Source organism: Meriones unguiculatus (genome assembly GCF_030254825.1).
Source record: "Meriones unguiculatus strain TT.TT164.6M chromosome 13 unlocalized genomic scaffold, Bangor_MerUng_6.1 Chr13_unordered_Scaffold_45, whole genome shotgun sequence".
Classification (NCBI taxonomy): Eukaryota; Metazoa; Chordata; class Mammalia; order Rodentia; family Muridae; genus Meriones; species Meriones unguiculatus.
Window position 1 is genome coordinate 1,990,001 of NW_026843652.1, and position 288,358 is coordinate 2,278,358.

The 288,358-nt window shown below is 39.8% G+C and overlaps 5 protein-coding genes across 8 annotated transcripts in view; 2 read left to right on the plus strand and 3 right to left on the minus strand.

Moving 5' to 3' along the window:
* Positions 1-21,167: 21,167 nt before the first annotated feature.
* LOC132651314 (zinc finger protein 120-like) lies at positions 21,168-23,180 on the minus strand. The gene has a single exon (XM_060376539.1). It carries the CDS (start codon positions 22,323-22,325, stop codon positions 21,708-21,710), a length of 618 nt encoding a protein of 205 aa, XP_060232522.1. The 5' UTR covers positions 22,326-23,180; the 3' UTR covers positions 21,168-21,707.
* A 422-nt stretch (positions 23,181-23,602) lies between these two features.
* On the minus strand, positions 23,603-75,053 carry LOC110543186 (zinc finger protein 560-like). Of its 2 annotated transcripts, none has more exons than XM_060376541.1 (7): positions 74,942-75,053; positions 73,328-73,482; positions 45,456-45,582; positions 45,192-45,252; positions 43,575-43,680; positions 23,927-24,053; positions 23,603-23,739 (listed from the first exon to the last, which is right to left on the minus strand). In XM_060376541.1, exons 2-7 carry the CDS (start codon positions 73,373-73,375, stop codon positions 23,675-23,677), a joined length of 534 nt encoding a protein of 177 aa, XP_060232524.1. In that variant the 5' UTR covers positions 73,376-73,482; positions 74,942-75,053; the 3' UTR covers positions 23,603-23,674. The 2 variants fall into 2 exon arrangements, with proteins under 2 accessions (XP_060232524.1, XP_060232523.1); XM_060376540.1 differs by having other exon boundaries at positions 74,767-75,033.
* A 313-nt stretch (positions 75,054-75,366) lies between these two features.
* On the plus strand, positions 75,367-89,087 carry LOC110543837 (zinc finger protein 394-like). The gene is made up of 7 exons (XM_060376526.1): positions 75,367-75,821; positions 76,228-76,353; positions 76,639-76,738; positions 79,359-79,445; positions 81,474-81,521; positions 84,454-84,500; positions 88,817-89,087. The coding sequence occupies exons 1-3, from the start codon at positions 75,486-75,488 to the stop codon at positions 76,672-76,674; spliced, it is 498 nt and encodes a 165-aa protein (XP_060232509.1). The 5' UTR covers positions 75,367-75,485; the 3' UTR covers positions 76,675-76,738; positions 79,359-79,445; positions 81,474-81,521; positions 84,454-84,500; positions 88,817-89,087.
* Positions 77,284-213,151, plus strand: LOC132651298 (zinc finger protein 79-like; the record flags this gene model as incomplete). The annotated part of the gene is made up of 3 exons (XM_060376528.1): positions 77,284-77,483; positions 77,724-77,831; positions 212,515-213,151. Coding segments are annotated over exons 1-3 (945 nt in total), but the record flags the coding sequence as incomplete, so codon positions are not given.
* Positions 213,152-270,876: 57,725 nt separating this feature from the next.
* Positions 270,877-288,358, minus strand: part of LOC132651317 (zinc finger protein 431-like) — an 18,048-nt gene continuing 566 nt past the window's right edge. Inside the window, exons 1-5 of one of the 3 annotated variants that reach the window (XM_060376543.1) lie at positions 288,277-288,299; positions 287,079-287,290; positions 276,288-276,414; positions 276,035-276,095; positions 270,877-274,432 (exon numbers count right to left, since the gene is read on the minus strand). In XM_060376543.1, coding sequence (XP_060232526.1) covers positions 272,755-274,432; positions 276,035-276,095; positions 276,288-276,414; positions 287,079-287,174 — 1,962 coding nt within the window. In that variant the 5' untranslated portion in view covers positions 287,175-287,290; positions 288,277-288,299 and the 3' untranslated portion in view covers positions 270,877-272,754. Of the gene's footprint in view, positions 274,433-276,034; positions 276,096-276,287; positions 276,415-287,078; positions 287,291-288,276; positions 288,300-288,358 lie in introns of those variants that run through there. The other 2 variants (XM_060376542.1, XM_060376544.1) reach the window with 2 other exon arrangements.

Here is a 288,358-nt window from a genome sequence, read left to right on the forward strand (position 1 = left end):
CTGTCTGTGTCTTGTTTAACTGTTTTGACTTTCACTGCCATTTCTTTTTGTCTCTGTGACTGAATCAGGACATGGGACAGAATCCTTCAATACCCCTAGATCTGATTCTTTCACATTTCAGGGAGGCTTGAGCCATGCTTCACAGGCTCCAGTGAGAGTGGCAAGGAGGTGCCAAAGGATGGATACAGTATGTGGAGCCCAAGGCTTGGAACCTCTGCCAATGTTCTCTGGTCTCTGGTCTGGCAGAGCTTATCCACTACTCTGGGCTCAGGTCTGGCAGAGCTTTCCACTGCTCTGGACTCTAATCTGTCAGAGATTAGCTGCTGCTGTGTTCTCTCATCTGGCAGAGTTTGGCTGGTGCTTTGGCCTCTAGTCTGGTAGATATCAACAGATAGTTTACTTCTCCATTCTCTGGTCTGGCTGAATGCAAGCCACCGTTCCAAACTCTGGTGTAGTTGGGCGGAGCCTGATTTGGGAGTAGGACAACACTAATGGAACAGGATAGAGGGCCCATAGAGAGACAGGCCATTGTTTTGAGTTTTGGTATTTTCTTCTTCTTCCATTCTCTTTGCACGCATTGTACCCAGTACATTTTTTGTCTTCTGTTTTTCTTTTGTTGTTTTGTTTGCTTGTGATGGTCTCAGTGGGCCAGTAACCAAACAGCTGTGCTCCATGGTTACTTTCCTGCCCCATGCTCCCAGTGCTACAAGCTGGGGCACCTCTGGTCTCCAGTGGGAACACGCATTTCCACAAGGTTGGCTGTGAAGGCTCAGTTGGAGAGGGGTCTGTGTGCAGAAAATCCTGCTGGGCTGGACCTCACTGCCTCCTTGCTTCCTCCCTGAGGAAAGTTGGTGACCTGAGGTTAGCTCTGGCTTGGAACAATGATCACCAAGTATGCTTTTAGCCGAAATATATTTTGGTTATTCCTATTATTATTATAATAATAGGAATAGGTTAGGGTCCCCTGCAGCCAAGCCTGGTCTGAAACTAAACAGCTATAAGATGACCTTGAATTTATGATCCTTCTACTCTACCTATTATCAACTGAGCTACACCCCTAATCCCTCAAACTTCATGTTTGTTTTTTTCCCAGTTCTTACATAAAATTCCATTCACTCTACCCAACAGTTGCCCATCACACTCAGCATCTGCTTACAAACTTCATGTTTTTAACCATAGATGCTTTCAACAAGGAAGTGGACCGAATCCATTGGCTTCACTGAGCTCCTGGGTATCTTCCAGTGTACTGGCATTGTGCTAAGAATACCCACCTGAGAACCTTGGCACATGACTTATTAGACTGGCTGCACTTACAAAATTGTCATTTGAGAACTAAATCAATTCTTTTTCTTGTTTTATTTTTTATGATTTATTTTTTTATTCATACAATGTTCTGCCTGCATGTGTGACAGCACGCCAGAAGAGGGCACCGAATTTCATTATAGATAGCCATGAGCCACTATGTGGTTGTTGGGAATTTAACTCAGGACCTTTGGAAGAGCATTCATGCTCCTTAACCTCGGAGCCATCTCTCCAAACCAGCCAATTCTTTTTTTAGGCAAGGTCTCAGACTGGCAAGTAAAAGAATTTTGTTAGAAAAATCTTAGAAAGCACATGTATGCTTGTGCTTTTCTTGGGTGGGGACACTCTGTCAATATGCTCTCTGAAGGGCTAAAGGATGTAAGGGGGGATAGATGAAGATTTCACCATGTCTGAGAATCTACCCCTCCCCCCCTAGAAAATGAGTTGCTTTACTTAATCACCAGTGCAAGAAAAAATATAGCTACAATGGATTTTGGGTTCAAGGTCTAGAAGTGAGGCAGCAGAGGTCGTTTTAGCAATGCATTCTCAGAATTGTATCCATTCAAGTGTAATGTTTGTAAATTCACACTGAACAAGGAAGGAATGGAATGGGAGGGAAGGAAAGGGGAGGGGAGGGACATGTTCAAAATTTTCCTGGCAAGGAAACAGAAAGTAAAAAAATCCTGCTTAATGAAGTTCCACCTTTTGTGTGTGTGCCCAAGAATTCTTAACTAGCATTTATGTGTACATCCTTTTATCATATTTACATATATATGTATATATACACATGTATTCACAAACATACACACACAGATACACACACACACACACACACACACATATATATATATATATACTCTAAAAGCTTGCTGAATAATGGTATTTCAATGTCTTCCTCACATTTAAACTGCATTATTTTTGGGCCCTAAAATTAAAACCAATTCTTATCAATATTTGGAGGTTTTGCTTGGTTTGAACGTGTGGTTTTTTTTTTGTTTTTTTTTTCTTAGTTAACAGTGTGTACACAGTCCTTTATACCAGGTTTATCATACTTGGGTCTCTAGAAAAGTAATGAAAAACAATAAATAGTACTAATAATATTAATGACTAAAATGAAAGTAACTGAGTGCATTGCACAATGATCTCAGATGTTCTTTTCAGACAGGACATTTTATGATGAACGTTTTTTCATGAGGTGCCTGTTAAGCTTAGGGCTTGTTTACAACATTCTCTTGAAAACAAGGTTCAAGATGCATCCTGAAGTCATAACACCAATGATGTACAGAGAGGACATAATCAGCTTTGCAGATATGCTCTCCTAGGGATAAGCATGGCAGGATGCAAAACCCAGGACATTTTCTGAGAATATCACCTCTCATAAAATGTAATGAAAACATAGAATCTTCCCAGAAAATGAACATGCACATAAAAGAAAGTATGTATAAAGCAGGTATACAGTGAATGTCAGGAAAGGGACCAGGTTAAAAACTAACACCAAATAAGTATTACTGTTGCTGTATCTGTAATTTCTACATTATTTGGAAGGCAGTGACAGGACAACTGTTAACCCCTGTATTTAAGGCAAAGCATCTCTATAAAGAAAAGCAATGCTTTGCTTCTCCTGTTCCTTTTCTTTCTCCTCTTTCTCCTTCTTCTTTACCTTGTATATGTGAAGAAAATGTTCTACCTCTGAGCTGTATTCCTAGCTCCTAAACAAAACAGGTAGATACAGATATTCTTTGCATATGATAAAGCTAGATGCTAAACCTCATTAAAGCTTAAAGGAATTAACTTGTTATGGGATAAATGAAAGAGAACACAGAGAAAGCAACAGGCATAGAGGAGGCTGTCCTAGTAACAGCAGTAACAGAACAAGATAAAAAGACTCAAGGAGAAGTTTATTACAGATTGCACAATGGCTGGCATTAACAAATAAAATGGGCTCCCATCCTCTAGGTGGAAATTCTGTTTTACTATCAGATTATGAAGACTTTGTTAAAGGAATTTGCTGTTTAAAAGGTTATTTGTCCTTCCCCAGATAGTTACTGTTTGTGAATTAGGTACCCAATATGGTGCTATGTCCTAAACACACAAAAATGATTAATGCAAACATCATTCTCTATGAGCTTACAATCTTATGGGGTTATCTATCACAAACAAACCCATAGACCATGCATACAAATGTATACATCACTCTAAATTCCACTATGAAACCTAAAGGAAAGCAAGAGGGACCAAAAACCCCAGAAGGGATAAGGAACGTATATATTCAAAGGCTGAGAGGTGAGAACATTTTAGTTCAGTAGGGGAAATGAAAGAAGGTGAATTTGTTTGGAATATACTAGGCAAGAAGAAAGGAATGATAATAATAATAATAAAAGATTAAAGAGGAAGAGAGAGGAGATGAAGAGATGACTCAGTGATGGAAAAATACCTCCTGTGGGGCTGGAGAAATGGCTCAACTTCTCTTCCAGAGGTCATGAGTTCATTCTCAGCAACCACATGGTGTTTCACAACCATCTATAATGAAATCTGTTGTCCTCTTCTGGCCTGCATTCACACATGCAAGCAGAAAACTGTATAACAAATGAATAAATAAATAAATAAATCTTAAAACAAAACAAATCATTCTTTTTTTGTTCAGAGTTCCTAGAATGTCCATGGTGGTTGACAATCTTCTGTAGTTCCTGATTCAGGGAATTTGAAGCCATATACCTACTGAGATATAAGGCACACATTGTGGTACACTTATATACATGCAAGTAAAATACTCTTATCACTCATCTGCACAAAAGATAAAAATACTCCCTTCAAAAAAAAAAGGGTCAGCGGGTGTAGTGGCACACATTGGATCTCTGAGTTCAAGGCCATCCTGGTCTACAGAGTGAGTCTAGTCCAGACAAAGCTACAAACCCTGTCTTGAAAAGCAAAACAACAACAACAACAACAACACAAACAAAAACTAAACCAACCAAACAAAAAAGATCATAAAGCAAGTGTGCTGACACATTCTTGTAAATGGATCATTAGGAAAGTCAGGAATGAAGGTCAACCTGGACTATACGCGAAACTCTGTCTCAAAAACAAAACAGCAGCAACAACAAAACCACACAAGAATCGGAGTGCCTGGGATGCTTTGGGACATTGACATTTTTTAATCTTAATTCTTGGCTACATAGGAAGCAATGTTGAGGAGTGTGGTTGTTTGACCCCTATAGACTCATAAGTTTGAAAATCTGGTTCCCCATTGGTGGAACTGTTTTGGAAAAATTAGGAAGTGTGATCTTGTTGAAGAGGTGTTCCACTGTGTGTGGGATTTGAGGTTTTAAAATCCCACACCATTCTCAGTTGGCTCTTTGCTTCATACTTGTAGATCAGGACGTAAGCGTTCAGCCAATGTTCTCTCTGGTGCCTGCCATTCCTGTCTGCCACCATGGTCCCTGCCATGATGGTCATGGACTTACCTTCTGAAACTCTATGTACCCAACCAACTGTTTCTTCTATAAGCTGTCTTGGTCATGATATCGTGGCACAGTGATAAAAAAGTAACTAAGACAAGGGGTTTGAAAACAGGACATAAATGATTTGGTATACGCTTATCTCAAAGATTCTTTAGTCCTCTAAAATTAATAATAAGATTTCAGAAATTTAACACACACACACACACACACACACACACACACTTTTCTGTGCTTCCCAGAGACAGATCCATATGGCACTGTTCTTGATTTCTGGCATAACTTAAAGGGGAAAGTTACGCAATGTCCTGGGCCCTTTATTTCTGGCAGATGAGGGATGAGGATGTCCGCAAATTCCTCACCACAGAAACCCAATTAGGTGGCACCAACCTTGATTTTCAGATGGAGTAATACATCTACAAAAGGAACAGTGATGATATCTACATCATAAATCTGAAGAGGACCTGGGAGAAGCTGTTGCTTGCAGCTCAGGCTACTGTTGATATTGAGAAACTTGCTGATGTCAGAATCATCTCCTCCAGGAACACTGGCCAGCGAGCTGTGGTGAAGTTTGCCACTGCCACTTGGAGCAACTCCCGGGATCTTCACTAAACAGATCCAAGCAGCTGATGACTGAACTCAGAGCTGACCACCAGCCCCTCACAGAGGCTGCTTAGGTCAACCTGCCCACCATTGCTCTGTGCAAGACAGATTCTCCTCTGAACTATGTAACATTGCTATCCATGCAACAACAAGGGAGCTCACTCAGTGGGTGGATGCTAGCCCAGGATGTATTCCACATGCGTGGCACTATCTGCTGTATTCATCCATGGCAGTTTATGCCTGATCTTTATTTCTATATAGACCCAGAGGAGACGGAGAAGGAGGAGCAGGCTGCTGCTGAGAAGGCCATGACCAAAGAGGAATTCCAGGGTGAATGGACTGTGCCAGTTCCTGAGTTCACTGCCACTCAGCCATAGGTGGCAGATTGGTCTGAGCATATGCAGGTGCCCTCAGAACCCATCCAGGTGTTCCCAACTGAAGACTGGAGTGGCCAGCCAGACACTGAATACTGGTCATCAACTCCCACAGCATAGGCTACTGAGTGGGTTGGAGCCACCACTAAGTGGTCCTGAGCTCCTCTGAAGAAACCTGTGCAAAGAGAAAAGGTAGAAGAAAAATAAAGTGCCTAAAAGCTGAAAATATGCACACACACACACACACACACACACACACACACACATTTTGCAAACAATAGTTTTGAGTGTTGGGCGTAATGATATACTTCTGTAATATGGCTCTCAGGAGGTTGGAGCAGAAGGATGGTGAGCTTGGGCTATGTAGTGAGATCATCTCAACAATAATGACAAGACTACAACAACCAGAGATTGTTTTGAGGCTGGGGCATGTAGCTCAGTGGTAAATCATGTGCTAAGCATGAACAAGATGGCTCTAGGTTCCATTGTCATCTCCAAAATACCAAACAACAAAAGCAGAATATTGTGGCTGGAGAGATGGCTTGGAGGTTAATAGAACTGGCTGTCCTTCCAGAGGACCTCAGTTCAATTCCTGGCAACCACATGATGGTTCACAACCATCTATACTGGTATCTGATGCTCTCTACTGGCATGCAGGTGTATATGCCATGTAGAGAACTCATAGACATAAAAAAACAAAATCAATAAAAAGAAAAAAAATACAGGCTGAAGAGATGGCTCAGAGGTTAAAAACACTAGCTACTTTTCTAAAGGTCCTGAGTTCAATTCCCAGCAACCACACCCCCTTCTCCACTCCAGCATGCACACACACTGCACCAACAGAGTCAGCTTTGTGGAAACACACCATATTCAGGAGCTAGGGATCTGCACTCAGAGGAGCCCTCCTTTGTTCTAATGCTCTGCTAAAGCTTTTGAAATCTTTAACTTTTGAACAAGGGATCTTTCACTTTTGTTTTGCACTGGACTCTGCAAATTATGTAGCCAAGGCCTGTGTACCAAACTTTCAATCTATATAAGAACAGCCTGCAAAGCCTCTCAGTACCACTGTGACCACTGAGGCCCCAGGTACTTCGAAAAAAATGTCAAGACACAATGGCCTAAGACACAGTCTGTCAGCCATCTCTGGATTTCTCTTTCCTGCACCCCAAACATAGTTCAAACTGAAAATGTGTGCTTGGCACACAAACTTTTTTTTCTCAAAACAGGGCTTTTCTGTGTAGACCAGGCTGGCCCTGAATTCAGAGCGACCCACCTGCCTCTGCTTCTCTGAGTGCTGGGCTCACAGGTGTGTGCCACTGCTCCAGTCCAGGCTTACAGACTTAATTTTAAGACTGGGTCAATATCTTCCTTTTTGTCTTTAGGTTTTTTATATAAGGGCTTGGAATATAGCTCAGTTGGTAAAGTGCTTGCCTTGCATCCATGAAACCTCATGTTTTGTACACACCTGTAATCCCAATAAGGAGGTGCAGTCAGGGGCATCAGAAGTTCAACATCATCTTAATGTGTTGGAATTTTTGAGGCTAGCCTGAGATACGTAAAACCTGATCTTAAAAAATAAGTTTTACATGTAAAAAGCCATTTTTTTACATACATGGAACCAATGAACAGGGAAAAGGGTAAGGAAGATATTATAAACTATCAAGATGGTAGATGACAATGATGTGAGTGTGAAGTGGACATGTGGGAAGTAGGAGCAACAGGACTGAATGACAAATGTGGGGTTGAGAGAAAGGCCAGTATTAAGGGTGGCAGTCATTAAGATTCTTGCTTAGGCAACTGAGTGGTCTGAGATGTGGTGATGTAACAGGGAAATTTCCAACACATCTCTCAGTCTCCTTTGTTATGGGTCGTGAGAAGGTATAATTGGGGGGCATCCCACAATAATAATTTTAAAAGTCACACACAGTCATGTGGTGTCCCTCCCCTTCTGGTAGCTTCAGAGAACATGAGGGCAGTTACAGTGGGCCAACTCTGACTTCATAAAGGACTTTCTTAGAGGGCTGGCTGTTAAGCTGTGGAACAGGCTGTCTCTGGAGGAAGTGAGATTACTCTTTACTGAAAAAAGTGAAGAGCTCCCAGGGACATGACTGGGAAAATGTCTACAGGAGGTGTGGTGGGAGGTTTTGTTTGCTTTAATTATTTTGAAAAACAATCTACTCTTCATCACTTATGCTGACTCCTCCATCCGACTAGGAACCATTTACAAAGGAGGTCCTGAGTTAAAGGACCCCCTCAGTTTCAGTTCTTCTAGCATGGCCAGGCCTAAACCCGCTCAGACCCCTGCTGAAAAAGTCTGCCCTGTCACTGGGAATATAGCTTAATGTTAGAAGGCTTTCCTAGCATGTATGAGACCATAAATCCAATTACTGGCACAGAGTCGGGAAGGGAAACAATGGCCCATAAAAGAGACCTAGTCGACCAAAGCAGCTGAGCTTATGACTGAGTTCACAGCCCTAGTCACGAGCTTTCTGCTAGTCATTGGCAGAGGGTGTATGTGTTGCACTAAGCACATTGGCAGCTACTATATACAACATGTTAAGGATCAAACCCCTCAGGGAATGATGTCCTCACAAAGATAATTTCTAAACCACTGGTTCTGAAAACTTCAGTCTTAATTTGGGTACATATTCAACTACTAAAACTTCATGGTCATTAAGAAGTGACAAAGTAAACTCATCCAAGTGTTGTGCCAGCCAAATCTGAAAACATCAGTAGTGGATATTTTGACAACAGTGACTGTCTCTGTCATGAACTGATTGGCCTGCTCTTTGATCACCTCCCCTTGACAGGGGAGCGGCCTTACCAGGCCACAGAGGAAGACAATGCAGCCAGTCCTTATGAGACCTGATAGACTAGGATCAGAATGAAGGGGAGGAAAACCAGCCCTATCAGTGGACTGGCAGAGGGCCATGGATGGAGAAGGGGGAGGGTGGGTTGGATTGGGAGAGGAGGAGGGAGGGAGCTACAGGGGGGATACAAAGTGAATAAATTGTAACTAATGAAAATTTTAAAAATTAAAATAAAGAAATAAAAAGATAAACTCAATCGACTAGGATAATCTCTAGACTGGACAAAGAGCCCCAGGAATTTATCTGACTGCCCTTTTGCAATAGTGCAACTTGGAAGTTAATACCTGCTTCAGCTACCAGAACTTTGAGACAAAAAAAAAAAAAAAAAACCAGTGAAATTCAGGTGGGCAGGTCTCCCTGGGGAGAGACAGGACCATTTCAGGAGGATCCCTGGGATGCCCTGTTTCTAGGAGGAACCCAACTCTCTTGGGCACTCAGAGGAAAGCCCAAGCTGACCGCCCCCAGCCCAGGCAGCCCAGAAACCATAGGCGCCTCTGAAGATTGCACAAGTCTTTTCCACCCCCGCCAGCTCGGTGGCTTGTTTCTAAAATTCCCATCTGCACAACATAAACAAAAAACGTGCAGCCAGAAAGCCTTGGCGATGCAAATTCCAAGCTTCCAGCCGAGGGCGAGAGAATCTCCTCCCTGTTGCCAGTGGCAAGCAGGCAGCAGAAAAGAGCAAACTTTCCACTGACCCCGAACCCCTCCATGCTCTTCTCCCCGCACTGCAAAAAGGAGAGAAGGCGGAAGGAAAGACCCTACTCCAGGAAAATAAAGATTAGGGGAGGGGGGTGTTGAAGCAGATGCCCGGCCTCTAAGAGCTCCGCCTCCGTGGTGAGAATGCGCCCAGCCGCCCACTTTCTGAGCCGCGGGTCGGAGCAGCCTCCGAGGAACCCTAAGGCCTGAGCCCTCTCGGGTGGGTGGGGGAGGAGCTTTCGCTAAGCACAGCGCAGGCGCAGTGCGCGCCTCCATTGTCAAGCGTGACGGAAGCGCCGTTGCTATGGCTACAGACGCTGAAGAGAAAACGCTGAGCTCCTCCCGGGCCTCGAAGGCAATGGCGGGGGCGAGGGCGGCTATGGGAACCCGCTTCCCGGGCGCGGTGGCAGCGGTCATGGCTCGGCTACTACTTCAACGTAGTAGGCTGAGACCGGGAGAAGCCAAGTAAGCTTGTGGGGCGGGTGCTGGCTCCGGACTCCTCTCTGCCCCCGGGCTCCGCCTCCGTCTCCCCGGGCTCCGCCTCCACCTCCGAGGGATCCGCCTCCCTCTGCCTTGGGCTCGGCCTCCCCCACCCCGCCGAGCTACTCCTCCATCCTCGGGCTCCGCCTCCACCCCGGGCTCCACCCCTGCTCCCCCTGGGCTCGTCCCTCCGTTCCAGGGCTCTGCCCCCTCCCGGATCCGGGTTCTGCCTCCATCTCCCGGGTGCCGCCTCCGCCTCAGGTTCCGCCTCTGTCCCCAGGGCTGTGCCCCCCCCCCCCCGCCTGCAGACTCCTCCCCCGTCTCCACCTCTGGGCTCCGCCTCCGCCCCCAGCAGCCGTCCAGTGGGCTAAGTGGTGCTGGGCCTGGCATCGTGGCTGGGAGGTGCGGAGGAGAGAGGGTTGGGTCCGGCGGTGGAGGAGCCGTCAGTCCACGGGTGTCGGCCACAGCGGAGCAGCTGAGCCTGGCTGGCTGTGGGCGTGTGTAAGGGAACCGCAGGACGGCGGTCGCGGGGCGATGGCCACAGCATCGCATCCAGGGACTGGTGGGCTGGACAGGTCCGGAGAGCCTGCCTGAGTTCTGCCGAGAGCTTTTGTGGAGGCTGCTGGTACCTGGGACTGCGAGATCTCCCTTCCTCTGCCTCCCAAGTGCTTCGGTTAAAGACCACGCCCAGCTACCCCACAACAATTTTGAAACAATAAAAAACTTGAAAAATTTTCCAAGTATGGTACACAGTTAATGCTGCCAGGGTTGGGAGGGCGGGAGTACACTCTAAGGATTTTCTAGGATACCCTTGTGCTCTGCATCCTGAGGAAGAGTGATGCTGGGGCCAGTCCTCCAGGAAAGGAAGTGCAGAGAGTCCGGTGCTGCCTCCTGCCTGCCCTGGGGCTTGTGGGGTGGGGGAGCTTGGACATCCAGGTCGAAAGAAAGCAGGGTACTTGGAAAGGGCACAGGATCCGTGCACATTTCTAGGAACATTGTTTGAGGACCTATGTGCAGGCATTCCAGAATGAAATGACTCTTTTTGAGTAAAGGCAGCCACTACAGGTGGTCTCTCTCACTTAGCTTTCACATGATTTAATTATTCTCTTTATTACTCAGAGAATTCTTCATAAGGAACAGTTTGGTAGATACACTGCTGTTTATTATACTTTGATGGACTTGCACAACCAGGAGTATACAGGGTTCGTGCGGGCTTATTTTCCTATTTGTATTTCTTTGGGTTGCTATGTGTAGATAATCAGGATATAATAACAAGGTTACTGTAGAGCTGGGAAAGCTCTTTTATTTCAGGTTTATTCCAGTTTTACGCGTGCAAGGAATTTTAGCTACCAGCCCAGCAAAACCATGTCTCAGGAGGTGCTTAGGTTGTGTTTGGATGATTGTTAGTCGTTGGTAGCACTAGTGTACTAATGTTCTACTCTTCTCTTTTTTATTATTTATTCATCCCTAAGAAATTGCTTAAGAGAAGGGACCCTTCACCTTTTTTTTTCTCATTATTACCTAATTGAGGTCATTTAAGAGAATTGCTTGCAGGTCGGTAGGATGGCTTAGCAGATAAAGGCTCTTGCTGGGCAAGCCTGGAAACCTGAGTTTGATCCCTGTTTATACTTTGATGGACTTGCACAACCAGGAGCATACAGTGTTCATGCAGGCTTATTTTCCTATTTGTATTTCTATGTATTGCTATGTGTATATAATCAGGATTTAATAACAAGGTTATTGAAGAGCTGGGAAAGCTCTTTTATTTCAGGTTTATTTCAGTTTTACACTTGCAAGGAATTTTAGTTACCAGCCCATCAGCCCCTTGTCTCAGGAAGTGCTTAGGTTGTGTTTGGATGATTGTTAGTCATTGGTAGCACTAGTGTACTAATGTTCTACTCATCTCTTTATTACTTATTCATCCCTAAGAAATTGTTTAAGAGAAGGGACACTTCACATTTTTTTTCTCACTATTACCTAATTGAGGTCATTTAAGAGAATCGCTTGCAAGTCGGTAGGATGGCTTAGCAGATAAAGGCTCTTGCTGGGCAAGCTTGGAGACCTGAGTTTGATCCCTGAATTCCTGAAAAGGTGGAAGGCAAAAATGATTGCACAGAGTTGTCATCTGACCTTCCCATGTGTTCACTACTATTCATCCTTTACCCACATCATGAACACCCCCCCCCACACACACATACACAATAAAAAAAGAAGACTGTGGGCTGTATTTAGAGAATCTTCTTGCTGTTCCAAAATGTCATGCCATTTCATTTTTCATTCTCTTACAGACATGGTCTTACCCAGACTGCCAGTGTGGAAAATCAGCTTTGTTTTTAATCTTGTTCAGTTTTCAATTACATTGTTCTTCTTACAACAATTTTATTAAATTTTTTTACAAACTTGAAGATGGTTCCAAGTGTGTACAATTAATTGTTGTTTTAATTTGCACATTTTGAGAGGAAGCTGCTGACCTTATGCCCTTATGACCATTCTGACCTTAAGCACTCAGAATGGCTTAGTGTTGATTTTATACAAACAAGAACTTTGTCTTACATAATGACAGTGCAGTTATCAAATTTGGTAATTCATGCTGACACAGTATTGCATTTAATTTGGGGTTTTGTTGACAATGTCATTACTCACATAATTGTCGAGGAAGTTGGTACATTTAAGTTTTGTATTGTTTCCTTATCTCTTTAGTCTCTTTCAATATGGAATAGTTCCATCATCTTTTTCATGATCCTGTCACTTTTGATGACGGTGGGTCAATTGTATTTTGTCTTCATTAATTCATTTATTTGTTCATTTTACATCCCACTCACAACCCCACTCCCTCCTCTCCTCCCAGTTTCGCCCTCATCACACTCACCCATTTTCCCCAGATAGTCCCCAACCAATCCACCCTGGAACATCAAGTTACATCAGTATTAAGTACCTCCTCTTTCACTGAGGCAAGACAAGGCAGCCCTGCTAGGAAAAGGGGATCCAGAGGGAGCAACAGAGATAGGAGCCCAAGTCAGAGACAGATCCTGATCTAGTTGTTAGGGGACCCACTTGAGGACAAACAGCCCTTCAATTTCATATATGGAGGGGTCCTAGGACTAGTCCAGGCATGTTGTTTTGTTGGTGGTTCAGTCTCTATGAGGCCCCATGGTCCCAGGTGAGCTGGCTATGTAAGTCTTGTGGTGTACTACCACTCTACCAGCTCCCTAAATCTATCCTCTAACTCTTCCACGAGACTCTCCAAATTCTGACTAATGTTTGTTTGGCTGTGGGTCTCTGCAACTGTTTCCATTATCTGTTGGATGAAGCCTCTGAGATGATAGTTATGATAGTCCCCTGTCTATAAGCATATCAGAGTATTATTAACAGTGTCAGAAGTTGAGTCTTTCCCATGGGTTAGGTCTCAAGTTGTGCCAGTCATTGGTTGGCCATTTCCTCGATCTCTGTTCCATCTTTTATTCCTACATGTCTTGTAGGTGACAAATTTGGGTGGAGGGTTTTGTGAGTTGATTGGTGTCCCCCTCCCTCCACTGGCTACAAGATGGGTCCACTTCAGTCTCAATATCCCTGCTGCTGGGCATCTCAGCCAGGCTCACAACCCCATATTTTCCCAGGTACCTCCAGAATTCCAGGTCTTCATCTTATCACAGATATGTGGCAACAACAATTTCCCTTCTCTCCTAGCCCTCTCACCCCCATCTGCACTTTTTCCACACCCGATCCCCTGTCCTGTACCTCTCTTCACCCCCTCTCACACCCATTTCCTCTCTCCCTCCACTTCCCATGTCTGTCCCCTCCTTAGTGGGATTCAAGTATCCTTTCTTCTACCTCCATGTTATTTAGTTTATTTAGGTCTGTGGGTTGTAACATGGTTATCCTGTACTATATGGCTAATATCCCAGGTTAGTTATTTTTATAGACTCTCTCTAAGCTCTCTGTGTTCTCATGGATCAATACATAAACTAGGACAAGGGTATCACAAAAGTGCAACACATTGTGTCCTATCAGGTTGGACATACTTTCACTTTGATTACTTGTAATCAGTGTTTTCCAGCATTTTCTGCTACACAGTTAATACCCTGCACCCCCATGAGTACCGTGACATTCTGTGTCTTGGTCCTCATCAGAATGTTAATGCATTTGCCATACACTTACATCAATATGGATTCATGATTTATGTGCTTTCTGTAGTGGACTGGACTGTTACTGTTTGTTTTAGTCTGCTGGGGCTAAATGACAAATGATTTATAAACAAAGGTTTTACTTTTCACAGTCATGAACTCTGGAAAGTCTAAAGTTAAATTATAAGATCTAGTTGGTGGCATGCTTGTCTACAGTCCTGTTCTCACTTTAAACTCAGTGTTCTAAAGCGCCACATGATTTTATATGATCTCATCAATAAGGTTATGAACCTATTTATAAGGGCTTCACCACCCAGACCTGAGTACCTCCCAAAGATCTCCTGCAGTTCTGTTACTTTGGGTCTCAGGACTTCAACATAGGAATTTTGGGAGGACATAGATATGCAGATCATTTTGATGTTTAAATTGTTTTGTCATTTGACCAATGAGAGTTTATAAATCTGGTTTCTTTCCATTTTTAATCTTAATTTTTATTAATTACACTTTATTCACTTTGAATCTTCTGTGCCCCCTCCCCCTCCTCTCCCAATCCCATCCTCCCTCCCCCTTCTCCACACATGTGCCTCCCCAAGTCCACTGATAAGAGAGGTCCTCCTTTTCCTCCCTATGATCATTGTCTATCAGGGCTCATCACGAATAGCTTCACTGTCTTCCTCTGTGGCCTGGTAATGTTGCTTCCCCTTCCAGGGGAGGTGATCAAAGAGCAGGCCAATCAGTTCATGTCAGAGACAGTCCCATTACAATGGAACCCACTTGGACACTGAACTGCCATGGGCAACATCTGTTCAGGGTTCTAGTTTATCTCCATCAATGGTCCTTGGTTGGAGTTATCCATCTCAGAAAAGAACCCTGTGCCCAGATGTTTTTGGTTCTGTTGCTCTCCTTGTGGAGTACATATCCTCTCCAGGTTTTATTATTTCCTACTTCTTTCATGAAGTTCTTTGCACTCTGCCCAAAATTTGGTACAAGTCGCACCATCTTCTCTGATATCCTGCAGGGTAGAGCCTTTCAGATTCCCTCCGTGGTAGGCTCCTGTCCTGTTCCCTGATTTCTCCCTCTTCTGATGTCTGTCCTCTTTGCCTTTATGAATGAGGATTCAGCATCTTAGCCAGAGTTCTCCTCATTCATAAATTTCTGTAGTTGTATAGATTTTAGTATGTTTATCCTATATTATATGTCTAATAATCACTTGTGAGTAGTATATACCCTATGTGTATTTCTGATTCTGGGCTACCTCACTCAGGATGATCTTTCCCAGTTTCCACCATTTGCCTGCAATTTTCATAATTTCCTTGTTTTTTTTATTGCTGAGTAATATTCCATCAAGTAGATGTACCACATTTTCTGTGCCCAATCCTCAGTTGAGGGGCATCTGGGTTGTTTCCAAATTCTATTACAAATAAAGCTGCTACAAATATGGTTGAGCAAATGACCTTGTTGTATACTTCAGCATCTTTTGGATATATGCTTAGGAGTGATACAGCTGAATCTTGAGGAAGCACTATTCCTAATTGTCTGAGAAAGTGCAAGATTGATTTCCAACATGATGTACAAGTTTACATTCCCACCAGGAGTGGAGGAGGGTTCCTCTTTCTCGATATCCTCTTCATCATGTATTGTCACTTGAGCTTTAGATCTTAGCTCTTCTGATGGGTGTAAGGTGAAATCTCAGGGTTGTTTTGATTTGCATTTCCCTGATGACTAAGGGCATTGAGCATTTAAGTGTTTCTCTGCCATTCCTCTATTGAGAATTCTGTTTAGCTCTGTACCCCATTTTTTTAAATAATTGGATTACTTGATTTATTGCTGTTTAACTACTTGAGTTCTCTATATATTCTGGATATTAGCCCTCTGTCAGATATAGGGTTAGTGAACATCCTTTCCCAATATGTAGACAGTATCTTTTGCTTTACAGAAGCTTTTCAGTTTCATGAAGCCCCTTTCATTGATTGTAGCACTTAGAGCCTGTGATTTTGGTGTTTTGTTACACCAGCAAAGACACAAGACCTGAGAAAGAGATTTTCCTGGCACAGGCAAGAAGAGCATAAGAGTCCTTACCAAAGCAATGGTTTTCTTCAACAAAGCAAGCACCGGAATTTAACTTATGGCATATGGATAAGTTAAAATGTGGGTTTGTCTACTCAGAGACATTCTGAATTAAGTCTTATTCTGAATATGATAATAATGTAAAAATAAGAGATAAAAAGGCACTCTTGGCTCAAAGTCATGGAGAAATAGATGTAAAATTTTTAAAATTATGGACAGAAATGCCTCTGGAATATTTACTTTTGACCACAGTTCTTAGCTGAAAATGAAGTAAATGAGGCAATGAAAGTAGATTGCTCAGGGAGCAATGCCATCTGGTAATAATGTCTGATCTATGAGAGGGATATTACAATGCTACAGTTCTCACAAAAAGGACAGAGAGCCCAATTTCAGAAAACTTCTAACATCCCTGTGTACACTACCCCTCAGGAAAAAAAAAATCTATGACTTGAAAGATAGTTTGCATTTTGAAATCATTTTGATACATGATATTCCTACATAGCCATGTGTGTTTTAGAAGTGTCCGTGGAGTTAGGCATGGTGGCATACACCTGTAATCCCGGCACTCAAGGAGGAAGAGGCAGACAGATTTATGTAATTTTGAGGATGGCTGGGTCTACAAAGTGAGTCCAGAACAATCAAAGCTACACAAGAAAATTGTGTCTCAAAAACAAAGCAAAACAGAGAATACAGTCTGTGGAACAATCTGGCCTCAGTCTCAGAGAGATCAGCCTGCCACTGAACCCTAGGTTTAGGGTGACAAGGATGCACTTGTGAGCCAAGCTATGATTTTTAAGTGGTCTATCCTTGAATCAATAAATTAAAGGATAAAATAAGATGTACAGAGGAACCATTATCCTTTTCAAGAACAACAATAAGTCTTCAAATTCTACAAATAATTTCTGTCATGTATAAGTGGCTCCATTGCTTTGTTAATTTGATCATTTATAACTGGATATAAGATATATAATACAGGATAATTATACTAAAGGCTGTACAGCTAAAGAAGCTAATCAAGAAGGAGGACCCTGGGTAAGATGCTCAATCTTCATTCAGAAAGGCAAACGGAATGGACATCAGAAGACAGAGAAAACAGGACACTGGACAGGAAACTACCACAGAGGGCCTCTGAAAGACTCTATCCAACAGGGTATCAAAACATATGCTGAGACTCATAACCAATCTTTGGGCACAGTACAGGTAATCCAATGAAAAAGGGTGGAGATAGAAAGACCTGGAGGGGACAGGAGCTCCACCAGGAGAGAAATAGAATGAAAAACTCTGCACACAGGGATATTTGGAGACTCATAATCCAAACAAGAACCACAAATGGAGATAATGTAATACCCGACAGATTTAGCCCATTGCAGCTTGGTGTCCAAGAGGGTACCCTAGTAATGGGAACAAGGACTGACTCTGACATGACTCAGGGCCTGGCTCTTTGATCACCTCTGCCTGCAGGGGGAACAGCCTTACCAGTCCACAGGGGAAGACAATGAATACAGTCCCCATGAAACCTGATATACTAGGTTCAGATGGAAGGAGAGAAGTACCTCCCCTATCCAGTGGCCTGGGGGAGGGGAATTGGAGAAGAAGAGGGAGAGAGGGTAGGATTGGGAGGGGATGAGGAGGGGTCTATAGCAGGGATATAAAGTGAATAAACTGTAATCAATAAAAATAAAAAGAATTAAATAATGCTGGAGTGTGTTTGTGTATACATACATGTTATTGTGTATATGTGATAGAGTACAACTTATTGCTATTTATTATCTACATCCCATACATAAGTTCTTGACATAGAACACAATGAGTCTTTTGGCCAGTGACCACACTGGCCCTTATTTAGCCTGAAAATATATTTACATATATGCTAGTGTGTGATTTTGCATATACAGCAGCCCAACTATAGAAACATTGGAAAAATCTGTAGCACTGATATGAACTACTCAGGGATTGAGCTCAAATCATCAGGCTTAGCAATAATTAAATTTACCCACTGAGACAATTCTCTGATCTTCACTTGCAGTTTTGAGAAATTCTTAAGAATAAGTCTTTACTCCTAAGAAAGAACTAACACATTCCAAAGCAAGACAGGAGTGTATAATTTTCATTTGCAAGTAGCATTTATTATTCAAATAATTTCATTTTCTTCCATCCTCAGGTGACAATATATTCATAATCAGAATAGAAGACAATATTGTACTGATGTAATTTTTCAAGTAAATTTTATGAGTCTCAATGAGCTTAGTGGGGAGTGTTTGTGGTATGCAAAAGAGACAACATACCTTGAAGATCATAGAACCATGATGAAAATAGATCCCACACTCTTCATAGATCTGTCATAGCCTAAGAATGAATAATCCATCACACACATAACATGTCTTTTTGAAATAAATCTTGTTGCTGTTACATTAACTATCACTTCTAGATAAATCTCTAAGAAGGCAATACTTCAAAATGATGTGCCATATAGTAAATATGGGAACATGTAGAAGCATGAAACTTCAAACAATATATACATTCCTGTGTACACACATACTATAAAGCATCAATTAATTATTGATATTTAAGAAAGGCTTAAAAACAAACATCTTAATTTGTGAAAACATAAAAAAGTACAAGTTCTCATAGACCCTTCCTTGAAAACTATGATCTCACACTGCCTGATATAAATAAGCAATGGACCACATAGAAGATGGGGATTCCATTCTATACATTGCAGCAGAAAAATAACTATCGCGAAGTGGAAATGCATTAGAAGATGAACAGCTGCCACAGAGGGAATATCAGAACAACCGAATAAACTTCTGTGAATGGATTTGCTACACACACAGCAAATTCAATAGCTACTCCACTGTTTCAAAATTCAGACCACAACCACAATTGGTGATCTCCTCCTTTATAATGAAGTGAACATGGTAAATAATTTCTTCCTCTGAGGCTCTGACAAAAACAGATTCCAAATAGTTTCTTTTCTTGGAAATGAATACATTTTTATGTCCAAAGTAATAACGCTTTTGCACAAATAAGATTGCTCTCTTCTATGAATTCTTTTCTACTTCCTGACATAAAGGTGATATATTAAGATTTAAGATATTTACAGTACTAGATACATGGCTTTGCCGTTAAGACAAATTCATTCCCAGGAACTATGTCAGGTTTTGGACAACTTTCTATAATTATTGGTATGAGAACATCAGTGGGTCTAGTCTACATGGAAACTAGAATGGACAGGCACATAAACACAAAAAGACAAACTATTATCACATAAGGGAAATTAAAACAAATTCTTAAATATATGTTTACTCATAAATGTTTTACTTAAATAATTCATTACTGAACTCAGGTGTTGAGACAACTACAGGCCTATCTACAAATATTTTCTTCATCATGAATTCTTTCATGAAACAGAAATCAAACATGTAGGTTTGAAGTCAGAGAAATTAATCCTTCTCAGATGGTGGTATCATTTGGGAATGTTTAAAAAATGTATCCCTGCTGGAGAAAGTATGTTACATGGGGTGAGTTTCATAGTTTTCAGCTGCATACCTTCTGTAGTTCCTACTCGCTGCTTCATGCTGCAGGTGGTGGTTGTGAGCTCCAAGCTTCCTACTTTAGCTGCCATGTAGGACACTTGTGTTACCAAATTTATAGTGATCCCATATCCTCTCAGGTCATAAGGCAAAGTAAACCCATTTGCAAGTTGCCTTAGACATTGTGTTTGGTCACAGAAAATGCACAAATATGCACACATAAATTTTACAACTGGATGATTTATTTCATGTAATTGAAGTGAATTGTGATTAAAAAAAATGATTATCTTATTGTTTGAATTCATATGCCTTTAGTCCTTATAAGATTTCAATTGGAAACAAAATAAGGATGGATGTCATAAATGCATGCATACACTGTTGACACTTGATAGAATTTTCCTCGAAAATAATCTAGTGTAATTGAATGCAAGCTGGTGGGTTAAAGATCTTAACAAAATATTTTATTCTAATAGATGTTCTTCCGAATGAGTTCTTTTGGGTTCTCAAAGACTACTGTGATAAGCAAAGGCTTTAAGATGTAGCCCACACAGTAAAGCTTTTACTCTTATACAATGGTAGCATGAAGTAGAAAACCTTACCATACTGCCTACATTCATGGAGTTTCTCTGCAGCGTGACTTTTTCTCATGATTTCAAAGAAAACCCTATGAAAAGGATATATCACATTGCTTAATCAGAGGGTTTCACTGCAGTGTGTGTTCTTTTATGTATTTGGAGGTAACTGTATTAAGAAGGGGCTTTATCACATTGAAGTCATGTATAAGGTTTCTCTCTACTATCTGACCATTTGTACACTTGAAGATGACTTTGATATGCAAAACATGTAAAAGCAAATTGTATGTGGGAACATGGAAAAGCAAGGTGTCCTAAGTATTTCCTTTTAGTTACCAGCCTTCATTGATTTATAGGGTGAACATAAGTTTAAGTTCATAGTCCCTAGGAAAGCTGTAGACTTCCCAATAGCTTATCGGCTTTAATCACTTAACTTTTTTTGCCCAAAACATGACTGTTCCATACCATGATTTCTGGTCCCCTAACATAATGACTGACCCAAACCACAGATTCTCTTTTCTAAAACATAATACCTTTTCCTAACCACAAAAGAACAAATGGATATGATTGTTTTGACTGTAAAACTTACATTTTGCATCAGGTGCCTTCCTCAATGATGTAAACAAATCCCATATCCCTAAACCATAACTGACGGTAATAATTCAGTTGTAAAACACTAAAGATGTTTACAATTTTCAAGCTCAGAACCTCTGTAACTTTCTGACTCATTGGATGGGGAGGGATAACAGTTCAACATTATGTGTCCTTCATCACACTGGATAACAATATTTTTTTCATCTGTATTGAACTGTTTGAGTTGTATTGGATTCAGTGGACAGAAGAACACAAAAGCCTTACCATATTGATTATATTCTCAGATTTTTTTCTCCATTTTGAAACTTTTATGATGATGTAGAATATAGATATGTGTAAAGGTCTCCCATTTTAACACATTCATAAATTTTCTCTTTATGAATTCTTTCATGATGATGAAGATTATACAAATGTGGAGTAGCTTCACCATGTAAACACACTCATAGTCTTTTGTTCCAGTATGAATTCTTTCAAGACGTTGAAGATGATTGTGAAGAGCAAATTTTTATTAGGAGATGACTATTATGTGAAAAGGCTTCGCCACATAGATTACATTATTAAGGTTTCTCTCAAGGGTGAGGTCTTTTGTATATTAGGAGATGACTGTTACATACAAAGGCTTTAACACATTGATTACATCCATGAGTTCTCTCCAGTGTGAGGTCTTTTTTTGTATTAGGAGACTACTGTTACATGCAATGGCTTTACCACCTTAGTAACATTCATAGGGTTTCTCTCTAGTATGCTTTCTTTATGTCATAGGAGATTACTATTATGTCAAAATGCTTTATCACATTGGTTGTTTTGATAAAGTTTCTATCCATTGTGCTTCTACATACATGAAAATTATTATGGCATGCAAAGTTTTTGACACATTGGTTATATTCATAGGGTTTCACTACAATGAATGTTCTTGTTCAAGATAATTCTTACATGAAAAGACTTCACAACATTAGTTATATTCATAAGAATTCTGTGCAACAAAGATTTTTATGTCTTAGGAGAACACTATTATCTACAAAGGCTTTACCACATTAGTTACATTCATAAGGTTTCCCTCCAGTGTGAGTTCTTTTATGTACTAGATTACTGTTATGTGCAAAGGCTTTACCACATTGGTTACATTCATAAGGTTTCTCTCCAGTGTGAGTTCTTTTATGTCTTAGGAGATGACTGTTACGTGCAAAGGCTTTGCCACATTGGTTACATTCATAAGGTTTCTCTCCAGTGTGAGTTCTTTTATGTACTAGGAGATTACTGTTAGATGCAAAGGCTTTATCACATTGGTTACATTCATAAGGTTTCTCTCCAGTGTGAGTTCGTTTATGTACTAAAAGTTTACTGTTACATGCAAAGGCTTCACCACATTGGTTACATTCATAAGGTTTCTCTCCAGTGTGAGTTCTTTTATGTATTAGGAGATGACTGTTACGTACAAAGGCTTTACCACATTGATTACATTCATAAGGTTTTTCTCCAGTGTGAGTTCCTGGTCTTAGGAGACCACTGTTAGATGCATAGGCTTTACCACATCGGTTACATTCATGAGGTTTCTCTCCTATATGTATCCTTTTATGTCTTAGGATATGACTTTTATGTGCAAAGGCATTAACATATTGGCTACATTCATAGTGATCCACACCAGTATGCATACTTTTACATGTGTGGGGCCTACTGTGATGTGCAAAGACTTCATATTGAGTATCTTCAGGGAGTTTTTCTGCACAATGATTGTTTTCATACCTGCAAAGATAATTGGCACATATGACAGCTTTTCCACATTCATTAAACTAATGGATGTTTTTGCCACATGACTTAATTTTGCAGTTTGAATTAAAGAAGAATTACATTTTGAGTTTTCATCATTATTTTTATATTCACGGTTTTCTCCTCTACTGGTTGTTTTGCTGAGCAAGCAATCAGCTAAGTACTGATGAAATCATAGTATTGTTAGTTCTATGCCTGATCACATGTCGTCTATGTTGTAAACATTTTTCCTTCCTTACTTATCTATTGTACATAATAAAGAGCTAACAAGTGATAGCAGGGCACAAAATGGAGGACAGAACTTTTGAGTGAGAGAGGATTGCTAGGAAGAAGAAAGCAAATGACACACCATTCACCAGCATGACAGTGAGGTTAACAGATGGACATGACCATGAACAAAGAAGTAGAGCTGGCCATGCATCCAGACACTGTGCTAGGTTTGTGTTAGTGAAAAAAAGGGTTCAGAATCTGCCCAGTAAATTGCCTAAGCTTTAAAATATTAAAAAGCCTCTGCATCATTATTTGTATTGCTGGAAGCTCTAAATAGCCCATATAAAGCATAATAGGTATCAATTTTTAAAGATCTACTCAAAATGGGGACTACTATACCTTTTAGTTGTTCTGGGTGGTACATTGTTTCTTTCAATATACACATATTAAAATGACTTGGACTCATTGTGATATATATCTATTAAAAGGATAATAATAAATGACATGGTTCCATGATGCATTCACACATTTGATTTTTGTTCATCACAGACATGTGCTATAGGGATTATGGTTTTTCCACAACATTCGTGACTCTAAAAAAACTGCTTTTCTCACAAAACTTAGGAACATTACTACAAGTATATGAGTAACCCCATTTTACTATGGATGAGTTGATTAGTATAATGTTTTGGATATACTTTCATCACCTATTTACTGTGAATACATTTGGCAATATCTGTGTTGTAGGAGACTAAAACAAATTGCAGTTTTACTTCAGCGCTAATGAGTAAACAATTGAAACATTGATCTTGCGTAAGTATGATTTCCTTGCATTCTTTCTTAGAGGAGTGCCTTGCAAACACACATCAAATACCTAACATGGAGGTACATGGTTTAGTAACAAGTTAGTCATCATCAATAAATACTCTTAAAACAGTTCATTTACACTGTCCCTTCTCTTTCAAACTTCCAGAACATATTAAAATTTTCTCAGAACCATATTCATATCAGCTGACATTGAAAATTACCTTGTATGTCTTCTAGAATTTTGACAATGCTCTTCTATATTATGACTTTCCCAATTGTAGCCTAAAATACAGTAACAGAAAATGTATGCTTTATTATTGGAAATAATACAAAGTTTAAGTCTTGATCTATGGTCAAAGATCCAGTCATCTCATTCTTCCTCATCCTCAAGAGAAATTACAGAAGCACATCAATAATGAATAAAGTGTTTCCCCATATTTTAAGAAGTAAAGAAAATTCACTGTCCTACCTATAGTAGTGAGGTTCCTGTAGGTCTCCAGCATTACATCTTTGTAGAGATTCCTCTGGGAAGGATCCAGCAAAGCCCACTCTTCTCGAGTGAAATTCATATGCACATCATTGTAGGTCAATATACTCTAAAATATCCACACACATGTACAAAAGAAAGCATGATACTTAGAATACTGGAAATGTATACTTCATTTACAATATTTTCAATGTATTCTGGTGGTTCTTCTACTTAGTTTCTGACACACAAGATGTAATGTAATCACCAACTCTTTTTAGGAGTAAACTCAGTAGTGAGGTTCACCTCTCTAATTTCTGCATCCTTTTAGTAGGATATAGCCTTGCAGGAGAAATGTCAAATAACAGATATATAGAGAGAGATAGAGTAAACAGTCAACAGTACTGAGCCCACATGATAGAAATTGTATACACGATTCCTGACTCTCATAAGAATGGGCTGGCTGGGTGTATTTTCTGATGACTTTAATTCCAAAATCACTCAGGAAACAGAGGCTGGTGTATTTTATAGAGCTGGATGGTAGACTGCTCTTTGAAATAAGTTCCAGGACACTCAGGGGTACATAATAAGATCCTGAATAATATGCAAAAATTAATCGAACAAGCAAGATAAAAAAACTTAAAGATCTTTCTCAAATTTCTACAAAGATTTATATATTCATTTGAGTTCTGCATAAATATCTAGAAACCTGAAGTTCCTCATTTTCACCTGTAATATTAATGTGATCTTTTAAAAATGAAATGTATGTTTGAACAAATACAAAAGGAGATTGAAAACGTTAGCAATTTAAATGTTGATCATAAATAGGCAACATGAGGGACAGAGGTATGCCTGAGTGGTTAAGAACACTATCTCTTCTTCCAGAAGACCTGGGTTAAATTCCCTGCACCCACATGACAGCTTATAGCTGTCTGTAAAACAAATATGTTCAATAAAATACCTAAGGAAACCCAACCAAGATAAAAAATGTGAAGTAGACTAATGTTACCTATGATTGTATACATATAAAAATTAAATGAACACAAATGTCACAACTAGACGAAAACAACTCAAAGTGACCTCCGACTTTTTCAAATTACCTTCTAGGTACTACTGACCTTTTTTTTTTTTTTTCAAACAGAGTCTACATGCCCTAGAATTCTCTGAGTAAATGGAGGTCAGCAGAAAGGTAGGCTATGGCACAGTAGCCCCTCATGGACCCCTAGTGATTGCAGGCAAACCCAGTCCCACTGATGCCCATAAACAAAACAGTGTTAAATAGTAATTTTATGTCTATTTACTACCACATCTATTACAGCACAAGATGTAAAATCTTCCCCATCTAACTACATAACACCATGTACACCTCAAACCTCTCTGCATCTCAGAAACTCCTTTTAACCCTGGAATTCAGTGCCTTAAGTCCCATCACTGTGGCTGCTATTAGTGGAAAGGTTAAAGCATGCTAATCAAATACTGCTGAAATTTGATCCACATTTTTCCTTGACACTAGTTTCCAAAATATTTGTAAAAATTATCACATAAAATTGAATTTATAAAACAATGTTAAAACTTCCAGAAATGAACTTCGTTTTTCCAAACTGTATTCCCACTGTACAAAAATAAACAGATAATTACATGACTCAAATAAGTAATTTTTAAAACTCTGCTGTGGTATTATAGCCTTTATCTTAAGAATTTAGCAAGGTCAATGCTCTGGGGAGCAATAGACTGGGATCAATGTGACCTAAGCCAACAAAGTTTGTCTCAGAAATATTTTTCTAAAATGTTGAAGATGCAGCTGTTCTAGATTTATTATCCATCCCCAGGAAGAAAGTACGGTAAACAAAATTAAATGGTTAAAGAAAAAAAATATGTGTAGCATGTATCTACTTCTAGTTAATGCTATAAGAGAAGAGAGGCTGAACAGATTTTGCATTCCATGCATGCAGTCTTCTTTAAGTCTCGTTTAAGTTTAGGATCCTGGCTATATAGTAAACAATTTCTGAACTAGAGATTTCAAGTCTAGCCACTGAGACAAATGGGAGATTTACACAGCAAAGGCATTTCTTGAATGATTTATGTACTACACTCCCTTAATGCAGCAGGTCATTATTCAGTGACAGAATATAAGTGAGAGGTCTCAGCGGTTTCAAATGTTAGGAAAAGTAGAAGGTAGAAAATGTAAAAGCTAGGGTGGATAGGTTTTGCACAAGCTATGTCTTATCCAAAGTAAGCTTCTTAAGAATAGCATATTGTATACTTCTTGGGGAGAAATGGAAGGAAACAGTAGACATCTATGAATTGATCAGAAACTCTCATCCAATGGGATAAAACTACGAGGAGTCTAATAAAACAACACTGCACAAGGGGAACACAGGATCTCAAGAACATTATTTACCAATACCACAGTGACTTTGGAACTGATGAGGGTGTCTCCATGTTTTGTAAAGGGTTGGGTTCTCATAATATGAAGTAAGTCTTCCTCAAATGCCCTAAGCATGCAGCTCACCCCTTTCCTAGTTTTAGGAAAGGATCACTGCTATATTTTAAAAACCTCAGATTCTTGGGGAAATCTCCCAAAGCCTACGCCACAAGTTGTACTGGCTTAAGCATATTGGAGGACTGTGAGAAGTTAGGTTTTTCTCCACACATGAGGACCTCAGGGAAAGCTTTATTTGAACAGAGCAGCCCTCAACACAACAGTGTTTTCTCTATTCAATTGGTTGCCATCAGATGTCTTCCCCATGTGACAGAGCTGTTTTGCTCAAGAAGAAAACTGAAACTTTATGACACACAAGTCTTTAATGTTGGCTGTGAGTCTGTAATGGCAATTAAGCAGCTTGTTAGATGTGTCTTCTTTGACATGGAGATGGGCCAATGGTTGGTATGAATCAGGGTTGTCTCCTTGGTTATGGCTGGAGACAAATTTGTTGACTATCCTCTTAAGCATACATGTGTTTCCTAGCATCCTAATCTCTAACAGGCCTGCTTGGCATGCTACTTAACTACTTAGCGCTTAGCTAAATTCTACTTGGTGTGTTTTTCTGCCACCTAAACATTGGTAAAACACTTACATCAACAATTCTATGCTTTTACAGCACAGCTTTATATTGAAGTGCTAAACGCATATGTCATTTCAACCTCCACAAATTAATTCCATATGAATCTCATATCTAAATGTTAAATGCCAAGGTCAGATCTTGGAGAAGATAGTAGAAACTAGGCTCCTCAGAGTTAGCATCCTACCAAGAATATTTCCATGTTCAAGCATCTTCTGCAAATACTTTGTGAACATGAAGCTCCATAATGAGCAGGCCTCAGACCATGTCAGTAACTGAAAGTTTTATTTACCATAATCAAGATGACAACAAGATCATCACACTGAGGAGCAACAGATTGGGATCAAGGTCAACTGAGTCAACATAGAAGAAGCTGACTCAGAAACAATTTTCTAGAAGCCTTGAACTGCAAATGTTCTAGAATTAACATTCATCACAGGAAGAAATCACTCCCTACATCTAAGAGTTTAATATAGAAAACCTCTTTAAAGATAGAATGCATTCAACTATGTATACTGCTCAAAGAGGAACTGACTACAACACATTTTGCATTCCACATATGCTGTCACCCTTAAATCTCTTTCAGGTTCAGGTTCCAAGTTAAACTTTGACTAATTCCTATAGGGACAGAAGACTGAAAGTACAGTCCTGAAAGTAGATAAAATTATACAGAGCAAATCTGTCTTCTAGAGCATAAGCTATAATCTAGAAGATAGATTTTAAGGATTTATGATTGTCAAAATTCCCACACATAAAAAGGAGAGAGAACACTCATGCAAAAAAACATCACAGAAAAGTTAACTATGAGCACTGTGTTTGCAGGTCTTTGATGAAAGCTATACTGAGCTAGTCTAACTTCAGAATATAGTGGCTTTTGTCTCTGAGGAGGCTGGCTCACAACAATACCACAACTGCTAATATGCAGGACCAAAATGAGTTCATTTCAACTAGCCTTAGCTGCAGTCTCTCTCAGGGCTATGACATCACTGCAGCAAATTCCATTTCATTAAGCTTTATTTTAATTTATATGGATCTTTTGCATGTGTCTTTGCACAGTACCTACAGATGCCAGAAGGGGCCATCAGTTTCCTTGGAAATGAAGATACAGATGGTCAGCTACTAGCTGGTTTCTAAAATATGACCTGTGTCCTCTGTAACAACACCCAGTGCTTTTAACTGCTATGCCACTTTTTCTTTAAAATTTATTATTTTACATGTTAATTAAAATATATTACATCAATTTCACCTTGCCATGTCCTTTCTTCATCTCTTCCCAAATTCTTCCATTCCAATATTTCTCTTTAAGTATGTGAGCAATTATGTGCAAATATATGAATTAAATCTGAGTCCATTTCTGTTGATTCTGTGTATATGGATTCAGGGCTGAAGTATTTCCATTGGATATGTAATTAAGGAGCTCATCCCCACCTAAGGCTAATTTTCCCACTTGCAGGAGAGTTCCATTTAAGGAGTCTGACCCTGAAGTGACCTAAGCTGTCTTCTAGAAGAAACATTAGAAAACACAAAGTGGTAAGTTAATACATTAGCAAAAAAATTGTTGGTGCCATGGCTCTGAGTTTCTGGAGCTGCAGGGAAGATCATGGATATTGGCCTGGGCCAATCAACACCTCTCTTTGTTCTAAGGGCCTCCCACCATACCACTGACCATTCTCTCCTTGGGTGACTTTCAAATCTTGAAATTCCTGCTTCCTTTTTGTAAGCACCATGATTACAGGCTTGTGTTGCCATACCTGGCTGAGGTGGCTTCAGCTCATTTAGTAATGTTATAGCAATTTGAGCAAGATGAGCAGTTACACATAAACTGTATTATAAAACCACTCATCTCTGTGAGCCTGAGTTTCACTCTGTAAAATAAGGATATAAATCTTCCCCAGTCTTTAGATGACTTATAACAGACTGGATGACAAAGGAAAACAACATTCCTCATAGATAAGGTTTTTTAATATATATACTTGATCTTGAAGAACTCAGAGCTACATGACACCGATTGCATTAATAGATGTTTTGTAGAGTGAGTCACATTACATTAGTAAACTAAACCAGGACAAATAGAAGAAATTCCACATTCCTAATACTTATTGGAATTTTGCACAGTGTAATACTGCAGATGTATTCCCAATGAATTTGGAAAAGTAATTATCTTAGTTTAATATTTATTTTAATATATTAGTAATTAGTTTAATGTATTTGTGATCTATTAGTTAGAATGGATTTTGATAATGTGATACAAGTTTACAATTAACTTATAAACAATTAATTATTTAGCTAAAAATGAAATATAGATTCACAGTGTTATCACTATCCAATTTTTCCTTACAAAGATGTGTTGAATATTTCAGAATATACTGACATATGGATGTTGTTTATCTGAACATCACTTGGAAGGAGTACGCTTTGCCAGATTTGCTCTAGAAAAGCTCTGCAAGCATGTGATGCTGGTGACCTACAAGATCCTCACTCGTATAGGATGACCAGTGATTATTTTACAATTTAACCATTGTTAACTAATTAATAATTAATAACAATGTATTTATCACAAATAGAAAGTGCACTCAGAGTAGTGAGTACTACATATCTTCTGCTTGTTCTCTGAGAAAGATTTATGTTGCTTCTTTTGGTATCCCTAGGCTCACATGGCTTATAAGTATTTTGACAAATTATATCCCTATTAAAAGAAAAATAACAAGTGAAACATTATCATATTCATATAGTTTGACATTTTGTTCCTTGTGGACATGTGGTATAAGGATTAAGGTTTCTCCACAACAACATTCTTGACTCTCATAAACTTCCCCTGTCTAAACAAGTATATGAATGAGTAACACGAGCTTTACTGTGGATTATTTGCTTATTAGAATGTTATTGAACATATATGTTGGTATAATGTTCCTTTGGAATGTATACGATTTATCCTTGTTCATTCAAAGGCTGATTTCTCTACCCCACTATCTGTTTTCAATCCAGACACTGCATTGTAATGCTTATTCTAAGTATCACCTGTCTCAAGTTTGTGTAAGTCTCAAGTTTGTGTAAACATGCCACCACTTGTCTATATTGTCAATTAAACAACCAGCCCCAGTGCTGTGCAATGGGGAGGATGAGGTGGAACATCCTGATTGGGAAAGGAGAGAAGGAAGTGAGGAGGAGAGATCAGCAGGAGAGAACTTGGAACCATGAGTAGAGATGAGCTGGACCCTAAAATATGACTGAAAGCAATAATGGGTGAAATCTGAATGGTTGGAAACTATGCGGGCTTGGAGGTTCAAGATGAAATAACTATTGCCCAGAATAGTGTGCTGGGTTAATTAAATAAATCTCAGTCTCTGCATCATAATTTGGGTATATAGTTGGTTTAGAATTAACCACCGTGGCAGCCAAAATGGAGTTGGTAGTCAAAAAGAGTGTGTATTGCTATTTGGTGCTGAGTTTGAGCAGTGGCTTCTGGTAATTGGAATTTCACCTCCTGGCCTTGGCAAACATGGGTATTATCTAAAGCTCAGTTTCTCACAGACTGACTTGGGCATTCCTTACAGCTGGGTGTTTTATCCCTGAGAACTATAGAATAAATTCCTTACAACCATGGAAACCAGATAAGTAAAATTTTTGTAACCTTGAGTAAATCCTCAGCTGCTTTGCTAAGTGATACTGTTACCTTGAGATAATTGCTTGTGACATCATAATTTATAAGCACTGTTTAAAGGCTCAATAAATGGCACCTTGATCAGAGTCTTGCTTTGGTGTCTTCCTTGTGTCACCCTGCTCTTTTTCCCCCAGCCCTCACTTAGGCAGATTCAACTGTTGCGGTAGGCAGTGAAAAACCACTACTTAACTAAAGGTAAATAATAGTAACCATTAAGAAACACAACAAATGGCACCCAACTAATCTAAATATCGACACCCTTTAAATCATACTTCAACATAATTTGGTGGAATAAGCTCCCAGTGATACAACCCAAATTTAAAACCTAAAATCTCCTGGGTCAATTACTGTCCCTTTAAGAGAGACTCTTAAACAGGCTCAGAAGCAAAAGGCAGCCTACAGTGGGAAGATCTGAGACTGAACATAATAAAACTGAAGGCTGTTACAGTCTAACAGGAGGGGGACACAAGCATGGCTTCCTTATACTGTGGCTGGCTCAGAGCAACAGCAGCAGCCATGGCTGGAAGGAAAAGGAACTGTAGGCAGACAGATCTCTAGACAGAGCTTGGCATAGAAGTGCGTCTAAAACAAACAAACAAAAAAATGCCATGGCAGAGGGGGTTTTAATCCCTTTGGCTTTGTTTTGGTTGTCATAGTCGTGGATCTGGTTGCAATATGTTTAAGGGTGATGGGTCTTCTCCATGCCTTCTAAGAGAAAGTTCAAGGAGAAAATGGGAGAAAACCCAAAGATTGGAATACTAAGTTACAGACAATAAAAAGGTTATTCCCCCTAATAAAAATTAGATTAATAACAACTAAAATCCAAAACTCTCTGGCTACAAGATACTTGTCAGCTCTTTCTGGTAAAGGTCCACCATTTAAATATAACAACGACTAAATCCAAAAAATAACCAACTTGCTTGTTACAGTCTAATTCACACAACTGACCCAAAATGTAATATTTTCATGTCTCTTTGCTTGATTTTCATTTAAAGGCTTTGCTTTACAATGATATGAATTTGAGACTATTTAAACAAGTTGGTGAAGGCACATTCCTTTAATCCCAACACAAAGTAAAAAGAATCAGGCATATCACAGAGTTGCTGATCAGTCTAATTTACATAATAAAAGGGTGGCATCTCCTGCTGTTATAGCCACTTGCAGAAATAAGATTCAAAATGACAACATTTTCCTTAAGGTTACCATGTAATTTCTTTTCTCTTAATAATAAATTCTATGTCTTTACTGTTCTAAAGATTGGATACATACCAATTTTAGGTTTATGTAGAGAGAAATTATATCACATTGACCTAAAAAGGCCAGCCAATCTCAAAAACTGGTACTTCCACAAAACTGGTATAAAAGGGTATTTTGGCTTAAGAAATATGTTCTGTAGGTCAATGTCAGTACTCAAAATTAGGCTGGGAGACAAACATGCAAACTGCATGTCTCCCATGTATAAAAACTTTTAAATGCTGACTAAATTAAGATGTCACACTGCTCTGGAAGCAGGCTTATCCTTTCAACTGTGAGACATGTTCACAGAAGACAAATGTTGATCATGCTTGATGTAAAAAAAGACACAGGAGGCTTACAGATGGAAAAGTACACACCAGCCTAGTTAAGTCCTAAAAGATCAAAATTTATAATTCATATGTTTAAAAGGCAGAACTGTCCATCCCATATCAAAGAAGGGGCAAGCCAAAGATAGACAAAACAAATGTCAAAACCCAGGTGCAAGATGCCTAGGATATGTTTAAATGCTAAAGGTAAAAGGGAGTTTATATAAAGTTTAGCTATAAAGGCTTAATTTCCCATTCTGTATAAAAAAGAGACAAGCCAAAGAATAGCCACAGCCAATGTAAAAATCTAGGTACAAGATGCCTAGGGTTTGCTTAAATACTAAAGGTAAAAGGGAGTTTTTATTAAGTTTGGTTATGAAGGGATAACTGCCCATACTATAGAGGATAGTACAAAAACAGCTGCAACTTATGTAAAAACCTAGGCATAAACCTCTAAACAGGTACAAGATGGCCAGGGTATGCTTAAAGTCTAAATTAAAAAAGGCGTTTATATAAAGTTTACTTAAAGCATGCCTTTTTAATTGCTCAAAGCAACCAATTTGTCACAGCAATGGGAGGCCTTCTCTCAGGAAATAGGTAGCAGCTTGGCCTAATAAAACAGGCACTCAAGAGCCCAAAAATGTAATTTTGATCTATACAACCTTGTTTTGATTTTAACATGATAATGATTGTATGTTCAATAATAATGGTAACTTATATTGCTGATCCCTTTACATGGGAAAAACTCTGAAACTGACTGACACATAAAATATGTCTCCAGTAAGAACTTCAACAATACACGGCCAAGAAATCCTTGGCTATAATACTCTCAAAATTTATTATGCCATTCTTTCAATTGGCATAGATAAAAATGGCTTACATTTTAGTTTTATCCTGCACATCTCATACATTTATAATTTTATAACTGCATAATGCTTGTGGAAAGTTGTATGTTTGCAGAACAAAAGGACTGGACACTAGAGACACTAGATGAAACCTGACAGAAATCATCCTTTGAACATGCTGAGACATTGACATATCTGTTCCAGCATTACAAGTTCCAGCATTCTGCTTGTTCCTTCCTCAACTGCTTCAATAGTGATTTTTCATCAAAGCATGCTCCCAAGAGAGTGTTGAAGAAAGCTACTAATTTCACTTTGTCCAGAATTTTAGACTGTTCCAAACAGGACTTTCATTAAGCCTGAAATTTCTCAACATTCAAGGACTAGACCACAGATGATAATGCTTGCTTAATTGGCGATTTTCCCAATTTCCTTTGGGACCCCTAAAAGGATTTCTGCATGTCCAAAATGTCAGCTAGAAGAAATCCATGAGAACAACAAGGAATGCTTGTTAAATTTTTAGTTAATCAAGTCATAGTTGTGTAAGACACTAATAATAATTTATCATAGGAGTATACATCCTAGGTTACACAGATAGATATAAATTTGTAGACAGATCGATTACATAAAGATAGGTAGTCTTCAAAAACTTCAGAAACCTACAGAATATGGCTTCAAAAAACTTAAGGCAAAAACCATGCAAATGTTTCATGGCCTGTTCTCTTGTTTCTACATTGTCTCATGCTCAGCTAGTTCTCTTATCCATCCCAGGGCCACTTGCTTAGGAATATTGCCACCATCAATGGAAGACCCTTCCACAGAAACCATCAATCAACAGAATCTCTCACATACACAGAAACCAGCCATTTTTCTCAATGGTTTATTTATTTATTTTTGCTTTACATCCTCCTTGCAGTTCCATACTTCCTCTACTCCTGATATGTACTCCTGATATCATCCTCCTACCCTCCTTGTCCCTGCGATTCCTTGTCCCATTCTTCTCAGAAAAGGGGACCCTCTCCATACTAACTCTCCTCAGCCCATCAAGCTACATACAAACTAAGTGCATCTGCTTCCACTCAGGCCAGAAAAGGCAGCCTAGTTAGGGGAAAGTGATCCAAAAGCAGTCAACTCTGTCCATGTCACAGACAGCCGCCTTCAACTGTTAGGCGAATGGCATGAAGACAAAGCTGCCCTATAGCAAGATATATGTCAGATGCTCAGGTCCAGTCCATGCATGCTTTATGGTTGGTGGGAACCAGCCATTTTATGATGGCATACTGTCAAATGAAATCACCATGTGAAAACAACTCAGAATTCTCATTATGATTGAGAAAGCATATTACACACATAGAAAAAAATGACTGCTGTATTTACTGTACAGCCACAGCAACGAGGATTGTGCACAATTATTTGTGAAAGAATAAAGCAAGGCAGAAAAAAATGCCAAGAACAAAAGTCCAACAAAATAGTTAAGTTTTCATCAAGGTATCTATGGGAACTCAGCCACAAAAAAATGTGAAGTAGTCCAATGTTACCTATGATTTTATACATGTAGAAATAAATACAAACATCAAAACTCTCACAAAAATAACTCAAGTAAACACTATCCTGTTCAAATAAACCTCTGATACAACTGATTTTTTTTGAACAGTTTCCATGTGCTAGAGCTCTTTGTAAATGGAGGTCATTAGAAATGTGGTCTATGGCACTACAGTCCCCCCACTCACCGTGCGATTTAAGACAAACTCACCCCCTCTCATTTCCATAAAGAAAACAAAATTAAAAAGTAATTTTATGTCTACTTCCTGCCACATCATAGATAGCACAAGATATGAAATCTGCCCTATCTAACTGCAACATAGCCTGCACACTTGAGACACCTTTGCAGCTCAAAAACTCCTTTTATATGTTGGAATTGAGTTCCTTAAATCACATCATTGTGGTTACTACTTGTGGAAAGTTTAAAGGATGTTAATCAAATATTGCTGAAGGTTGATCTACAGTCCTTCCTTGACAACAGTTTCTAACCGATGTGTAAATTAATTTTATTGCAAAAAATGAATTTACAAAGCAATGTTGAAAACGTCTAGAAATTTGACCATCATTTTTCCAAGCTGTCTTTCCACTGCATACAAAAATAGCTAGCTCATTACATGACTCACATGAGTAATTTTTAAAATTCTGCTGTGGTACAACCTTTACTTTAAGAATTTAGGAGTTTCAACTAAAAGGAAAGCCCTCACAAACAACAAAAAGACTGTGATCAATGTGACCTGAACCAATATATCTTATCTGAGAAATATTTTTCCAACAGTTTGAAGATGGACATATTCTATAATTAGTATGCATCCCCAGGGAGAAAGTAATGCAATTAAATTGTTAATAAAAAATTCTCCTTAATACTAGCATGCATCCAGCTCTAGTTAATGCTAAAAGAGAATACAGCTTTAAAATGATTTTGAATTCCCTATATGCAGTCATCCTTAAGTATCTTTTAAGCTCAGTCCCCATAGTAAACAATTTCAATATGGACTAGAGATTTCAAATATGGCCAGTGAGGCAGATGGGAGATTTGTACAGCAAAGATGTTACTAGAATTATTTAAGCACTCCTCTCCCCTGATACAGTGTCACGGTCATGTGTGGAATGGAACAGAGGTTGCAAATGATAGGAAAAGTTGAAGGGAGAAAGTATAAAAGCTGGTTTTAGAAGGTCTGACACAAGCTATGTCTTCTCCTAACTAAGCTTCTTAAGAAGAATGCCATCTTGTATCCTTCCAGAGAAGAAATGGAAGGAAAGAGGACACATCTATAAATTGATCAGAAACTCATATAATGGGAGAAAATCACGAGGAGTCTCGTGAAACAATGCTGCAAAAGGTGAACATTATTTACCAAGACCACAGTGGCCTTGAAACATAGTCCCATGTGTTGGAAAGAGTTGGCCTCTCCAAATGTGAAGCAAACCCTCTTCAAACACCCTGGCCCAAATCTCAACAGTCATATACCTGGCTTTAGAAAATGAGCTCTTTTTTATTATCAATACCTCAGAATCCTGGGGAAATTTCAATGCTTATTCCCTAGGCTATACTGACTTGGCTAAGTATATCTAAGAAGGGGGGTCAGAAGCACTTATGCCATTCTCCATATATCACCACCCCTAGGAGAGCTGTGTTTCATCAGGCCAGCCCTCAACACAGCAGTGTTTTTCCTGTTCAAATGGCTGTCCCCAGATATCTTGCCCATGTGACAAAACTATGCTTTTCTCAAGAAAAAAACTGCAACTTTTTGGCATACCAGGCTTTAATGTTGGCTGTGATTCTGTAATGCACCATTGAGCAGCTTGATAGATGTCTCTTCTCTGACATGGATATGAGCCAATAGTTGCTATGCAACCAGGCTGTCCCCTTGGTTATGGTTGGAAACAAATTTGTTGATAATCCTCCTGGGCAAGCATGTTTCCTAATCTCTAACCGGCCGCGTTCACATGATACTTATCTATGGGATGATTTAAAACATCCCTTAACTAAATTATACTTGGTGTGACTTGCAGCTTCTAAGCACTGGTAAATCTATTATATCAACAATTCTACTCATTTCCATAACAGGTTTCTACTGAACGTCTACTGAACTCAACATAGATGTTATTTACAACCTCCACAATTCTTAATGCATCTTACACCTACGTGTCCAATACCAAGGGCAAAACTTTCAGAAGATACTAAAGAAAGTAGGCCTCTCCAAGTTTGGCATCCTGCCACATATGTTTCTACATTCCTGCCCCTGTTACAAATACTTTGTGCATATGCAGCCCCAGAGCATATAATGAAGCAGCCTCCAGAGCACAGTCTACTCCAAGAAACTCTTACACTTTGCTACCTCATTTTGCTAGCAATGTGAAATAATTTCATATTCCCACACTTACAGAGCCATCTCCCAGTCAGCCTCTTGAAACATTTTCTTAATTATCTGTTACCTGGTTAAACTTGCTATTATTTTAACAAAGATGTCTAAATTGTTAAAATATATCACCTACAAAGCCCTCACTTACTAATGGATAGAGGACCCACTTCTTTGTTCCCTTATCACCGTGTACTCCAGAACAAACATCTAGGAATGTAAATTAAGGACCTTGGATTCCAGACCTGGGAGTAAAGTTTAAGGAATTGCAGACAGGTGTCCTGGATCAGTGCATACTCTAACAGAAACTCCCTTGCTTAACTAAACACAATTTTAAAATTTGATTGGATGATCCCAGCACGGATTTAACCCTTTAAATATACAATAAAGCTTACCCAGGGCACCGTTCATATCCTGAACTGGCCATCTCCCTGGTCTCAGAAAATAAAGCTTTCATTTTAACCTTCTGTTCCTGAAGTGAGTTTTCTCAGCTTCCACTCTAAACCAATATAGTGAAGATATTCAGATGTCCCCTCTGTGTTCATGGATAGGACAGGGATCTCTCCCATGACTGCTTCTGGCTGCAGGTTCCCACCCAGCCACAGGAAGAACCCTACACAGCAGCTCTCACTATTCAGATTAGGGGCAGAGGACATACACTCACCATGTTGCGACTTTGGAACCCTAAAATTCCCTCACAGCACACAGCAGCTACACTCAGACCACAGCATACCAACCATTAAAACCTGCTCAGCTACAGAGCGAACAGGAAGCATGATGTCCAGAAGAACCAGCCTCTTCCTCTGACTGGGGGGATGGCCTCAATGTCCTGAGTGGCCAGTGAGTCTTGATTGACATGAGCACCTCCCTTAGGATTAGAGTATACTGAAGGAACAAGGTTTAGTGATTCCTGTCTCAGGCTTCCATTTTGGGGCCAGACCTTTTCCAGATCTGCATATTTGTACTTCATCATCATTTGTGCCTGTCTTCCCCTAGCTTCCCCTCTGTCATCCAGCACTAAGTAGGCATGTTTCTTCTCTTCCTCCTGGAATTAAGGTGGATAGCTGCTCAGCCCATTATTCAACCTGTCGTAGAGTGAACAATATGTCCCACAGGTAGAAGGCTGCCAAGACTATTAATAATTAAAGAAAAATTTTAGAAAATGAAATGGGAATTTTTTTTCTATGAAATCAGAGGAAAAAATTGGCTGGTGTAGTGGCTCTGTTGGTACAGTGCTTTCCTTGCATTCATGAAACTGTGGGTTCAAGTCCAACACCACATAAAATTTGACATGGTGGCATTGTTTATAATCCAAGCACTTAGGAAATACACATGGGAGAATCAGAAGTTTAAGAATAGCCTTGGCTAGTGAGTTTATGACTATTCTCAGATCCTGTCTAAAAAGGAAAAGCAAAACAAAACATGGCTTTTTTGCAGCATTGAGCATGAAATCATTTCTCTCATACATTCCTCACATGCTTTCTACCATGGAGTTACATCCTCCAAGTCCCCAGATGTACTTATGTCAATTAAAATTAAAAAAAAAAAAACTGAGAGAACTGAAGGAATGGCTCAGTGGATAAAACACTTCCTGCTATTCCAAAAATAAACCTGAGGTTGATTCATAGTATCCACCTAGGGTGGCTCACAGCAGCTGATCCACTTCCACTGGATCCCATGACTTCTTCTGGCCTCCTCAGATGACCAACACAGGAACCAAACTAAAACAAACAAACAAACTAACTAACAAATAAATAAAGTCTTTAATGACAGCTGCAGCAGGCTGATACCTGTGAGTTCAAGTCCAGTCTGGTCTACAGAGTAATTCCAGGACATACAGGGTTACATAATGAGACCCTATTCTGAATAAATAAATAAATAAATATGAGAATTTAATTTTTTTTCAATTTAATTTTATTGCATTAAAGGCCAATAGAGGCATCAGATATCCTAAACTTGGAATTGCAGTTGGATATGAGCCATGAGATATGGGTGCTGGGAAACAAACTCTGGCCCTGTGCAAGAGCAAACTCCTTACCCACCTGGTCAGGTGCTCCTTCCGTTTTGAGGCATAGTTCCATGTAACTTAGGATGGCTGCAAACTCTATATAGCTGAGAATGACCTTGAACTTCTGTCTTTCTGCCTTCACCTCTCCTGTGCTAAAGACTACATATGTTTACTACCATCTCTCACTTACAGAAGTACTGAGGATAAAACCCAGGGCTTCATCCATGTTAGGTAGTCACTCTACCAACTGAGCTACAGCCTCAACAGGGGGCCCATTTCTTGTTAATGTTCAACAGAAGCCAGCATACAAAGTGGCTATAGAAGAACATATTTTTAATGGGGTAAAGAAATAGAGGAATATGGATGGCAGGAGAAGTTAATTGAATTTTTATCACATGAAATTTTAGTAATAGTTTAGATTTTCTTGACACCTTCAGTATTTTAGTAGGTACCATGTAGAGGGAAAGAGTATGTGTAAGCTCAGTAATACACTCCAGGATTCTCTGTACTCTGAAATATGAGGTAGGAAAATCCAGAGTTTGATGCCAGCCTAGGCTGTGCTGTGAGTTGGAGGTCAGCCTGGGCTGTGTTGAGACCCGATGTCAAACATAAATTGAAAAAAAGGCCACATGAATGTCAACTGTTATTCACAAAATGAAAGAGAACCCCTAACTATATAATAGACCTTGTTTTTTTTCCTGTCTCCCTATCTACAGCTACCGTACTGAGCTTTATTTTACCTAGAATGGTCTAGAACTCTTTCTGTGAATCAGGCTGCCCTCCAGCACTCAGAAGTCTCCCCTAGAGGGGAACCACCATGCCTGCTGTATCTATGATCTCACCTTTGCTTCTATTACACATCCCACCCTGCCCACACTGTCCAAGGCCCATCCCCACATCCTAGAATAATCTATTTTATGAGTCATGCTGGCTGTCACTGATGGCCCAAACATGGTCTTTTCCCTCACTTATTAAAGAATCTAGGGTCTGGCCATGATGGGGAAAGGGAGGTGAGGAGGGAGGATATGGAATTCAAAGTCACCCTCTGTTATATGGAAAAGTTTGAAGTCATCCTGATCTATAGGAGATCCTGTCTCAAAAACAAATAAATAAATAAATAAAAAGGAAAGGGAAAGAAAGAGGAAGGGGTGACAAAACTATCATGGGCCCATTCACTCTTTCTTCAAGTTTTTATAAGCAGCTTTCACATGTATGGCTCTTGACCTCAAAAGACCTGACACATGCACACACCTGCCCTCCCTACCCTACTCTGCCCCAAGACAGGTAACAGTTGGAACGGGTGGAAGATGCAGTCCGAATTTTGATGCCAGATTCACCCAACATGGAGGCTTAAGACCTACCTTAACCACCCTTCCCTTGATCCAGACCTGGGCTCTGAAGATGCTCTTTCTGGTCATACCCATTCTAAGACCCAAGCCAGAAGCCCCACCCTTGTCTGATCCCACCTATCCTTACACTGGAACATGCCCCTCCACTAGCTCCTCCTCCATTTCATTCAGACTCTGGCCTTAAGTCCCACTGCCCAGGACTCCAACCTCATTCCTATTCTCATGACTCCATTGGTCAAATACCACAAGAGCCCACCTTCGACCAGTATCACTGGCTGCTTAGATGACAATCTTCTTCACAGTACACCTTCTCCCATCTCAAAAGTTACCAGGGCTGAGACTGAAGTAGAAAATAATGGACATCTCAGGACCTCCCATTATTGGGTAGGGTAACCAGGGTCCAGCCTCATGGGTCATGTATCAAATGGCCATGTCTCTTATCAGTCTTCTGTGGTGGACCTAAGGGGGTGGCAAATTGATTGAATCTCCTTGGGATGGGGGAGGGCAGCTGCTCCCTTCAATGGATGAAATGGCACCTGCAGCCTTCAGAGACAGCCTGGTCTGCATGGGTTGCACAGATGTGATCACGGGCATTGGAGAAGCAGTAAAAGGACAGGGAAGCTCTGCTCTGTGATTGTGATGCTCTCGATGCAGGTAAACCTGCTCCAGATGGCCTCTTCTCCTGGAGGCATCAAGTGCTACTAGTCACTGCGGGGGAAGCCAAGCTTAGGGGATGACATGGGGTCACCTCACCTCCACAACCATCCTAGAAGCATGGACAAAGCATTCCCAGCTCTGGATGCTAGAACTCGATCCTCATCCCACCACGTTTGCAGTCTCCCTCCACATCCCTCTCAGGGCTTCTAGGACCTCATGTTTCCTCTTCACAATTCCCCACACAGATCAGGATCCCTAGACATCTTTCACAGGACCCTTCTCTCAGAACCTGTCCTTGGCTTCTCATACACCAATCTATAGAACTGCCCTTCACCATGTGTGTCCCTCACCAATCCACCAGCAGTGTCCCAGAAACCCTCCCATCTGTACTTCCATTTCCTTTATTTATGTCATCCTAAACCCCTCACTTGTGTTTGTCTTATGTGTCTGGCCTGTACCCAACATCAGAACCCTGTACCCTTTCCTTCTGACTCCTCAACATCCCATGCCTTGCCTCTTAAATGAGAAGTTTCCCAACTGAATACATAGACATCAGCTCAGCCTGATCATTTGGCATTCCTCCTTATCAGGGGCACCACCATAAAAATCATTTTTTGTCTTCTGAGAGGACTATACACTGTTGATGATTTTGACCCATCTAGACCCCAGCTTCCTGAAGAAATGAACATGCAGGACTTCCAAGAAGATAATGCTGAATCCCACTCCCCATAGGCGTACCATGGTGTACTGGCCTGAGAATTGTTGATCATCATAACATTGGTTACCTCACTACAAACAGCTAGTGCCAACTACTGTTAATGCAAAAAAGCTGTCCATCTCTTTCTCTTCCATCACTTTCTGTGCTGTGACTATACCAGTTTAAAATCTGGTCATAGAGGCCAATTCTTGCACAAGTCTTTCATTTGTAAGCCCAATAAGAGACAGAGAGACCGGAGGACACACATTCAGTAGCCTGTTTTTCATTTTCACTGATCAGTCAAGGTCCAGCCTGTAAGAAGTTTTAGAACTCTTTTCCCAGCACAGGGCAGCAGGGGTAGGATTGGGTTTTCAAAGAAATTCCCCATAACATGGCATGAAGTAAGCCTGGGATCTAGGAGACATTTCTCTATACAGAAATAAATAATCAACAGCATTTGAGAAAAATGGAAAGACATTCCCAATGATATAGAATCACTGGGGATAAGAAGAGATAAGGGCAGTGATACATTTAGAGACAATCAAATATAATAGAAATCAATAACTGACTTTTTAAAAAGATAAATATAATTTAAAAAGCAATAGACCATAGGTATAGTGACTTGGAAAAAGCTCAGGCAAATCCCTGGCAGAGGTAATAGCATTCATAACATACTGTGTGACCTTCCCTCAATTGTGATGTTGCTTAGTTCTGTAACCTGACACACACAGCTACAATGAACGGCCTTTGTCTCAACCCTCAGAACTGGCATAAATGCGTAAGTGGATTAGACATATCTGCAAACGACAGTCCTCCAGTTGGATATTCAATATACATTGGATCAAGCTAGTCTCCCCAAATTGTACACTCACCAATCTGGTTTGTCTTCATTTATCTGACATTAATTCATACATGCGGTGAAATAACAAAATCATGATCAGAACCTTTTTTAAAATGCTGACATCACAGTTGGCCTAATCTATTTCTGCCTGTGATGTGCATAATAAGCCAGTCCTCCTATTCTCAGCTGAAATCAGAAGCTGAGCTCTACATGCATATTTTTTCCTGTGATTGCAATGGAGAGTTGACTATATGACCCCAATAAGTAATTTTCAAACTCAGTGGTGGTACTGCCCTTTAACTGAAAGTTTTATTTACCTTAATCAAGATGACAAGGTCATTGTCCTGAGGAGTAACAGACTGGGATCAAGGTCATCTGAGTCAATGTAGAAGAACTTGACTCAGAAACATTTTTCTAGAAGCCTTGAGCTGCAGCCGTTCTAGAATTTACATCTTTCACAGGGAGAAATCACTTCCTACATCTAAAGTTTAATGAAGAAAAACTTCTTCAAAGATAGAATGCATTCAACTCTGTATACTGCTTAAAGAGGAACTGACCACAACAGATTTTACATTCCATGTATGTTGTCACCCTTAAATCTCTTTTTTAGGTTCAGGTTCCAGGTTAAACTTTGAAGAATTCCAATAGGGACAGAAGACTGAAAGTCTAGCCCCATAAGCACACAGAGTTTTAGAGAGCAAATCTATCTTCTAGACAATAATATATAATCTAAAAGGATTTATGATTGTGGAAGTTCTCACATATACAAAGGAGAGAGAACACTAATGTAGAAAACATCACAGAAAAGTTAATTATGAACACTGTGTTTGCAGTTCTTAGATGAAACCTAGACTGAGCTATTCTAACTTCAGAATACAGTGGCTTTTGCCCCTGACGAGTCTGGCTCAGAATAAAGCCACAACCACTTATATGCAGGACCAAAAAGATTCATTTCAACTAGCTCTAGCTACAGTCTCTCTCAGGAGAGTTCCATTCATTAATGACTAACAGGAATCTGACCCTATGCTGCCTTGGAAACAGAACATTGGAAAACACAAAGTAGTAAATACCTTAGCAAACAATTGCTGGTTCCATGGCTCTGAATTTCTGGAGCTACAGGGAAGACTATATATACTGGCCTGGGCCAGTTTCTCTCCACTATGTGTTCTTTCATGCCTGCAAAAACAATTGGTACATATGTAAGCTCTTCCATATTTAATAAAGTGATAAATGTTCTTATCTGTATGAGTTAATTTTATAATTTGTCTAATTGTAAAGAAAAATCAAATCTTATGGTTTTATCACTTTGTTCACATTCGTCGTTTTCCCCTTCATTATGGAATGTTTTGTTTCTTTGAAGATACCTGTGATGGTGAGAACATTAATTACATGGCTCACATTATAGTGTACTTTACTATGAGGATTTTACATATCTTTATTTGGAAGAACTCAGTGCTATATGATACTGATTTGCATTAATAGATTTTTCTATAGAGTGAGTCATATTACATTAGTAAAGTGAACCAGGACTAACAGAAGAAATTCCACATTCATAGTACTTCCAGGGATTTTCCACAGTGTAAGATCGTAGATGTATTCCCAATGAAGTTGAAAAGGTAGTTAATTATATTAGTTTAACAGAGTAGTAATCCCTCAGGTAGAACAGATTTTGTGAATGTGATACACATTTACAATTAACTTATTAACAATTAATTATTTAACTAAAATGAAATATAGATTCACAGTGTTCTCATTATCCAATTTTTTATTGTATAGATGTATTGGATATTTTAGAATGTAGTGACCTATGATGTTGCAAATGTGAACTTCACTTGGAAAGAGTATACTTTGCCAGATTTGCACTAAGAAAAGTCTCTACAAGCATGTGATGTTGGTGACCTACAAGAACCCCATGCCTACAGGTTGAAGAGTGATTTTTTTACTATTTAATAGTAATTTAACCATTATTAACTAATTATTAATTAATAATAAAGGAACTAATCTTGTATCACAGTCAGAAATTGTACTCAAAGTGGGGACTGCTACATATTTTTCAACTTTATTCAAAGAGAGAAATATGTTGCTTCATTTAGTATCCTTATGCCCATGTGGGTTGCAATTATTCTGACAAATGATATACCTATCAAAAGAAAAAAAGTAAGTGAAAGATTACCACATTCACACAGTTTGACATTCTGTTACTCATGGACATGTGCTTTAAGGATTAAGGTTTCTCCACAAGAATATTCTTCACTCTTACAAACTGCCTCCCTTACTAGCAAGTACATGAATGAGTATCACCAGCTTTACTGTGGACTATTTGCTTATTAGAAGATTATTGGACATATACTTATCACTTATTTAATGTGTATTCATTTTGCAATGTCTGAGTGTCATGAGATAATACATTTGGAGTTCTACAGCATAGCTCTGATGTACCTATGATTCTAATGGTTGATATCTGTTAATCCATTGTTCTCTTGTCTGCTTTCTTAGAGGAATGCCTTGCAAACACAATTCATCTGACATTAAGGATTTGGACTTGTGAGAATTTAATAATCATCAATACACTTAAAGTAGTGCTTTTTTACACTGTTGCTTTTATTTATAACTTCTGGGACACATTAACATTCCTTCAGAGGCACTGTGAAAATATATATTTGCATCTGTTTGCACATGAAGATTACCTTCCAAGTCCTCCAGAACTTTGACAAGGTTCTTCAATATTATGGTGTTCCCAACTGTAACCTAAAATGTGTAACAGAAAATGTATGATCTATTATAAGAAATCCCACAAATATAAAGTTACTATCTTCTGTGAACTGTAGAATGATGCCTGAGTTAATCAGCTTATTCTTCCTTCATTACAATTAAAATTACAGAAGAACCTCAAAAACAACAACAACAGTTGCCCCATTGTTTTAGAAAGTGAAGTAAATTAGCAGTCTTACCTATAGCAAACAGGTTCCAGTATGTCTCCAGCATCACATCTTTATAGAGACTCTTCTGGGAAGGATCCAGCAAAGCCCACTCTTCCCGAGTGAAGTTCACATGCACATCATCATAGGTCAATGCATCCTAAAATATTCCATACATGTGTACAACAGAAACCATGATAGTGGCATCACTGTAACTTGTATATATCATGGAAAATATATTCACAAAAGTCTCATGCTTCCTCAAGTTATTTCCTGACACAGAGGTACTAATGAAATTACTAAGTCATTTTAGAATGAAAATTAATAATAAGGTTCACCTCTATATTTTCCTCAGCTTTTGCATAGGATATGGCTGGCAAAAGAAATGCCAATTCACAGTCAGAAAAAGAGAGAGGCAACCAACAGAAGAAAAGTACTGAGCACACATCCAAAAACTTGTATGAACAATTACTAACTACAAAAATTGATGTGCAAGCTGTGAGTGTTGTCTCATGCATTTAATCCTATCACTTTGAAGGCAAAAACAGGTGTATCTCACTGAACTGGATTCCAGCCTGATTTATGGTTATTTGTCCTAGGACAGGCATACATACATATTAAGGCCCTAAATCCACTACAATAATCACTCTAATAAACAAAAAAGAATGTAAGAACTCCAGGGATTTTCCTGAATTCTCTACAAAGAAGTATAAATCCACACGAGCTCTGTATTGACCTTCTAAAAACCTGAAGGGTCCCAGTTTAAACGATAATATTAATAAGATCTTACTAAAAGAATATGCATGTTTAAACAGTTATAAATGGACAAATGAAATAGTAGCAATTCAGGTGTTGATCATACATAAGCAACACAAGGCAGAACAAATGGGTCAGCAGTGAAGAGCTCCTGATGGTCTGGAAAATAATTGAACACAATTGCCAGTATTTACATGGGGCTCACAAGTATCCATTATTCCAACTTCAGAAACTCTGAGGTCATCTCATGAATAACCTGAAGACTACTTCTAACTACCGTGAGGCACACAAGAGGTGGCATATTCATGCATACAGGTAAAATACTCATATTCATTCATTTAAAAACTTCAAAACAGATAGGTAGTAAGAATGTCATGCACCTGGAATGCAATATCTCTGAAGACTCAGATGTGGTAAACATATGACATCCTGAGAAACAGAATATACTCTGCCAAATTTAAAAATTCAGAGAGCTAATATTAAGAATATATGAAGAACCTAAGAAGTTAACCATCAACAAACCAAGTAATCCAATTAAAAAAAATGGTGTACAGAGCTAAACAGAGAATTCTCAACAGGAACACTGAATGGCAGAGAAACACATAAGAAATGCTCTCAAAATGAATAAAGTGTAATTAATAAAAGTTAAATAAAAAAATTTTAAAAAAAGAAATGCTCCACATCCTTAGTCATCAGAGAAATGCAAATCAAAACGGTCCTGAGCTTTCACCTTACACTCATTAGAATTGCTAAGATCAAAAACTCAAGTGACAACACACACTGGAGAAGATGTGCAGAAATGAAAACCTGCCTCCATTGCTGGTGGGAATGTAAACTATGAGATGTTTTAAAGCAGTCCTTAGCTAAAGTCAACATGGTGTATGACTTACTGTCACCTAAGCACTGGTAAATCCTTTACATCAAAAATGCTACCTATTTACAACACAGCTTTCTAATGAAGTGCTATGAACACATATGTATTTTCAACATGCACAAGATTAAGTCCAAATGAATCTTACACCTACATGTCAAATGCCAAGAGCAAAACATTGAGAGGATACTAAGGAAACTAGGCCTCTCCGAGTTTGTGTCCTGCCAAGGACATTTCTATGTTGAAGTCCCTGCTGCAAATGCTGTGAATATGCAGCCCCATGGTGTGTAAGGAGGCAGCCTCCAGAGCCCAGCCTTCTCCCCCATTTTGGTAGCAAAAATAAACTAACTTCACATTCCCAACCTTACAGAGCTATCTCCCGCCGGGCCCCTTGTAACATTTTCCTAAGTATGTGTTAACTCATTAAACTTGCTGTTACCTTAACTGAGGCACCTAAATTGTAAAACTATATCACCTGCAAAGAGCTCACTTACTATGGACAGAGGACCACCTTCTTTTTTCCCTGATCAACTTGAGCTTTAGACCAAATATCTACGGGGATGAATTAAGGCCATGGATTCCAGACCGAATGCCTTGGAAAACAGTTAAAGGTCTAGAGTTCAGGGGTTCTGGATCAGTGCAGCCTCTGACAGAAACGCCCTTGCTTAACCCATAATGTTAAAATTTAATTGGATGACCCCAACACTCACCAAGGGCACCTCAACTTGTGGATGTAATCCTTTAAATATACAATAAAGTTTACCTTTTAGGACTGTTCAGATCCAGAAATGGCTGCCTCGCTGAGCTTAGAAAAGAAAGCTTTCATTTTAACTTTCAGTTCCTGATGTGAGTTTTTTTACCCTTCACCGTGAACCCAAACATAGATATTCAGATGCCCTCACTGCGTTCATGGCTAGTACAAGGGATCTCTCTCGTGGCTGCTTCTTGATGACGGTTCCTACCCAGCCCCAGGAAGGACTCTACACGCAGGTCCTACTGTTCAGCCTCCGGCTCCATCAGGTTGGGGACACACACTCACCATGTTGTGACTTTGGAACCCAGCTGAAATCCCCTCACAGCACACAGCAGCTGCACACTCACATTAACCACTCAAGCCTGCTCTGCTAAACTGTGAGCAAGCAGGATGGCACCCGGAAGAACCCGCCTCTTCCTCTGACTATAGGGATGGCCTGAAGATCCTGATTGAGTGACATGAGTACCTCCCTTTGGGTTAGAGTGCACTGAATGAAAAAGGTACAGTGATTTCTAGCCCAGGCTTACATTTCAGGACCAGACATTTTCCAGATCTACAGAGATTTGTATTTCAGTATAATTTGTACCTTTCCTCCCCTAGCCTACCCTTTGTCTTCCAGCACACAGTAGGCACTGTCCCTCTTTCTCCTGGAATCAAAGTGGATAGCTGCACAGGCGATTATTCAACCTGCAGCAGAGTGAACAGTCTGTCTCACAGGTGACAGGATGCAAAGCATACTAGGCATTAAAGAGGGATTTTAGAAAATGCAATGAAAAAAAAAAGGAAGGGATTATGCTCAGTTGGTACAGTGCTTGCCTAGCATTCATGAAGCTGTGGTTCAAGCCCAACACCACATAAAACTTGACATGGTGGCATTGCCTGTAATCAAAGCACTTAGGAGGTACACGTGGGAGAATAGGAAGTTCAAGCACATCCTTGGCTAGTGTGTTTATGACTATAATCGGCTCCATGATGTCCTGTCTGAAAAGGAAAAGCAAAACTACACAAGCCTTTTTTTTTTTTTTTACAGCATTGAGGATGAAATCTTTGGCCTCATTCATGCTGAACATGCTTTCTACCATTGAGCTACATGGTCAAATTCACCAAATTTACTTATATCAATTAAAAGTAAAAAAAAAAAAAATGAGAGGGCTAAAGGAATGGATCATTGGAAAAGAACATTTCTTGCTATTTCAAAAGTAAAGCTAAGTTTGATTCATAGTAGCCACTTAGGGTGGCTCACAGCAGCTGATCCACCTCCACAGGACACCAAGAATTCTTTTGACCTCTTTAGATGACAAACACATCTAAAACAAAAAGTTTGTAACTAGAACAAACAAACAAAAATAAACAAACAAATAAATCTTTAATCCCAGAATTCGGGAGGCAGAATAAGGCACAGAGCTCAATTCTTGCAAAAGCCCTTCTTCATTTGTAAGCAGAATGAGAGCCAGAGAGACTGGAGGACACTCATTTACTGGCCTTTTTCTCTTCTTCACTGACTGGTCAAGGCCCAGCGTGGAAGGAGTTTTAGGACTGTTTCCCCAGCACTGTGCAGCAGAGGTGGGATAGGGTGTTCAAAGCAATTCTTGATAACATGGCATGAGGCAAGCCTGGGCTATAGAAAACATTGCTCTATACAGAAAAAAAAAAAAATCAACAGCACTTGAGAAAAATGGAAAGACATTCCCAATGACATGGAAACATCAGGGAAGAACAACACATGAGAGATTAGAGCAGTGACACACTGAGAGACAAACAAATTTAATAGAAATCAATAATTGACTTTGGAACTGATGAGTATATCTCCATGTGTTGGAAAGAGTTGGGTTCTCAGAATCTTAAAGCAAACCCTCCTCAAATGCCCTGGCCCCACAGCTTACCCTATTTCTGGTTTTAAAAAAGGGAACACTGATTTATCTTAAATACCGCAGAATTTTGGGGAAATCTCCCAAGGCCTAGGCCACAGGTTGTACTGGCTCTTTCAAACATATTTGAAGAGTGTGAGAAGTTAGGTCATTCTCCATACATGAGGACCTCAGGGAAAGCTTTGTTTGATCAAGGTAGCCCTTAACACAACAGTGTTTTCCCTGTTCAATTGGTTTTCGCCCATGTGACAGATCTATGCTTGTCTCAAGAAGTGCATCTTTATGGTCCACCAGGCTTTAGTCATGGCTGTGAATCTGCAATGTCAATTAAGCAGCTTGTTAGATGCTTCTTCTTTGACATGGAAATGAGCCAATGGTTGCTATGAATCAAGGCTGTCTCCTTGGTTATGACTGGAGACAAATTTGTTGACTATCCTCTTGACAAACATGTTTCCTAGCATCCTAATCTCTAACAGGCAAGATTGACATGCTACTCATCTATGAGGTGTTTTAAAACAGCCCTAAGCTAAATTCTGTCCTGTCACCTAAGCACCAATAAATCCCTTACATCAATAGTTCTATGCAATAATCACAGTTTTACACTGATGTGCTACTCAATACATAAGTTATTTAGAACTTCCACAAAACATGCAACCACATAGTGTGTAAGAGGTGGCCTCCGGAGCCCAACCTTCCCCAAGCAGCTCTTCCATTTTACTAGCAAGATAAATCTAACTTTACAGTCCCAAGGTTGCAGCGCCATTTTCCACTGAACACATTGAAACATTTTCCTAATTATCAGTTAACTGGTTAAACTTAGGTCCCTTAAATTGTAAAAACTATCAGTTAACTGGTTAAACCTAGGTCTAAATTGTAAAAACTATATCACTTACAAAGCCCTCACTTACTAACAGAAAGAGGACACAATTCTTTGTTCCCTTTTCATCTTGAGCTCCAGAACAAATGTCAAGGGATATAAATTAGGGGCCTTAGATTCCAGACCGAATGTCTTGGAAAACATTTAAAGGCCTTGAGCCCAGTTGTACTGGATCAGCAAAGCCTCCAACATAAACTCCCTTGCTTAACCCTCATTTGATTGGATGACCCCGACTCTCTCCAAGGGGCCCTCACCTTGTGGATTTAACCCTTTATATATACAATAAAGCGTACCCTGGGGCACCGTTCAGATCTGAACTGGCCGCTTCCCTGAGCTCAGAAAATAAACCTCCTGTTCCGGAAGTGAGTTCTCTCTGTTCCCAACCAGAACTCAATATATTCAAGATATTCAGATGCCCTGCTATGTTTAGGGCTAGAAAACGGGGCCTCTCTAGTGGCTGTTTCTGTCTGCTGGTTCCCACCTAGCCTCAGGAAGGACCCTAAACAGCTTCTCCTGCTGTTCAGCCTCCTGCTCCACCAGGCTGGGGGCAGTGGACACACACTCACCATGTTGCAACTTTGGAACTTGGCTTAAATCCCCTCACAGTACACAGCAGCAGCGCTTATAGCAGAGCAGACCAACCAATCAACCCAGCTCAGCTAAAGAGCAAAAATGCAACATGGCACCAGGAAGAACCCACCTGTCCCACTGACTGGAGGAATGAAAGCATTTGATTGGCCAATGAGTCTTAAGTGACATGAGCACCTTCCTTAGGATTACAGTGTACTGAATGGACAAGGTTTAGTGATTCCTGGTCCAGGCTTCTCTTTTAGGACCAAACCTTTTTCAGATCTGCACATGTTTGCATTTCATCATCATTTGTGCCTGTCCTCCCCTAGCCTACCCTGTGTCTTTCAGCACTCAGGATACAACTACCCTTTTCCTCCTCGAATCACAACCATTATTAAACCTGTAGCAGAGTGAACACTCTGTCCAACAGGTGGAAGAGTGCCAAGAATTTTAAGAATTAAAGAGAGATTTAAGAAAATGCAAGGAGTTTTTTGTTCTGTGACATCACACTGGGGTCAGGTAAACTGCAGCCACTTTTCTCCTGGAAGATAAGAGACAATCCAGGAAAGAAAAAAAAAAAACAGGAAAAACAAGACACTTCGGAGTACCACCATCAGGTAAAACTTCTTCCTCAATAGGAAGAAAACAGAAACCTGCACTAGTGAAGGCTCTCTGCATGAAATGAACTGACAGAATAAATTTCTCTGTGTATGTATACATCTAATACATATATATGTATGTATATACACACACATACACACACACACACACGATTTGGCGTTTTCAGACAGGGCTTCTTCTTTTAGCCCTGGTTGTCTTGGACTAGATCTGTAGACCAGGCTGACCTTGAACTCACTGAGACTGGCCTGCTTCTTCCTGCCAGAGGGCTGGGATTCAAGGCCTGTGCCACTAAATCCATCTCAGATATTCTGTTTTAATTTTATTTTCTGTTTTGTTTTTTTAAGACCAGGTTTCATCAAGTAGGCCTGTCATGCTAGACTCTCTTTGTCAACCAGGCCAACACTGAACTCACAGAGAACAGCCTGTGTCTGCCTTTCAGGTACCTTTCATGTGCAAGCATGGCTGGCAAGACCTTAGACTTTTAAGGATATGTTTAAGGGAGGGTTTCTTATCTCACTAAATTTTTTTTTAAGATTTTTGAGTGTGTGGATGAGGGGACCTCTGGTTATTATTATCTGTATGTGTCTGTGTGTGCATTAAATCAGACATTGTTGCCATCCTCACAGACCTTCTTAGATCAGAGCTTTTACTCTTATGCTTAAGAAATTTTATTTTATTTTTTTAGAAGAACATCTCCCTAGGCAGTGAGTTCTGTGCTGAGCATCACTTGCACTGTGGGTCTGATCCTCTGAGGGCAAGGAATCATATGAAAGAAGAGAGAGTTAGTATCACCTGGAGAGGACAGGAGCTCCACAAGGACCAAATATATCTGGCCACAGGGGTCTTTTATGAGACTGTATCTCCAATCAAGGACCATATATGGATATAACCTAGAACCCCTGCTTGGATGGAACCCATGGTAGCTTAGTAGATAAGTAATGTGAACAGGGACTGTTTATGACATGAACTCAATGGCTGTCACTTTGATCTACCCCCCACTCCCAGGGAGGAGCAGCCTTCATAGACCACAAAGGTGGACACTGCAGCAAGTCCTGAAGATACCTGATAAGGTAAGGTGAGGAGGACCTCCCTTATCAGTGGCCTTGGAAAGGGGCATGGAGAAAATGAGGGAGAGAGGGTGGGATTGGAAGGGAGTAAGGGAGCGGGCTACAGCTGGGATAAAAAGTTAATAAACTGTAACTAATATTAAAAAAATAAAATTAAAAACAGAGAAAAGATCTCAATGTAGAATTCTCAACAGGAGAATCTCAGATGGCCGAGAAACACTGTTCAGGTTCAGCATCCTTAGCCTTTAAGGAAATGCAACTGGAAACTACTTTGAGCTTTAATTTTACACATGTCAGAATGGTGAAGTTTAACAGGACAAGTGACAGCTCATTCACACTGACAAAGGTGTTGGGGAAGGGGAACACTCCTCCATTGCTGGTTGGAGGGCAAACAAATACAGCCAACATTGTATTTTCTCACACAACTGGGTTGTTGTCCCAGGAGGTTGTATGAGGATGCCTAAAAGCCCAGGCTGATGTTAGGAGAGAGTGTTGCTCTCTGAAAAACAACAGTAGGGCCACACTCTGGAGGAAAGCTTATACACAGTGCACTGAAAGTGGAGAGGTGGACCAGATGCAGGCTGAAAGATTTCACCCCTATGTTCTAGTCTCTTTGGGGTGAGACAGTACTGTACAGGCTCCCAAAAAAGAAACCTGGACACAAATCCAGAATAAAAACTACTCCACCTAAAATCTGTATTGCTTGCAAGATGTAAAGGGGCAGTGATGGCCCCAAACTTGCTTGAGTGGTGAGCTAATGTTTGGTTTAACTTGCAGCCCAATTCATGAGATGGAACCCACTCCCTTGATGGCCAGGAATGTCTCCAAGACATAAACATGCTGAGATGTCATGGCTGTTAGTTCTATATTTTTGTGAGACTCCTAACATTAAGAACAGGTGTAGCTTTGACTCTCTCACCTGCTCTTGAGAGTCTTTTCCCCTATTGGGTTCCTTGTCCATCCTCACTGTGAGGTCTGTTGGCCTTGTCTTTTTTGTATCTTGTTCGGCAGTCCTATCTTAGAGGCCTGTTCTTTTCTGAAAAGGATATAGAGGAAGGAAGTAGTTATGGGGAAGAAGGGAGGTATGCTGGATGTGGGAGAAGGGCAGGGAGGGAAAACAGTGGTCAGAATATATTGTATGAGGGAAGAATCCTTTTCAATTAAAAAGCATTAATTTAATTTTCCTACCTAAAAATGCAAAGAAGAGACGCAATCAAAGAGAAGTGAAATAGTGAAGATAAGAAAAACAAAATCATGATGTACAGTTATTATTCTGTGTGCAAAGAGGGGAAACATCACTCTGGAGCTTAACAAGCTTATTCTTTAGTCTTATCTAGATCTATGAAATCAGATGTTTTGCTCTCACCAATGTGAAATGTATATCACACAGGTAAAATGAGGTAATTTTCTGGTGTTATGTGGAATTACAGGGGTCCCTGCTCACTTAATTCCAAAAGAGTACTCTTTCTTCTCTATAATAAAAACTAAAGTTTGGAGCTAGAGAGGTGGCTCAGCAGATAAGAACACTCTCTGTTCCTTCAGAGGTCCTGAGTTCAATTCCCAGAAACCACATGGTGGCTCACAATCATCTATACTGAGATATGTTGCCCTCTTCTGGCATGCAGGTACAAATGCTGATAGAACATTAATTAAATATATAGTCTTTAAAAAAACAAAAAAGTAAATTTGAATAATATTCACAATAATATAAATAAGTATGTAATGTTATACACTATTTATGCATAACTATATAATACATTAAGTATATACAAACTGATATTTTAAAATGCTAAGTGTTTAAACATGTTTTCCCAATAAAAATAAAAGTGTCATCATCTAAGGTGGGTTAGCTGATCAAAACAAAACTAAGAAAAGTCTTACTTGTCTAATATTATTACATTTTTATTCAACTGTAATTTGTCATTATTTCAATTCAAACAAAACAAGTCAGTCTGTTTCTTAACTCATTTTCACTTCATGCAGCATGACTCATTGGCAGAAAACTCTTATGCCATGAAAATAAACCAACTTTCTGCATTTTTATAGTATATTGTAAAAGCACATTTGCTTTTTATTTCAATAACAACTTTTGCTCTAAAAAGCCTGAGATTTGATTTTCCTTCTCCGCATACCAACTAAAAATATGTTACAAAAATTCTTTGAAAGTGATTGCTTTAACTAGGTTGTGTTGTTTTTGCCCTTCATTTTCTATTGTGAACTATAAGTTAGACAAGTTGACTGAAGCTCTCCTACCCAATGAACAAATGGGAATGCAGCAAGATTGAAATCAGAGAGAGAGAGAGAGAAGTTTGTTGATTTGACACTGTTTATGCTGTAATTATACACTGTTTCATGACCAATATAGCACTGACTGTGAAAGTCTTTTGTAAGTGTATAATCCCTTTACCATTGTTATTGTCTTCATTCATTTACCATACCGTCCTTCTGAGTCACAAACCATGACCTCAACAAATACGGAATTAGGTTATTTTAAAAGTTATCCACCATGAACATAAACACAATAAGCGTGAGAATACAGATACTTTTTTAAAACTAATCAAAAGCACATGAAACTTTACTGAGAAGACTGCTGGGATCAATAGCAATTTTGTCATTTTATGAGAGCTACATGCAATGTAGGCACACGTAAACATGGATACAATTAGAAGCTGTGAAGAACATGGTTTATTGTGTTTTTTGGTAATGAGGAGGTGTAGGTGTAGGTAACACCAACAAATGCATCAGATTACAAACACTAAATACTTGCAGTTTTACATGAACTATAAGAACACAAACTGATGTTACTTAATTTTAGTTCAAATCTGTGGGAATTCCTAAATTCCGCTATCAAGAGATTATTTTGTATGCTAATACATGATCCCATACCACATTCAAATTTATTGTTCAATTGTGAACCATGTTTTATTTTCACTTTTTGTCTTCTCAAATTATACATGGGGGAATAGCTTTTGTAACCATAGCAATGTATTATGTGTCAGTAAACTCTATATTGAAGTCTTCTTTCTATGGCTGTGTAAATTATTTCATCACTTTCAATTTTATATACTAACTGTAGTTTGCTAAACAAATGATTATGTAGGATATCATTTACCCTTTTATACTAGAGTAAACAACACCAATGGGATGATGTATTTTAAAAAAAAAGATGTTGGCTATTTTCTATTTCAGTATGAATTCACCAGAATCCAAAGAAAATTTCTATGAATTTCTAAGAGGAAAGCTGATTCCAAAGCTATGTCCCATGAAAAAATGACAAAGAATTCCAAATAGGATAATGAAGTAAGAGTACACACATATGCAGCTGTGACCTCAGAACGTATCTCAGAGCTACAACTATCAAGAATGTGTACAACAGTTGTGACCAAATTAGGAGACAAAGAGAAAAAGCCAAAATCATAAGCCTAAAAATATATTCGTTTTCCTCAAAAGACCCAAGGAAACTCTGCCAGGAAAAATGTGACTTGACCAAGGTTACTTATGGTTATATGTGTACAGAAATTAAATAAGCACAGACTGCAAAACTCTTACAAAAGCAACTCAAACTGACCCATAAAAAGTATATTTCTGACAAACCAGCTACTGCAGATCGCTCTTCCAAAAGGAGAGACCACATGCTCAATGGTCTGGAGCTCACTGTGGAAAAAAAGTGATCAAAAAAGAGGGCTATGATTCTAAAGCCCCTCATGCTTTCTTGTGGTTTCAGGCAAATCCAGCCCCACTGAAAGCAATACACAAACCAATGTGGTGAGTGTTTTCATGTTTGCTTACTCCCACATGGATTGTGCCATAAGATATGGAATCTGCCTTATCCACCTCCACAACACTAGCACACCTTAAAAACCTCTGCATCTCAGAAATTCCTTTTATGTCCTGAAATTAAATTTTCCTGAATCACACCACTTTGGCGAAGTAACGAAGAGATAAAAAGATTCCAAACAAAAATTGATGGAGGATTCACATTGCCCACTTTTTGCAGCTTCAAAACTATTTATAAAATTTGCCACACAAACCTGAATGTGGAATGCAAGGTTCAGAACTTCTAGAGAGCAGACCATAAGTTTTCCAATTTCTCTTCTTACCACACACCAAAAGCAATGTGTGTGTGTGTGTGTGTGTGTGTGCGCGCGCGCGTGCGCATTGGACAGTGATATTTTAAGTATCACAGCTTTAAGCTGCCAGGGATGCAGAGGAATTCTCCCAGCCCCCACCCACTGCCCGCAAGGAATCCACACTCAAGGAAGATTCAGAGACCAAGGACCAATCCCCAAGTCACCACATAGATCAACAGAATGACAGTTGACCCACAGTCTCACAATATCAGACTCTGAGAGCTTAGCAGATCTGTTCCTCCTGGTTTTTGCATGGTTTGAAGTCCCCCTCACAGTTCTCTTCAGCTTCATGAGAAAAGAATCCTGGAAACAAACTATGAGCTACCTCCCACTGGTGCTACTGACTAATAGGTCTGCCTAGAGTCCCTCGTTTCTTTTGACTACCCAGCTGGGCTTAAGGGCACTAACAGCTACTCTACTGGGGGATGAGATCAAATAGCTCAGGGAGCTGAGACCTTCCCAGCTGGGCCCACACCTTAGGCACACATAGAGCCCTACTCTAAGAAATCTGTATTTTAGTATGACTTTCCCATTTCCAAGACACAAGGAGACAGTTCCTCTTCTACCTCACAGGGTCCTTTGTGTGCACATTCCAACACACAATCATTGCTCAGTGTCGCTATCTCTACCTTATAGCTGGGAAACCCTGAAGCCAAACAAGTCAAAGTCAAACAGTAACAATTAAAACAAAAATTGACGAAGAATTTGAAAGGAGTGGTACATGGGAAATGAATGAAAAAATAAAAATAAAAAGGAAAGGTCATGGATGATTCTAGGTATGGTGGGGTAGAAAGTTTATTATAGAGAAAAGGGATAGAATAGCCAGATGCAGGGACATCTGGGGGAGTCCAGAGGGGACATGACTGTGAGAATTATGAGGAAAAGTAGGAGGGGAGAGGGGAAAGCTAGACCAAGATGCCTGGATAGTAAATGATAGATGAAAAAGCCCAGGTAACCAAAATGGTTGGATTACATAAGGAAGACCACCCAGGGGAGGGGGAACTCAGACCCTGGTCTAGAAGGCTGGGTATGCCAACCATTACCCTATGGCAGGTAGAAACAGGGATGCTGGGAGAACCAGCAGCTGAGCCTGCTTTTATTTGTTAAATAGGTACCTCAGCCATTTGTCCCAGGATTTGAGACTTAACAATAGGGAAGAATGAGGAGGTTAAATGATTTCACTATAATCTCAAAACTTGTTTTAAAAAGTTGAAACTGGAGAGCAACAGAACAAGAAAATTTGAACACAGGGAACTTCCCAGAGACTCATACTCCAACCAAGGACTAGTCATGGAGATAACCTAGAACCCCTGCACAGATGTAGCCCACGGCAGTTCAGTGTCCAATTGGGTTACATAGTAATGGGAAGAGGGACTGCCTCTGACATAATCTGATTGGCCTACTCTTTGATCACCTCACCCTGACGGGGGAGCAGCCTTACCAGGCCACAGTAGAGGACAATGCAGCCATTTTTGATGATAAATGATAGACTAAGATCAGAAAGGAGAGGAGAACTTCCCCTACCACTGGACTTGGGGAGTGGCATGCATACAGAAAGGGGAGGGAGGGGGATTGGGAGGAGAGGAGGGAGGGACTTATAGGGGATACAAAATGAATAAAGTGTAATTAACAAAAAATTAAAAAAAAGAAAATTTGAAACTGGCTTCATTCCCCAAGATTTTTCTGGGACTAGACATACATAAAGAGCACACCAAGTATTATGCACTCCTTTTCTCTTGGGATGCACCATTATTGTTAAAGCAATAACATTCCTGTTAGGCTCAGCCACACCTGTTTGCCCAGGTCTTCTGTGTTTGTTAACCAGTGTAACTATAGAAATTTGGTTTCTAGAAATAAGTTCAGTTCCTCTTCCAGAATCTTGATTGCCTTGGTCTGTGAACTCCAAGTAGTGCCAGTTTGGACTTTTCCTAACCATTTAAATTGAATAACTGACACTTCTGTCCAAGCAGGAAAACTCTCACCATCCTTTTTCTCCATCCCTTTCTCTGCTATGATGATACCAGCTTCAAAGTAGGTCATTGAACTCAATTCATACACAGGTCCCTCTTTATTTGTAAATACCCACCCTATGAAAGCCAGGGATGATTGAGGGACCTCAGTCACTGGTTCCTTTTCTATTTCACTGACCAGGTTAAGGTCTAGCCTGAAATGAGTTGCAAGACGCTGGGCCACAAAGGCAGGATTAGGTGGTTCAAAGCAAGTCTTAACTACATAGCATGAAGAAAGGCTGAGTTTTTTGAGACATTTCTCTAAGCAGAAACTAATGAGAAATCCATTTTTAATTAGGCATGAAATTCTTTTTAAAAGATATTTAATTTTATTTTCTGTGCATTAGTGATTGCTTGAAATTGGCATTACAGACAGTTGTGAGCTGTCCCTATAGCTGACTGCCTTAGTCTTTGATCTAGCTATTGCCTACCCTGATTCACACAGCAATTGTATTTAATAGATTGTTCTTCCAGTTCTGAACAGAAGGCACAAACCATGCTACACATGCAAATCCTTTCACTGTAACTACAACACGAACAGTTTGTTACCAACTCAAATTATAAAGCTCTTTTGTGGTACAGCCATTTAACTAAAGAATTTAGAAATTTTAATCAAGAGAAAAGCAAGGTCATTGCCCTAGGGAGAAACAAACTGGGATGAAGGTGACCTCAGTCTGAATAGCTTGCCTTGAAACCATTTCTCTACAAGGGTGAAGATGCAACTGTTCTAGAAATAGTATCCCCTCCCAAGGAGAAATCACTGCAAACACAATTAAAAGAGTAATTAAGACAGAATGCATTTAATGACAGCATACATTCAGCTCTGGCCAATGCTTAAAAGGAGCCAGTCGAGGACAGAATTTTGCATTACACATATCTTGTAACCCTTAAGTCACTTTTAGGTTCAGTCCCAGGTTATGTTTTCAACAATTAAAATGTGGGCTGGGGACTTGTAAGTCTAGCCACTTAGAAAGATTTACATGGCAAAAATATTGCCAGAAGTAGACTGGTGCCCTCAAACAGCAGGTCACTCTTCAGTGACAGGGTCCTGAAGTGAGTATGCCAGAAGAGGAAAAGACAGAAAAGGCAACATTGGAAAAAATAAAAGCTGGGGCGGGGAGGTCTTATGCAAGGTATGTGTTAAGCCGAGTAAGCATTTTTGTCCTTCAGTTCTTTTATTTAATCACTTGACAGCCAGATGGAAAACACCATCCTCCTGTCCTCCCTGTCTCATCCCCACACCCCACTCCTCCCTACCTCTATCCTCATAGAAGCAGATCCCCTTCCCCACTTAAGTACCAACATACCCTGATGCATCAAGTCTAAATGGAACCAATTGTTCCCTTTCCCACTGAAGCTAGGCAAGTCAGTCCAGGTGGAATGAAAGTGATCCAAACCCAGGCACAGAGTCAGAAACAGCCAGGACTCCCACTGTTAGGGGAGCTACATGATGACCAAGTTGCACATCTGCTACATATGTGGAGGGGTTCTATGTCCAGCCCATGAATACTATTTAGTTGGTGGTTCAGCCTCTGAGAGGTCCATGGCCAAGTTAGCTTCTCAAGAATAGCATCTGGTATGCTACTTTCAGGGGAAATGGAAGGAAATGGTTAACTTCTGTAATGACAGAAGAAAATACCATAAGTAGAAACAAATTCACGAGGAGTCTAATGAAACAGAGCTGCATTAAGAGGAACACAGGGTCTCTCAAGAACATTACTAACCAAGCCTACAGTGGCCTTGGAATTGACAACCACAGCCCCATGTGGTGGGAAGAGCTGCAATCTCATGATCTGAAGCAATGCCTCCCCAAAGGCCTGGGGCCCAGAACATAACAGTCTCTCCCAAACATTTTTGTGGCTTTTGAGAATAAACTCAATTTTATTCTCAATACATGGAGACGGTAGAGAAAGTTCCAAAGGCCTAAGCCCCAGTTGTTACTGGCTATGCCAAGAATGTTAATGGGTTTAAGAAAGAACTATGCCATTCCCCTTATATGAAGGCCTCATGGAATACCTTTATTGATCAAGTCAGCCACGAACACAAACAAGTTTTTTGTTTGTTTGTTTGTTTGTTTTTCCCTTTTCAAAGAGTTGTCAACCAGTATAGGCTCGCCCCTGTGGCAAAACTATTCTTTTCTCAAAAACAAAACTGGATCTTTAGGTAAATGAATTTTAATTCAGAACATGGCTGTTCTGGCAAGAGAACACATCCAAAGACTTTCTAGGTCTATATGATCTGGTTGGAATACAGACACACCTTTACTCCCAGGAGAAAGAGATAAGCAGTCTTTGTCATCAAGGCCAGCCAGTAGAGCAAGCTTCAGGTAAAGAAAAGCTTAGGTCTGGGTGTGGTGGTACAAAACTTTAACCCTAGCCCTCAGGAAACAGAGGCATTCAGATGACTGAGTTCTAGACATTTCTGCTCAGGCTGTTCTGGTAAGTCAGTGAGTTGAGAGGCAGTGAGCTCAAGTTGAGTTTGCAGAATTCAGAAAAAGTTTTCACTGGGAGACTTTTACAGACACAAGTTGAAGAGAGAAACTAGACACAGGTGAAGACAGACAGAGCCTGAGAATGAAAACCATCAGGAATATTATAACATATTGCCAAAATTAGCAGAGCAATTCAATCAGAAAAGGCGGGTTGATTCAGTCAACTTGGAGGGGAGTCTGAGCCAGAACAGTTGAGCTGAAAAGGCCAGTAAGAGTTCAGAAACAACTAGAAAGGTTGAACTTATTCAGCACTAAGTCTCAGAGGATGAAAACATTCTAGGCCTAGATTTGATTGTATGGAGGCTAGATGCTTGCAAGACTAGGCCTAGGTTAGCAGATGAAGGCACTAAGCTCCTGGAGGACAATTACATCAGGGAAATAAATGTTACTTTAACACCTTTATGTCACCACAGGATATAATGTTGGTTGTGACCCTGTAAAACTGCCTTGAGCAGCTTGGTAGAGGCCTGTTTTTTGGATATGAGGATCGGCCTGGTAGCTGGTTGTAAATCAGAGTTGTCTTTCTCCTTTGCTATGGTTGGAGACAAATTTCTGGACAAGCCCGGTCAACATGTGTTTGCTAGAGTACTAATCTCTAACAGGCCTGGTTAGCATCCTATTTACCTGTGGGGTGATTGTGAGGCAGTCCTCCCCTGGCTAAATTGTATTTACTGTCACCTACTATTTCCCAAGCATTGGAAATCCTTTACATCATCAATTCTACTCTTCCTCATCACAGCTTAATATTGGAGTGCTACCCAACACACAAGATGCCACTTACAACCCCCCCCAAAACTACCTCCGAATGGAACTCACACCTAAAGGTTAAATGCTAAGAGCAGTACTTGTAGAAGACACGAGAGAAACTGGAACACCAAAGACTCCCGCCATGAGTATGATTCTGCACACAAACCCGTGCTGCAAACGCTCTACGCGGATAAGGCTCCAGCACATGAGTGACTCAGTTGCCACCACTGGGTCCAGCAAGCGCCCAGGACCACAAGGTCCCTCCCCAGGGGCCGCTGCTGATCAGCCAGTCGCGGAAGAGACCCCGCATACCAGCTCCCGCCGCTCAGCTGCCTTCTCCTCCCTGCACTCACCATAGTGCGACTTTGGAGCTTGCCTCAGTTCACCTCGCAGCACCAAGCAGCAGCGGTGGCGCTCAGAGCACTTCACCCGGAACCACAAGAGCCTGCTCAGCAGCGGGAGCTGAACCAGCAGAAAGGGATACGGAAGGACACGCCCCCTCTTCACTGGTGGGCCCAGGCGGGGACCTGACTGGCCAGAGCGTTTTGAGTGACAGGAACCCCTCCCTTAGGGGTAGGGTGTCTCCCTTAGGGTTAGAGTGTGTGGAAGGGACACAGCCCTTTAGTTCCTGACTCTGGCATCCAGTCCAGGACTGCGCCTTCTCCAGATCTACAGAGATTCGCATTGCAGCAGCACTAGTGCCTGTCCTCCCATTGCCTACAAGTCTGCCTGCACATCCAGCCTCGGGACCGCCCAGCCCTCCTACCCTGGCCGCTCGGCCATCTGCTGCTCTCCTCTGTGGAAGGGGACCCTAGGCTCCCCAACTCAAGATCTCAGGGCATTCCTGAGCTCCCCCACAGCTCTGCTTCTTCCTCCTGGTGGATCAGGCTTCCACAGCCCATTACTAAAGTGCAGTGGAGTTGCCCATCTGTCCCACAAATGGAAGGGGTCCTAGAATAATTAACAGGTAAGGAGAACTTTTTAAATTATTCATACATTTTATAATTAAAGAACAAAATACAAATCAAGGTGACTTCTCTATTAAATTGCCATGGTGTTTAAAAGCTTTGGCAGTAATATACATATATACACACGTACATATGTGTATATATGTATATTATATATATATATGTATATATGTATATTACTGCTAAAGCTTTTAACTATAAAATATAAAAGGTAGGAATCACATACTCCAAGAACCCCATTCCTGTGAGATGATTAACATGTCTAGAGAACATATTCAGTACAATCAAACAATTCTGACAAAATGATTGCAGGCTTCATAAGTTGTGCTAAATCATATTCATCTTTGGTGGAATATCTAGTTTATAGTGATTTACAAGTACCACAAAGGAATTTATTAGATTTTATAAATGACTATCAGAGAGTTATATAGTCTTCTCAGAGAAAAATATGAATTGTGTTTTGTAATAAATGCAAAATGCACGCTTGGCAAAAAGTATAAAATCTGATAACAGAATTTTGGTTGGGACTGTGTGTTCCTTATACATTTCATTTCTTAATGTTATGAATATTTTTAAATTTTTTATATTAAGTTTATTCACTTTGTATTCCAGCTGTAGCCCCATCACTCAATCCCTCCCAGTCTCATTTTTCCCTCATTTCCATCCATGCCCCACTCCATCTGTCTTTTCTGAGACTGAGTCTCCAACCAAGGACCATGCACGGAGATAACCTAGAACTTCTGCACAGATGTAGCCCATGGTAGCTCAGTATCCATGTGGGATCCAGATTAATGGGAACAGGGACTGTCTCTGACATGAATCAGTGGCTATCTCTTTGATCACCTCCTCCTAAATGAGGAGCAGGCCATAGAGGAAGACATTAAAGCCACTCCTGATGAGACCTGAGGAGGACCTTCCCTATCAGAGAAATTTCAAGAAACAAGATTTGTGTTTTGTGGTTTCATACTGGGCTCAGATAACTGCACCTATGTTTCACCTGGTACCTGTGAACACCCTGAGAGAAAAACAGTTAACAAATGAAAAACTTTGTGGAGCAGTGTTTTTAGCAGCCATAGCTTCCCAAATGGAAAGGTAAACAAAACAAAACATATGTATTAGTAAAGATTCTCTAGCTAAACAGAACAAATGGAATGCATGTACATATGTAGACAGTGGGTTTTTTAGAATGGCTCACAGGCAGTGTTCCAACTGGTCCAATAATGCCTGTCTACCAATGGAAAGTTGAAGAACCCATGTTGCAGGATTATTTAGTTATACTGTGAACCCTGAGATGGTATCCTGGAAAAATCTGTCTCTAGTTGTGGTGTGGTTTAGTGTAAGCATATACCTTTAATCCACAAAACAGGCTTGGATTAACTCAACCATAGGTCAAGAGGCTAAGCAAGCAACCAGTTGGGAGAGATTCACATGAAGTGGAATGTAGGGACATTCAGTTTGAGAGGATTTTAAAAAAAGCATGGAAGGTGAAGTAGTTTTTGTTTTGTTTTCTGAGCCTTTGGCTGAGTAGGAAGGTAGGCTGGGTGCTTTCTCTGCCTCCCTGAGATAGTAAGTTTTCACCCAGGCATCTGATTCCAGCATCTTTATTGGTGATATCCAATATTTTGGATTTTGCTTAAAAACCAAAAATACAGTAATGGTTCAGCCAATGTAGCTCGATGTTTCAGATGGTCTTCAGTATATACCATAATTCTTAAGAAATAAGCTTTAATGCCAGTTTTTTTTTTTTTTTTTTAATGAGCTTGCTAGCCAGAGGTAGGGCCAGCAGACAAAGAAAAAGAGCTACCATCTCCAAAATTATATGTATGTATTGTGTGTGTGTGTGTGTGTATGTATGTATGTTACCATCAGAGACTGTGGATGAGATTAAAGGTGGGTTTTATCACATCAAAAATCTAGATCGTGATTGAAGAGTTTTTCCACTTCCCAACAATTTGGGTTTTAGTTAATTCCATACATATAGTCAATTTGGCTGCCTAGAATAGCCATCACAACAGTGAAAACAGATTTTTTTTTTCCCCTGTGGCAGGAAAGGAGAACATGGGAGTCTTTTCCAAAGCATGATTTTCTTCATCAAAGGAAGCTTTGATGTTTTACTTTGGGAATCTGGAAAAGTTCAATTATAGGTTTGCCTATGTTAAAGCATGCTAAGTTAAATCCTTTTTCTTAACATGGTGGTAGTGTATAAGGAGATATATTTAAATGCATCTTAGCTCAAAGTCATGCAGAAACATATGTAAATTATAAAAGTGGACAGAAATGCCTCTGGAATGTTCATCTTGTACCACAAGGTCTTAGATGAAAATAAGGGACACTAGAAATCGTTTGCATGTGGCCAGTGCTACCTGTCAATCATGTTGTATGATTTCACAGATAGAAGTATCAAGGCCATTTTCTCACACATACAAATCCAGAGAATACAGATTCAGAAAATATCAAGGAAGTCACCTATCAGCACCATGGACACTATTCTTAGAGGAACAGCTTTGCTGAGCTAGTCTAACCTCACAATGAGCCTGTTTTTGCCTGTGAGATGGCTGGTTCAGAGGAATGCTGCAGCTACTTTCATACAGGAATAGAAAGAGTTCATTTTTAACTAGCCCTGGCTGCTGTCTGTCTCAATGCTGTGATATCTCTGTAGAGATTACTACAATTTTAAGTTTTATTTTTATTTTATATACATGGGTGTTTTTCTGTGTGTGTCTATGTTCAGTAACAACAGAAGCCAGAAGATGGCAGATGACATTGACTGGAATTAGAGCAAATGGCTAGCTACCATGTGGTTTCTGGAGATGGAACCTCTATCTTCTGTACCAATATCCATTGTTCTTAACTGCTAGACTATCTCTATAGCCATGTTCTAATTTAAAATATATTTAATTAAAATATATTACATTGCTTTACCCATTTCTTGTCCTCTCTCTATTCCTTATTCTTCCCAGGCTATTTCTTCCAAGCTAAGTATGGGTGAATAAGTGTGCTCAAATATTTGAATAAAACTTGCTGAGTCCCTTTCTGTTGATTGTTTATATATGGTTTCAGGACTGAACACATTGTATTGGAAAAGCAATTAGGGAGCTCATCCTTGTTTGATGCTAATTATCCTACTTTCAGGAAAATTCCACTCTTCAGTGAACAACAGGATGTTGAACCACAAAGGTCCTTGTACCCACAGATCACTAGGGAAACCAGGAATGTTAAACATGCAGAGGCCTCTTCTCAGTGCATTAGATCAAATACCTGCATTCAATCCAAAAGGCTGGGAGTGGAATTTGTTAATGACTTCTTTGCTAGCTGTGGGGGCAGACCTCACCTACTTCTTGCTACAGAGGCAGACTTTACCAAAATTTTCCAGAATGATGATTATCTCAGACTATTTCTTTCCTAGATAGTTACCCATCTGAGTGACCAAAGATGCACCCCTATCTGTAAAGGGTGGGAGAGCACCCAGTTTTTTATGAGGACAAGGTAGGTATGATGTGCCTGATTTGAGAAATGCCAAAAGACCACTAGGAGTCCAGTCCATTGAAAATTACACGAGGATCTTTATTCAAGCTAAATCTCTGGCCACCAATCTTCCCCAACATAGCAGGTTAGAGAGTGAGGCCCTTAATCTCAGGGAGGCACAGTTTTTAAAGGGAAAAAACGGCAAGCAGGGGATTCCTAGCCTTAGAGTTACAGAGGATAAGTTTTAGGTAGGGGGTTCAGCAATCTGACCTTTTGGTTAATTGTTCCAAGCCCCCTGGCCAAACCGACAGATAGTGTTATACCCAGTTTGCGGTTCGAGAGCCCCCAGAAGATCTCCAGGAATCGACTCTGTTGCAAAACACATGAGGGTCTTTTTTATTGTAAATTACAAGCTGCAGCTTAGGCCTACACAGCCCCACTGCCGAAATGGTGGGAGCTGAGCGCGACACGCCCAGATTAGTTGGGTGATATAGATTCTGGTCCCTCCCAGCATGCCCAAGGCAGGGGCGATTCCTGCCTGGCAAGCATCTATTGGTCAAGATGCTAAATTTTGAATCGATTGGCTATAGGAAGATTCCCAGACCATTAATGACCAGGTGTCCCTCCCTAGGGGGAGGGTCCAGTTTCCTAGCAACTGTATTTCTAGTGGGTGGGGAAAGAATGCAGCGAGGCGGTCCTTCCCCTCAGGGCATTACTAGACTTCTCCACCCACATAGTTCAGGCCTTAATAATAGCTGCTAATTTTTAATCTTTTTGGTCTCTCAATAGCAATCTGTATGATAGCCAGCTGGGTGAAGAGGAGGCTCCACTAACACACTCTGTGGCATTTATGATAACATGTGGGGTGGAGGCCTGGTTATAATTATCTATTTACACATTTTGTGGTATCCACAAAACCTGCAGGATGGAGGGCCATGTGGCCCTTTTTGGAACCCAAAGGTGGTGACCAAATCATTCCAAGGTCAGTCAACTTAAGATAGAGTCTGAGAAACAAAATGGAGCCACCGCTGCCATCCTCAGTTCCTTCAATACAAACAAACTGAAAAGGCCAGAATGAGCCTAAATTCGGTGTTATTTGTATACCACTAGCTTAAGACAGTCACACTGTGAATCCCAAATCTGGCTATAGATTAAGAAATTCTGTTGCCCTGGAACTCAGTATGAGTGGTGAAATTGCCATCCTGATTCACAGGGACCCATAGCCCTGCTAATAAATTCTCTAGTCCATGTCTACTCGCAAGTGTCAGTGGATGTTCCCCTGAACTGTAAATGGCAAGACTGAAGAGCTAGCAAAGAGGAAAGCTCAGGCAGCAGGTCTCTATTATGAGTATGAGGCCAGAAGGGTCTATGCAAATGAGTGCAGGTGTCCTCAGACTCCCGAAGAATGCATTTTGCACAACAGGAGCACTGCAGACACAATGGATTGTCACAGGACACCGCATAGATGCATGCGAATTTTTAAATGCTCATGGTGTGTACTGTTCGGCTTTAAATTGAATGAGTGCAGATGAGAAATTGGGTAGGTGATGCATTTTCCATTGTCAATGGTTTTTAAACTTTGAGAATATTCACTCCGAGGCATTCCTGAGACATAAACAAAAAGCTGGGAAGATGACTCAGCAGTTAGGACATTGGCTCGGTGGCCTCCCCACTATCTCCCGGGCCACCATGTTTCTGAACTGTAAACACAAACCTGCAAAGCACAGGAGCCATTTACCTCTTTCGTTGATCAATACAGAGCTCACCAAAGTCAGAAAACTACAAACAGTCCCAGAATGCATTGTGCCCACAGCAAGCTTCTGTGAGAACTACAAGCATGTCTCAATGAGAACTACAAACATGGCGGGGTGCAGAGCAAACACTTCTGGGATTGTTTGTAGTCATCTCCGCTTACGGCCAAGCCATAACGTGGTGCAGGCGCAGAAACACAATTCCCAGAATGCTGCGGGCATTGTTTATGCCTTCACAAGGCAGCCTGGGTTGTTTTCCCTCCCTGGTAGGGTAGCCTGGACCGGAAGTCGCCCTGAAGCTGTTTTCCACTGCTGCAGAGGCCCTGGTCTGGGAAGTCACCGACCAACCAGTGCACACATCCTTTCCCCCGGTCCCACGGTTCTGTAAATGTCCCCTCCCTTTGCCCCTTGCCATCTTAGGAATCAAGACCTTTCTAGGAGCATCTCCGTGATGTCATCGCCCCGCCCCCTGGTAATGGAAGTAAACACCAGCTGCTGGAAGTAGCTTGTGTAGAGGAAGAATGTGCAGTTTGCATTCTTCTGCTCAGAGGCCGCCCACCTCGTCTATGGGAAAGGAATCCTGGGGTCTCGGCCCCCCTTTTTTTTGTAATTGCGGCCCTCCCAGTCAAAGCAGCGCTGCTCTCTCGGGAAGGCAGAAACGCGCTCACCCTGATAAATATTTTTAAAGATTAAACAACATCAACAACAAAAGGCGGCGCAGTGGCATACACCTAGGATCCCAGCACTGGGGAGGCAGGGGCAGGCGGTTCTCAGTGTGTTCCTGAAGAGAAAGCGAGTCCAGGAAAGACAGGGACACAGAATCGCTATTTCTTTCCCAGGATCCCCAGGGACAACAGGTTGGATCCCCAGGGACAACAGGGTGGTGCATGAACATCTGGTTCCCTCTGGTGATGTGCACGTGTCCATGAAGACAGAGCGCTCCTGCACCTAATAGCTAGATTTATATATGAGATAATTTTAATACTATATATTTTAATTTAGTAAAGACAGAACTGTCTTGAGTACCCACATCCTCTAGTCCTGTGGCATCGTTGGATGAACCACTGAAAGATAATGGCCTTATTCTGCCCTAAACATGGAGGGACCCTGTGCCAGAATTAAGCTCAAGGGAGTGGAGGGGAGGGGGATGCTAAGGCATTTACCTGGGCCCCTGCACCTGCATTCAACCTCTAAAAGTTGTTGCTGCAGGCTATGGAGGACACAGGTTTTCCCTTAATTTAGAAAAAAAAAAACTTGAGAGAATTTATTCCAAATTTTAATACAAACAAGTAATTGACCTGTATTGTACATGCACAACAATTTCAGTTGCTCTCCTCTGCTCACACACACAAAAAGCATAAAGTGTACATGACACTACTTCACTCTTGGAGGAAAACATGGCTGTGCTTTGGGCTGGTTTTGTGTTTCTGAGTTTTCTGCAGTGCTGTGGCAGTTATGATCCCACAGGTGATAACACATAGGGTGATCAGGAGTACCCACCCAGGTACATAAAGGGGCAAGGTGCAGCAACTTTGATACAAAGGATAAAGACCAAACAAACCATTCCCGGATGTGTAAATGGACAAACACACACACACACACACACACACACACACACACACACTTGAGGACCACTTCATTCCTTCTCAAATAACAAGGGTTCCAGGTCCTGAAGTAGTTTTGAACAATTTTTGTTTTGTTTTCATTTTAATGGCCCACATACAGAAAAAATTTGGAGAGGGATTTGGTTCTGGCTCCTGATTGGTATCAAATGAGAGCAAATTCCCACTGATCTCCATTTATTGAGGAATATCTGAGGATGCATATGTCTTCAGTCATGGCCTCTTAAAAGACTATCATAATATTTAGTGAAGTTTAAATAGCAAATGATGATGTTATTCCTGTTACTCAATTTCATCTCTGGTGAAAATTCATATTCTGAGGAACATGTGGAAGGTTTTCTAAAACGACTCTCCCCTACATGCACCACTTTCACACACTCAAAAAAAAAAAATACAGCATTACTCTTTTCCCATGTCTGACAAAATCATAATTTCTGAAGAGCCTACACTGCCAAAAACTCACTAGCTAGCACCCAGAACACATGCACCTATCACGAAGTATAAGAACCTTTGATACAATGACCATCATCATGTACCAAGATGGCCAGTATGAACCAGACAATCACAGTGAGGCTGCCCACTGACCAGTGTTATAGTGGAATTCAAATAAAATTATAGTCTTTAACCCAATAATCACTCTGCATGGTAGACTGTCCAGGTGAGTCAGAGAGGGAGACTTGTGCTTGTGAGAGTAGCATCACTCCCAGCAGCCACAGAAGTAGACATGCAGCTCAGCTCTTCCTGCCAGTCTTCACATTCTCCCAAACTGTGCTCAGCCTAAACCCAGAAAACCATCAGTACCCCTACCTTCCAGCTAGCTCCAAATGACAGTGAAGCATCTCCAACACTTCTAAGAACATGAACACTTCCTGATGTGTGCTTGACATCACTGAACCAGCCAGGAAAATGTCTGTTATTATCCTGGAAGTAGTAACTGCGTGGCTTTCACCACCATCATACAAAATGTTTAAATAATGTGACATCTTCCAAAACACACAACAGGAAGCATCAATGTAACTTGGTATTGTTGCTTTTTTTCCCCTCTCATTCATCACAGCAAATTCTCAGTGTAGCTATGATTTTCTAGGTCCCAAAGTTCCTTTCTTACAATCCTAATATCTTCTCAAACCAAAATGAAGGTTATAACCGAACAGCTATTTGTTTCCTCCTGAGAAAATGTACTTATCAAAATCGAATTGGTGAATTCCTTTTTGATGGGGTCACCCAAACTGGTGCACCTCTCCAGAGAAGATGAAAAAGAGTAAATTCCCTAGGATGGTGTCCTAAAGTGAATCAAGTATGGCAAAGCATGATAATAGGAGCCATGCTGGCCCTGCTTTGATTTCCAGAGTCTTCAATATTTCACAAGGACAAACAGTGAGGTCAACCAAATCTCAGCATATGGTTCCTATATTATCATTTAAGATATGCACAGGAAAACAATAGGTTTTTTTTTATTAGGATTTTCCCCAAAGACCTTCACATTGGCTGTTTGTGCACGGGGTGCCCACAAATACCCAAAATCTCATGGGTCTGAAAAAGGTAAAAAATAATAGTCAGAGAACAAAAAAACACCCTTGAGAGAAGACAAATTCTGTACAATTAGAACAAGGACACAGAAATAAACCCACACTCTTACTAAAACTTTACTTTCAACAAAGACAAAACCATACAATGGAAAAATGACAGCATCTTCAACAAATAGTTGTGGTCTAACTAGATGTCTGCCTGTAGAAAAATGCAAATTGACCCCTTTGTATATCACCATGCAGAAACTCAAGTCCAAGTGGATCAAAGACCTTGACATAAAACCAGAGACTCTAAATCATTTAGAAGACAAGGTAGAAAAAAGTTTGGAACTCAGTAACATGGGAGACAATAGAACAAATCAGCGCAGGCTCTGAGATCAACGATTAATAAATGGGATCTCAAGAAACTGAAAAGCTTCTGTAAGTCAAAGGACATTATCAAAAGAACAAAACAGCAGCCAACAGATTGGGAAAATAGCAACACCAACCCTACATCAGACAGAGCATTAAAAATCTAAAATATACAAAGAACTTAAGAAATTAAACACCAACAAATCAACTAATCCAATTTAAAAATGGGGTTCAGAGCTAAACTGAGAATTCACCCCAGAGGAATCTCGAATGGTTGAGAAGAACTAAAGGAAATCATCAAAGTCCTTAGTCATCAGACAAACAGAAATCAAAATGACTCCAGGATTCCACCTTACACCACTTGAATGGCTAAGATAAAAAACTCAAGTGACAAAAATGCTGGTGAGGATGTGGTAAAAAGGGAACATTCCTCCACTGCTGATGGTAGTGCAAACTTGTACAACTTCTCTGGAAATCAATCTGGTGCATTTGCAGAAAATTGGGAATAGTTCTACCTCCAGACCCAGCCATAGCACTCCAGGAATAATATCCAAAAGTTGTTCCCTTATATTATATAACAAGGACATTTGTTCTACTGTGTTCATAGCTGTTTATTCATAACAGCTAGAAACTGGAAACAACCTAGGTGTCCCTCAAATCTAGAAGAATGGATAAAGTACTTCTGGTACACTTACATAATGGAATACTCATCAGTTATTAAAAATAAGAAATCATGGAAACTGCAGGCAATGGATTGAACTAGAAAAAATCATCCTGAGTGAGGTAGCACAGACACAGAGAGAAACACATAGTATATACTCACTTATGAGCGGATATTAGATCTATAATACAGGATAACCGTACTACAATCCACAGACCCAAAGAAGCTAAATAACAAGAAGGGTCCACAGGAGGGTGCCAGAATGTCACCCAGAATAGAAGACAGAATAGATAGCAGAAGTGGATGAAGAGAGGGAACTGAGCAGAATTTTTTTTGTGACTCTAAGACAGTCTATTTATTGTCCACAAAAGAATCTTTTTATGGTTTTTTGCCATAAATATAGATTCTATTTTATGGGAAATGGTTGCTTTGGATACAGTCCTCTCGTATATATATATATATCTTACGGCACTGGACATATTCCATGAGACCATGAAAATCTTGTTATTGAACTTGCCATATTTTTACATATTTACACATATATCTTAAGAATTTCATCTCACACTAGGAAAGCATTTGTTGAAAGACATTCAAATTAAATGTCTTCAAGTGAGTGCTTGCAGTCTCCAAATCATTTAAGATACAGATATATACACATACATGTTGACAGAACCTTTTTCCATTTTATTTTGTACTTTCAACTATAAGGTGAAAATGTTTTATTGGCTTGATGACAGTGAATTACTTACCAATAATATAAGATTCTGATGCTACCCTTGCTTACCAGTGAGGCTTACCTGGCATGGAAGAAGCCGGTCCATGTTTCTGTAGGCTTTAGATCCCATTTCAATTTTGTTCAACAGCGTTTTATGGAGGGCATGGGACACTCCATTCCATATGGAATAGCTGGGCTCAGAAATGGTCACCACATCATTTTCTTCTGGTTTAATCTCTATAGAAATTGGGTATGGGTCATGATTTTCACATAGCAAAGCAGGAGGTGAGCAATTAAAGCCTGTCAATCCAGAATTTATGGAAGTAAAAATCTCCTGGGTACTGGGAGGCTGCAGAAGACAGAAAGTTCATTAAGCCAGGGATAGCTCTTGTCTTCGAATATGAGAAGCTTCCTCTGAAAAAGTTCATCAAGTCATTCCTATTTGATAGGGACTCAAAATAAAATGTGTTGGTTTGCCATGTTCTACACTTTCCTTCTGGTTGAAAATAATTTATTTACCATGTGAAAAAACTTCAGTTTCTTATATGACTACAGAATACCTGCACTTTTACCTGTGTATGTTGGTTCAAATTCAGCAAATCAACAGCAAATAGTACCCAAGTTTCAATTAGCTGGCTGTTTTTCTGCAGATCTACACAGATCTTTCTTTCTTCCTTCCTTCCTTCTTCCCTCCCTCCCTCCCTCTCTCTCTCCGTCTCTTTCTCCTTCCTTCCTTCCCTCTTCTTCCTCCTCCATCTCTTACTTTTTCTCTTTGCCCATATGCATATGCCTTTAGGCCAGATCCTTCTGTACTGAGTCCCCAGCACCTTAACAACTAAGCCCAGTGCACCTTACCTACTCAACCTTCAGCCCCCCCTGCTCGTGCACCCGCGGGCCAGCAGAGGGCGCCAGAAACTTGGGTACTCAGCAAATAGTACCCAAATTTCAATTAGTTGGGTATCTTTTTCTTTCTTCCTTTATTTTCTCTTTTTCTTTCTTTCATTCCTTACCTCTTCTTCCTCCTCATCTCTTTTTCTCTTTGCCCATGTGTGTATGCCTTCATTCCAAAGGTGGCCAGATCCTTCTGCATTGAGTCCCCAGCACCCTAACAAGCAAGCCCAGTGCACCTTACCTACTCAACCCCCAGCCCCCTAAAAATTATTTATAGGATCTTCCCTGCTCGTGCACCCGCAGGCCAGCAGAGGGCGCCAGAAGAACCTATACAAGGTCCTGCACAGCCTCACTCCTGGGTGGGGCGCACCCATCTCCCCCAGGAAGCTTGCAGGCCTGATGATAGTGGAGGACTGTGCGTCTTCTCATCCCGCCATCCCCCTGCCTTCGGTTCTGTCCCCCGCACCAGCAGCTCGGGGACTCCAGGCGGATGGATGGAAGGTGAGGGGTGGACAGAGGAGGGAAGCGGGGAACCCCAAAATCCCTCCTACTCCCCTTCCTCCCCGCCTCCACCCCACGTGTGAGCAGGACTATGAATTCATAACTGCTTGGGATAAGAAGAGCGCTGACCTGGGAAAACCGTTCCGGGTAGCAGCGCGTCTCTGGCGGAAGTCCCGCCCCTTATGGCTTCGCTTCCAGATCCGCACGGCAGAGAGCAGAGACTTCCGGGCTCGGAGGCACAGAGGCCGCCCTACCATCTCCCTGGCCCCCGCCACGGGGCTGTACACACAAACCCTCTACTCACAGACATATCTTTATCCATTCGTTTCTCACTTCGGAGTTCTTGCTGGTCACTTAAGTCTCATCGGTCCCAAGATGCATTGCGGCAGAGTCCCAGCGGCCTAAGAACTACAAACGTGGCTTCAGAGCAAGGACTACTGGGATTGTATCAGCAAACTACAAAAATGGCGTCAAGGGGGCGCGATGCATCCTGGGATTGCTCGTAGTCCCGAGCCTGCGTCCCTCCTTCTTTGCTACCTGGACCGTGGCCCCTGAATCGCCTACAAATCCCAGAATGCCAGTGTGCTGTTCCCAGCATCATAAACGCTGGATGGTGGAGATGCCACTTGGTCCTCCAGGGCGCATAGAGAAACCCAAGACGGGCGCCGCGTCTTTATCCCTCTTTTCAGAGTCGGCGTAGGTTGATGACGCACTTCCGGCCTGCTTTGTTTCTCCCCCACCCCCTGGCGCGCTGTCAGGGATTGTGAGCTGTCCTGGCGGCGTTTTTGGGGAGATTGTGGCCGCGCGCCCCGCTTTCCGAGAATCTCATCGTGGTATCGGAGGCTGCGATGGCGGCGGCCTGCGCGGTGGTGCTGGCATTGAAAGCAGAAGCGGAGGAGGAAGAGAAGGACCCCGGGGACTGGCGAGACCCCGACACCTCCCGGAGACGCTTCGGGCGGCTGCGCTCCGGGGACGTGTCCGGCCCGGAGGAGGCGCTGAGCCGCCGGCGGGAGCTGTGCCGCCGCTGGCTGCGGCCCGAGCGGCGCTCCAAGGAGCAGATGCTGGAGCTGCTGGTCCTCGAGCAGTTCCTCAGCCTCCTCCCGCGCCGGCTGCGCCACCGGCGCCCCGAGAGCGGGGAGGAGGCGGCGGCCTGGGCGCGCTCCCTGCATCCGGCCTCCCCGCAGGTGAGGACCCCCCCAAACCCCGAGACCGTAGGCGAATGACTCTTCCCGCCGCTGTGTTAAGGGCTCCGAGAGGGAAGGGCTTATTTTGGGGTGTCAGGGTAGAACAAGAGCCACAGTCCAGGCCCAGGAAGGTGCAGCAGGGGTGGGGCTGGTCCCCTTGTTTCCCAATTAGCGGTGAGGAGGAGGTGGACGCCGGCCCTCCCCTTGTCTCCATTCCGCACATTCAGCCTAGTCAAAGCTGCCGGGAGATGCTGGCTAGCTCAGGCTAGTCCCGAAGCCGTGTTTCAGGGGTCCCTGAGTCCAGTCGAGGTGACATGGTACGCTTTGTTACATTGCCACTCTGCTCACCAGCTCCTTGCTCTCAGCAGAAACAGCGAGCACTAACTGAGGTCTTGCGCCTCTCCAGGGCACCCCGACTTTCAAGGCCGAGGCTGAATGTCCAACCCGGGGAGAATGGCAGCAGCTGGCCCCAGCTGCCCGGAACGGCTCATGCGGAAAGAGCATGGAGAACGATGGGAGCACGGCCGTGCAGGTGAGTGAGGCTTCTCTGACGCCCTGTGGTCCACGTGGCTCTAGTGAACCAGGGTCTCCTCCCGGATGCTGTGATAAGCTTCCTTCCCAGAAGGCCCCAGTTCCTGTCCTCTTGCCTCTGGAACCCCTCTTCTTCCCAGAATGCCCCAGTTCCCACCCCACCCCTGCCTCCCTCTCCCTAAGCGCCCAGGGGAACAGATCTTATAAGTCGACCCCCCCCATCCCCCGACCCCACCAAATCCTGGGCTGGGCCCATTTTCTCTCTGCTCACATTCTCCCATTTCAGGCCTGGAGAACCAAGCTGTCTGGAACCCCGACCTGATCCCAAAGCAGGAGGAAGACTGCAAGGAGGAGGCCAAGCTTGCACAGGCCTGGGTACAAGGCACGTACACAATTCCCCCCCACACCCAGACAAACCCCCAAAAGATGCTGTTCTACCACTGCCACAGCTCCAGGGTTCTCCAGGAGAGCCAGGGCACATGGCCACCTAGCACGACCAAGGAGGAAGGGCTTTGGAGAAGTGGAGAGCCAGGGCGCATGGCTACCTCTCAGTTCCCCTGTGAGGCCAAGGAGGAGGGGCTTTGGAGAAGTGACAACTTTGAGGAGGTTACAACAGCCCCTGCCCTTGCTCAGGATCAACTGCACCACTTTTGTGAAGTAGTCCCCACTGGAGAACAAGTTTGCTTTGGGGAGTGGTACTCGGCTCATGTCCTCCATCTGCTACATTGAGTCGGAAAACAACTGATGAGCCATGCTAATCTCACTTCCCTTCCTTCCTCCCTCCACTTCCTCCTTCATCCCTTCATCTCCATCCTTTCCTTTCCAGCCCCTGAGTCTTCTTAATTCATGTAGGAAGCATTTCCTTCTGACTGCCTTGAAGCAGTTGACTGTGTGTGTTTACTGAGAGGTCGTAGGTGGACTGGACCTTACTATGGTCGCAGATGTAGTCCCTGAACGTGAGCTGCAAGTCAGCCCCTCAGGCCAGTGTGGTGCACAGGCCTGTAATTCTAGCTTGACTTTGAGACCAGTATGGGGTTCACAGCAAGTCGGAGGCCACCCTGAACTCTGTGTAGGAGGCTCTTCCCTGACAGAGGGCAAGCCAGCCTTCAGCAGGAGCAGTTGTGCAGTGCAGTGAGCCCATGAAAATACTCAAGCCTAAGTCAAAGGACAGCCTTACGACGTTAAAAGTAATGGTGCGTACACGACTTACCTCCATAAATGTAGCTAACATTGCCTGTGGATTTCAGAATTGAAATGGATTTTATAAACATATAGATCAGTTTTATTTGGCGGGGGTTTATGGGGCAGCTTGGAAAATGCTGCTGTTTTTGTCTGTGAGGACAGTGTAAACTAGGTTTTCTCCTTCATCAGGTGGGTGAGCAAGCACATTAAGAAACCAATTCACTCCACAGTCCTCAGCTTAGGCTGGCACCCCAACAACATTTTGCTGGCTGCAGGGTCATATGACTTCAAATGCAGGTGAGGATAAATGGGCACTGCCTGTTGCGCAACACTGACAGGTACCCATTGGGCTCCTTTATTTGCAAAGTACAGTACCCTGTGAGCAGCTCAGTGATAAAGGGAACTTCCTGTTCTAGAAAAGGAGCTAGGGCTGGGATGTGGCTCAGCAGGTAGACAACTTGCTGAGCTGGTTAATGTCCCCTAGCACTGCAGAAGCCCGGCAGGTGCTGCACGCATGTAAACCCAGCACTGCATGTTTACATGATTAGAGGCTCAGTTATAGACCAAGACTGAGGGCAGCCAGGTATATGAGACTCCGTCTCAAGAAAGAGTAAAAGAACAAGTGAACTGATGCACAGTTATGAACAGAGCAAAAGATATGATGGACTCAGCCATGGGGTTAGCAGGAGCTGCAGCAGGTCGCAGGGTGCAGCAGGCTGGCCGGTACAGCGAGGGGTCTTAGGCACAGTTGGTAGTCTGGAGTGCAGGTGAGCTCATGCTATGACCATCCGTCCATCTCTTTCAGCCTGTCCGTCTCAGTTTTTAAGTCAATTGATTTTATTTATCTCTGTGCATGTGGGTATGCACGGTTGGCTCACCCTGGTGTCCCTGATCTTGGGATGAAGGCTCTGTAGGGAGTCTCTCTGTTTGTTTCCTTTGGGGTTGTGGATTGAGATGCTCCCGTCACTTCTGAGCTTGGAAGAAGAAAGCAGTTCTTTGGGTCTGCATCTGCTGAGCCCTGTTCTGTCCCTACCAGCCCAATGCTGAGGCTGTGGCCTTTCCTCCGCCCTCCCTCCCTGTCTTCCTTTTGCTGCCTTCTCCTCCCTCTCCTTCTCTCTCCTCTATCCCTCTTTCTTCCCTTTCCCTTACTTCTCCGCTCACCCTCTCTCCTCTCTCCCTTTCCCTCTCCCTTCCCCTCCTTCCACCTCCTCTCCCTCTTCTCTCTCTCCCTCTTTCTCCCACTCTCCCTTCCTCTCTGTGCCTCTCCCCTTCTTTATCCCTTTCTCTCTTCCCCCTCTCTCTCTTTCTCTCCCTCTCTTTTCTCCCTTTCCCTCTCTCTCAGTCCCTCTCTCTCCTACTCTCTCTCCCTTCCTCTCTCTCTCCCTCTCTCTCCCTTCCTCCTTTTCCTTCTCCCTCTCCTCTGACACCAGATGGCTGTGAGCCACCGTGTGAGTGCTGGGACTCGAACGCAGGACCTCTGGAAGAGCAGCCAGCACTCTCAACCTCTGAGCCATCCCTGCAGCCCCCCTGACCTTGAACTTGTAGCCTTCTGGCCTCTACCTTCAGATGGCTAGGGCTCCACGCAAGTACAAGTACCCAGTGTATGTGGCTTTGGGGACCTGGCCAGGGCCTGATGTAGTCTTGGGCCTACCAGCTGGGCCACATCCTGGGTGAGTGAGCCCTCCCACTCTAGGACAGAGTCTCGTCATGTGGCCCTGAAGGATCTGGAGCCTACTGCACCCCCAGCCATCTGTCGGTGTGGGGCTTGGGGGAATGGCCTCACTCTCTCCATGGACCTCATGGTCTTGCTCTTCTTTTAGCCAGGTGTCCATTTACAAGGTGGACCAGCAGGACAGTCGAAAATTATGCACCACTGGCATCGATGGGGCCATGATGATCTGGGATTTCAAGGTATGTCTCTCCAGTGGCAGTTGGCAGCACTGGGGTGCAGCCCGGGCCATGCATGCACTATCCACTGGGCCGCCTTACCACAGTGCCTGGCAGAAGAGCTGGCCCCAGAGTTCCTAAGACAAGGGGAGCACAGTCCCTGGCAGGTGGGTGGGTGGTGGTTCTGAGCCACCCTCATCATCAGGAAAGCTTGGTGCCGTGTTGAAGCCAGCAGCCCACACAGCTGTGCACAGACACAGCTTCTCAGTTTACACAGTTGGCTATGGGCTCGGTCCTGGAATGCACAGGTTTGGGAGGCTGAAGCTGAGGGATTGCTCTGAGCTTGGTGCTAGCCTGAGCTAGATGATAGAACCTTACCCCACACACACCAAAAAATAATGCAATGAGCCGAGAAGATAGAACATGCACGCAACACACAAACACACACACACACTCATACATGCAACAAGTGTGATAATACAAAAAGTAGTATAGGGCCTGGAGTGATGGCTTAGCAGTTAAGAGCACTCGCCTAGACCTCAGAATTTGGTTCCCGACACCCCCTTGGCAGCTCACGACCAGGCCCATGAAATCTGATGCTCTTCCACCTTCCACAGACACCAGGCACACATGTGATGTATGCAAAATTACGAACATACATACATACATACATGCTTACATGCATATATACATAAATTAGCTGGGTGGTATAGCACACCTGTGACGCCAATACTCAAGGAGGCAGAGGCAGGGGCATCTCTGTGAGATCAAGGCCAGCCTGGTCTACAGATCAAGTCCAGGACAGCCAGGGCTATGTAGAGAGACCCTGTCTCAAAAAAAAAAAAAAAAAAAAAATTGATATAAATAAATCCTGAAATAAAGGTCCACACTTAGGGACACATGTCTTTAATTCCAGGAGTCAGATGAGGATTGGTCTCCATGGAGTTGGAGGCAGCCTGGTATACAGAGTTCCAGGCCAGCCAGACCAGGCAGTGAGGGGAAAAAGTGGGAGGGAAGGAAGGCATGGAGGGAGGGAAGAAAGGGAGAGGGAAGGAAGGAAGGAGGGAGGGAGGGAGGAAAGAAAGGAGGAAGGCTGTGTAGCCGGAGGTGATGTGAGCTCTTGGGGGAAGGAGATTACATGCCCTGAGGCCAGGGAGTACAGCAGTGTGGCAGAGAGCCAAGGTCTCCAGGGCTGACAGAGCTCTGCTTTCTCCAGACCCTGGAGTCATCCATCTAAGGCCTCCTCAGCATGTGAGGAGGAGCTACTCATACTAGGACCGGGGCTCCTTAAACAAAGTAACATGTCTTGGACATAGTGATATTCACTTTATAAAATATATACTTTAAATATTCAAACTGTATGAGCAGGGACAGCAGAGAAAAAAGCAAAATAGCATCTGGTCCATTATTACAGTGAGTAATTTTTTATGGATGAGAGAGGAAAAATGTTCAGAGGCACGTAGAAGAATTTAGATCAGAGAGAAAAAGAAGCAGACTTGATATGACCAAGACTGTCTCAAAGAAAATAGAGAATATTAGGAGAAAAGTAGAGGTAGCTTTGACAGAGACAAAGTATGCTTTCATCAATGCACAGGCTGGACCTAGGGCCCCCCCTCACTTTAGCGCGTGTGCAGCTTGGTCAACATGTGGGTCCCTTAAGAATTGGACTGAGAGCTTTCACTGACTGTTGCTTACCCTTAGTTCCCTTTCCCCTAGCCGGGATATCTTGCCTGTCCTTATTGAGAGAGCATGCTCTTAGTCCTGCCTCATGTGATATGTCAGGGTGGGTTGGTACACATAGTAAACCTCTCTGAAGAGAATGAGGTCATGGGGGAGGGAATAATGATGGTGGGACTGTGAGGAGAGAAGGGATGGGTGCCTGTGATGAAGATATGAAATTAATTAATTAATTGGTGGAAAGAAAGACAGGGTAATTTCTAGAATATTTAGAAAATTAGGATAGTGCAGAAAGAGATGAGGCTGTTTGGGAAGGGACAGGAATCTACATGGGTGTTTTGAGGTGTATAACAAGTACATTTACTCCCCCTTCAGGCATCCCAGAAGCCATCATGGGTGTTAATATCCTGATAGGAGCCACAGGTTAGTAGAGAGCAGTATGTTCCTTTTGTCACAGCAAGAAAAATGGTTATTTTGCTGGACAAGGACTATTTCACTAATTCTGGATGAATGCTGTTTTTGGTATGTGTGTTTGTTTGTCTGTTTTTGTTGTTGTTTGTTTCTAATCACCAGAATTCCTTTGATACTGCATGTTGAGCAGGTCCAGGACTGACATTTTTGGATAATTGCACTTCGTGGGACCTAACAAGTTTAAACTTGTTTTTTAAATTATTTAATTAAATAGTGTAATCAGGAGAGCCTGATTAAACTATTCCCACCTATTATGTCCTTTTAAAAAGTAATGGGTTTAGTTATCACATGCCACAATAGAGATTTCTTTCTGATACGTTTTTATTTCCCATACTCAAATGTGTCATATTTTTAAAATTATAATTGTTTGGCAGAATATCTTTATGAAGAACCTCACAGTCTGGTAGAATTGTGCGATCTTAAAGAGAACTGTATAATTACATGTATTAATGAAATTATACACTTTGCAGAAGTCAAATCATTACTATCACCAAATACAATCACCATAAAGACAGGTAATTCTAATTTTGAATGGTTTGTTCATGGTTGTTATATGTCCAAAGTATACTACATATTTTATTACTAAATGTATAGAGCATCTCCCATGTTTCAGTTATAATTATTTGTGTATCTAGGATTAATATATAAAATTTACTGTATACTAATAAGCATGTGTACTCCTCTCCACTCCTCCAAGCTTTCTGACTTCTCTGTACATGAAGCTTTCTGACCATATCTCAATAAAGCACATTCATCTTTAAAGTATTCTATGATTTTTGCATGTGTTAGACTCTAAGGTTCACAGTTTTAATGATTTTGCATGCAGCCTTTTTTTACCTGGGCCTTTAACAGATTAAAAAATTAGGAATTAATAATCTTTGGAGATGAATATAAATTTCCTGATATTTTTACATTGCTGTGTTTTAAATATTATTATTATTATTATTATTATTATTATTTCAATTTATTCAAATTATATTGTGGCTGTGGCCCTCTCCCTCATCTCCAATCTCACTCTCTTTCCCTCTTCTCCCCCTGCACTCCTCCCCTAGTTCACTGTTAGGGAAGGTTGTCCTCCCCTTTTATTTGACCCTGTACAAGTATTCCCCCTATTTGACCCTATATAAGTATTCCTCCTATTGTTGTGCTGATATCATTATAGTTATCTAACCTTCTATCTAACATCTGTTCTCTGTCTACTGTCTATATCATATATCTATTACACACGCATACACACACACAGTTTTGAATATGTTATTTCTTCAAAACACATGTGGCTCAATTTTTTTTTTTTAAATCAATGTCTTAAAGTCAAAATTTGAAATGCAAGTGTCACTTTGTCAGTTATGGCCTGAGCCTTGGAATGTTGACATCACAGTGGTTTCTCCGCCTGACTGCTACAGAATGTTTACACTTCAGTGGTTTGTCTACAAACTGCTGTAGCCATTTTGGTTAGTGCCAGGAAAGAAAAGGATAATTTTGTGCCCAGTGAAAGGTTCTCCATTCCGGGCTCCACTGTAAAGGTATTTTAAAATGATCATTATGATTTTTATGCTATACTAATGGTTGCAGGAAGTGGTCTGTCTTGATTTCTCTAGAACCTAAGATCTAATTCTTAACAGTTGTTTCATGAAAAGCTACTCCTGTTAGCAGTAGTCAGTACCGTTCCCCCAAAGAAACAAAGTTACCATGATTGAGAGTATGCTCTGAGTTATTATACAAGAGAATGATATCCATGTATCTTCAAAACTATATACCCAATATATGAGAGATTATTTTCTCTTTCATCTAGTTGTTTTACCCACTATGCCAACAAAGTTTTGTTGGAAAGTGCTCAGATTTCAGCCCCAAATTCAACAACTTTCTAGTTTCAAACATATATTTCTCAATATGTGAACACTGGTTCTGCTAGATAGGAATGACTTTCTAGACATACTCATTTAATTTCAATTTTATCATGAAACTGCATTGGCAATATTTTATAAAATACCTTTACATTATTGCTGGATGCATTTGATGACAACCTTGGCTGATGTCTCTCTTTGACTGTTCAATTCACAGGGATCTTTACTCCTTCCCAAGTAAAAACTATGGCTTGTCAGTACATATTCCTTGAATGAAATAAAATGATTTAGGCATAGTAGTATTCACTTAATAAAATATATACCTTAAATATTCCAACTGTATGAGCAGGAACAGTAGACAAACCAGTAAAATAGTAGCCACTCCATTATTACAGGAATTAATTTTCTTATGGGTCAGAAAGGAAAATGTTCAGAGGCACCTGGAAGAGTTCATAGCACAGAGAAAAAGTAGCAGACTTGATATGACCAAGACTGTCTAGAAGAGAATGGAGAATATTAGGAGAAAAGTAGAGATAGCTTAGACAGAGACAAACTATGCTTTCATAATTGCACAGGCTGGACCTAGGTGCACCTATACATATGTAGCAGATGTGCATCTTGGTCAGCATGTGGGTCCCCTAACAATTGGACTGAGGGCTGTCTCTGACTCTGTTGCTTGCCCTTAGTTTCCTTTCCCCTAGCTGGGTTGTCTTGCCTGTCCTTAGTGAGAGAGGAAGGAAGCTCTTAGTCCTACCTCATGTGATGTGTCAGGGTGGGTTGTTACACACAGTGAGCCTCTCAGAAGAGAAAGAGGGAATGGGAGAGAGGAGAATGATGGTGGGACTGTGAGGAAAGAAGGAACGGGGCCTGGGATGAAGATGTGAAATTTATATCTAAATTAATTTGTATAAAAAAAGGGTATTTCTAGACTATTCAGGAAATTAGGATACTACAGAAAGAGATGAGGCTCTTTGGGAAGGCACAGGAATCTGGACGTGTGTTTTGAGATGTATAACATGTCCATTTACTTCCCCTTCAAGGAACCTGGAGGCCACCATGGCTGTTGATATCCTCATAGGAGCTACAGGTCAGTAGAGAGCAATTTGTCCCTTTTGTTGGAGCAAGGAAAATGGCTATTTTGCTGGACCAAAACTTTTACACAAATTCTTGATGAATGCTGTTTTGGTATGTGTGTTTGTTTGGTTTTTTGCTTGTTTCTTTCTAATCACCAGAATTTCTTTGAAAATGCATGTTGAGCAGGTCCAGGACTGGTATTTTTGGATATTTGCACTCCCTGGGACCTAAATAGTTTATACTATTAAGACAGCCTGATTACTTTCTTTACACATATTTATTACTATTTTGAAAATAATGGGGTTAGTTACCATGGGGCACTATAGAGATTTCCTTCTAATGTGTTTTTATTTCCCATACTCAAATGTATCATATTTTTTAAATCGTAATTATTCAGCAGAATATCTTAATGAGGAACCTAACAGTCTGATAGAGTTTTGCTATCTTAATGAGAACTGTATAATTACACATATTAATGATATTACACACTGTGCAGAAGGCAAAAATTATTACTATCACCAAAATACAATCATTTTAAAGACAGGTATTCTAATTTTGAATGATTTGTCCATGACTATTATATGTCCAATGTATACTACATTTCTTTATTATGAAACATACAGAGTATCTCTCATGTTTCAGTCACAATTCTTTGTGTATCTAGGATTAATATATAAAATTTACTATATACTAGTAAGCACGTGCACTCCTCTCCACACTTTAAAACTTTCTGACTTCTCTGTGCATGAAGCTTTCTGACCTTATCTCAGTAAAGCACATTCATCTTTAAAGTATTCTATGATTTTTGCATGTGTTAGACTCCAAGGTTCACAGTCTTAATGATTTTGCATGCTACCTCATTTAACATGGACCTTTAACAGGTTAAAGAATTAGAAGTTGATAATCTTTGGATATGAATATAAATTTCATGATTTTTTTACATTACTGACTTTTAGTATTCATTTTTATTATCATTATTACATTTTTTCAAATTTTATTGCAGTTGGGCCTCCCTCCCTCATCTCCTCCCAATCCCACCCTCTTCTCTTCTCCCCGTATGCCCCTTCCATAGTGCACTGATAGGGAAGGTCCTCCTCCCCTTCTATTTGACCCTAGTCTGTCAAGATGTTTTATACAAGTATTCCTTTTATTTTTGCACACATATTATTACAGTTATCTATCCTGCTATCTAACATCAATCATCTATTATCTCTTTCATATATCTTTTATACACACACATGCATATGGTTGTAAAAATGTCAGTCCAAACATGTGGTTCAAGAATTGTTCAAAATCAATGTTTTAAAGTCAACAGTTTCAAAGAATGAAATGCATGTCATGTTGTCAGTTATGGCTTGAGCCTTGGAATGTTGACATCACGGTGGTTTCTCCCCCTGACTACTACAGAATGTGTACACTTCAGTAGTTCATCTCTAAACTGCTGTAGCCATTTTTGCTTAGTACCAGAAAAGAAAAGCTTAATTTGTGCCCAGTGAAAGGTTCTCCATTCCAGGCTCCACTGTAAAGGTATTTTGAAATGACTATTATGGGTCTCATGATAGACTAATGGTTTCAGGAAGCATTATGTCTTGATTCATTCAGATTATGTAAACCCAACTTCTTGAAAAGCTACTCATATTACAATTTAGTACCATTCCCCAAAAGAAAGGAAAAAAATACCTGAAGTACGCTTTGAGCTATAAAGGAGAAAGGTGTTTGTATATTTTCAAAACTATATCTGACCAAGTTATGAGTGAGGACTATTCTCTATACCATCTAATTATGGTACTCATCCTGACTACAAGTATTTGTTTTAAATTTGTGTCAGATTTCAACTTTAAAATCTCAAAAGCTCTCTGGTTTTCAACAGACTTTTATTGTTTCTGACATATTTTGTGTTCTTTGGCACCTAAATCTCAATATTTTGATATAGATTCAGATTAGACAAGAACTGTTTTCCAAACATGTTCTTTTACTTTCAGTTCTGTTATCATGAAACTGAATTAGTACTATTTTTAACATACCTTTACATTACATACCTTTCATTTATGTGCATATTGAAAACCATTGACTGCTGTCTTTCTTTGACACTTTCATTCATTTCATTAAGTGCTTTCTAACTAAAATCTCTGGGGTCTCTGTATACATTCCTTAATTTTAGCAGAGTAATGGTCACTTTTACAGATATATTTTAAATACTCAATTATATGATCTGGATAACAGAAAAAAACACCAAATCTTAGATGATGACAGGAAAGAATTTTATTATGGATAAAAGAGGAAAAATGTTCAGAGGATTCTAGAAAAGTTCAGACCAGAAAGGAGAAAAATACACTTCATGTTACCAAGCTGTCTGGGAGAAAAGAAAGAATATTAAAATAGAAAAGTGGAGATAACTCAGACAAGTAAAGTAACTGACTTCATAAAGAGATAGAGAGTAATCCTAGAATATTTTGGGGAGTTAGCAGAGTGTAGGCTTGTTTGGGAAGTGACAGGAATACATGTGTGTGTTCTGAGATGTATAACAAGTACTTTTACTCCCCTTCACTTGACCTGGAGGCCAGCATTATTGCTGATATCCTCATATCACAGGTTAGTGGAGTGCCGTATGTCCCTTTTGCCAGAGGCAAGGAAAATGACTTCTCTTGCTGTATAAGAACTGTCTCAAAAATTCTTGATGAATATTGTTTGTTATCTGGTGTGTCTATTTTTGTTGTGTTTGTTTGTAACCCCATAAGTCTTTCTATACTCCATCTTGAGATGGACAAAGATGGCCATTTTTGGATATATGTGCTCCCTACTGACTAGTTTAAACCATTAGAAAAACCTGATTATTTTCTTCATGTCTATTTACATTCACTTACAAAGTAATGGATTTATTTAGTTATGGTGTTTCAATGCCAATACATAGATGTATATCAGTATTTCTTTTTTTTACTGCATTCTAATGATTCAGCCATTTGAAAGAATTACTGAGTAGAAAATCTTTATGAAATAAAATAAAATCTTCATATAAAGTATACAATTTGGTAGAGTTTTTCTATCTCAATACTCTAAAATTATACATATTAAACTACACAGTTTAGAGAAGGTACAGTTTACTATCAACAAAATTCAAGCATTTAAAGAAATAGGCATTCTAATTTTACATGATCTGTTCATGATTATCATGTGTCTAAGGTTATACTATATATTTAATCATGAGATTTACCGAGTATCTTCCAAGTTGTTTCAGTTACAATTTTATGTGTCTTTAGCCTTTACTATATACTAATAAGCAAGTATCCTCCTCTATAGACATCAGTGCTGTCTGACTTTCTTGTGCATGAAGCTTTCTGACTATCTCAGTAAAGCACAGTCCCTTGAAAAACCTATGATTTTTACATCTGTTAGACTCTAAAGTTCACAGGGTTAATGACATCTCCATGCTGCCTTTTTCAGGTGGAACTTTGATAGGTTAAAAGCATTAGGAATTAATAAATGGGGATGAATATACATTTCACCATGTTTTGTACCAAGTATTTTGCCTCTTATTACACACATATTACATTAGGGTGAACAATGACATCCATGTTGCTACTCCACTGTCCAATTTTTAGGGGTCATCTACTTTGGCCTTCATTTAATGTTTGGCATCAATCTGGCTTTTTTTGTGAATCACTCTAGTATTTGAGTATTTCTTTTTCTCTCCAATATGTTGCTTTGCAATGTGCTTCCTGCTTTTATTTTTAAATCATGAATAATATTGGTAAACCTCATGAATAATGGATAGTCTTTATTACTCAAATTTTAAAAATGATTTTAGTTGAAATACAACTACTTTATTCACCCCCTTCTTCACTCTGAACAAGTGGTTCTCAACTTGTTGGTCCTGAACCTTTTGGAGATGGCATATTTGATATCTTCCTATCAAACACTTAGAACTCATAACAGTAACAAAATTACAGTTATAAAATATCAATGAAATAATTTTATAATGATAAACCATAATAACCATAAAATATTATGGTTGTATTCTATGACATGAGTAACAGTATTAAAGTGTTAACCATTGATCTATATCCTACCAGCTATACTTCTTCCAACTTGAGTCTTCTCATGACTCTCAAGTTGATCACTTCTGGGGAAAAAAAAAAGCCTATTTCTCCAATCTATTCCCAATACATCTCTTCCTAAGTGGCCTCTTCCTTTCTATTACATTTTAAGTATGTTTGTAGCTCAACAGAATCCTGCTTTGGGAATTGAGCCTGTGTTTTAAAACTATGCACCCTTTGAAATATAGTATGGATATCAGTCTTGTTATTATCTACGGAATATCTGTTCTGTTAGGTCGAGACCTGTCCCAGGAGAATCCATATTTACCCACATGGATGCCTATGAGGAGTTCACCTCCGATGAAATATACTGAACCTTGCTATGCCAAGGCCACATGAAACTCAGAAGAGACAAAAGAAGAGAAAAAACTACATCTCTCCTTGTTCAATGATGTTTTGGTTGTGTCTAATAAACTGTGAGTATGTCCCTCATGCCTGCCATACTATTAGAGGCTACACTTTGATTAGGCTTTACGGTACAGAAATAAAATAGTTTTTTTAATTTATGTTTTGCTTTATAATTCATTATTTCCCCATTTTATTTCTTATTACACATCATCCCATGTTCTTACTTGGTCTCTTTTAAAATCATAGCTTATTTTTTAATTAATTGTTGTTATACAAATATATATATATTAAGGTATATACACACACACTTTTGCATTGTCACATATGAGCATGGAGGTATTTCCTGGGACCACATCACATATAATCTCCAGAGGCCATAATCATAGCCTTCATATCATTTTGAAAGGTATAAAATTGGTCCTGACCTCATCAAGTACATATTTTAAGGGGTATTCTCATAAGTATGTAAATAGATTTTAGGAAAGACATCAATAAAAGTCTACTCAGTTTGGGGGGTAAATTTTCTGGACATCAATGAGTAATATTCCTGAAGATCTACTTAATAAATTGTGAGAAAAATGAAAAGTGAAGGAGAGAGTTTTTCTATACATTATAGAGACAACCAAATGCATCCAATTTTCTCTCAACCCTGAGAGAAAACTCTCAACGCTCAACATTTTTCTTTTTCTGTAAGTTCCCACCCTAGAAAATGGTGACTTGGTGTCTGACCAATGCAGGCCTAAAATAAGTGAAGGGCCTAGCTGTCTGTCCAATTTATTCATCTTTCTTGTCATTTCTACTCAGCTCCCCTTTACTCTGCAGTTTGAAATCCTTATTTTATTTTAAAAGATATTAATCAACTTAATTGAAATAAAAAAATACTGATCATTTTCCATCGATTTGTGAAACAGGTGAATTTCACTTTGACTTTTGAGGATAATGGAAACTAAAATGGGTGGTTTTCTTAAAAGAAGATCTGTTTGTTCCCCTTACCTTTGGTTGAATTGCAAAAGCAGTTAAAACTGTTTTGAGATTATCATTTATATTATGAAAAGAGAATTATCAAGGTGATAAGAGATGATTGTCATTTTTCCATTTTCAGTGCAGATTATTTCTAATCAGAAATATTACAATTAGAAGTTACAGGTTTTATTAAGTATTACTTCTGGGAGGGGGATCCAAGATTGCAGCAACCAACATGCACCATATCTGAAGGGCACAGGATCTGAAACTCCGAAATTGGTGAGTGGAGGTGCTGATGAACCTAGAAAAATGACATCAAGGCTTCCAGGGAGAAAGGGGACTAACTGTGAACTGAGACAATTTAAATTCATGTCACCTGCGACTCCTGGGACTTCACCAGGAACTTCTCTGCCGACGTCTCCTGGGGACTCAATCCCTAGGTGTTTCCCCTTATCCACCTCCCTACTCTCTCCTTGGCAGAGGCAGCAGAAGTGGCCCACAGTGCCCACCACAGAGCATAGTGTCCAGCCCACAATGCTGGCTGTTCTTAGCAAAGAAACCTGGCTCAGGATGTGGGACAGAGAATACTCAACCCCTACCACCACCAGGCACTACTCTGGGACCGGCTGCTATTATCCTTCCCTCGCAGAGGGGGAGGCTATGGAGGCAGCCTGCAGCATCTGCCACAGAGCACAGTGTCCAGCCCCCAGTGCCGCGGCTCCTAGAACAGCCCACAGTGCTGGCGGGCACCAAGTTCTGTGGCTACCAACACCACTGAGCTGACTATTAACCTACATTCACATTTGCCCCACCAGGATCAAATCTGAGAGTAGAGAACAAGGGGAACCTCTGCTTTCAGATTGGCCCTGCTAGACAGTGAATGTGCCTTCAAGTGAGTGCTTGCAGAGCCCCAAATCCAGTGACCCTCTATGCAAGCAGCCAGACATCAGATCCCTACCACCCATGTCCCTATTGTGGGCAACATAGCGATTCTTGGGATAGTGTTCTCAACATTGAAACCTCTGCTCTCCAGGTCTACCAGTGAATTCCAGGCAAACAATTCCTGGAGCCCAGATAGACTTGTATACCAGTGGCCTGTAGGCCACTGAGGTAGTCAGAGAATCTGTGCCTAAGCACTGCACCCAGTAACAGCACCTGTGAATAGTGGCAGCATCACATTCCTCCCTTAGGTATAGCAGAAACACCAATGCACGCTCTCAAACCGGTGGACCTCTCTCATCTTCCTCAAAAAAAAAAAAAAAAAAAAATCCAGACAAAAAAATTGACCCAGTCTGAAGTACAGACTCCAGGAAAAAACAGTGAGGGTTGCAGATAAGCAGATGGTCAGAGGCTGGGGTGAGAACACACACAACAAAAAGCACGACATCATGGCTTCACCAGCAACCCCCAAAATCAATGGACATTTCAGTTTATCAGAAACACAAAAAAACGACTTTAAAAGTATGTTTATCCAGTTATTAGAGGCACATAAAGAGGAAATAAATCTCTCAGAGAAATAGACACACAAATAGAGGCACATAGGAAGGAAATGGACAAAGCTCTCAAAGAAATACAGCCAAACAAGTAGGGGCACAATTAGTGACATACAAAGAGGAAACAAACAAACAAAAATAGAAGCCATCATAGAAAGGTAGGAATCCACATTCAAACAGATAAAGGAAACGGTATAAGACATGAAAACAGAATTAGAGTCAATAAAGAAAACAAAGGAAATCCTGGAGCTGGAGAACTTAGAGAAAAGAACAGGAACCACAAAGGTAAGCATCACCAATAGAATACAAGAGGTGGAAGAGAGAATCTCATCTGTTGAAGATACATTTGCAGAAATTGATACGTGTCTCAAAGAAAAAGTAAAATCAGAAAAGTTCCAAACACAAAAAGTACAAGAAATCAAGGACACCATGACAAAATCTAATAATAGGAATAGATGAAAAAGAAGATACCAGGCTCCAAGGTCCAGAAAATATTTTCAAGAAAAATTTTCCAACTTAGAGATGTCCATAAATATCCAAGAGGCATACAAAAAACCAAATAGACTAGACAAGAAAAGAAACTCCTCGTGTCACATCATAGTCAAAACGCTAAACCTACAAAACAAAGAAAAAATACTAAAAGCAACCAGAGAAAAAGGCCAAATAACATATAAAGGTAGACCTATCAGAACTACACCAGATTTCTCAAACTATGAAAGCCAGAAGGGCCTGGGCAAGTGTCATGGAGACTCTATGAGACCACAAATGTCAACCCAGACTAATATACCCTGCAAAGTTTTCAATCAACATAGATGGAGAAAACAAAATATTCCATGACAAAACTAAATTTATGCAATATCTACACAGCAAACCACCCCTACAGAAGATACTAGAAGGAAAACTCCAATCCAATGAAAACAACTTCACCCAAGAAAACATAGGATATAGATGAGTACAAAACAAAAAATCAAAAGAATAAAAGTAACGAAACAGTATCACCACCAATCCCAAAACAAAAGAAATTCACATTCATTGGTCACTATTAATTATCAACAAAAGTGTACTCAACTCGTCAATAAAAAGACACAGACTAACAAAATGGTTGCAGAAACAGGATTGAACATTCTGCTGCATCCAAGAAACACACCTCTGCAACAAACATAAACACTATCTCTGAATAAAAGGGCTGGAAAATAAAGGTTTTTCAAGCAAATGGACCCAGAAACAACCTAGGGTAACTATCTAATAAAATAGACTTTAGACCAAAATTAATCAAAAAAGATGAGGGGCACTACAGTCTAATCAAAGGAAAAAAATCTACCAAGACGACATCACAATTCTGAACATCTATGCCCCAAATGCAAGACCGCCTACATTTGTAAATGAATGAAATATTATTAAAGCATAAATCACTCATTGATTCCAACACTTTAATAGTCAGAGACTTAAACAATCTATTGTCACCAAGGGAAAGATCATCTAGAGAGAAAACAAATGGGGGAAATAAAGGCACTTACAGAGGTCCTAAAGCAAATGGACCTAATACATGTCTACAGAACTATTCATCCGAATTCAAAAGAGCACCTCATGGGACCTTCTCCAAAATAGACCATATAGTTGGTCACAAAGCAAGTCCTAACAGATACAAGAAGATTGAAATAATCCCTTGCATTCTATCTGACCAATATGGACTAAAGCTGGACCTCAACAAGAATGGAAATAGCAAAAAGCCTACTCACTCATGGAAACTGAACTCAATGACAGCTGGGTTAGGAAGAAATAAAGAAATAAATTAAAGACTTCCTAGAATTCAATGAAAATGAAGGTACAGCACCCAAATTTATGGGACACAAAGCAGTGCTAAGAGGAAAATTCATAGCACTAAGTGCCTTCAAGAAGAAATTTGTAGATATACCACAATTTGTGCATCCATTTCTCCACTGAGGGGCAACTGGGCTGTTTCCAGCTTCTTACAAATAAAGCTGCTACAAAAATGGTTGAGCAAATGTCCTTATTGTGTACTTGAGCCTCTTTTGGGTATATGCCTAGCTGGGTCTTGAGGAAGCACTATTCCTAGTTGTCTGAGAAAGCGCCATATTGCTTTCCAGAGTGGTTATACAAGTTTACATTCCCACCAGGAGTGGAGGAAGGTCCCCCTTTCTCCACAACCTCTCCAGCATGTGTTGGAGAGGTTGTGTTTTTTAATCTTAGTTAAAAACTTAATCTTGAGTTTTTAATCTTAGCCATTCTGATGGGTGTAAGGTGAAATCTTAGGGTTTTTATTTGCATTTCCCTGATGGCTAATTAGGGTGAGCATTTCTTTAAGTGTTTCTCTGCCATTCGATATTTTTCTATTGAGAATTCTCTGTTTAGCTCTGTACTCCATTTTAAATTGGATTACTTGATGTTTATGCTGTTTAACGTCTTTAGTTCTTTATATATACTGGATATTAGTCCTCTGTAGGCTGTCGTTTTGTTTTGACAACAGTGTTCTTTGCTTTACAGAAGCTTTTCAGTTTCATGAGGTCCCATTTATTGATTGTTGCTCTTAGAGAAATTGTGGTATATCTAAACAATGGAATATTACTAAGCAATAAAAAACAGGAAAATCATGAAATTTGCAGGTAAATGGTGAGATCTGGAAAAGATCATACTGAGTGAGTTATCCCAGAAGCAGAAAGATGCACACGGTATATACTCACTCATATAGACATATAGTATAGGATAAACCTAGTAAAATCTGTACACCTAAAGAAACTAATCGAGAGGGAGGACTCTTGCTAAAATGCTCAATTCCTATCCAGAAAGGCAAAGAGTGTGGACATCAGAAGAAGGAGAAAAGATGGAACAAGTCAGGAGCCTGACACAGAGGACCTCTGAAAGGCACTGCCCTGCAGACTATCAATGCAGATGCTGGGACTTATGGCCAAACTTTGGGCAGAGTGCAGGGAATCTTAGGAAAGAAGTGGGAAACAATAAGATCTGGAGAGGACAGGAACTCCACAAGGAGAGCAACAGAACAAGAAAATCTGAGCACGGGTCTTTCCTGAGAATGATACTACAACAAAGGCTATGCATGGAGATAACCTAATACTTCTGCACAGATGTAGCCCATGGCAGTTCAGTATCCAAGTGGGTTCCATTTTAAGAGGAACAGGGACTGACTCTGACATGAACTGATTGGCCTGCTTTTTAGTTACCTCCCCCTGAGGGGGAAGCAGCATTACCAGGCCACAGAAGAAGACAATGCAGCCACTCCTGATGAGACCTGATTGACTAGGATCAGAAGGAAGGAAAAGAAGACCTCCTCCTGAGGGGGAGCAGCCTTACCAGGCCATAGTAGAGGACAATGCAGCCATTTTTAATGTGAACTGACGGACTAAGATCAGAAAGGAGAGGAGAACCTCCCCTATCAGTGGACTTGGGGAGGGGCATACATGCAGAGGGTAGAGAAAAGGAGGAATTGGGATGAGAGGAGGGAGGAAACCACAGGGGGGATACAAAGTGAATAAAATGTAATTAATAAAGAATAAAAAATGTTGAAAAAAGAAATTTGTAACATCTCATACAAGCTACTTAATGGCTCAATCGAAAGCCCTAGAAAAAAAGAAGCAGATATACCCAAGAGGAGCAGACGGCTGGAAATAATCAAACTCAGGGCTGAAATCAATAAAATAGAATCAAATAAAATTATTTAAAGAATCATTGAAACCAAGAGCTGGTTCTTTGAGAATATCAACAAGATAGACAAACCATTAGCCAAACTAACTAAAAGGCAGCGAGACACCATCCAAATCAACAAAATCAGAAATGAAAAGGGGGACATAACTACGGACACTGAGGAAATCCAAGCAATCATTAGGACATACTTCAAAAGTGTATATGGAACAAAATTTGAAAATTTAAATGAAATGGACAATTTTCTTGATCGATTCCACTTACCAAAGCTAAATCAGGACCAGGTAAATCAATTAAATAGTCCTATATCCCCCAAGGAAATAGAAGCAGTCATCGAAAGTCTCCCATCCAAACAAAGCCCAGGACCTGATGGTTTCAGCGCAGAATTCTACCAGACATTCAAAAAAGAGCTAACTCCAATTCTCTTCAAACTATTCCACAAAATCGAAACAGAAGCAACATTACCAAACTCATTCTATGAAGCCACAGTCACCTTGGTACCTACACCTCACAAAGACCCAACCAAAAAAGAGAACTTCAGGCCAATCTCCCTTATGAACATTGATGCAAAAATACTCAACAAAATACTCGCAAACCGAATCCAAGAACACATCAAAGATATAATCCACCATGACCAAGTAGGCTTCATCCCAGGTATGCAGGGCTGGTTCAATACATGGAAATCCATCAATGTGATCCACCATATTAACAAACTGAAAGAAAAAAACCACATGATGATCTCCCTAGATGCTGAAAAAGCATTTGACAAAATCCAACATCCATTCATGTTTAAAGTATTGGAGAGATCAGGGATACAAGGCACATATCTAAACATAGTAAAGGCAATATACAGCAAGCCTATAGCCAACATCAAACTGAATGGAGAGAAACTTAAAGCAATCCCACTGAAATCAGGGACAAGACAAGGCTGCCCACTCTCTCCATATCTCTTCAACATAGTGTTGGAAGTCCTTGCTAGAGCAATAAGACAGTTGAAGGAGATCAAGGGGATACAAATTGGAAAGGAAGAAGGCAAATTATCACTATTTGCAAATGATATGATAGTATACGTGAGTGACCCCAAAAACTCTACCAGGGAACTCCTACAGCTGATAAACACCTTCAGCAAAGTGGCAGGATACAAAATTAACTCAAAAAAATCAGTAGCCCTCCTGTATACAAAAGACAAAAGGGCTGAGAAAGAAATTAAGGAAACAACACCCTTCACAATAGCCACAAATGACATAAGGTACCTCGGAGTAACCCTAACCAAGGAAGTCAAAGACTTGTATGAAAAAAATTTCAAATCTCTGAAGAAAGAATTAGAAGAAGATATGAGAAGATGCAAAGATCTCCCATGCTCATGGCTTGGTAGGATTAACATAGTAAAAATGGCCATCTTACCAAAAGCAATCTACAGATTCAATGCAATGCCCATCAAATTACCAACACAATTCTTTACAGACCTAGAAAGAAAAATTCTCAACTTCATATGGAATAACAAGAAACCCAGAATTGCTAAAACAATCCTCTACAATAAAAGATCTTCCGGAGGTATCTCCATTCCTGATCTTAAGTTGTACTATAGAGCAACAGTTTTAAAAACTGCATGGTACTGGCATAGAAACAGAATGGTGGATCAATGGAACTGAACAGAGGACCCAGAAATAAACCCATACATTTAGGGACACCTGATCTTTGACAAAGACGCCAAAACCATATAATGGAAAAAAGATAGTATCTTCAACAAATGGTGCTGGTCTAACTGGATGTCTACATGTAGAAAAATGAAAATAGATCCATACTTGTCACCCTGCACAAAACTGAAGTCCAAGTGGATCAAAGACCTCAACATAAAACCAGACACATTAAATCGGCTTGAAAAAAAAGTGGGAAATACCCTAGAACTCATTGGTAAAGGGGAAAACTTCCTGAACAAAACACCAACAGCACAGGCTCTAAGAGCAACAACCAATAAATGGGACCTCATGATACTGAAAAGCTTCTGTAAAGCAAAGGACACCGTCATCAAAACAAAGCGACCACCTACAGATTGGGAAAGAATCTTCACCAACCCTTTATCTGACAGAGGACTCATATCCAGTATATATAAAGAACTAAAGAAGCTGAAAAGCAGCAAACCAAGTAATCCACTTAAAAAATGGGGAACAGAGCTAAACAGAGAATTCTCTGTAGAGGAATACCAAATGGCAGAGAAGCACGTAAAGAAATGCTCAACCTCACTAGCCATTAGGAAAATGCAAATCAAAACAACCCTGAGATTTCACCTTACACCCATGAGAATGGCCAAGATCAAAAACTCAAGTGACAAAACATGCTGGAGAGGTTGTGGAGAAAGGGGAACCCTTCTCCACTGCTGGTGGGAATGTAAACTTGTACAACCACTCTGGAAATCAATCTGGCGCTTTCTCAGACAACTAGGAATAGCGCTTCCTCAAGATCCAGTCATACCACTACTGGGCATATATCCAAAAGAGGCTCAAGTACACAAAAAGGACATTTGCTCAACCATGTTTGTAGCAGCTTTATTTGTAATAGCCAGAAGCTGGAAACAACCCAGATGCCCCTCAACTGAAGAATGGATGCAGAAATTGTGGTACATCTACACAATGGAATATTACTCAGCAATGAAAAATAAGGAAATCATGAAATTTGCAGGTAAATGGTGGGATCTGGAAAGGATCATCCTGAGTGAGTTGTCCCAGAAGCAAAAAGACACACATGGTATATACTCACTCATATAGACATACAACATAGGACAAACCCACTAAAACCTGTGCATCTAAAGAAACTAAGCAAGAGAGAGGACCCTAACTAAAATGTCCAATCCCCATCTGGAAAGGCAAAGAGGAGGGACATCAGAAGAAGAAGAAAACAGGAAACAACCTAGGAACCTACCACAGAGGGCCTCTGAAAGCCTCTGCCCTTCAGACTATCAAAGCAGATGCTGAGCCGGATGGGCAACTGTTGGGCAGGTGAACGGAATTTTAGGTAAGAACTGGGAAATAGTAAGAGGTGGAGAGGATAGGGTCTCCACAAGGAGAGCAACAGAACAAGAAAATTTGAACACAGGGAACTTCCAAGAGACTCATACTCCAACCAAGGACTATTCATGGAGATAACCCAGAATCCCTGCACAGATGTAGCCCAGGGCAGTTCAGAGTCCAATTGGGTTACATAGTAATGTGAAGGGGGACTGCCTCTGACATAATCTGATTGGCCTGCTCTTTGATCACCTCCCTCTGGGGGGGAGAAGCCTTACCAGGCCATAGTAGAGGACAATACAGCCACTTTTGATGTGAACTGACAGACTAAGATCAGAAAGGAGAGGTGAACCTCCCCTATTAGTGGATTTGGGGAGTGGCATGCAAGCAGAGGGAGGAGGGAGGGTGGCATTGGGAGGGGAGGAGGGAGTGGCTTATGGGGGGATGCAGAATGAATAAAGTGTAATTGATGAAAATTTTTAAAAAAAGGGAAAAAAATAATTTAAGAACCTTAAATGACTTTCAAAATTGGAGGAAAACATGAAGTTAATCAATTGGCATGGAGCACGTCTCGCCCCTGGGGACAATGGTCTCCTGAACCTACTCAGACCTCGGACACCACCACTGCTAGTTCTAGAACTGATGCAGGATGTTCCAACGAGGGGTTAAAGCTTCTCATAATATTTCCTATAAGCCCACACCTGTTTGTCTATATCCCCCATTTTATTAGCCAGATAGAGCCAAGTAATTGTGGTAATGATACTTGCTTTTTTGCCCAATGCTGGAATGCTAGTAAATTTAGGTATGCCCTGGTTACTCGCATGCCTCACTGGGTGCCTGTGCCCATTGATGCCCCTCACACTATGACTCTCTTCAGACAGAAAAGGGATCTTGGAACTACAGCCACCATTGTTACTACCATCTCATTGGCGGCTGTTGGAGCTACGACCAGGGCATTAGCCATGAGTCATACTAGGCAGACTGCTCAGACCCTGAATAATCATTTAGCCAATGTAGCTCATGCCTTAGTTGTACATAAAGGAATTAATGCTCAACTAAAAGGAAGCTTGATGGTGGTCAATCAGAGGATTGACCTCTTGCAGGAGCAAATTGATACCCTATGGCAAATCGCTCAACCTGGCTGTCAATGAAAGTATGCTGGACTTTATGTCACTAGCATACAACATGAGAATTTTTCCTGTGCTGTAAATCTGTCTAAACAATTGTCGAGCTATATTTTAGGTAATTGGACTGGAGAATTCAACACTACGATGGAGCCGCTGAGAGTGGCCATTGTCACAGTAAATTCTACCAGAGTGGACGCAGGACTAGCCACAGGATTATCAACATGGATTGCTGCAGCCATGAATCATCTGAAGGAATGGGTGGGCATGGGAGCATTAGCAGGCCTTCTGGTGTTGGTCTCCTTGGTTTGCCTGTGGTATATATGCAAGATTAGAGTCTCAGAACAGTGTGATGCAGCCATGATCATTCAGGCCTTTACAGCCATTGAAGCAGGACATTCTCCCCAAGCATGGTTGGATACCATAAAAAGCTAAAATGATACGCTCAGGATGTGAGGCTAAGCACTGCACTCACCGTCAGCCGCTGTCGACCCAGAGAAGAGCATGTTTGATTGCATGCGGGTTGATGCCCCAGGTCCCGCCTCTGAGAAAAAGGTATTGGTCGGGTCTGATGCTCTTTGGGTGGATGACACCTAAATGAACATCAGTACAAAGTCCCAATTTATTTCTAATATCAGAGATCAGACCTCTACTCTTGCCTGATGCGTCTAAAACAAAAAGGGGGAACTGTAGAGAGCTGTGGAATGCTATGCCTTAAAGATGGAGCTGGTTTCTGCCTTCCACCTTCCCGATGGTGAGTGCTCTCTGTCACGAACAATTCCACATTTGGCTAAGGTTGAGGATCTGGCTTGGTTCCATGTATGTGGACCTATCTGCATTGCCCACGTGGCACGCCTGGGTTGGCTACCCAGAGGCTATTTAAGCTGTGGGCTGGCTTTCCCCAGGGTCCGAGAATTGTTCAAGGTTCCTGAATAAACTGCATTGAAAAAAAAAAATACAATGGGAAGTAAAAAAAAAAAAAAAAAAAAAAAAAGAATTCCATTCCTTTTTCTCTAGTGCTTTGATTTTTGTTTTTGTTTAAAGAAATGTCTCCTGTAGATCATGTTATGTAGCTTACACTTTATTTAAACACTGAATGCTACCTCTACTGCTCAGGGCCTAGAACATAATCCTGCAACTCTTTTCAGGTGGGCCCTGACTGGTCAGCATGAGGTAAAAGAGATCAGTGAATGAGCATCCACTGACCTCCCTGGGCTTTGTTTGTTTGTTTGTTTGTTTGTTTGTTTGTTTGGAGGTGGGTGATTACAAATAAAGAAAGACCTGTGTAATAATTGAGTTCACTGACCTACTTTGAAGCTGGTATTGTCATAACACAGAAAGTGAGGGGGAGAAGAGAAGATGGCAATGAGTCAGGTAATCAATTTTAGATGGTCAGTAAAAGTGAAAAGTGTACACTTAGGGCTGGGAGTCATACATAAAGAGAATCAAGAATATGGATTAGTTGCTGAACTTGTTTCTGGAAAGCAAATTTCTACAGTTACACTAGTTCAAACACACAGAAGATCTGGACAAAGTAGTGTGGTAGTGCCTAACAGGAATGCTTTCTCCTACCCCCATTTGAAAATGCACAGCCTGGGAGAAAAGTTGTGAGTAATTCTTTGTGTGCTCTAATATATACTTGAATTTCCTGAAGAATATTGGAACATAAAGCCATTTCCAACTTTTAAAAATAATTTTTAAGATTATAATGAAATAATTTCAATCTTCTCATTCTTCTCTACTCTTACGTCTCAAATGATGGGATAAATTGTTAAGGTGGCTACTTAACAATCAAAGCAGATTTGGCTGTCAGGTTCTCCTGGCATCCCTCAGTCCTTACCTGTTATAAGGTATGGGTGTCAAACACAGATTTCTAGCCCAGGAGTTGAGCTGCCCTCCTCCCAGCTGTCCTTCCTTATGTTTTCTAACCGTTTTGGTTACCTGGTCTTTTTCATTTATCATTTATCCTCCTGGCCCTTTGTTCTGGCTCTCCACTTACCTGTCTCCTCTTTTCTAACATAGCTCAGGGTCATGTCAACTTTAGACTGTGTCAGGGGCCATGATGGAAGGCTGATGGTATCAAGTGGCATACAACCAACCACATGGATTCACACCCAGCATGTTTATTTGAAGTCAGGGATTTATAAACCTTGGGCAGAGAGAAGGATTTTGAGGATGAATGTTTGATTTACTGGGGTCTAGGGGTCAAGGATACTTGACATTTAAAAGTTTACATTTTCTGACACTGTTGCAGACATATATCCAATCATCAATCACAGAAAATAATATGGTTCCCAAATGATCATAACAGATATCCCTTTCTTTATCATAAGAGTATGAGATAATTTTAGTAGTCAAAATTATTTTATTCTAATGTTGAAACATTTGTATGCTTTAATGGAATCTCTTCAATTGGAGTAGCCCTCCACCTCCAATACATTTTTTTATTGTTGCCAAAGGAAATAACCAGATTGCACAAGTTGAGTAATGGCCAGTGATGTCTTTGATTTTGATTTTGACTATAATTCTATTGTATTTGCTTATAGGACTATGTTATATTTATAGGCCTATTGTTGTGTTTCCTTTTGACAGGGGTGCTATGTATATTGTGTGATTTGTTTATATATATTATATTATATTATATTATATTATATTATATTATATTATATTATATTAATTTTTTCTCTTGAAAGGAATAGACCTTCACATATTTTGCCTTCTGAAAATTTATTATATTATGCTATAATTCCTTGAGTTTCTGTTGATTTGGGGACTTGATTTAGAGAAACAGTTTTACTTTTCTCTTCTTGATCTTAAAGGCTTCCCTCTCCTCATTCCTTGGTATATCTGTGTTTTCAAATTGTTGCAATCGTCAATGTCTCGGTTTTTACTACTTAAGTGACTGATAGAATTAACACAATATTTTTGTTTTTTTATATTTTTTTCTTTATTAATTACACTTTATTCACTTTGTATCCCACCTGTGATTCTCTCCCTTCTCCCATCCCAATCCCTCCCTTCCTCTACCTTCTGCATACATGCACCTCCCCAAGTCCACTGATAGGGCAGGATTTCTTTTTCTTCTTTCTGATCCTAGTCAATTAGGTCTTATCAGGAATGGCTGCGTTGTCTTCTTCTGTGGTTGGTAATGCTGCTTCCCCCTCAGGGGGAGGTAATTAAAGAGCAGGCCAATCAGTTCATGTCAGAGACAGTCCCTGTTCCTATTAAAATGGACCCCACTTGGATACTGAACTGCCATGGGCTACATCTGTGCAGGGGTCTTAGGTTTTCTCCATGCATAGTCCTTGGTTGGAATATCAGTCTCAGGAAAGTCCCCTGTGCTAAGATATTTTGGTTCTGTTGCTCTCCTTGTGGAGTTCCTGTCCTCTCCAGATCTTACTGTTTCCCACTTCTTTCCTGAGATTCCATGCACTCTGCTCAAAGGTTGCCCATAAGTCTCAGCATCTACATTGATAGTCTGCAGGGCAGAGCTTTTCATAGGTCCTCTGTGTCAGGCTCCTGACTTGTTCCCTCTTACTTTTTCATATATTGTTGTATCTTTGTCCTTATTAGCTTCAGTTGTCAACATTTCAAAGTCTACAGTCATCTGAGGGAGCCTCAATTAAGGGCATGCCCTCAACAGAGAAGCTGGCTGCTATATCTGTGAGAGATTGTGTTGACAGATGATTGATGTGGGAAGGCTCTTCCACTGAGAGATGCAATAACCCTAAGAAAATGGGCTTGGCACACATAAGATAACTACCTGAGCATGAGACAGTGATTAAGTAGGAGACCAACCCAAAAACGTTTGTCATGGCTTTTGCCTTAATTTCATTCAAACTTGACTTTCTATGCTAAGCTCCCAAAGTGATGGACTGTGATCTGACACAACCAAACTCAATTAGTAAACCCATTTATGACCTGGGATTCTTTTGGTTACGGGATGTAGTCACAGAACAAAGTAGCAAATTAGAACAAAAATATATATACAAAGAGTGATTTCACTGCTGGACACAACCTTGGAATATTCACTTTTTAAGGAATATGGAAAACATCAGGATTTAAGATGGGAAAAACTTTAGAAAGCTGTATACAGAGCTTCATCGGCTATTCTGGTAGGACTTAGTTGATCAGAGTGTTGACAGTAATGCAGACAAAGTAAGTCCAGGTCATAGGATTTCAGTGGAAAATAGTCTCCATGGAAAATTAAGCTAGAGGTCATTTGTGTGATATTTTAGCTGCAAATCATGCTTATTCTGCCCATGCCTTGAGAAATTGAGTAAAGTAGAATTAAAAAATAATGGGCTGGATTTCTTACATGGAATGTTGAATCTGTTGAATGGATATTATTAGTGAGATGTTCAGGGCCAGAGTAAAAGAATGAGCCAAGTGGAGCAGAAATAAATGTAAGGTCTTTGGTTTGTAGAGAAAAACACTAGGTAGTTTTAGATGGCAGAAACGTGGTGAAACAGAGACAGGAATTTTCAAGGAGATTATTGCCATCAAAGAGAAGGTCCTAGCTTTGGATCTGAAGCCTAAGATGGTTTCCATAGATTAATACTCCCTCTTGCTAATTCTTCTGTTAATGGAAGGAGTAGGCAACGTGATTCCTAGTGCCAGGAAAGAACTTCATATAAAAGCTGCTCCAAATGTGGTCAAAGTGTGACAACGTCCATCCCAATTTAGAATCCAACTTGACAGGCTCACCCATGTTGTGCTGGTTCTGGAAACAAGAAAGATTCAAAATGTAAGGTAATGGATGCTTTCTTTGTGGTTTCTGTTCAGCACTGTGCCAGCCATCTGTGTTTGGCAGAATCAGATCCCCAGCGAAGATGCTGTAAAGGTTCATTGCATGAAGCAGGGTCAAGTTGTACCTTGACACTACAAGATGTTCAGATACCTAAGTTATGAGACACATCTAATATAGTGCTGCCTTTAGGAAGTGGAAGTAACCAAACAGAGATGTATGATACATTGCATGGATAGGACAATCTAAGCCTTTTGAATCAGCAACAGGATTTGTTGTTTTCCTTGCTGATCTTCTTTCCTTGGTCCAGTCTCCCATCACTATATACTGGAATGAAAATGGGTATTCTGTGCATCTATGTTGGAATGATGTAACTTGTTTCTGATGTTACAAGATGTGGCACCCAAGAGATTTTTCTTCTGTGTCAGTAGAGACTTCCGACATTTGGACAGTGTATGAGCTATTGCAGAATTTTAGGATCATTGAAATTAGACTACATTTTCATTATGGGATGACAATAATTCTACAGTGAATTTGGTCAGAACATATTTGATTGAATCAAAAAAGCTCCCAGAGAAGATAATGTTTCTGTTTTGACATTGAAGAAAAAGTTTCTATGTAGCTGTGGCTGTCCTGAAAGTTGGTATGTAGACCAGGCAGGTTTTGAACTTACAAGTCTAACTGCAGTCGAGTATTTGGCTTAAATTTAGTCCAACATGCCTGGCATGAACATCATCATCATTGGCCGCTGAGCCTGGAATGTAGGGTCAGGTGTATGACAACCTTCCTACTTGTTCTGTTTGGTTCTTTTTAACTTTATTTATTTATTTATTCACATTTAATTCATTTTTAATTTAAATTTGTTTCTTAATAATTTATTCTCTGACATGAACTTGGCTCTTTGATCACCTCCTCCTGGAGGGTGCAGCCTTGTGAGGCCAAAGAGGAAAATGATGCAGCCATCCTTGATGAGACATGATAAGCTAGGATCAGACAGAAGGGGAAGAGTTCCTCCCCTATCAGGAGACTAGAAAAAGGGCATGGGAGGGAAGAAGGAGGGTGGATGGGACTGGGAGTTACAGTAGGGATACAAAGTGAATAAATTGTAATAAATAAATGAATAGCATTTAAAAATAATTTATCCGCTTAACATCCCAGTTGAAACCCCTCCCTTGTCTCTTGCTGGTCTTACCCTCCTTTCCTCTTTCCCCCTTATCTAATTTTCTACTTCTCAGATGGTAGGAGCCCTCCTATCAATTCTCACTAGGACTGCCTGTATCCTCTTCCTTTGTGACATGCAATGCCCGCTCCACCACAGGGAAATGATTAAAGAGCAGGTAACAGAGTCCATGTGAGAAACGTGGGATCCTCTTACTATGGATCCCACATGGAGACTGAGCTGCCTATCAGCTACATCTGAGCAGGGGTCTGGGTCCTCTTCATGAATTGTCTTTGGTTGGTGCATCAGTTTCTGCAGGTCCCCTGGGCCCAGATTCATTGGACTTGTTGGTCTTCTTATGGACCTCCTGTCAGCTTTGGGTCTTTTTATCCTCCCACTCTTTCCTATGACTCCCTGTGCTCTGCCCAAAGTTTGGCTGTGAGTCTTAACATCTGCTTCGATCCCCTGCTGGGTAGAGTCTTTCAGAGAATATGTATGTTAGGCTCTCATCCTCTTCCCTCTCCTCAGTCACTTCTGATGTCAATTCTATTTGCCCTTTTGAATAAGAATTGACCATCCTCCATAGGGTCCTCTTTTTATTTAGCTCCTTTAGGCCTGTGGCTTGTAGTATGTTTATCCTGTATTATGGCTATTATCCACTTACAAATGAGTATATATCATGCATGTCTTTCTGGTTTTGGAATAACTCACTTAGGATGATAATTCCTAGTTCCATCCACTTGCCTGAAAATTTCATGGTTTCCTTTTTGTTTTTCAATACCCAAGTAGCATTCCATTGTGTAAATGTACCACAATTTCTGTAAAACAATGGTTTGTTTGAAAGACATGTAGTTTGTTTCCCTATTCTGACTATTATGAATATAGATGCTATGAACATAGTTGAGCAAATATCTTTATTGAATGGTGGAGCATCTTTTTGATATATGCCCAGGAATGGTAGAGCTGGGTCTTGAAGTAACACTATTTCCAATTGTCTGAGAAAGCCTAAGATTGATTTCTAAATTGGTTGTATAAATTTGCACTCCCACCAGCAATGGAGGAGTATTCCTCTTTCTCCACATTCTCACTAGCTTGCTGTCACTTCAGGTTTTGATCTTAGCCATGATGGGTTTAAGATGGAATGCCATTTGCATTTCCATTATGACTACAGATATTGAGCATTTAATGTCCACTATTTGATATTCCTCTGTGGAGAATTCTCTGTTTAGTTCTGTACCCCAGTTTTAAAGTGGATTATTTGGATTGCTGGAGTTTAATTTCTTGAACTCTTTATATATCTTGTTTATTAGCCCTCTCTGTTGTATGAAGGGTTGGTGAAGAACTTTTGTCAGGCTGTAGGCTGTCATTTTGTTCTATTGACAGAGTTCTTTGCTTCATAGAAGCTTTTTGTTTCATGAGATCCTATTTATTAATTCTTGATCTTAGAGCAATTGTTCTTGGTGTTCTGTTGAGGAAGTTACCTTCTATGCCAATGAGATCGAGGATCTTTCCCACTTTTTTTTTCTAACAGATTTAGTGTATCTGGTTTTATGTTGAGGTCTTTGAACAACTTGGACTGCAGTTTAGTGCAGGGTGATAAATATGGATCTATTTTCATTTTTCCACATGTAAACTTCAGGTTACACCAGCACCATTTTTTGAAGATGCTGTCTTTTTTCCATTGCATGGTTTTGGCTTCTTTGTCAAATATCAAGTGGCCATAGGTGTGTGGGTTTATTTATGGGTCTTCAATTCCATTGATCCACTGATAGTTTTTTTTACAGTACCATGCAGTTTTTATTACTATTTATTTATAATAGAACTTGAGATGAAGAATGGTGATACCTACTGAAGATCTGCTATTGTACAGGATTGTTTTAGTTATTCTGGCTTTTTTTATTTTTCCATATGAAGCTGAGAATTGTTTTTTTCAAGTTCCTTAAGGAATTGTGTTGATATTTTGATGGGAATATCATTGAATCTGTAGATTGTTTTTGGATACGATGGCAATTTTTCCTATGTTGATCCTACTGATCCATGAGCATGAGAGATATTTCTATCTTCTGGTATCTTTTTCAATTTATTTCTTCAGAGACTTGATTTTTTTTTCTTTTCATATAGGTTTTTCACTGGCTTGTTGAGGATAACATCAAGATATATATTATTTTTTTTTTCCTGGCTATTGTGAAGGGTGTTATTTTCCTAATTCTTTCTCAGTCTATTTGTCTTTTGCATACAGGAGTGCTACTGATTTTTTAAGTTAACTTTATATCCAGCCATTTTGCTGAAGTGTTTTTCAACTGTAGGAGTTCCCAACAGTAGAATTTTTGGGGTCATTTTTGTATAATGTCATATCTTCTGTGAATAGTGATATTTGACTTCTTCCTTATCAAGTTGTGTCCCCTTGATCTCCTTTATTTGTCTTATTGCCCTAGATAAAACTTTTAGTACTGTATTGAAGAGATTGGTAGAGAGTGTGTAGCCTTGTTTTGTCCCCAAGTTCCATGGAATTGATTTAACTTTCTTTTCATTTAGTTTGATGTTAGCTATGAAGTTTCTTTACATTGTCTTTACTATTTTTAGATATGTGACTTTGTTCCCAGTCTCTCCAAGACTTTAAACAAGAATAACTGTTGCATATTGTCAAATGCTTTTTCAGCATCTAAGAAAATGATCCTATGTTTGTTTGTTTTTTATTTGTTTATATGGTGGATTACATTGATGGATTCCATATACTTAACCACCCCTGCATGCCTGGGATGAAGCCTACTTGGTCATGGTGGATGATATCTTTGATATGTTCTTGGATTTAGTTTGTGAGTATTTATTGAGTATTTCTGCATCATTGTTCATAAAAGAGATTGGTCTGAAGTTCTCTTTCTCTTGGAGGATCTTTGAGGATTCATCAAGGTGACTGTGGTCTTATGAAAGGAGTTTGGTCATGTTGCAGCCATTTCTGTTTTGTATTATAATTTGAAGAATATCAGTATTCACTCTTCTTTGAAGGTCTTGTAGAATTCTGCTCTGAAATCATCTGGCCCTTGGCTTTTTTTGGTTGGGAGTATTTTGATGGCTCCTTCTATTCCCTTAGGCAGTTTAAGACTATTTAATAGCTTTACCTGATATTGATTCAACTTTGCTGAGTGGAATCTAAAGATAATTGTATATTTCATTTAGATTTTCATATTTTGTGGCATATAGACTTTTGACATAAGAGTTAGTGGTTCTTTGGATTTTCTAAGTATCTGTTATATTTCTTTATTTCAGATTTTGTTGATTTGGATAGTGTCTTTCTGCCGTTTACTTAGTTTGGCTAAGAGTTTGTCTATGTTTTTTTTTTATTTTCTCAAAGAACTAGTTCTTGGTTTCATCGATTCTTTGAATTATTCTCTTTGTTTCTAATTTATTGATTTCAGCCCTGAGTTTGGTTATTCCTAGTGGTCTATTCCTGCTGGGTGTGTCTGATTCTTTTTTCCTGGGGCTTTCAGGTGTGCCAATAAGTTGCTTGTATGGGATGTATCCAATAGCGTATGAAGGCCTTTAGTGCTATTAAAACTCCTCTTAGGACTGCTTTCATTGCATCCCATATGAAGTTCAGAATTTTTCTTTCAAGGTTTGTAGTTGTTTCAAGGTTTGAAGTTGTTTTTTTTTAAAAAAAATATATATATATATTTAAACATATATATATATATGTTTTTCACTGGCTTGTTGAGGATAACATCAGGATACATTATGTTTTTTTCTGTTGTATTTTAATGGAAATTGCATTGAATCTGTAGATTGCTTTTGGTAAGATGTCCATTTTTATTATGTTAATCCTGCTAAGCCATGAGCATGGGAGATAATTCCATCTTCTCATATCTTCTTCTAATTCTTTCTTTAGAGACTTGAAATTTTTTTCATACAAGTCTTTGAATTGCTTGGTTATGGTCACAGCAAGGTACTTTGTGTCTTTTTTGTTATTGTGAAGGGTGTTGTTTCCTTAATTTCTTTCTCAGTCCTTTTATCTTTTGTATACAGAAGGACTACTGATTTTTTTGAGTTAATTTTGTATCCAGCCACTTTGATGAAGGTGTTTATCAGCTGTAGAAGTTTCATGGTAGAAATTTTGGAGTTACTCAGGTATACTTTCATATCATCTGCAAATAGTGATACTTTGACTTCCTCCTTTCTAATTTGTATCCTTTTGATCTCCTTTAATTGTCTTATTGCTCTAGCAAGGACTTCAAGAACTATGTTGAAGACATATGGAGAGAGTGGCCAGCCTTGCCTTGTCCCTGAATTCAGTGGGATTGCTCTAAGTTTCTCTCCGTTTAGCTTGATGTTGGCTATAGGCTTTCTGTGTATTGCCTTTACTATGTTTAGGTATGTGCCTTGTATCCCTGATCTCTCCAATACTTTAAACATGAATGGATGCTGGATTTTTTTCAAATGCTTTTTCAGCATCTAAGGAGATTATCATGTGTTCTTTTTCTTTCAATTTGTTAATATGGTGGATTATAGCGATGGATTTTTGTATATTGAACCACCCCTGCATACCTAGCATGAAGCCTACTTGGTCATAGTGGATGATATCTTTGATATGTTCTTGTATTGGGTTTGCAAAGTATTTTGTTGAGTATTTTTGCATCAATGTTCATAAGGGAGATTGGCCTGAAATTACCTTTCTTTGTTGGGTCTTTCTTGGTTTAGGTTACAAGGTAACTGTGGCTTCAATGATTGAGTTTCGTAGTGTTACTTCTGTTTCTATTTTGTGGAATAGATTGAAGAGAGCTGGAGTTACCTCTTCTTTGAAGGTCTAGTAAAATTCTGCGCTGAAACCATCTGGCCCTGAGCTTTTGGTGGATTAGAGACTTTTGATGAATGCTTCTATTTCCTTAGTGAATACAGGACTATTTTATTGATTTACCTGGTCTTGATTAAGCTTTGGTAAGTGGAATAGATCAAGAAAATTGTCTATTTTATTTAGACTTTTCAATTTTTTTGGCATATAGACTGTTGAAGTAAGTCCTAAGATTGTTTGGAGTTCTTCAGTGTCTATTGTTTTCTCCTCCTTTTCATTTCTGATTTTGTTAATTTGGATAGTGTGTCTCTGCCTTTTAGTTATTTTGGCTAATGGTTTGTCTATCTTGATTTTCTCAGAGAACTAGCTCTTGGTTTCATTAATTCTTTGAATTGTTTTATTTGTTTCTAATTTATTGATTTTAGCCCTGAGTTTGATTATTCTACTCCTTTTTGGTGTGTCTGCTTCTTTTTTCTAGGGATTTTAGGTGAGCAATTAAGTTGATTTTATGAGATGTAATAAATTTCTTCTTGAAGGCACTTAGTGCTATGAACTTTCGTCTTGGCACTGCTTTCATTGTGTCCCATAAGTTTGATTATGTTGTGTCTTCATTTCCATTGAATTCCAGGAAGACTTTAATTTCTTTCTTTATTTCTTCCATGAATCAGCTGTCATTTAGTAGTAAGTTGTTCAGTTTCCATGTGTGTGTAGGATTCTTGCTATTTCTGTTGTTGTTGAGGTCCAGCTTTAGTCCATGGTGATTAGATAGGATACAATGGATTATTTCACTCTTCTTATATCTGTTGAGACTCACTTTGTGACCAACAATATGGTCTATTTTGGAGAAGGTTCAATGAGGTGCTGAGAAGAAGGTAAATTCTTTTGTGTTTGAATGTAAGATTCTGTAGATATGTTAGGTCCATTTGATTCATGACCTTAGATATATTGTTTCTTTTTTTTTTAATTTCTGTTTTGTTACCTGTCCTTTGTTGAGAGTGGGCTGTTGAAGTTTCCCAGTCATAATGTATGGGGATTTGTGTGCGGTTTAGGTTTTATTAATGTTTCTTTTACAAATGTGGGTACCTTTGTATTTGGGGCATAGATGTTCAGAATTTTGATTTCTTCTTGGCAGAATTTTCCTTTGATGAGTATGAAATGACCTCCCTCATGTCTTTTGATTAATTTTGGTTGAAAACCTACTTTATTAGATATTAAAATGGCTACTCCTACATGTTTCTTGGGTCCATTTGCTTGGAACCTTCCAGCTTTTTACTCTCAGGTAATGTCTAGCTTTGTGACTTAGATGTATTTCTTGTATGCAACAGATTGTTGGGTCTTGTTTACATATCCATTCTGTTAGTCTGTGTCTTTATTGGAGTGTTAAGTCCATTGATGTTGAGGGAAATTAATGACCAATGGCTGTTAGTTCCTTTTATTTTGATGGTGCTTGTGGTAGTGTGTTTGTGTGCTTGGTTACTTTTAGTTTTGCTGTAATGACATTATTTCTTTCCTGTGTTTTCCTGAATGTAGTTAGCTTTCCTGTGTTGTAGGTTTCTTTCTAGGAGCTTCTGTACCTTTGGATTTGTGGGTAGGTATTGTTTAAATTTGCTTTTGTCATTAAATATCTTGTTTGCTTCATCTATGATGACTGAGACTTTTGCTGGGTATAGTAGCCTGGGTGGTCATCTGTGTTCTCTTAGGGTCTGCATGATATCTGTTCAGGCCCTTCTGGCTTTCATAGTCTCTGATGGAAAGTCAGGTGTGATTCTGATTGGTTTGCCATTATATGTTACTTGGCCTTTTTCCATTGCAGCTTTTAGTATTTTTTCTTTGTTCTGTATACTTACTGTTTATTATGTGGCGGGAGGATTTTCTATTCTGTTCTAATTTATTGGTGTTCTGTAGGCCTCTTATATTCTTATAGACCTCTCTTTTAAGTTGGGGAAATTTTCTTCTATGATTTTGTTGAAAATATTTTCTGGGCCTTGGAGGAGGGAATGTTCTTTTTCCTCTGTTCCTATTATTTTTAGGTTTTTCTTTTCATGTTGTCTTGGATTTCTTGGATGGTCTGTGTCAGGAAATTTTAGATTTAACATTTTCTTTGATAGCTACATCTATTTCTTCCATTGTTTCTTCCACACCTAAGATTCTTTCTTCCATCTCTCGTAGTCTATTGCTTATGCTTACCTCTGTAGTTCCCCTTTTCCTCCCTAAGTTCTTTCTCTCCACAGTTTCCTCCACTTGTGTTTTCTTTATTTTTTTCAAATTCTCTTATCAGATCTTGAGCCATTTTATTGATTTCCTTCACTTCTCTGACTGTATTTTCCTTCAATTCCGTCAGCTGTTTGTTCGAACAATCCTCTGTTTCTTTAATATCTTTTAGTGATTTAAGTATTTCCTCTCTAAAGGCCACAAATTGTTTGGCTGCAACTTCCTGTATTTCTTTAAGGATGTCCATAATCTCTTTGACTTTATCTTTCTCCATTTCTTTGCAAATGGCAATAATCTGTTTGACTTTATCTTCATCTAGGTCTTTTCGCAGTTTATTTATTTCGTCTATTTTCCTGTTCATAAGCACAGATGTAAGGTCATCTTCTTGAATTTCATTTACCCTGGTATGTCCAGGGCTGCTTGCCCCTGAATAACTGGGTTCTGGAGATGCCATATTGCTCTGTCTTTTTGAGCTTTTACACTTGCCTCTACCCATTTGGCTATCTTAGGTGTTGGGTGTTAGTTTCTGGTGCTTCCTGGAATCTGGTGGGGATAATCCCCTTGGCAGGAATATGATTTTTTCCTGAAGGAGGCCTCCTCAGCTTTTGGGGTACAGTCACTGAATAGCAGGTATTTTTCAGGAATTGCCAAAACTCACCACAGGCATAGAGACCTGAGCAGTAATTGTGGTCTTTGTTAGTCAAGGGGGCTCTCCTCTCACCCAGAGAAGTCCTGGAGACAGCTGTCCTGCTTCTGGCTTTCTTGCTGTAAATTGAGTAAGCTGCAGCTGTAACCTGGGTACCCCATGGTTTGGTCAGTTTAGTTAGGGATAACTGGTTGTCCCTTGGAGCAGTATCTGGGGGTTGATCTTAGGGATCCCAGGATTCTGTAGGACTGAGGTTAGAGCTCTGTGCCCCAGTACCCAAGCAATAATCCATGGCAGCTGAGCACTGCTCTCACATGTGCAGCAGGAGCTAGTGTCTGGAGCCTGTGAATAACCAGAAACTTTTCCAGAGCTAGGTGTCCTGAGGTAGGGCCAGATATTTCCCCCACCTTTGGGTTTTCTTTCAATAGGAAGACTCAGTCTGTGGTGTTTGACATAGTGTGTAGAATGCATAGGCACTTACCAATGATGGCTCCAAGCTGGTGACTGGGAAAGAATCTGAGAACTTTTCCAAGAATGTTCCTGTGTATGGTGGATGTAGTGTGTGTGTGGGGAGTTGGCTGAGTTCTCTAATCTGGGACCTGCTATTTCCCTGCCTGTGGGGTTTTCTCCAGACAGGGAAACCCAGCCTCTAGTGTCCTGGGGCACACAGTTCTGTGATGGAGAGTAGGGCATGCAGGGCTAGCAGCTGGCGGCGCACTAAGGCCTGGCAGCTGTGCACCCACCGGTCTACAGGACCTTTCCAGGGATAGACGGGGTGACCTGAGGTCAGTCCTGCTTTCTTCTTCCCTATTTCTTTTCTAGACTGGGGCTCCCAGTCTCTGGTGCCCTGGATAATGTAATTTAGTCTGGAAAAGTTATCAGGACACAAAGGTGTATCCTGTGACCCAGGATATCTTCCAAGTTCTCGCTGAGTGACCTGAGAGTGGACCTGACTGACTCCCACACCGTGGAGTTTCCTCTCACCTGAGAAAAAGGATCTTTGTTGTTTTAGGGCCCAGAGTTCAGTCTTTTAGTTGCTGTACCAACATTGCTGTCCTACTCCTCAGACCCAATGTCCTCCTGGCACCACCATCTTGGATTTCCCCCTTCCTCATCCCTTTCAAATAATTTTGGTTGAAAGTCTATTTTATTAGATATTAGAATATCTACTCCTGCTTGCTTCTTGGGTTCATTTGCTTGAAAACCTTATTCCTGCTTTAACATCCCAGGGACTTTCCCAGAGAATAGCTGGGTGCTCTGAGGTTGGACCCGATTGTTTCCCTCATCATTGGTTTTCTTCTTACATTTGAAACACAGTCAGTTGGGACCCACAGATCCAACTATTGGACGCCATGCAGTCTCTGCTACCCAGCTTATCAGACACAGTATGCAATCAGCCCAACCATCTGGGATCTATATTTTTAATTTTTACTGAATATGAGTATTTTGATTGTATGCATGAATATGCATCTCTTGTGTGCCTAATCCTCACAGTAGTCTGAAGATGTCTTCAGAACTCATGAACTTATAGCAATTGATAGTAGTGGGTCCCAGGTAATCACTGACAATTGAGCCCAATTATTTGAAAGAGCAGCAAGAACTCCTCACTGCTGAGCCATCTGTCCTGTTTTATGTTGCTTATTTATGATCAGCATTTACATTGTTAATATTTTCATCTTTCTATTTTTAGCTGTTTAAACATGCATTCCCTTTTAGTAAGATATCATTGAAGTTACAGTTTAAGCTGGGACAGTGCAGATTTCTGGAGAATAAATATACAACAGGAGTGAATGTATAATTCCTTGTAGAAGCTTCAGTAAAGACCTCTGAGTTCTTTCAATATTTTGTGTTTGTTTGATTGACTTTTAGAGGAGGCTCTGTCTTACTATATAGGTCTGGCTGTCCTAGAACTCTTTGAATAGATAATGCTGACATCTAGCTCAATAAGATACACCTGCATCTGCCTCCTGATTGATGGAATTGAAGGCATGACAGAATACACCCAGCTTGTCCACCATTTTTTGTAGTTAGTAACTGTTAATAAATTTCTCTGATCTGTACTTAGTATTGTTCATCTGTTAATTTCTCTCTCTGTGTGTCTCTGTCTCTATGTCTCTGTCTCTCTATTTCACACTCTTCTCTATGTTTGCCTTTGTCCACATTAATTGTCATGTCTATTCCAAAGCTATATCTTCTTCAAAAAGTTCAGATATGATACAGTTAAAACTTGTTATTCCATTTTCTTCTAAAATGACTTAGTGATAACATTAATATTTCTTTTTTAATAGAAAAGTTTTAATCTTTATTTTTAAACTATAGACTACATTATTTAGTAAGGAGGATATACAAAACAATGATCAGAGAATAATCATGTGTTATATTCCTTTTCTTTTGTCTGGTCACTCAGAAATATGATGTTATTGGCTATGATTGTTGTTGCTTGCCACTCACATTATTTTTATCCATGTATTCATTGTAGTCCACTTTCCCTTCCACAAATATATGTGCCCCCTTCTTCACATACTGATATGCCACATCCCTGAGCCCTGATCAAAACATAATATTCAGTACCATGTTGTCTTTTGACTGATGTTACCCATCTGTTCAGTGTCCCCTGATCAACACATATCATTTGTTGCTATATAAAATATCATGACTGTGTTTTTTCCTTCCACCTGTCTCATGACAGGGTGCTGACCTACTCACCCAAGTAAATGAAGATGATTCATAGATTGCTCAAGAACCCAACTAATGGCTACTTTATATTCATGTCTTACAAACTGATGAAACACAAGTTTTTGAAGCACGCCTTTGGTTTTTTTTTTTTTTTCAATCTAACCTTTAGGCTTTTTCATCTCCCCTACTTCACATCACAGACAGCACCGAACTGTATAACATTCACACTTCTGTGTCAGAAAATAAATTGAAGAAGCAGTAGATTTATATGATTATATTGACAATGACGTATAAATTATATTGTTGCCACTGTTTCTGTTGTACAAATGTATGGCATATTTTAGAATTCGGTGACCTTCAATGATGTGCATGTGAAATTCAGCCAAGAAGAGTGGGCCTTGCTGGAACCTTCCCAGAAGCAACTCTACAAAGATGTGATGCTAGAGACCTGTGAAAACCTCACTGCTATAGGTAAGACTGCAATTTTTCTTTCACTTTTAAAATAAAGAGACAACTTTTACTTTGTTATTGATCCTCTTCTGTAATTCCAATAGAGAATGAGGAGGAATGAGGTAAATAAATCAGGCATGGTTCTAAGGGTCACAGAAGATAGTGATTTAAGTTTTGCCTTAATAATAACATGATGTTTCCAATAATATATATTTTCTCGTACTATATTTTAGGCTACAATTGGGATGACCATAATATTGAAGAACATTTTCAAAGTTCTACAACTAATAAAAGGTAACTTTATGTGCATGTTGATGTGTCATGGAAGTCTGGTGTTTTTTGTTTGTTTGTTTGTTTGTTTGTTTAATGGCTGCTTTTTATTTTCTGTTTTTCAAATAGATTTTTTTCTGGGTATCTGTGACTTTCTTAGACTTGCTTGTTAGACCAGCCTGACCTCAAAATCACACAGATCTGCCTGCTTCTGCCTCCACAAGTGCTGGAATTGAAGGCATGTACCAGCACACATGGCTGTGTCCTGGAAGTTTTAAAGAAAAGCAACAGTGTAAAAACAGCACTGCTTTAAGTGTACTGATGATCATTAAAATCTCATAATTCCATGTACTTCAATGTCAGGTATCTGATTTGTGTTTACAAGGCACTCCCCTAAGATAGAAGAAAATAAAATAATATTGTAACAAAAATACCATTTGAATCATATGGACATTACAGCTACTGACTTGAACTGCCAATCTAATCTGTTTAGTCTCATTCTATCTACTCAGATATTGTAAGAGGTATGCACACTGAATTGGTGATCAGTATGTGTCCAAAACCTTCTAATAAGCAAAACTTTCATAGTAGAACCAGTGTTACTCATTTTCGTGCAGTAACATTGTAAAGTTTAGTGAAAGGAGCAGCTTATGAGAATCAAGAATATTGTTTTGGAGAAACTTTAATCCCTATATGACATGTCTATGATGAACAAAAAATAAACTGTGTTAATTCAATGTGGGTGTCTTTATTAATTTTGTAAATTAAACTGGTATATCATATGTCAAAATGATTTTAAGACACATGAGCATAGGGATATTGAAAGAAGCAGTGTCCCTGTCTTTCTCCAAGAAAAACTGATTTGGTAGTAGTCCCCACTGTGACTAAATTTTCTGAATGTGATAAATGGTTACTGTTAATTGGTTTTGCAACTTCACTGAGAATTCATCAGCAAACTCATATTGCTGAAAATACCTATGAATACTAGGAATTTGGAACTTCTGCTTGTCTTGGCTCACTTTGTAAATGAAGTATCATTCATACAGTACAAAAATTTGTGAATGGGATTGCTGTGGTAAAATTCTGAATTCTTACAATACTCTTCATATATAGGAGAAAACCTCTTATAGAAAAATGATGCTATAAAAGTGATCCACATAACAAATGCTCTTACCATCACAGGGATCTTCAAAAATACCCATAATGAAGGGGAATACCGTGAATGTAAATAAAGTGATAAAACTTTAAAATTTGATTCTTCTTTACCATCAGATCAAATTATGAAATTAATTCATATTGATAAATATATTTATTAGTGTAATGAAATGTCTTTGGTAAATCTTTCACATGTGCCAATTTACTTTGCAGGCATGAAAGCAGTCATACTGTAGAGAAACCCTTTAAATGCACTCTATGTGGTAAATCCTTCCACCATACCACTGGTCTCAAAAGCCATGAAAGAACACACACTGGAGGGAAGCCTTACAAATGTAATCAATGTGGTAAAGCCTTTGCAAAAAGCAGTCAGCTCATATGGCATAAAAGAACACATACTGGAGAGAAACCTTATGAATGTAACCAGTGTGGTAAAGCCTTTGCACAAAACAGTCATCTCATAAGCCATAAAAGAACACACACTGGAGAGAAACCTTATGAATGTAACCAGTGTGGTAAAGCCTTTGCAGAAAACAGTAACCTCATAAGATATAAAAGAACACATACTGGAAAGACATCTTATGAATATACCCAACGTAATAAAGCCTTTGCACAGCAGAGTAGTCTCCGAAAACAGGAAAAGACACACAGTGGAGAGAAGCCTTGTGAGGGTAATTAGTGTGATAAATCCTTTGCATGTAACAATCATCTCCTAAGACAACAATACATTCTGGCGGGAAACCATATGAATATAACTATGTGGCAAAGCCTTTGCACATAGCATCTCCTAATACATAAAATAACACATACTGGAAAGATTTCTGACTGTAACCAATGTGAACAAACTTTTGGACTTCAGAATAATCTCCACACTCATGAAAGAAATCCTAATGGACAGAAAGCCTGTCAGTGTTTTTAACATGGTGAAACCATTCCACATTTGTATAATCTTCATCATCATGAAAGGATTCATAATAGAGGAAAAACTTATGAATGTGTTAAAATGGTGAGGCCTTGCACAAATCCAGAGTCATCATCAACATAAAAGTATCCTTAGTGGAGAGGAATTCTGTGAGTATAAGCAAGGTGGAAAGGCTGTTGTGTACTTTGGTCCACTGAGATGCAACAGAACTGTAAAACTAGCTCAATGGAAATGACCTCCCTTTTCTGAAGGGGAAAGGGGATAGGAGCAATAGGAACGGAGGGTAGTCATGGGCAGAGAAGGGAGGGGGATTACTATTGGAATTTAAAGTAAATAAACTTATTTTTAAAAAGAATACAATGAATGGTGAATATCAATTACATGCAACAGTATTATATAATGTGTTTACGGAAGACTTCTTGATAATCCTGATTCTCAACATTTACTATTTTCAGTTGCCTCACTTTACACAAGAAACTTTTAGTCCAGTGGATGAATATGTAGGGAATGGTGAACTAACACCAGCCAGGAAGTTCTCTGAGAGTAACACAACAGTGGTAGCCTAACCCACACTGAATTTTGAGATATGAGGGAGAAGGCTTTCTTTTCCATGTATGAACCTGCTTCTGGAGTAGATGTGTAACCATGTCAAGGGTGAGTTTTCTCTGCCTGACTTCATCTAGAGAGTGTCTTTAGACATAGACACCACCAATCAAATTTGATAGATGGCCTTTGACACAGATCACTGATAACTCTCCCCTCCCTTCAAATATAGGATAATTTGGATCTGTGTCCTTGTTCTTATTCATATAATAGGAATGTGCTGTTTAATGCAAATCAAACTTCCTTGAATTGCCTAGCATTAAACAATTATCTACACCTATGCTTAGAGCATCCCAGGCACTCCCCAAGGGATATAAGCCTCTGTTTTCTGTTTTCTGGAATTAAAGTTGAACTTACTTTCTGAGATGGTTCCCAGAGTGGCTGACCACTGTTATGCTTGTGGGCTTTCCAAGCTTTATACCTCATCTTCTACCCCTCATGCCTTCCTGGGCTGGTGGGAAACAGCCCTCCAGGCAGCAAGAGAATCACATTCTCTGAAATACCTGTGATAAAATGCTTCAAACTTCATACCATTTCAAAGTTCGCGTTTTTGGATGTGAAATGGTCAGTCAAACAGTGTCATGGGGTGGGACTCTTTAAAATGAGTTATACTTAGTATTTTTTTTCACGGTAAGTTTGCAGGCAAGCTTCATTGTATGAAATCTTCTGAGGTGAGTCCAGTGGCCCATGGAAAAGAAATAAGAGCAGAAATTTTATTTCTCTGTTTTTAATAGCTGAGTACTGTTCTGATGATATATGGGTGGATGGCAGAGGATAGGAACTCCCTTTTGAGTGGTCTAGGGAAAGGGCATGGGGGAAGATGGAGGGTGGGTGAGAGCAGTATGAGTTGAGGGAGTGACCTTCAATCAGCATATAGAATAAATAAATTGTGAAAAATAAAAACAATTAATTAAATATAGTAAGAAAAACAAAACAAAAAAGCAAAACTTTGAGTCTAAAAATTTGGGTAACCGCCCTCCCTCAAAGAGAAGAAAGAAGATATATAGAAATAAAAGAAAAACAGAATCTTTGTCTTTGTCACCTTTCTTCCCTGTGGGCTCACTTGAAGATCACTATCCAACGGAGACCATGCTTCTCTCTATGAAGTTTATGTTACCATAGAAGTAGGATTCAAACCTGGAACTAATGGCAGAGGTTCCTAATTAACATACCAAATCAAATCTACCTGCTATTTTCTCCCAGCAATCCTTCAGTCCTTCCATGTTATCTGGTCTTCCAGGCTAGTACAGCCCATGCAATACCCTGAATCCTCCTTCCCAGGGCCTGAGCTAACCTCACTCCCTCCCTTGCCCATCTATAGGCAAACTATTTTGGCTTCCTGCCACTGTCAAGAGCCATGCAGTAGCAACAGCAAAACAGCTGTAGATCTCATGGAATGTTGCTCCCCTGTTAGCATACTTACGATGAGTTTGTCTTGGAGAAGCATAATCCCAAGAACTGATTTTCCGGAGGACTTTGTGTTCTTATGTAGCATATCTCTGCTTGTTGTCTTTATGATGCCCATATTCCTTATAACATGAGTTGTATGAAAACCATAAGTAGTCTTCTATCTCATCACTGGGCAATATCACTGGCATTTAAAATTAACAATGTTTGATCTCTTTTCACCTGTTTACTGGAGCAGATTAAGGAATTAACCACTGCCCTTGAAAGGAGCCATAGATGTAGATTGTTAGCAATGACCATTATACTTAGAAACAATTTGGAAAAATAGATTGTTTAACAAGGTCAGGGAAGATGTTTTTGCTAATGGCTCTGATGTAAAAAATCTTAGAGAACAATTTAAAGTTAAGAATAGTACACTATTAATAGTAAAGCCATGGATGTTTTAAGGTTGATGAGCCAAGTTAGCATTGGCTGTCTGGGCACCCTCAAACTGGGTTTAAAACTGAGACAGCAGTTGATTCCTCTACATTTGTTTTTCCCTTCAGCTTCTTGATATGATTTAATAAAAATTATTAATGAGTAGATGCACACCCCTTTAATATTTAAAGTACAGGTGCCAGTACCATGCCATTATTTTATTACTGTTGCGCTATAGTACTACTTGAGATCTCGGATGAAGATACCTCCAGAAAATCTTTTACTGTACAGGCATTCTTTTAAAATCAATTCTATTTTTTTTGTTTTGTTTTGTTTTGTTTTGTTTTATCTTGTTTTGTTTTTCCATATGAAATTGAGAATTGTTCTTTCAAGGTCTGTAATGAGTTGTGCTGGTATTTTGATTGGAATTGCATTGAGTCTCTAGATTTCTTTTGGTAGAGTGGCCATTTTTACTATGTTAATCCTCCAATTCTGTAGTATGGGCAATCTTCTGATATCTTCCTTTAAGTTCTTTTTTTTCATACAAGTTGTTCACTTGCTTGATTAGAGTCACACCAAGGTACTTTATGTTATTTGTGGCTTTTGTGAAAGGGTTTTGTTTCCCTAATTTCTTTCTGAGCCCATTTGTCTATTGTATACAGGAGGGCTTCATATTTTTTTTTAAATTTAATTTTGTATCAAGCCATTTTGCTGAAGATGTTTATCAGCTGTAGAAGTTCCCTGGTTGAATTTTTAGGGATATTCATATATACTATCACATCATCTGCAACACAAGCTGGACTTCTATGGAGAAAAGTGAACCCTCCTCCATTGCTGGTGGGAATATAAACTTGTACAACCACTTTGGAAATCAATCTGGTGCTTTCTCAGAAAATTATGAACAGTGCAACTAGAATATTCAGTTATATCAACTGTGGGCATATATTCAGAAGATTATCAACCATACAACAAGGACATTTGCTCAACTCTACTCATAACAGCTATATTGACAATATCCAGAATCTGGAAACAACTTAGATGTTCCCAAACCGAGGAATGGAAACAGAAATTGTGGCACATTTATACAATGCAATACTAATCAGCAATTAAAAACAAGGAAATGAATACTATTCAGCAATTAAAAACAACTAGAAAAGATCGCTCTGAGTGAGGTATCCAGAAGCAGAAAGATGCTCATGGTATATCCTCACTATATGTGGATATTAGTCATAAAATATAGGATTAAAATACTAAAATCTAAAGTCCTAAAGGATCTAAACAACAGGAAGTACCCTAGGGAAGATGCTTAATCCTCATTCAGATGGACAAATAGTATAGACATCGGCAATGTGAGAAGACAGGGGACAGGGCAGGCACCTACCACAGAGGGCCTCTGAAAGAATCTACCTAGCAGGGTATTAAAGCAGATGATTAGACTCATAGCCAAACTTTGGGCAGAGAGCATGGACTAATATGGAGGATTCAGGAAATAGAAAGACCTGGATGGGGGAGGTCCTCCACAAGGAGGCCAATTGAGTCAAAAATATAGGCCCTGGGGGCCCTGTTCCAACAAAGGACCATGCATGAAAAACACCTAGAACCCCTGCTCAGATGTAGCTCATAAGAATCTCAGTTTCCATGTGAGTTCCCTATTAAGGGTGACAGGGGCTGTCTGTGACATGAACTCAGTGGAAGACTACTTGATCACCTACTCCTGGAAGGTGCAGCCTTGCCAGGCCACAGAGGAAGAAGGTACAGCCATTCTTGGTAAGACTTGAGAAGATAGTATGAAAGGAAGTCTTCCCCTATCATTGGACTAGGAAAGGGGCATAGGGGTAGAAGAGGGAGGTAGGTTGTAACAGGTGGAAGATGAGGGAGGGGCTTACAGCCAGAAAACAAGTGAATAAATTGCAATAATCAATAAAAAAGAAATAAATGAGTTTTTTTTCCTGAAATGGCTGCACTCAGGCAACTGTCTCTTAAAAACAACTAGAAAGAATAGTATTTCATCTCTTCACATTTTCCTTTTTCCTTTAATACTATATATAATAAATAACCTTGATAAAATTCAGTTGTTTGTTATATATTCCTAGTATTATAATATTGTAAAATATTTTACAAATCAAATTTTGATATGTTATGTGTGTAAAAATAGTTTATGAAAAGTGGCTTGAATTTTCAAAAGAGCAAAGGATGATTACTCAAAACTGAGGAGGGTGAAAATGGAAGGAAAATTGATGGAAGAATAAATAATATATAAATAAATTAATATCTCTTACACAGTAATTATAACATTTGATCATTGAGATTTAAAAAATATACACAGAATATTTCTCAAGTAAACAATGTAAGCTATTATTAATAGCTTTTATGCATGCACGCTGAAGTATTTCTTTATATTATTCCTCTTGTCACTAAAATGTGTTATTTGACAAGTCATGCCACTACCACCTGATGTTCAGGCTCTAATACTGACTATTCAGTTCTTATTTCAGAGTACTAACTTCTTTTAGCCCAATTAGGACTGAAGTCAGACAATGTTTGATTTCTGAGTCTAGCTCAGGTCATAAATTTTGATGATACATGTTGAGGTCATCCACAATTTCAAAGTAAAATGATTGCCTTTCTTGAAATGTTAAATGTTCTCTCTCCCTCTCTCATACACACACACACACACACACACAAAGAAGGAGCAAACAGGAAACAACCTAGGAACCTATCACAGAGGGCTTCTGAAAGCCTCTGCCCTTCAGACTATCAAAGCAGATGCTGAGTCTGATGGGCAACTGTTGGGCAGAGTGAATGGAATTTTAGGTAAGAACTGGGAAATAGTAAGAGCTGGAGAGGACAGGGTCTCCACAAGGAGAGCAACAGAACAAGAAAATTTGTACACAGGGAACTTCCCAGAGACTCATACTCCAACCAAGGACTATTCATGGAGATAACCCAGAACCCCTGTACAAATGTAGCCCAGGGCAGTTCAGAGTCCAATTGGGTTACATAATAATGTGAAGAAGGACTGCCTCTGACATAATCTGATTGGCCTGCTCTTTGATCACCTCCCTCTGTGGGGGAGCAGCCTTACCAGGCCATAGTAGAGGACAATGCAGCCACTTTTGATGTGAACTGACAGACTAAAATCAGATAGGAGAGGAGAACCTCCCCTATTAGTGGACTTGGGAAGTGGCATGCAAGCAGAGGGAGGAGGGAGGGTGGGATTGGGAGGGGAGGAGGGAGGGGCTTATGGGGGGATGCAGAATGAATAAAGTGTAATTGATGAAAAATAAAAAAAAATGAATAAGATTATATTTTGCACTCATGTGATTCCGGACAATCAAGTCCATTCTATCTTAGCACACGGTAAGCTTTGCTTCAGTAAACATGAGTGTAGATGTGTGCTGGACCAGTCCAAGTCATCTGTTTCATATGGATAATGGTGGAACTCCTCATTCAGTGTGTACAGTCCATTCTCTCTTTTAAATTGACTCAAGAATTTTAGTATTTGTTTGTGTGAACTTTATAAAATAAAGTTCCACTAAACTTCCTTTTTGGTCCACTTTCTTCTACTGTCTCCTTTCATCCTTTTACACAGAGATGCTGTCCAACTTGGATGATAAAGAGTTTTCTATAGATGCAGCAGAAGACATGGACATTGTTGTCTAGTCCATTCAGTTAGTTCCTGTCTTTCTATTGGAGAATTGAACATCCAAGTTGAGAGTTTTCAATGAGCAATGTTTATTATTTCCCTTTATTTTGTAATTATGGTGTGGGGTTTTTGCCTTCTGATTTGATGCTTGGGATTATTCATTCTTTTTGTTGTCTTGGGTATGGTTAACACTTTAGATTGGAGTGTTCCATTGATTGGCTTCTGTAGTGAAGTTTTACAGAGATATTACTCATATTTGGTTTTATTATGCAATATATCTTTATTCATCATTTATTATTTAAAGTTTACTTGATATAGGAATAAGGGTCCCTTAAAGATTATATATAATTTGTTTCAGACATTCTAGGTTTAGAATCTCTCTTGAGAGATTAAGAGTTACTCTAAAGAGCCTGAATTTATATGCAACTTAATAGTTTCAACTTGCAACTTTTAATATCCCTTCTTTGTTTAACATACTTTTCTTTACATTTAATGTTTTGATTTTATGTGCTGAGCACAATTTCTTTTCTGTTGTTGTTCTATATACTTTTTGTACTTTTATAGGCTACCCCTTCTTCATTAGGCTAAGGATACATTCTTCTATTATTTTGCTGAAAATATTTTCTAGGATTTTGATGTGAGTTTTGTCTTCTTTTTCTATTTTTATTATTTATAAATTACTTTTTTGCACTTTTTAGATTTTTTGGATCTTTTGTGCATAGCTATTTAACATTTCTTTTGACACAATTTTTCTTCTTCTTCTTCTTCTTCTTCTTCTTCTTCTTCTTCTTCTTCTTCTTCTTCTTCTTCATCTTCTCATCTTCTCCTCCTCCTGCTTTTCTTCTTTCTCCAATTCTTCCTTCTTCTTTTTCTTTCTCTTCATTCTCCTCCTTCTCCCTTTTTTCTTTTAAAAATAGTCACTTTACTTATATGTTCATCCGGATTAAAGTTTTCCCTTCCTCTGATCCTGGCAACTCTTTCCCATCTCCCCTTCTATCCTGTCTAAATTCACCCTTATATTAAAAAAAGGAGGGATATAATTTATAATAAGAAAATAAAATAGCAAAAAAGAAAAAGCAAACACATCTGAGTAGGAAAAAAAAAAAAACAAAAAGAGACCAAGTTGGGAAATGATGCAGACTTGTTCATACATGCAGGAATCTCATAAAATATTAAACTTGAAACAATGGTATACACACAGAGGACATGTAGCTTTAAAAATAGAAAAAAATCTTTAGCCAATTAAAATGAGATCTATGATAAAAACATTTTAAATGAATGCCAGAATTCTAGTACATAAGAATCCAAACTTGCCAGTGAGGGAAATTTTTGGCCATCTACCTTTTGGAATGTACTCTTAAATGTACAATTAAGAGTAGTCCCTTGGATAAAATGAGTGTCCCTTGGAGAAAACTACATTTTTATTTGCAAGCACTTATAAATTAGACATAGGGCTAGGGACAGAACACTAAAGGCCTTGTGCATGCTGCCTCAGTCTATCACAGTTTATCTATTCTTCAGTCGTCTTAATTTATAGTGCTTTGTTCTTTGACATGCTCTATCCTTTCTGGGTCTTACACTCTTCTGGCTGAATTACTGAAGAGCCTGGAGGGCATATTCTGAGGTCTCTGACAAACTGTCTACTTTCTCTATGGGTCTCTGAATTTGTTTCCATCAGCTGCAGGAGGAAGCTTCTTTGATGATGGGTGAACAAGATGCTGGTCTGTGAGTATAACAGAATGGTGACAAGGGTCATTTTATTACTTTTAGTAGAGCATAGTATTTGCTTTTTCCCTACAACCCTGCGCTATGTAATTTCTTTTTCTTGATCAATAATCCAGTGTCAGGTGTGGATTGCATCATGTGAAGTGGGCTTCAAGTCAAACTATAGATTGGTTATTTACTCCTATAACTCTTGCACTAATATGTCTTACAGGTAGGACATTGTTATAGTTCAAAAGTTTGGTAGCTAGGTTAGTGTTTATATTTCTCATCCTGTAGTTGCAGAGTACTCCCTATATCAAAGTTGCTAGAATGTAAGTGTGAAGGTCCTATGTAGGCACAAGCTCTATTTATCTATGTTCCATGTAAGTGTAAGTGTTGTCTTCAGCAATACGGCATTGCAGTCAATTTATGGAGAGCAGCCTATAGTCTTGGCAAAATCCTGTATTGTTTTGGCATTACAATCACACTACTTTGGCCAATACCTCAGTTAAATATAGACTATTACCAGTACTGGATGCTTTACTTAGTGACAAGAAATTTCCAGTTGGGACTTTCTTCTTGTGTGGTGATTTCATTTATATTGGCTTCTTATATGTATATATTTTAGATATTTTAGAAAGTTTCTATTGCAGTAGGTTTCCACTGTACTAAACAAATGACCCTTAATTTTACCTGTTCTTCCTCATGTTACCTTTTCATTGCCCTCTTCCTTTCCCAATGCCCTTCAATTCTATCCTTTTAGCCCACCTTCCATTTATTCCAAGTATTTTATTTCCCTTTCCTATGGAAACATCTCTGCCTCCCCTAACCTCCAGTTCTTAATCTGTATGTATCCCCTGTGATATTATGTTCAGTTGCTTCCATATCATACATCTTGCAACTAACATATATGTAAAGCAAATACATACCCTATTTCTCTTTTGGGGTCTAGGTTCTCTCAGTCTCAGTTACCTGCAAATCTGCATTTACCTTCATGTTTCATGATTTGATTTTTTAAATGTCTGAGTAATATTTGATTATGTAAATGCATTAGTACTATAACAAAGAAATAGAAATACAGACTGGAAAGCAAGAAATACACATTGGAAAAACAGATAAAATCTTCATAAATGGTGCTGAACAAACTAGATGTCTATATGTAGAAACATGGAAATAGATGCTTATTTTCACTCAAAAGTCACCTCCAAATGGATTAAAACCTCACCAAAGTTTATATACAGTTAAAGTCTCAAAGTCAGCACAGCTATTTGACCAAAGATCCAGCATAGCTGAGTTGCATGTTACAATAGCCTTCATACTATCTTTCAGGCTTGGTCTTGATCTCCACTTGCTACATGCTTAGAGGGTTTTCAATACATGTACAACCTGGGGCCATTGGAGCAATGGGAAATTTTTTCATGAATCATTTATGCCTTCACCCTGGAGTACTGCTTCTAAGCTTCCCCAGAAAAATCCTGAGCATACTGCTCCTCTCATTTTTAGGAGAAATATCAATTATCTGGCCCTACAAGAATGTCTTTCTCATGGAAGTTTTTACTCACATAAATATGGCAGAAAACTTCTTATGAGACTTCATCTCCAAGATAGTCTTGCAAAACCTACCCCTGTGCTTCCTCAAGAAAAAAATAATCAGAACAACATACTCTTAAAAAGGCAAAGTTTCTAGAGCTAAGATTGTTGAAGGTATTTGAGATTAATTACCTTGTACTGCTGTATCTTCAGATGATTACTTGGCATATAAGATTAGGAGTTACATATGGTATGCCCTCAATGATTAGATAAACATGTAAATGAATGGCTGGAGACATCATCACCTTACAGTAGGGTCTATAATGATGGACAAAGAATGTTTTAAAAAAATGATTTTTAAAGTGAGGTATTAGGGCCTCCTTTTCCTAAAAATATCAGCTTTCACAGTATCACTGTGGTGTTGTATGACCAAAATAATGAAAGAATACTTAGATTTAGCACATAAGTAAATTCTACAAAGATAGGAGGTATAGACATTGAATTATGCCAGTAATGGAATAATAACTGTTGCTGCTTTGGACTAAATGGTTTTTCTAGAGGCTGTCCATTAAAATTTGATAATATACCTTTTGGGACAAAGCAATATGCCCAAGCTGGCTTGAAGATTTTCTATCTATTGCCATTGAATCTGATAATGCTTCCAACCTGAGAATGTGCTTTCAGGCTGTGGCAAATATGCCTTAGGATTCTCAAAAATGTCACGTTATGGGATTGATGAAGAAAAATGATAGTAAAAGATAAAGTTTATCAATGATGACTAAATTTTTAACTAAGAGACAATTAAAACACCTGTCTGGGGACAAAAAGGATATAATCTATGTTTTAGAACAATGTGAATCTTTTATTATTGTACTCTGTCTAAATAAAGAAGTACTCTGACTGCCAGTGAGTCAAGACTCTGTTTCCTTGGACAACCATGTCTGACTCATTTCTGTCCCACCTTATCCTTCCCTCCTCTCTGGAAACTATCAACTGCTGAGGCTGGTCTCCAATCTTTCAGGACAATCTTTCTTTTCTTTCACAGTAGGCTGAATACTCACAACTGAAGACCTAGAGCTACATGCTTCAGAGTAGATAGGACACGTGATATCTGTTTTCTAGATTTGAGTGACCTAAACCAATATCATCATTTATATTTCTATTTACTTATGTGCATACCATTTCACTTATCTATATCAGTTGAAGGATATTTAGGTGTTCCCATTTTATACCTATTGTGAACAGAATAGCAATGAGCATGGTTGAGAAAATATTTTTGAAGGAGTATATTGATTCCATTGTGCATATGTCAAGGAAAGTTATAAGTGGTTCATATGGTAGATTTATTTTCATCATGTTGAGAATTCTGCACACTGATTTCCGCTGTGGATGTACAATTTTGCAAGCTCCCTTTGCCAGAGGTCCAGGTTTTTGCCTGTCCAACAGAAGATGTCAACTGTCAACTTAATTCCTGTTGTTGATCTCCTTGTGTGACTCCTGACCCTTTTAGGTCCTTCTATCTCCCACTTCTCCAATAAGACTTTTTGTGTTCTATACAAAATTTTGCTGTGGGTCTCTCCATCTGCTTCAATCACCTGTTAAGTGGAGTCACTTAGTGTACATCCGTGGAAGGCTCCTATCCTGTTCTCTCTCTTCTATGGGTTCTGGTGTCTATCCTGTTTTCTTTTCTGAATAAGAATTAAGCATCTTCCCTTGTTTCTCCTTGTAGTTTAGCTTTAAAAAGTCTGTAGATTTTAGTATGTCCAATCTATATTGTATGGGTAATGTCCACTTATAAGTGAATATATACCATACATGTATTTCTGCTTCTGGAATACATCATTCAGGGTGATCTTTTTTAGTTCCATCCATTTGCCTGCAAATTTCATAATTTTCTTGTTTTTAATACCTGAGTAGTATTTCCTTGTGTAAATGTACCACATTTTCTGTATCCATTCCCCCACTGAGGGACATCAAGTTTGATTCCAGATTCTGGCTATTATGAATAAAGCTGTTATTGTCATAGTTGAGCAAATGCCTTTCTTGTATGGTTAATCATCTTTCTGATATATGTCTAGGAGGTGTTTAGCTGGGTCTTGGGGTAGCAGTATTCCAAGTTTTCTGAGAAAGCGCCAGACTGTTTTCCAAAGTGGTTGTACAAGTTTACATTCTACCAGCAATGGAGGAGGGTTCTCCTTTCTGCACATCCTCTCCAGCATGTGTTGTCCCTTGAGTTTTTGATCTTAGCCATTCTGATGGGTGTGAGGTGGAGTCTCAGAGTTGTTTTTCATTTCTCAGATTTTTAAGGATATTGAGCATTTTAAGTGTTTCTACACCATTCAATATTCCTCTGTTGAGAATTTCTGTTTAGCTCTGAACCCGATTTTAAATTGGATTATTTGATTTGTTGGGTTATTTATATATTCTGGATATTAGCCTTCTGTCAGGTGTAGAGTTGGTGAAGATCCTTTCCCAGTCTGTAAGCCATCATTTTGTTCTGCTGACAGTGTCCATTGCTTTAGAGAAGCTTTTAAGTTTCATGAAATTCCATTTATTGATTGTTGATCTTAGAGCCTGTGCTGCTGGTGTTCTGTTCAGAAAGTTGTCTTCTATGCCAATGTGTTCAAGCCTCTCCCTCACTTTTTTAAAATAACAGATTAAGAGTGTTAGTTTTATGTTGAGGTATTTGATCCACAAGGACTTTACTTTTGTGCAGGGTGATAAGTATGGATCTATTTGTATCTTTCTATATGTGGACATCCAGTTAGACAAGCAACATTGGTTGAAAATCTTTTTTTTTCCATTGAATGGTTTTGGCTTCTTTGTCAAAAATCAGGCGTTGTAGGTGTGTGGGTTCATTTCTGGGTCTTGATTCAATTCCACTGATCCACCTGTATGTTTCTATGCCAGTACCAAACCATTTTTACTGTTTCTCTGTAGTTAGTATAGCTTGAGATCCAGGATGGAGATACCTCAAGAAGTATTTAATTATACTGGATTCTTTTAACTATTCTGGCTTTTTTTGTGTTTTTATGTGATGTTGAGAATTGTTCTTTCAAGGTTTGTAAACAATTGTGTTGGTATTTTGATGGAAATTTGCATTGAATCTCTACATTTCTTTTGGTAGGATGGCCATTTTACTGTTATTCCTACTGATCCATGATTATGGGAGATCATTCCATTTTATGATATCTTCTTCAATTTCTTTCTTCAAAGACTTGAAGTTTTTTTATACAGGTTTCTCGCTTGATTGGTTAGAGTCACACCAGTGCACTTTATGTTATTTGTGGATATTGCAAGGTTGTTGTTTTTTTTTTCCTAATTTCTTTCTCAGCCCTCTTGTCTTTTATATACAAGATGGTTTCAGATATTGTTTAGTAACTTTATATCCAGCCACTTTGCTGAAGGTGTTTATCAGCTATAGTAGTTCTCTGGTAGAATTTTTAGGGTCACTCATGTATACTGTCATATCATCTGTGAATAGTGATACTTTGACTTCTTCCATTCTGCTTTGTATCCCCTTAGTTTCCTTTAGTTTTTTTTTTTTTTTTTTTTTTTTTTTTTTACTGCTCTAGCTAGAACTTCCAGTACTATGTTGAAGAGAAAGGAGAGAGTGACCAAACTTGACTTGTCTCTGATTTCAGTGGGATTGATTTAAATTGCTTTTCATTTAGTTTGATGTTTTCTATAGGCTTGTTGTATATTATCTTTACTGTGTTTAGGCATGTGCCTTTTATCTCTGATATCTCCAAGACTTTAAATATTAATTGAGCTTGGATTTAATTAAATACTTTTCAGCACCTATTGAGATGATCATGTGTTTTTTTTTTCTTTTTCAGTTTGTTTATGTGGTGGATTACACTGATGGTTTTCTATATATTGTATCTCCCCTGCATGACTAGGATGAAGCCACTTGGTCATGGTAGATGAGATCTTTGATGTTTTCTTGGATTCATTTTGTGAGTATTTTATTAAGTATTTTTGTTTCAATATTCATAAGAGGGAATGTTCTGAAATTATCTTAGAGATACAAGCTGTATATAAAAGCCTTTTAGTTAGCTTTTGTGAGATTTAGGTATCAAGGTGAATGTGGCCTCATAGAATGAGTTTGGTAATGTTCCTTCTTTTTTGGTTTTGTGAAATAGTTTGGAGAGTATTGGCGTCACCTCTTCTTTGAAGGTCTGGAAGATTCTGTGCTAAACCCATTAGGCCCTGGGCTTTGTTTGGTAGGGAGACTTTTGATGAATGTTTCAAAAGGACATGTAGGTCTGTTAATTTAGTTGCCTGATCCAGATTCAACTTTGATTACTGGAATCTAGCAAGAAAATATTCCATTTCATTTAAATTTTCAAGTTTTGTGGCATATAGAGTTTTAAGGTGAAATGTAATGATTCTTTGATTTTCCTCAGTGTCTGTAATTATACCCCCTTTTATTTTCTGATTTTGCTGATTTGTATAGTATCTCCCTGTGTTTTAGTTAGTTATGCTAAAGGTTTGTCTATCTTCATCATTTTCTCCAAGAACCAGCTCTTGCTTTTGTTTCTTCTTTGAATTGTTTTCTTTGTTTCTAATTTATTGATTTCTGCCCTAAGTTTGATTATTTCTAGCCATCTACTCCTCTTGTGTATTTATGCTTCCTTTTGACTAGGTTTTTCACGTGTGTTGTTATGTTGATTTGAGATGCCTCAGATTTCTTTATGAAGGCACTTAGTTCTATGAACTTTCCTCTTAGACTTAATTTCGTTATGTCTCATTTGTTTGGGTAAGTTGTGCCTTCATTTTTGTTAAATTCTAGAAAGTCTAATTAGTTTATTTCTTCCATAATCCAGCTGTCATTGAGTAGAGTTCACTTTCCATGCATATGCAGGCTGTTTACTATTTTTGTTACTATTAAGGTCTATCTTTAGACCATGTTTTTCTAATATGATACAAGGGATTATATTGGTATAATGTTTTTTTTTTGCATGTATACAATTTACCCTTGTTCATTCAAATGCTGATTTCTCTATTCCACTGCCTGGTTTCAATGCAAATATTGCATTGTGATGCTTTTTCTAAGCATCGCCTGTCTCAAGTTTGCATAAACATGCCACCATTTGTTCTCTATATTGTCAATTAAAACAACCAGCCCTAATACTGAGTAATGGAGAGGATAAGGTGAGACATCCTGGTCCAGAGTGGGAGGAAGAGAAAGGAGACAGGAGAGAAGAGGAGGAGAATCTGCAGGAGAGGGCTTGGCACCACATGCAGAAATTAACTGGAACTAAAATATCACAAAAAGCAAGTATGATGGGTGAATCTTAATCTTAGGAATCTCTGCGGGCTTGGAGGTTTAGGATGGAGTAACTGTTAGCCAACATTGTGCTCTAGATTAATTAATTAAATCCTAGTCTCTGTGTGGTGATTTGGTTATACAGCTGTTTAGGAATAACCACTGCTTAACCAAAAGATTTATCAATAGTAAATATTAATAATCTACAACAAATGCCACTCAACTAATCTAAGTATCCACACCCTTTAAATCCTACTTTAATTTAATTTGGTGGGGGAGAGGAATAAGCTCTCAGTGATACAACCCAAACTTTAAACCTAAAAACTCCCAGATAAATTACTGGCTCTTTAAAAGAGACTCTTAAACATGCCTCAGAGCAAAAGACAGCCTACTGTGGGCAGACCTGAGACTGAACAAAACTGGTTGCCACTACAGTCTAACAGGATGAGAGATAAAACAGACTTCTTTGAGCTTGGCTGATAATCTCTTCTACTGCATTAAGACAGAAATAAAGGAAAGTTTAGAAATTATGACCATTGTTACATTCATATTCCTCAATTTAACTTTAAAAATTGAGTTAGCCTTTTATGTGTTCTCAAAGGCAAAGGCTTTCGAAAAGATACTGGAACAACACAAAGAACAAGTAGAACAATATGAAGAAAAAAATGAAGGTTGGAAACAGGACATAAAACGAGATACAAAAACTTACAGAACATGATAAACAACAGGAAAAGAGGGCAGAGGTTTTAGAAAATATACTGGAAAACACAAAGAACAAGTAGAACAATATAAAGAAAAAATTAAAAGTTAGAAGCAAGGCATAAAACAAGACATTCAAGAGATTATTGAACAAAACAAAAAATAGAGAGATGGGTGTAAAATATGGGTACAGACCTTAAAAAAAAGTTTAGAATACTAAGTAATACTCAGGCAGATGCAAAAGATAATAATATAGAAAGCCAAACAAAGTTGGTTAGAAAACAAATGTTAGCTTATCCAGTCAGTGAACAACAGAGACCAGCATATGATTACCCACAGGATTACCATGAGGCTGAATGGCACCCTGTGGAAGTGCTAGACCTGGGAAAGTTTAAAGAGAGTGTCACCAATTTTGGAATGCATTCACCATTTGTTAAACAAATGCTGACTTCCTGGCCAATCAGTATAGTAATCCCAAAGGACTGGGAGGATATGGCAAAGACAATAAAAGAACCTGAGCCATATTTACAGTGGCTATCATGGTGAAGAGAAGAGGCTAGAGAGATACCATACAAAATAGAGCCAGGGCTGTTGGTATTTTTAAGGAATGGCTGCTTGGTGATGGCCAATAGGCTGACACAGATATACAAGCTGTATATAATGAAGAAACCTTAGTATTATGTCACCTAGCAGCCTTAAATACCTGGGACAATGTTGAGGGATCAGGAAAAAGGCTTGATCCATTCTCTCAGGTCATACAAGCTCCAAGTGAAACATTCACTAATGTTTTGCAAAGCTGGGGATACAAGTATATCAGATCCACTAGCTAGAAAAGCACTAATAGAACCTTTAGCTTTTGAAAATGCAAAGATTTTGAATGTAAAGAGGTAATACAGCCATTAAAAGCAAGGGGTGCACAAATAGACGAATGTGTTATAAATATGATTGACATCAGACCTCAATTTGACCTTGATAGGAGAAGCTACCCCTAAAAACATTGGGAAATGTCTTAATTTTGATGAGCAAGGTTGCTGCAAATGGAGTTACCAGGAAAAACAAAATAATTCAAAAAGTGAGCCTATACGTCCTAGAATAGGCAGAAGATGTGGCAAGGGTTGACATTGGATTAGTGAATGTAGAGCACAGGTAAATGGGGTCATCCTTTATCAAAAATGTCTGAAGGGGCCTTTCTCAGGCCCCAGTACAGGACAGGGATACTCTTCCACAAGAAAGTTAAATGCCACTGCTCTGGGAATAAACATTAAAAACTTGGACAGCAAGGACAAAGCAGATTCTATATATAAATTAAAAAAAAAAAAAACAGGAAGAGAACAAAAAACATATATATTTGCAAGCCTTTATAAATGATCAAAAGCCAAAGTTAAAGATAATTTTAAATAATATTGAAATTGAAGGCATGGTAGATACTGGGACTGATGTCACAATTATTAGTTCTAAATCCTGGCCCCCAAATTGGCCACTTCAAGAGGTGGATATTCAATTCCAAGGAGTTGAAACTTTATCTAAAGTGAAACAAAGTGTTAGATGGCTAAAACGTACAGGACCAGAAGGTCAAATAAGAAAACTAAGTCCCAATTTATTTCTAATATCAGAGATCAGACCTCTACTCTTGCCTGATGCGTCTAAAACAAAAAGGGGGAACTGTAGAGAGCTGCGGAATGCTATGCCTTAAAGATGGAGCTGGTTTCCGCCTTCCACCTTCCCGATGGTGAGTGCTCTCTGTCACGAACAACTCCACATTTGGCTAAGCCCGAGGATCTGGCTTGCTTCCATGTCTGTGGACCTATCTGCATTGCCCCCGTGGCACGCCTGGGTTGGCTACCCAGAGGCTATTTAAGCTGTGGGCTGGCTTTCCCCGGGGTCCGAGGATTGTTCAATGTTCCTGAATAAACTGCATTGAAAAAAAAAAAAAAAAGAAGAAAACTAAGACCATATGTGGCTGAGATAGCCATAAACTAATGGAGAAGAGATCTGTTACAACAATGGGAGACCCAGATTAACAACCCCAAATTCAAAGGCAAAACAGGTAATACTCCTGATAAACAAGTTAAAATTATTTTAAAATGACATCAAAAACAGTTACAGGCTGTCCAGTCTGTCCATAAACAAAATACAACAAAGGCATTCTTTTCAACTTCATGTTGGGAAGCCACTGCTAATAAAACCCCAACAAGCTTACCGAGGTGGTTGGCTGACCAACCTATTTGGATTGAACAATGGTCTGTGAGTAAAGAAAAATTACTGGCACTAGAACAGTTAGTCCTGGAACAGCTGGAGGCTCAACATATAGAGGAGTCCAACAGCCCTTGGAATTATCCTGTATTTGTCATCAGAAAGAAATCTGGAAAATGGAGGATATTAACAGATCTCAGAGCCATTAACAAAATTATTCAGCCAATGAGATCGTTACAATCCAGAATCCCATTGCCTTCCATGTTACCTAAGGAATGGCCTATTATTGTGATTGATTTAAAGGATTGCTTTTTCACAATTTCTTTACATGAACATGATAGGGAAAGGTTTGCTTTCTCAGCACCCACTTTTAATAGAAGCTGTCCAATAAAGAGATATCACTTGAGGGTCTTACCACAGGGGATGTTGAACAGTCCTACTTTGTGCCAATATTTTGTACAACACCTGTTAGAGATAATTCATAAGCAGTTTCCTCAATCCATAATTTACCACTATATGGATGATATCTTATTAGCTGATTCAGATAGAAAAACATTAGAAAACATTTTTGATGAAATAAATAGAACTTTGCCTTGTTGGGGTTTAGAGATTGCTCCCAAAAAAGTACAAAGAGGAGATTCTATTAATTACCTAGGGTACAAAATAGGTCTACAGAAAACTCCACCACAAAAAGTACAAATTAGAAGAACCCAATTAAAAACTCTCAATGATTTTCAAAAATTGCTGTGAGATATTAACTGGGTATAGCCTACATTTGATTTAATTACTCAAGAGCTAAATAACTTATTTCAAAATTTACAGGATGATAAGGACTTTAAAAGTCCAAGAACATTATCAACTGAAGATGAAAGTGAATTGGCTCTGGCAGAAAGGAAATTACAAGATGCATATATAGACCATATTGATCCAAAGAGGGCCTGTATTTTGGTTATCTTGCTTTCCACTCATTCACCCACAGGAATTCTTATGCAGAGGGAAGACTGTCTTAGAATGGATATTTTTGAGACACAAACAAAATAAAAACTTAAAAACTGAATCCTTATGATTCAGTTCAAAAATCAAAATTATATACAATTCTCTTGGTGTTATCAGATTTTCAAGAATCTCTTAATATAGTCACTGACTCACAACATGCAGAAAGAGTTTTTCTGCATATAGAAACTGCTGATCTAATTCAGGATAATTTGGATTTAACGTCACTGTTTCTTCAATTAAAATGAGCAATCAGAAATAGAAATAATACACTGTATATAACATAGATCAGATCTGATATGGGTCCACAAGGCCCTCTAGCACAAGACAATGATGAAATTGATCAACTATTGATAGGAAGCGTGTTAGAGGCCTCAGAATTTCATTAAAACACCATGTTAACAGCAAAGGTTTCAAAAGAGAGTTTTCTATCACTTGGCAACAAGCCAAAGAAATTGTGTGAAAATGTCCCACTTGTTCATTATATAACTAAACTTCACTAACTGCAGGAAGTAACCCTATCAGTAAATAAAGAAATGAAATTTGGTAAATCACGTGTTTTATTTTATAGAGTTTGGTAAACTGAAATATGTGCACCATACTATAGACACATGTTCAGGGTTCTAATGAGCAAAAGCCATAAGTTCTGAGAAGGCTGATTCAGTTATTATGTATTTATTAGAGGTGATGGAAGTTATGGTTATTCCTACACAAATTAAGACTGATAATACTACATTTTATGTCTCTAATAAAATGGAAAGATTTTTTTACATATTTTAAAATAAAACATGTAACAGGTATACCCCACAATTCTGCCAGTCAAGCAGTCATTGAAAAATTGAATCGTACTTTAAGGGACATACTTAACCGAGAAGGTTGTTATCCACCCCCAGAGATAGATTACATAATGATTTATTGACCTTTAATATCTTAAATGTTAATGAACAGCAATCAGCAGCTGCACAGAGACACTGGATTATAGAAAAAAAAAACTGCTGAATTATTTCAGCCTATATATTTCAAAGATACCTTAACTTCACAATGGACAGTAGGGAATGTGTTACACTGAGGAAGAGGTTTTGCAGGAGAAGAGAAATTATAGGTTCCTTCAAAACTAATAAAAATCAGATATCACAGAGGAAGACCACCGGAAGACCTTGGCCACACACAAGAAGAGAGAAATCAAGAAGACCAAAAAGAACAGGTAATATAATTTGATAATCCCTTCACATGGGAACAACTCTAAAACTGACTGAGACATAAAAACGAAATGTCTTCAGCAGTAAATGGCCAATAAATCCTTGGCTATAATATCCTCAAAATTTATTATGCCATTCTTTTAATTGACATTGATGCAATTGGTTCACAGTTTAATTTTATTCTGAACATCTCATACATTTATAATTTTATTACTGTGTAATGCTTGTGAGAAATTATGTTTTCAGAACAAAAGGAGTGAATACTAGAGATGCTGGACCAAACCTGACAGAATCCTCCTTCCAGCATGCTGAGACATTGACACATCTGTTTCAGTATCTTGCATGTTCCAGAATTCTGCTTGTTCCTGCCTCAACTGCTTCAATTACTGTTTCTCATCACGACCTGTTCCCAAGAGAGCTTTGAAGAAAGCTGCAAATCTTAATTGGTCCCACATTTTAGACTGTTCTAAACAGGACTTTTATTATTTTCTCAACATTCAAAGACTAGAGCACAAATATTGCTTACTTAATTAAACATTTTTCCAATTTTCTTTTGGCCCCCAGTAAGATTTCTGCCAAAATGTCAGCTAGAAGAAATCAATGAGAATGATGTCTAATTATCCTCAAGGGGGGTTGGGTAGGTTTTTGGTTTTTTTCTGTGGCTACAAGTGTTTATTGTCGTTGGGAGGTGTTTATAAATTACTAATGGTCTTATTCGAACTGAAACTGTTATGCCCAGTTTGGGAACCCCAAAAGACCAGGGATACACTCTGCTGTAAATACATGAGGTTTTTAAAATTGTATACATGTTCAGACATGGGACACAAACTTCCTGTGGACATAGGAGAGGAATGTATCCCTGAGATCTAGGGAAAAGGTTTTTATGAGGCAAAACTGCAAGCAGGGACTTACATGCTTTGGCATTACATGATCGGGTAAGGGAAATTGACTTTTGAAATGATTGGTCCATTTTAGGCACCAAGACTACACACAGTTCTGGCCTGGTCCTATGGGCCCGTTTCCTAGCAACTGTATAATTAGTGGGCAGGAAAGAATGCAGTAAGGCTAATTTGTCCCCTCAGGGCATTAAGGCTAGTTCTTCCCCAAGGAGGCTGGACATGTCTCCAACTAACTAGCCTTTATTCATGCTTATGCTTTAAACTTTAAAACAATACCCACTGATTTTAAGTCTTTGGTCTCTCAAATTCACAAAGAATTAATGTAATTGAGATTTTAAAAATGAAATAAAATGAAGTTTCAAATCTTTCTTCCATCTGCTATTTTTCCCATAAACTCTACTGTGTGCCTTCCTTGTGAAAGGAACCTGGCAATGTGCCAGCAGGCCTAGCTCTCATTTTTTTATTTCAATCTTATTATTATTATCATTATTATTATTAATTTGGGTTTTTGAGACAGGATTTCTCTGTGTATCCCTGGATGTCCAGGCCTCTTTGTATACCAGGCTGACCTTGATCTCACAGACATACTCACAAACATCTACCTGCCTCTGCCTCTGCCTCCTGAGTGCTGGGATTAAAGGTGTGTGCACTGTGCTTGGCAGGACTTTCTTATAGCCTGGTTGAAGTCATACTTTATGACTTAGGACATGTCTAGACAAGTGAGTGTGAAGAGCTGGCAGGGATGCAAACCCTTGCTTTTGGAGACAGGGTTTTTCTTGTGGCCTTGCATATCCTGAACTCGTTTTGCAAACCCATATGGCCTGGAACTCACACCAGACTCTGCTTGCCCCACTGACAGCCACAGGCATGCGACACCACACCTGGCTTCTTGTTATAATCTTTAAAAAATGATTTATACTCTCTGTCTGCCTTCCTGAGACCAGCCCTGTTTTGACTGGGACAGTTGGCACTCACTAAAAGAAATGGGGGGCAGGGACTGCAGGATTACTTCTACAGTGATCAGGGACTGGCTGGACCTTGGCTGAGCAGGGAATTTAAACTGGACACATTTAAGCTGGGAATACATAAATTTAAGCTGGGGCTGTGTGTGCAATGGACTAGCTTTACTTACTAATGAACCCTTGTGCTTTTCCCCCATCTTCTAAGAAGTGTAAATCCCATCTATTTGTTTATTTTTACACGTATGACTGTTCTGCCTCCATGGATATGTGTGCCTGGTGCCTGAAGAGGCAGCATTGACAACTCACAGGTATACCCTTGAGTTTTTCTGTTGCCATCTATTGCTACTCATGGGACCTACACATTAGTCTGGTTTGTTGCCTCAATGAGAGTCTCTTGGAGAAAAATAAGATTTTCATTTACTATCATCATTATTATTATTGTTATTATTATTAAATATGGAATGAGTGTTCTTTTTGGAGGGATGGAAACTATTTATGATTCATAGTGTAGTTCTCTTTATTATGGAAAATTTGTTTATTATTTGTACACTATTCTGTCTGCATGCCAGAGTAGGACACCAGGTCTCACTATAGATTGATATGACCATGTGGGTGCTGGGATTTGAGCTCAGAAACTCTGGAAGAGCAGCCTGTAATCTTAAACTCTGTGCCATCTCTTCTGCCCCCTTATTTCTTATTTTTATTTTTTAAATTTTTATTTATTCATTTTACATCCCTGTCTTAGACCCCTCTATCTTCTCCTCCCAGTCCTACACTCCCTGTTTCTCCTATTATACCTTACCTGGCCCCTCAGAGAAGGGGATCACCCTGCCTCTCCTGTGCACATCCACCCACCCCAGCACATCAAGTGGCATCAGGACTGAGCACATACCCTTTGCCTGATGAGGCAACCCCAACAGGGGAAAGTGAAAGAAGAGCTAGCTTGTGGGTCAGGGTGCATTCATATGTGTGTTGGTCCTGGTGTGTTTACAAGGCCTTGTTACCCTTGTGTCTTTCATCCACTCTGGTGCTTACACTTTGCACACAGAATGTCTTGTGCCCTTAGGGGCTGAGGGTTTCTTAGAGACATCTCATTTAGGGTGGAATGGTCCAAGGCCTCTCACTGTTTGCATATCTAATGGATGTGGGTCTCAGTATTTATTTCTATCTGCTACAGGTGGAAGTTTCCAATGATGGCCTAGCAAGGCACCAATCCATGAGTATAGCTGTGCTCCTTTAGCACAACTGTAGCGTTTAGATTTCTCTAATATACTTGACCTCTGTAGACACAGGTTCCTGGCCACTCAAGCAGTATTGGATTAAGGTTCCTTCTCATGGAGTGGGCCTCCATGGCTGGGTTGGTGTGTACTTTTCTCTTCTGGTGGCATGCAGCATATGTTCCAGTATCGCAAACAGCAGTCTATAAGTGTGAAGGTTCTCGGTAGGTATCAGCTTGGATTCGCTGTGTCCAATGACTTGTGAAGGTGTTGTCCTCAGTAACAGAATCTTACCATCAGGTTGGGGAGAGCACTGGAGGATGGACACAGGTGGGGGGCCCCAGGCCCTGCTTTGATCTAGCACAGAGACCTCCTGCATACCGACTCCACCGGACTCTGGGAAGCCTGCTCTCAAGACATGCCCTTGTCTGTTCTTATTAAATTTAAATAAATAAATAGTATTAAATGAAAACATCACATATATAAAGCTAGTTATTAAGTGACACGTGTGCTCCACCAGAGGGCACCAGATTCCTTGACAGATGGTTTGAGCGCCACCGTGTGGTCCCTGGGATGGAACCTGGCACCTTTATAAGAGAGGGATTCTCTGTGTCTGATGGCTGTTGCGATGACAAAGGTCGGCTTTTTTTTTAAGATTCATCCATCCATGTATTCATTCATCCATTTATTCATTCTGCTTGTGCACCAGAAGAGGGCACCAGATCCCATTACAGCTGGCTGTGAGCCACCATGTGGGAATTGAACTCAGGAACTCTAGAAGAGCAGCCAGCGTTGTTAACCTCTGAGCCATCTCTCCTGCCTCCAGTTATTTTTTAATATTTAAAAGACATTTATTTTCCATGTGAGCGCGTTTCTGCCTTCCCAAGACTAGTCCTCCTTTGACTGGGCGACTCAAAATTAATTTTAAAAAGAAGGAGGGACCTCAGGATCCCTTCTCCAGAGACCAGTGACCAGCTGGACTTCCTCTGATCAGGAGAATTCAAAGCGCTCATTTTTCCTGCACACAAGTGCAGCAGCCCTGTGTGTTTACTTCCGGTACCAGGGGGCGGGGCGATGGCATCACAAATTGGCTCCGAAAGGCTCCTGATCCTGAAGACTGCGAGGGGCACAGGGCGGGGACGTTGACAGAACACCAGGGACCAGGGAAAACGCTGTGGGCTTTGTGACGACAGGGAAAGCGCTCCCGGGGGATACTTCTGGGTCCTGACAGAGCTCCAGGCTAAGTAGGGAGGAGGAGGATAGCTTGGGAGGGTGTAATGCAGTGCATATAGCATTCTGGGATTTGTATTTCTGCGTCTGCGACCCGGCAAAGCGACGATATAGTGAGACCTGGCTATGTTACTACAATCAATCCCAGAAGTCCTTGCTCTGAGGCACTTTTCACAGAGGCTCCCGGCCTGCACAATGCACTCTGGGATTATTTGTAGTTCCCTGGCTATGGAGTGCTTGGCTTTAGGATGGAGTGCTTGACTTTAGGAATTTCCGTGTCTGGGACATTTCATCATTGGTTCAGTGCTCTCTCCTAAGGATGTTCACAGTCGTACAAGAAAAAACAGATTTTTTTTTTTTTTTTGTCTATGAGACACATATAATACAACGTGAGTGGCTAGAAGTGGAGCTGAACTGCAGTAGATAGATTTAAAACCTGGACAGCTCCTAAGAGGGTGGATGGGATATTGGAGCTTTTGAACAGGACTGTGCTGAATGTTAAGTGGGACGCGAGCACCCACAAGCATACATGCCATGTCTTCAATGTGTTATGTACTGTTGAAAAAGCAGGCACTTAAGGAAAACTATAAGGTTATATTCCAAGAAGCTGGCAGTTGGTGGAAATTCAAAGTTCAAGAGTTAGCACAGCACCTCTTCATTTTCCTAATTCCTCATCCTGCATCTTGTTATTTTCAGGTATTTCAGACCGAACAAACAGCATCTTTTCGGGCTGGAAATGGACTGTAGTTTTCAGTTCAGATAGGTAGTAGCATATGATTCTTGAGGATTCTCTTAGAAAACCCTTCCCAGTAACTCAAAAGTTGACTTCTCATGCCTGGTGTTGGAGTTTTTGTTAGATGGAGGGACAATTGTCAGCACAGATGGCAAAATTTCATTGAAACTACATTTTAGTTTTATACAACAGCTTACATGGATTGTACATATCTTAGATAGTTACTAGTATGATTCCATATTACTTTTTCAGACATCCTTATTGTTATTTTACCATCTTCCCTTTTGTGTTTCTTTCTGTCTTACCTCCGAAATTATTATACCCCCTTCCAGTTTTTCCCATTTCCTCTTTCAAATCTCTATACCTTTCTACTTCCTACTGCCCCCACACACTTCCATTCTCACCTTGGAAATGATCACTATTTCATTCTTGGTTTTTTAATTACTGCCGGATATAGACTCACATATGAGTACACACATATTCAGTTTAGAGCTGGGAAACTTAGAAGAGAGAATATGTGAAATTTGTCTTTCTGTGTTTGGATTACCTCATATAACATGATTTTTTTTTCTAGTTCCATCTATCTACCTGCAAGTTTTATGTTTGCATGCTACTCAATAGTGATGCATTTTAAAATCATGACCTAAAGAGCTAATATTTAATTCATTTTTAAGGTTATTTAATAATTACATCATTTTGTGCCTTCTCTTTTCTTCCCTCCAAACCTTCCCACAGACCTCTCCTATTTCTCTTTCAAATTCATCTTCCTTTTTCAAATTTGTATTATGCTCTTAATATAAGTTGCTCAGTTTAATAATGTTACTTCCATGCATGTTTTCAGGGTTGATTGCTTGGTATTGGATAACTAAATGATTTTATGCTCTTTCCTGGAAAGATTTTTTTTTCTCATACTCTCAGCATTTATTAGTTCCCTGCAGATTTTTGCGTAGGATTAAGGACAATGGTTTCTTCCTAGACCACTTTTGCATGTATATTAGCATTTTCAATTTTTAGTTCGTTTTTATACAGGTATATTGGTAAGCCTTTTTTTCTTTATTTTTTTTATATTGGTCCATCTTATGGGTGTAGCTTCTGGTATTATTAGGAGACACATTACAGACCAAGTCTTAGATCTGGGAATTGTTTTGTAGATGTATCAGATGTGACTGTTCTCCAGAATTCTGCCTTGTGATTGTTTGTGGTTTTCAGTCATGATTGTGGTACAAGGAAAAGCTTCCTTGGTCAGTGGTGAACTATATTTATCTATGTGCATTATTAAAATCATTTAGGTTGCAACATGTTTATATTCATGCATATACTTACATGTATTATTGGGATTTATGTAGATAATTCACAGTATGATTGCTTAAAACTCTTTCAAAAATTTACTGTTATTTCACCCACTTCCTTCTTTTATATTTATCCAGTAAAAGACCTGGGGTCTTACAGCTCAGGTTTTCAAGATCGCACCCTTCTCAGGGATTCCCACAGACCACAACTCAATGGAAAAGCAAGAGCATTTTTTTTATTTCAATCGCGATAGGGTCACCCCTCAAAAGGCAGGAGATGACCCCAAGCATGCAAAGCACAGGGTTTTTATACTTAAAAATCTAGCCACTTTTGCTCCATACATTGATTGGTCAGCAAGAATATCATGAAGATAGTTTACGCCTAGTTGTTTGCAGTTTTTGGCCATTTGTGAGTTTTCTCAAAACAACTCACCCTGCCCTTCAAGAGCTACCTGCCTCTGGCTTTAATTCAAGGCTATCTCAGAGCATTTCATCTTCCCATTTGAGAGCCATATGCCTCTGGGTTTAATTCAAGGATGGGAATAGTCACAGCTGTTTTTCTTTTAGAGTTGTTTTCATTCTCAGGTGGGCTCTCATCCCCCCTTTTCTTTCTGCTCCAATTTTGACCCTAAAATTGTGGATCAATCTCAGAGAGAGATTGATACTGCCTCTGGAGCATCAGGACCTGAACCACACTTACACATTCCCTGACGAAGGCCGGTAATCAGTTAACAATACAGGGTACTATTGTGACAACGAGCAAAAGGGTAGCAAAAGGTCCCAGTAAGAGAAGCACGTAGGGGAGCATACCATTAAACCCATTCCAAAAAGGAGATTCTATTAATTCTCATCTCCTTTTTTCAAGATCATTTTGTAATTTTTTAATCTTTCCTTTAACAATGCCTGATTTATTAGTGTAAAAACAGCATTTCTCCTGTACGGCTAAGCAGATTCCTCCTTTTTCAGCCGTAAGAAGGTCTAATCCCCTCTGGGTCTGGAGAACTACTTCTGCTAAGGAATTGAGCTGGTCTTGGAGGTCATTGATGGTGCTCAAAAGGAATTGTACACCACTAATTTACTGTTGGGACAGTTTCTTGTATTTATATAATAAAACACCCAAAGCAGCTGACCCAGTGCCTATGGAAGCAGTCAGCCCAATTCCCACTAACAGAGGAATGAACTGAATGGCTTTCTTCGTTCTTCCAGCCATTAAGTCAAAGCTGGGGACTGGGACTGGCTCATCCACTGGAATGATGCTAATATCAGGGAGATGCCTGTACACAGGTCCCAGTCCAATCTGTGAGCAAGAACGTATAGGCTTTATTATACCTCCATAAGAAAACAGTGTTATTGTCAGGGCAGAAAGCTGTGGAGATGTCAATTGTTAAATTGCAAATGGCAAAGGTAGCATCCCCTACAGGTAGTTCTGAGCTATCATTTTTGTAGGGTTTTGTCAAACAGGTAACATTTTGCTTGAAGAGAGGCTGCACTCTCATAGGAGGTGCTGAGTTTTAGGACCCCTCAGCAGTGGAATAAGTGGCTTTAGAGGGGAGGATCTCCAGAGGAATAGGCTGCCCTTGTCAGAGGCAGAGCCAGCAGTCACTTGCAAGCGAAGGATTGGTGTCAATTAGGAGGCTATGACAATAACATCTACAGTCTGGGGGTCTAAAATAGAGTTTCCTCTACTTTCAGGAAGAACCAGAGGGTGGTAATTGAGGGACGAGTATTCTTTTTTATATTAATTCTTCAATGCATTGTTTAACCTGTTCTTGTCTGACCTGATCCTGCAGCCCTCCTCCATTGGAAAGGTGAATGGGAGATACCTTTCTTCAGCATACAGGCTTCCCTACCGTCCCAAACAAGGGTCTTGGAGTAATTTAGATCCATGGCCTTCTCTTGGCACACTGTGTGACCAATCGTCTATCCTCATCTCCTCCCTGACTTGGTTCAATATGGCAGTGAAATAGGTGATGTTATCTTTTCCAATACATTGTTGCACAACTCTATAGCAACTGCTATGCACAGCCTGTTGATAGGTATCACAAGGGCAAGGTCAGGGGCACCCATTTACATAAGGAATCATTTTAGGCTTGGTTACACAATGCCATTCTAAACTTGGGGTGATCCCTGAAGGTTGTAGGGCTCTATATGCCCATGTATCATCACACTCAACTTGAGCATAAGCCTTGTTGGGGTTCCAAATCTTATCATTTAGTAAGGCTCTGCCATTCATCACCCCACCCTTGCAATCACAGGGTTTACCATACATTGCTTCCAGGGCCTTGTGAGCCTGGTGACGATCACCAAAGCTCCAATCAATAGTTACCCAATTGAGTACAAACAGCACCACCCAGAGGTACCATTGTCTTTCTACTTTACTGGTCAAAGAGTTCATTGTCCCTGATGAGTTTCAGTTTTAACAGGTTGCTGGAGGCTTGGACTTTCCAGGTGTCAGCAGGTTGATGAAGAGCAGGCTTGATGTGTGACCCATGGATCCAAGCTGCAATGTCCTCTACTTTCACAGCTGTTGGGGTGATGAGCAGGACACAATAAGGACCCTTCCACCGAGGTTCCAGGTTCTGGATGCAGTATCATCACACATATATCAGATCTCCAACCGGGAACTGATGTGGCATCTCCAAGGACCGAGGCCCATATGTACTGCAAATCTTGCTCCAAATCTCTGAATAAGCAGCAGTCCTTTCAGCCTGGACAAGTCAGAGTTACCACTGGTTATGTCAAGGGGGTCCCCAAGGAGAGTCAGTGTAGCAGGAACCCCATATAGTAGTTTGAAGGGAGTTAAGCCTAGTATGGAGGGTGTATTTCTGACTCTAAAGAGGGCCAAGGAAAGGATCACTGCCCAGTCACCATCAGTCTTCATGGTCAATTTGGGGAGAGTCTCTTTGAGAGTTCTATTCATTCTCTCTATCTGTCCTGAACTTTGAAGTCTATAAGCACAATGTAACTTCCAATCAAGCCCGAGAAACCTGACCATCTCCTGGCTTACCTGAACAACAAAGGTTGGCCCATTGTCTGACCCAATTATTTTTGGAATACCAAACCGAGGAAAAATGTCTTCCAGAATCTTTTTGGCCATGACCAGGGAGGTTTCTTTCTTTGTGGGAAAAGCTTCCACCCATCCTGAGAAAGTGTCCACAAAAACCAGGAGATATTTATTGTCATACCTGGATGGTTTACTTTCAGTGAAATCCACTTTCTAATGCATTACAGGTCTAGTTCCTTGTCACTGGCCAGCAGTGACATCTGAATACCACCCGAGAGAGGGCTGGGGGGGGAGAAGAGAGAGAGAGAGAGAGAGAGAGAGAGAGAGAGAGGGTGACACAGAGAAGGACACTGAGTCTACATGCTGATCCAGGTGTCGATTTAATGGATGTCAGGCTAACACTTAAGTAGGCAGAAAAGTACAAGAAGTTTCTCATGTAGGAGCTTTACTTGGTCAAAACATAGGAGAGCTCACTCAAGGTTACACAGAGCCTGCTGTCTGGTTACTATGGTTGCACACACTTTCTCAGGGTCAGAGCAGTCTGCTATAGGTCCACCAAGATCAGTTTATAAGAAAATGGACTTTGGAAAATAGCCGAAGCAAAGAGGCTGAATTCCACTGCTCAAATGGCATTAACTCCAAAATGGCTGCCACACTTCCTCTCAGCCACTTCCCTGGGCTCTGGAAACTCTTACCTTTATTTACCCTCTGGCAAGGTTCACATGCCCTAGTCACTCATTCAGTCAGAGTGGTGAGGTTTAGTATTCAGTACTGGGATTGGTGGGCAACTTCAGCCAATTTATTTGCCCCCAAGTGAGTCCACTTATGTATCTGAGTTATTAATCTCTCAGCATCTTCCTGTGGTAGAATGATCTTACCTTTGGAATCAATCCATGCCCCCACATCGGTGTCAAATACCCTCTTTTTTGCCGTATTAACTTTAAGTCACTTTCTGAGTAGTTTAGTCATTCTTCTCTGGGAAGTTCAGCAGTTAGAACCACTGGACAGAGTTTCCTCTAGCAGCTACTTTAGCCTCCTGATCGGCCATGTTATTCCCCTTTACTGCCTTGGAAGTCCCCTTCTGATGTCCTGGGCAATGAATAATGCTTACCTTGTCCAGCAGCAACAAGGCATTGAGCAAAGCCAGAATCTTGTTTTTATTTTTTATCTCTTTACTGGCTGATGTTAGAAGGCCTCTCTGCTGATAGATGGCCCCGTGCTCATGGGGTGATGGTAAGGCGAACCAACTATCAGTGTAGATGTTTAACTTTTTGCCCTTTTCCAGAGATAATGCCTGGGTTAAAGCAATCAATTCAGCTCGCTGAACAGATGTGCCCTCCGGCAACACCTGGGCCCATATTACCTTATGTCCATCTACTACCGCTGCCCCTGCCTTTCTTTTCCTGTTCTCAAAAAACTGCTCCCATGCATATAATATGTTACCTCGGCATTGGGCAGAGGCTGATCTTTCAATTCCTTTTGCAATCCCTGTTCCTCTGCTAGAACCTGCAAACAATCATGTTCCAGGGGCTGGATTTCTGGATCCGGCAATAAGGTGGCAGGGTTTAGTCTTGTAGCCAGGGCAAAGGTGAATCTATCATTATTCAAGAGCAAGGCCTGGTAATGTGTCATGCAGGCATTCATGAGCCAGCAATCACGTGGCTGCCTTATGACACTCTCAAGGACATAAGGAGCATAGATGGTGAGGTCCTGTCCCAGAGTCAGTTTGTCTACATCTTTTACTAGTGCCACCACTGCTGCTATTATTTACAGGCAGGTTGGCTATCTTGCCACTACTGAAACAAGCGTTTTGGATAGATAGGCTACCGGTCTCTTCCAGGGTCCAATTTTCTGTGTTAACACCCCATTGGCCATTCCTTGATTCTCAGCCACATGGAGATGGAAGGGTTTGGTTACATCAGGGAGTCCCAATGCTGGGGCCAATATTAAGGCTTGTTTGATATTATCAAATGCAGCTTGTTCATCCTTTCCCCCGATGAAAGAGTCATTGCCCTTTGTAAGGGCATGCAGAAGGGCTGTCTTCTTGGCAAATCCCGGAATCCACAGCCGGCAAACCCAATGTACCTAAAATTTCCCTCAGTTGTGCAGTAGTCCGTGGAGGGGGAATATGAAATACAGTCTCTTTTCTAGCCTCCGATGGCCATCTCTTTCCCTCTTTTAATATATATCCCAGATAACTGACCTGTTTACTGCAGAGATGGGCCTTTTTCGCTGTAGCTGAGCTCACCCATCTTTTGCAACAGCTAGTCGGTGGCCTCAAAACAGGTTTCTTTACAATCCGCAGCTAATATTATATCATCCACATATTGGAGAAGAGTTACTTGGGGATTGGGGGCCTGGAGGTGCACCAGGTCCCGGTGTAGGGTTTCATCTTCCTTTTTGGGACAATCCTTGATCCAGTGTCCTTTCTCCTTGCAATAGGCACACTGATCCTTAGACAGAGGGCCCTCTGATTTCCAGGATCTCTCTCCCTATCATTATGACTGCACTGCGGTGGCCAGGATCTTAGTCAACTTTCTGTCTTGCCTCTTATCCTTTCTCTTTCTCTTGCTTCCTGCTCTTTCTTTCCTCTTTCTCTTCTTCCATCTCCCAGCTGTAGAAAACCTTTTCTGCTACCTGCACTAAATCCTTAAAGAACTTTTCCTGTGAACCCTCTATTTTCTGGAGTTTTCTACAAATATCTCTGGCTGACTGCTCTATAAAGGTAATAGTCACCATTGGTTTATGCTCATCTAAGATAGGGTCATAGGGCATAAACTGACAGTATGCCTCTATCAGCCATTCCAGAAAGGCTGCAGGAGATTCATGCAGCCCCTGAACCATCTCTCTTACCTTCATCAAATCAGTGGGATTTCAAGCAGCCCCATGGAAACCCGCAATTAGAGTCTGACGGTAGACCTCCAGTCATTCCCTACCTCCAGATGTGTTGTAATTCCCGTTCAGTGGGTGAGGGGAAAGCCATCATCAATCTCATTAGGGAGGATGGAAGGCCTCCTGTCCATTCCAGGCACAGTCTTTCTCTTCCCAAGGAGGACCCGTCTCGTTCCTCAGTAGTTAAGAGGGCCTGCAAGAGTTTCTGGCAATCATCCCAAGTGGGCTGGTGAATAGGACAGATTCAAACAAATATGTGCCTTTTATCTCACCTCCAAGAAATGATAGTCACTGCCTGTCCCATAATAAAGTCGTCCATCAAGAAAGTCAAAGAAGCAACAATGATAGAGACAAAGAAAACAAGAAAGGCAGTTACACAAGGACACCCTTACGGGTGGTACTACAGAATTCTGATTGAGAGGCTGTCTCATGGCGGCTGTCTCTGAAGAGAAACAGATGGGAGGAAAACCATCCTGGAACTAGCCTCCCCAAATGGAATCTGGAAGGTCCTCCAGTTCCCAGGCAACCGATATTCTGACAAGTTTGTCTATCGCAGTGACTGAGCATATGACCAAAAATGTCTAGATAGGTGACTAAAGAGAAACAGTGGTATACCAAAAATCAGACTAACCTGTTCTGAGCTCACTTCTGAGCCCAGCCAGTTGAGTGTTAAGGAAGGGCACACTGTTTTCCGGGCAACGCACCAAAATGTAAGACCTAGAGTCTCACTTCTCAGGAGCTCAGGATCTCGCCCTTCACAGGAAAACTCACAGACCACAATTCAATGCAATAGCAAAAGGTTTTATTGCTGTCGAGATAGGGTCGCACCTACAAAGACAGGACATGACCCTGAACATACAAAACAGGATTTTTATGCATGAAAATCAGATCACTTTTGCGCTACACTTTACAGCTGGTTGTTCCTCAGAACAGTTCACCCCGCCCTTCAAGAGCTATCTGCACCTGGCTTCAATTCAAATAATAACAGTTGTTTTTCTCATTCCCAGGTGGTCCCTCATTTGTTCTGATGATGAAATCACTGAATAATGTCATGTTGCAGTGTTAAGAGTGCAGGGATCTGTTTAGGAGCCTGTGCAAAACAACTGCCTCATTCAGTAAGGTAATTCAAGGCCCTGGAGAAGACTGTTCACCAACTTCATACAGAGATTGGATTCAGCTCTAAAGAGGGTAGTACCGGACTGACACCAGATAAGCAGTGATGCCATTCTTGGCGCATGATACTGCAAATACCACATGTAGAAGAGCATTTAGAGCATGAAAAAGAGGAGCAGCCCCAAGAGAAGATTGATTAAGAGAGACAAATGCTATTGACTCTCAGGAACATCATGCCGACCTCACAGGACAAGCTACAGCTAGAGTTCCCAGTTCTCAAAAAAAAATTTTGTGCTATTTTGGGTGAATCCAGGAATTTACCAAAAGAACTGTGAGGTTAAAATCTCTAGAATGCAAAATAGGAGGTGTGTTAACACAGAGGCAAGTTGTGCCTTTACTCACAGAAGGGAACAAGCAGATTTTGGCTCCAAGGGAATGCAAAGGTTCCCGGGGTTTCATGGCAGCTGTGGCAAGGGAAAGCACAGGTCTAGGGATGACTGCTCTGAGAGGGACAAACAGGCTAACCTCTTGTCATCAGGAAACCAACAAAGGTGCCTGTGAGGCTTAGGCCCCTCATGCAACAATACGAGCTGTCTCCCATCACGCAGCCACGAGGTACTAGGCAGGTAGGAAAATCTCAACTGAGGATTTCAGATTTGATACACACCACTGCATGCAGCAGCACAGCTTTGCATCTGGCTGCATATAAACCGCTGACCCTAAGCACAAGGGTTCTATGTCACAAAGGAAATACAGCAGTTTATGGACCTGTGTATTCAGGGATTCTAAAGAGGATCTCTGGAAGAAGCAGAATAACTTCTACAGGATCTATTGTACACCCAGGTACTATAGATGGGGACTGCAAGGAAGAAGTTAAAATCATGGTGCATGTAAAACACGAGATGCAAAAATAAGGCAGGGGTAGAATTGCTCAGCTGTTACTGTTCTCCTCCATCTAGGGCAAAGCCGCACCCTTAGGAAGGACAGGCACATTTGGCAGTACCGGAAATTGTGTGTTCTGGAAAGCAGTGTCTAATGATCAGAGATCCAAATTAATGGCAGCAACAAGTGGTGTTCATTGAAATGCAGGAGATGACTTCAGTATCCTCTCCCAAAAGTCTTGGGATCCACAATGTGTGCTTCTGAAGGTTCATATACAGTTTCTAGGAATCTGTAAAATTTCTCCAGTAGGACAAAGTGTATGGGGGATTAAATAGGTGGAACCAGAGGGTCCAAGAGGGAAGTTGACACCTTCTGTAGCCTGCCACTGAAGGAGAAATTCAGAAATAATTCCAGGAGTCTTTCTGCAGGATAAGTCTCCTCTCTGCCCAAATGCTTATACTTGCAGTTTCCTAACCATATTTAGATTGTTGAAATCATACACCGGGAGACTGAAGCTGAAAGGAACTTAAGGCAGAAGCACACGCAGAATGCAAGATCTGTTCTAGCCACGTTCCTCCTTGAGCATCAGCCAGAGCTGAATGAATGACTTCGTTAAAGTAGGCAAAGACTGCTCCTGGCTTCTGCCCCTTCTCCTTGCCTGATCATCAGAAGCCGTGCCCTAGACTCTCCCCTCAAACTCCTTGTGGGCCAACACAGGTGCGTACTGTGAGCTAAGCAGTGGAATTTGGGTAAAACACAAGACCACCTGTATCTGGAAAGGTTGCTTTAGGGTGGGATATGGGAAAATTCGCAGGAGGAAGGAAGGGTTTCACAGTTTGGAAGCAGAAGGGCGTTCCACGGTTTAGCCTGTAATTGGAAGCCTCAAGGGAGTGGGTGGGGCCTAGGTCGGTATTTAAGGGTGAGCAGCGGACCCCTTTACGCATTTGCCATAGCCTGCACTGTCCTGGGTGTTGTTCTGAGTACACACTGGAGAGGAAGAACTCCTATCAAAGTGTCCTCGGCAGGATGGAAGATCAGGCAGATGTGGGTGGCTGCAGTAAGATAAAGACATCCCGGCGTCTAAAGACTGTTTGGCAGGCTAAGAATAAGGAGGTCTTGCTCTCAGTTTTTGCCAAGACACCTTACCTGAGCTTCAGGACCAGGCAGGAACTGGCCAGGGAATTTGGGGTTCCAGAGTCCTGCATCTGCATGTGGTTTCAAAACTGCAGAAATAAGACTGGCGTGTCGAGGAAGACCTCAAAACAGACCACCGCAGGCTCCAGCCATGAAGCCTCCCAACAGCCTCCTGAAAAGCTTGTCGCCAGGGTACAACAAGCAAGAGGCCCGCCCTCAGAACGGAGAAGACCTCGAACGCGGCTTAGTCCAGCGCAGATCAGCATGCTAATCTTTTGAGATCTCTCCATCCTCAGACTATGCCACGAGAGTGCAACTGGCACTGAGCACAGGTTTGCCTGAGGACACCGACCACATATGGTTCCAGAAGAGAAAGGCCTGGCAGAAAGGCCGCGCTGGAGGCAGCACAGCTAAAGGTGAGGACCTGCCTGCCTCTCCTGGCCCAGAAAGGGCTCCTGGAGCATCGTATTGCATTGAGCAGGAGGCTTCCCGCGACAGCTTGTTGACACTGGGTTCTGCAGGAGGCGAGTATGGAGAAACGTTGATGCCAACATCCGAGCTCACCTTCTCCACAGAGGCCTACCCAGAACCCAGCAACTCCTGCCCTGCACAGCTTTTCCTGGATCAACTGCTGAGTACAGCGGAAGTCAAGGAACAGGTACCAGCTGCTCTGGACCCAGATGACCCATGAGAGCAGATCGAACCAACACTTGAGGCTCCTCTCACGGAAGAAGAATATCAGTCTCTGTTGTATGATATTTGACCCCATTGGTAACCCCTAGAATTGGGACTGTAAAACTCTGTTGCTTGGACCCTCACCTGACCATTGTCTCAGAGACTCCAGCCAGAAATGAGCTTGGACAGATGCTCAGGCTTGCACCTAAGAAAGGTGCAGAGCTCTAGCGATCCTGAGTAAGTGTTGGGAAAAAGATGGAAGGCCCTGGAGGTGCGAGGAACCTCACAAGACCCCAGGGCGCTTGAAGAAACTGAGCCATCAAATAAGGAGCATGCTTGGTCTGGACCTAAGGACCCTGCACACACGTAGCAGGTGGGAGGTGAATCCTTGTGCTTAATGTGGGTTGCCCTATGAGGGAGGTGTTGTGGAGTGGCCCAGTGGCAGTGGAGAGTTGTTTCTAGCCTGGATTTTGTTGTTTCTAACCTGGACGGTTTTTGAAGGACAGTTATATCATGTTAGCTTCAATTATGATGAGGATAAATATGTAATTTGTCTGTTATTGTACTCTGCATCATTAAATTACTTTTAGGCATTACTATGACCTGGTTATTGTTTTCATTTGGAAGTTAATGTAAAGAGGAGATATGATTATCCTTCAAGCTGAGAAGATGTGTGATCATGAGTCTTGGTTTTTAACTTGACTGCATGTGGAATTAAGCAAAACACCCAAATTAAGGACACAATTGTGAAGTACTCTTCCTTATTTGAAGTAGTCTTCTCTACTTCTCTTCTGGATCTATAAGGCTGAAAAACACACCTTTAATCCATATCTTCATACTGCAAAACCAACCACTCACCTTTGCCTCATCTTCTACTGGAAACCTATACAAGGACATGGAAGAAGGAATATTTTACTCTTTGCCTGTTCCCTTTTGCTTTGGTAGCAAGTCTATTTCTTCATTGACTATAGAACCTTCTTCTTGAGGATTTCAGTGTATTTGAAGGTGAGTTGCACCAACCAGCCTCATGGACCAAGCCACTGATAGATTCCTTGATTTTCCATTTTTAGCCATCCACTGTTGAATTAATTGACTCACAGATTGTAAATCATTCTCATAAATCCTTTCCTATAAAGAGAGAGTTAGAGGGAAAATAAACTATGCATATAATTATCTTTCACATAGAACTACCAAATTTTCTGCTTTTAATAATGTTATGTAATTCATTCAGGAATCACTTAAACAACAATAATTTTCATATGAGGAGTTATAGAAAAAATATTCATCACCATGCAAAGTCAAAATGCTACATAACTTTTTGGGTATATTGATGGACTAGGAATTAATTTTTTTGATGCAGTTATATTCTAAAATATCGTAATTGAATTACAAGTATTTTAATTTTTTGCAGCATTTATATATAGTTTATTTTTACCTCAAATTAGTCCCTTCTTTGTCTTAATTCCCTCAACACACATTAAAGTGTGTTCATTTTTCATTTTCATAGGTTACAGAGATTCTATTTTATATGGGGATGACATCATGAAAATTAACTGTTCTATGCATGACACTGCTAATACCAAAACATCATTCAAATAATAAGTAGACCTATCAGAATCACACTAGAATTCTCAGCAGAGATTATGAAAGCCAGAAGAGCTTGGATGGATATCATGCAGACACTAAGAGACCACTGATGCCAACCCAGACTACTATACCCAGTATATATGCAGCCATCCAGCCCTACAGAAGATACTAGAAGGAAAACCCCAACCCATTAATATTAAATACACTCCAGAAAACACATTGTGGCCCACACCATGAGGGGAAGTCCATGCCTGACACTGCCTGGATGACCATGAACCAGAGTCAAGATAGTGTAGAGACACACGATATCTGTAAACATGACAGGCAAAAAAAATGTCAATGAAAGATACTCTGCTATAATCATATATGAGTGCCTAGCCCAGTTGTCATCAGAGAGACATCACCCGGCATCTGATGGGAGCAGATGCAGAGACCCACAGCAAAACACAATTATGTATCTAGGGGAACGCCACAAATGATGGTATATGTATTGTAGGAATCAGAGATATCAAGGACAGAACAAGAACATGGCTCACTAAGTCAACTGGGCTCATAGGGGATCACAGAGACTGAAAGAAAAAGGCAAACATTTTATGAGTCTTGTGAGCTAGGTTGTCTGCATACATCTTAGATGTTGCTGAGGGACTTCCAACAGTGAGTGTGTGTGTGTGTGTCGGGGGATGACTCTGACTCTTTTTCCTGCTCTAGCTACACTTTCCTCATGTATTGCTTTGACCAACTCTGATGTGAGGGATTGTTCCTAGTCTTATTGTAACTTGTTATGCCATCAGAATTTTTTTTCATTGAAAATAAAGAAGCAGTGGATCTGAAGGAGGGGTGAGTTGGGCAGAGTAGAGGTGGATAGATTGTGGCTAGGAGGAATGGAGGAACAGGAAACTGCAGTTGGGATGTAGTGCATGAAGCAAGAACAAAAAATAAAATTCTAAAACAAAATAAACTATCAGCAGCTAGGGCTGTTGGTGAGTACTTGCAGTGCTAGCACCATGAAGTTAAAGGTAGGTGGGTCTCTGTGAGCACAGAGAGCACAGGCTGTTCTACAAACAGAGTCCAGGACAGCCAAAATTATTCAGAAAAATCCTGTCTTCAAACAAACAAAAAACTGTCAGCATTTTGTGTTTCATCTTTAGGAACTTTGTTTTATGTCCTACTTTTTTAATTTTTTTATTTTTTAATATGAGATACAGTTTATTAACTTTGTATCCTAGCTGTAGCCCAGTCCCTCATTTCGTCCCTTTCCCACCCACCCTCTCATCTCCTCCCTACCCCTTTCCAAGTCCACTGATAGGGAAGGGCCTCCTCCTGTTCCAACTGACCATAGCTTATCAGGTATCATCAGGGCTGGCTGTAATGTCCTCCTCTGTGGCCTAGCAAGTCTGATCCTCCCTTGGGAGGGGGGAGGTCAAAGAGCCAGCCATTGAGTTCATGTCCAAAATAGTCCCTGTTGCACTTAGTATGGTACCCACTTAGATACAGAGCTGACATGGATATATTTGAGCAGGGGTGCTAGGTTACATGCATACATGGTCCTTGGGTAGAGATACAGTCTCATAAAAGACCCCTGTGCCCTGATATATTTGGTTCTTGTGGAGTTCCTTTCCTTTCCAGGTCACACAAACAACCCCTTCTTTCATATGATTCTCTGTGCTCTGCCCAAGGTTTGGTTATGAGTCTCAGCATCTGCTTTGATACACTGCTAGGTAGAGTCTTTCACAGGGCCTCTGTGGTAGGCTTCTGTCCTGTTTCTTGTTTTCTCCTATGTCCATCCCATTTGTTTTTTTAAGGGAGGATTGATCATCTTAACCCAGGTCCTCTTTCTTGTTTGTCATCTTTAGGTGTACAGATTTTAGTATGTTTTTCCTATGTTATAGGTCTAGCATCCACTTAAAAGTGAGTGTATACCATGTATGTCTTTCTGCTTCTGGGAAACCTTACTCAGGATGATCTTTTCTAGATTTTTCTTGTTTCTTTATGTTTATATCTCATGTTTTCTTTGAATGGACTAGATAAAAACCTGTCTGTTGCACAGCTGGTAAATAGGTTTCCCGTTTTATAAGCTGCTTCACCACCTAAAGAATGGATAGCAAAAGCATTTTAGTCTCCTGTTGTTAGACCTGGAGTCTCACTGCTCAGGAGCTCAGGATTGCACCCTTCACAGGAACACTCACAGACCGCATCTCAATGCAATAGCAAAAGGTTTTATTGCTGTCGAGATAGGTCGCACCTCCAAAGACAGGACATGACCCTGAACATGCAAAGCACAGGGTTTTTATGCCTGAAAATCAAATCACTTTTGCTCTGTACTTTACAGTTGGTTGTTTCTCAGAAGAGTTCATCCTGCCCTTCAAGAGCGATCAGCACCTGGCTTCAATTCAAATAATCACAGTTGTTTTTTTTCATTCCCAGGTGGTCCCTCATTTGTTCTGATGATGAAGTCACTGAATAATGTCATGTTGCAGTGTTAAGGGTGCAGGGATCTGTTTAGGAGCCTGTGCAAAACAACTGCCTCATTCAGTAAGGTAATTCAAGGCCCTGGAGAAGACTGTTCACCAACTTCATACAGAGATTGGGTTCAGCTCTAAAGAGGGCAGTACCAGACTGACACCAGATAAACACTGATGCAATTATTGGCCCATGATACTGCAAATACCACATGTAGGAGAGCATTTAGAGCAAGAAAAGGAGGAGCGGCCCCAAGAGATGAATAATTAAGAGAGACAACTGCTATTGGCTCTCAGGAGCATCATGCCGACCTCACAGGACAAGCTACAGCTAGAGTTCCCAGTTCTCAAAACACCTGGTGTGCTAATTTGGGTGAATCCGGGCATTTACCAAAAAAAAAGAAAAACTGTGAGGTTAAAATCTCTAGAACCCAAAATAGGAGGTGTGTTAACACAGAGACAAGTGGTCCCTTTACTCACAGAAGGGAACAAGCAGATTCTGGCTCCAAGGGAATGCAAAGGTTCCCGGGGTTTCATGGCAGCTGTGGCAAGGGAAAGCACTGGACTAGGGATCACTGCCCAAGAGGGACAAACAGGCTAACCTCTTGCCATCAGGAAACAAACAGAGGGGCCTGTCAGGCTTAGGCCCCTCATGCAACAGTACGAGCTGTCTCCCATCAGGCAGCCATGAGGTACTAGGCATGTAGGAAAATATCAACTGAGGATTTTAGACTTGATACACACCACTGCATGCAGCAGCACAGCTTTGCATCTGGCTGCAGATAAACCTCTAACCCTATCCAGAAGGCTACTATGTTACAAAGGAAATACAGCTGTTTATGGACCTGTGTATTCAGGGATGGTAAAGCGGGTCTCTGGAAGAAGCAGAATAACTTCTATTATCTATTGTACACCCAGGTACTGTTGATGGGGACTGCAAGGAAAAAGTTAAAATTATGGCACATGTAAAACATGAGATGCAAAAATAAGGCAGAGTTAGAATTTCTCAGCTGTTACTGTTCTCCTCCATCTAGGGCAAAGCTACACCCTGAAGAACAACAGGCACATTTGGCAGTACCGGAAATTGTGTGTTCTGGAAAACAGTGCCTAATGATCAGAGATCCAAATTAATGGCAGCAACAAATGTTGTTCCTTGAAATGAAGGAAATGACTTCAGTATCCTCTCCCAAAAGTCTTGGGAACCACAATGTGTGCTTCTGAAGGTTCATACAGTTTCTAGGAATCTGTAAAATTTCTCCAGTAGGACAAAGTGTATGGTGGATTAAATAGGTGGAAACAGAGGAACCAAGGGGGAACTTGACACCTTCTGTGGCCTCCCACTGAAGGAGAAATTCAGAAATAATTCCAGGAGTCTTTCTGCAGGATAAGTCTACTCTTTGCCCAAATGCTTAGACTTGCAGGGTCCTAACCATATTTAGATTGTTGAAATCATACACCGGGAGACTGGAGCTCAAAGGAACTTAAGGCAGATGGCACACGCAGAGTGCAAGATCTGTTCTAGCCACGTTCCTCCTTGAGCATCAGCCAGAGCTGAATGAATGACCTTGTTAAAGTAGGCAAAGACTGCTCCTGGCTTATGCCTCTTCTCCTTGCCTGATCATCAGAAGCCGTGCCTTAAACTCTCCCCTCAAACTCCTTATGGGCCAACACAGGTGCGTACTGTGAGCTAAGCAGTGGGATTTGGGTAGAACACAAGGCCAACTGTTTCTGGAAAGGCTGCTTTAGGGTGGGATATGGGAAAATTCGCAGGAGGAAGGAAGGGTTTCACAGTTTGGAAGCAGAAGAGCGTTCCACGGTTTGGCCTGTAATTAGAGGCCTTGAGGGAGTGGGTGGGGCCTCAGGTCGGTATTTAAGGGTGAGCAGCGGACTAATTTACGCGTTTGCCATAGTCTGCACTTTCCTGGGTGTTGTTCTGAGTACACACTGGAGAGGAAGAACTCCTGTCAAAGTGTCTTCAGCAGGATGGAAGATCAGGCAGATGTGGGTGGCTGCAGCACGGCAAAGACATCCCGGCGTCAAAAGACTGTTTGGCAGGCCAAGCAGAAGGAGGTCTTGCTCTCAGTTTTCGCCAAGACACCTTACCCGAGCTTCCGGACCAGGCAGGAACTGGCCAGGGAATTCGGAGTTCCAGAGTCCTCTATCCGCGTGCGGTTTCAGAACCACAGAAATAGAACTGGAATGTCGAGGAAGACCTCAAAGCAGACCACCGCAGGCTCCAGGCATGAAGCCTCCCAACAGACTCCTGAAAAGCTTGTCGCCAGGGTACAACAAGCAAGAGGCCCGCCCTCAGAACGGAGAAGGCCTCGAACGCGGCTTAGTCCAGCGCAGATCAGCATGCTAGTGCAAGCTTTTGAGATCTCTCCATCCCCAGACTATGCCACGAGGGTGCAACTGGCCCTGAGCACAGGTTTGCCTGAGGACACCGTCCACATATGGTTCCAGAACAGAAAGGCCAGGCAGAAAGGCCGCGCGGGAGGCAGCACAGCTAAAGGTGAGGACCTGCCTGCCTCTCCAGGCCCGGAAAGGGCTCCTGGAGCATCGTGTTGCATTGAGCAGGAGGCTTCCCGGGACAGCTTGTTGACATCGGGTTCTGCAGGAGGCCAGTGTGCAGAAGTGTTGATGTCAAGACCCGAGCTCACCTTCTTCACAGAGGCCTACCCAGAATCCAGCGACTCCTGCCCTGTCCAGCTCTTCCTGGAGCAACTGTTGAGAACAGTGGAAGAGGAAACGGGACCAGCCACTCTGGACCCAGATGTACCATGGGAGGAGATCGAACCAACACTCAAGGCTCCTCTCACGGAAGAAGAATATCAGGCTCTGTTGGACGATATTTGACAGCATTGAGAACGCCCAGAATTGGGACTGTAAAACCCCGTTGCCTGGACCCTAACCTGACCATTGTCTCAGAGACTCCAGCCAGAAATGAGCTTGGACAGATGCTCTGACTTGAACCTAAGAAAGGTGCAGAGCTCTAGGGATCCTGAGTAAGTGTTGGGGAAAAGATGGAATGCCCTGGAGGTGCGAGGAACCTCACAAGAAGACCAACAGAAACAGGTGACCCAGCCCCCAGTGGGCTTGCAGAGACTGAGCCATCAAATAAGGAGCATGCTTGGTCTGGACCTAGGGACCCTACATACACGTAGCAGGTGGGAGGTGAATCCTTGTGCTTAATGTGGGTTGCCCTACGAGGGAGGTGTTGTGGAGTGGCCCAGCGGCGGTGGAGAGTTGTTTCTAACCTGGATTTTGTTGTTTCTAACCTGGACGGTTTTGAAGGACAATTATATAATGCTAGCTTCAGTTATTATCAAGATAAATATGTAATTTGTCTGCTGTTGTACTCTGCGTCATTAAATTATTTTTAGGCATTACTATGACCTGTTATTCTTTTCATTTGGAAGTTAATGTAAAGAGGAGATATGATTATCTTTCAAGCTGAAAAGAGGTGTGATCATGACTCTTGGTTTTTAACTTGACTGCATATGGAATTAAGCAAAACACCCAAATTAAGGACACAATTGTAAAGTACTCTTGCTTATTTGAAATAGTCTTCTCTACTTCTCTTCTGGATCTATAAGGCTGAAAAACAAACCTTTAATCCATATCTTCACACTGCAAAACCAACCACTCACCTTTGCCTCATCTTCTACTGGAAACCTATACAAGGACATGGAAGAAGGAATATTTTACTCTTTGCCTGTTCCCTTTTGCTTTGGTAGCAAGTCTATTTCTTCATTGACTATAGAACCTTCTTCTTGAGGATTTCAGTGTATTTGAAGGTGAGTTGTGCCAACCAGCCTCATGGACTAAGCCACTGATAGATTCCTCGATTTTCCATTTTTAGCCATCCACTGTTGAATTAATTAACTCACAGATTGTAAATCATTCTCATAAATCCTTTCCTATAAAGACAGTGTTAGAGGGAAAATAAACTATGCATATAATTATCTTTCACATAGAACTACCAAATTTTCTGCTATTAATAATGTTATGTAATTCATTCAGGAATCACTTAAACAACAGTAATCGACATATGAGGAGTTATAGAAAAAATATTCATCACCATGCAAAATCAAAATGCTACATACATTTTGGGGTATATTGATGGACTAGGAATTAAATTTTTTGATGCAGTTATATTCTAAAATATAATTGAATTACAAGTATTTTAATTTTTGCAGCATTTATATATAGTTTATTTTTACCTCAAATTAGTCCCTTCTTCATCTTAATTCACTCAACACACATTATAGTGTGTTCATTTTTTATTTTCTTAGGTTACAGAGATTCTATTTTATATGGGGATGACACCATGAAAATTAATTGTTCTATGCATGACACTGCTAATACCAAAATAGCATTCAAATAATGAGTAGACCTATCCGAATCACACTAGAATTCTCAGCAGAGACTATGAAAGCCAGAAGGGCTTGGATGGATATCATACAGACACTAAGAGACCACTGATGCCAACCCAGACTACTATACCCAGTATATATGCAGCCATCAAGCCCTACAGAAGATACTAGAAGGAAAACCCCAACCCAATAATGTGAAATACACTCCAGAAAACAATTTGAGGCCCACACCATGAGGGGAAGTCCATGCCTGACACTGCCTGGATGACCATGAACCAGAGTCAAGATCACCTAGAGACACACGATATCTGTAAACCTGACAGACAAAAAATGACAATGAAAGATACTATGCTATAATCATTGATGAGTGCCTAGCCCAGTTGTCATCAGAGAGACATCACGAGGCATCTCATGGGAACAGATGCAGAGACCCTTATCCAAACACAATGATGTATCCAGGGGAACCCCACAAATGAGGGAATATATATTGTAGGAATCAGAGATATTAAGGACACAACAAGCACATGGCCCACTGAGTCAACTGAGTTCATAGGGGATCAGAGACTCAAGGACAAAAACATAAACATTCTATGAGTCTTGTGAGCTAAGTTGTTGGCATACACCTTATGATTATTATCCTGATGTCGCTGAGGGACTTCCAACAGTGAGAATGGGGGTGTCTCTGACTCTTTTTCCTGCTTTAGCTACACTTTCTCTCCTCATGTATTGCTTTGACCAACTCTGATGTGAGGGATTGTTCCTAGTGTTATTATAACTTGCTATGCCATCACATTTTTTTTCATTGAAAATAAAACAAATGGAAAAAAAGCAGTGGATGAAGGAGAGGTGAGCTGGGCAGAGTAGTGGTGGATAGATTGTGTCTTTGAGAAGTGGAGGAAGAGGAAACTGCAGTTCAGATGTAGTGCATGAAACAACAACAAAAATAAAATGCTAAAACTAAATAAACTGTCAGCAGCTAGGGCTGTTGGTGAGCGCCTGCATTCCTAGCACTCAGGAAGTTAAAGGTAGGTGGATCTCTGTGAGTTCAAGCACAGGTTGTTCTATAAAGAGAGCCTGGGACACGAAAATTGTTCAGAAAAAAATTCTGTTTTCAAAGAAACAAAAAACTGTCAGCATTTTGTGTTTCATCTTTAGGAACTTTGTTTTATGTTCCACTTTTATACTTTTTATTTTTTTAATATTAGATACAGTTTATTAACTTTGTATCCAAGCTGTAGACCAGTCCTCTCATTCCCTCCCTTTCCTACCCTCCTTCCCTTATCTACTACACCTTTCCAAGTCTACTGATAGGCGAGGGCTTCTGCCTGTTCCAACTGACCCTGGATTATCAGGCATCATTAGGTTTGCTGCAATGTCCTCCTCTGTGGCCTAGCAAATCTGATCCTGCCTTGTGAGGGGGGAAGTCAAAGAGCCAGCCATTGAGTTCATGTCTGTAATAGTCCCTGTTCCACTTAGTATGGTACCCACTTGGATACAGAGCTAATATACAGGACTATATTTGAGCAGGGGTGCTAGGTTCTATGCGTACATTGTCCTTGGTTGGAGATACAGTCTCATAAAAGACCCCTGTGCCCTGATATATTTGGTCCTTGTGGAGTTCCTGCCCTCTCCAGGTCACACTAACTTTCCCTTTTTTTATATGATTCCCTGTGCTCTGCCCAAGGTTTGGTTATGAGTCTCAGCACCTGCTTTGATATACTACTAGGTAGAGTCTTTCCCAGGTCCTCTGTGGTAGGCTAGGGTCCTGTTTCTTGTTTTCTCCTATGTCCATCCCATTTGTCTTTTTAAGTGAGGATTGATCATCTTAACCCAGGTCCTCTTTCTTGTTTATCTTTTTGTTTATCTTCTTATAGATTTTAGTATGTTTATCCTATATTATAGGTCTAGCCTCCACTTAAAATCGAGTATATACCGTGTATGTCTTTCTGCTTCTGAGATACCTCACTCAGGATGATCTTTTCTAGATTGTTTGTTTGTTTGTTTCTTCATGTTTACATTTTATGACTTCTTTGAATGGTCTAGATATAAACCTGTCTGTTGCATAGCTGGAACAGTGGTTTCCCATTTTATAAGCTGCTTCACCACCTAAAGAATGGATGGCAAAAGCGTTTTAGTTTCATGTTGTTAGACCTGGAGTCTCACTGCTCAGGAGCTCAGGATTGTGCACTTCCCAGGAACACTCATAGACCACAACTTGAGGCAAAAGCAAGAGTTTTATTCCAATTTCTATAGGGTCCCCCTACAAAGACAGGAGACAGCCCTAAATATGCAAAGGACAGGGTTTTATACCTGAAATTGAAACCACTTTTGCTCTATACATTGATTGTTCAGCAAGAATAGCATGAAGATAGTTTACACCTGGTTTTAGGTAGTATACAGCTGGTTGTAGATAGTTTACAGGTGGTTGTAGATAGCTGTTCTCAGAACAGTTGACCCTTTCCTTCAAGAGTTATCTACACCTGACTTCAATTCAAATAATCACTGTTGTTTTTCTCATTCCCAGGTGGTCTCTCACCCCCCCCTTTTTGCCTCAATTTTAACCCTAAAATTGTGGATCAATCTCATGGAGAGGTTGATACTCTTTCTGGAGCATCAGGACCTGAACTGCACTTATACTTTCCCAGAAAAAGGGGAGTTCTTGTCTGAGAGTTTATTGTCCCTGATGAGTTTCAGTTTCAGCCGGTAGCTGGAGGCTTGGAGTTTCCAGGTGTTGCAGGTTGATGAAAAGCCGGCTTAACATGTGACAGGTGGATTCAAGCTATGATGCCCTCTATTTTGACGGCAGTTGGCGTGGTGAGGAAGATGTAATAAGGACCCTTCAACTGAGGTTCCAGATTCTGGCTGCCATGTCACTGCACATATACCAGATCTTCAACGTGGAACTGATGGGGCACCTAAAAGGACCCAGGCACATATGCACTGCCAACCTTGCTCCAAATTTCTTTCTGAATAAGCTGCAATTCTTTCAGCCTGTACAAGTCAGATTTACCACTAGTTTTATCAAGGGGGTACCCAAAAGAGTCAGGGAACAGAAACCCATATAGTAGTTCGAAGGGTGTTAAACCTATATGGAGAGAGTATTTCTGACCCTAAAGAGGGCCAAGGGAAGGAGCACTGCCCTGTCACCGCCAGTCTCCATGTTCAACTTGGTGAGAATCTCTTTGAGAGTTCTATTCGTTCTCTCTAAATGTCCTGAACTTTGGGGTCTATAAGCACAATGTAACTTACAGTCAAGCCCCAGAAACCTGGCCACCTCCTGGCTTAACTGAGCAATGAAGGTTGACCCATTGTCTGACTCAATTACCTTTGGAATACCAAACCGAGGAAAAATGTCTTCCAGAATCTTTTTGGCCATGACCAGGGAGGTTTCTTTCTTTGTGGGAAAAGCTTCCACCCATCCTGAGAAAGTGTCTACAAAAACCAGGAGATATTTATTGCTGTACCTGGGTGGTTTACTTTCAGTGAAATCCACTTCCCAATGCATTCCAGGTCTAGTTCCTTGTCACTGGCCAGCAGTGACAGCTGAATACCACCTGAGAGAGGGCTGGGAGAAAGAGAGAGACAGGGTGACACAGAGAAGGACACCAAGTCTACATGCTTATCCAGGTGTTGATTTAATGGACGTCAGGTTAACACTTAAGTAGGCAGAAAAGTACAAGCAGTTTCTCATGTAGGAGCTTTACTTGGTCAGAACATAGGAGAGCTCACTCAAGGTTACACAGAGCCTGCTGTCTGGTTACTATGGTTGCATACAGTTTCTCAGGGTCCGAGCAGTCTGCTGTAGGACCACCAAGGTCAGTTTATAAGAAACTGGACTTTGGAAAATAGCCAAAGCCAATAGGCAGCGTTCCACTGCTCAGAGGCCATTAACTCAAAATTTGCCATATACTCCAAAAAGGCTGCCACAGTTCCTCTCAGCCACTTCCCTGGGCTCTGGAAATTCTTACCTATGTTTACACTCTGGCAAGGTTCACACGCCCTAGTCACTCACTCACTCAAGGGGGTGAGGTTTAGTATTAGGGACTGGGATTGGTGGACAACTTAGGCAATTTCTTTGCCTTCAAGTGAATCCATTTATACATCTGAGTTATTAATCTCTCAGCATCTTCCTGGGGTAGAATGATCTTACCTTTGGAGTAAATCCATGCCCCCACGTCGGTGTCAAATATCCCCTTTTGTTTTTTTTTGTTGTTTTGTTTTTTGTTTTTTTTTTTTGCCATATTAACTTTAAGTCACTTTCTGAGTAGTTTAGTCATTCTTCTCTGGGCAGTTCAGCAGTTAGTACCACCAGGACAGAGTTTCCTCTAGCAGCTGCTTTAGCCTCCCGATTGGCCATGTTATCCCCCTTTGCTGCCCTGGAAGTCCCCTTCTGCTGTCCCGGGAAATGAATAATGCTTACCTTGTCGGGCAGCAACAGGGCATTGACCAAAGCCAGAATCTCATTTTTTATTTTTTATCTCTTTACCGGCTGATGTTAGCAGGCCTCTCTGCTGATAGATGGCCCCATGTACATGGGCTGTTGGTAAGTGAACCAACTATCAGTGTAGATGTTTGTCTTTTTACCCTTTTCCAGAGTTAATGCTTGGATTAAAACAATCGATTCAGCTCCCTGAACAGATGTGCCCTCCGGCAACGCCTGGGCCCAGAATACCTTATGTCCATTTACCACCACTGCCTCTGCCTTTCTCTTTCCGTTCTACAAAAAACTGCTCCCATCCATATAGTATGTCACCTCCGCATCAGGAATTGGTTGCTCTTTCAAGTCCTTTCGCCATCCCTGTTCCTTTGCTAGAACCTGCAAATCATGCTCCATGGTCTGGATTTCTGGATCCTACAATAAGGTGGCAGGGTTTAGCTCCATAGCCAGGGCAAGGGTGACTCTACCTTTATTCAATAGCAAAGCCTGGTATTATGTCATACAGGTGTTCATGAGCCAGCGATCAGTTGGCTGCCTTATGACACTCTCAGGGGCAAGACGAGCATAGATGGTGAGGTCCTGTCCCACAGTCAGTTTGTCTGCATCGTTTACTAGTGCCGCCACTGCTGCTATTATTCACAGGCAGGTTGGCCATCCTGCCACTGCTGAATCAAGGTTTTTGGATAGATAGGCTACTAGTCTCTTCCAGGGTCCAATTTACTGTGTTAGCATCTGTTGGCCATTCCCTGATTCTCGGCCACATAGAGATGGAAGGTTTTGGTCACAATCTGAGTACCAAAGCTGGGGCAGACATTAAGGCTTGTTTGATATTATCAAATGCAGCTTGTTCATCCTTTCCCCAGATGCAAGAATCAATGCCCTTTGTAAGGGGATACAGAGGGGCTGCCATCTTGGCAAATACTTCTTTACTTAAAATTTCCCTCAGTTGTTCAGTAGTCCATGAAGGGGGAATATAAAATACAGTCTCTTTTCTAGCCTCCGATAGCCACCTCTTAACTGACCTGTTTCCTGCAGAGATGAGCATTTTTCGCCGACAGTCTATAGCCAAGGTCACCCAGCTCTTGCAACAGCTGATCTGTGGCTTCAAGTAAGGTTTCTTTATAATCTGCAGCTAATAGTATATGATCCACATATCAGAAAAGAGTTACCTGGGGATTGGTGGCCCAGAAGTGTGCCAGGTCCCGGTGTAGGGCTTCAATTTTCTTTTGGGACAATTCTTGATCCAGTGTCCTTTCTCCTTGCAATAGGCATACTATTCCTTAGACAGAGGGCCCCTCTGATTTCCAGGAACTCTCTCCCTATCATTATGACTGCACTACAGTGGCCAGGATCTTAGTCAACTTTCTGTCTTGCCTCTTTTCCTTTCTCTTTCTCTCACTTCCTGCTCTTTCTGCTTTCTTTCCTCTTTCTCTTCTTCCATCTCCCAGCTGTCTAAAACCTTTTCTGCCACCTGCACTAAATCCTTCAACGACTTGTCCTGTAAACCCTTTATTTTCTGGAGCTTTCTACAAATATCTCTGGCTGACTGGTCTATAAAGATTATAGTCACCATTGGCTTACACTCATCTGAGGTAGGGTCATAGGTTGTAAACCAGCTGTATGCCTCCATCAGACATTCAAGAAAGGCTGTGGGAGATTGCCTTCTACACGCACAAAGTGTATGGTGGACTAAATAGGTGGAACCAGAGGGTCCAAGAGTGAAGTTGACACCTTCTGTAGTCTGCCACTGAAGGAGAAATTCAGAAATAATTCCAGGAGTCTTTCTGCAGGATAAGTCTACTCTTTGCCCAAATGCTTAGACTTGCAGGGTCCTAACCATATTTAGATTGTTGAAATCATACACCGGGTGACTGGAGCTCAAAGGAACTTAAGGCAGACGGCACACACAGAGTGCAAGATCTGTTCTAGCCACTTTCCTCCTTGAGCATCAGCCAGAGCTGAATGAATGACCTTGTTAAAGTACGCAAAGACTGCTCCTGGCTTATGCCTCTTCTCCTTGCCTGATCATCAGAAGCCGAGCCTTAGACTCTCCCCTCAAACTCCTTGTGGGCCAACACAGGTGCGTACTGTGAGCTAAGCAGTGGAATTTGGGTAGAACACAAGGCCAACTGTTTCTGGAAAGGCTGCTTTAGGGTGGGATATGGGAAAATTCGCAAGAGGAAGGAAGGGTTTCACAGTTTGGAAGCAGAAGAGCGTTCCACGGTTTGGCCTGTAATTGGAGGCCTCGAGGGAGTGGGTGGGGCTTCAGGTCGGTATTTAAGGGTGAGCAGCGGACTAATTTACGCATTTGCCATAGTCTGCACTTTCCTGGGTGTTGTTCTGAGTACACACTGGAGAGGAAGAAATCCTGTCAAAGTGTCTTCAGCAGGATGGAAGATCAGGCAGATGTGGGTGGCTGCAGCACGGCAAAGACATCCCGGCGTCAAAAGACTGTTTGGCAGGCCAAGCAGAAGGAGGTCTTGCTCTCAGTTTTCGCCAAGACACCTTACCCGAGCTTCAGGACCAGGCAGGAACTGGCCAGGGAATTCGGAGTTCCAGAGTCCTCCATCCGCGTGTGGTTTCAAAACCGCAGAAATAGAACTGGCATGTCGAGGAAGACCTCAAAGCAGACCACCGCAGGCTCCAGCCATGAAGCCTCCCAACAGCCTCCTGAAAAGCTTGTCGCCAGGGTACAACAAGCAAGAGGCCCGCCCTCAGAACGGAGAAGGCCTCGAACGCGGCTTAGTCCAGCGCAGATCAGCATGCTAGTGCAAGCTTTTGAGATCTCTCCATCCCCAGACTATGCCACGAGGGTGCAACTGGCCCTGAGCACAGGTTTGCCTGAGGACACCGTCCACATATGGTTCCAGAACAGAAAGGCCAGGCAGAAAGGCCGCGCTGGAGGCAGCACAGCTAAAGGTGAGGACCTGCCTGCCTCTCCTGGCCCGGAAAGGGCTCCTGGAGCATCGTGTTGCATTGAGCAGGAGGCTTCCCGCGACAGCTTGTTGACATCGGGTTCTGCAGGAGGCCAATGTGCAGAAGCGTTGATGTCAAGACCCCAACTCACCTTCTTCACAGAGGCCTACCCAGAATCCAGCAACTCCTGCCCTGTCCAGCTCTTCCTGGAGCAACTGGCGAGAACAGTGGAAGAGGAACAGGGACCAGCCGCTCTGGACCCAGATGTACCATGGGAGCAGATCGAACCAACACTCGAGGCTCCTCTCACAGAAGAAGAATATCAGGCTCTGTTGGACGATATTTGACCACATTGAGAACGCCCAGAATTGGGACTGTAAAACCCGGTTGCCTGGACCCTAACCTGACCATTGTCTCAGAGACTCCAGCCAGAAATAAGCTTGGACAGATGCTCAGACTTGCACCTAAGAAAGGTGCAGAGCTCTAGCGATCCTGAGTAAGTGTTGGGGAAAAGATGGAAGGCCCTGGAGGTGCGAGGAACCTCACAAGAAGACCAACAGAAACAGCTGCCCCAGCCCCCAGGGGGCTTGCAGAGACTGAGCCATCAAATAAGGAGCATGCTTGGTCTGGACCTAGGGACCCTATATACACATAGCAGGTGGGAGGTGAATCCTTGTGCTTAATGTGGGTTGCCCTATGAGGGAGGTGTTGTGGAGTGGCCCAGCGGCGGTGGAGAGTTGTTTCTAACCTGGACTTTGTTGTTTCTAACCTGGACGGTTTTGAAGGACAGTTATATAATGTTAGCTTCAGTTATTATCAAGATAAATATGTAATTTGTCTGCTGTTGTACTCTGCGTCATTAAATTATTTTTAGGCATTACTATGACCTGTTATTCTTTTCATTTGGAAGTTAATGTAAAGAGGAGATATGATTATCTTTCAAGCTGAAAAGAGGTGTGATCATGACTCTTGGTTTTTAACTTGACTGCATATGGAATTAAGCAAAACACCCAAATTAAGGACACAATTGTAAAGTACTCTTGCTTGTTTGAAATAGTCTTCTCTACTTCTCTTCTGGATCTATAAAGCTGAAAAATATAACTTTAATCCATATCTTCATACTGCAAAACCAACCACTCATCTTTGCCTCATCTTCTACTGGAAACCTATACAAGGACATGGAAGAAGGAATGTTTTACTCTTTGCCTGTTCTTTTTCGCTTTGGGAGCAAGTCTATTTCTTCATTGACTATAGAACCTTCTTCTTGAGGAGTTCTGTGTATATGAAGGTGAGTTGAGCCAACCGGCCTCATGGACTAAGCCACTGATAGATTCCTCGATTTTCCATTTTTAGGCATCCACTGTTGAATTAATTGACTCACAGATTGTAAATCATTTTCATAAATCCTTTCCTATAAAGAGAGAGTTAGAGGGAAACATAAACTATGCATATAATTATCTTTCACATAGAACTACCAAATTTTCTGCTTTTAATAATGTTATGTAATTCATTCAGAAATCACTTAAACAACAGTACTTTTCATATGAGGAGTTATAGAAAAATATTCATCATCATGCAAAGGCAAAATGCTACCTACATTTTTGGGTATATTGATGGCATAGGAATTAAATTTTTTGATGCAGTTATATTCTAAAATATCATAATTGAATTACAAGTATTTTAATTTTTTGCAGCATTTATATATAGTTTATTTTTACCTCAAATTAGTCCCTTCTTCGTCTTAATTCACTCAACACACATTATAGTGTGTTCATTTTTTATTTTCTCAGGTTACAGAGATTCTATTTTATATGGGGATGACACCATGAAAATTAACTGTTCTAGGCATGACACTGCTAATACCAAAATAGCATTCAAATAATGAGTAGACCTATCCGAATCACACTAGAATTCTCAGCAGAGACTATGAAAGCCAGAAGGGCTTGGATGGATATCATGCAGACACGAAGAGACCACCGATGCCAACCCAGACTACTATACCCAGTATATATGCAGCCATCCAGCCCTACAGAAGATACTAGAAGGAAAACCCCAACCCAATAATGTGAAATACACTCCAGAAAACACATTGAGGCCCACACCATGAGGGGAAGTCCATGCCTGACACTGCCTGGATGACCATGAACCAGAGTCAAGATAACCTAGAGACACACGATATCTGTAAACATGACAGACAAAAAGTGACAATGAAAGATACTATGCTATAATCATTGATGAGTGCCTAGCCCAGTTGTCATCAGAGAGACATCACGAGGCATCTCATGGGAACAGATGCAGAGACCCTTATCCAAACACAATGATGTATCCAGGGGAACCCCACAAATGAGGGAAAATGTATTGTAGGAACCAGAGATATTAAGGACACAACAAGCACATGGCCCACTGAGTCAACTGAGTTCATAGGGGATCAGAGACTGAAGGACAAAAACATAAACATTCTATGAGTCTTGTGAGCTAGGTTGTTGGCATACACCTTATGATTATTATCCTGATTTCGCTGAGGGACTTCCAACAGTGAGAATGGGGGTGTCTCTGACTCTTTTTCCTGCTTTAGCTACACTTTCTCTCCTCATGTATTGCTTTGACCAACTCTGATATGAGGGATTTTTCCTAGTCTTATTATAACTTGCCATGCCATCACATTTTTTTTTTCATTGAAAATAAAATGAATGGAAAAAAATACAACCGGATGAAGGAGAGGTGAGCTGGGCAGAGTAGAGGTGGATAGATTGTGGCTGCGAGGAGTGGAGGAAGAGGAAACTGCAGTTCAGATGTAGTGCATGAAACAACAAAAATAAAATGCTAAAACAAAATAAACTGTCAGCAGCTCAGGCTATTGGTGAGCACCTACATTCCTAGCACTCAGGAAGTTAAAGGTAGGTGGATCTCTGTGAATTCAAGCACAGGATGTTCTATAAAGAGAGCCTGGGACAGCCAAAATTATTCAGAAAAAATCCTGTTTTCAAAGAAACAAAAAAAACTGTCAGCATTTTGTGTTTCATCTTTAGGAAATTTGTTATATGTCCCACTTTTATATTTTTATTTTTTAATATTAGATACAGTTTATTAACTTTGTATCCCAGCTGTATCCCAGTCCCTCATTTTCTCCCTATCCTACCCTCCTTCCCTCATCTCTTCCCTACCCCTTTCTAAGTCCACTGATAGGGGAGGGCCTCCTCCTATTCCAACTGACCCTAGCTTATCAGGTATCATCAATACTAGCTGAAATATCCTCCTCTGTGGCCTAGCAGTCTGATTCTCTCTTGGGAGGGGGGAGGTCAAAGAGTGAGCCACTGAATTCATGTCTAAAATAGTCCCTGTTCCACTTAGTATGGTATCCACTTGGATACAGAGCTCACATGGACTACATTTGAGCAGGGGTGGTAGGTTATATGCATACAAGGTCCTTGGTTGGAGAAACAGTCTCATAAAAGACCCCTGTGCTGATATATTTGGTCCTTGTATAGTTCCTGTCCTCTCCAGGTCACACTAACTCTCCCTTCTTTCATATGATTCCCTGTGCTCTGCCCAAGGTTTGGATATGAGTCTCAGCATCTGCTTTGATACACTGCTAGGTAGAGTCTTTCATTGGTCCTCTGGAGCAGGCTTCTGTCCTGTTTCTTGTTTTTGCCTATATCCATCCCATTGGTCTTTCTAAGTGAGGATTGATAATCTTAACCTAGGTCCTCTTTCTCATTTATCTTCTTTAGGTGTACAGATTTTAGTTTGTTTATCCTATCTTATAGGTCTAGCATCCACTTGAAAGTGAGTGTATACCGTGTATGTCTTTCTGCTTCTGGGACACCTCACTGAGGATTATCTTTCTGGATTGTTTTTTTTTTGTTGTTGTTCATGTTTACATTTTATGACTTCTTTGAATGGTCTAGAATTGAACCTGTCTGTTGTATAGCTTGTAAAGAGGTTTCCCATTTTATAAGCTGCTCCACCACCTAAAGAATGGATTGCAAAAGCATTTTAGTTTCATGTTGTAAGATCTGGAGTCTCACTGCTCAAGAGCTCAGGATTGTGCCCTTCCCAGGAACACTCATAGACCACAACTTGAGGCAAAAGCAAGAGTTTTATTTCAATTTCTATAGGGTCCCCCCTCCAAAGACAGGAGACAGCCCTAAATATGCAAAGGACAGGGTTTTATACCTGAAGTTGAAACCACTTTTGCTCTATACATTGATTGTTCAGCAAGAATAGCATGAAGATAGTTTACACCTGGTTTTAGGTAGTATACAGCTGGTTGTAGATAGTTTACAGGTGGTTGTAGATAGTTTACAGGTGGTTGTAGATAGTTGTTCTCAGAACAGTTGACCCTTTCCTTCAAGAGTTATCTACACCTGACTTCAATTCAAATAATCACTGTTGTTTTTCTCATTCCCAGGTGGTCTCTCACACCCCCCCTTTTTGCCTCAATTTTAACCCTAAAACTGTAGATCAACCTCATGGAGAGGTTGATACTCTTTCTGGAGCATCAGGACCTGAACTTCACTTATACTTTCCCTGACAAAGGGGAGTTCTGGTCTGAGAGTTTATTGTCCCTGATGAGTTTCAGTTTTAGTGGGTTGCTGTAGGCTTGGACTTTCCAGGTGTTGCATGTTGATGAAGAGCAGGCTTAACGTGTGACACATGGACCCAAGCTGTGATGCTCTCTACTTTGGCAGTTGGGGTGGTGAGCAGGATGTAATAAGGACCCTTCAACTGAGGTTCCAGATTCTGGCTGCCATGTCACTGCACATATACCAGATCTCCCACCTGGAACTGATGGGGCACCTCCAAGGACCTGGGCGCATAAGCACTGTCAACCTTGCTCCATATTTCTTTCTGCATAAGCTGCAGTCCCTTTAGCCTGGACAAGTCAGAGTTATCACTAGTTATGTCAAGAGGGTCCCCAAGAAGAGTCAAGGTAGGAGAGCAGGAACCCCATATAGTAATTCAAAGGGAGTTAAGCCTAGTAGGGAGTGAGTATTTCTGACTCTAAAGAGGGCCAAGGGAAGAAGCACCACCCAGTCACCCCCAGTCTCCATTGTCAATTTTGTGAGAGTCTCTTTTAGAGTTCTATTTATTCTCTCTACTTGTCCTGAGATTTGGGGTCTATAAGCATGATGTAACTTCCAATCAAGTCCCAGAAATCTGGCCACCTCCTGGTTTACCTGAGCAAGGAAGGCTGGCCCATTGTCTGACCCAATTAGCTTTGGAATACCTTACTGAGGGAAAATGTCTTCCAGAATCTTTTGGTCATGACCATTGTGGTTTCTTTCTTTGTGGGAAAATCTTCCACCCATCCTGAAAAAGTGTCCACAAAAACCAGGAGATATTTATTGTCATACCTGTCTGGTTTAATTTCAGTGAAATCCACCTCCCAATGCATTCTGGGTCTACTTCCTCTTAGCCGCTTTCCTGGGCTCTGGAAATTCTTACCTATGTTTACTCTCTGGCAAGGTTCACATGTCCTAGTCACTCTCTCAGTTAGGATGGTGAGGTTTAGTATTCGGTACGGGTATTGGAGGGCAACTTCAGCCAATTTCTTTGCCCCCAAGTCCACTTATGCATCTGAGTTATCAATCTCTCAGCATCTTCCTGGGGTAGAATTATCTTACCTTTAGAGTCAATCTATGCCCCCACATTGGTGTTAAATATCCCATTTTTGCCATATTAACTTTAAGTCAGTTTCTGAGCAGTTTAGTCATTCTTCTCTGGGCAGTTCAGCTGTTAATACCACTGGGGCAGAGTTTCCTCTAGCAGCTACTTTAGCCTCCTGATCGGCCATGTTATTCCCCTTTGGTGCCCTGGAAGTCTCAACCTTCTGCTGTCCTAGGAATTGAATAATGCTTACCTTGTTGGGCAGCAACAGTGCATTGAGCAAAGTCAGAATGTTGTTTTTATTTTTTATCTCTTTTTATTTTTTATCTCTTTACCAGCTGATGTTAGCAGGCCTCTCTGATGATAGATGGCCCCATGCACATGGGCTTTTTATGAGGCGTACTGACTATCAGTGTAGATGTTTATCTTTTTACCCTTTTCCAGAGTTAAATCCTGGGTTAAAGCAATCAATTCAGCCTGCTGAACAGAAGTGCCCTCTGGCAATGCCTGGGCCCATATTACCTTATGTCCATCTACCACCACTGCCTCTGCCTTTCTCTTCCATTCTCAAAAAAAACTGCTCCTATCCATATAGTATGTCACCTCAGCTTTATGAAGAGGGTGATCTTTCAAGTCCTTGCACCATCCCTGTTCCTTTGCTAGAACGTGCAAACAATCATGCTCCAGGGGCTGGATTTCTAGATCCGTAAATAAGGTGGCAGGGTTTAGCTCCATAGCCAGTTCAAAGGTGACTCTATCATTATTCAAGTGCAAAGCCTGGTAAGGTGTCATGCAAGTGTTCGTGAGCCAGCAATCAGGTGGCTGCCTTATGACACTCTCAGGGGCATGAGGAGCATAGATGGTGAGGTCCTGTCATAGAGTCAGTTTGTCTGCATCTTTTACTAGTGCCACTACTACTGCTATTATTCGAAGGCAGGTTGGCCATCTTGCCACTACTGAATCAAGCGTTTTGGATAGATAGGCTACTGGTCTCTTCCAGGGTCCAATTTTCTGTGTTAGCAACTTCTTGGCCATTCCCTGTTTCTCAGCCACATAAAGATGGAAGGGTTTGGTTACATCAGGGAGTCCCAATGCTAGGGCCGACATTAAGGCTTGTTTGATATTATCGAATGTGGCTTGTTCATCCTTTCCCCAGATGAAAGTCTTTGCCCTTTGTAAGGGCATACAGATGGGCTGCCATCTTGGCAAATCCTGCAATCCACAGCTAGCAAAACCCTGCTGTACCTAAAATTTCCCTCAGTTGTTTAGTAGTCCATGGAGGGGGAATATGAAATACAGTCTCTTTTCTAGCCTCTGATAGCCATTTCTTTTCCTCTCTTAATATATATCCCTGATAACTGACCTGTTTCCTGCAGAGCTGGGCCTTTATTGCTGATGCTCTATATCCAAGGTCACCCAGCTCTTGTAACAGCTAGTTGGTGGCTTTAAGGCAGGTTTCTTTACAATTTGCAGCTAATAGAATGTCATCCACATATTGGGGAAAAGTTACCTGGGGATTGGTGGCCCGGAAGTGTGCCAGGTCCCAGTGTAGGGCTTCATCAAATATAGTAGAATAATTTTTAAACCTTGAGGAAGTTGAGTCCATGTAAGCTCACCTGAGTCCCCTGAGTCTGGGTCTTTCCATTCAAAAGCAAAAATGTCTTGCCTGGTAGGGCTGAGTTGGAGACAAAAAAATAAAATTTGTCCTTAAGGTCCAGGACCATATACCAAACCCTGTCAGGGGGAGGGGAACTCAACAGGTTATATGTGTTGGGTGCGGTAGGGTGTAAGTCCATGACCTGTTTGTTAACTTCCCTCAAGTCCTGTAGGGGTCAATAGTCATTGCATCCAGGCTTCTGAATTGGCAGCAATAGAGTATTCCAGGCAGAATAGCACCTTCTGAGAACCCCTAGATCAAGGAACCTCTGTTTGTGAGGGTGGATCCTCACGGGTTATCTTAGACATTGGATATTGTTACACCGTGATTGGGGTAGCCTGAGGCTTCAGCTCTATCAGAACTGGAGCTGTTTCTCTGCTTTTCCTAGGCCATCTGTTTCAGCCCATGCCCGGGGAATCTCTGTAGCCACCAGTCAATGTCTTTTTCTGGACTTACCACCTTTTCAGAAAGGCGGCATTCATCTTCCAGTTGAATTTTCAGTACATGAATGGGATCTCCTTTATTGTCTGTCAAATGTGGGCCATCTGGTCTAAAATGGATATGGGCTCCTATCTTAGTTAGAATATCTCACCCTAACAGCGGGTATGGGCATTCAGGGAGAACTAAGAATGAGTGGTATACCCGGTCCACTCCAAGGTCCACCATTCTTCGGGTAGTCCATGAGTATTGTTTACATCCAGTGGCTCCTTGGACCGATGATTTCTTCTTTTTTAGCTTCAAAATCTTGTAACAGAACAGAATGCTGGAAGCCAGTGTCCACCAAGAAGTCGACTGGCTTCCTGTCCATCTTAAGGGTTACCCTGGGCTCTGGGTGAGGGCTCAAACTCTGTCCCCCCCTAATCATTGTCATCATCCAGGGTTAGGACCTGGGTCTCCAGGGCTTGGGCATTCGGTTTTTCTGGCTTTTTCGTCCTTTTAGGACAATCCTTGATCCAATGTCCTTTCTCCTTGCAATATGCACACTGATCCTTAGACAGAGGGCCTCCTGGAGTCTGGAGGGTCTTAATCTTGACAGCAAGGATCTTGTCAAGGTGAAGGGTGCCCTCGTGTGGCCATTCAACCTGAAAAGTAGGCCACTCTGAGGAACAGAAAGTTTGCCATTTTCCCTTTTTAACTTCAACTGAAATGTTATGTGCCCTATATCTCACCTCTGAGAAATGATCAAGGGTGAGGGATAAGGGTGTAGTCACAGTTTGTCCCATAATAAAGTCATCTGTCAAGAAAGTCAAAGAGGAAACACAGATAGAGACAAAGAGAACAAGACAGACAATTAGACAAGGACGCCCTTGCGGGTGGTACCACAGAACTCTGATTGAAAGGCTGCCTGGCGGCAGCCATCTCTAACAGGAAATAGATGGGAGGAGGAGCGTCCCAATCCTAGCCTCCCAAACCGGAGCGTCCTCCAGTTCCCAGTCAAGTGATAGTCTGATACGTCTGTCTATCACAATGAATGATCAGATGACTAAAAAAAGGTCTAGATAGGCGCCTAAACAGAAACAGATTGGTAAGACAGAAACAAGCAAAGCAAAACAGAAATTAGACTAACCTGTTTTGAGCTCAACCTCCGAACTCAGTCTGATGAGGGTTGGGGAAGGGGCACGCCCTTTCCCGGTCAAACGCACCAAAAATGTAAGGCCTGGGGTCTCACAGCTCAGGAGTTCAAGATTGCGCCCTTCCCAGAAATCCCCACAGACCATGACTCCATGCAAAAGCAAGAGTTTTTTGTTTGTTTGTTTGTTTGTTTGTTTGTTTTTTGTTTTTCCAATCGTGATACGGTCACCCCTCCAAAGACAGGAGACGACCCCAAGCATGCAAAGCACAGGATTTTTATACTTAAAAAATCTGGCCACTTTTGCTCTATACATTGATTGGTCAGCAAGAATAGCATGAAGATAGTTTACAGCTAGTTGTTTGCAGTTTTTGGCCATTTGTGAGTTTTCTCAAAACAATTCACCCTGCCGTTATTTTTTAAAACCTATCTCGGAGCAGTTTATCCTGCCTTTTGAGAGCTACGTGGCTCTGGCTTTAATTCAAAGATGGGAATAGTCACAGCTGTTTTTTATTTTACAGTTGTTTGCATACTCAGGTGGTCTCTCGGATGGAGATGAAGAGAGAGAGAGAAGGAGACAGCAGGACATGATAGCAGAAGAGAGAGAAGGGGGCACCCCAACAGAGAAGGGGGAGAGCGCAAGAAGGCAATAGCAAGAGGGCGAGAGGCCAAGAGAGAGACAAAGTGGGCAGGCAGATCCTTTTAAGGACCAAAGTAACCACACCTGCCCTCCCTGGCAGTCAACACGTAATGTCATCACAGGTTGCTAGGAAAGCCAGAAACAGGTGCCTAAATACTAAGAGTTGGCATAGGCCTTTAATCCCAGTACTCTGCCAGGCAGAAGCAGGCCAGTCTCTGTGAGTTCAAGGTCAGGCTGGTCTACAGATCTAGTCCAAGATAGCCAAGGCTAAAAGGAGAAACCCTCTCTCAAAATACCAAAATATTCATATGTATAATTAATATATTCTCACTAAATATAGTAATATAAACCAATATATTTAATAAATATGTTATATATTGATATATACATTTTGTTTTAATCATATGTATATGTTTCAATTTATGTTTTAATCATATAGATATATTATTGAAATAAAAAATCTGAGCCAGGCTTTGTGGCACATATCTCTAATCCTGTCTCTCTAGGAGACACAAGCATGCTGCTGTGTAAGTTCAGTGTCACCCTGGTCTACAAAGCAAGTCCAGGACATGCACGGCTAGAGAGAAACATTGTCTAAAAAAACAGGCTAGATGTGTGGCTAGATATATCTGAAATCACATAGTGTGACAAGGCTATAAGAAAGTCTTACAAGGCATGGTGACACACATCCATAGTCCCAGCACTTGAGAGGCAGATGAAGGTAGGTCTCTGTGAGTTCAAGGTCAGCCTGGTTTACAAAGAGAATCCTGGATTGGCAATGATGCACTGAGATACCATGTCGCAAAAATAAAACATTAAATTAAATTAAAAAAATCAAAGCCTGGATTGTTGGCAAATGCCTCTAATACTAGCACTATGACTGGCAGAAGGAAATGGATCTGTGTTAGTTTAAGGCCTGCCTGGTCTAGAAAGTATGACAGTTCAGTCAAGGCTATACAGAAAATCTCTTTCTTAAAAAACAATATCCTGGGATGTAAACAAAAAAACCTTCTAGTATCTGAAGGTTGTTTCTTTTTTTTAACTTTTAAAAAATTTATGTTTTTGTAAATTACAGTTTATTCACATTGTATCCATGCTGTGGCTCCATCCTTCATCCCCTCCTTTATTCAACCTCCTAACTTCCTCCTATTTCTGTCCTAAAGTCCACTGATATGGGAGGTCCTCCTCCAATTTCATCTGACCCTAGCCTATGAGATCTCATCAGAACTGGCTGCATTGTCCTCTACTGTGGCCTGCTCCCCCATCAAGGAGAGGTGACCAAAGAGCCAGACACTGAGTTCATATCAAAGACAGTTCCTGTTCCCATTACTAGGAAACTCACTTGGAGACTGAGCTGCCATGGAATATATCTGGGCAGGAGTTGAAGAGGTTCAAGGTTATCTCCATGCATGGTCTTTGGTTGGAGTATCAGTCCCAATGCTCTCCTTGTGGAACTCCTGCCCCCTCAAAAGTCTTCCTTAGTCATCAGGGAAATACAAATCAAAATGAACCCAGGATATCACATTACACCTATCAGAACAGAAAAGATCGAAAACTCAAGTGACAACACATGCTGGAGAGGATGTGTGAAAAGGGGAACACTCCTCCATGTCTGGTCGTGATGTAAACTTGTACAACCACTTTGGAAATCAATGTGGTAATTTCTCAGAAAATTAGGAATAGTGCTACCTCCAGATCCAGCTATACCACTCCTAGGTATATATACAAAATTTGATCAAGTGTACAACAAGGACATTTGCTGGACCATGTTTGTAGCTGCTTTATTTGTAATAGCCAGAAGCTGGAAACAACCCAGGTCCCACTCCATTGAGGAATGGATATAGGAATTGTGGTACTTTTACACATGGGAATACTACTAAGCATTTAAAAATAAGGAAATCATGAAACTGGCAGGCAAATGGTGGGATCTAGAAAAGATCATCCTGAGTGAGGTATCCCAAAAGCAGAAAGACACACAGGGTATATACTCACTCATAAGTGGGTATTAGACATATAATACAGGATAAACATACTAAAATCTGTACTCCCTAAGAATCTACTAAAAAAAATTTTTTTAATCTGTTTTTCATCATAGCCTTGGAGGAAGTAAATTATTTACCATGTTCACTTATAACGTAATGGAGGAAGTCACCAATTGTGGTTGTGTTCTATATTTTGAAACATTGGAGTAGGTATTGAAGTTTGATGTATGTGTATCAAATCCAATCACAGAAGTTTATTAGGTAAATCTGTTATTCTTTCTGTGGCTGCTGTTGATCTAATGCATTTCCACTTGCTGATAGGTATTTTTCTGCTGAAAAGTATAGAATGGGATTCCCATCATCTATGTGATCCATTGCTTATTTATACCATGTGGTATGTGATCATGCTTTTCAATGAAGGGCCTCTGAGAAAGCATGGTGCTTTTGTTTTTCATTTTCACAAATTCCTTTAAGATGTTTGTTTTCAAGCCTGATTTGGATGTCAGTAATTAGGCAAAGCTGCATTTGAAGTCTTGATTCTCATGTCAGCTTTCTGAGTACACGTCCAAGGGTGGAAGATGTTCCCCCAATGTGTTCTATTTTTACCAACATTAATGTTAAAATGCTTAATAGTGTATATGTATGTATGTATATATGCATAAATATATATGAATATATATATACACACATATATATGTTATTTGAAGTTCCATTCTTCTTATGTTCCCATTAGTTACTACATGACACATAATGTTGAAGTACTGCCTTCTGAGAGAATTATCTAGAGGTGCTGAATAATGTAACAGCAATGATATTTATTTCAAAACAGCATGTTGTGTGTGTATGTGTAATCTGACTATGGGTTCTTAGGCCATGACAAATGTATGAAGACTTGGTGACAGCTTTGTGGGGTTTATTTTAGTCATTGTTATATGTTCAAAGTCATGTTGCCAGTTTTGCTTACCACAGACATTCCCCACTGAGTTCATTGATACTCAAATAAACTTAATTGAAATATTACATCAGTAAAACATTGTCTTCTATCCAGATTATAAACCTATTGTCCTATAAGGATGGAAGAACATAAAATAATAATAATAATAATAATAATAATAATAATAATAATAAATGCTATGTACAAATTAAAATGATATAATGCTGTCATTTTTTTTTGGAATGTGTTAGTTCATTCTTAGGAGTAAAGACTTATTCATAAAACTGTCTCAGATCTACAAGTGAATGTCAGAGAGTTGTCTCAGTGGGAATACTTGGTTGTTTCTAAGCCTGATGATTTGAGCTCAATTTCTGGGTAGCCAATATTACTCCTATAGAATTTTTCTAATATTTCTATACTTGGGCCTTTGTATGTACAAATTCACACACCAGCACATACATAAATCATTTTTAAACCTAAATAAGGGCCAGTTCTTTCACTGGTCAAAAGACTCTTTGGGTTTCATGTTGAAAACTCATATATGGGATGTAAACAGATAGTAAACAGCAATAAGTTGTCCTCTCATGGCACATACATACTCAAACATTTTTCAATGGATGAAATTAAAGCAATAGAGAAAACCCACTTACTGACAACATCAGAAATGATTTTGCAATTGTAAATAAATGTAGAATTTGAAGACTTATTACTGTTCATTAAAAGAAAAAAAATGTTACCTGTGTACATCTTATTTTATCCATTCATTCCTTGATTCAAGAATAAGTCATTAAAAATATCTTAGCTTTGCTCAGAGATGCATCCCTGTCATCGTAGACCTGGGAGTCCATGGAAACCTAATCTTTCTGAGATTATGGTCAGCTTGGTCCACACAATTAGCTCTCTTTTGTGTTTGTTCGTTCATTTATTTGTTTGTTTTTTAGACAAAATTTCCTTGTGTAGTCTTGGCTGTCCTAGATCTACTTTGTAGACCTGGCTGGCCTCAAATTCAAGTCTCTTCTTCCCTGAGTGCTGGGATTACAGGTGTGTGCCACCATGCCCAGCTCCAAAACTGAGTTCTAAAACAGGCATGGCTATGTAGAAATATCATGTATTTAAATGATCCCCCAAAATGTACTCTGTATCTCAAATTATAGGGTTTTTTTTCCCCTCAGGGATAGTGTCCACAGAGCTGGGTCCTGGTACTGTTCCTGGTCCTGGTCCTGGTCCTGGTCCTCAGAGCCTAGCTCTTGGCCCAGCTGTGGCCCCAAAATTCTGCTGTCAAGCACTGGCCCTGTTGGGCTTTTTTTTCTGGGGCTCAATCTATCCCAGTAGACCCCCTGCGCACCAACTACACACCTGGCAGCATCTTCTATAGATGGATGCACATGCCCAACTCGCAGGAAACTCTCAACAAAAACAGGCTCCATACCTTTTGGCTAAGCCACCCACTGTGGGCCGATGGGGAGGCCCCATCTCTGAATACATCACTTAAGTTGAGTAAGCAACACGTTTTAAATAATAATAATATGAAACCAACAACAATAACACAAGAGTGAAAAACAGCAATTTAAAAATATACAAAATTAAGGGAATCTTTTCTCTAAGGGGAGAAGGCGCTGGATGCAGCTCAGCCGGCAATTGTACGAACTATATGTCTACCTCGGGCAGCGGGGACAGGGGAATGGGTGCCCCCAAGTGCACTACAGTGGAGAGAAACAGTAGCTCATCCGCCAAGTCCACAAGGGCCTGTGTGTCCTCTGATGCTAAAGCCAGAGGTTGCACTGGTCCAGCTTCTGGCAAGACTGGGGATCCTGCAGCCATGGGATCCAGGATCTCAGCATCCTCTTTGGGCTTAGCATCTGCCTCCAAAACCAGGCTCCGTTTCTCCTGTACCACCAAGGTGTCTTGCATGGACAGCTCTGCAGTTGAGGCCCCAAGTAGCCCCGGATCTGGGCAAAGAAAGGGGTGAGCCGTCATCTAGGATAAGGGAGCAGCCTGAAGGCACGCAGAATGGGGTGAGCTAACCCAAGATGGCCTCTCCATGCCAGGGAAGGCACAGTCCCCTCTCCTACCCGCAGGACAGTCGATTTGACAGTCTTCCTCCTCTGCTTCCTTGGCCAGAGCTTCAGGACACTTCCCCTGTGGGACACGGGGTTGGAATCAGCTGCTACCTCACTAGGCGCCTCCCTCGGGTCCTCATCCTCCTCCTAATTCTCCTCCTCCTTCTCAGGCTTAAGCTTATCTAGGGCTTATCCATTGCCCGGAGGATCTCCCCAGATTGGCAGTCCGACTCTGCAGTGGGCACATGGATCCTTGCATAGTCCAGCAGCCGTCTCACGATGGCCAGGTCCGGGGGCCCAGAGAAATCCTGGGGGAATTTCTGCAGCCACTGGGACAAGAACGAGAAGATGGCACTGTGGGTGAGAGCAGGGCAAAGGGACACTGTGTCGGGAGTCTGGCCTCTCTTTGGAACTGCGGGGGGGCATTGGTATCCCCCAGGGCCTTTCCTTTTTTGTCTCTCCCTCTGCTGCTCAAAACCTAGGAGCCCAGTGGGAAACCTCTATCCTCTACCAGCAGGTTAGGTCGTGAGGACAGTCCCTAGGTAGAGAACCCCAAAGGTGAGGCTCCTGGCCAAAATTGGCCCTCCACCCTGGCCTTAAACGCCCCTTCCTGCTCACCTCCCCCTCCACCCCAAGCCTACTCATGTCTTTGTCTGCTTTTCCGCCTGAAGGATCTATATCTGTGACAGTTCATGGGGGTGATACCCCTACTGCCCCATGTCCCCAAGCCACCCAGACATCTAGAAGGAACTATTAGAATCTTCCCAGGGATGGGTGTGGTGGTGCTAGGGGCTCCATCCATAACAAACAGTGCAAATGGGGTCCAGAATCCTTTACACAAACGGGGAAAGGTCGCTCAGGGCATGAGAAATGGTGGTGTGTGAGATTCCCTGGGGAAGGTGAATGGCACCTGTGAGAGCCCCACCCTGCCACAATCACCCATGTTTGGCCATGTCACTTTAAGGGGTCTGGCCTGGGACTCAGGCTGCTGGGACTCACACGTCCGGTTCTGTGAGGGCACAGGGCACTGGCCCTGGGAAACAGCAGGAGAAGATCTGAGAGCTGGCTAGATCCCTGGTGGAACCACTCTCCTGCCTTTTCAGCATCAGGTCCAGAACCAACCAGATGGTGGCAATCTTTGGATAAAGGGCCAGAAGGTGGGCAAATAGGGAATCATCTGCTTCACATAGTCCATGCGATCATTGCTGAGCATGAGGATGCCATGCAGTAAGGCTCACTACCTTTCGCTATGAGGAAGGACCAGGGCAGGAGGGAGGCTTTAAGTGTGCAAACCCCGAGGGGCACCAATGACCAATTTCCCTACACCTAAGCGGGAAGCAGGCATGAAAAGCGTTCCTCAGTGTCCCAACAGGAACACTCTTCCAGGCTGCGATCGCGGTGGATGGGGGGTGGGGTGGACCAGAAAGCTTCCCTGCTGCAGGACGGCCCTGGTTACCTTGGTCTCCCAGTGGGGAACAGGCCAGAAATGTGTCAGGGAGCGCACCACATGTCTCCAGCAGCGGCACAGGCGACCACCGCTGTCTTCTCTGAGACCTGAGCCCGTGGAGGTCTGGAAGCAGAACAGACTCATCTCTCCAGCTCCTCTGGACCGGCTGGTCTGTCCAGGCTGCTGTTGCTGCTGCTGGCCTCCCGTTACCTGGCAACCAGGGTTCCGAGTTCCATCCAGAACCGGGCTGAGGAAGCATGGTCACTTCCTGGAGTCACCCTGCCAGAGCCTCCAGTTCATGGGTTCTCCCTGGAGGCCACCAGCCCTGCAGGCTCTGCTGATTAAACAAACCATCAACAGTTCCAGAGAGAAATGATGGAGAAGTTGCCTCCCGTCACCACTAGAGGGCATAGAGTCACATGAGAGGGTTGCAAGGATGAAAAAAACAGCAGCAGCAGAGAGGGATGGCTACCATCCTTCTTTAATCTTTTTATTATTATCATCATCATCATCATCATCATCATCATCATCATCATCATCATTCCATTCTTCTTCCCTAGTATACTGAAAACAAATTCACCTTCTTTCATTTCACCTACTGAACTAAAATGTTCTCATCTCTCAGCCTTTGAATATGTATGTTCTTTATCTTTTCTGGGGTGTTAGGTACCTCTTGCTTTCCTTTAGGTTTCATAGTGGAATTTATAGTGATGTATACATTTCTATGCATGGTCTATGGGTTTGTTTATGGTGGATTACCCCACAAGACTGTAAGCTTATAGAGAAAGTGGTGTTTACATCAATCATTTTTGTGTGTTCAGGACTTAGCAGAGTATTGGGTACCTAATTCACAATAACTCTCTGTGAAAGGACAAATAACCTTTTAAAAAGTAAATTCCTTTAACAAAGTCTTCATAATCTGATAGTAAAACAGAATTCTCACCTAAAGGATGGGAGCATGTAGCATTTTATTTGTTAATGCCAGCCATTGTGCCATCTGTAAAAAATTTTTCCTGGAGTCTTTTTATCTTGTTCTGTTACTGCTGTTACTAGGACACCCTACTCTATGCCTGTTGCCTTCTCTGAGTTCTCTTTAATTTATCCCATAACAAGTTACTTCCTTTAAGCTTTAGTGAGATTTAGCATCTGGCTTCATTATATCCAAAGATTATCTGTTTCTGCCTGTTTTGTACAGAAGGCAGGAATACAACTAAGAGGTAGAACATTTGCTTCATATATAGGAGGTAAGGAAGGAGGAGGAAGGGGAGAAGAAAAAAAGAACAGGAGAATTGAAACATTGCTTTTCTTTATGCAGATGCACTTCCTTCAATACAGGAGTTAACAGTCTTCTTGTCTCTGCATTCCAAATAAGGTAGAAATTCCAGATACAGCAACATTGATACTTATTTGGTGTTAGTTTTTAACCTGGTCCTTCTCCTGACATTTACCTGCTTTATATGTATTTGGTTTTATGTATATGTTCATTTTCTGGGATGAATCAATTTTTTCATTAGGTTTTATGAGAAGTCATATTCTCAGAAAGTGTCCTGAGCTTTGAATCCTACCATACTTATCCCTAGGAGCCCATATCTGCAAAGGTGATTATGACCTCTCTGTACATCATTTGATGTTATGACTTCAGGATTCATCTTGAACCTTGTTTTCAAGAGAATGTTGTAAACAAGCCTTAAGCTTAGCAGGCATTTTGTGCCTCATGAAAAAAATTTCATCATAAAATGTCCTGTCTGAAAAGAGCATCTGAGATCATTGTACAATGCACTCAGTTATTTTCATTTTAGTCATTAACATTATTAGTACTATTTAATGTTTTTCATTACTTTGTTAGAGACACAAATATGATGACCCTGGTGTAAGGGACTGTGTACACACTGTTAACTAAGAAAATAAAACCACACATTCAAAACAAGTAAAACCTCCAAATATTGATAAGAATTAGGTTTAGATTTAGTGCCCAAAAATAATTCAGTTGAAATGTGGGAACGACATTGAAACACCATTATTCAGCAAACGTTTAGAGTATATATGTAAATATGATGAAAGGAATGTACACATAAACACAACTTAAAAATTCTTGGCACACGGTATATACTCACTCATATAGACATATAATATAGGATAAACCTACTAAAATCTGTACATCCAAAGAAACTAATCAAGAGGGAGGATCCTGACTAAAACGCTCAATCCCTATCCTGTAAGGCAAAGAGGATGGACATCAGAAGAAGAAGAAAACAGGAAACAAGTTCGGAACCTGCCACAGAGGCCCTCTAAAAGGCTCTGCCCTGCAGACTATCAAAGCAGATGCTGAGACTTATGGCCAAGTGTTGGGCAGAGTACATGGAATCTTATGAAAGAAGTGGGAAATAGTAAGATCTGGAGAGGACAGAAACTCCACAAGGAGAGCAACAGAATGAGAAAATTTGAACACCAAGGTCTTTCCAGAGACTCATACTCCAACCAAGTACCATGCATGGAGATAACCTAGAACCCCTGCATAGATGTAGCCCATGACAGTTAGTGTCCAAGTGGGTTACATAGTAATGGGAAGAGGGACTGCCTGTAACATAAACTGATTGGCCTGCTCTTTGATCTCAGGCCACAGAGGAAGACAATGCAGCCACTCCTCATGAGACCTAACAGACTAAGATCAGAAGGAAGGAAAGGGAGACCTCCCCTATCAGTGGACTTGGGGAGGATCATTCATGAAGAAAGGGAAAAGTAGGTGGGGTTAGAAGGGGAGGAAGGAGGGGCTTATGGGGGGATACAAAGTGAATAAAGTGTAATTAATAAAAGTTTAAAAAATTAAAAAAAATATTTGACACAAATAATTAAATAAATAATGATAAAAAAATTCTTGGGCACACATACAAAAAGTGGGACTTCATTAAGATTTTTTTTTTCTTTTCGTTTTCTTGACAGGAAAAGTTTGAACATGTTTCTCCCCTGTCCTCCTTTTTATTCTCCTCCCTCCCCTTCCCTTCCCTGCCTTCCTTGCTCAGTGTGAATTTACAAACATTGCACTTGAATGGATGCAGTTCTTCAAAGCATTGCCAAAAGGACCCCTGCAGCCTCACTTCTAAACCTTGAACCTCAAATGCATTCTAGCTATTTTTTTTCTTGCATTGGTGATTAATTAAAGCAACTCATTTTCTGGGGGGTAGGGGTAGATACTCAGACATGGTGAATTCCTCATCTACTCCTCCCCATTCCCCATGCTTACGACCTTTAGCACTTTGGGGAGCACATTGACAGAGGTTCCCCACCCATTCAAACCACAATCATACATGTGCTTTCTAAGATTTTCTAATAAAATTCTTTTAGTTGCCAGTATGAGACCTTAACTAAAAAAGAATTGTTTTCATTCTCAGGTGACAATCTCATAAGTACAGCCATGATAATAAGTGACATATCAAGATGCTCAGGTGGGTATTCTGTGTACAGTGCCAGTACACAGGCTCAGACCCAGGAACTCAGTGGAGCCAAGCCTTCCCTATTTGAGTTTGGTTCACTTCCTTGTTGAAGCCACCTATGGCTAAAAAAAAGAAGTTTGTGGGATTGGGAGTGTACCTCACTTGATACGAGGTGGAGCAGAAGGATCAGAAATTCAAGGTCATCTTATAGCTGTTTAGTTTAAGGCCGGGCTGGGCTACAGGGGACCCTAACCAAATAATAATAATAGTAATAACTACAATACCTTTCAACTAAGAGCATTATTTGGTGGTCATTGTTCCAAGCTAGAGCTAACCTCAGGTCACCGAACTTCCTCATAGAGATAGCAAGGAGGAAACAAGGTCAAGTCCAGAAAGACTATCTGCACACAGACCCCTCTCCAACCGAGCCTTCCTCGCCAAATATGTGGAAATATGTGTTTCCACTGATGACCAGAGGTGCCCCAGCTTGTAGTGTTGGGAGCATGGGGAAGGCAAAGTCACAATGGAGCACAGCTGTTTGATCACCAGCCCACTGAGACCATCACAAGCAAACAAAATCACAAAAGTACAACAAAGGAAAAAAAAAATGTACTGGGTATAATGCGCTCGAAGAGAATGGAAGAAAAAATACCAAAAACTCAGAACAGTGGCCTGTCTCTCTATGGGCCCTCTATCCTATTCCATTAGTGGTGACCTACCCCCAAATCAGGCTCCATCCAACTACACCCGAGTTTGGAATGATGACCTGCATTCAGCCAGACCAGAGAATGGAGCAGCAACATATTTGTTGATCTCTGTCTACCAGACCAGAGCCCAAAGCACCAGCCAAACTCTGCCAGACCAGAGACCACAGCAGCAGCAAATTTCTGCCAGATCAGAGGCCAGAGCAGGGGACACACTCTGCCAGACCCGAGGCCAGAGTAGTGGATAAGATCTGCCAGACCAGAGACCAGAGAACATTGGCAGAGGTGCCAATCCTGAGCTCCACATACTGTATCAATCCCTTGCCACATTCTTGCCACTCTCACTGGAGACTGTGAAGCATGGCTCAAGCCTCCTGAAATGGGAAAAAAATCAGGTCTAGGGGGATAGAAGGATTTTGTCCCATGTCCTCAGTCAGTCCCAGAGACAAAAAATGACAGCGAGAGTCAAAACAGTTAAACAAGACACAGACTAGATCCCATTGCTTGTGCAGCAGAAAAATACACAGAGCCAGACAGCAGATCCCACCACTCCTGCAGTGGAAAAGGAAAGTAGGATATCAGTGAATCTCTGCTGCAGGAGCTACCTGCATTGTCCTTGTCCAAAGATCCAGAGATCAAAGAAAACTTGGTGCTCAACTCCCTTTACAGATGTGCCCTTTTGGGGGGATCTGGAAAGTCTTCCAGACCCCCTGTGGCCCACAGCTGTCCAGAGCATCAGCTCTAACCTTTCTGATGACACATATTACACATTTTGCCTTGAGTCCCAAAAAAACAAACTAGAGAAACACCAAGAAAGACACAGACAGATACAGACAGAGTGCTCATTTACTGGCTGTTGTTCAGCTCCATGTGCCTGGGGTGCTTGGGAGACTTGGGGATCCAATATAAGAACCCATATGTTATGGCCAGATCTTAGGGTGACCAAAGATCATCAGGAGCCAGACCACATATGCAAGAGCAAAGAGCTTTATTTGGGCTTATGCTGGGTCTCTCCATTTTTACAAACACAGTGGATCAGAGAGAGCCCTGAGCAGGTGCATGGCAGGGTTTTGATTGGGGTTTTAGGAAGGACCAGGAAGTTCTGGTTTAATAGTTACAGGATTGGTTGACATTCAGCAAGGGCAAGCTTTTTACAAAGTGATTGGCTAGCTAACATAACTAACATTGAGGGAGCTATCTCTAGGCCTCAGGAATGTTGGGTATTTTCTTTGTCACTGAAGGTTCTACTACAAAGTTGGTAGACTGCTCAGCACAAATGCCCCACTTTGAGATAAGATACCTTCCCATTCTTGTTATCCTCAGGCTGTTCCTTGGGTAAGGAATCTTACGACCTTGTATTTGGAATTGGTGACCCATGGTCCAATTCCTGGTGGCTTTATAATAGAGTCACTATTCTGGTGAAATTTAAGTGCCCTTTTTTAGGCCTAGTTCCTGGTGACCTTTGAAGATGTCTCTCCATTCTAAAAGATCCATTTGGATTTTGTGGGGGTTATAAATTATATGTCCTGTGTCAGAGAGCACTCAAATATTAAGCTGTGATATAGAAGAGTAGAACTGATGATGTAAAGGATTTACTATCGCTGAGAAACTAGTGGTACCAGTTAGAATTTAGCTGAGGGAAGACTGCCTGTAAAACACTCCACAGATACGCAGTATGCTAACCAGACCTGTTAGAGATTAGGATCCCGGGATACACATGTTTGCTCACCAGGATTGTGTAGAAATGTGTCAGGGTTATGTCTTTTTAATTTGTAAATTCCCAATGTGTATTTATTAATTCATGAATGCAAATGAAAGCAGACAAGATTGGTGGGTGTACAATTTGGGTCAGGTATCTTGCTCCAGTAAATATTGAATTTCAAATTAAGGGACTGTCCTATGCCCATATGTACAATCCTCATTGACACAGTTCTGTCAGTTCAAATTTGAGACACAGGCTATGGGCTTAAGCTGTGTCTGTCAGGTTACAGGTCTCAGCAGCTAATATTGTACACAGGGATAACATCGAACAGTATCTTATTAATGGCTTTCCCTCTACAAGAGAATGGCCTGTGTTTTTCAAAGTCAGTATGCAATGTGTTTTTTTTTCAACTCTGAGTTTAAGAGCACTGGCTGCTCTTCCAGAGGTCAGGAGTTCAATTCCCACCAACCACATGGTGGCTTACAACATCTATAATGAGATATGGTGCTCTTTTCTGGCATGCAAGTGTAGATGCATGCAGAACACTGTATCAATAATAAATAAATATATGAATAAATAAATAAATAAATAAGTCAGTTGTTGGTATTATTAAATTTTATTTTGTTGATGCATTACTGCTCTAGTCTCTTATTAGATAATATTCTTTGATAATCCAGTCATTAAGAATTTCATTCCTTTTCCCCTAGTGCTTTGATATTTGTTTTTGTTAAAGCAATGTCTCCTGTAGATCAGCCTTTCACATGCTATGTAGTTTACACTTTATTGGAACACTGAATGCTGCCCCTACTGCCTAGTGCCTAGAACATAGTCCTGCAGCTCTTTTTAGGTGGGCCCTGACTAGTGAGTGTGAAGTAAAATAGAACAGTGAATTAATGTCCCCTGAAGACCCTAAATATTTAGAGGTGGGCAATTACAAATAAAGAGGGACCTGTGTAAGAATTGAGTTCACTAACCTACTTTGAAGCTGGTGTAGTCACAACACAGAAAGGGAGGGGGAGAAGGGAAGATGGTAATGAGTCATGTAATCAATTTTAGATGGTCAATAAAAGTGAAAACTGTACATTTGGGGGGAGTCATACACAAAGGGAATCAAGAATATGGATTAGTTGCTGAGCTTGTTTCTGGGAAGCAAATTTCTATAGTTGCATGAGTTCAAACAAAACAGAAGTTCTGGATAAAATGCTGTGGTAGTGACTAACAGGGATGTTTCCCCTCCCCACATTTGAAAATGCACAACCTGAGAAAAGAAGTTGTGAGTAATACTTGGTGTTCTCTAATACATATTCAAAGTCTCTGAAGAATATTGGACCATAAGGCCATTTTCAACTTTTAAAAATAATTTTAAGGTTATAATGAAATCATTTCAACCTTTTCATTCCTCTCTGCTCTTACATCTCAAATGCTGGGATGAATCTTTAAGGAGGCTACTTAACAATCAAAGCAGACCTGGCTGTCAGGTTCTCCCAGCATCCCTCAATCTTTTCCTGTTACAAGGTATGGGTGTCATACACAGATCTCTACCTCAGAAGTTGAGCTGCCCTCCTCCCAGCTCTCATTCCTTATGTATTCCAACCATTTTGGTTACCTGGTCTATTTCATTTATCATTTACCTTCCCACCCTTTTCATCTGGCTCTCTTCTCCTCTCACATGGCTCAAGTTCATGTCAATCCTAGACTGTCCCAGATGTTCCTGTGTCTGACTATGTTCTCTCATATATCTATAATAAACTTTCTATTTCAACATTCCTAGGTACAGCCATATCCTTTTTGTTTTATTTCTCATTTTCATTGAGCTCTCATTACCTACTCCTTTCTTTCAAATTCATGGTCATTTGTTTCTTTAATGGTTGTTACTATTTGGCTTTGACTAAAGTTTGGCTGAAGGACTTCCCAAATATGAGGTAGAGATGACTGCGTTGGACACTGATCATGTAATGGAATGTGCAACATAAATGACCTGTATCTTGGAAGATGAGCAGGTGCCCTGGGAAAGTAGAAGATTTTATTTTAAAACATTTCCAAGATGAGGATGTTGCAGGATATTTGATCCAAGTGTGATCCCATAGATTGTGAACAGTAAAAACCTGTGCTTTGTTTGGTATGGTTGAGCCCTAACACAAACCTTAATTCCAACAACTTTCTGTTTATTCTAAAGAGGTGATTATGGTATGGTTCCGTCAGCCCTGGAACATACCTTTAATTCAAAAGCTCTCTGTGCACAGGATTTAATAATGTTAACCCTAGATCAAGAGGCAAAGCAAGAAGCCAGCTGACAGGGATTAAAGAGTAAGTGGAACTTTCAGCTGAAATGTATTTAAGAAAGAGTGTAAAAGTGGAAGGAGTTTTAACATAGTAGATTTTGGGCTTTTTGAGCTTTGAGCTAGAAAGCCTTTGGCCTTGGGTTCCTTTGGCCTATCTCCCCTGATCTGTCATCTGAACTGGTGAGCTTTTGGGGCTTTTTACTCTTGGAGTTGAGGTGAGTAGGATGGTCAGATGGGTGCTTTCTCTGCCTCTCTTCACTGGAAGGTTTTAAAATAGAATAATTGGAATTTTCATTCTTTTATAACAACATTAGCATTCTGTGTGCCCATAGGGGTTAGGGCAAAGCTAGAATGCCTCTGCTATCAGCATCATTTGATCTTTGATCCACTGGTAGAGGAGCTACTACTGTCCTAAGACTCAGCTGTATTGTTCAAGCTAATGAGGGATTCTGGGTAGGCCTAGCAGTCAGGAGCAATAGTGGGAGGTAATTTATGGGTTTGTTTTGGGATTTTCCTCTGATATAGCTCTAAAGAGCTGTGAGTGAGACCAGAGGCCATGTCATGCTGAGTGTGGGGCCATTGTCCCCAGGCCAGGAATAGCAGGCTCCTGAGCTATCACAGCCTGATCTGCTTTGAATGAGATGGACTGTGGTTCAGGCTGTGGTTCTGTTGGTCTCCATGTGGTGATCTTGACAGAGACCCTTGGCCTCTGACCCTTCCTGAGTGTTGATTGTCCAGAGAAGTGAGGACTTTGCCGCCTGGGCAGTAGAAAATTGTGGTGCTTATAATATCACTATCTAGTGTACACACGCAAGCATAAGTTTTGCAGTAGACAGATTGGAAAACTGAAGGTCTCATTTCTAGAAATGATTAATGTTGTATTCCACATAGAGATTTGCATAACAAATTTTACAACTCGTTTTGAACCTGGAAGAAAAGAGGGGTGGTGGTCATCTTTCAGCAATACTTGATTACATTTTTTTTAACCTTTCAACTACCACCAGTCACAATGGCATGATTTAGGGAAATTCAAATCCACGGTACAAAAGGAATTTCTGAGATGCAGAATTTTGTCAGGTGTGCCTGGTTTTAAATAAGTGGATAGGAAAGATACACATATTGTGACATAAATCATGCAGCAGGAAACAGAAACTAAATTATTCTCCATCATTTTTTTGTGTATGATTGTTGGCAAGGGCTGGGCTGTGCCTGAACCCACAAGGGGACATGAGGGACTGCAAGCCATAGCCCAGCTTAAGATCACCTCCATTTTCTAAGAGACTTCCAGAGCAAAAGGACTCTCTGTAAAGGAGGTTAGTAGTAGCTGGAGGGTCAGAAATATAAAGATTTAGGTGTCACTTTGTGTTTGTCTTGTAGCAGTTGTGAAATCTGTGTTTATTTAATTTTTATTAATTAGAAAATCAAAGGTATCTCTGGTGCAGTGCACATTTTTCATGTTAGAGTTTCCTTAGGTCTTTTCATGTAAACTTGTCTCTATTTTAGGCTTATGTTTTTGACTTTTTTTCTCACCCCCTCATTCTTTCATAAACACTGTACACATTCTTGATTATTGAAGTTTGTGGTAAGTACAGAAGTCACATCATGCCAGAAGATTATGAGATTCATGACAATAGAATCATCCCTTATTTTTCTGTTTTCCTCTGTTTCTTACCAGGTGGCTTTTCTGATATGAGATAGAGATTTTAGATTGTTCTTTAGCAATCACATAAAGACAATTTGCACTATGTCTGTAGAAGGCAGAAGAGACAACATGAAGGTGAGTGATACCAGTTGGCCAGTTTACTCCTTCGCTTTTGACATTTTCTTTTGGTGATCTGTCATTTTCTTCAGAAGTTTCATGTATCCAGTGGTCTCCATATTCTTTAGTTGGATGATTTTATTCTCCTGAGAAGATTAAATCAAAACCATACCCCATCCCTAATTTGGGGGTGAGGGTTGTACCTTTTTAGGCATGTTATATCTTTTATAGGGCAAATGATTTTTTGAAAATAGAAAAAGTATAGTATCTCAATTAAAGTTAAAAAAATACCTTTGAAAGTTTACAAATATACCTTAAAGTGTATTTATTTCTAGATAATAAAGGGCATTCACTTTAATTTTCAGCCTGCCTATTACAAGCAGCTTTTAAATAAAATCACTTTAAATCCTATGTGCCTGCCTCTGCCTCACAGGTGGTATGTAAAGGGCATGTGCCTCCAAAATGCTGGGATTAAGGCTATGAACCACCAACACCCTGTCATTGTAACTTCTGAGTTTAGAAAACAACTAATTAATAGATAACTGCTTGTCTCTGCTGGGATTAAAGGCACTGTCTATCCCCACACTGCTCAAAAATTTTATATTCACTCCAAAGTATTCCAACGCAAACAAGTTTATACCTTTGAATTTACTTAAAACATTTTAAACCCCTTAACTGTTTTTAATATGAAACAACAAAAGTATATTTTTTATTTAAGAAGAAAACACTAGTCTTCATAAGTTTGGTTGGACTCAATAACCAAGCTGTCTGATGAAAAGTTACCTCTGCTTATTCAGGTGATCTCTACTATTCAAATATAATCATTATCAATTTTGATAGGATCCACCATTCTTTTCCTGTAGAAACATTCAGTTTTACCAATGAAGACACAGTTCAACAGTTTCTCACTATCTACTCCTTTTAGTTGTGTTTACTTCTTTTTGTTCTACAGTATTTAGGTGTGCTGTTAAGTTGCTGGGTAGAGATCTCTCTGATTTTTTTTTTCTGAATGTACTTAGTGCTATGAACTGTTCTCTGGCCGACACTTCTGTTGTGTACTACGAGTTTTGATATGTTATGTATTCATTTCATGAACTTATTGCAATTTTCTTATATCTTTTGAGACTTCCACTGTTCAAGTATTTCATCAATTTTGGAGCATAGTATATGAGTTGCTCAGAAGAGGGAATAATGTTTCGTGCTTGGGTGGATGTTCTGTAAACATCATTTGGGTATATTTAGTTTTTTGATGTTAGTTATCTGGAACATTTCTCTGTTCCGTTTGGTCAGGAGGACCTGTCCATTGGTGAAAGTGATATATTGAAGTCTTCCCCTATTGGCTCATGAGGGCCAGGATGTGATGCAAGCTGCATAAGGGTTTCTTTTATAACTTAGGTGATCTTAGGTTTGGGCCATAGATGTTAAGTATTGAAATGTTATATTGCTAGATTTTTGTTAAAATGTCATTTCCTTTGCCATCTTTTGATTAGTTGCTTTTGAAGTCTGTTTTGTTAGATATTAAAATTGCTATATGAGCTTTATACTCTAGTCCATTTATTTGGGATATCTTTTCCAACACTTTACCTTGAGATAATGTCTATCTTGATGTGAAGCTGTGTTTGATGTGTTTAGATGAAGGGTGGATTCTGTTTATCATCCATTTTGTGAGCCTGTGTCTCTTTATTGGTGAATTTGGGTCAATGGTATTAAGAGATATCAACAAACAGTGATTGTAAATCCTGGTATTTTGGTGGTGGTGGTGGTTGTTTTAGCACCCTGTGTTGGGCTACATTCATAGATACATATGTTTAAATTTGACCTTATGAAACATCTTATTTTCTCCATTTGCTGATTGAAAGTTTCTGGGCATGGTTAGTAATTTGTCTTGGCTTCTGTAGTTTTTTAAGAGTCAGAAGCACACTGTCTAAGCCCTTCAACTTCTAGCATCTTTACTGAGAACACAGGATTAATTTCAAAGATCTGCCTTTATTTATTTCTTGGTTGTTTTTTGTTTGTTTTGGTTTGTCTGTTTGATTGTTTGGTTAGTGTGGTCTGTTTTATTTTTTTTTTCTGTTGCAGCTTTTCATATTCTTTCCTTGTGCTGTATGTTTAGAGTTTTGATTATTCTGGTAAGAGGACTTTCTTTTCTGGTCTCTTTGGTGTTTTGTATGCTGCTTGTGCCTTGATAGGCATCTTCTTCTTTAGGTTAATTTTTTTTCTTGTATGGTTTTGCTGAAAATATCTTCTTTACCTTCGATCTCATCCTTCTTCTGCTAATCTGACCATGAGCATGTTTTGTCTTTTCATAATATCCCAGAGTTCCTAGATATTTTGTGGTAGAGAACTTTTACATTTCACATTTTCTTTGACACATGTATCTATTTCGTCTTTTTTCTATTCTTTTTTACTGTCGTTTTATTTTATTTTCAGACAGGTTTGTTTTTATAGCCTTTGCTGTCACTTTGTAGACCAGGCTGGCCTTGAACTCCCAACAGTGCATTGGTTTCTGCCTACCTGAGTTCTGGTATTAAAGGAGTGTACAAACACAGCTGTCTTCCATTTCTTCTATTTGTTTTCACTGCATATATTTCTCTCTTGATCTCTGTTTTGAGTGTGAACCTTGCCTCTGTAGTTCCTTGTTGTAGTCTTTAAATTTTTCATTTCCAGGATTCCCTAACTTTCTGTTTTTTTTTTTTAATAAATTTCTTTTTTTTTTGAAGTTGGAATTCTCCGTGTAGTATTGGCTCTGGTGGACTTGCTTTTTAGCCCAGGCCCACTTCAATGTCACAGAGATCTATCTGCCTCTGCCTACTCAAGTGCTGGGATCAATGGTGTGCACCATCATGGCCAGCTTGTTTGTGCTTTCTTTATTGCTTCTATTTCCATATTTCCAGAATGTGTTTCATTCTGTCATTCTCCATTTGGGAGAGGCCTGGAGATCAGCTTCCAGATGGAGAATGGTGGTTCCATTTCTCTCAAGTGCAGCTAGACCACTTTAGGGCAACACTCATGTTCACTAAGCCAGAGTGAGGAATGAAATTTCTATTGACTGTTACAGGCAGCTATCCTGTAGTAGTGGTAGTGGAAATTCAGGTGTTCCAGAACCTATGACCATACCAAAGTCTTACCATTCTCAGTTAAGCTGCTGTGCCTTGCTCTGAAGACTTTCACCTCAGAGTTACAGGTGAAAGTCCATGTTTGGTTGACTTGCAACCAAGACATAGGCCTAGTGAGACCCAGATCCAGTGAGGCCTAGGCCCAGTGGGTCAGAGAGCAGGCCCAGAGGGGAATAAATGATGAATATCAGGGGCAATGATGGAAGGCTGATGGTATCAGGTGGCATACAACCAGTCAGCACGCATGCACCTGCAACTTGTTTATTTGAAGTCAGGGACTTATAAACTTTGTGCAAAGGGAAGGATTTTGAGGATAAATATATGATTTGCTGGGGTTTAGGGGTCAAGGATACTTGACTTACATATAGTGCTACCATGCCTCATTTTCCATGAAGTAGCAAGGTCCTGTCACAAGAAGGAGAACACAGTACTCAATTATCCTATATGTGGGAAAAAAATCTCTGAGTACAGTTGAAAGTCACTGCTGAAGACAAAGATCCTTAGCAGGATGATCCATTTCTAGGAATTCCCAGATGTTTGTTCGAGCAGTTTTCTTCACAGAAAAGGGTTTGCCTAATAATCTACCCTGAGGGCTCTGTGAGGCTCTTTATATGACCCATGGTCATATAGATCTGGAGGCAGATTTTTAGGCCCTTCACTGAGAAAACAGAGTTCACCATCACAGACTGAATGGAAATAAGTGGCTATCCAGAGATGTCAGACTTCACCCTAATCCAGCAAAGCCTCATATCCCTCAAATGTTTGTTGTTTCATGGCTTTATTTAAGGAATTTATTGGTTTCCTCCAATTGTTTGATTATTATTTGCCTGGATTTTTTATGGAATTTATTCATACCATATACCACAGCACATCCTGAATATACAAACATAGCTGAAAACACAAGAAAAAGATCTCGAAACAAAGTACATGAAGATGATATTGGTCATTACAGCAACTGGTGCAAAAGGTGGTGTTTAAGTGTATAATACAAACACACTGTTTCTTTAAAAATCTGCTTTCTTCTACTTGGCTTTTAAAAGGTTATATATTCTCACACTGATGCAGACATATACCCAATCATGAGTCATAGAATACAATATGGTTTCTGAGTGATCCTAGCAGACATCATTTTCTTTATCATAAAAATATGAGTTAATTTTAGTAGTCAAAATTAGTTTTTCTAATGTTGAAACATTTGTATGCTTTAATGGAATCTCTTCAATTGGAACATCCCTAAACCTCCAATGCATTTTTATAGTTGGCAAAGGAAAGAACCGGAATGCAGAAGTTGAGTGATGGCCAGTGAGTTCTTTGATTTTGGTTTTGACTATAATCCTATTGTATTTGCTTATAGGACTGTGTTATATTTATAGGCCTATCTTTGTGTTTCCTTTTGGCAGGGATGCTATGTATATTGTGTGATTTTATTAGTTATAATCTAACTATAATGTTTCTCTCAAAAGTCATAGACTTTCACATATTTTTGCCTTCTGAAAATTTATATTATGTTTTAATTCCTTGAATTTTTGTTGATTTGGAGACTTAATTTAGAGAAACAGTTTTACTTCACTCTTATTGATCTTAAAGACTTGCCTCTCCTCATTTCTTGGTGTATCTGTGTTTTCAAGTTGCACTCATCAATGTCTCAATTTTTGCTACGTAAGTGACTGATAGTATTAACACATTGCTTTTGAGTTTTTAAAACTTCCTCATATATTGTCTCTTTATCCTTATTAGCTTCAATAGTCAAGATTTCAAAGCCTACAGTCATCTTAGGGAGCCTCAATTAACAGCATGCCCTCATCAGAGAAGCTGGGTGCTATATCTTTGAGAGGTTGTGTTGACAGATGGTTGATGTGGGAAGGCTCTTCTACTGAGAGATGCAATATTTCTAAGCAAGTAGGCCTGGCCTACATAAGATAACTACCTGAGCATGAGACAATGATTAAACAAGAGACCAACCCAGAAAACATTTGCCCATGGCTTTTGCCTTAATTTTCTTCAAGCTTGACTTTCCATGCTAAGCTCCCAAAATGATGGACTGTGATCTGACAGTACCAGACTCAATGAATAAACACATTCATGACCTGACAGTCTTTTGGTTAGGGGATGTAGTCACAGAACAAAGTAGGAAATTAGAACAAATATATATGGGAAGAGTGATTTCACTGCTGGACAAAACCTTGGAATGTTCTCTCTCTTTTTTTTTTCAATGCAGTTTAGTCAGGAACCTTGAACAATCATCTGACCCTGGGGAAAGCCAGCCCACAGCTTAAATAGCCTCTGGGTAGCCAACTCCAGCATGCCACGTGGGCAATGCCGATAGGTCCACATACATGGAAGCAAGCCAGATCCTCAGCCTTAGCCAAATGTGGAATTGTTCGTGACAGAGAGCACTGACCGGGAAGGTGGAAGGTGGAAACCAGCTCCATCTTTAAGGCGCAGCATTACACAGCTCTCTACAGTTCCCCCTTTTTGTTTTAGACGCATCAGGCAAGAGTAGAGGTCTAATCTCTGATATTAGAAATAAATTGGGACTTTGCACTGATGTTCATTTAGGTGTCATCCACCTAAAGAGCATCAGGAGTGTTCTCTTTTTAAGGAATGTGGAAAACATCAGGATTTAAGATGGCAAAAGCTTTAGAAAGCTGTATACAGAGCTTCATCAACTGTTCTGGTAGGACCTAGTAGAACAGAGTGTTGAGAGTAATGCAGAAAGAGTAATTTCAGGTTGGAGGATTTCAGTGGACAATAGACTCCATGAAAAATTAAGCTAGAGGACATTTGTGTGATATTTTGCCTTAAAATCATACTTATGCTGCCCAAGCCCTGAGCAATTGAGTAAGTTAGAATTAAAAAAATATCAGGCTTCATTTCTTACTTGGAATACTAAATCTGTTAAATGGTTATTGTTAGCGAGACATTCAGGACCACAGTGAAAGAAAGAGACAAGTGGAGCAGAAATAAACATAGTTTTTGGTTTGTTGAGAAAAGCATCATTAGGTAGTTTCAGATGGCAGTCACGTGCTGAAACAGACAGTAAATTTCAAGGAGGTTATCATCATCAAAGAGAAGGTCCTAGTTCTGGATTTGAAGCCTAAGATGGTGTCCATACAGTAATACTCCCCACTGCTAATTCTTCTATTAATGGAAGGGGTAGGCAAAGTGTTTCCTAGTGCCAGGAAGGAACTTCATATAAAACCTGCTCCAAAAGTGGTCCAAATGTGGCACCGTCCATCCCAATTTGTCCACCCCAATGTAGAATCCAACTTGACAGGCTCACCCATGTTGTGCTGGTTCTAGAAACAAGAAAGATGCAAAATTTAAGGTAATAGATTCTTTCTTTGTAGCTTCAGTTCAGCCCGGTGCCAGCCATCAGTGTTTAGCAGAGTCAGATTACCAGTGAAGATACTGTAAAGTTTCATTGCATGAAGCAGTGAGGGTGAAGACTGAGTTGCACCTTGACACTACAAGATGTTGAGAAACTTAAGTTAGGAGACACCTACCATATAGTGCTGCCTATAGGGAGTGGAATTAAGCAATCTTGGGGATGTATGAGAGGTTTCAGGGATAGGACCATCTAAGCCTTTCAAACAGCATCAGGATTTATTGTTTTCCTTGCTGATCTTCTTTCCTTGGTCCAGTCTTCCTAAAATATGTACACATTCCTCTCTACAAGAATGGGAAAGGGGTATTCTGTGCATCTATGTTGGAATTATGTAACTTGCTTCTGATGTTACAAGATGTGGTACCCAAGAGATTATCTTGTGTGTTAGAAGAGACTGTGAACTTTTATTTGAACAGTGTATGAGCTATTGCAGAATTTTAAGATCATTGAAGTTAGACTACATTTTCATCATGGGATGACAATAAGCCTATAATAAACTTGGTCAGAACTTATTTGATTGAATCAAAAAATCTCCCAGAGAAGATCATGTTTCTGTTTTTAACACTGAAGAGAGTTTCTTTGTAGCCTTGGCTGTCCTGAAAGTTGGTATGTAGACCAAAAAGGTTTTGAACTTACAGATCTAACTCCAGTTTAGTGTTGGGCTTAAATTTAGAACAACATGCCTGGCATCAACATCAACATCAACATTGGCTGCTGAGCCTGGGATGTAGCATTTTGGGTTTTTTGTTTGTTTCTTTTGTTTTGTATATGTAAGCATAGGTTGCTGTGCTGATCTTCATCCACATCTTGCATTTGAAATTTGGCAGACAGTATTTAATTTCTTAGGATGGCATGTATTCATGACACTAACAGTGTCTGAGCTTTCTGAGTTATTGAATTTCATGTGTATGACATTATTTCTACCTGTTGTGTTCGTGTTTTAAGACTTTATTTATTTATTTATTTATTTTATTCAAACTTAACTCATTTTAATTTAAATTTGTTTTTCTATAATTTATTCTCTGACATGAACTCAGCTCTTTGAACACCTCCTGCTGGGGGGTGCACTCTTGTGAGGCCACAGAGGAATATACTACAGCCATCCTTGATGAGACCTGATAAGCTAGGTTCAGACAGAAGGGGACGAGTTCCTCCGCTATCAGGAGAATATGTACGGGGCATAGGGTGAGAAAGAGAATGGCTGGGACAGGGAGGAGATGGTGGAGGGGGCTACAGTGGGTATACAAAGTGAATAAACTGTAATAAATAAATAAATAAATAAAATTTAAAAATAATTTATCCACTTAACATCCCAATTTTAGCCCCCTCCCTAGTCTCTTCTTGGTTTCACCCCTCTGTTCCTCTTTCACCCTGATCCCATTTCCAATTCTGAGATAGGGGGAGCCCTCCTCTCCTACCATCTGACCCCAGCCTATCAAGGCTCACTAAGACTGCCTGCATTCTCTTCCTTTGTGGTGTAGCAATGCCCCCTCTACCAGGGGGGAGTGATCAAAGAGCAGGTAACAGAGTCCATGTCAGAGCCAGCCCCTACTCTTCTTACTATGGATCCCACATGAGACTGAGCTGCCTATCAGCTATAACTGAGCAGGGGTCTGGTTCCTCTTCATGAATGGTCTTTGGTGGGTCCATCAATCTCTGCAAGTCCCCATGAGCCCAGATTTGTTGTCCTTGTTGGTCTTCTTATGGCAGTCCTGCCATATCTGGCTCTTTCTACTTTCTACCCCCTAGTCTTTTCTATGATTCTTTGTGTTTTACCCAAAGTTTGGCTGTGAGTATTAGCCTCTGCTTTGATCCCCTGCTGGGTAGTCTTTTGAAGGATATGTATGTTAGGCTCTCATCCTGTTCCCTCTCCTCAGTCACTTCTGGTGTAGGTACTATTTGCCCTTTTGAATATGAATCGACCATCCTCCATAGGGTCTTCCTTTTTATTTAGCTCCTTTAGGTCTGTGGATTGTAGTATGTTTATCCTATATTATGGCCATTATCCACTTATGAATGAGTACATACCATGCATGTCTTTCTGGTTTTGGAATAACTCACTTAAGATGATCATTTGTAGTTCCATACATTTGCCTGAAAATTTCATGGTTTCCTTTTTTTAAAATACCCAAATAGCATTCCATTGTGTAAAAGCACCACAATTTCTGTAAAACAGTGGTTCAGTTGAGAGACATATAGTTTGTTTCACTATTCTGGCTATTATAAATATAGATGCTATGAACATAGTTGAGCAAATATCTTTGTTGAATGGTGGAGCATCTTTTTGATATACTCCCAGGAATGGTAGAGCTGGGTCTTGAAGTAACACTATTTTCAATTGTCTGAGAAAGCATCAGATTGATTTCTAAAGTGGTTGTATAAGTTTGCACTCCTACTAGCAATGCAGGAGTGTTCCTCTTTCTCCACATTCTCACTAGCTTGCTCTCACTTCAGCTTTTGACATTATCCATGATGGGATTAAGATGGAATGTCATTTGCATTTCTATGATGACTACAGATATTGAGCATTTAATCTCCACCATTTGATATTCCTCTGTGGAGAATTCTCTGTTTAGTTCTGTACCCCAGATTTAAAGTGGATTATTTGGATTGCTGGAGTTAAATTTCTTGATCTTTTTATATATCCTGTTTATTAGCCCTCTCTGTTGTATGTAAGGTTGGTGAAGATCTTTTGTCAGGCTGTAGGCTGTCATTTGTTCTATTGACAGAGTTCTTTGCTTCATAGAAGCTTTTTGTTTCACGAGATCCTATTCATTAATTCTTGATCTTAGAGCAAGTGTTCTTGGTGTTCTGTTGAGGAAATTACCTTCTATGCCAATGACATCGAGGATCTTTCCCACTTTTTCTTCTAAGAGATTTAGTGTATCTGGTTTTATGTTGAGGTCTTCGAACAACTTGGACTGCAGTTTAGTGCAGGGTGATAAATATGGATCTAGTTTCATTTTTCCAGATGTAGACATCCAGTTAGAACAGCACCATTTGTTGAAGATGCTGTCCTTTTTCCATTGCATGGTTTTGACTTCTTTGTCAAATATCAAGTGTCCATAGGTGTATGGGTTTATTTCTGGGTTTTCACTTCAATTCCATTGACCCACCATTCTATTTTTTTTCCAGTACCGTGCAGTTTTTATTACTATTAATTTATAGTAGAGCTTGAGATCAGGGATGGTTATACCTACTGAAGATCTCCTATTGTACAGGATTGTTTTAGCTATTCTGGCTTGTTTATTTTTCCATATGAAGCTGAGAATTGTTTTTTCAAGTTCCTTAAGGAATTGTGTTGATATTTTGATGGGAATATCATTGAATCTGTAGATTGTTTTTGATAGGATGGCAATTTTTACTATGTTGATCCTACTAATCCATGAGCACGAGAGATATTTCTATCTTCTGGTATCTTTTTCAGTTTCTTTCTTCACAGACTTGAAGTTGTTTTGTTTTGTTTTGTTTTGTTTTGTTTTTCATAGAGGTTTTTCACTGGCTTGTTGAGGATAACATCAAAATATATTTTTTTCCTGGCTATTGTGAAGGGTGTTATTTTCCTAATTCTTTATCAATCCATTTGTCATTTGGATACAGGAGTGCTACTGATTTTTTTCTGAGTTAACTTTATATCCAGCCACTTTGCTGAAGTGTTTTTCAACTGTAGGAGTTCACTACAGTAGAATTTTTGGGGTCATTTTTGTATACTGTCATATCATCTGTGAATAGTGATATTTGATTTCTTCCTTAACAATTTGTGTCCCCTTGATCTCCTTTAGTTGTCTTATTGTCCTAGATAGGACTTTGAGTACTGTATTGAAGAGATTGAGAGAGAGTGTGTAGCCGTGTCTTGTCCCTGAGTTCAGTGGAATTGATTTAACTTTCTTTTCATTTAGTTTGATGTTAGCTATGGGGTTTCTTTACACTGTCTTTACTATTTTTAGATATGTGCCTTTGTCCCCAGTCTCTCCAAGACTTTAAACAAGAATAACTGTTGGATATTGTCAAATGTTTTTTCACCATTTAAGAAAATGATCCTCTGTGGTTGATTTTTTTTTTCAATTTGTTTATATGGTGGATTACATTGATGGATTCCATATACTTAAAGTCTATTTTATTAGACATTAGAATGGCAACTCCTGCATGTTTCTTGGGTCCATTTGCTTGGACCCTCCTTCCAGCTCTTTACTCTCAGGCAATGTCTATCTTTGTGACTTAGATGTGTTTCTTGTATGCAACAGATTGTTGGGTCTTGTTTACATATCCATTCTGTTAGTCTGTGTCTTTATTGGAGTGTTAAGTCCATTGATGTTGAGGCTGTTAGATCCATTTATTTTGATGTTGCTTGTGGTAGTGTGTTTGTGTGCTTGGTTACTTTTAGTTTTGCTGTAGTGACATTATTTATTTCCTGTGTTTTCCTGAATGTAGTTAGCTTTCCTGGGTTGTAGGTTTCCTTCTAGGAGCTTCTGTACCTCTGGATTTGTGCGTAGGTATTGTTTAAATTTGTTTTTGTCATTAAATATCTTGTTTGCTCCATCTATGATGACTGAGACTTTTGCTGGGTATAGTAGCCTGGGCGGTCAACTGTGTTCTCTTGGGGTCTGCATGATATCTGTTCAGGCCCTTCTGGCTTTCATAGTCTCTGTTGAGAAATCAGGTGTGATTCTAATGGGTTTGCCATTATATGTTACTTGGCCTTTTTCCTTTGCAGCTTTTAGTATTTTTTCTTTGTTCTGTATACTTACCGTTTATTATGTGGTGGGAGGATTTTCTATTCTGGTCTAATTTATTGGGTGTTCTGTAGGCCTCTTATATTCTTATAGACCTCTCTTTTAAGTTGGGGAAATTTTCTTCTATGATTTTGTTGAAAATATTTTCTGGGCCTTGGAGGAGGGAATCTTCTTTTTCCTCTATTCCTATTATTTTTAGGTTTTGCTTTTCATGTTGTCTTGGATGGTCTATGTCAGGAATTTTTTAGATTTAACATTTTCTTTGATAGCTACATCTATTTCTTCCATTTGTGTCTTCCACACCTGAGTTTCTTTCTTCCCTCTCATAGTCTATTCATTATGCTTAACTCTGTAGTTCCTGTTTTCTTCCCTAAGTTCTTTCTCTCCACAATCTCCTCCATTTGTGTTTTCTTTAATTTTTCCAATTCTATCATCAGATCTTGAGCCATTTTATTGATTTCCTTCACCTCTCTGACTATTTTCCTTCAATTCCTTCAGCTGTTTGTTTGAACAATCCTCTGTTTCTTTAATTTCTTTCAGGGATTTAAGTATTTCCTCTCTAAAGGCCACAAATTGTTTGGCTGCAACTTCCTGTATTTCTTTAAGGATAGCCACAATCACTTTGTCTTTATCATCTTCTATTTCTTTGCAAATGGCAATATTCTGTTTGACTTTATCTGCATCTAGGTCTTTACGAAGTTTATTTGTTTCCTCTATTATCCTGTTCATAAGCACAGATGTAAGGTCATCTTCTTGAATTTCATTTACGCTGGGTTATCCAGGGCTGCTTGCTCCAGGGATGCTTGCTCCTGGATAACTTGTTCTAGGGATGCAATATTGCTCTGTCTTTTGTTGGTTGAGCTTTTATGCTAGCCTCTACCCATTAGGCTATCTTAGGTGTTGGGGGTTAGTTTCTGGTACTTCCTGGGATCCTGTGGTGGGTGGAATCACCTTGGCAGGAAGATGATTTTTTCCCAAAGGAGCTCTCCTCCATTTTTTAGGTATGGTCACTGAATGGCAGGTGTTTTTCAGGAATTGCCACAGCTCATCTCAGGCATGCAGACCTGAGTAGTAATTGTGGTATTCATTAGTAAAGGGAACTACCCTCTCATCCAGAGAAGTCCTGGAGAGAGCTTCCCTCTTGCTGTAAATTTAGTGAGCTGCTGCTGTAACCTGGGTGCCTTGTGGTTTGGTCAGTTTAATTAGGGAAAACTCATTTTCCCTTGGAGCAGTATTTGGGGGTTGATCTTAGGGAACCCAGGCTTCTGGAGGTCTGAGTTTGGGGCTCTCTGCCCCAGTACCCAAGTGGTAATCAGTGGTATGTGAGCACTACTCTCATGTGTGCAGCAGGAGGCTAGAGCCTGGAGCCTGTGGATAAACAGAAACTTTTCTAGAGCTAGGTGTCCTGAGGTAGGGCCAGATATTTCTGCCACCTTTGGGTTTTTTTCTCAACAGAAAAAGCCAGTCTGTACTGTTAGGGAGGGGGCGTGTGGAGTGAGTAGGCACTTGCTTGCGAGTGGTGGCTCCAAGCTGGTGACTGGACAGGAACCTGAGAACTTTTTCTGAGAACATTCCCGTATGTGTGGTGTTAGTGGTGGTGGGGGGTCAGCTGAGTACTCTAAGCTGGGACCTGCTGTTTCCCTCCCTGTGGGGTTTTCTCCCAACAGGAAAACCCAGCCTCTAGTGCCCTGGGGTACACAGTTCTGTCTGTGATGGAGAGTTAGTTGTAGGGTGGGCAGCTGGAGCCCCACTCAGGGCTGGCTGCTTTGTGCCTGCAGGTCTGCAGGAACTTTTCCAGGGATAGACTGGTTGACCTGAGGTCAGCCCTACTTGCTTCCTTCTCTGGGGTTTTCTCAAGACTGGGACTCCCAGTCTCTTGTGCCCTGGGGTGCACAGTTCAGCCTGGGAAGGTGATCAGGATATGCAAGAGTGTGCTTCTGGTCAAGTGACCCAGTGACTGTGTGACCTGGGGTTTCTTCTGGGTTCTTGCTGGGTGACCTGAGAGTAGACCCAACTTATTCCCACTCTGTGGAGTTTCCTCTCACCTGGGAAACACAATTGCTTTTGTTTTAGGGTCTAGAGTTCAGCCTCTTAGTCACTGTACCAATATTGCTGCCCTGCTCCTCAGACAGTGTCATCCCAGCACCGCCATCTTGGATTACCCCTTTCTCATCTCTTTCAATTAATTTTTGGTGAAAGTCTGTTTTATTAGATATTAGAATGGTTACTCCTGCTTGCTTCTTGGGTCTATTTGCTGGAAAACCTTATTCCTGCTAAAACATCCCAAGAAATTTTCAAGGGATTAGCTGAGTGCTCTGAGGTTGAACCCAATTGCTTTTCTCATTTCACCTGGTAAATACAGTCAGTGGTGTTTGGAGGCCCACAGTTCCAACTATTGGTCACTGTGCAGTCTCTGCTACCCTGCTGATCAGACACAGTGTGAGTTCAGCCCTTCCAGCTGGGATCTGTTTTTAATTTTTACTGAATATGAGTATTTTGAATGTATGCAGGAATATGCATCTCTTGTGTGCCTGATCTTCACTATAGTTTGAAGATGTGTTCAGAACTCATGAACTGATAGTAGTGGGTTCCAGGTAAACAATGACAATTGAGCCCACTTATTTGGAGGAGTAGCAAGAGCTCCTCACTGCTGAGCCATCTCTTCTACCTTATGTTGCTTATTTATGATCAGCATTGACATTGCTAATATTTTCATTTTTCTATTTTTAGCTGTTTAAACATGCATTCCCTTTTAGTAAGATGTTATTAGAGTTAAAGTTTAAGCTGGGGCAGTGCAGATTTCTGGAAAAGGAATGCACAACTGGAGTGGATGTGTAATTTCTTGTACAAGCTTCAGTTAAGACTTCTGAGTTCTTTCAATCTTTTATGTTTGTTTGATTGAATTTTAGGGGAGGCTCTGTCTTACTATATAGGTCTAGCTGTCCTGGAACTTTTTGCATAGATAATGCTGGCATCCAATTCAATAAGATACACTTGCGTCTGCCTCCTGAGTGATGGAATTAAGGCATAATAGAATACACCCAGCTTGTCCATAATTTTTGTAGTTAGTAACTGTTCATAAATTTCTCTGATGTGTACTTAGTACTGCTCATCTCTTAATTTCTCTGTGTGTCTCTGTCTCTCTCTTTCTATTTCTCTCTCTTCTCTCTGTCTTTGTCCACATTAATTACCATGACTATTCAAAAGCTATGTCCTATTCAAAAGAGTTCAGATATGACATAGTTAAACTTCATTATTCAGTTTTCTTCTAAAATGACTTAGTAATAACATTAACACTTATGTTTTAATAGAAAAGTTTTAATCTTTATTTTTAAACTATAGACTATACATGATTTAGTAAGGAGAATAAACAAAACAATGATCAAAGAATAATCATGTGTTCTATGCCTTTTCTTTTGTCTGGGAACTCAGAAATATGATGTTATCAGCTATGATTATTGTTGCTTGCCACTCACATTATTTTTATCCATCTGTTCACTGTAGTACAATTTCCCTTCCACAAATATATGAGCCCCCATTTTCATATACTGGTATGCCACATCTCTGATCCCTGGTCAAAACATGATATCCAGTGCCATGTTGTCTTTTGACTGACACCACCCACCTGTTCACTGTCACCTGATAGCCACATATCATTTGTTGCTAGATAAAATATGCCTGTTTTTTCCTTCCACCTGTCTCATGAAAGTGTCCTGACCTACTCACCCAAGTAACTGAAAATGATTCATAGATCACTCAAGAACCCAACTAATGGCTACTTCATATTAATGTCTTACAAACCAATACAAAACCTTTAACACAGGTTTTCAAAGCAAGCCTTTTTTTCCTTTACAATCTAACCTTTAGGCTTTTTCTTCTCCCATCCTTCACCTGATGCACAGCACCCAACTGTCTAACACTAGCACTTCTGTGTCAGAAAATAAATGGAAGAAGCATTAGAATTATATGATTATATTGCCAATGAAATATAAATTTATATTGTTGCCAGTCTTTCTTTTTTACAAATGTATGGTATATTTTAGAATTCAGTGACCTTTAATGATGTCCATGTGAAATTCAGCCAAGAAGAGTGGGCCTTGCTGGAACCTTCCCAGAAGCAACTCTACAAAGTTGTGATGCTAGAGACCTGTGAAAACCTCACTGCTATAGGTAAGACTGCAATTTTTCTTTCACTTTTAAAATAAGGAGACAACTCTTACTTTGTTATTGATCCTCTTCTTTAATTCCAATTGAGAATGAGGAGGAATGAGGTAAATAAAACAGGCATGGTTCTAAGGGTCACAGAAGATAGTGATTTAAGTTTTGCCTTAATAATAACATGATATTTCCAATAATATATATTTTCTGGTACTATATTTTAGGCTACAATTGGGATGACCATAATATTGAAGAACATTTTCAAAGTTCTACAAGTAATAAAAGGTAACTTTATGTGCATGTTGATACAGATATAAATCTTAAATTTTAATGTGTCCTGGAAGTTTGGTGTTTTTTTGTTTGTTTGTTTGTTTATTGGCTGCTTTTTATTTTCTGTTTTTGAAATAGAATTTTTTTTCTGGGTATCTGTGACTTTCTTAGACTTGCTTGTTCGACCAGCCTGACCTCGAAATCACACATATCTGCCTGTTCCTGCCTCCACTAATGCATGGATTAAAGGCACGTAGCAGCACACCTGGCTGTGTCCTGTAGGTTTTAAAGAAAAGCAACAGTGTAAAAACAGCACTGCTTTAAGTATACTGATCATCATTATGATCTCACAATTCCATTTAACTCAATGTCAGGTATCTGATTTGTGTTTGCAAGGCATTCCTTAAGATAGAAGAAAATAAAATAATGTTGTAACAGAAAATACCATTTAAATCATATAGACATTACAGCTACTGAGTTGAACTGCGAATCTGTTTAGTCTCATTTTATCTACTCAGATATTGTAAGAGGTATACATATTGAATAGGTGATCAGTATGTGTCCAAAACTTTCTAATAACAACCACTGTTACTCATATTCATGCAGTCATATTGTAAAGTTTAGTGAAAGGAGCAGCTTATGAGAGTCAAGAATATTGTTGTGGAGAAACCTTAATCCCTATATGACATGTCTATGATGAACAAAAAACAAACTGTGTTAATTCAGTGAGGGAATCCTTTATTATTCTTGTAATTTAAATAGGTATATCATATGTCACAATGTTTGTAAGGCACATGAGCAGAGGAATATTGAAAGAAGCAGTGTACCTGTCTTTCTCCAAGAACAATTAATTTTGTAGTAGTCCCCACTTTGAGTAGATTTTCTGAATGTGATAAACGGTTACTATTAATTGGTTTTGCAACTTCACTGAGAATTCATCAGCAACTAATACTGCTGAAAATACCTATGAATACTAAGAATTTGGAACTTCTTCTGCTTCTCATGGCTCACTTTGCAAAGGAAGTGTCATTCATACAGTAAAAACAATGCAAATGGGATTGCTGTGGTAAAGGTCTGTATTCTTTCAATAATATATATATGTATGTATATATATATATATATATATATATATATATATATAAAACTCTTATAGAAAAATGAAGCTATAAAAGTGAACCACGTAACAAATGCTCTTACCATCACAGAGATCTTCAAAAATACCCATAATAAAGGGAAAAACCATTAATGTAAATAACATGATAAAACTTTAAAATTTGATTCTCCTTTACGATTAGATCAAATTATGAAATTAATTAATATAGATAAATATATTTATTAGTGTAAAGCACTGATTGTGGTAAATCTTTCACATTTGGTAATTATCTCTGCAGGCATGCAAGCAGTCGTACTGGAGAGAAACCTTCTAAATGCACTGTATGTGGTAAAGTCTTCTCCTATACCAGTGATCTCATAAGGCATAAAAGAGCACACACTGGAGAGAAGCCTTTCAAATGTAATCAATGTGGTAAAGTGTTTGCACAAAAGAGTCATCTCATAAGCCATAGAAGAACACATACTGGAGAGAAACCTTATGAATGTAACCAGTGTGGTAAAGCCTTTGCAGAAAACAGTACTCTCTTAAGCCATAAAAGAACACACACTGGAGAGAAACCTTATGAATGTAACCAGTGTGGTAAAGCCTTTGCAGAAAACAGTACTCTCTTAAGCCATAAAAGAACACACACTGGAGAGAAACCTTATGAATGTAACCAGTGTGGTAAAGCCTTTGCAAAAAGCAGTCATCTCATAAGACATAAAAGAACACACACTGGAGAGAAACCTTATGAATGTGACAAGTGTGGTAAAGCCTTTGCACAAAAAAGTCATCTCATAAGCCATAAAAGAACACATACTGGAGAGAAACCTTATGAATGTAACCAGTGTGGTAAAGCCTTTGCAGAAAACAGTACTCTCTTAAGACATAAAAAAACACACACTGGAGAGAAACCTTATGAATGTAACCAGTGTGGTAAAGCCTTTGCAGAAAACAGTACTTTCTTAAGACATAAAAGAACACACACTGGAGAGAAACCTTATGAATGTAACCAGTGCAGTAAAGCCTTTCCACAAAAAAGTCATGTCATAAGCCATAAAAGAACAGATATTATAAAGAAACCTTATGAATATACCCAGTATGATAAAGCCTTTGAACAGCAGAGTGGTATCCACAAACAAGAAAAGACACACAGTGGAGAGAAGCCTGGTGAGGGTAATTAGTGTGATAAAGCCTTTGCATGTAATATTCATCTCCTAAGACAACAACACATTGTGGAGGGAAACCATATGAATATAACTATGTGGCAAAGCCTTTGAACATAACTTCTCCTAATAAATAAAAGAACACATACTGGAAAGAAGCTGTCTGACTGCAATCAATGTGAATAAACTTTTGCACTTCATAATCAATTTCAAACTCATGAAAGAAATCCTAATGGACAAAAAGCCTATGAGTGCTTTTAACAAGGCGAAACTATTCCACATTTGTATAATTTTCATCTTCATGAAAGGATTCATACTGGGGAGAACTTATGAATGTGTTAAAATGGTGAGGCCTTGCACAAATCTAGAGTCATCATCATCATCAAAATTACCTTACTGGAGAGGAATTCTGTGACTATAAGCAATGTAGAAAGACCTTTGTGTTCTTTGGTACAATGAGATCCAACAGAACTGAAAAACTAGCTCAATGGAAATGACCTCCCATTTCTGGACGGGAAAGGGAATAAGGGCAATAGGAAAGGAGGGTAGTTCTGGGGGAGAGAAGGGAGGGGGACTATGATTGGAATTTAAAGTAAATAAACTTATTTTTAAAAAGAATACAATGAATGGTAAATATCAATTAAATGCAACAGTATTATATAATAAAGTGTTTATGGAAGACTTATTGATAATCCTGATTCTCAACATTTACTGTTTTCAATTGCCTCACTTTACACAAAAAACTTTTAGTCCAGTGGATGAATATGTAGGGAATGGTGAACTAACACCAGCCAGGAAGTTCTCTGAGAGTAACACAACAGTGGTAGCCTGTAGATGTTCTTTGTGTACACATACCTATTGTTCCAGGGGTTCTATTGAAAATCATCACAACCCACACTGAATTTTGAGATATGAGGGAGGAGGCTTTCTTTTCCATGTATGACTCTGCTTCTGGCCTAGATGGGTAACCATGTCAATGGTGCGTTTTCTCTGCCTGACTTCATCTGGAGAGTATCTTTAGACACAGAAACCACCAATCAAATTTGATAGATGGCCTTTGACACAGATCCCTGATAACTCTCCCCTCCCTTCAAATATAGGATAATTTGGTTCTGTGTTCTTGTTCTTCTTATTCATATAATAGGAATGTGCTGTTTAATGCAAATCTAGCATTCTTGAATTTCCTAGTATTAAACAATTATCTACACCTATGCTTGGAGCATCCCAGGTACTCCCCAAGGAATATAAGCCACTGTGTTCTGTTTTCTGGAATTAAAGAAGAACTTACTTTCTGAGGTGGCTCCCAGAGTGGCTGACCACTGTTATGCTCGTGAGCTTCCCAAGCTTTATACTACTCATCTTCTGCCCCTCATGCCTTCCTGGGCTGGTGGGAAACAGCCCTCCAGGCAGCAAGAGAATCACATTCTCTGAAATGCCTGTGATAAAATATTTAAGACTGCATAGCATTTCAAATTTCACATGTTTCTGGATTTGAGATGGTCAATCAAACAGTATCTTGGGATGGGACTCATTAAAATGAGTTATACTTAGTGTTTAGTTCAAGGTAAGGTTGCAGGCAAGCTTCATGGTATGAAATCTTCTGAGGTGAGTACAGTGGCCCATGGAAAAGAAATAAGAGCAGAAAATTTAATTTCTCTGTTTTTAATAGCTGAATACTGTTCTGATAATGTATGGGTGGATGGCAGAGGAGAGAAACTCCCCTTTTGAGTGGTCTAGAGAAAGGGAATGGGGGAATATGGAGGGAGGATGGGACCAGTAGAAGTAGAGGGAATGACCCTCAGTCAGCATATATAATGAATAAATTGTGAAAAATAAAAACAATTAATAAAATAAAATATAGCAAGTAAAACAAAACAAAAAAGCAAAAATTTGAGTCTAGTTTGGGTAGCCGCCCTCCCTCAAAGAGAATAAAGAAGATATATAGAAAGAAAAGAAAAACAGAATCTTTGTCTTTGTCACTTTTCTTCTCTGTGGGCTCACTTGAAGATCACTATCCAATGGAGACTATGCTTTTCTCTATGAAGTTTATGTTACCATAGAAGTAGGATTCAAACCTGGAACTAATGGCAGAGGTTCCTAGTTAACACATCAAATCACATCTACCTGCCATTTTCTCCCAGCAATCCTTCACTTCTTCCATGTTATCTGGTTATCCAGGCTAGTACAGCCCATGCAATACCCTGAATTCTCCTTCCCAGGGCCTGAGCTAACCTTACTCCCCCCTCACCCATATATAGGCAAACTATTTTGGCTACGTGGTCCTGTCAAGAGTCATGCAGGAGCAACAGCAGAACAGCTGTAGAATTCATGGAATATGGCTCTCCTGTTAGCATAGTCATGATGAGTTTGTCTTAGAGAAGCATAATCCCAAGAACTGCCTTTCCTGAGGACTTTGAGTTCTTATGTAGCATATCTCTGCTTGTTGTCCTTATGATGCCCATATTCCTCAAAACATGAGGTGTATGAAAACTATAAGGAGGCTTCTCGCCCTTCACTGGGCAATATCACTGGCATTTAAAATTAACAATGCTTGATCTCTTTTCACATGTTTACTAGAGCAGATTAGTGAATTAACCACTGCCTTTGAAAGGAACCATGGATATAGATTGTTAGCAATCACCATTATACTTAGAAAGATTTTGGAAAAATAGATTGTTTAACAAGGTCAGGGACGATGTTTTTGCTGATGTCTCTGGTGTAAAAATCTTAGAGAACAATTTTCAGTTAATAAAACTACACTATTAATAGTAAAGCCAGGGATGTTTTAAGGTTGATGAGCTGAAACAATAGTCCAACGTAGCATTGGCAGCCTGGGCACTCTCAAACTGGGTCTAAAACTGAGAATCTCTAAAACTGAGATTCCCCTATATTTGTTTTTTCCCCTCAGATTCTTGATGATTTAATAAAAACAATTAATGAGTAGATGTACACCCCTTTAAGATTTAAAGTACAGGTGCCAGTGCCATGCCACTTTTTATTACTGTTGCTCTATAGTACTACTTGAGATCCATGATGAAATTACCACCAGGAAATCTCTTATTGTACAGGCATGTTTTTTTATCAATTCTGGGTTTTTTGTTTTCCATATGAAACTGAGAATTGTTCTTTCAAGGTCTGTAAAGAGTTGTGTTGGTATTTTGATTGTAATTCCATTGAGTCTGGAGATTTCTTTTGGTAGAGTGGCCATGTTTTACTATGTTAATCCCACCAATCTTGGAGCATGGGAGATCTTTCCATCTTCTGATATCTTCCTTAAAGTTTTGTCTTTTGTATACAGGAAGGCTTCAGATATATTTTTATTTAATTTTGTATCCAGCCACCGTACTGAAGGTGTTTATCAGTTGTAGGAGTTCCCTGGTTGAATTTTTAGGGTTATTCATTTGTACTATCACATCATCTGCAACACATGCTGGATTGGATATGGAGAAAAGGGAACCCTCCTCCATTGCTGATGGAAATGTAAACTTGTACAACCACTTTGGAAATCAGACTGGTGCTTTCTCAGAAAATTATGAATAATGCTACTTCAAGATTCAGCTATACAACCCCTGGGCATACATTCAGAAGATTCTGAACCATACAACAAGGACATTTGCTCAACTATTCTCATAGCAGCTTTGTTCATAATAGCCAGAATCTGGAAACAACCTAGATGATGTCCCACAACTGAGGAGTGGATACAGAAATTGTGGCACATTTACACAGGGCAGTACTACTCGGTATTTAATAACAAGGAAATCAGCAGGCAAATGGATAAAACTAGGAAAGATCATCTTCAGTGAGGTATCAGACTCAGAAAGACACACATGGTATATACTCACTTCTAAGTGGATATTAGTCATGTAATATAGAATGAAGCATATGAAAATCTATAGTCCTAAGGAAGCTAACCAACAGGGAGGACCACAGGGAAGATGTTTAATCCTCATTCAGAAAGGCAAATGGGATAGACATTGTTAATGTGAGAAGACAGGGAACAGGGCAGGAACCTAGCACAGAGGCCCTCTAAAAGAATCTACCTAGGAGGGTATTGAAGCAGATGCTTAGACTGATAGCAAAACTTTGGGTAGAGAGCACAGAATCATTTGGAAGATTCAGGAGATAAAGATCTGGATAGGCCAGGCACTCCACAAGGAGACCAAAAGAGCAAAAATAAATATGGGCCCTGGGGTTCCTGCTCCAACCAAGGACCATGCATGGAGAACAACTAGAGCCCCTGTTCAGATGTAGCCCATAAGTATCTCAGTCTCCATGTGGATTTCCTAGTAAGGGTAGGAAGGGCTTTCTCTGACATGAACTCAGTGGCTGGCTCTTTGATCACCTACTCCTGAGAGGTGCAGCCTTGCCAGGCCATAGAAGAAGCGGGTGCAGCCATTCCTAGTCAGTTTAGATAACATAGGCTAGTATAATATAATAGGGGAGGAGGACTTCCCCTATAAGTGGACTAGGAAAGGGATATAGGGAGAGAAGTAGGAGGTAGGTTGTGACATGCAGAAGGTGAGGGGTGGGCCTGCATTCAGTATACAAAGTGAATTAATTGTAATAATCAATAAAAATGTGTTTTTTTTCCTGGGATGAGTGGACTTAGGCAACTGTCTCCTAACAACAACTGAAAAGAATACTATTTCATTTCTACACATTTTCCTTTTCCTGTAATACTATTTATAATAAATACCCCTGATAAAATTCAGTGGTATGTTTTATATTCCTGGTATCATAATATAGCATAACATATTACAAATCAAAATTTGACATGTTAAGCATATAAAAAGTTTATGAAAAAATGGCTTGAATTTTCAAAAGAGCAAAGAGTATTTATTTAAAACTCTAGAGGGTAAAAACTGGAAGAAAAAATGATGGAAGAATAAATAATAATATATAAATAAATTAATATCTCTTACATAAATTACAACATTTTGTTTATTGAGATCTTAAAAATATAGACAGAACACTTTTCTTTCTTTTTTATTATTATTATTAATTACACTTTATTCATTTTGGATCCCCCATGAGCCCCTCCCTCCTCCCCTCCCGATCCTACCCTTCCTCCCCTATCTGCATGCATGCTCCTCCCCAAGTCCACTGATAGGGGAGGTCCTCCTCTCCTTCCTTCTGATCTTAGTCTATCAGATCACATCAGGAACGGCTGCATTGTCTTCTTCTGTGGCCTGGTATGGCTGCTCCCCGCTCAGGGGGAGGTGATCAAAGGGCAGGCCAATCAGATTGTGTCAGAGGCAGTCCCTCTTCCCATTACTATGTAACACACTTGGACACTTAACTTCCATAGGCTACATCTGTACAGGGGTTCTAGGTTATCTCCATGAATAGTCCTTGGTTGGAGTATGAGTCTCTGGGAAGTTCCCTGTGTTCAGATTTTCTTGTTCTGTTGCTCTCCTTCCTGTCCTCTCCAGCTCTTGCTATTTCCCACTTCTTATATAAAATTCCATTCACTCAGCCTGACAGTTGGCTATCAGGCTCAGCATCAGCTTTGATAGTCTGCAGGGCAGAGGCTTTCAGAGGCCCTCTGTGGCAGGTTGGATACGTAAACAAAACTCAGCAATCTGTTGCATACAAGAAACACACCTAAGGCACAAAGATAGACATTACCTGAGGGTAAAGGGTTGGAAGACCACTTTCCAAGCAAATGGACCCAAGAAGCAAGCAAGAGTAGCCACTCTAATATCTGATAAAATAGACTTTCAACCAAAATTAATAAAAACAATGGGGAAGGACACTTCATACTCATCAAGAAAAAATTCCACCAGGAAGACATCACAATCCTGAACATCTATGCCCCAAATACAAGAGCACCCACATTTGTTAAAGAAACATTGATAAAATTTAAAGCACATATAGATCCCCACACATTAATAGTGGGAGACTTCAACACCCCACTGTCAACAAAGGACAGGTCAACAAAACAGAAATTAAACAAAGAAACAATGTCTCTGACAGAGGTCATGAATCAAATGGACCAAACAGACATTCACAGAACTTTACACCCAAACACAAAAGAATTTACCTTCTTCTCAGCACCTCATGGAGCCTTCTCCAAAATAGACCATATAGTGGGTCACAAAGCAAGCCTCAACAGATACAAGACGATTGAAATAATCCATTGTATCTTGTCTGATCACCATGGAATAAAGCTGGACCTCAACAATAACAGAAATAGCAAAAACCCTACACACACATGGAAACTGAAAAACTTGTTACTACATGACAGCTGGGTCAGGGAAGAAATAAAGAAAGAAATTAAAGTCTTTCTAAAAATCAATGAAAATGAAGACACAACATACCCAAACTTGTGAGACACAATGAAGGCAGTGCTAAGAGGAAAGTTCAGAGCACTAATTGCCTTCAAGAAGAAATTCGAGACAGCTCATTCAAGCAACTTAATGGCTCACTTAAAAACCCTAGAAAAAAAAGAAGCAGACACACCAAGAAGGAGCAGACGGCTGGAAATAATCAAACTCAGGGCTGAAATCAATCAATTGGAAACAAATAGAACAACTAAAGAATCAATGAAACCAAGAGCTGGTTCTTTGAGAAAATCAACAAGATCGACAAACCCTTAGCCAGGCTAACTAAAAGGAAGAGAGACAACACCCAAATCAACAAAAGCAGAAATGAAAAGGGGGACATAACTACAGACACTGAGGAAATGAAAGCAATCATTAGGACTTACTTCAAAAGTCTATATGGAACAAAACTTGAAAATTTAAATGAAATGGACAATTTTCTTGATCGATTCCACTTACCAAAGCTAAATGAGGACCAGGTAAATCAATTAAATAGTCCTATATCCCCCAAGGAAATAGAAGCAGTCATCGAAAGTCTCCCATCCAAAAAAAGCCCAGGACCTGATGGTTTCAGCCCAGAATTCTACCAGACATTCAAAAAAGAGCTAACTCCAGTTCTCTTCAAACTATTCCACAAAATCGAAACAGAAGCAACATTACCAAACTCATTCTATGAAGCCACAGTCACCTTGGTACCTAAACCTCACAAAAACCTAACCAAAAAAGTGAACTTCAGGCCAATCTCCCTTATGAACATTGATGCAAAAATACTCAACAAAATACTCGCAAACCGAATCCAAGAACACATCAAAGATATCATCCACCATGACCAAGTAGGCTTCATCCCAGGTATGCAAGGGTGGATCAATATACGGAAATCCATCAATGTGATCCACCATATTAACAAACTGAAAGAAAAAAACCACATGATAATCTCCCTAGATGCTGAAAAAGCCTTTGACAAAATCCAACATCCATTCATGTTTAAGGTATTGGAGAGATCAGGGATACAAGGCACATATCTAAACATAGTTAAGGCAATATACAGCAAACCTATAGCCAACATCAAGCTAAATGGAGAGAAACATAAAGCACTCCCACTGAATTCAGGGACAAGGCAAGGCTGCCCACTCTCTCCATATCTCTTCAACATAGTTCTGGAAGTCCTTGCTAGAGCAATAAGACAGTTGAAGGAGATCAAGGGGATACAAATTGGAAAGGAAGAAGTCAAATTATCACTATTTGCAGATGATATGATAGTATACGTGAGTGACCCCAAAAACTCTACCAGGGAACTCCTACAGCTGATAAACACTTTCAGCAAAGTGGCCGGATACAAAATTAACTAAAAAAATCAGTAGCCCTCCTGTATACAAAAGACAAAAGGGCTGAGAAAGAAATTAGGGAAACAACACCCTTCACAATAGCCACAAATGACATAAGGTACCTTGGAGTAACTCTAACCAAGGAAGTCAAAGACTTGTATGAAAAAAATTTCAAATCTCTGAAGAAAGAACTAGAAGAAGATATGAGAAGATGGAAAGATCTCCCATGCTCATGGCTTGGCAGGATTAACATTGTAAAAATGGCTATCTTACCAAAAGGAATCTATAGATTTAATGCAATTCCCATCAAATTGCCAACACAATTCTTTACAGACCTGGAAAGAAAAATTTTCAACTTCGTATGGAATAACAATAAACCCAGAATTGCTAAAACAATCCTCTACAATAAAAGATCTTCTGGAGGTATCTCCATCCCTGATCTCAAGCTGTACTATAGAGCAACAGTTATAAAACCTGCATGGTACTGGCATAGAAACAGAATGGTGGATCAATGGAGCTGAACAGAAGACCCAGAAATAAACCCACACCCTTATGGACAACTGATATTTGACAAAGATGCCAAAACCATACAATGGAAAAAAGATAGCATCTTCAACAAATGGTGCTGGTCCAACTGGATGTCTACATGTAGAAAAATGAAAATAGATCCAAACTTATCACCCTGCACAAAACTGAAGTCCAAGTGGATCAAAGACCTCAACATAAAACCAGAGATATTAAATCGGCTAGAAAAAAAAAGTGGGGAATACCCTAGAACTCATTGGCACAGGAGACAATTTCCTGAACAAAACACCAACAGCATAGGGTCTAAGAGCAACAATCAATAAATGGGACCTCATGAAACTGAAAAGCTTCTGCAAAGCAAAGGACACCATCATCATAACAAAGCGACCTCCTACAGATTGGGAAAGAATCTTCACCAACCCTTTATCTGACAGAGGACTCATATCCAGTATATATAAAGAACTAAAGAAGCTGAAAAGCAGCAAACCAAGTAACCCACTTAAAATATGGGGAACAGAGCTAAACAGAGAACTCTCTGTAGAGGAATATCGAATGGCAGAGAAGCATTTAAAGAAATGTTCAACCTCATTAGCCATTAGGGAAATGCAAATCAAAACAACCCTGAGATTTCACCTTACACCCATCAGAATGGCCAAGATCAAAAACTCAAATGACAACACATGCTGGAGAGGTTGTGGAGAAAGGGGAACCCTTCTCCACTGCTGGTGGGAATGTAAACTTGTACAACCACTCTGGAAATCAATCTGGCACTTTCTCAGACAACTAGGAATAGTGCTTTCTTAAGATCCAGCCATACTGCTCCCTGGCATATATCCAAAAGAGGCTCAAGTACACAAAAAGGACATTTGCTCAACCATGTTTGTAGCAGCTTTATTTGTAATAGTCAGAAGGTGGAAACAGCCCAGATGCCCCTTAACTGAAGAATGGATGCAGAAATGGTGGTACATCTATACAATGGAATATTACTCAGCAATGAAAAATAAGGAAATCATGAAATTTGCAGGTAAATGGTTGGATCATCCTGAATGAGTTGTCCCAGAAGCAAAAAGACACACACGGTATATAGTCACTCATATAGACATACAACATAGGAGAAACCCACTAAAATCTGTACATCTAAAGAAACTAAGCAAGAGAGAGGACCCTAACTAATACACTCAATCCCCATCCTGAAAGGCAAAGAGGATGGACATCAGAAAAAGAATAAATCAGGAAACAACCTAGGATCCTGCTACAGAGGGCCTCTGAAAGCCAGAAGAAGAAAACAGGAAACAAACTAGGAACCTACCACTGAGGGCCTCTGAAAGCCTCTGCCCTGCAGACTATCAAAGCAGATGCTGAGCCTGATGGCCAACTGTCGGGCATAGTGCAGGGAATATTATGTAAGCAGTGTGAAATAGTAAGAGCTGGAGAGGACAGGGTCTCCACAAAGAGAGCAACAGAACAAGAACATTTGAACACATGGAACCTCCCAGAGACTCATACTCCAACCAAGGACTATTCATGGAGATAACCTAGAACTCCTGCACAGATGTAGCCCATGGTGTCCAAGTGGGTTACATAGTAATGGGAAGAGGGGCTGCCTCTGACATAATCTGTTTGGCCTGCTCTTTGATCACCTCCCCCTGAGGGTGGAGCAGCCTTACCAGGCCACAGAAGAGGACAATGCAGCCACTTTTGATGAGAACTAATAGACTAAGATCAGAAAGGAGAGGAGGACCTCCCCTATCAGTGGACTTGGGGAGGGGCATGCATGCAGAAAGGGGAGGGAGGGTGGGATCAGGAGGGGAGGAGGGAGGGGCTTACGGGGGGATACAAAATGAATAAAGTATAATTAATAAAATTTAAATAAAAAATTAAAAAATAAAAGAATACACATTTTAGTAGGTTATACATGTTACTTTTTAATTTGTGGGCAATATAAATATTCAAATTTTAATTACATAATAGTAATTGTGATGAATAATACAGGTACTATATATATTTTCCCTTAGTATTTTATTTTTCTGGAGGAAACAGGAATTAGGTTGACAGTTGACATCTTCTGTTGGACAGGCAAAAACCTGGATCTCTGGCAAAGGGAGCTTGCAAAATTGTACATCCACAGCAGAAATCAGTGTGTAGAATTATCAAAATGATAAAAATAAATCTGCCATATGAACAACTTATAACTCTCCTTGACATATGCACAATGGACTCAACATATTCCTTCAAAAATATTTTCTCAACCATGCTGCTCATTGCTGTTCTGTTCACAGTAGGTACAAAATGGGAACGCCTAAATATCCTTCAGCTGATATAGATAAGTGAAATGGTATGCACATAAGTATATAGAAATATAAATGATGATATTGATTTAGGTAACTCAGATCCAGAAAACAGATATCACATGTCCTATCTACTATGAAGCATGTAGCTCTAGATCTTCAGTTGTGAGTATTCACCCTACTGTGAAAGAAAAGAAAGATTGTTGTGAAAGATTGGGGGCCAACCCCAGCAGTAGATAGTTTCCATAGAGGAGGGAAGGATAAGGTGGGGCAGAAATGAGTCAGACATGGTTGTCCAAAGAAACTTAGACTCTCGACTCACTGGTAGTCAGAGTACTTCTTTATTTATATAGCTTTAATAATAAAAGATAGATTCACAATGTTCTAAAACATAGATTATATTCTTTTTGTCCCCAGACAGGTGATTTAACTGTCTCTTGGTCATAAATTTAGTCATCATTGATAAACTTTATCTTTTACTATCATTTTTCTTCATCAGTCCCATAACCTGATATTTTTGAGAATCTGAAGGCATATTTGCCATAGCCTGAAAGCCCATTCTCAGGTTGGAAGCATTATCAGATTCAATGGCAGTAGATAGAATATCTTCAAGCCAGCTTTGGCATATTGCTTTGTCCCAAGAAGTATATTATCATATTTTAATGGACAGCCTCAAGAAAAACAATTTACGCCAAAGCAGCAACAGTTATTATTCAATTCCTGGCATAATGCATTGTCTATACCTCATATCTTTGTAGAATTTACTTATGTGCTAAATCTAGGTATTCTTTCATTATTTTGGTCATACAACACCACAGTGATACTGTGAAAGCTGATATTTCTGGGAAAAGGAGGCCCTAATACCTCACTTTAAAAATGATTTTTATAAAATATTCTTTGTCCATCATTAAAGACCCTAGTGTAATGTGAAAATATCTCCAGCCATTCATTTACATCTTTATCTAGTCATTGAGAACATACCATATATAACTCCTAACATATATAACTCTTATATGCCAAGTAATCATCTGTGGACACAGAAGTACAATGTATTTAATCTCAAATACTATCAATTCTCCTAGCTCTAGAAACTTTTTTTGCCATTTTAAGAGTATGTTGTTCTGATTATTTTCTTCTTGAGAAAGCACAAGGGTAGATTTTGCAAGACTATCTTGGAGCTGAAGTCTCATAAGGAGTTTTCTGCCATTTTTATGTGAGTTACAACTTCCATGAGGAAGACATTCATGTAGGGCCAGATAATTGATATTCCCCCTAAAAATTAGAGTAGCAGTATGCTCAGGATTTTTCTAGGGAAGCTTAGAAGCAGTACTCCAGGGTGAAGGCATAAATGATTCATTAAAAAAATTTCCATTGCTCCAATGTCTTCAGGTTGTACATGTATTGAAAACCCTCGAAGCATGTAGCAAGTGGAGATCAAGACCAAGCCTGAAAGATAGCATGAAGGCTATTGTAACATGCAACTCAGCTATGCTGGATCTTTGTCAAATAGCTGTGCTGACTTCATGGCTTTAACTGTATATGAACTTTGGCGAGGTTTTAATCCATTTGGAGGTGACTTTCAGTGAAAATAAGCTCCTATTTCTATGTTTCTACATATATACATCTAGTTTGGTCAGCACCATTTATGAAGATTTTATCTGTTTTTCCAGTGTATTTCTAGCTTTCCAGTGTGTATTTCTATGTTTTGTTATAGTACTAGTGCATTTACATAATCAAATATTACTCAGACATTTAAAAAATCAAATCATGAAACATGAAGGTAAATGTACATTTGCAGGTAACTGAGAGTGAGAGAACCTAGACCTCAAAAGAGAAATAGGGTATGTATTTTTTTTACGTATATATTAGTTGCAAGATGTATGATATGCAAGCAACTGAACATAATATTGCAGGGGATACATACAGATTAAGAACTGGAGGTTAGGGGAGGCAGAAATTTCTCCATAGGAAAGGGAAATAAATACTTGGAACAAATGGAAGGTGGGCTAAAAAGATAGAATTGAAGGGGATTGGGAAAGGAAGAGGGCAATGAAAAGGTAACATGAGGAAAGACAGGTAAAATTAAGGGTCATTTGTTTGGTGCAGTGAAAACCTAATGCAATAGATACTTTCTAAAATATATACATATAAGAAGCCAATATAAATGAAATCACCACACAAGAAGAAAGTCCCAACTGGAAATCTCTTGTCACTAAATTAAGCATCCAGTACTGGTAATGGTTTATATTTAACTGAGGTATTGGCCAAAGTAGTGTGATTGTAATGCCAAAACAATACATGCTTTTGTCAAGACTATAGGTTGCTCTCCACAAAATGACTGGAATATCCTATTGCTTGAGACAACACTTACACAGATCATTGAACATAGATAAATAGAGCTTGTGCCTACATAGAACCTCCACACCTACATTCTAGCAACTTTGATATGGGAAGTATTCTGTAACTACAAGAAAAGAAATATAAACACTAACCCAGCTACCAAACTTTTGAACTATAATAAAGTCCTACCTGTAAGACAATATTAGTGCAACAGTTGTAGGAGTAAATAACCAATCTATAGTTTGACTTAAGGCACACTTCACATGATGCAATCCACACCTGACACTGGTTTATTGATCAAGAAAAAGAAATTACATAGCCCATGGTTCTAGGGAAAAACCAAATACTATGCTCTACTAAAAGTAATTAAATGACCCTTGCCACCATTCTGCTATACTCATAGACCAGTATCTTGTTCAGCCATCATCAAAAAAGTGTCATCCTGCATCTGCTGGAGACAAATTCAGAGGCCCATAGAGAAAATAGACAGTCAGTGAGAGACCTCAGAATATGCTCTTCAGGCTCTTCAGTAATTCAGCCAGAAGAGGGTAAGAGCTAGAAAAGATAGAGGATATCAAAGAACAAAGCACTACAAATTAAGAGGACTGAAGAATAGATAAACTGTGAGAGACTGAGGCAGCATGCACAAGGCCTTTAGTGTTCTGTCCCTAGCCCTATCTCTAATTGATCAGTGCTTCCAAATGAAAATGTACTTTTCTCCAAGGGACACTCATTTTATCCAAGGGACTACTCTTAATTTTATTTTTAAGAGTACATTCCAAAAGATAGATGGCCAAAAATTTCCCTCACTGGCAAGTTTGGATTCTCATGTCCTAGAATTCTGGCATTCATTTAAAAATTTTTTTATCATAGTTCTCATTTTAATTTGCTGAAGATTGTTTTCTATTTTTAAAGCTACATATCCTCTGTGTGTATACCATTGTTTCAAGTTTAATATTTTATGAGATTCCTGCATGTATGAACAAGTCTGCATCATTTCCCAATTTGGGCTCATTTACTTTTTTTTTTCCTACTCAGATGTGTTTGCTTTTTTCTTTTTGTTATTTTATTTTCTTATTCAACATTATGGCCCTCCTTGTTTAATATGAAGGTAAATTTAGACAGGATAGAAGGGGAGATGGGAAAGAGTTGCCAGGATTAGAGGAAGGGAAAACTTTAATCCGGATGAATATATAAGTAAAGTGACTATTTTTAAAAGAAAAAAAAGGAGAAGGAGGAGGATGAAGAGAAAAAAAAGAAGAAGGAAGAATTGGAGAAAGAAGAAAAGCAGGAGGAGATTAGAGAAAGGAAAAACTTTAATCCAGATGAATATATATATAAAGTGACTATTTTTAAAAGAAATAAAGGAGGAGGATGAAAAGAAAGAAAAAGAAGAAGGAAGAGTTGGAGGAAGAAGAAAATGAAGAAGAAGAAGAAGAAGAAGAAGAAGAAAACAAAAATTGTGTCAGAAGAAATGTTAAAGAGCCATGCACAAAAGATCCAGAAAATCTAAAAAGTAAAAAAAAAGTAATTTATGAATAATAGAAATAGAAAAAGAAGAAAAACCTCACATCAAAATCCTAGAAAATATTTTCAGCAAAATAATAGAAGAATGTATCCTTAACCTAATGAAGAAGGGGTAGCCTATAAAAGTACAAAACATATATAGAGCAACAATTAAAGTGTACCGAAAAGAAATTGTGCTCAGCACATAAAATCAAAACATTAAATGTAAAGAAGAGTATATTAAACAAAGAAGGGATATGAAAAGCTACAAGTTGAAAATCCTAAGTTGCATATCAATTCAGGCTCTTTAGAGTAACTCCTGATGTCTCAAGAGAGATTCTAAACCTAGAATGGCTGAGTCAGATTATATATAATCTTTGAGGGACCCTTATTCCTATATCCAGTAAACTTTCAATAATAAATGAGGAATAAAGATATATTGCATAATAAAACCAAATATGAGCAGTATCTCTGTAAAACTTCACTACAGAAGCCAATCAATGAAATACTCCACTCTAAAGTGTTAACCACACCCAAGACAACACAAATAATGAATCATCCCAAGCATCAAATCAGAAGGCAAAAACCCCCACCATAACTACAAAATAAAGGGAAATAATAAACATTGCTCATTGAAATCTCTCAACTTGGATGTTCAATTCTCCAATAGAAAGACAGGAACTAACAGAATGGACTAGACAACAAGTCCATTCTTCTGCTGTATCTACTGACACTCTTTATCATCCAGGTTGGACAGCATCTCTGTGTAAAAGGATGAAAGGAGACAGTAGAAGAAAGTCGACCAAAAAGAAGTTTAGAGGAACTTTATTTTATACAGTTCACACAAACAAATACTAAAATTCTTGAGTCAATTTAAAAGAGAGTATTACTGTACACACTGAATGAGGAGTTCCACCATTATCCATATGAAACAGATGACTTGGGCTGGTCCAGCACACATCTACACTCATGTTTACTGAAGCAAAGCTTACCATGTGCTAAGATAGAATGGACTTGATTGTCCTGAATCACATGAGTGCAAAATATAATATTATTCAATTTTTTTTATTCATGGAAACATGTACTTTCATTTTTATGAGATTTTTAATATAATCACATTATTTCTTGTTTATTTGTCTTCCCTACAAATTCTCTTATACAACCCTCCTTTGGCTCTTTCAATTTCAAGTCTTTTGTTGCCAATAAATGTTATTACATGTATCATGCATGTGTGTGTGTGTGTGTGCATGTGTGCAAGATGGAGTATTACACTGCAATGAAAAATAAGGAAATCATGAAATTTGCAGGTAAATGGTGGGACTTGGAAAGGATCATCCTGAGTGAGCTGTCCCAGAAGCAGAAAGACATACATGGTATATACTCATATAGACATATAACATAGGATAAATCTACTAGAACCCTGAACATCTAAAGGAACTAATCAAGGGAGCAGACACTGGCTAAAATTCTCAATCCCCATCCCAAAAGGCAAAGAGGATAGACATCAGAAGAAGAAGAAAACAGGAAACAACCTAGGAACCTGCCACATAGGGCCTCTGAAAGGCTCTGCCCTGCAGACTATCAAAGTAGATGCTGAGACTTAAGGCCAACTGATGGGCAAAGTGCAGGGAATCTTAAGGAGTGGGAAATAGTAAGATCTGGAAAGGACAGGAACCCCACAAGGAGAGCAACAGAACCAGAAAATTTGAACACAGGGGTCTCCCCATGGACTCATATTCCAACCAAGGAACATGCATGGAGATAACCTAGAACCCCTGCACAGATGTAGTCCATGACAGTATAGTATCCAAGTGGGTTCCATAGTAATGGGAAGAGGGACTGCCTCTGACATAATCTGATAGGCCTATTCTTTGATCACCTCCCCCTGAGGGGAGAGCAGCCCTACCAGGCCACAGATGACAATGCAGCCATTCCTGAAAACATTTAACATTTCAAGAAAGGCAATCATTTTACTTTGAAATTGTGGATGAACTCCAAATGTATCATCAAAATTTTGACCTGAGCTAGACACAGAAATAAAACATTGTCTGACTTCAGTCCTAATTGGGCTAAAAGCAGTCAGTACCCTGAAATAAGAGTTGAATAGTCAGTATTAGAGCCTGAACATCAGGGTGGAGTGGCATGACTTGTCAAAGAACACATTTCAGTGACAAGAGGAATAATATAAAGAAATACTTCAGGGTGCATGGATAAGAGCTATTACTAATAGCTTACATTGTTTACTTGAGAAAAATTCTGTGTATATTTTTTAAATCTCAATAACCAAAATGTTAGAATTACTTTGTAAGAGATATCAATTTATTTTATATTATTTATTCTTCCATTAATTTCCTTCCATTTTCATCCTCCTGAATTTTAAATAATCATGTTTTGCTCTTTTTCAAGCTACTTTTTTTCATAAACTATTTTTACACACTTAACATACCAAAATTTGATTTGTGCAATATTTTACAATATTATAATACTAGGAATATATGACAAACCACTGAATTTTATCAAGGGTATTTATTATATATAGTATTACAGGAAAAAGAAAAATGAGTAGAGATGAAATACTATTCTTTCTAGTTGTTTTTAAGAGACAGTTGCCTGAGTCCAGCCATCTCAGGAAAAAAAAAACTCATTTTTTTATTATTACAATTTATTCACTTTGTTTTCTGGCTATAAGCCCCTCCTTCATCTTCCTCCAGTTACAAACTACCTCCCTCTTCTCCCACTATGCCCCTCTCCTAGTCCAATGATAGGAGAAGTCTTCCTTTCCTACTATCTTCTCAAGTCTTACCAAGAATGGCTGCACCTTCTTCCTCTGTGGCCTGGCAAGGCTGCACCTTCCAGGAGTAGGTGATCAAGTAGCCTGCCACTGAGTTCATGTCAGAGACAGATGCTGTTACCCTTAATAGGAAACTCATATGGAAATTGAGATACTTATGAGCTACATCTGAGCAGGGGTTCTAGGTGTTCTTCATGCATGGTCCTTGGTTGGAACAGGACCCCCAGGGCCCATATTTTTTGACTCAATTGGCCTCCTTGTGGAGGACCTCTCCCATCCAGGTCTTTCTATCTCCTGAATCCTCCATATTAGTCCATGCTCTCTGCCCAAAGTTTGGCTATGAGTCTAATCATCTGCTTTAATACCCTGCTAGGTAGATTCTTTCAGAGGCCCTCTGTGGTAGGTTCCTGCCCTGTTCCCTGTCTTCTCTCATTCCTGATGTCTATCCCATTTTTGCCCTTCTAAATGAGGATTAAGCATCTTCACTAGGGTTCTTCCTGTTGTTTAGATCCTTTAGGACTATAGTTTTTAGTATTTTAATCCTACATTATTTGACTAATATCCACATATAAGTGAGGATATACCATGAGTGTCTTTCTATTTCTGGATACCTCACTCAGAGTGATCTTTTCTAGTTGCATCCATTTGCCTGCTGATTTCCTTGTTTTTAATTGCTAAATAGTATTGCATTGTATAAACGTGCCACAATTTCTGTGTCTATTCCTTGGTTTGGGGACATCTAATTTGTTTCCAGATTCTGGCTATTGTCAATAAAGCTGTTATGAGTAGAGTTGAGTAAATGTCCTTGTTGTATGGTTGATAATCTTCTGAATATATGCCCAGGGTTGGTATAACTGAATATTCTAGTAGCACTATTCATAATTTTCTAAGCACCAGATTGATTTCCAAAGTGGTTGTACAAGTTTATATTCCCACCAGCAATCGAGGAGGGTTCACTTTTCTCCACATCCAGTCCAGCTTGTGTTGCAGATTATGTGATAGTACACATGAATAACACTAAAAATTCAACCAGGGAACTCCTACAGCTGATAAACAACTTCAGCAAAATGACTGGATACAAAATTAAATTTAAAAAACCGTGAAGCCCTCCTGTATACAGAAGACAAATGGGCTCAGAAGAAAGTTAGGGAAACAAAACCCCTTTGCAAAAGGCACTATTCATAATTTTCTGATAAAGCACCAGATTGATTACCAAAGTGGTTGTACAAGTTTATATTCCCACCAGCAATGGATAAGGGTTCCCTTTTCTCCACATCCTGTCCAGCATGTGTTGCAGATGATGTGAGAGTATACATGAATAACCCTAAAAATTCAACCAGGGAACTCCTACAGCTGATAAACACCTTTGGCAAAATGGCTGGATACAAAATTAAATTTAAAAAGATCTGAAGCCCTCCTGTATACAAAAGACAAATGGGCTCAGAAGGAAATTATGGAAACAAAACTCCTTCACAAAAGCCACAAATAACATAAAGTACCTTGGTGTGACTCTAATCAAGCAAGTGGATGATTTGCATGAAAAAAAGAACTTCAAGGAAGATATCAGAAGATCTCCCGTACTGCAGGATTGGTAGGATTAACATAGGAAAAAATGGTCACTCTACCAAAAGAAATCTAAAGAGTCAATGCAATTCCAATCAAAATACCAGCACAACTCATTACAGACCTTGAAAGAACAATTCTCAGTTTCATATGGAAAAAACAAAACAAAACAAAACAAAACAAAAAAAAAAACAGAATTGATTTTAAAAGTGCCTGTACAATAAAAGAGTTTCTGGAGGCATCTTTATCCGAGATCTCAAGTAGTACTATAGCGCAACATTAATAAAAAATGGCATGGTATTGGCACCTGTATTTTAAAACTTAAAGGGGTGTGCATCTACTCATTAATCATTTTTATTAAATCATATCAAGAAGCTGAGGGGAAAAACAAATGTAGAGGAATCAACTGCTGTCTCAGTTTTAAACTCAGTTTGAGGGTGCCCAGACAGCCAATGCTACCTTGGGCTATTGTTTCCGCTCATCAACTTTAAAACATCCATGGCTTACTATTAATAGTGTACTTTTCTTAACTTTAAATTGTTCTCTAAGATTTTTTACATCAGAGCCAAACATCTTCCCTGACCTTGTTAAACAATCTATTTTTCCAAATTGTTTTTAAGTATAATGGTCATTGCTAACAATCTATATCTATGGCTCCTTTCAAGGACAGTGGTTAATTCATTAATCTGCTCCAGTTAACATGTGAAAAGAGATCAAGCATTGTTAATTTTAAATGTCAGTGATATTTCCCAGTGAAGAGCTAGAAGCCTTCTTAAAGTTTTCATACAACTCATGTTATAAGGATTATGGACATCATAAGGGCAACAAGCAGAGATATGCTACATAAGAACACAAAGTCCTCTGGAAAATCAGTTTTTGGGATTATTCTTCTCCAAGAAAAACTCATCATGATTATGCTAACAGGGGAGCCACATTCCATGAGTTCTGCAGCTGTTTTGCTGTTGCTACTGCATGGCTATTGACAGTGGCAGAAAGCCAAAATAGTTTGCCTATAGATGGGTAAGGGGGGGAGTGAGGTTAGCTCAGGCCCTGGGAAGGAGAATTCAGGGTTTTGCATGGGCTGTACTAGCCTGGAATACCAGATAACATGGAAGGAGTGAAGGATTGCTGGGAGAAAATAGCAGGTAGATTTGATTTGGTATTTTAACTAGGAACCTCTGCCATTAGTTCCAGGTTTGAATCCTACTTCTATGGTAACATGAACTTCAGAGTGAAAAGCATGGTCTCCATTGGATAGTGATCTTCAAGTGAGCCCACAGGGAAGAAAGGTGACAAAGACAAAGATTCTGTTTTTCTTTTCTTTCTATATATCTTCTTTCTTCTCTTTGAGGGAGGGCAGTTACCCAAACTAGACTCAAATTTTTGCTTTTTTTTGTTTTTCTTACTACATTTCATTAATTGTTTTTATTTTTCACAATTTATTTATTATATATGCTGATTGAAGGTCAATCCCTCAACTCATACTGGTCTCACCCTCCCTCCATCTTCCCCCATCTCCTTTCCCTAGACCACTCAAAAGGGGAGTTCCTCTCCTCTGCCATCCACCCATACATTATCAGAACAGTGCTCAGCTATTAAAAACAGAGAAATAAAATTTCTGCTCTTATTTCTTTTTATAGGCCACTGTACTCACCACAGAAGATTTCATCCCATGAAGCTTGCCTGCAACCTTACCATGAACTAAACACTAAGTATAACTCATTTTAAAGAGTCCCACCCCAAGACACTGTTTGATTGACCATTTCACATCCAGAAACATGTGAAATTTGAAATGCTATGAAGTTTGAGACATTTCATCACAAGCATTTCAGAGATCGAGATTCTCTTGCTGCCTCTAGGGCTGTTTCCCACCAGCCCAGGAAGGCAAAAGGGGCAGAAAATGATTAGCATAAAGCTTGGAAAGCCTGCAAGCATAACTGTGGTCAGCCACTCTGGGAACCACCTCAGAAAGTAAGTTCAACTTTAATTCCAGAAAACAGAAAACAGAGGCTTATATCCCTTGGGGAGTGCCTGGGATGTTCCAAGCATAGGTGTAGATAATTGTTTAATGCTAGGCAATTCAAGGATGCTTGATTTGCATTAAAGAGCACATTCCTATTATATGAATAAGAACAAGGACACAGATCCAAATTATCCGATATTTGAAGGGAGGGGAGAATTATCAGGGATCTGTGTCAAAGGCCATCTATCAAATTTGATTGGTGGTGTCCATGTGTAAAGATACTCTCCAGATGAAGTCAGGCAGAGAAAACTCACCCTTGACATGGTTACCCATCTAGGCCAGAAGCAGAGTCATACGTGGAAAAGAAAGCCTCCTCCCTCACATCTCAAAATTCAGTCTGAGTTGTGATGGTTTTCAATAGAACCCCTGGAACAATAGGTATGTGTACACAAAGAAACTTCTACAGGCTGCCACTGTTGTGTTACTCTCAGAGTACTTCCTGGCTGGTGTTAGTTCACCATTCCCTGCATATTCATCCACTAGACTCAAAGTTTCTTGTGTAAAGTGAGGCAATTGAAAACAGTAAATATTGAGAATCAGGATTATCAATAAGTCTTCCATAAACACCTTATTATATAATACTGTTGCAGGTAATTGATATTCACCATTCATTGTATTCTTTTTAAAAATAAGTTTATTTACTTTAAAATCCAATCAAAGTCCCCCTCCTTTCTCTCCCCCAGTACTACCCTCCATTCCTATTCCCCGTATTCCCTTTACCCTTTATAAAAGGGAGGTCATTTCCATTGAGCTAGTTTTTCAGTTCTGTTGGATCTCAGTAGACCAAAGAACACAAAGGCCTTTCCATATTGCTTATAGTCACAGAATTCCTCTCCAGTAAGGGTTCTTTTATGATGATGATGACTCTAGATTTGTGAAAAGCCTCACCATTTTAACACATTCATAAGTTTTCCTCCATTATGAATCCTTTCATGATGATGAAGATTATACAAATGTGGAATGGTTTCACCATGTTAAAAGCACTCACAGGATTTCTTTCCATTAGGATTGCTTTCATGAGTGTGAAGATGATTCTAAAATCCAAAAGTTTTATTCACATTGGTTACAGACAGACAGCTTCTTTCCAGTATGTGTTCTTTTATGTATTAGGAGATGTTATGTGCAAAGGCTTTGCCACATAGGTATATTCATGTGGTTTCCCTCCAGAATGTGTGGTTGTCTTAGGAGATGATTGTTAAATGCAAAGGCTTTATCACACTAATTACCCTCACAAGGCTCCTCTCCATTGTTTTTTTTTTCATGTTTTCAGAGACTACTCTACTGTGCAAACGCTTTATCACATTGCGTATATCTATAAGGTTTCTTTCCAGTATGTGTTCTTTTATGGCTTATGAGATTACTGTTTCATGCAAAGGCTTTACCACATTCGTCACATTCATAACGTTTCTCTCCAGTGTGTGTTCTTTTATGTCTTATGAGATGACTGTTTTCTGCAAAGGCTTTATCACACTCGTTACATTCATAAGGTTTCTCTCCAGTGTGTATTCTTTTATGGCTTATGAGATGACTGTATTGTGCAAAGGCTTTACAACACTGGGTACATTCATAAGGTTTCTCTCCAGTGTGTGTTCTTTTGTGGTTTAAGAGAGCACTGTTTTGTGCAAAGGCTTTACCACACTGCTTACATTCATAAGGTTTCTCTCCAGTGTGTGTTCTTTTGTGGCTTAAGAGAGTACTGTTTTCTGCAAAGGCTTTGCCACACTCATTACATTCATAAGGTTTCTCTCCAGTGTGTGTTCTTTTATGCCACACAACATGACTGTTTTTTGCAAAGGTTTTACCACACTGATTACATTTATAAGGCTTCTCTCCTGTGTGTGTTCTTTTATGCCATATGAGAACAGTGGTATAGGGGAAGGCTTTACCACATAGAGTGCACTTAAAGGGTTTCTCTCTGGTATGACTGCTTTCATGCCTGCAAAGATAATTGGAACATGTGAATGATTTACCACAGTCATTTAATTACACTAATAAATATATTTATCTATGTGAATAAATTTTATAATTCAGTCTAATGGTAAAAAAGAACCAAATTTTAAAGTTTTATCACTTTATTTACATTCATGGTATTCCCCTTCATTATGGATATTTTTGAAGATCCCGGTGATGTTAAGAGCATTTGTTATGTGATTCACTTTTATAGCATCATTTTTCTATAAGAGCTTTTCTCAAATATATGAAGAGTATTGTAAGAATTCAGAGTTTTACCACAGCAATCCCATTCACAAATTTTTGTACTATATGAATGACACTTCATTTAAGAAGTGAGCAGAACAAGCAGAAGAAGTTCCAAATTCATAGGTATTTTCAGCAGTATGAGTTTGCTGATGAATTCTCGGTGAAGATGCAAAACCAGTTAAGAGTAACCATCTATCACATTCAGAAAATCTACTCAAAGTGGAAACTACTACAAAATCAATTGTTCTTGGAGAAAGACAGGTACACTGCTTCTTTCAATATTCCTATGCTCATGTGTCTTAGAAACATTGTGATATATGATATATCTATTTAAATTACAAGAATAATAAAAGATTCCCACATTGAATTAACACAGTTTGTTTTTTGTTCATCATAGACATGTCATATAGGGATTAAGGTTTCTCCACAACAATTATCTTGACTTTCATAAGCTGATTCTTTCACTAAACTTTACAATGTTACTGTATGAATATGAGTAAGACTGGTTGTACTATGACATAACCAGATTGGCAGTTCAACTCAGTAGCTGTAATGTCCATATGATTCCATTGGTATTTTCTGTTACATTATTTATTTTCTTCAATCTTAGGGGAGTACCTTGCAAATACAAATCAGATACCTGACATTGAAGTACATGGAATTGTGAGGTTTTAATGATCATCAGTATACTTAAAGCAGTGCTGTTTATACACTGTTGCTTTTCTTTAAAACTTCCAGGTGTGCTGGTACATGCCCTTAATCCTAGCACTTGTGGAGGCAGAATCAGGCAGATCTGTGTGATTTTGAGGTCAGGCTGGTCTAACAAGCAATTCTAAGTTAAGCTACAGCTACACAAAAAAAAAAAACAATTTCAAAAACAGAAAATAAAAAGCCGCCAACAAACCAAAAAAACAAACTTCCAGGACACATTAAAATTTCTTAAGATTCATATATGTATCAGCTTGCACATAAAGTTACCTTTTATTACTTGTAGAACTTTGAAAATGTTCTTCAATATTATGGTCTTCCCAATCGTACCCTAAAATATAGTACCAGAAAATATATATTATTGGAAATATCACATCATTATTTAGGAAAACTTAAATCACTATCTTCTGTGACCCTGAGAACCATGCCGGATTAATTCACCTCATTCCTCCTCATTCTCAATTGGAATTACAGAATAGGATCAATAACAAAGTAAGAATTGTCTCCTTATTTTAAAAGTGGAAGAAAATTCCCAGTCTTACCTATAGCAGTGAGGTTTTTGCAAGTCTCTAGCATCACGTCTTTGTAGAGTTGCTTCTGGGAAGATTCCAGAAAAGCCCACTCTTCTTGGCTGAATTTCACATGCACATCATCGAAGGTCACGGAATTCTAAAATATGCCATACGTTTGTACAACAGAAAGAGTGGCAACAATATAAATTTATTCTTCATTGGCAATATAGTCATATAATTCTAGTGCTTCTTCCATTTATTTTCTGACACAGAAGTGCTAGTGTTACACAGTTGGGTTCTGTGCATCAGATGAAGGAGGGGAGAAGAAAAAGCCTAAAGGTAAAACAAAAAAAAAAAAAAAACAAAAAAAAGAAAAAGCCTAAAGGTTAGATTATAAGGAAAACCAAAGGTGTGCTTTGAAATCCTGTGTTAAAGGTGTTTCATTAGTTTGTAAGACATGAGTATGAAGTAGCCATTAGTTGGGTTCTTGGTTGATCTATGAATCATCTTCAGTTACTACTCAGTTGGTGAGTAGGACAGGACCTGTCATAAGACAGGTGGAAGGAAAAAACAAAATCATGACATTTTATCTAGCAACAAATGAGATGCGGCTATCAGGGGACAGTGAACTAGTGGGTGACATCAGTCAAAAGACAACATGGCACTGAATATCATGTTTTGACCAGGGATCAGAGATGTGGCATATCAGTATTTGAAAAGGGGAGCTCATATATTTGTGGAAGGGAAAGTGGACTGCAGTGAATACATGGATAAACATAATGTGAGTGGCAAGCAACAATAATCATAGCTGATAACATCAAATCTTGAGTGACCAGAGAAAAGAAAAGGCATAGAACACATGATTACTATATGATCATTGTTTTGTATATTCTCCTTTCTAAATCATGTATAGTCTATATTTAAAAATAAAGATTAAACCTTTTCTATTAAAAAAAGAAGTTATCACTAAGTCATTTTAAAGAAAACTCAATAACAAAGTTTAACTGTGTCATATCTGAACTTTTTGAATAGGATATAGCTTTGGAATAGTCATGGTAATTAATGGGGACAAAGACAAACAAAGAGAAAAGAGCGAAATAGAAAGAGAGAGACAGAGACACAGAGAGAGAAATTAAGAGGTGAACAGTATTAAGTACACATCAGAGAAATTTATGAACAGTTACTAACGACGAAAAATGATGGACAAGCTGGGTGTATTCTGTCATGCCTTTAATTCCATCACTCAGGAGGCAGAGGCAGGTGCATCTTATTGAATTGGATGCCAGCATTTTCTATGCAAAGAGTTCGAGGACAGCCAGACCTATAAAGTAAGACAGAGCCTCCCCTAAAAGTCAATCAAACAAACACAAAATATTGTAATAACTGAGAGGTCTTTACTGAAGCTTCTACAAGGAATTATACATTCACTCCAGTTGTGTATTCATTTTCCAGAAATCTGCACTGCCCTAGCTTAAACTGTTACTTTAATAAGATTTTACTAAAAGGGAATGCATGTTTAAACAGCTAAAAACAGAAAGATGAAATATTAGCAATATAAATGATGTTCTTAAATAAGCAACATAAGGCAAGAGAGATGGCTCAGCAGTGAGGAGCTCTTGCTGCTCTTGCAAATAATTGGGCTCAATTGTCAGTGTTTAACTGGTACCCACTACTATTAGTTGCTATAAGTTCATGAGTTCTGAACACATCTTTGGACTACTGTGAGGATCAGGCACACAAGATGTTCATATTCATGCATACAACCAAAATACTCATATTCAGTAAAAATTAAAAACAGATCCCAGATGGCAGAGCTGATCACACACTGTGTCTGCTCAGCAGGTTAGCAGAGACTGCACAGTGACAAATAGTTAGAACTGTTGGCCTCCAAACACCATTGACTGTGTTTACCAGGTGATAACAAACCCAAATGATGAGAAAAACAATTGGGTTCAACTGCAGAGTACCTAGCTAATCCCTGTAAAATTTCCTGGGCTGTTGTGGCAAGAGTAAAGTTTTTAAGCAAATAGACCCAAGAAGCGTGTCCTGATCACTTTCTCAGGCTGAACTGTGCACCCCAGGGCACCAGAGACTGGGAGCCCCAGTCTCAAGAAAACCCTACAGGGAAGGAAGCAAGTGGGACTGACTGAATTTCACCCAGTCTATCCCTGGAAAAGATCCTGCAGAACTGTGGGCACACAGCAGCCAGCCCTGAGTGGGGCTCTAGCCACCAGCCCCCCCGCACATGACTCTCTATCACAGACAGAACTGTGTGTCCCAGGAAAATAGAGGCTGGGTTTCCCTGTTGGGAGAAATCCCCACAGGGAGGGAAACAGCAGGTCCCAGCTTACAGCACTCAGATGACCCCTCCCCCACTACCACCACCATATACGGGAATGTTCTCGGGAAAAGTTCTCAGGTTCCTGTCCAGTCACCACCTTGGAACCACCCCTTGAAACAAGAGCCTATGCACTCTCTACACACACACACACACACACACACACACACAACAGTACAGATTGGGTCTTCCTGTTTGGAGAAAACTGAAAGTTGGGGGAAATATCTGGCCCAACCTCAGGTCACCTAGCTCCAGAAAAGTTTCTGGTTATCCACAGGCTCCAGACTCTAGCCTCCTGCTGCACATATGAGAGTGGTGCTCACATGCCACTGATTACCACTTGGTACTGGGGCACAAAGCTCCAAACATAGACCTAAAGAAGGTTGGGTTCCCTAAGATCAACCCCCAGATACTGCTCCAAGGGACAACCAGTTTTCCCTAACTAAACTGACCAAACCACAAGGCACCCAGGTTACAGCAGCAGCTCACTAAATTTATAGCAAGAAACCCATCGGCAGGGCAGCTGTCTCCAGGACTTCTCTGGGTGAGAGGATAGCCCCTTTTACTAACAAAGGCAACAATTACTACTCAGGTCTGTAATTGCCTGAGATGAGCTGTGGCAATTCCTGAAAAACACCTGGCATTCAGTGACCATACCTAAAAAACGGAGGAGAGATCCTTTGAGAAAAATCATCTTCCTGCCAAGGGGATTCGACCCACCACAGGATTCCAGGAAGTACCAGAAACTAACACGCAACACCTAGGATATCCCAATGGGTAGAGGCCAGTGTAAAATCTCAACCAACAAAAGACAAAGCAATATGGCTTCTCCAGAACCCAGATATTCAGGAGCAAGCAGCCCTGGATACCCCAGCATAAAGACAATTTCAGGCCAATCTCCCTTATGATAATTGATGCAGAAATACTCAACAAAATACTTTGCAAACCCAATACAAAAACACATCAAAGATATCATCCACTACAACCAAGTAGGCTTCAGGCCAGGTGTGCAGGGGTGGTTCAATATGCAAAAATCCATCCATATGATCTACCATATTAACAAATTGAAAGAAAAATAAACTCATGATAATCTTCTTAGTTGCTGAAAAAGCATTTGAAAAAATCCAGCATCCATTCATGTTTAAAGTATTGGAGAGATCAGGGATACAGGGCACATAACTAAACATAGTAAGGGCGATATACAGCAATCCTATAGCCAACATCAAGCTAAACGGAGAGAAATTTAAAGCAATCCCACTGAATTCAGCGACAAGGCAAGGCTGCCCCTCTCTCCATATCTCTTCAACATAGTTCTCAAAGTCCTTGCTAGAGTAATAAGACAATTAAAGAAGATCAAGGGGATATAAATGGGAAAGAAAGAAATCAAAGTATCATTATTTGCAGATGATATGCTAGTATATCTTAGTGACCCCAAAAATTCTACCAGGGAACTCCTAAATCTGACAAACACTTTCAGCAAAGTGGCTGGATACAAAATCAACTCAAAAAATAAGTAGCCCTCCTGTACACAAAAGACAAAAGTGCTAAGAACGAAATTAGGTAAAAAAACACCCTTCACAATAGTCAAAAAGGACATAAAGTACCTTGGTGTGACCCTAACCAAGCAAGTCAAAGACTTGTATAAAAAAATTTCAAGTCTCTAAAGAAAGAAATAGAAGAAGATATCAGAAGATGGAAAGATCTCTCATGCTCATGGCTTGGCAGGATTAACATAGTAAAAATGGTCCTCTTACCAAACGCAATTTACAGATTTTATGTAATTCCCATCAAATTACCAACACAATTCTTTACAGACCTTGAAAGAAAAATTCCCAACTTCATATGGAATAACAAGAAACCCAGAATTGCTAAAACAATCTTCCATAATAAAAGATCTTCTGGGAGTATCTCCATCCCTGATCTCAAGCTGTACTATAGAGCAACAAGAGTAAGAACTGCATGGTACTTGCATAGACACCAACTAGTGGATCAACAGAATCAGATAGAAGTCCCAGAAATGCACCCACACACTATGGACTTCTGATTTTTTACAAAGATGCCAAAACCATACAATGGAAAAAAGATATCATCTTCAACAAAAGTTGCTGGTCTAAATGGATGTCTACATGTAGGAAAATGCAAATAGATCCATATTTATCACTCTGCATAAAACTAAAGTTTACGTGGATCAAAGACCTCAGTATAAAACCAGACATACTAACCCTGTTAGAAGAAAAAGTGAGGAAGAGCCTTGGAGTCATTGGAACAGGAGACAACTTCCTGAACAGAACTTCAACAATACAGGCTCTAAGAGCAACAATCAATAAATGGGACCTCATGAAATGGAAAAAGTTCTATAAGTCAAAGGAAACTGTTGTCAAAACAAAATGACTGCCTGCAGATTGGGAAAGGATCTTCACCAACCCTATATCTGACAGAAGGTTAATATCCAGTATTTATAAAGATTTCAAGAAGTTAAACACCAACAAATCAAGTAACCCAAATTAAAAAATGGGGTACAGTGCTAAACAGATAATTCTCAGTAGAGGAATATAGAATGGCAGAGAAACACTTAAAGAAATGTTCAACATTCTTAGTCATCAGGGAAATGCAAATCAAAACCACCCTGAGATTTCACCTTACACCCATCAAAATGACTAAGAAGAATAACTTAAGTGACAACTCATGCTGGATAGGATTTGGAGAAAGAGGAACCCTCCTTCATTGCTGGTGGGAATGTAAACTTATACAATCACTGTACAAATCAACCTGGCACTTTCTCAGACAGTTAGGAATAGCGCTTCCTCAAGATCCAGCTGTACCACTCCTAGGCATATATCCAAAAGGCGCTCAAGTATACAACAAGGACATCTGCTCAACTATGTTTGTAGTAGCTTTATTTGTAATAGCCAGAAGCTGGAAACCGCACAGCTGCCCCTCAGTTGAAGAATGGATACAGAAATTGTGGTATAGCTATACAATGGAATATTACCCAGCAATGAAAAACAAGGAAAAAATAAAATTTGCAGGTAAATGGTGGGAAGTGGAAAAGATCATCCTGAGTGAGGTATCCCAGAAGCAGAAAGACTCACAGGGTATATAATCACTCATAAGTGGACATTAGATATAAAATATAGGATTAAAACACTAAAATCTGTACACCTAAGGAAGTTAATCAGGAAGGAATATGCTGGCTAAGATGCTCAAACCCCATGCAGAAAGTCAAAAAGGATGGTCATCAAAAGAGGGAGAAAACAGGGAACAGGACAGGAGCCTACCACAGAGGGCCTTTGAAAGGCTCTACCCTGCAGGGTATCGAGGCAGATGCTGAGACTCATAGCCAAACTTTGGGCAGAGTGCAGGGAATCTTATGAAAGAATTAGCTCCACAAGGACAGCAACAGTTCCAAAAATTCTGGACACAGGTGTCTTTTTTGAAACTGATACTCCAGCCAAGGACCGATCATGGAGATGGCCTGAATCTCCTGCACAAAGGTTCAGTATGGCAGTTCAGTATCCAAGTGGGCTTCATAGTAATGGGACAAGGACTGTCTCTGACAGAAACTCATTGCCCTTCTCTTTGATCACCTCCCCTTGATGGGAGATCAGCTTTGCTAGGCCACAGAAGAAGACAATGCAGCCACTCCTAATGAGACCTGATAGACTAGGATCAGAATGAAGGGGAGGAGGACCTCCCTTATCAGTGGACTGGGAGAGGGACAGAGGTGGGAAAGATAGAGGGTGGGATTGGGAGGGGAGGAAGGAGGGAGGTACAGGGGAGATACAAAGTGAATAAACTATTATTAATAAAAATTTAAAAAGAAAACAATAAAATGTTGAAAGTTTTTTTTTAAAAAAACTATGCTGTTACACATACTTTCAAACCTTGAAAATATTGCCCGATATCAGTTATTGCTCCTAAATAATAAATAAATAAATAAATAAATAAGAAATGAGGAAGGATACTTCATACTCATGAAAGGAAAATTCCACCAAGATGGCATATGTGTTCTGAGCAACAATGCCCCAAATACAAAGACGCCCACATTTGTAAAAGAAACATTAATAAAGCTTAAAGAACATACCAATTACCATACATTAATAGTGGGAGAGGTCAATATGTCACTATCATCAAGGGACAGAACAATAGAAAAGGACTTAAACTGAGAAATAATGACACTAATGGATGTCATGAATCAAATGAACCTAACAGATATCTAGAGAATTTTTTTAACCCAAACAGAAAAGAATCTATCTTCTTTCAGTACCTCCCGGATCCTTCTCCAAAACTGAACATACAGTAGGTCACAAACCAGACCTCAACAGATACAACAAGATTGAAATAATATCTTGTATCCTATCAGACCATGATGGACTAAAGATGGAACTCAACAATAACAGAAATAACAAAAAGCCTACACACATGTGGGAACTGAACAACTCTCTACTCAATGAAATCTAGGTCAGGGAAGAAATACAGAAAGAACTTCCTACAATTCAATGAAAAATGAAGGTACATCATACCCAAAATGCAATGAAAGCAGTCCTAAGAGGAGTTTTAATAGTACTAAAGGCCTTGATAAGCTATTGGAGACATTCCATACAAGCAACTGAATGTCACACTTGAAAGATCTAGAAAAAAAGAAGCAGACCCACTCAACAGGAGTAGACTACTAGGACTAACCAAACTCAGGGCTGAAATCAATAAATTAGAAACAAAGAGAATAATTCAAAGAATCAACAAAACCAAGAGCTAGTTCTTTGAGAAAATAAAATACATAGACAAACTCTTAGTCAAACTAAGTAAATGGCAGAAAGACACTATCCAAATCAACAGTCTGAAAGGAAGAGAGAGAGAGATAACAGACACTGAGAAAATCCAAAGAACCATTAGATCTTATGTCAAAAACCTATATGCCACAAAATTTAAAAATCTAAATGAAATATACAATTCTCTTGTTAGATTCCACTTACCAAAGTTGAATCAAAATCAGGTAAGGATATTAAATAGTCTTTTACTGCCTAAGGGAATAGAAGCAGCCATCTAAATACTTGCAACCAAAAAAGCCAAGAGTGAGATGATTTCAGAGCAGAATTCTACAAGACAGTCAATGAAGAGTCAATATCGATATTCTTCAAATTATTCCACAAAATAGAAATGGACGCAACATGACCAAACTCCTTTTGTAAGACCACAGTCACCTTGGTAAATCCTCAAAGACCCCCAAAAAGAAAGAGAACTTCAGATCAATCTCTTTTAAGAACAATGATGCAAAAATACTCAATAAAATAATTGCAAACCAAATCCAAGAACATATCAAATATATCATCCACCATTACCAAGTAGGCTTAATCCCAGGCATGCAGGGATAGTTCAATATAGGGAATCTTAATCTGTCATATAAACAAATTGAAAAAAAAAAACAGGATCATTTCCTTAGATGCTGAAAAAACATTTGACATTATCCAACAGTTATTCTTGTTTAAAGTCTTGGAGAGACTGGGGACAGAGGCACAGATCTAAAAATAGTAAAGACAATATACAGCAATCCTATAGCTAACATCAAACTAAATGGAAAGATAGTTAAATCAATTCCACTGAACTCAAGGACAAGACAAGGCCACACACTCTCTCCAAATCTCTTCAGTACAGTACTCAAAGTCCTATCTAGGGCAATAAGACAACTAAAGGAGATCAAGGGGATACAAATTAATAAGGAAGAAGTCAAAGTATTGCTATTCACATATATGACAGTATATAAAAGTGACCCCAAATATTCTACTTTAGGGAACTCCTAAAGTTGAAAAATACTTTATCAAAGTGGTTGGACATAAAGTTAACTAAAAAAAAATCAGTAGCACTCCTGTATGCAAAAGACGAATGGACTGAGAAAGAATTAGGAGAACAACACCCTTCACAATAGGCAGGGAAAAAAAAAACGTAATGTACCTTGGAGTTATCCTCAACAAGCAAGTGAAAAACCTGCATGAAAAAAAAAACTTTAAGCCTATGAAGAAAGAAATTGAAAAAGATACAAGAAGATAGAAATATCTGTCATGCTGATGGGTCAGAAGGATCAACATAGTAAAAAATGTTATCATACCAAAAACAATCTATAGATTAAATGATATTGCCATCAAAATATCAACACAATTCCTTAAGGAATTTGAAAAAAAATTCTCAGCTTCATATGGAAAAGTAAAAAAGCCAGAATAGCTAAAACAGTCCTGTACTATAGCAGATCTTCAGTAGGTATCACCATCCCTGATCTCAAGCTCTAATATAAATCAATAGTAATAAAAAACTGCACAGTACTGAAATAAAAACAGAATGGTGGATGAACGAAATTGAAGTGAAGACCCATAAATAAACCCACACACCTATGGACACTTGATTTTTGACAAAGAAGCCAAAACCACGCAATGGAAAAAGGACAGCACCTTCAACAAATGTTGCTGGTCTAACTGGAAGTCTACATGTAGAAAAATGAAAATAGATCCATATTTATCACCCTGCATCAAACTACAGTCCAAGTTGTTCAAAGACCTCAACATAAAACCAGATACATAAAACCAGAAAAAGTGGGAAAGAGTCTTGATCTCATTGGCATAAAAGGTAACTTCCTCAACAGAACACCAAGAACATTGGCTCTAAGATCAAGAATTAATGAATAGGATCTCATGAAACAAAAAGCTTCTATGAAGCAAAGAACTCTGTCAATAGAACAAAATGACTGCCTACCGACTGACAAAAGATCTTCACCAACCCTTCATACAACTGAAAGAGCTAATAAACAATATATATAAAGAGCTCAAGAAATTAAACTCCAACAATCCAAATAATCCAATTTAAAACTGGGGTACAGAACTAAACAGAGATTTCTCCACAGAGGAATATCAAATGGTGGACATTAAATGCTCAATATCTGTAGTTATCATGGAAATGCAAATGACATTCCATCTTAAACCCATCATGGCTAAGATCAAAACCTGAAGTGACAGCAAGCTAGTGAGAATGTGAAGAAAGAGGAACACTCCTCCATTGCTGTGGGAGTGCAAACTTATACAACCATTTTAGAAATTAATCTGATGCTTTCTCAGACAATTGAAAATAGTGTTACTTAAAGACACAGCTCTACCATTCCTGGATATATATCAAAAAGATGCTCCACCATTCAACAAAGATATTCAGTCAACTATGTTCATAGCATCTATATTCATAATAGCCAGAATAGGGAAACAAACTACACGTCTCTCAACCAAACCATTGTTTTACAGAAATTGTGGTACATTTACACAATGGAATGCTACTATGGTATTTAAAAAAAAAAAAGGAAACCATGAAATTTTCAGACAAGTGGATGGAACTTGAAATGATCATCCTAAGTGAGTTATTCCAAAACCAGAAAGGCATGCATGGTTCATTAATAAGTGGATAATGGCCATAATATAGGATAAACATACTACAATCCACAGACCTAAAGGAGCTAAATAAAAAGGAGGACCCTATGGAGAATGGTCAATTCTTATTCAAAGGGGCAAATAGAATTGACACCAGAAGTGACTGAGGAGAGGGAACAGGATGAGAGCCTAACATACATATCCTCCAAAAGACTCTATCCAGCGGGGGTTCAAAGCAGATGCTAAGACTCATAGCCAAACTTTGGGTAGAGCACAAAGAATCATAGGAAAGAGTAGAGGGATAGAAAGTAGAAAGACCCAGAGCTGGCAGGACCTCCATAAGAAGACCAACAAGGACAACAAATATGGGCCCATGGGGACTTGCAGAGATTGATGCCCCCACCAAAGACCATTCATGAAGAGGAACCAGACCCCTGCTCAGATGTAACTGATAGGCATCTCAGTCTCATGTGGGATCCATATTAAGAAGAGTAGGGGCTGGCTCTGACATGGACTCTGTTGCCTGATCTTTGATCAGTTCCCCCTGGTAGAGGGGGCATTGCCACACCACAAAGGAAGAGAATGCACGCAGTCCTAGTGAGCCTTGATAGGCTGGAGTCAGATGGTAGGAGAGGAGGGCTCCCCCTATCTGAGAATTGGAAATGGGCTAAGGGTGAAAGAGGAACAGAGGAGTGAAACCAGGAAGAGACAAGGGAGGGGGCTAAAATTGGGATCTTAAGTGGATAAATTATTTTTAAATTTTATTTATTTATTTATTACAATTTATTCACTTTGTATACCCACTGTAGCCCCCTCCATAATCTCCTCCCAGTCTCACCCACTCTCCTTCTTTTCCCCCTATGCCTTTTCCATATTCTCCTGATAGGGGAGGAACTCGTTTCCTTCTATCTGAACCTGGCTTATTAGGTCTCATCAAGAATGGCTACACCATATTCCTCTGTGGCCTCAAAAGGGTGCACCCCCCAGGAGGAGGTGTTCAAAGAGCTGAGTTCATGTCAGAAAATAAGTTATAGAAAAACAAATTTAAATTAAAACAAGTTAAGTGTGAATAAAATAAATAAATAAATAAATAAATGAAGTAAAAAAAACCAAACACAACAGGTAGAAAGAATGTCACACACCTGCAATTCAATAATTCAGAAAGCTCAAACACTGTTAGTGTCATGAGTACATGCCATTCTAAGAAATTAAATATACTCTCTGCCAAATTTCAAGTGTAAGATGTGGATGAAGATCAGCACAACATATTCTTGCATATACAAAACAAAACAAAATTTAAAAAACCAAAATTAAAAAAAAATTAAAATTAAAATTAAAAAAAAACAAAATTAAAAAAAAAATTAAAATTAAATAAAACAAGGCTCAGCAGCCAATGTTGATATTGATGTTGATGCCAGGTGTGTTGGACTAAATTTAAGCCCAACACTAGACTGGAGTTACATCTGTAAGTTGAAAACCTTTTTGGTCTACATACCAACTTTCAGGACAGCCAAGGCTACAAAGAAACTTTTTCTTCAGTGTCAAAAACAGAAACATTATCTTCTCTGGGAGCTTTTTTGATTCAATCAAATAAGTTCTGACCAAATTCACTATAGGCTTATTGTCATTCCATATGAAAATGTAGTCTAACTTCAATGATCCTAAAATTCTGCCATAGCTCATATACTGTTCAAATGTTCACAGTCTCTTCTGATATACAAGAGAATCTCTTGGGTGCCACATCTTGTAACATCAGAAGTAAGTTACATCATTCCAACATAGATGCACAGAATACCCCTTCCCATTCTAGTATTGAGAATGCATATATAGTGAGGGAAGACTGGACCAAGAAAAGAAGTTCAGCAAGGAAAACAACAAATCCTGTTGCTGTTTCAAAAGGCTTAGATGGTCCTATCCCTGCAACATCTCATACATCTCTCAGTTTGGTTACTTCCACTACCTATAGGCAGCACTCTATGGGAGGTGTCTCCTAACTTAGGTATCTCAACAACTTGTAGTGTCAAGATGCAACTCAGGCTTCACCCTCACCACTTCATGCAATGAACCTTTATATTATCTTCACTGGGGATCTGACTCTGCCAAACGCAGATGGCTGGCACTGTGCTCAATTGAAGCTACAAAGAAAGAATCTATTACTTTAGATTTTGCTTTTTTTTTTTTTGTTTTTAGAACCAGCACAACATGGGTGAGCCTGTCAAGTTGGATTCTACATTGGGTTGGACAAATTGGGATGGACCATACCACACTTGGACCACTTTTGGAGCAGGTTTTATATGAAGTTCCTTCCTGACACTAGGAATCACTCTGCCTACTCTTTCCATTAACAGAAGAATTAACAGTGAGGAGTATTACTGTATGGACACCATATTTCAAATCCAGACCTATGACCTTTTCTTTGATGTTGATAATCTCCTTGAAAATTACTGTCTCTTTTTCAGCATGTGACTGCCATCTGAACCTACCTAGTGATGCTTTTCTCAACAAACCAAAAACTTTACATTTATTTCTGCTCCACTTGTCTTTTTCTTTCACCGTGGTCCTGAATGTCTCACTAAAAATAACCATTCAACAGATTTAGTATTCCAAGTAAGAAATCCAACCTATTATTTTTTAATTCTGCCTTACTCAATTTCTCAAGGCATACATAGAGTAAGTATGATTTGCAGTTTAAATATCACACAAATGACCTCTAGCTTAATTTTCCATGGAGTCTGTTGTCCTATGATATGGACTTCCTCTGTCTGCATTATTCTCAACACTCTGATTTTCTAGGTCTTACAAGAACAGCTGATGAAGCTCTGTATACAGTTTTCTAATGCTTTTGATATCTTAAATCATGATGTTTTCCATAAAAAGAGAACATTCCAAGGTTCTGTCCAGCAGTGAAATTAGTCTTTGCATGTAATTTTTTGTTCCAATTTGCCACTTTGTTGCTGTGACTAAATCCCCTAACCAAAAGCATGTCAGCTCATGAATGGGTTTATTCATTTAGTTTGGTCCTGTCAGATCACAGTCCATCATTTTGGGAGCTTAGCATAGGCAAAGCCTATAAAAAGCAAACCTGTCTGAAAAGAAAATAAAATAATAGAAAATAAAAAACAGAAAGAAAAATGAAATAGCTACATGTGTCAAAGAAAATGTTAAATCTAAAAGTTCCCTACCACAAAACATCCAGGAACTCTGGGACATTATGAAAAGACAAAACATGCTAATGATCAGATTAGCAGAAGAAGGATGAGATCAAAGGTCCACATGATATTTTCAACAAAATCATACAAGAAAAATTTCTTAACCTAAATGTCTATCAAGGCAAAAGAAGCATACTAAACACCAAAGAGACTGGACCAGAAAAGAAATTACTCTTACCAGAGATTAATCAAAACTCTATACATATAGCACAAGGAAAGGATTGGAAAAGTTTCAACAGAAAAAAAATAAAATAAAATAAAACAGACCACACTAACCAACCAATCAAATAGACAAACAAAAAACAACCAAGAAATAAATAAAGGCAGACCTTTGAAATTAATCTTGTATTCTCAGTAAAGATGCTGGAAGTTGAAGGGCTTAGACAGTGTGCTTCTGACTCTTAATAAACTACAGAAGCCAACACAAATTATTAAGCATGCCCAGAGACTTTCAATCAGCAAATGGAGAAAATAAGATGCTTCATGATTAGGTCAAATTTAAACATATGTATCTATAAATGTAGCCCAACACAGGGTGCTAAATCAACTAACACCACTACCAAAATACCGGGATTTACAATCACTGTTTGTTGATATCTCTTAATACCTTTAACCAAAATTCACCAATAAGAAGACACAGGTTCACAAAATGGATAATAAAACAGAATTCATCCTTCTGCTAAATACAACCAAAACAGCTTCACATCAATCATAGACAGTATCTCAAGGTAAAGGGTTGGAAAAAGATATTCCAAATTAATGGACTGAAGTATCAAGCTGGTATAACAATTTTAATATCTAACAAAACAGACTTCAAACAAAAACTAATCAAAAGATGGCAAAGTACAATACATATTCAAAGATATCCAGCAAGATAACATTTCAATACTTAACATCTATGCCCCAAACATAAGAGCACCCAATTTATAAAAGAAAAACTTCTGCAGCTTGCATCACATCCTGGCCCTGATAAACGGATAGGGGAAGACTTTAGTACACCACTCACACCAAAGACAGGTCCTCCAGCCCAAACTGAACAGAGAAATATTCCAGCTAACTAACATCAAAAACTAAATATACCCAAATAATGTTTACAGAACATTCCACCCAAACAAAAAGATTATTCCCTCTTCTCAGAAAACTCATATACTGTTCTCCAAAATTGATGAAATACTTGAACAGTGGAAGTATCAAAAGACATAAGAAACTAGAAATAACCTCCTGCATCCTATCAGACCACTATGTTTTAAAGCAGCACATCATCGATAATAAAAACACTAGAAAGCTTACAAACTCATGGGAATTGAACAACTCTCTACTGAATAAAAAAATAGATCAAGACTGATATAAAGAAATTAAAGACTTTCTAGAAGTCAATGAAATGAATACACAACATATCAAAACTCACAGTACACAATGGAAGTGTTGACCAGAAGACAGGCCATAGCACTATTTTTTACATTCTGAAAAAAAAATCAGAGAGATCTCTTACTAGCAACTTAACACCACACATAAATACTCTAGAACAAAGAAAGTAAGCATAACCAGAAGGAGTAGACACTGAAAAACTATTGAACGGTGTCTTCACTGGTAAAACCAAATGTTTCCACAGGAAAAAAAATGGTGGATCCTATCAAAATTGATAATGATTAGATTTGAATAGTAGAGATCTCCTGAATAAGCAAGGTAACTGTTCATCACACAGCTTGGTCATTCAGTCCAAACTAACTTAATAAAGACTAAAGTTTTCTTCTTAAGTAAAAAAGGATACTTTTGTTATTTCATATTAAAAATAGTTAAAGAGGTTTAAAATGTTTTAAGTAAATTCAATAGTATAAACTTGTTTCAGTTGGAATAATTTTGAGTGAATATAACATATTTGAGCAGCGTGGTGTTAGACCATGCATGTAATCCCAGCAGAGACAAGCAGTTCTATATTACTTAGTTGTTTTCTAAATTCAGGAGTTACAATGACAGGGTGTTAGTGGTTCATAGCCTTAATCCCAGCATTTGGGAGGCACATGCCTTTTATATACCACCTGGGAGGCAGAGGCAGGCACATAGGATTTACAGTGATTTTATTTAAAAGCTGCTTGTAAAAGGCAGGCTGAAAATCAAAGTGAATGCCCTTTATTATCTAGAAACAAATACACTTTAAGGTATATTTGTAAACTTTCAAAGATTTTTTAACTTTGAGATATTATACTTTTCCTATTTCCAAAAAAACATTTTACCCGATAAAAGATATAACATTCCTAAAAAGGTACAACCCTCATCCCAGAATTAGGGATGGGGCAGGGTTTTGATTTAATAATTTCAGGAAAATAAAATCATCCAACTAAAGAATATGGAGACCACTGGACACATGAAAATTCTGAAGAAAATGACAGATTACCAAAAGAAAATGTCAAAAGAGAAGGAGTAAACTGGCCAACTGGTATCACTCACCTTCATGTTGTCTCTTCTGCCTTCTACAGACATAAGTGCAAATTGTCTTTATGTGATTGTTAAAGAACAATCCAGAATCTCTATATCATATCAGAAAAGCCACCTTGTAAGAAACAGAGGAAAACAGAAAAATAAGGGATGATTCTATTGTCATGAATCTCATAATTTTCTGGCATGATGTGACTTCTGTACTTAACACAAACTTCAATAATCAAGAATGTGCCAAAAAAAAAAGCCTAAAATATCGTCAAGTTTACATGAAAAGTTGTAAGGAAACTTTAGCATGAAAAATATGCACTGGACCAGAGATACCTTTGATTTTCTAATTAATACAAATTAAATAAACACAGATTTCACAACTGCTACAAGACAAACACAAAGTGACACCTAAACTGTTATATTTCTGACCCTCCATCTACTATTAACCTCCTTTCCAGAGAGCCCTTTTGCTATGGAAGTGGAAAATGGAGGTGATCATAATGATAAGCTATGGCTTGCAGTCCCTCATGCCCCTTGTGGGTTCAGGCACATCCCAGCACTTGCCAACACTCACAAACAAAACAATGTTGGAGAATAGTTTAATATGTTTCCTGATGCATGGATTATGTCACAAGATGCGAAATCTGCCCTATCCACTTACCTAAAACCAGGCTCACCTGACAAAATTCTTCATCTCAGAAATTCATTTTGTACCCTGGAATTGAATTTTTCTAAAGCATGCTATTGTGCCTAGTGGTAGACGCAAAGTACAAAAAAAAAAATCAAAAACAAATAATCAATTATTGCTGAAGGATGATCACCGCCAACTCTTTTCTGCCAGTTTCAAAACTATTTGTAAAATTTGTTACAAATAACCGTGTGTGGAACACAACATTCATCATTTCTAGAAATGAGACCTTCAGTTTTCCAATCTGTCCACTGCAAAACCAATGCCTGTGTGATATTATAGTGATATTATAAGCACCACGACTTTCTACTGCCCAGGCCGCAAAGTCTTCACTTCTCCGGACAATCAAAATTCAGGAAGGATCAGAGGCCAAGGGTCTGCCAAGATCACCACAGAACCACAGCCTGAACTACAGTCAGTCTCATTCAAAGCAATTCAGGCTGAGCTATCTCAGCAGCCTGCTCTTCTTGGCCTGGGGACAATGTCCCCACACTCAGCATGACATGACCTCTGGTCTCTCTCACAGTTCTTTAGAGCTACATCAGAGGAAAATCCCAGAACAAACCCATAAACTACTTCCCACTGTTGCTCCTGACTGCTGGGCCTGCCCAGACTCCCTCATTAGCTTGAACAATGGAGCTGAGTCTCAGGATAGTAGCAGTTACTCTACCAGTGGATCAGATATCAAATAGTGCAGATAGCAGAGGCATTCTAGCTTTGCCCTAACCCCTATGGGCACACAGAACACTAGTGTTTTTATAAAAGAATGAAAATCCCAATTATTTGATTTTAAAACCTGCTATCGTAGAGAGGCAGAGAAAGCACCCATCTGACCCTGTTACTCACCAAGAGGAAAAAGCCCCAAAAGCTCACCAGCTCAGATGACAGCTCAGGGGGGATAGACCAAAGGAACCCAAGGCCAAAGGCTTTCTAGATCAAAGCTCAAAAAGCTACCAAGCTAAACCTCCTTCCACTTTTAAACTCTCTCTTAAATACATTTCAGCTGAAAGTTCCTCTTACTCCTTAATCCATGTCAGGTGGTTTCTTGCTTTGCCTCTTGACCTAGGGTTAACATTATTAAATCCTATGCACAGAGAACTTTTGAATTAAAGGTGTGTTCTAGGGATGAGGGAACCATACCATAATCACCTGTTTACAATAAACAGAAAGTTCTTGGAATTAAGGTTTGTGTTAGTGCTCAACCACACCAAACAGAGCAATGGTGTTTACAGTTCACAATCTGAGGGATCACACTGGGATCAAATATCCTGCAACATCCTCATCTTGGAAATGTTTTAAAATACAGTCTTCCACTGTACCAGGGCACCTGCTCATTTTCCCAGATACAAGCCATTTATGTTGCACATTCCATTACATGATCAGTGTCCAGTGCAGTCACCTCTACCTCATAGTTGGGAAGTCCTTCAGACAAAGTTCAGTCAAAGCCAAACAGTAACAACCATTAAAGAAACAAATGGCCATGAATTTGAAAGCAAGGAGTAGTTAATGAGAGCTCAATGAAAATGAGAAATAAAACAAAAAGATATGGCTGTACCTCAGAATGTTGGAGTAGAAAGTTTATTATAGATAGACGAGAGAACATAGTCAGACACAGGGAAATCTGGAATAGTCTACAGTTGGCATGACTGTGAGAAATGTGAAACAAGAGGAGAGAGGGAAGTGGAGAGCCAGAACAAAGAGCCAGGAGGATAAATGATAAATGAAAAAGACCAGGTAACCAAAAAGGTTAGAATACATAAGGAAGGACAGCTGGGTGAAGGGCAGCTCAACTCCGAGGCTAGAGAACTGTGTTTGACACCCATACCTTGTAACAGTTAAGGGCTGAGGGATACTGGGAGAACCTGACAGCCACGTCTGCTCTGATTGTTAAGCAGCCACCTTAATGGTTCATCCCAGCATTTGAGACATAAGAGTAGAGAGGAATGAGAAGGCTGAAACAATTTCATTATAATCTCAAAAATTATTTTTAAAAGTTGAAAATGGCTTCATGGTCTAATATTCTTCAGGTACTTCAAGTATATATTAGAACACACAAAGTATTACTCACACCTCTTCTCTCAGGTTGTACATTTTCAATTGGGGTGTTGGGGAAGGAACCATGCCTGTTAGTCACTACCACAGCAGTTTATCCAGAATTTCTGTGTTGTTTGAACTCGTGCAACTATAGAAATTTGCTGTTTCCAGAAACAAGTTCAGCAACTAATCCACAAGAGATTCCCTTTGTGTATGACTCCCCCAAATGTACAGTTTTCACTTTTATTGACCATCTAAAATTGATTACCTGACTCATTGCCATCTTCCCTCCTCCCCCTCCCTTTCTGTGTTGTGAATACACCAGATTCAAAGTAGGTCAGTGAACTCTATTCTTACACAGGTCCCTCTTTATTTGTAATTGCCCACCTCCCCCAAAAAATCAGGGTGTTCAGTGGACATTCATTCACTGGTCTCTCTCACTTGGCATTCACCAGTCAGGGCCCACCTAAAAAGATCTGCAGGATTATGTTATAGGCACTGGGCAGTAGGGGCAACATTCAATGCTCAAATAAAGTATAAACTACATAAAATGTGAAAGGCTGATATACAGGAGACATTGCTTTAAACAAAAACAAATATCAAAGCACTAGGGAAAAAGGAATGAAATTCTTAATGACTGGGGATTATCTGAGAATATTAACTAATAGGAGACTAGAGCAATGCTGCATCAACAAAATAAAATATAATAATACCAAGAACTGACTTTTTTGAAGATTTATTTATTTAGTATGTATACAATTTTCTGCATGCATATACACTTGCACATCAGAAGATCTCATTATAGATGTTGTAAGCCACCATGTGGTTGCTGGGAATTAAACTCATGACCTCCGGAAAAGCAGCCAGTGCTCTTAAACTCTTACTTGAAAAAAACACATAGGCATACTGACTTTGATAAACACAGGCCATTCTGTGGTAGAGGAAAAGCCATTAATAAGATACTCTTTGATGTTGCCCCTGTGTTCAACATTAGCTGCTGAGAACTGTAACCTGACAAACACAGCTTTAGCCAATAGCCTGTGTTCAAATTTGAACTGAAAAACTGTGTCCATGAGGATTGTACATACAGGCATAGGACAGTCCCTTAATTTGAAATTCAATATTCACTGGATCAAGCTACCTGACCCAAATTGTACACCCACCAATCTGGTCTGTTTTCATTGCCATTCGTGAATTAAGAAACACATGTTAGGAAATTACAAATTAAAAAAAACCTCACCTTGCCACATTTCTAGATAATCCAAGATCCTAAACTCTAACAGGCCTGGTTAGCATACTACTTATCTGTGGAGTATTTTACAGACAGTCTTCCTTCAGCTAAATTCTAACTGGGACCACTACTTTCTCAGCGATAGTAAATTCTTTTTATATCATCAGTTCTACACTTCTATATCACAGCTTAATATTGGATTGCTCTCTGACACAAGACATACCATTTACAACTCCCACAAAATCCAAATGGATCTTTTAATACTGAGAGAACCTACCTGACACCCCCAAAGGTCACCAGGAAATAAGCTTAAAAAGGTCACCTAAAGGTCACCAGATTACTGATTCTACCATAAGGTCACCAGGAATTGGGCCATGTCGTAAGATTCGCTACCCAAGGAACAGCCTGAGGATAACCACAAGGATGGGAAGATATCTCATCTCAAAGTGGAGCATTTGTGCTGAGCAGCCTACCAACCTTGTAGTAGAACATTGAATGACACAGAAAATACCTAACATTCCTAGAGATAGCTCTTTCAATGTTAGTTATGTTAGCTAGCCAATCATTTTCTAAAAAGCTTGCCCTTGCTCAATGCCACCCAATCCTGTAACAGTTAAACTGGAACTTCATGGTCCTTCCTAAAACCATAATTAAAACCCTGCCGTGCAACTGCTCAGGGTTCACCTCTCTGATCCACTGTGTTGGTGATGTTGGAGAGACTCAGCTTAAGCCCAAACAAAACTCTTTGCTCTTGCATATGTGGTCCAGCTCCTGGTGATCTTTGGTGACCCTAAAATCTGGTCATAACATACGGGTTCTCATATTAAATTCCCAAGTCTCCCAAGCACCCCTGGCACATGGGGCTGAACAATAGCCAGTAAGGGAGCACTCTGTCTGTGTCTGTCTCTGTGTTTCTCTAGTTTCCTTTTTAGGGCCTTGGGGCAAAATTTGCAATCTATGTGGGCAGAAAGGTTAGAGCTGATGCTTTGGACAGCTGTGGGCCAGAGGGGGCCTGGATCACTTTCCAGACCCCCCTCGAAGGGGCACGTCTGTAAAGAGTTGAGCACCGAGTTTTCTGTGATCTCTGGACCTCAGAGAGGAGGAATGTGCCCCTATCTGTAAAGGGTGGTAGAGTACCCAGTTTTCTGTGATCTCTGGATCTTTGGACAAGGACAATGCAGGTAGCTCCTGCATCGGGGATTCACTGATATCCTACTTTCATTTTTTTCCACTGCAGGAGTGGTGGGATCTGCTGTCTGGCTCTGTGTATTTTTCTGCTGCACAAGCAATGGGATCTAGCTGTTTGTGTCTTGTTTAACTGTTTTGTCCCTCGCTGCCAATATTTTGTCTCTGGGACTGACTGAGGACATAGGACAGAATCCTTCTATCCCTCTAGAATTGATTCTTTCCCATTTCAGGGAAGCTTGAGCCATGCTCCACAGGCAATGGTGAGAGTGGTGAGGAGGTGCCAAGGAATGGATACAGTATGTGGAGCCCCAGGCTTAGCACCTCTGCCAAAGTTCTCTGGTTTCTGGTCTGGCAGAGCTTAGCCACTACTCTGGTCTCAAGTCTGACAGAGCTTGGCCACTGCTCTGGAGTCTAATCTGACAGAGAGTAGCTGCTGCTTTAGTCTCTGGTCAGGCAGAATTTGCCTGGTGCTTTGGCCTCTGGTCTGGCAGACATCAACAGATACGTTGTTGCTCCATTCTATGGTCTGGTTGAATGCAGGTCACCATTCTTAACTCTGGTGTAATTGGATTGATCCTGATTTCGGGGTAGGCCACCACTAATGGAACAGATAGAGGGTCCACAGTGAGACAGGCCCCTGTTCCAAGTTTTGATATTTCCTTCTTCTTCCATTCTCTTTGTGTGAATTGTACCCAGTATATTTTTTATTGTGTTGTTCTTTTGTGGTTTTGTTTGCTTGTGTTAGTCTCAGTGGGTAGTGACCAAACAGCTGTGCTCCATGGTGACTTTGCCTGCCCCATGCTCCCAGCGCTACAAGCTGGGGCACCTCTGGTTGCCAGTAGGAACACACATTTCCATATTGTTGGCTGGAAAGGCTCAGTTGGAGAGGGGTCTGTGTGCAGAAAATCCTGCTGGGCTGGACCTTGTTGCCTCCTTGCTTCCTCTCTGGGGAAAGTTGATGACCTGAGATTAGCTCTAGCTTGGAACAATGATCGTCAAATATGCTCCTAGCCGAAATGTATTGTGGTTATTACTATTATTATTATTTGGTTACAGTCCTCTGTAGCCCAGCCTGGCCAGAAACTAAATAGCTATAAGATGACCCTGAATTTCTAATCCTTCTGCTCTACCACTAATCAACTGAGCTACATCCTTATCCCTCAAACTTCTTTTTGAGCCATAGGTGGCTTCAACTAGGAAGTGGACTGATCACAAAAGGAGAAGGCTTGGTTCTACTGACGTCCTGGTTTTGTGCCAGTGTACTGGCACTGTGCCATGATTACTCACCTGAGCACCTTGGCACATGACTTATTAGCCTGGCTTCACTTATGAGATTGTCACCTGAGAACCAAGCCAATTCTTTTTTAGGCGAAGTCTCTGACTGGAAAGTAGAATTTTTTTAGAAAATCTCAGAAAGTACATGTATGATTGTGGTTTGCATGGGTGGGGAACCTCTGTGAAACTGCTCCCTAAAGTGCAAAAGAACATAAGCGGGGTGGTAGATGAGGAATTCACCATGTCTGGGTATCTACCCATCCCCCCCAGAAAATGAGTTGCCTTACTTCATCACCAGTGCAAGAAAAAAAAATAGCTAGAATGCATTTTGGGTTCAATGTCTAGAAGTGAGGCAGCAGAGGTCCTTTTGTCAATGCTTTCACAGAATTGTATCCATTCAAGAGCAATGTTTAGAAATTCACAGTGAGCAAGGAAATAAATGAAGGGGAGGGGAAGGGAAGGAAGGGAAGGAACATGTTCAGAATCTCCCTGGCAGGAAAACAGAAAGGAAAAATATCTTACTTAATGAAGTTCCAACTTTCGTGTGTGTGCCCAAGAATTCTTAAGTTGTGTTTATGTGTACATCCTTTCATCATATTTACACATATATTTACATACATATAACTTTTATTTACATATATATTTATTTACACATATTTACATATATTTGTATATGTATTTACATACATATTTGCATATATGTGCAAATATATGTAAATATGTATGTAAATATATATATACTCTAAAAGCTTGCTGAATAATGGTGGTTCAATTTCTTCCTCACATTTCAACTGAAATAATTTGGGGCCCTAAATCTAAACCTAATTCTTATCAATATTTGGAGGTTTTGCTTGTTTTGAATGTGTGGTTTTATTTTCTTAGTTAATACTGTGTCCACAGTCCATTACACCAGGGTCATCATACCTGTGTCTCTAGAAAAGTAATGAAAAACAATAAACAGTACTAATAATGTTAGTGACTAAAATGAAAGTAACTGAGTGAGTACAATGATCTCAGATGATCTTTTCAGACAGGTCATTTTATGATGAAATCTTTTTTTCATGAGGAACAAAATGCCTGTTAAGCTTAGGGCTTGTTTACAGCATGCTCTTGAAAACAAGGTCCAAGATGCATCCTGAAGTCATAACATCAAATGATGTACAGAGAGGACACAATCAGCTTTGCAGATACAGTCTCCTAGGGATAAGTATGGCAGGATGCAAAACCTAGGTCATTTTCTGAGGACCTGACCTCTCAAAAAACCTAATGAAAATATAGATTCTTCTTAGAAAATGAACATGTACATAAAAACAACTATGTATAAAGCATGTATACAGCAAATGTCAGGAGAAGGACTAGGATAAAAACCAACACCAAATAAGTAGTACTGTTGCTGTATCTGAAATTTCTATCTTTTTTGGAACTCAGAGACCGGAAGATTGTTAACCCCTGTATTTAAGGCAGAGCATCTGTATAAAGAAAAGCAATGCTTTGCTTCTCCTGTTCCTCTTTTTCTCCTCCCCTTCCTCTTCCTTCCTTACCTCCTATATGTGAAGCAAATGTTTTACCTCTGAGTTGTATTCCTAGCTTCTGTACAAAATAGGTAGATACAGATAGTCTTTGGATATAATAAAGCCAGATGCTAAACCTCACTAAAGCTTAAAGGAAGTAACTTGTTATGGGATAAATTAAAGAGAACACAGAGAAGGCAACAGGCATAAAGGAAGCAGTCCTAGTAACAGCAGTAATAGAACAAGATAAAAAGACTTCAGGAAATATTTTTTACAGATGGCACATTGGCTGGCATTAACAAATGAAATGCTATGTGCTCCCATCCTCTAGGTGGGAGTCTGTACTACTATCATATTATGAAAACTTTGTTAATAGAATTTACTGTTTAAAACATTATTTGTCCTTCCACAGATAGATACTGTTTGTGATTTAGGTACCCAGTACTGTGCTAAGTCCTGAATACAGAAAATGATTCATGCAAACACCATTCTTTCTCTATAAACTTACAGTCTTGTGGGGTAATCCACCAAAAACAAACCTATAGAGCATGCATAGAAATGCGTACATCACTATAAATTACACTATGAAACCTAAAGAAAAGCAAGAGGTACTTAACACCCCAGAAGGGATAAAAATATACATATTCAAATGCCTAAAGGTGAGAACATTTTAATTCAGTAGGGGAAATGAAAGAAGGTGAATTTGTTTGGCATATACAAGGCAAGAAGAAAATAATAATAATAATAATAATAATAATAATAAGAAGAAGAAGAAGAAGAAGAAGAAGAAGAAGAAGAATTAAAGAGGAAGCCATATGGGCTGAAAAGATGGCTTAGTGATGAAAAACACTTTCTGTGGGGCTGGAGAGATTGCTCAGAGGTTAAGAACACTGGCTGTTCTTCCAGAGGTCATGAGTTCAATTGCCAACAACCACATGTGGCCCATAACCATCTATAATGAAATCTGGTGTCCTCTTCTGGTGTGTAGGTATACATGCAAACACAATATTGTATTCATAATAAATAAGAAATCTTAAAAAATATTCTCTCTCTCTCTCTTTCTCTCTCTCTCTCTCTCTCTCTCTTCTCCAGACTTCCTAGCATATCCATGGTAGTTGACAATTTTCTGTAGCTCCTGTTTCAGGGAATTTGATGCCATATGACCTCCTGAAATATAAGGCACTCATGTGGCACATTTATATACATTCAAGTAAAATACTCTTATCATTCATCTACGCAAAAGATAAAAATACCTCCCTCAAAAAAAAAAAAAAAAGAAGAAGAAGAAGAGGTCAGAGGGTGTGATGGACACACCGGATCTCTGTAAGTTCGAGGCCATCCTGGTCTACAGAGCCAAAGCTACACAGGGAAGCCCTGTCTTGAAAAGCAGAACAAAACAAACAAACAAGATCATAAATCAAGTGTGGTGACACATGATTGTAAATGGAGCATTAAGAAAGTCAGGAATGAAGGTCAACCTGGACTATAAGAAACTCTGTCTCAAAAACAAAAATAAGCAGCAACAACAAAACCCCACAAGAATCTGAGTGCCTGGGATGCTTTTGGACATTGAAATTTTTTATCTTAATTCCTGGCTACATAGGACGCTATTGAGAAGTGTAGTTGTTTGAATGAAAATGACCCCTACAGTCTCATATGTTTGAAAATATGGTCCCCCATTGGTGGAAAAATTAGGAGGTGTGATCTTGTTGAAGAGGTGTGTCACTGTGGGTGGGCCTTGAGTTTTTAAAATCCCACACAATCCTCAGTTAGCTCTTTGCCTCATACTGGTAGATCAGGATGTAAGCTCTCACCCACTGCTCTCTCTGGTGCTCTGCCTGCCATTCCTGTCTGCCAACATGGTCCCTTCCGTGATAGGCATGGACTGAACCTCTGAAACTCTAGGTATCCAACCAAATGTTTCTTCTATAAGCAGCCTTGGTCATGATTATCTTAGCACAGTGATAGAAAAGTAACTAAGACAAGGGGTTTGAAAACAGGAGAGAAATGCTTTGATGTACACTTATCTCAAAGATCCTTTTGTCCTGTAAAATTAATAGTAAAATTCTGGCCTCACAGCAACCGGACCCAGAAGGCAGAACCTATTCGGATGGGGCGGGGAGGGGCTAGCACGAGGAGCAGCGCAGGCGCAGTGCATGCCTCCATTGTCAAGCGTGATGTAAGCGCCATTGCTATGGCTACAGACGCTGAAGGGAAAACGGTGAGCTCCTCCTGGGCCTGGTGGGCGACGGCGGCGAGGGTTGGCGACAGGAACCCTCTTCCTTGGTGCAGTGGCGGGGGTCATGGCACACCTACTGGAGTACTGAGTGGTAGGCTGAGTCCAGGAGAAGCCAGGTAAGGCTGTGGGGCAGGCGCCGCCTGGGATGCGTCTCCGCCCCCAGGCTCCGCCTCCGCCCACGCAGGCTCCGCCTCCATCCCTGGCTTTGTTTCCGCCCACCCAAGCTCCGCCTCCGCCCCGGGCTCCTCCCCCGTCTCCGCCCCGGGCTATGCCTCCGTTCTCGGGCTCCTCCCCCACCTCTGCCTCTGCGCTCTGCCTCCGCACCCAGCAGCCATCCAGTGGGCTGGGCCTGTCATGGCAGCTGGGAGGCGGAGAGGAGAGAGGGTTGGGTCCGGTGGTGGAGGAGTTGCAGGTCCACAGGAGTTGGCCATCCTGGAGCAGCTGAGCCTGGCTGGCTGTGGGCATGTGTGAGGGACCCGCTGGATGGGGGTCGCTGGGCGAGGCCAGGGCGGTACAACCGTGGGTTGGCGGGCTGGGCGGGTCGTGAGAGCCTGCCGGCGTTCAAACAAGAGCTTCTGTGGAGGCTTCTGGTACCCAGGAATGCGCCTTCTGGCTGCAGGGGTTGGGAGGGCTGGAACACACTGTGTGTAGTTCCTAGGGATACACTTGTGCCTTGCATCCTGAGGAAGAGTGATGCTAGGGCCAATCCTCCCGTAAAGGAAGTACAGAGAGTCGGGGGCTACCACCTCCCTGCCCTGGGGCTTCTTGGGGTGGGGGAGCTTGGACATGCGGGTCGAAAGAAAGCAGGGTACTTGGAATGGCTACAGGATTCGTGCACATTACTAGGAACATTTTTTTTTTTCAGGACGTATATGCCGGCATTCCAGAATGAAATGATTCTTCTTAAGTAAAGACAGCCAGCCTCTTGGGTAAAGAGAGCCAGTGGTCTCTCTCACTCACCTTTCACGAGTTTTGATTGTTCCCTTTATTTGTCCGAGAATTCTTCATAAGGAACAGTTTGGCAGATACATTGCTGTTTATACTTTGATGGACTTGCACAAACAGGAGTATACAGGGTTCACGCAGGCTTATTTTCTTATTTTTATTTCTTTGTGTTTTTATGGATAGATAAACAGGATGTAATAACAAGGTTATTGTTGTGCTTGGAAAGCTCTTTTATTTCAGGATTATTCCAGTTTAACACTTGCAGGGAATTTTAGCTACCAGCCCAGCAGCCCCTTGTCTCAGGAGGTGCTTAGGTTGTGTTTGGATGATAGTTAGTCATTGGTAGCACTAGTGTACTAATGCTCTACTCATCTCTTTTTTATTATTTATTCATCCCTAAGAAAATGTTTAAGAGAAGGAACCCTTCACATTTTTTTTCTCACTATTGTCTAATTGAGGTCATTTAAGAGGATCGCTTGCAGGTCGGTAGGATGGCTTCGCAGATAAAGGCTCTTGCTGGGCAAGCCTGGAAACCTGAGTTTGATCCCTGAATTCCTGAAAAGGTGGAAGGCAAAAATGATTGCACAGTTGTCTTCTAACCTTCCCATGTGTTCACTAGTATTCATCCTTTACCTGCATCATGAACTCCCCCCCCACACACATACACAATAAAAAAAGAACACTGTGGGCTGTATTTAGAGAATCTTCTTGCTGCTCCAAAATGTCATGTCATTTCATTTTTCAGTCTCTTACAGACATAATCTTACCCAGACTGCCAGTGTGGAGAATCAGCTTTGTTTTTAATCTTGTTCAGTTTTCAGTTACATTGTTCTCCTTACAATTTTATTTAGCTGGTTTTTTGACACAAATTCTCTCTACAGATATCTGGTTGTCCTGGGCTTCCCTATGTAGACCAGGCTGGCCTTGAACTTACAGAGATCTGCCTTTCTCTTCCTCCCAAGTGCTGGAGTTAAAGACCACGTGCAGCTTCCCCATAACGATTTTGAAACAATAACAAACTTGAAGATAGTTCCAAGTATGTACAGTTAATTGCACTTTTACTTTGGACATTTTGAGAGGAAGCTGCTGCTCTTATGCCCTGTCACTCAGAATGGTTTAGTGTTGATTTTATACAAACAAGAACTTTGTCTTACATAATGACAGTGCAGTTATCAAAGTTTATAATTCATGCTGACACAGTATTGCATTTAATTTGTGTTGTGTTGACAATTTTATCACTCACATAATTGTCCAGGAAGTTGGTACATTTAAGTGTTGTATTGTTTCCTTATCTCTTTAGTCTCTTTCAATATGGAATAGTTCCATCATCTTTTTCATGATCCTGTCACTTTTGATGACTGTGGGTCAGTTGGATTTTGTCTTCATTAATTTATTTATTTGTTCATTTTACATCCCACTCACAACCCCACTCCCTCCTCTCCTCCCAGTCCCACCCTAATCCCACTCACCCATTTTCCCCAGATAGCCCCCAACCAACCCACCTTGGCACATCAAGTTACATCAGTATTAAGTACCTCCTCTTTCACTGAGGCAAGACAAGGCAGCCCTGCTAGGAAAATGGGATCCAGAGGTAGGAACAGAGGTAGGAGCCCAAGACAGAGAGAGCCTCTGATCTAGTTGTTAGGGGACCCACTTGAGGACAAACAGCCCATCAATTTCATATGAGAAGGGGTCCTAGGACTAGTCCAGGCATGTTCTTTTATTGGTGGTTCAGTCTCTATGAGGCCCCATGGTCCCAGGTAAGCTGACTATGTAAGTCTTGTGGTGTACTACCCCCTCCCAGCTCCCTAAATCTTTCCTCTAACTCTTCCACAAGACTCTCCAAATTCTGCCTGTTTCTTTGGCTGTGGGTCTCTGCAACTCTTTCCATTATCTGTTGGATGAAGCCTCTCAGATGATAGTTACGCTAGTCCCCTCTCTACAAGCATAGCAGAGTATTATTAATAGTGTCAGAAGTTGAGTCTTTCCCATGGGTTGGGTCTCAAGTTGTGCCAGTCATTGGTTGGCCATTTCCTCAATCTCTGTTCCATCTTTTATTCCTGCATGTCTTGTAGGTGACAAATTTGGGTTGAGGGTTTTGTGAGTTGGTTGGTATCCCCCTCCCTCCACTGGCTACAAGATGTGTCTACTTCAGTCTCAATATCCCTGCTGCTAGGCATCTCAGCCAGGCTCATACCCCCATATTTTCCCAGGTACCTCCAGAATTCCAGGTCTTCATCTTATCTCAGACATGTGGCAACACCAATTTCCCTTCTTTCCTAGCCCTCTCACCCCCATGTGCACTTTCCCATACCTGATCTCCTGTTCTGTTCCTCTCTTCACCCCCTCTCCCACCCAACTCCTCTCTTCCTCCACTTCCCATGTCTGTCCCCTTCTTAGTGGGATTCAAGTATCCTGTCTTCTACCCTCCATGTTACTTAGTTTATTTAGGTCTGTGTGTTGTACCATGGTTATCCTGTATGATATGGCTAATATCCCATGTTAGTTATTTTAATAGACTCTCTCTGAGCTCTCTGTGTTCTCATGGATCGATGCATAAACATGGACAAGGTTATCACAAAAGTGTAATACACTGTGTCCTGTCAGGTGGTACATACTTTCACTCTGATTACTTGTAATCAGTGTTTTCCAGGCTTTTCTACTACACAGTTAATATGCTGCACCCCCATGAGTACCTTGACACTATGTCTTGGTCCTCATCAGAATGTTAATGCATTTGCCATACACTTACATCAATATGTATTCATGATTTATGTGCCGTCTGTAGTGGACTGGACTGTTACTGTTTGTTTTAGTCTGCTGGGGCTAAGTGACAAATGATTTATAAATAAAGGCTTTACTTTTCACAATTGTGAACTCTGGAAAGTCTAAAGTTAAATTATAAGGTCTAGTTGGGGGCATGCTTGTCTACAGCCTTGTTCGCACTTTAAACTCAGTGTTCTAAAGGACCACATGATTTTATAAGGTCTCTTCAATAAGGTTATGAACCTATTTATAAGGGCTTCACCTCCCAGACCTGAGTACCTCTCCCAAATATCTCCTGCAGTTCTGATACTTTGGGTCTCAGGACTTCAACATAGGAATTTTGGGAGGACATAGATATGCAGAACATTTTGATGTTCAAATTGTTTTGTCATTTGACCAATGAGAGCTTATATATTCGGCTTCTGTGTCTTTTTTTTTCTTTCCATTTTTTATATTAATTTTGTTAATTACACTTTATTCACTTTGAATCCCTCTGTGCCCCCTCTCTCTTCCTCTCCCAATCCCATCCTCTCTTGTCCTTCACACATGTGCCTCCCCAAGTCCACTGATAGGGGAGGTCCTCCTCTCCCTCCCTATGATCATTGTCTATCAGGGCTCATCCCAGATAGCTTCACTGTCTTCCTCTTTGGCCTGGTAATGTTGCTACCCCCTCAGGGGGAGGTGATCAAAGAGTAGGCTAATCAGTTCATGTCAGAGACAGTCCCTGTTCCCATTACAATGGAACCCACTTGGACGCTGAACTGCTGTGGGCAACATCTGTGCATGGTTCTAGTTTATCTCCATCAATGGTCCTTGGTTGGAGAATCAGTCTCAGAAAATACCCCTGTGTCCAGATTTTTTTGGTTCTGTTGCTCTCCTTGTGGAGCACCTGTCCTCTCCAGGTCATATTATTTCCTACTTCTTTCATGAAGTTCTTTGCACTCTGCCCAAAATTTGACTACAAGTCTCAGCATCTTCTCTGATACTCTGCAGGGTAGAGCCTTTCAGATTCCCTCTTTGGTAGGCTCCTGTCCTGTTCCCTGTTTTCTCCCTCTTCTGATGTCCACCATCTTTGCCTTTCTGAATGAGGATTCAGCATCTTTGCCAGAGTGATCCTCATTCATAAATTTCTTTAGTTGTCTAGATTTTAGTATGTTTATCCTATATTTTATGTCTATTATCCACTTATGAGTAGTATATACCCTGTGTGTCTTTCTGCTTCTGGGATACCTCACTCAGGATGATCTTTTCCAGTTCCCACCATTTGCCTGCAATTTTCATGATTTCCTTTTTTTTATTGCTGAGCAATATTCCATTATGTAGATATACCACAATTTCTGTATCCATTCCTCAGTTGAGGGGCACCTGGGTTGTTTCCAACTTCTATTACAAATAGAGCGGTTACAAACAGCTATTTGGACAAATGTCCTTGTTGTATACTTGAACATCTTTTGGATATATGCTTAGGAGTGGAATATTGAGGAAGCAGTATTCCTAATTGTCTGAGAAAGTGCCAGATTGATTTCCAAAGTGATTGTACAAGTTTATATTCCCACCAGGAGTGGAGAAGGGTTCCTCTTTCGCAACATCCTCTTCAGCATGTTTTGTCCCTTGGGCTTTAGATCTTAGCTATTCTGATTGCTGTAAGGTGAAATCTCGCAGTTGTTTTGATTTGCATTTCCCTGATGACTAAGGGTGTTGAGCATTTCTTTAAGTGTTTCTCTGTCATTCCTGTATTGAGAATTCTGTTTAGCTCTGTATCCCATTTTTTTAATTGGATTACTTGAGTTGTTGCTGTTTAACTTCTTGAGTTTTCTATATATTCTGGATATTAGCCCTCTTGTCAGATATAGGGTTAGTGAACATTCTTTCCCAATCTGTAGACAGGGTTCTTTGCTTTACAGAAACTTTTCAGTTTCATGAGGTCCCATTTATTGATTGTTGTTTAGAGCCTGTGTTGTTGGTGTTTTGTTACACCAGCTAAGACACAGGACCTGAGAAAGAGATTTTCCTGGCACAGGCAAGAAGAGCATAAGAGTCCTTTCCAAAGCAATGGTTTTCGTTAACAAAGCAATCACCGGAATTTACTTAGGGCATATAGATAAGTTCAAATGTGGATTCACCTACTCAGAGCCATTCTAAATTAAGTCCTATTCTCAATAATGTAAAAATAAGAGATAAAAAGCACTCTTGGCTCAAAGTCATGCAGAAATAAATGTAAAAAATTTAAAATTATGGACAGAAATGCCTCTGGAATGTTTTGACCATAAATTCTTATCTCAAAATGAAGTAAAGGAGGCCATGAAAGTAGATTGCTCAGGGAGCAATGCCATCTGGTAATAATGTCTTATCTATGAGGGGGATGTTACAATACTACAGTTTTCACTTACAGAAAGGACAAAGCACAATTTCAGAAAACTTCTAACGTCCCTGTGTACACTATCCCTCAGGAAAAAAATCTATACCTTGAAAGATAGTTTGCATTTTGAAATCATTTTGTAGCCATGCCTGTTTTAGAAGTGTCCGTGGAGATGTGCATGGTGGCACACAGCTGTAATCCCAGCACTCAAGGAAGATGAGGCAAACAGATTTATGTGATTTTGAGGATGGCTGGGTCTACAAAGTGAGTCCAGAACAGCTAAAGATACACAAGAAAATTGTGTCTCAAAAACAACCAAACAAACAAACAAACTGAAAACACACTCTGTGGAACAATCTGGCCTCAGTCTGAAAGATTAGCCTGCACTGAATAATAGATTAAGGATGACAGGGATGCATTTCTGAGCTAAGCTATGATTTTTAAGTGGTCTATCCTTGAATCAAGGAATTAAAGAATAAAATAAGATGTACGAAGGAACCATTTTCCTTTTAATGAACAGCAATAAGTCTTCATATTCTACAAATAATTTCTGTTATCTATAAATGGCTGCACTGCTTTGTTAACTTCATCATTTATAACCAGATACTAGACATATAAATATAGGGTAATCATACTAAAATCTGTAGGGCTAAAGAAGCTAATCAAGAAAGAGGACCCTGGGTAAGATGCTCAGTCTCCATTCAGAAATAGAAACAGGATGGACACCAGAAGAGGGAAAAAGCAGGGAACTGGACAGGAGCCTACCAGAGAGGGCCTCTGAAAGACTCTATGCAGCAGAGTGTCAAAACAGATATTGAGACTCATAACCAACCTTTGGGCAGAGTGCAGGTAATCTTATGAAAGAAGGAGGAGAAAGAAAGACCTGGAAGGGACAGGAGCTCCACAAGGAGAGCAATAGAACCAGAAAAATCTGGGTACAGGGATTTTTGGAGACTCATACTCCAAACAAGCACAAAGAATGGATATAATGTAGTACCCCTGACAGATTTAGCACATTGCAGCTCAGTGTCCAAGAGGGTTCCCTAGTAATGGGAACAAGGACTGTCTGTGACATGAACTCAGGGCCTGGCTCTTTGGTCACCTCTGCCTGCATGGGGAACAGTCTTACCATTCCACAGAGGAAGACAATGAAGACAGTCCCTGTGAAACCTGATAGATTAGGTTTAGATGGATGGAGAGAAGTACCTTCCCTATCAGTGGAGTGGGGGGGGGATAGGAGAAGAAGAGGGAGAGAGGGTAGGATTGGGAGGGGATGAGGAGGGGTCTATAGCAGGGATACAAAGTGAATAAACTATAATCAATAAAAATAAAAATAAATTAAAAAATGCTGGAGTGTGTTTGTGTATACATACATGTTATTGTGTATATGTGCTAGTGAGAGTACAACTTATTGCTGTTTATTATCTACATCCCATATATAAGTTCTTGACATGGAACACAATGAGTCTTTTGGCCAGTGATGACACTGGCCCTTATTTAGCCTGAAAATATATTTACATATCTGCTAGTGTGTGAATTTGCATATACAGCAGCCCAACTATAGAAACATTAGAAAAATCCGTAGCAGTGATATGGACTACTCAGGGATTGAGCTCAAATCATCAGGCTTAGCAATAACTAAATTTACCCACTGAGACAATTCTCTGACATTCACTTGCAGTTTTGAGAAAGTCTTATGAGTAAGTCTTTACTCCTAAGAACCAACACGTTCCAAAATGAGACAGGAGTGTATAATTTTCATTTGCAAGTAGCATTTATTATTCAAATCATTTTATATTATTCCATTCTCTGATGACAATATATTCATAATCTGAATAAAATACAATATTGTACTGATGTAATGTTTCAACTAATTTTGTGCATGTCAGTGAGCTCAGTGCGAAGACTGTTATGCAAAACTGACAACATAAACTTGAAGATCATATAAGCATGACTAAAATAAACCCCACAAAGTGTCAGACAGTCTTCATATATCTGTCATAGCCTAAGAATGAATAGTCCACTAAACACACAACATGTTTTGAAATAAATCTCATTGCTGTTACATTAACTAGTACCTCTAGATAAATCTCTAAGAAGGCTAGATAATCTCTAAGAAAGCTAGATAAATCTCTAGGAAGATGATGTGCCATATAGTAAATGTGGGAAAATGCAGAAACATGGAACTTCAAACAACATATACATATATATACACACACACATACTATTGAGCATTTATTAATTATTGATATCCAAGCAAGGCTTAAAAACAAACATTTTAAATGAATTTGTGAAAACATAAAAAAAAAAATACCACACGTCCTCAGAGACCCTTCCTTGAAAACTATGATCACAGACTGCCTGATATAAATAAGCAATGGACCACATAGATGATGGGGATCCCATTCTATACATTGCACAGAAAAATACCTTTCACCAAGTGGAAATGCATTAGAATACGAACAGCCACCACAGAAGGAATATCAGAACAACCTCATAAACTTCTGTGAATGGATTTGCTACACATACAGCAAATTCAATCCCTACTCCAATGTTCAAAATTCAGACCACAATCATAAATGGTGTTCTGCTCCATTACATTTAAGGGAACATGGTAAATAATTTACTTCCTCCAAGGCTATGATAAAAACAGATACAAAAAAGGTTCTTTTCTTGAAAATGGATACATTTATTATGTACAAAGTAATCAACTCCTTTGTACAAATAGGGTTGCTCTCCTATGAATTCTTTTCTACTTCCTGACATCACGATAATATAAGATATTTACAGTACTAGAGACATGGCTTTGCAGTTAAGACAAGTTCATTCCCAGGACCTAGGTAAGGTTTTTGACAACTTTCTAGAATTCCTGGTATGAGAAGATCTGGTCTCAGAAAGACCAGACGATAAGGTCTGGTCTTCATGGAAACTAGAAAGGACAGGCACATCAAAAACACAAAGACAAACTGTTATCACATAATGGAAATTAAAACTAATTCTTAAATATGTTTACTCATGAATGTTTTACTTATATAAGCATTCATTACTGAACTCAGGTGTTGAGGCAACTACAGGCTTATCTATAAATGTTTTCTTCATCATGAATTCTTTCATGTAACAGAAATCAAACACGTACATTTGAAGTCAGAGAAATGAATCCTTCTCAGTTGGTGGTATCATTTGGGAATGTTTATGAAATGTATCCCTGCTGGAGAAAGTATGTTACCACATAGGTTACATTAATAAGGTTTCTCTCGAGTGTGAGCTCTTTTATGTATAAGGAGATGACTGTTACATGCAAAGCCTTTCCACATTGCTTACATTCATATGGTTTCTCTCCAGTATGTCTTTTTTATGTCATAGGAGATTACTATTATGTCAAAATGCTCTATCACATTGGTTACATTTGTAATGTTTCTCTCCAGTGTGCATTCTTCTATGTAGATGGAGATTATTATGGCATGAAAAGTTTTTCACACGTTGTTTACATTTATAGGGTTTCACTCCAATAAGTGTTCTTGTTCAAGATGACTCTTACATGAAAAGACTTTATTATGAGACTGTTGTAAAAAGCTGATTCCACATGGCTTACATTCATAAGGTTTTTCTCCAGGATGTGTTCTTTTTGTCTTCAGAGACTACTCTGAAATGCATAGACTTTATAGACTACTCTGAAATGCATAGACTTTATCACTTTGGGTACATTCATAAGATTTCTCTCCAGTGTGAATTTTTTTATGTACTACCAGATGACTGTTCTGTGCAAAGGCTTTACGACATTCATTGCATTCATAAGGTTTCTCTCCAGTGTGAGTTCTTTTATGTCTTAGGAGAACACTGTTATATGCAAAGGCTTTACCACATTGGTTACATTCATAAGGTTTCTCTCCAGTGTGAGTTCTTTTATGTCTTAGGAGAACACTGTTACATGCAAAGGCTTTACTACATTCGTTGCATTCAGAAGGTTTCTCTCCCGTGTGAGTTCTTTTATGTATTTGGAGACTACTGTTCTGTGCAAATGCTTTATCACATTGGTTACATTCATAGGGTTTTTCTCCAGTGTGAGTTCTGTTATGTACTAGGAGAGTATACCTCTGTGCAAAGGTTTTACCACATTGGATGCATTCATAAGGTTTTTCTCCAGTGTGAGTTCCTTTATGTCTTATGAAATCACTGTTACATGCAAAGGCTTTACCACATTGGTTACATTCATAGGGTTTTTCTTCAGTGTGATTTCTTTTATGTCTTAAGAGATTACTGTTACATGCAAAGGCTTTATCACATTGGTTACATTCATAACGTTTTTCTCCCGTGTGAGTTCTTTTATGTATTAGGAGTTCAGTGTTAGATGTAAAGGCTTTATCACATTGGTTACAGTCATAAGGTTTTTCTCCAGTGTGAGTTCTTTTATGTCTTAGGAGATGACTGTTCTGCGAAAAGGCTTTACCACATTGGTTACATTGATAACGTTTCTCTCCTGTGTGAACTCTTTTATGTATTAGGAGAACGTAGTTGGATGCAAAGGTTTTACCACACTGGTTACATTCATAGGGTTTCTCTCCAGTGTGAATTCTTTTATGTAGTAGGAGCTTTTGTTTAGATGAAAAGGCTTTAACACACTGGTTACATTTATAAGGTTTTTCACCAGTGTGAGTTCTGTTATGTACTAGGAGAATATACCTGTTTGCAAAGGCTTTACCACACTGGTTACATTTACAGGGTTTCTCTCCCGTGTGAGTTCTGTTATGTAATAGGAGAGTACTCCTCTGTACAAAGGCTTTACCACATTGGTTACATTCATAAGGTTTTTCTCCAGTGTGAGTTCTTTTATGTATTAGGAGACCATTGTTGTATGCAAAGGCTTTACCACACTGGTTACATTCATAGGGTTTTTCTCCACTGTGAATTCTTTTATGTCTTAGGAGATCACGGTTACATGCAAAGGCTTTACCACACTGGTTACATTCACAAGGTTTTTCTCCACTGTGAGTTCTTCTATGTCTTAGGAGATAACCATTATTTGCCAAGGCTTTACCACATTGGTTACTTTCATAACGTTTCTCCCCAGTGTGAGCTTTTTTATGTATTATAAGAGTACTGTTACCTGCAAAGGCTTTGCCACATTGGTTACATTCATCAGATATCTCTGCTATATGTGTCCTTTTATGTCTTAGGAGATGACTGTTATGTGCAAAAGCGTTACCATATTGGTTTGATTCATAGCGGTCCTCACGAATATGCTTACTTTCATATGTGTGGGGACTCCTGTGATGTGTAAAGACTTCACCATATTGAGTATCTTCAGGGGGTTTGTCTCCACTATGAGTATTTTCATACCTGCAAAGATAATTGATACATATGAAAACTTTACCACATTCATTACACTGATGAATCTAATTGTCCATGTCACTTAATTTTACAATTTGGTGTAAAGATAAATAGGAATTACATCTTAGTTTTCATCATTATTTTCACATTCACGGTTTTCTCCTTCTCTAGGGGGTGTTTTGCATATTTGAAAATACCTGTGATGGTGAAAATATTTGTCACCTTGCTCACATTTATACTATACTTTCTTACTTTATTCTTTAAGATGTTTTACCACATATTTGTACAAAACTGCAATACCTCAGAGTTTTAACTCACTGATTGGGTTAATAAATTTCCCTATACTGCACACCACGGTAAATTGGCAAAGTTAACTGTGAGAAACAGAATAATTTATATATTCCTAAAACTACATTTTCTGAAGTGTGATTTTTGTGAAAATTCCTAATGAAGTTGAATAACCAGTTAATTGATGTTGTCGTAATATTATGTGAAAGTGTGTCTGTGTATTGGAATGCTGATTGCTGAGACAGCAGAAAGCTAAGTGCTGAGCAGATTGCATAATTCTCTTTTTATGGTCCATCACCTGCCCTATATTTTGTAAACATTTGTCCTTCCTTACATTGGAAATAATAAAGAGCTGACAACTGATAGCAGGGCACAAAATGGAGGGCAGAACTTCTGAGTGAGAGAGGTTTGCTGGAAAGAAGAAAGCAAATGACAGGCGATTCACCAGCAGGACAGAGGGGTTAAGAGATAGACATGAAGATGAACAAAGAGGTAGTGCTGCCCATGCAGCAGGACACTGTATTAGGTTTGTGTTAGGGAAAAAGAGGTTTCAGAATCCAACCAGTTAAATTGCCTAAGCTTTAAAATATAAAATAGTCTCTGTGTCATTATTTATACTGCTTGCATCTCTGAATAGTCCATATAAAGCATAATAGGTATCCCCATTTAAATATCTACTCATAATGGGGACTACTATTTATTTTAGTTGTTTTGAGTGGTATATTGTTTCTTTCAATATATCTATGACTTGTATTCATTGTGATATATGATATCCCTATTAAAAGAAGAATAATAAATGACATGGTTTCACGTTGCATTCACACATTTGATTTTTGTTCATTATAGATATGTGCTACAGGGATTATGGTTTTTCCACAACAACATTCCTGACTCTAAAAATCTGTCCTTCTCACAAAGCTTAGCAACATTATTACAAGTGTATGAGTAACCCCAGCTTTACTATGGACTACTTTAGTATAATGTTTTCTACATACTTTCAGCAACTATTTACTGTGAATACCTTTAGCAATATCTGAGTTGTAGGAAACTAAAGAAATGCAGCTCCACCTCATAGCGCTAACAAGGCTATGATTTAAATGTTGATCTTGCATGAGGTATGGTTTCCTTGCATTCTTAGAGGAGTGCCTTGCAAACACACATCAAATACCTAACATGGAGGTAAATAGTTTAGTAACAAGTTAGTAATCATCAGTAAATATACTTAAAACATTCCATTTACACTGTCCCTTTTCTTTCAAATTTCCAAGACACATTAACATTTTCTCAGAACCATATTCATATCAGCTTACATATGAAAATTACCTTATATGTCTTCTAGAACTCTGACAATGCTTTTCAATATTATGATCTTCCCAACTGTAGCCTAAAATACAATACCAGAAAATGTATGTTTTATTATTGGAAATAAGGCAAAATTTAGGTCATAATCTATGATCAATCAAAGAACCATTCACTTTAGTCTTCCCCATGGGCAAGTGAAATTACAGAAGTACATCAATAATAAATAAAGAGTTCCTCCCTCATTTTAAAAAGTAAAGATTATTCACTCTCATACCTATAGCAGTGAGATTCCTGTAGGTCTCCAGCATCACATCTTGGTAAAGATTCCTCTGGGAAGGATCCAGCAAAGCCCACTCTTCTCGAGTGAAGTTCACATGCACATCATTGTAGGTCAATGCATTCTAAAATATTCACACATGTGTGCAACAGAAAGCATGAAACGGACAAAGTATACTGGAAATGTATACTTCGTTTACAATATTTTCATTGAATTCTGGCGTTTCTTCTACTTATTTTCTGATACACAGGTTCTAATGTAATCATGAAATCTTTTTAGGAGGAAACTGAATAGTGAGGTTCACCTCTCTAATTTCTGCATCCTTTCAGGAGGATATAGCCTTGCAAGAGAAATGCCAATTCACAGACATAAAGAGAGAGAGAGAGTAAACACTAACAGTAATGAGCACATATCAGATAAATAGTATGAACAATCCCTAACTAAAATAACAATGGACAAGCTGGGTGTATTTTCTCAAGTCTTTTATTCCAAGAACACTCAGGAGACAGGCCCAGGAGTATTTCATAGAGCTGGATGCTAGCCTGATCTATCCAGTAAGTTCCAGGACAGTCAGGGGTATGTAATAAAAACCTGTATATTCTGTAAAAATTAATCAATCAAATAAAAAACAGAGACACCTCTGTGAACACTACACCAACAGCTCAGACAATAAGATCAACAATTAACAAAGGGACACATGAAGATGAAAATCACCTGGAAGGTAAACAACTCCATCAATAGAACAAATGATAGCATATGGACTGGGAGAGGACCTTCACCAACCCTATCTCTGACTGAAGGATAATATCTAAAATAAAGAATTGAAGAAATTAGACACCAACAAACCAAATAACCCAATTAAATCATGGCATAAAGAACTAAACAGACAACCCTCAACAGAGGCAGTGCTAATGGCTGAGACCCACTTAAAGATATGTTCGTTGTCCTTAGTCATCAAGGAAATGCAAATCAAAAGGACTCTGCATTTTGAGCTTACATTTGTCAGAATGGCTCAGATCATGAACTCAAGGGATAGCACATGGTGGTGAGGATGTGGAGTAAGGAAAACACACCTTCAGTGCTGGTGAGAATGAAAACTTAAACAACCACTTTGGAAATGCATCTAGACATTTCTCAAAAACTTTACAACAGTCCAACATCAATACCTATATACCTGAAGAGCTATACTACTCCGGGGAATATACCCAAAAGGTGTTCTACCATAACACACGGACACTTGCTCAACTATGTTCATAGCAGATTTATTTGTAATAAACAGAAACTGGAAAAAAACTAGATGTCTTCTGTTGAAGAATGGATAAATAAAATGTGATACAGTTATACAACCGAATACCAATTAGCTATTAATAACAAAGACTTCATGCAATCAGCCAGAGAATGGATGGAGCTAGGAAAGATTTTTCTGAGTGAGGTAACCCAGACCCTGAAAGACCCACATGGTACCTACTCACTCATAAGTGGAAATTAACCATAAAGTACAGGATAACCATGGAACAATCCACAAACCCAGAGTGTCAAGGAGAGCAAAGGGAGGATGTAGGAAACTCACTCAGAAGAGAAAATAATATAGGTATCTGAATTAAATGGAGGGAAGGAATAGGGTGGGAGAGGGAGTGAGGAGGATAATGGGGATGGACATCAGCTTTGGGGAAAGTAGAGGCAAGGAAGGAATCAAAAGAGAGAATAGAAATCAGGGTGGGTGAATTTGGAGGTCATGGGAGGCCCCTGGCAGGATACAGGTGTGGCCCTAGATGAGAAACCAGAGCAGCATGGGTTATGGACCATGAAGTTACCAAATGAGAAATATAATATGCTCTGTTAAATCTCAAAATTCAACATGTGGATGAAGATCAATTGAAGAACAGATTTGATATGTACAAATACCTACATTTCAGGTCATCAGCCAGTAATATAAAAACAAAACAAAATTACAAAGCTAGCACTCTAGTTTAAGATTCAGATGAATCTCTATGTCTGAGGCTTCTGATTTACAAACCTACTTACAGGACACACAAGATGGGAGAAATTTTTTCTTCAAAAACAAAACCAATAAAATTAATAATATAAAACAATAGATCAATAGTCCCTTAGAAAATGGAAGCAGTAATTAAAAGTCTGCCAAACACACACACACACACACACACACACACACACACATGCCCTGGGCTAGATGGTTTTAGCATTGACTCATACCCGATTTTCAAACAAAAGTTCATACCAATATTCATCAAAGTATTCCACAAAATACAAACAGAAGGAACATTGCCAAACTCATTGTGATGGCAGTCACCCTAATACACAAACCAAACAAAGTCTCAACAAAGAAAGAAAATTTCAGAGCAATCTCACTCTAGAACATAGAAAAAAACATATTCAATAAAATACTCACAAACCAAATCCAAAAACACATCAAATATATACACGATGAACGAATAGGCATCATCTCAGGGATACCAGGATGGTTCAAAATCCATCAGTGTAATCCACCATATAAAAAAACAAACAACAAAATCACATGATCATCTCATTAGATGAGAAAAAGCCTTTCACAAAATCCAACACCCCTTCATGTTAACAGACTTAGAGAAATCAGACATACAAGGAATTGGGCGCACATTTAACATAATAAAGGCAGTAAAAGGCAAGCTGAGAGCCAGCATTAAATTATTTGGAGAGAAACTTAAATTCCACTAATATGAGGTACAGGACAAGGATGCCTACCCTCTCCATATCTTTTCAATATACTACTTAAGTCCTAGCCAGAGTAATACCACAACTGAAGATGATCAAAGAGATACAACTTGGAAAGGAAGAAGTCAAAGTATCACTATTCACACATGATATGCTAGTATACATAAAGATCCAAGAAATTCTACCAGAGAATCCCTACAATTGATATATACTTTCGACAAATAGGCTAGGAACACATTTAATGAAAAAGATCATTAGGCCTTCTGCTTACAAATGAAAAATGGGCTGAGAATGGAATTTGGGAAACAACACCCTAAACAGTAGCCACAAACAATATGAAATATTTTGTAGTAACTCTAACCAAATGAAAGACCTCTATGACTAGAATTTCAAGTCTTTAAAGAAAGAAACTGAGGAAGATATCAGAAGATGGAAAGATCTCCCAAAATCATGGGCATGTAGGGTTAACATAGTAAAACAGCATTCTTAACAAATGCAATGTACAGATTCAGTCCATTTCCCACCAACATTCAAACGTAATTCTTTAAAGACCTGGAAAGAGCAAACAAATTTCATATGGAAGTTTGAAGTTTGAAGTTTGAAGTTTTCATATGGAAAAATAAAACACCCTTTTGAGCAGACCAATCCTGTACAACTAGAATAAGGACATAGAAATAAACCCACACTCCTACTGAAACTTTACTTTCAACAAAGACAAAACCATACAATGGGAAAATAACAGCATCTTCAACAAATAGTTGTGGTCTAACTGGATGTCTGCCTGTAGAAAAATGCAAATAGACCCCTTTGTATCCCCTGAAGAAACTCAAGTCCAAGTGGATCAAAGACCTTGACATAAAACTAGAGCCTCTAAATCATTTAGAAGACAAGGTAGAGAAAAGTCTGGAACTCATTAACATAGGAGACAATAGAACAAATCAGCACAGGCTCTGAGATCAACAATTAATAAATGGGATCTCAAGAAACTGAAAAGCTTCTGTAAGTCAAAGGACATTATCAAAAGAAAAAATGGCAGCCAACAGATTGGGAAAATAACAACACAACCCTACATCAGACAGAGCGGTAAAATCCAAAAAGAAATCAAGAAATTAAACACCAACAAATCAACTAATCCAATTAACAAATGGGGTTCAGAGCTAAACTGAGAATTCACCACAGAGGAATCTCGAATGGCTGAGAAGCACTAAAGGAAATCATCAAAGTCCTTAGTCATCAGAGAAACAGAAATCAAAATGACTCCAGGATTTCATCTTACACTCGAATGGCTAAGATCAAAAACTCAAGTGACAACACACGCTGGTGAGGATGTAGTAAAAAGGGAACATTCCTCCACTGCTGATGGAAATGCAAACTTGTACAACTTCTCTGGAAATCAATCAATCTGGTGCATTCTCAGAAAATTGGGACTAGTTCTACCTCCAGACCCAGCTATACCACTCCAGGGAATATATCCAATAGTTGTTCCCTTACATTATATAACAAGGACATTTGTTCTACTGTGTTCATAGCTGTTTATTCATAACAGCTAGAAACTGGAAACAACCTAGGTGTCCCTCAAATCTAGAAGAATGGATAAAGTACTTCTGGTACATTTACACAATGGAATACTAACCAGTTATTAAAAATAAGAAATCATGGAAACTGCAGGCAAATGGATTGAACTAGAAAACATCATCCTGAGTGAGGTAACACAGACACAGATAAAAACACATAGTATGTACACATTTATGAGTGGATATTAGACCTATAATACAGGATAATCATACTACAATCCACAGACCCAAAGAAGCTAAATAACAAGGAGGGTCCACAGGAGGGTGCCAGAATATCACTCAGAACAGAAAACAGAATAGACAGCAGAAGTGGATGAAGAGAGGGAACTGAGCAGAAATTTTTTTTTCTATCTGTGAAGAATAAGAATAATATACTTTTTATTGCATTTGTATTGAATTTGTGAATAGCTTTCAGTTGAATGGTCATTTTCAAGATTTTATCTTTATCAATCCAGGAACATGGGATGTCTTCTCATTTTCCAGTGTCTTTCTTGATTCCTTAAGGTGTTTGAAGTTCTCATTGTAGGTATATTTTTTCTTTCATCTGTTTATTACTAGATATTTTACTTTCCTTCAGACATTTCTGAATGTATGTTCAAGATCTCCTTTGAATGTTTGATGTTGGTATATACAAAAGTAAATAGATTTGTGTACGCAGATTCTGTATCCTGTCACATAGGTATACTTTTTAATCATTTCAAAAATTTTTCTGATAGAATTTTGGGGAATTTTAATGCATGTTATTACATCATCTGCAAAGAGTGATAGTTTGAATTCTAATTTTCCTATTTATATTTCTTTACTTATCTTTCTTTATTGCTTAAACTAATACTTTGAGCAAAATATTGAAAAGGACTGGGGGTGGTGGACATAGATGACAAACTTCTGACCTGAGTAAACTTGCCTGGACCTTTTCTCCATTAGGGATGATTCTGGATGCAGGTTTCTCACCTATAGCTTTTATTATGTTCAGAGGTGTTGCCTCTAGCCTTACAACTTTTGAAACTTTTATGATAAAGGCATGTTGGATTTTTTTCAAAGATTTTTGTTGTTTTCTGTTTAAAATCTTGAGGTGTTCATGTGATTTTTGTTTATACATCATTTATGTGATTTTTATATTTATTGATGTATGTTGTGCCATATCAGGGATAAGAAATTTGTTCAGAGTGGATAGTAGTTTTGATGTATGTCTGTATTCTCTTTACAAGAATTTCTTTAGAATTGAGTCTATTTTTATTAATTTATTTTTCAATAAATTTGTTTATTCACTTTGTATCCCCACTGTATCCCACTCCATCATCCCCTCCCAATCCTACCCTCCCTCCCTTATGTCCTCCCTTTTCCCACAAGACAACTAATAGCGGAGGTCTTCCTCTGATCCCTAGCTGACCCTAGCCTATCAGCTCTCATCATGACTGGCTGCATTGTCTTCCTGTGTGGCCTGTTAAGACTACAGTCCCATTAGGAGGAGGTGATCAAAGAGCCAGTCACTGAGTTAATGTCAGTCACTATTCCCCTTTCTAGAGAACTAACTTGGAGACTGAGCTGTCATGGGCTACACCTGTGTAGGGGTACTAGGGATTCTAGGTTATCTTCATACATGGTCCTTGGTTGGAGTAGAAGTCTCAGAAAAGACCCATATGCCAAGGTTTCTTGGATCTGTCATTCTCCTTGTGGAGATGTTGTCCCCTCCAGGTCTTCCTACCTCCCCCTTCTTTTGTAAGATTACCTCCTCTGTGCCCAAAGTTTGGCTATTAGTATCAGCACCTGCTTTGATATCCTGTCGGGTATAGTCTTCAGAGGCCCTCTGTGGTAGGGTCCTGTCCTATAGCCTGGTATCTCTCACTTCCAATGTCCATCCCATTTGCCATTCTGAGTGAGGATTGATCATCTAAACAAGGGTCCTCCTTCTTGTTTAGCTTCTTAAGCTGTACACATTTCAGTATGTTTACCATGTAGTATATGTCTAAAATCCACTTATAAGTGAGGATATGCCATGTGTTTCTTTCAGTTTCTAGGATACCTCCCTCAGTCAAGATGAGTATTTCTAGGTCCCACCATTTGCTTGCAAATTTTGTAATTTTTATAATACCTGAGCAGTATTCCATTGTGTAAATGTAACACAATTTCTGTGTCCATTCTTTAGTTGAGGGTCATCTGGATTGTTTCCAGATTCTGATTATTACAAATAAAGCTACAATAAACATGTTTGAACAAATACCCCTGTTGTATACTTGAGCATGTTTTGGATACATGCCTAGGAGTGCTATAGCTGGATCTTGAATTAAGAGCATTCCTTTTTCTCTGAGAACATGCCAGATTGATATCCAAAGCAGTTGTTCAAGATTACATTCCTGCCAGAAGTGGAGGAGGGTGCCCCTTTTCTCCACATCCTCTCCAGCATGTGCTGTCACTTGAGTTATTTATCTTAGCCATTCTAATGGCTATAAGGTGAAATCTCAGGGTTGTTTTGATTTGCATTTCCCTGATGATTAAGGAAGTTGAACATTGCTTTAAGTGTTTCTCTGCCATTCAATATTCCTCTATTGAGAATTCTGTTTAGCTCCATTCTGTTTACTATATTTTTAATTTGATTATTTTTGTTTAATTTCTTGAGTTCTTTATATATTCTGGATTAGCCCTCTGTCAGCTATCGGGTTGGCGAAGATCCTTTCCTAATCTGTAGGCTGTTGTTTAAGTCTGATGACAGTGTCTTTTGTTTACAAAAACTTTTCAGTGTCATGAGGTCCCATTAATTAATTGTTGCTCTTAGAGCTTGAGCTGTTGGTGTTCTGTTTAGGAAGTACTCTCTTATGCCAATGAGTTCAAGGCTCTTCCATGTATATGTAGGCTTTTTGTTATTTCTGTTGTTATTGAAGTCTAGTTTTAGACCATGTGGTCTGATAGGATACAAGGGATTATTTCGATCTTCTTGTATCTCTTGAGGCCTTCTTTGTGCCCAATTATATGGTCAATTTTAGAGAAAGTTCCATGAGGTGCTGAAAAGAAGGTAAAAGAAGGTACACGCTTTTGTGTTTGGGTGAAAAGTTCTGTAGACATCTATTAGGTCCATTTGATTTAGGAACTCTGTAATTGTCATTATTTCCCTATTTAGCTTCTGTCTAGATGATCTGTCCCTTGGTGAGAGTAGAGTGTTGAAGTCTCCCAATATTAAAGTGTTGGGATCGATGTGTGGTTTAAGCTTTAATCATATTTCAGTCGCAAATGCAGGTGCTCTTGATTTGGGGGCATAGACGTTCAGGGTTGTAATGTCCTCCTATTGGATTTTTCCTTTGATGAGAATGGATTGCCCTTCCTCATCTTTTTTGATTAATTTCGGTTGAAAGTCTATTTTTATCAAGGATATTGGCCTATGGTTTTCTTTTTGTGTAGTTTTAATGGGTTTGCAAATGACAGCAATGCTGGATTTCTAGAAAGGGTTTTCACAGGCTCCTTCTGTTTCTTTTCCTTTTTTTTCCTTTCTTTTCATGATAGTTTAAGAAGGATTACTGTAGCTCCTTTTTGAATGTCTGGTAGAATTATGGTGTGACTTCATGTTAAGCAGACACACCCAAGTGGAGTAGATGATTAGAAATAATCAAATTCAGAGCTGAAATCAATGTATTAGGTACAAAGAAAACAATTCAAAGAATCAATGAGACTAAGAGCTGGTTCTTTGAGAAAATCAACAAGATAGACAAATCTTTAGCCAAACTAAGTAAAATGCAGAGAAAAACTATCCAAATCAGCAAAATCAGAAATGAAAATGGGAACATAACAACAGACATTGAGGAAATCCAAACAATCATTAGGTCTTAATACAAAAGCCTATATGCCATAAAATTTAAAAAGCTAAATAAAATGGACAATTTTCTTGATAGATTCCATTTACCAAAATTAAATCTAGATCAGGTAAATAAATTGAATAGTCCTATATCTCCCAAGGAAATAGAATCAGTCTTCCGAAAAAAGAAAGCCCAGGGCCAGATAGTTTCAGCGCAGAATTCTGCCAGACGTTCAAAGAAGAGCTAACCCCAATTCTCTTCAAACGAACCCACAAAATAGATACAGAAGGAACATTATCAAACTCATTCTAGGAAACCAGTCACATTGATACCTAATCCACACAAAGATCCAAGAAAAAAGAGAACTTCAGACCTATCTCTCTTATGAATATTGGTGCAAAAATACTCAATAAAATAGTTGCAAACCACATCCAAGAAAACATTAAAGATATCATCCACCATGTCCAGGCTAGAGCAGTAAGAAAACTAAAGGAGATCAAGGGGATACAAGTCAGAAAGGAAGAAGTCAAAGTATCACTATTCACAGGTGTTATGATAGTATACAGGAGTGGACCCACAAATACTACCAGAGAACTCGTACAGTTGATGAACACCTTCAGCAAAATTGCTGGATATAAAATTAACTCAAAAAACATCCGAGGTCTTCCTGTATACAAAAGACAAGTGGGCTGAGAAAGAAATTGGGGCAACAACAACCTTCCAATATTCACAAATAATATAAAGTACATCGGTTTAACTCTTACCAAGAATGGGAAAGATCTGTATGAAAAAAAAAAAACCAAAAACACTTCAAGTCTCTGAAGAAAGAAATTGAAGAATATATGAGAAGATGGAGAGATTTTTCCATGCTTATGGATCAGTAAGAATAACAGCAAAAAATGGTCATCCTACCAAAAAAAAAATCTAGAGATTAATGCAATTCTCATCAAAATATCAACACTATTCCTTACAGACCTTGAAAGAACAATTCTCAACATCATGTTAAAAAAAAAACAAAACAGAATAGTTAAAACAACCCAGTATGATAAAGAACTTCTGAAGTTATCTCCATCCCTGATCTAAAGCTATACTATAGAGCAAGAGTAATAATAACGACATAGTACGGGCAGAGAAAAAGCCTTGTGGATCAATGGAATTGAATCAGATATCCAGAAATAAACCCACACACCTACAGACAGGCAGGACTAAGGCCAGAAATTTATAGACTGAACCCCCACGGTATGTCCTTCTCCCTATCAAGCTACTTAAGACCTCCATCCCCCGGTACTACAGCATAGAATCTCTACTTCCCCTCTCAATAGACTACCATATCAGTGTTCTGTCTGAGAGAAAAATCCTGCTTTTGGAAATGCCTGTCTGCTTTCTTTTAAGTCCATGACAACTGCATCAATCCTGATCTAACAGACACTACAACATGCACTGAGGAAAGCAGCAAATCATTGGTTCATATTTTAAAAGTCTTCATTCAACTAAGCATTTAAATGCAAAAAAATCAATGGGTAGACTTCTAGATGTATAAAATCTAACAACATTAAATCAAGATGAAATAAATTATTAAAACAGACACATAACAACCAAGATAGAAATGGTAACTTAAAAATCTCTCAAAAAAAAGAGAAAAGAAAAGCCTAGGTCTAGAGATTCAGCATGAATTCTACAAGAGTCGCAAATAACTCACTACAATACTCCTCAAAGTATTCCATATAAGGGAAAAGGAAGAAACACTTCCATATTTTTGTTAAGACACCAGCAGTATTATCTTGATTAGAAAAAAATCAACTTCTGAAAATTAATAACACAACCTAATATTGTGTTAACTAATTAATAACTCATGTTATAAAGAACTTCTATACAGGTACTCAGTTATCTGTACAAGAGACATACTCACTTACCTAATACATATGACTGGAAGCCATGATTACAGACTATGTTAATATTAATGTCAAATATTACTGATTCCCATAATACTAAATTATATAGTATACAAACATTTACATTTTATCTTTTATTTACCTATCGACTGAATGAAAAGTTCAACTGACTTGTTCAACAATCATCTTGATATCTTATTTGAAGTTAATCTCCAAGGCTTATAAGTATAAGTGAGTCCTATATTATACCTTGTTGGTTTAAAACCCACACATTACACTCATCACTAACACATTGAGATATGACCCAGGCTCATGAGCAGTGTCTATGTTCTAAAATTTATTAATGAGACCATGATTTTCATTTCACATTCATCTTACCTTATTAATACTAAATCATCTGCGAAAGCAATTACTTTTCTGTTACTGCTGACTCGAGGACAGGCTATTTATTGTCCACAAAAGGATCTTTTTATGGTCTTTTGTCATAAATATAGACTGTATTTTCGGTGAAATGGTTGCTTGGATATGATGCCCTATATATCTTATGGCATTGGACATATTCCATGAAGTGATAAAAATTTTGGTTCTTAAACTTGATATATTTTTACATTATGTTCAATTGTATCTTACAGGACTTCATCTCACACTAGGAAAACATTTGTTGAAAGACATTCAAATTTAATTTCTTCAAATGAGTCTTTTCAGTACCCAAATCATGTACGGTATATACACATACACTTTGACAGAAACTTTTTCCATTTTAATTTGTACTTGCAACTATAAAATGAAAATGTTTTATTGGTTTGAGGATAGTGAATTACTTACCAATAATATAAGATCCCGGTGCTTCCCTTGCTTATGAGTGAGGCTTACCTGGCATGGAAGAAGCCAGTCCATGTTTCTGTCTTCTTTAGGTCCCATTTCAATTTTGCTCAACAGCGTTTTATGGAGGGCATGGGACACTGCATACACTGCATTCCGTATGGAATAGCTGGGCTCAAAAACAGTCACCACATCATTTTCTTCTGGTTTAATCTCTATAGAAATTGGGTATGGGTCATGATTTTCACATAGCAAAACAGGAGATGAGCAATCAAACCTGTCAATCCAGAATTAATGGAAGTAAAAAATCTCCTGGGTACTGGGAGGCTGTAGAAGACTAGATATAGCTCATTAAGCCAGGGATAGCTATTGTTTTTGAATATGAGAAGCTTCCTCTGAAAAAGTTCATCAAGTCATTCCTATTTGATAGGGACTCAAAATAAAATGTGTTGGTTTGCCATGTTCTACACCTTCCTTCTGGTTGAAAATAATTTATTTACCATGCGGAAAAACTTCAGTTACTTATGTGAGTACAGAATATCTGCACTTTTACCTATGTATGTTGGTTCAAACTCAGGAATTCAACACCAAATAGTACCCAAGTTTCAATTAGCTGATTGTTTTTCTGCAAAGCCACACAGATTTCTTTCGTTCTTTCCTTCCTTTTCTTTCTTCTCTCTCTCCTTCCTTCCCTCTTCTTCCTCCTCCATCTCTTTTTTCTCTTTGCCCATATGTATATGCCCTCAGCCCAGCAGAGGTGGGCAGATCCTTCTGTACTGAGTCCCCAGCACCCTAACAACAGCCCAGTGCACCTTACCTACTCAACAGCCCCCTAAAAATTATTTATAGGATCTTTCCTGCTCGTGCACCCGCAGGCCAGCAGAGGGCGCCAAAACAACCAATACAAGGTCGTGCACAGCCTCACCCCGGGCGGGGTGCACCCATCTCCCCCAGGAAGCTTGCAGGCCTGGAGGGAGCAGAGGACTGTGCGTCTTCTCATCCCGCCAACCCTCTGCCTGAAGTTCTGCCCTCCGCACCACCAGCTGGGGGACTCCAGGCGGACGGATGGAAGGCGAGGAGCGGACAGAGGAGGGAAGCGGGGAACCCCAAAATCCCTCCTTCTCCCCTTCCTCCCCGCACCCACCCTACGTGTGAGCAGGACTATGAATTCATAACTGCTTGGGATAAGAAGATTGCTGACCTGGAAAAACCGTTCCGGGTAGCAGCACGTCTCTGACGGAAGTCCCGCCCCTTAGGGCTTCGCTTCCAGATCCGCCCCGCAG

What these genes read in the sequence shown, in the direction of transcription:
- LOC110543186 (XM_060376541.1), bottom strand. Translation starts at nt 73,375, where the DNA reads ATGGGATCTAAAGCCTACAGAAACATGGACCGGCTTCTTCCATGCCAG. An exon ending in ACCGGCTTCTTCCATGCCAG is followed by an intron (nt 45,583 to 73,327) that starts GTAAGCCTCACT and finishes GGAATATTTTAG; the next exon opens with GATGCATTGACCTATGATGA. An exon ending in CTGGAACCTGTTTGCTATAG is followed by an intron (nt 45,253 to 45,455) that starts GTAAGACTGCTA and finishes TACACATTTTAG; the next exon opens with GTTACAGTTGGGAACACCAT.
- LOC132651314 (XM_060376539.1), bottom strand. Translation starts at nt 22,325, where the DNA reads ATGCATACTGGTGTGGATCACTATGAATGTAGCCAATATGTTAATGCC.
- LOC110543837 (XM_060376526.1), top strand. Translation starts at nt 75,486, where the DNA reads ATGGCGGCGGCCTGCGCGGTGGTGCTGGCATTGAAAGCAGAAGCGGAG. An exon ending in TGCATCCGGCCTCCCCGCAG is followed by an intron (nt 75,822 to 76,227) that starts GTGAGGACCCCC and finishes GCGCCTCTCCAG; the next exon opens with GGCACCCCGACTTTCAAGGC. An exon ending in ATGGGAGCACGGCCGTGCAG is followed by an intron (nt 76,354 to 76,638) that starts GTGAGTGAGGCT and finishes CTCCCATTTCAG; the next exon opens with GCCTGGAGAACCAAGCTGTC.